The sequence below is a fragment of the Plecotus auritus genome (assembly GCF_963455305.1).
Source record: "Plecotus auritus genome assembly, chromosome: 1".
NCBI classification, from domain to species: domain Eukaryota; kingdom Metazoa; phylum Chordata; class Mammalia; order Chiroptera; family Vespertilionidae; genus Plecotus; species Plecotus auritus.
The window spans coordinates 111,759,354-112,042,844 of NC_137770.1; the positions used below are offsets into that span (position 1 = coordinate 111,759,354).

At 40.2% G+C, this 283,491-nt stretch overlaps 1 protein-coding gene and 2 pseudogenes across 5 annotated transcripts; 2 read left to right on the forward strand and 1 right to left on the reverse strand.

Annotated features, from left to right (window-relative positions):
* Window positions 1–49,249: 49,249 nt before the first annotated feature.
* Window positions 49,250–205,677, reverse strand: CUL2 (cullin 2). 3 transcript variants are annotated; one of them, XM_080643535.1, is made up of 21 exons: window positions 205,516–205,677; window positions 171,555–171,695; window positions 163,307–163,409; window positions 160,826–160,920; window positions 152,891–152,996; window positions 149,124–149,206; window positions 125,002–125,098; window positions 124,794–124,904; window positions 121,054–121,216; window positions 118,069–118,193; window positions 115,782–115,889; window positions 114,392–114,451; window positions 113,327–113,455; window positions 113,133–113,219; window positions 111,052–111,204; window positions 110,680–110,757; window positions 82,160–82,226; window positions 58,119–58,321; window positions 55,732–55,833; window positions 54,152–54,268; window positions 49,250–52,799 (listed from the first exon to the last, which is right to left on the reverse strand). In XM_080643535.1, the coding sequence occupies exons 2-21, from the start codon at window positions 171,671–171,673 to the stop codon at window positions 52,668–52,670; spliced, it is 2,238 nt and encodes a 745-aa protein (XP_080499661.1). In that variant the 5' UTR covers window positions 171,674–171,695; window positions 205,516–205,677; the 3' UTR covers window positions 49,250–52,667. The 3 variants fall into 3 exon arrangements, with proteins under 3 accessions (XP_080499661.1, XP_080499660.1, XP_080499662.1); XM_080643534.1 differs by lacking the exon at window positions 205,516–205,677 and adding an exon at window positions 205,272–205,461; XM_080643536.1 differs by lacking the exon at window positions 205,516–205,677 and adding an exon at window positions 204,992–205,449.
* On the forward strand, window positions 92,332–92,902 carry LOC308251142 (SKA complex subunit 2-like; annotated as a pseudogene). The gene has a single exon. The product of its transcript is annotated as an SKA complex subunit 2-like (transcript).
* A 32,585-nt stretch (window positions 205,678–238,262) lies between the features above and the next one.
* LOC308240786 (COMM domain-containing protein 10-like) lies at window positions 238,263–238,930 on the forward strand (annotated as a pseudogene). The gene has a single exon. The product of its transcript is annotated as a COMM domain-containing protein 10-like (transcript).
* The last annotated feature ends 44,561 nt before the right edge of the window (window positions 238,931–283,491 follow it).

Here is a 283,491-nt window from a genome sequence, read left to right on the forward strand (position 1 = left end):
AGAAGAAGAAATAAAAGGCATCTAAATTGGAAAAGAAGAAGTAAAGCTGTCCTTATTTGCAGATGGCATGAAATTGTTCATAAAAAACACTAAAGACTCCATCAAAAAACTAATAGACTTAATAAATGAATTCGGCAATGTAGCAGGATACAAAATTAACACCCAGAAATCTATGGCATTTCTATACACCAATAGTGAACTTACAGAAAGAGAGACTAAAAAAGCAATCCAATTTACCATCACACCAAAAAAATTAAGATACCTAGGAACAAACTTAACTAAGGAGGTAAAAGACCTATATGCGAAAAACTACAGGACACTGAAAAAAGAGATAGAGGAAGATGTAAACAGATGGAAGAACATACCATGTTCATGGATTGGTAGAATCAACATCATTAAAATGTCCATACTACTCAAAGCAATCTATAGATTCAATGCACTCCCCATTAAAATACCAACGGCATATTTCACAGACCTAGAAAGAACTCTCCAAAACTTCATCTGGAATAAAAAAAGACTCCTAATAGGCACAGCAATCCTGAGAAAGAAGAACAAAGTAGGTGGAATCTCAATACCAGATTTCAAGCTGTCTTACAAAGCCACTGTTCTCAAAACTGCCTGGTACTGGCACAAGAACAGACATATAGACCAATGGAATAGAATAGAGAACCCAGATATTGACCCAAACCACTATGCTCAATTAATATTTGACAAAGTAGACATGAACATACAATGGAGTCAAGACAGTCTCTTCAATAAATAGTGTTAGGAAAATTGGACAGATAAATGCAAAAAAATGAAACTAGAGCACCAACTTACACCATACACAAAAATAAACTCAAAATGGATAAAGGACTTAAACATAAGACAAGAAACCATAAAAATACTAGAGGAATCCACAGGCAGAAAAATCTCTGACATATGCTGAAGCAATTTCTTCACTGATACCGCTCCTAGGGCAATGGAAACTAAAGAGAAAATGAACAAATGGGACTATATCAAAATAAAAAGCTTTTTCACAGCAAAAGAAACCATCAACAAAACCACAAGAAAGCCCATTGTATGAAAGAACATATTTGCAAATGTTATCACTGATAAAGGTTTAATCTCCAACATTTACAGGGAACTGATACAACTTAATAATAGGAAGATAAATGATCCAATAAAAAAAAATGGGCAACAGACCTAAATAGAAACTTTTCGAAAGAAGACAGAAGGAAGGCCAAGAGACATATGAAAACATGCTCAAAGTCACTAGTTATCAGAGAGATGCAAATCAAAATGACAATGCAATACCATCTCACACCTGTCAGAATGGCTATCATCAACAAATCAACAAACGACAAGGGCTGGTGAGGATGCGGAGAAAAAGGAACCCTCCTGCACTGCTGGTAGAATTGCAGACTGGTGCAGCCACTGTGGAGAACAGTATGGAGTTTCCTCAAAAAACTAAAAATGGAACTCTTATTTGACCCAGTGATCCCACTTCTAGGAATATATCCCCAGAAACTAGAAACACCAATCAGAAAGGATATATGCACCCCTATGTTCATAGCAGCACAATTCACCATAGCTAAGATTTGGAAACAGCCTAAATGCCCATCAGCAGATGAGTGGATTAGAAAACTATGGTACATCTACAAAATGGAATACTACGCTGCTCTAAAAAAGAAGGAATTCTTACCATTTGCAACAACATGGATGGAACTAGAGATCATTATGCTAAGTGAAATAAGCCAGTCAATGAAAGAAAAATACCACAGGATGGTAATGCATTTTTAAGAGAAAAGGAAGAAAGTGAGTTATTCTTGAACGATGTGTATGGTCTTTATATGTATGGCCTTTAGGTAACAGGTGTTCATCTGTGTATTATGTGTGGTGCATTTTCTGCCTCCAGATGGCATTACTAGGATGTAATCTTTTATTGGACTAAAAAGATTAAATACTGCAAAAAGTAAGAAGACGGCTGCTGACGGGACTACAGGCTACTAGATAGTGTAAGAGTGAGAGAACGAAAGGAGAGTGTGTGGACGTGTGGGGAGTGTCAGTATTTGTGAGTGAGGGACAGCTATACTCCAAGGGACTGTTGGGGACTGGCGGACCAGCCACCCTGACCGGGCAGCCTCTACTGCAGCTGAAATCTCTCCTGGAGTGGCCGGCTCTGCCGTAGAGGCCACGCCATCTTCAAGGGGAGACAGCTGTGATCTGAGACTGACTGTGATCAGAACCCCAGACTTACCTTCAACCGGGGAGATCTGGGATGCCTCCCAGGACCTTACAACCACAACACCCAGGGACCAGTTACCTCAGCTGCAAATCCACGAACTCCAACCTCCCCAACTACGGGTGCCAGGGAGGTATGCTCAGGGGGAGAAAAACAGCATGAATTCGCGGACAGGCCCTGCACCTTCTCACAGAGCAGAAGGAACAGCTGAATCAAAGAGCACCCACCCGGAACTGGAAAATTAAACACAGCTAACATTACCTAAAGAAAGGTGCGATTTGGGATCCAGGCTGGAGGGAGAAACACGTGCAGAGGGAACTAGAGCCTCAGAGAAAGACTGCCCTCCAAAAATTCACGGCCATTGGGATCAGTGTAGCCCTCAAATGTGAAAGGGGGTCCACAGGGCTGCTGGCAGAAGGGGATTCTAGATATTAACCCACAGCTAGACTGGACCAGAAAGGCAGCCTGAAGTACTGTACCAGCTGCGCAGAGTCACGCAAAAAGTTGCAAGCAGAGTTGTGCAAAGGGTCACGCACAGAGTTGTGCACAGAATTGCGCACAGAGCCAGAGTAGAGAGGCCTTTTAGCCCAGGATATTTTATTTTGGGATTAGTGTTATACATTCTATTTTGATTTTCCACTTAGCATTATTTACTGTATCTCAATATTTCCTTTATGCCAACACTCTCTTCATCACTTTTCCCCCTTTTAGTCCTGTTTTCTTACCCTGTTCCTGCTTTAGTTTTTCTCTACCATTTCTTTTTACTCCCTGTTAAAAAAAGATCTTACTCATATATCTAATTTCCTTTCCCCTGCACCAAACCCAGACACATTTCTCTCTTCTCTTTCTTCACTATCTAAATGCTTTTTCTTTTTTTCTTTTTTTTTGCCTCTTTCTTTCTTTCTGTCCTGTTGTTGTTTGTTTGATTATTGGTTAGTTTCTTTGTTTGTTTGTGTTTTTGTTTTTGTTTTTTTGCTTCTTTTTTACTCTCCTCACTTGTTCTCTTTTTCTAATAATAGCTTAACTAATTCCCATCACCAACTCATGCCTATCTACTCTCTATTCTCCTTTTCCATATAAAATATTTTAATTCCATATAAAATATTATATATATAAAATATTTTTTTTCTTTTTTGTATTTAGTTTTTACTTTTCTTCTTATACACCCATTCTCTTTCTACCTCCTCTATACTGAATTGTGGCTATTTCCCCATTCATTCAATTCCATGACCTTACCTCCTGGAAATAAACTCTGCCTACTCAGATTCATCTGGGTGTTTGTTGTTTGGAGGTTTGTTGTTTGCATTTTTTGGATTAGTTGTTCTTTTATATTGCATTCATCTCTGGGTGTTTGTTGTTTGCATTTTTTGGATTAGTTGTTGTTTTATTGGAGTTTTCTCCCCTTATACATTTTTCCCCTTCTTTTTTTCTTCTCTTTCTTTTCTCTCTTACATTCTTTCCTTTTCTCAATATCGTTTTTGCACTCTTCTCTATTGCCTAATTCTCTTTCCTCTAGTGGTCACCTTTATTTAGGGGTATTAGTATTGTGAATACATTTGTGTTTGGTGCCCTGTGCATTGTGTCTTGTTGTGTTGTATTTTGTGCCTTTAAGTCAATGCAGGAGAGAGAAACCCTGAGAGGAGCAATCACGGGGAGACAAAAAAAGAGCCTGCATACGACAGAAAAGGAGGAATCACCAGAAAAGGAAGTAAATGAAATGGAGGAAAGCAATATGACAGAGAAAGAATTCCAAGCAATGGACATAAGGTCGCTGAAAAAGAAAGAAGACAAATTCAACAATATGTGTAAGAACCAAGAGGAAATGAAGAACCAAGAAAAAATGAAAAATGACATCGCTGCAATAAAGAACTCAATAGAAGGCATCAACAGTAGATTAGAAGAAGAAGAGGACCACATCAGTGAGCTAGAAGACCAGGTAGGAAAGACTACACAAGCAGAGCAGCATCTAAAAAAAAAAAAACCTTAAAAAACAGTAGGAGAGCCTAAGGGAACTTTGGGACAACATGAAATGACACAACATCTGCCTAATAGGGGTAGCAGAAGGAGAGGAAACTGAGCAAAGATTAGAAAACCCATTTGAAGAAATAATGACAAAAAACTTCCCTGATAGCGGGGAAAAAAAACTGACAAAATACAAGAAGCTCACAGAGTCCCAAACAAAATGAATCCCCAAAGATCAACACCAAGACACATTATAATTAAATTGGCAAACACAAATGACAAATTAAGAATCTTAAAGGCTGCCAGAGATAGAAAGTTACATACAAAGTATCTCCCATCAGAATATCAACTGATTTCTCAACAGAAATACATCAGGCCAGTAGGGAATGGAATGAAATATACAAAGTCATGCAGAGGAAGGGTCTGAATCCAAGAATACTGTACCCAGCAAAGCTATCAATCAAAATTGAGGGTGAAATCAGGAGCTTCACAGACAAAAAAGGACTAAGGGAGTTTATCACCACCAACCAGCAATGCAAGAAATGCTAAAGGGTCTGCTATAAAAAGAATAAATAGGAAGGGAAGAAGGAACACAGGCATAAAGAATAAAAATGGCAACAAACAAGTACCTATCAATAATAACTTTAAATGTAAATGGATTAAATGCCCCAAACAAAAGACATAGGGTAGATGAGTAGATAAGAAAACATGACCGATATATCTGTTGTCTACAAGAAACCTACCTTAGAATAAAGGACTCACACAGACTGAGGGTGAATGGATGGAAAAAGGGTTTTCAGGCGAATGGAAATGAAAAAAAAAAAGGCTGGGGTAGCAATACTTATATCTGACAAATTAGTCCTCAAAGTGAAGGCCATAACAAGAGATAAGGAAGGCCACTTTATAACACTAAAGGGAGCAATTCAACAAGAAGATATAACTCTGGTAAACACATATGCTCCCAATTCAGGAGCACCCAAATACATAAAAAAACTTGTGGAGGATATCAAGGGAGAGATTGACAGCAATACAGTCAGAGTAGGGGACTTTAATTCCCACTAATACCACTGGACAAATCCTCTAAACAAAAAAATCAGCAAAGAAACATCAATTCTAAATGACTTACTAGATCAGATGGAATTAATTGACATCTTCAGAACATTCCACCCCAAAGCCACAGAATATACATTCTTCTCAAGGGCACATGGGTCATTTTCAAAGATAGACCACATATTGGGACACAGGCAAAGTCTCTTCAATTTCAAGAAGATAGAAATCATATCAAGCACCTTCTCAGATCACAATGGCATAAAACTAGAAATCAACTACAATAAAAAAATCAAACACCTAGAGGCTAAATAGCTTTTAAACAATGATTGGGTTACCAAAGAGATCAAAGAAGAAATAAAAAGCATCATGGCAACAAATGACAATGAAAACACAACAATCCAAAATCTATGGGACACAGCGAAATCAGTCTTGAGAGGGAAGTTCATAGCTCTGCAGGCCTATCTCAAAAAAAACAAGAAAACATGGTAATAAATTATCTAACCCTAAAACTCAAAGAGTTACAAGGAGAGCAACACGAAAAGCCCAGCATAAGCATAAGGAAGGAAATAATAAAGATCAGAGCGGAGATAAATGACATAGAGACCAAACCAAAAAAAAAAAAAAGATCAACAAAACCACCCTGACTGGTTTGGCTCAGTGGATAGAGCGTCAGCCTGCGGACTGAAAGGTCCCAGGTTCAATTCCGGTCAAGGGCATGTACCTTGGTTGCGGGCACATCCCAGTGGGAGGTGTGCAGGAGGCAGCTGATCGATGTTTCTCTCTCATCGATGTTTCTAACTCTCTATCCCTTTCCCTTCCTCTCTGTAAAAAATCAATAAAATATATTTTAAAAAATTTAAAAAAGATCAACAAAACCAAGAGATGGTTCTTTGAAAGGATAAACAAGATTGATGAACCTCTAGCTAGGCTCACCAAGAAGCAAAGAGAGAGGACCCAAATAAACAAAATCAGAAATGAAAGAGGCAAAGTAACAACTGATCCCACAGAAATACAAACAATTATGAAAAAATACTATGAACAATACTATTCCAATAAAATGGACAACCTAGATAAAATGGACTCATTCTTAGAAAAACACAAGCTCCCAAAACTCAATCAAGAAGAATAAAAAAACCTGAATAAACCAATAATTACCAATGAAATTGAAGCAGTGACCAAAAAATCTTCCAGAAAACAAAAGCCCTGGTCCAGTCTGCTTTACAGGGGAGTTCAACCAAGCATTCAAAGAAAAACTAAAACCTATCCTCCTCAGACTATTCCAAAAAATTCAAGAGAAAGGCACACTTCCAAGCTCTTTCTATGAAGCCAGCATTACCCTAATCCCAAAAACAGATAAACACACCACAAAAAAAGAGAACTACAGGCCAATATCCTTGATGAAATAGATGCTAAAGTCCTCAACAAAATGCTAGCAAATCGAATTCAGCAATACATTAGAAAGATCATACCCATGACCAAGTGGGATTTATTCCAAGGATGCAAGGATGGTACAATATCCGCAAATCAATAAATGTGATACATAACATAAACAAACTGAGAGACAAAAATCACATAATCATATCAATCGATGCAGAAAAAGCATTTGACAAAATCCAACATCCTTTCTTGATAAAAAAAAAAAAAAAAAAAAAAAAACTCTCCACAAAGTGGGAATAGAGGGATCATACCTCAACATAATAAAAGCCTTTTACAACAAACCTACAGCCAGCATCATACTCAATGGCCAAAAACTAAACTCATTTCCCCTAAGAAGGATAACAAGACAGGGATGACCACTTTCACCACTCCTGTTCAATATAGTACTGGAAGTGCTAGCCATAGCGATGAGACAAGAAGAAGAAATAAAAGGCATCCAAATTGGAAAAGAAGAAGTAAAACTGTCCTTATTCACAGATGACATGATACTATACATAGAAAAACTACTGGACCGAATAAGTGAATTTGACAAAGTAGCAGGATACAAAATTAACACCCAGAAATCTATGAGCTTTTTTTACACAAACAATGAACTCACAGAAAGAGAAGTGAAAAAAAACAATCCCATTTACCATTGCACCAAAAAAATTAAGATACCTAGGAATAAACTTAACTAAGGACATAAAAGACCTGCACTCGGAAAACTACAAGACATTGAAAAAAGAAATAGAGGAAGACATGAACAAATGGAAGAACATACCATGTTCATGGATTGGGAGAATCAACATCATTAAAATGTCCATACTACCCAAAGCAATCTATAAATTCAATGCAATCCCCATTAAAATACCAAAGGCATATTTCAAAGCCCTAGAACAAATTCTCCAAAAATTCATCTGTAATAAAAAAAAAAAAAAAAAAGACCCCGAATAGCTGCAGCAATCTTGAGAAAGAAGAACAATGTAGGAAGGATCACAATACCGGATATCAAGCTAGACTAAAAGCCACTGTTCTCCAAGCTGCCTGGTACTGGCACCAGAACAGACATATAGACCAGTGGAACAGAACAGAGAACCCAGAAATCAACACAAGCCATTATGCTCAATTAATATTTGACAAAGGAGGCAAGAGTATACAATGGAGACAAGACAGTCTCTTCAATAAATGGTGTTGGGAAAACTGGACAGATACTTGCAAAATAATGAAACTAGGCCACCAACTTACACCATACACAAAAATAAACTCAAAATGGATAAAGGACTTAAATGTAAGATGGGAAACCATAAAAATACTAGAAGAAGCCATAGGCAGCAAAATACCAGACATTTGTCATAACAATATCTTTATCGATACAACTCCTAGGGCAATGGGAACTAAAGAGAAAATAATCAAATGAACCTACATCAAAACAAAAAGCTTCTGCACAGCAAGAGAAACCATCAACAAAACAACAAGAAAGCCCACTGCATGGGAGAACATATTTGCCAATGTCATTTCCGATAAGGGTTTAATCTCTAACATTTACAGGGAACTCATACAATTTCACAAAAGTAAGATAAACAATCCAATCAAAAAATGGGCAAAGAACCTAAATAGACACTTTTCGAAAGATGACATACAGAAGGCCAAGAGACATATGAAAACATGCTCAAAGTCACTAGTTATCAGAGAGATGCAAATCAAAACAAGAATGAGGTACCATCTCACACCTGTCAGGATCAACAAATGACAAGTGCTGGAGGGGATGCAGAGAAAAAGGAACCCTCCTGCACTGCTGGAGGGAATGCAGACTGGTGCAGCCACTGTGGAAGACAGTATGGCATTTCTTCAAAAAATTAAAAATGGAACTGCCATTTGACCCAGTAATAACACTTCTAGGAATATATCCCAAGAAACTAGAAACACCAATCAGAAAGGATATATGCACCCCTATGTTCCGAGCAGCACAATTTACAATAGCTAAGATTTGGAAACAGCCTAAATGCCCATCAGCAGATGAATGGATTAGAAAACTGTGGTACACCTACACAAGGGAATACTAGGCTGCTCTAAAAAAGAAGGAATTCTTACCATTTGCAACAACATGGATGGAACTAGAGATCATTATGCTAAGTGAAATAAGCCAGTCAATGAAAGAAAAATACCACAGGATCTCACTCATTTATGGGTAATAAAGAACATTATAAACTGATGAACAAAAATAGATATAGAGACAGAGCAGCATCAAACAGGCTATCAAACTACAATAGGAAGGCTGAGAATGATATGGGGGGAGGTAAGAGATCAACTGAAGGACTTGTATGCATGCATATAAGCATAACTAATGGATGCAAGATACTGGGGGTAGGGGAGGCTGGGGGAAAGTCAATGGGGAACAAAAGGAGACATATTTACTACCCTTTGTAATACTTTAAGCAATAAAATAAATTTTTTTTAAAAAAGAGATCAACCAAAGGGCTTGTATGCATGCATATGAGCATAATCAATGGACACTGACAGTAGTGGGGTGAGGACATGTGCTGGTGGGTGGAAGTAGTCAGGGAGAGGTCAATGGGGGAAAAAGGAAACTCATGTAATAATTTAAACAATAAAGAATTTAGGAGGAAACCAAGATGGCGGCATACGTAAACACCTGAACTTGCTGCCTCGCACAACCACTTCAAAACTACAACTAAAAGACAAAATGGACATTATCCAGAACCACAGGAAGGCTGGCTGAGTGGAAATTCTACAACTAGAAGGAAAGAGAAAAGCACACTGAGACTCAGAGGAGGTATGGAAGCAAAGTGCGGAGGTACGGAGGCACATGCACAGAAAGGTACACTGTTGTCTTTTTCAATCGGGAGGGAAACACAAGCTCGCGATTGCTCTGAACTCCAGTTCCGGGCGAGACTCTGAGGGCCCAGACTCATATGGTGAGAAACTGGGCTGTCTGGCATCAGGCCAGAACACGAGGGCGGCTTTCTCTCAGAGGTGCTTGCAGTGATTAACACGGGACACTGAGACCTGGGGGGCCTCTTAGGGCAGGGCTGACGGGAAGCTATGGTTGTTTGTTCCACCCTGTTGATTCCCTGAGATCCCACCCCACCAAATTTACAAACCCACCCAAGCTTTTGCAGAGGCTTTTGCATATGAATGGCCTGTCCTTTGAAATCCAAAATTACTTAACCAACTGCAGCTGAGTCAGAGAGCCCCAGAACTTCCAAAAGAAGGCCCAAGGTTCCACAGCAGCTTGCATTGCTTCACAGCTGGGCCTCATCTGGGCACCTCCAAACCCCAAACAAAGAAGAGAAATCTGCAGATCTTTCCATAGTTCCTGCTAGGTGGCTTTAGGCAGAGGCTAAATTAGCACCTCCTTGGAGATCCAAGAGCCAGTGTACCCAGTGGTCAGAGTGGGACCATCCAGATTACAACTCTTCAGATCCATAAGGGACACACTCAGGGGCAGACTCAGTGAGCACCAAAGCCCCACTGAAGCAAGTCTTGCCCCATAAGGGTGTCTCCAACACAGAAGCTCTCCCATCGTACACACAAATGTTCCTCAAAGCCAATTGGCCTGGAAGTCAATTCGTCCCAGCGATACCAACAACAATCAAGGCTTAACTACAACAAGACTGTGCACACAGCCCACAAAGGGGTGCACCAAGAGTGTCAACCTCAGGTAATTGGGGAGGCTGAGCCCCTGGGCCCTATAGGACACCTAGCACACAAAGCCACTCTATCAACACAGGGAAGCAGCCAAAATGCAGAGACAAAGAAACAGGTTACAAATGACAGAAATGGAGGAGAGCAAACTACTGGATATAGAGTTCAAAACCACAGTTATAAGGTTATTCAAGAATCTTCTAGAAACCTCCGAGAAATTTAGTGAGACCCTCAAGGATATGAAAAAAGACCAACTAGAAATTAAGCATACACTGAATGAAATAAAGAATAATATACAGAGATCCAACAGCAGACTTGAGGATCACAAGAACCAAGTCAAAGATTTGAAATATGAAGAAGCAAAAAACACCCAACCAGAAAAGAAAAAAGAAAAAAGAATCCAAAAATATGAAGATAGTGTAAGGAGCCTCTGGGACAACTTCAAGCGTACCAACATCAGAATTATGGGGGTGCCAGAAGAAGAGAGAGAGCAAGATATTGAAGACATCGTTGAAAAAATAATGATAGAAAACATCCCCTACCTGCTGAAAGAAATAGACTTACAAGTCCAGGAAGTGCAGAGAACCCCAAACAAAAGGAATCCAAAGAGGACCACACCAAGACACATCATAATTAAAATGCCAAGAGCAAAAGACAAAGAGAGAATCTTAAAAGCAGCAAGAGAAAAACAGTTAGTTACCTACAAGGGAGTACCCATACAATTGTCACCTGATTTCTCAACAGAAACTATGCAGGCCAGATGGGAGTGGCAAGAAATATTCAAAGTGATGAATAGCAAAAACCTACAACCAAGATTATGCTACCCAGCAAAACTATCATTTAGAATTGAAGGTCAGATAAAGAGCTTCACAGATAAGAACAAGCTTAAGGAGTTCATCACCTCCAAACTAGTATTATATGAAATGCTGAAAGGTATTCTTTAAGAAGAGGAAGAAGAAGAAAAAGGTAAAGATAAAAATTATGAACAACAAATACATATCTATCAACAAATGAATCTAAAAATCAAGTGAATAAAAAAATCTGATGAACAGAATAAACTGGTGAATATAATAGAATCAGGGGCATAGAAAGGGAGTGTACTGACAATTCTCGGGGGGAAGGGGGTGTGGGGGGGTGCAGGAAGAGACTGGACAAAAATCGTACACCCATGGATGAGGACAGTTTTGGGGGGCGGGGTAAGGGCAGAGGGTGGGGTGGGAAATGGGTGAAGTGGAGCTATGCGGGGGGTGGGGGGGAAGAGGAACAACTGTAATAATCTGAACAATAAAGATTTATTTAAAAAAATAATAAAGAATTTAAATTTTTAAAAAAGATTAAATTCTTATATACATTAAGCAGAATCCTATGGTCTGGACAAAATAATATTAAATCTATTTTAAGTTTGATTCATGTCTTTTAAAATTATTACCATAAAAATGCATTTATTTTATCTGGTTTTTCAGAATTTATCTCAACAACCTTTCCAAAATTTAAATTTTAAGAGACTTTTTAACCGAGAAATGACTATGGATTATTCCAATGGGCCCTGGAATACCTCAAGGATTTATTCTTTCTCCTTATAAAAGTATTTAAAGTAATTGGGGCTATTTAATATGATTTAAATTACATGGGAAACTTTGCCAAAGAAAAATAATAATAAAAACTATATACTATTTGTATACATATATTTTTATTAAAATGAATGTTCTAAACAATTCAACATGCCCTAGGGAGGAACTTGTGAAAATTCAAAGCCAAGTTCAAACAGGGAGCTCCCAGGGATAGCAGGTGTTCTGTCAGTGACATCAGGCAAGCCAAGACTGACAGTTCCCTGTGGGGGCATCTGGCAGTAGTACTCCAGGTGTCTGTGCTCCATACATCAGGAGTTTATAAATTGTTTCTAATGTTCAATGCACACTTCTGATAAGCCATGTGCAATGTTTTAAAATCTTGCATATTATTTATTTTGTATATATTGAAATTGTGTATTTAATCTAATATATGTATGTGTGATGGTATGTATAGATATACTTTATATACTTTATGTCATTTTACAGTAATTTTATTTACGAAGAAATTATTGTCTTGGAATGTTATATCTTATAGCAAAGCAGAGTTTTTATCAATTGCATTATAATCAATCTATAATCATGCCATTTTAAGTTTTTTCATTTATAGACATTGTATTACTCTAATACATTTGCAAATGTGTTACATCTTTAGAAAGATCCATGAAAAGGATGCTGACTTATTCTAAATTACAGGTTTCTAAACAAGTCATATTTTGTAACTAGATGAAGATTTATAGAACTCTAACGTGGTAGGCAGTTAGACAGACATGAGCAGAGCAAGGACAATGGACCAGGTACAGAAGGTCACGAGGATGGAAAGCCCCAGCTGCCTAGCAATGGACAATCAATTGTAGGATGGGACCTCGCCCCCAGAGTGACTTTTTCTCCCCTAGCATATCACTGGTCATGAGGTTTGGACCCCCTGACCTTTCCTCCCAGCTCCAGACCCCAAAAAGCAGGAAACCAGCCTCAGGACCAGCTGCATTGAATTATGGCCCCCTGCCCTGGTGATGGCCAATCAGTGGAGACCACAACCCTGAATGGACACACCTGGAAAGTCACAGAATATTCCCCTGAGCCCTCCCCTAAAATCTCCACCCTTAAAACCCTTATGATGAAGGACCCAGTGTGCTCTCCCTCTTGGGAGCAAGTGCATGACTTTCCCTTCCCCCTCTCCCTCCCTGCCCCTGGCAGTTACCACTAGCTTCCTCACACCCAAGCTCTAAGGGCCCTTCCTTTACCTCTATAACTTGCTCCCTAAGCTTATTTCTTCCAGGGATTACTTCTTCTACCTCTGTGTTTACCAAATAAATGTTCTCTTACAGTTTGGGTCTGAATTCTTCTGACCCCACTGGTCAGACACAGTGTTTGCTGTTCCTGCTGCCTACAACACTAAGAAATAACTGAATTCATGAAAATACTGGCAAATAGCCCTGGTCAGTGTGGCTTAGTTGGTTGGGTGTCGTCCTGTGTACCAAAAAGTTACAAATTCCCAATCAGGGCACATGCCCATGTTTCGGGCTTAATCCCAAGTGTAAATCGTGCAGGAGCGAACTGATTGATTTTTATCTCCCACATTAATGTTTCAATCTCTCTCCCTTTCCCTTCCTCTCTTTCTAAACATCAATTTAAAAAAAATTTTTTTAAAGAAAAGAAAATACTGGCAAATAATAAGGATAAACAAAGAATTGTTTATGGGACTGTAAGCACACATTCCAAATGGGAAATCCACTCAGATTTTATCCCTTACGCATGCCTTCTTGCCCTCACTCTTGATTGGTCAGAGCTTAGGTTCACATTCTTGCACAATTGGCTAATTTAAAGGACTTGTGGAGGGGTTGACATTTACAATTTCAAAATGGCAGATGCTTAAAACTCCCTTCTTTGACAGAAAAGATTACTTATTTATTCTCACAATATCTCCCTTTTCTTATTTAACTGATTTCACTCTTTTCTTCAAACTTGGTCAGCATTAGCTAACTTTCATGCTCTGCAGTATCTAGGAGAAGATTATTTTGCTGTTTGGTCAATGTGGATTCAATTAACCTTTGGTTAAGACCTCTCATACATGGGATGATATAACATCCCATCACTGTAACTCCTAACACAATTATCAAAGAGGTGAATATGGATACCATCACCTCCTTCCATTTTCTGAACCATTGCTCTAGTGAATCAGAGAAAGGATCCTCAATTCCAGAATTATCAGCTAACTCATTAGCTAAAGTTGTTCATCCCTGTGGGGCCTTAGTAATGGTTCCATCTGGAGCTGTGTTGTCTGGGTTGAATGTACAACATTGGCCCCCCAACATTACACAAACTCCTCCTTTTTCTGCCAGAATCTTTCCAAGGCCAACCTATTCTCCCACATCATCCTGCTGGTGGCATCTAGTTGTTTAGCTATACCTTTAACTGCACATCGAGTATAGTTAACAAAACTTTGTTAGTTATAGGAAATATAATTAATCCAATCCACATTCTTATTTACAGTGGACCACCAGAACAGGACAGATTCAAATCCAGCAGCAATCTAATTTTTTAGTCTTAAACTCATTTGGCAGCCCTCTTGGAACACTAATGGAATCTATGTAAATATGGGGATCAGAGGAGCCCCCTGGACTCTGTCGGTTTGTTGAAAAAGGTTTATGATATGCCAAAGTGAAAGGGATAACCAATTTTATCAGAGCACAAGTTCCACTCCAAGTGCTGGGCAAGGCCACAAATAATGGTCCCCTGCAATACCACTAGACATCAGCATGGGGTATCAGTAGTGCAGAATGATTGGCTTCTGAGGATACTTGGCCATTTATGCATCAGATAAGTTTTCCATAAACTCTGACCCTGCTGTCCTCAGCTGCAAAACAAGCCCTCTGCAGTCGCAGGACTAGGTGATCACTGCCTGGGAGAGGGGTGGGTGCCTGGGTTTTCTCCAGGCCCACTCTCTCCAGACACTGAGTTCTAGCCATAACCCTATTGCTTGTCCTACTCCCATTCTGCCCCCAAACCAGGGGTCTGGGTAGAAAACAAAGGATACTTGGGAGCCAGACTGTAAATATCTTTTTTTTAAATAAATCTTTATTGTTCAGATTATTACAGTTGTTCCTCTTTTTTCCCCCCATAGCTCCCCTCCACCTGGTTCCCACCCCCCCCCATACCCTTACCCCCCCCACTGTCCTCATCCATAAGTGTATGATTTTTGTCCAGTCTCTTCCCACACCCCCCACACCCCTTTCCCCCCGAGGATTGTCAATCCACTCATTTTCTATGCCCCTGATTCTATTATATTCACCAGTTTACTCTGATCATCAGATTTTTATTCACTTGATTTTTAGATTCACTTGTTGATAGGTATGTATTTGTTGTTCATAATTTTTATCTTTACCTTTTTCTTCTTCTTCCTCTTCTTAAAGAATACCTTTCAGCATTTCATATAATACTAATTTGGAGGTGATGAAATCCTTAAGCTTGTTCTTATCTGTGAAGCTCTTTATCTGACCTTCAATTCTAAATGATAGCTTTGCTGGATAAAGTAATCTTGGTTGTAGGTTCTTGCTATTTATCACTTTGAATATTTCTTGCTACTCCTGTCTGGCCTGCATAGTTTCTGTTGAAAAATCAGCTGACAATCGTATGGGTACTCCCTTGTAGGTAACTAACTGTTTTTCTCTTGCTGCTTTTAAGATTCTCTCTTTGTCTTTTGCTCTTGGCATTTTAATTATGATGTGTCTTGGTGTGGTCCTCTTTGGATTCCTTTTGTTTGGGGTTCTCTGTGCTTCCTGGACTTATAAGTCTATTTCTTTCACCAGGTAGGGGAAGTTTTCTGTCATTACTTCTTCAATGATGTTTTCAATATCTTGCTCCTTCTCTTCTTCTGGCTCCCCCATAATTCAAATGTTGGTATGCTTGAAGTTGTCCCAGAGGCTTCTTACACTATCTTCACATTTTTGGATTCTTTTTTCTTTTTGCTATTCAGGTTGGGTGTTTTTTTGCTTCTTTGTATTTTAAATCTTTGTCTTGATTTTTGCGATCCTCAAGTCTGCTGTTGGATCTCTGTATATTATTCTTTATTTCAGTCAGTGTATGCTTAATTTCTAGTTGGTCCTTTTTCATATCCTTGAGGGTTTCACTAAATTTATTGGCGGTTTCTAGAAAATTCTTGAAAAACCTTATAACCATGATTTTGAACTCTATATCCAGTAGTTTGCTCTCCTCCATTTCTGTCATTTGTGACATGTTTTTTTGTCTTTGCATTTTGGCTGCTTCCCTGTGTTGATAGAGTGGCTTCCTATAGGGCCCAGTGGCTCGGCCTCCCCAGTTACATGAGGTGGACACTCTTGGTGCACCACTTTGTGGGCTGTGTGCACAGTCTTGTTGTAGTTAAGCCTTGATTGTTGTTGGTATCACTGGGAGGAACTGACCTCCAGGCCAATTGGCTGTGAGGATCAGCTGTGTCTACGATGGGAGAACTTCTGTGCTGGAGACACCCTTATGGGGCAAGACTTGCTTCAGTGGGGCTTTGGTGCTCACTGAGTCTGCCCCTGAGTGTGTCCCTTATGGATCTGAAGAGTTGTAATCTGGATGGTCCCACTCTGACCACTGGGTACACTGGCTCTTGGATCTCCAAGGAGGTGCAAATTTAGCCTCTGCCTGAGGCCACCCAGCAGGAGCTATGGAGAGATCTGCAGATTTCTCTTCTTTGTTTGGGGTTTGGAGGTGCCCAGATGAGGCCCAGCTGTGAAGCAATGCAGGCTGCTGCGGGGCCTTGGGCCTTCTTTTGGATGTTCTGGGTCTCTCTGACTCAGCTACAGTTAGTTAGGTAATTTTAGATTTCAAAGGACCAGGCCATTGATATGCAAAAGCCTCTGCGCACAGCTTGGGTGGGGCGGGGTCTCAGGGTGGAGCAAACAGCAATGGCTTCCCGTCAGCCCTGTCCTAAGAGGTCCCTGGGTCTCAGTGTCCCTCGGTAATCACTGCAAGCACCTCTGAGAGAAAACTGCCCTCGAGTTCCACCTGCTGCCAGACAGTCCAGTTTCTCCCCGTAGGAGTCTGGGTCCTCAGAGTCTCGCCGGAACTGTAGTTCAGAGCAGTCGGGAGCATGTGTCTCCCTCAGATTGAAAAAGCCACGTACTCAGTTGCCAGCCTTTTCCGCGTGTGCGCACCTCCGTACCTCTGTACTTTACTTCCGCAGCTCCTCTGAATCTCAGTGTGCTTTTCTCTTCCCTTCTAGTTGTAGAATTTCCACTCAGCCAGCTTTCCTGTGGTTCTGCATGATGTTCGTTTTGTCTTTTAGTTGTAGTTTTGAGGTGGTTGTGTGAGGCAGCAATTTCAGGTGTTTACATATGCCACCATCTTGGTTTTCCCAGACTGTAAATATCTTTACTTCTGCAAAAGGATGCACACTAACACAGGGTCTGGCAGGATGCACAATATCCCTCACTCTAGATTGGTTAGAGTTTAGGCTCACATTCTTGCACAATTGGCTAATTTATAGGAAAAAGGGAGAAGTTGACCTTTGCAGTTGCCAAGTCACACAAGCCAAAATGGTGGTTGTCTATACACCCTTCTTTGACAGAAAAGATTACTTATTTATTCTCACAGGGACCATGGTCCTGAGTTTTTCATCCTGGGCATGGCAGGAGGCCTCCCCCTTCACCTGCCTGCTGGCCTCAGCTTCTGCTACATTAGGAAAAGAAGTTGGTAGTTGAAAAGGGGTTAGTAAGGAAATTGTGCTACCATTGAATTGGTGTAATCTAGTATAAGCAACCATGACAATTTCCATGAAAGGACTTATTCTTTGTCTGCAGAGAGAAGAGAGAGATATTTATATTTATTACTAGAGGCCCAGTGCATGAAATTTGTGCACGGGGGGGGGGGGGTGCCCTCAGCCCAGCCTGCACCCTCTCCAATCCAGGATCCCACGGGTGATGTTTGGTGCATGTGGGGGGGGGCGGGCAGGGAGCAGGGCGACAGCCCAGCCTGCACCCTCTCACAATCCTGGACCGCTGGCTCCTAATCGCCCACCTGTTTGCCTGCCTGATCGCCCCTCACTGCCTCTGCATGCAGGCCTGATTGCCCCCAACTGTCCCCCCCATCAGCCTAGCCACCCCTCACTGCACACCCTGCCAGCCTAATCACCCCAAACTGCCCCCCCCCTGCTGGCCTGGTTGTCCCCATCTGCACCACCACCCCCCCGCCAGCCTGTTTGCTCCCAACTGCCCCCCCCCCAGCCTGATCGCCTCTGACTGCCCCCCCCTGCTGGCCTGGTCACCCCAACTGCCCCCTCTGCCAGCCTGGTCGCTCCTCACGGCCCCCCGCCAGCATGGTCGCCCCACACAGCCTGCTTATTCAGTCGTTTGATCGTCACTCACTAACCCCCCTGCCAGCCTGGTCGACCCACGCAGCCTGCTTGTTCAGTCCTTTGGTCATCCCTCAGGCTGGCTCTGGGTGGCTGGGCAGCCGACATCCAAGGCTTGCCTGCACCTCAGGCTGGCCCTGGGTGGCTGGGGGGCTGAGGGGACTGGGGGACTCTGGAGGCAGGCCCATGGAGTGGCTGGACCCACCTGGGGGCGGGCCCGGCCGTGCCATGTGCCTGCTGCCCCGGCGGGGCTGAGAGGACTGGGTGTTGCCATCTTCTGGCTGTTGGGCGCTGCCATATTTGAGGGTGTGGCAATCAATTAGCATATTCCCTCCTTATTGTCTGTGGGTGCCACCATCTTTGTGAGGGCGTGATAGTCAATTAGCACATTCCCTTTTTATTAGATAGGATTGGTACCTGTGGATCCTGAATCTATAGGCAGGCAAATATTATTTATCAAACACTTAAAATGCTAGGTTCTTCAGATAAATTATCTCCTTTAATCCTCACAACAATGCTATGGTTATTGTTCATTGAAAAATACTAAGGAGCCTACTCAGGGTTACTGCAGGCAGCTATTACAGAGACTAGAATTATTCAACATCTGCTGAGTGTCTATAGTTCACCATGGGGCCAGGGACAGAAACACAGCCTTTCTGACAAACTATATTCCACATTTTTAGTTCCTGCAGCCTGCAGGTACATCATGCACTTGCACAGGTACACATACCAGTTGTTATGACAAAAAGGTGCCACCCTAGTTGGGGAGACAAAACTTCATGCTCTAGCCAAAACCGGTTTGGCTCAATGGATAGAGCGTCAGCCTGCGGACTGAAAGGTCCCAGGTTCGATTCCGGTCAAGGGCACATAACTTGGTTGCGGGCACATCCCCAGTAGGGGGTGTGCAAGAGGCAGCTGATCGATGTTTCTCTCTCATCGATGTTTCTAACTCTCTGTCCCTCTTCCTTCCTCTCTGTAGAAAATCAATAAAATATATTTAAAAAAAAAAACAAAAAAAAAACTTCATGCTCTAAAAGAGAATAAAACTCACCCCAACATTTGAATGTGTTAAGTTACAAAGAATTGCCTGTATTTGCCAAAACTCACACCACCAGAGGGAGACAAAGAGCTCTAGCTGTGAACAGTGGGAAATGTTTATTTTCCAAATTTGGGCTTCCTCTCAGTGTCTCTGCCTTTTCCACATCTCTGTGGGCTGATCCTCCCACTTCCAGAGCCCTTCAGATTGTCTCCTTCCAACCAAAGCTCAAGATTTGTGACCTGAATCCTTCAGGTGAACAGAAAGTTGGCTTGCTGGTTTGTCTGATGAAAAAGCAAAAGTATTCCAAAATGTGTGAGCATTCTCAGAAAATCAGTTTGCACAACTAAATCCAAAGGAATCTTGAATAGGTAAATTTTAGACACTGATCAGGGTAATATTTGGAAGTTGCTTTTGGTCTGAGATTTTTCCAGACCCTTTGAATGACAGTGGCATAGAAGCCTGCAATCCTGCTTCCATTCTGGAGAACACATTTTTTGTTTCCCAAGCAATTTTATCCTAGTGTCAGGGAAGAAGATGCTTTCAGTCCTCTTTCTTATAAAAAATAGGTAAAGCATTTGTTGCATCTCATATATCCTGTTCCTCTAGAGATCCTTTCACTTGGCTCTCAAAGGGAACACCTAGAAGTTTATACTCTAACTAGAGGCCCGGTGCACGAAATTCGTGCATGGGGTGGAGGGGTGTCCCTCAGCCCAGCCTGTACCCTCTCAAATCTGGGACCCCTCTCACAATCCAGGACTGTTGGCTCCCAACTGCTCACCTGCCTGCCTGTCTGCCTGATTGCCCCTAACCACTTCTGCCTGCCAGCCTGATCACCCACTAACCACTGCCCTGCCAGCCTGATTGATGCCTAACTGCTCACCTGCTGGCCCAATTGCCCATAACTGCCCTCCCCTGCCAGCCTGGTCACCCCTAACTGCCCTCCCCTGCAGGCCTGGTCACCCCTAACTGCCCTCCTCTGCCGGCCCGGTCACCCCTAACTGCCCTCTCCTGTAAGCCTGATTGCCCATAACTGCCCTCCTTTGCAGGCCTGGTCCCTCCCAACTGCCCTTGCCTGCTGGCCTGATTACCCACAACTGCCCTCCCCTGCCGGCCATCTTGTGTCCACATGGGGGTGGCCATCTTTGACCACATGGGGGCAGCCATCTTATGTGTTGAAGTGATGGTCAATTTGCATATTACCTCTTTATTATATAGGATTTGGAGAACTGAGGTGTCTCCTTGGGTATTTCTGCTGCACATGAAAGAAAAAGCTATTTCACTTAAGCCAACAACATAACTAGGGACTGTATTTAAAAGGAAACTTTTTTAACAGAGAAAAATGTTACTTAATAACAATATATAGGGTACTTATTTTTTAATTAAGATATAATTAACATATAACATTATGTATGTTTAAGGTGTACAATGTATTGATTTGATAAATTTATATACTGCAATATGATTACTACCATGGCGTTAGCTAACAGCTCCACTCCCTCACACAATTATAATTTCTTCATTCTGATGAAAACATTTGAAATGTAGTCTTTTAGCAACTTCCAAGTACATGATCCATTTGACCCTTGAACCACATGGATTTGAATTGTGTGGGTTCACTTATGCATGGATTTTTTTTCAATACTATAAATGTATTTTCTCTTCCTTAGGATTTTCTTAATATTTTTCTACCTTACTCTATTATAAAAATACAGTATATAACACAGTTTATATACAAAATATGTGTTAGTTGATTATTTATGTTATTGGCAAGGCTTCTGGTCAACAGTAGGCTAGTAGTAGTTAAGTTTTGAGAGAGTCAGAATATATGTGGACTTTCAACTGCTTGGCGGGTCAGTGCCCCAAGCCTTGCATTATTCAAAAGTCAACTGTACAATAATTTTATATAATAAAAAGGTAATATGCAAATTGACCATCACTCCAACACACAAGATGGCCACCCCCATGTGGTCAAAGAAGGCCGCCCCAGGTGGACACAAGATGGCCACCACAATATGGCTGGCAGGGGAGGGCAGTTGGGAGCGACCAGGCCTGCAGGGGAGGGCAGTTGGGGGCGACCAAGCCAGCAGGGAAGAGCAGTTAGGAGTGACCAGGGCAGCAGGGGAAAGCACTTAGGGGTGACCAGGCCTGTAGGGGAGGGCAGTTGGGAGAGACCTGGCCTGCAGTGGAGGGCAGTTGGGGGGGACCAGGCCTGCATGGGGAGGGCAATTGGGAGGGACAAGGCCTGCAGGGGAGGGCAGTTGGGGGACCAGGGCTTCAGGGGAGGACAGTTAGGGGCAACCAGGCCAGCAGGGGAGGGCAGTTAGGGGCAATCGGGCCAGCAGGGGAGCAGTTAGGCATTGATCAGGCTGTCAGGGGAGGACAGTTAGGGGTGACAAGGCCAGCAGGGGAGGGCAGTTAGGGGTGACCGGGCTGGCAGGGGAGGACAGTTTGGGGCAATCGGGCTGGCAGGGGAGCAGTTAGGCATCGATCAGGCTGGCAGAGGAGTGGTTAGGGGATGATCAGATGAAGTGGTTAGGCACAAACAGGCAGGCAGGTGAGCGGTTGGGAGCCAGCAGTCCTGGATTGTTAGGGGGATGTCCCAGATTGGAGAGGGTGCAGGCTGGGCTGAGGGACATGCCCCACTTGCACAAATTTCGTGCACCATGTCTCTAGTGTTAACTATAATCACTGTTAGGATTTGGCCAGTGACTGGGCTGTGAAAGAACTCACAACTAAAAGAAGAAATGCAGAGAGGAAGTTTATTTTATTTACCAAAGGAGGAAAGGGTTGGTGTATTGCTAGTCAATATATGGCAGGGAAGAAAGAGTGGCTTCTGCTTTTAAAGAGTAAGCAATTGCAGTTGCTAAGGAAGGGAGGGGTTGTGTTGAAAATGAGCAGATACCAGGGGGTTGTCTTAAAAAGTTACAGTTTGTTTGCTTTCCAGGAGACAGTCCTGCAGATGTCCTAAGGAGGTGTCTTACAAGTATTTTCCCAAGTCTGTAAAATATGCTTAGAGCAAAAGTTACAGAGTTCAAAAGAGGCTTGTTTGAAAGGGAGAGGACAGGGAATTTTCTATTAACTAGAGACTCCTTGGTGTGAATTATCCCTGAGGTATAAAAACACCAGGGAGGAGGAGATGCAAGAATGCAACCTTGAGAGTAGTTTATCTTGTCCTTCAGTTTGAACAGAGGAGCCAACAATCTCAGGGTTTATTTACCAGGTGCTTCTCATAAATTGTGAAAGAAAAAGAGAGGCCTTTTATGTCCATACAATTACCATGCTGTCCATTAAATACTCAGAACTTATTTATCTTCTAACTGCAGGTTTGTACCCTTTGACCAACATCTTTGCAATTTATCCACCTGCCCGGGTACATATATTTTGGTAAGCCATTTCCTTTGCCCAAAAAATTATTATCAAGACTCAATTTACAATTTAGTGTAGTTATTACTATTATTTTGTGACCTGTTATACCCGTAATAGATGTGAACAAGGCTGACCAACAGTAGTTAAGCCCTGCAAGCCCATGGTGAACATGTTACTAAATCTATTTTCTTCCTTTCTTTCCTTTCCGCTCTCTGTACAGGATCAGTAAATCTCTGGATTTCTAATGAGCTCCTCTCCATAGGATATATTACTGACTCCAAACCACTTCCTAGATCCTTTGTGACCTTTGGTTAACTCACTTGATCCCTGCTCATTGGCTGAAGCCTGGGAAGGAAAGAAAAATTATGAACAGGTAATAACAGCAAAGAGTGAAAACATGGGTTCTGGCCACTTTTTTTCATCCCATTGATCTTTCCTCAATAGCAACATTATGTTGAACTGACCCGATGGTCCATTATCATTCCTCCTCTAATAAAAATAATTTCCTCAATTTTTATTCTAGACCACTTCTGACTCTTTTCTCTAGTCTTCCCTTAATCACTGAGCACAAAAGGTACAAAAGGCTCAAGAACAAGCTTTCCTATATTCAAAGTCATTTTCTTAGAGTTGGCATTAGTGTTAACTCTTTTTAAAAATCATTTTTAATCTTTCAATTACAGTTGACATACAATACATATTAGTTTCAGGTGTACACCCCAGTGATTAGACATTATAAAAAATATTAAGTGATCATCCCAAAAAATCTCATACCCATCTAACACCATACATAGTTATTAAAATATTATTTCCTATATTCCCTATGCTGTATGTTACAACACTGTGACTATACTATAACTACTAATTTGTACTTCTAAATCCCTTCACCTTTTTCACCCATACCTCCAAACCCCCTCCCATCTGGCAACCATCAAAATGCTCTCTGTATCTATGAGTCTGTTTCTGTTCTGCTTATTCATCTATTTTGACTTTTAAATTTTTGATAGATATGTATTTATTGCCATTTTATTGTTCACATTTTTATCTTTTTTTCCCTTCTTCTTAAAGAAGACCCTTTAACATTTCATATACCGTGCTTCCCCGAAAATAAGACAGTGTCTTATATTAATTTTTGCCCCCAAAGACACGCTAGGTCTTATTTTCAGGGGATGTCTTATTTTTCCATGAAGAAGAATACGGTACACATTTATTGTTAAATGAAAATAAAGGAAATTTATTACCTGTATACGGTACGGTAGTTGTCAACACAAACCAGACAAACTGTGAATCCTACAGTATCAAGAATTTACTCATTTATTCAATGACAATCATGTCATCATCTTCTGGAACATCATCATAACAATCCAATTCCTGAATTTCCTGGTGAATTTCTTGTGACTCCATTTCTTTCAGAATCAGTGGACCAAATCTCTCATGTTTAGCAATAGCACTGTCTTTAAATGAGTACTTCTTGTCAAGGTAGCCTGCTCGCAGTGCATTTGCAATGCAACTGTCAGTGATTTTCTCCCATGAATTCTTCACCCAAGTCACAACTTCTTGCAGTTTAGGTTTCACAAAGTTTCCACGCTGATTTCTCTCCATTCTATTTTCAATGTAGTCATTAATTTCCATGCGCAAATTGTCTTTGAATGGCTTGTTTATTGCAATATCAAGAGTCTGGAGATAGGCCGTCATTCCTGCGGGAATCATTATCTGATCTATTTTTCTTTCGTGAAGAAATGTCTTCATGTCTTTAGCGCGGTGAGTGCTGGCTGCATCCCAGACTAGCAGACCTCTTTGGCTCCCTCACATAACAAGCGGCAGCATTAAATCGACCCACTTCCTTATAACTGCTTGTGTGGCCCAGGCTTTTTCAGTTTCAAGAATAAAAACGCCCAAAACACGTTCAATCTTTTCCTTCTTGCCCTTAGAAATGATTAAAGGTGGGATTTTAGTGCCATCCAGACGAATTGCCAAAATACAGGAAACACATGCACTTTCGTAAGCAGTGGAGCGAATGTACGCCAAGGAGGCACCCCGCTGTTCAATTGTTGTTTGAGATGATTGGCCCATAAACACTGCAGTTTCATCCATAGCAATCATGTTGACAAGATTGTATTTAGAGAAGTCAGCATCATCAATAAAGGACTTGAATGCAAGTGCTCGCTTAATAACTTGAGTATCTTCCAACCTAAACAATGTTGTAGATCTTCTTAAAGACAGTTCACTTCGCTGAAGGAAATTATCCAGCCAGTGTTGTGATGCTTTGAAGTCTTCGGGGGCTATGTCAAACTGTGGTGCCATTGCAAGGGCAAATTCTTGAATCTGAGCCCTATTCACAACCAAAGCCTTTGCTCTCCTGTCAACAACCCATTCACAGATCAGGTCTTCCAGCTCAGAAAATAATGGTTGCCGACCTGATCCACACTTGTGCTTTTTAGCATTTCCCTTGTCCACTTGTTCAATGAGGTTACCATACTCTGCTCGCCATTTTCGGACCAATCGGATACTCAACATCTTCTCTTTGCAGAAAGCAGTAAGATTTTGGCCCCAAGAGTCTTCCACGATTCCTTTCTTGTACTCCACGGAGTAGCTTTTTCTTTTTGTGCTCATTTCTAGGGGTAAAAAAAAGGAATTGGGGTATCAAGGTGGGGGGAGGGGGATCACTCAAAATGACACAGGTGGGATCAGAGGGGGGAATCAAAATGGCACAGGAGAATCAGAGGGGGGATTACCATTTTAGTAACCCCTTTTGATCCTCCTGTGTCATTTTGATTGCCCCCTCTGATCCTCCTGTGTCATTTTAAGTGATCCCCCTCCCCCCACCCCTGTGCCACTGAACATCTTCACCAGACATCCCCCCTACCCCTTTATCAGACATTTACCCCCTGGGGCCTGCCTGGGGACTGTCACTGGGCTTGCTGGGGCCTGGATCTGGGCCGGAGCAGGGTCTGCCACTGACTGAGAACCTTCAGTCATCATGAAGGCGGCCGTGAGCATCAGGTAGTGTCACCAGAGACAGACCAGCACTCACCACCTTCGCCACGTCCCGTCCGCTCTAATCCTCCTGTTCTTCTACACGCATCTGCGAAAGTCTCCTCCTCTCTCCCGCCCCACGCTCACCGCTCACTCCGACCTCTGCTCCGCCTCCACACAGCAGTAACATCAGGACTCCGCGTAATGTCACTGGTTGCTAGACGCCAGTCGGGGCGGCCCTAGCGACCAGTTTACGGTAAATTAATTTTCATTCTGAGACAGAGCCTTGGGGCCTTATTTTTGGGGGATGCCTTATATTTCACGCAGAAGGAAACCTGTAAGTAGGTCTTATTTTCGGAGGATGTTTTATTTTCGGGGAAACACGGTAATAGTGGTTTGGTGGTGATGAACTCCTTTAGCTTTTTCTGGCCTGGGAAGCTCTTTTTCTGACCTTCAATTCTAAATGATAGGTTTGCTGGGTAATCTTGCTTGTAGGTCCTTGCTTTTAATCACTTTGAATATTTCCTGCCAATCTCTTCTGGCCTGCAAGGTTTCTGTTAAGAAATCAGGTGACAGTACTACCATTGTAGGTAACTAATTGTTTTTCTATTGCTGCTTTTAAGATTCTCTCTTTGTCTTTAATCTTTGGCATTTTAATTATGCTTTGTCTTGGTGTGGGCCTCTTTGGGTTCCTCCTGTTTGGGACTCTATGCATTCTGGGCTTGTATACTTATTTCTTCCACCAGGAAAAGGAAATTTTCTGTCATTATTTCTTCAAATAGGTTTTCAATATCCTGCTCCCTCTCTTCTCCTTCTGGCACCCCCATGATGCGAATATTGGTATGCTTGAAGTTGTCCCAGAGGCTCCTTATACTATCTTCATATTTTTTTATTCTTTTTTTCTTTTTGCTATTCTGATTGGGTGTTTTTTTGGTTCCTTATATTCCAAATTCTTGATTTGATTCTCAGCATCCTCTACTGTTTATTCCCTGTGCACTATTCTTTATTTCAGTTAGTGTATCTTTCATTTATGACTGGTCCTTTTTAATGTTGTTAATGTTCTAAGTTCCTTGAAGTTCTCAGTAACTTCCTTGAGCATCCTTATAACCATTGTTTTAAACTCTGTATCTAGTAGTTGTTTTTTTTTTTTTCATTTAATTCTTTTTCTGGAGATTTCTCCTGTTCTTTCATTTGTGACATGTCTCTTTGTCTCCACATTTTGGCTGTTTCTATGTATTAGGTAGATTTGCTATGTCTCCCAGACTTGGTAGGGTGGCCTTGTGTAGTAGGTGCCCTATAGGTTCACTGGCTCAGTCTTCCCAGTCACCTGAGTTGGGCACTCCAGGTGCACCCTTATATGAGTAGTGTGCACTGTCCTACTACTGTTGAGCCTTGATTGATGTTGGTGTCACTGGGAGGGATTGACCCCCCACATCAAAGGTTTCAGGGATCGGCTGTGACTACATTGAAAGAACTGCTATGGAGAAGCCAACCCTATGGAGCAGGACTTGCTTCAGTGGGGCTTTGGTGCTCACTGAGTTTTCCCCTTGAGTGTGTCACTTGTGGAGGGTAGAGGGTTGTAATTCGATGTGGTTGAAGCTGACCACCAGGTGCACTGACTCTGGGGCCTCCTGGGAGGTGCAACAATAGTCACTGTCTGTGCCCTACCCGAAGCCACCCAGCATGAGCTACAAAGCAATCTGAAGATGGCTGCTACTTGTCTTGGGCTTGGAGGTGCCCAGGAGAGGCCAAACTGTGAACCAAGGTGGACTGCTGCTATTGTCAGGCCTAGCTAGGCCCACTTATTGAGAGATATGGGAAATGTTGAGGCCAACTGCTGCTTGTTTGAGAGATTTTAGGAAGCATGAGGCAAGAGAGGCAAGTTATATGGAAAAGCCACTAGAAATGGCTTGGGTGAACCTGCAAGTTGGGAGGGGCAGGGTCTCAGGGAATCACCTGGGCAGAGGGAAAAGTATGAGCCAGGTCATTGGAGACTCAGATATAGCTCCTGCCTGCTGATCTATGGTGGGGAAGACTCAGCAATAATGGCCTCTGCCAGCATTTCTGTCTGGGAGAAAGCCATTCCTCCAACTTTCACCCTGATACAGATAAGTTAATTCCTCCCCAAATGTACCTGGTTCCTTTCAAGCTACTGCCCCAATACTGGAGCTCAGAGGGAATGAGTCTGAGTAAGTTCATGTGTGGGCCATTTAAGAAGAACTGCCTGGAGCTTCAGCAGCCTCCACGTTACTCAGCTACAATCCCCATTGGTTTCTACAGCCCGAAGTTATGGGGACTTCTCTTCCTGGCACTGGAACACTGGGCTGGGGAGCCTGGTGTGGGACTGGGACCCCTCACTCCTCAAGGAAACTTCCATAGCCAAGATATACCTCCTCGTTTTAAACTGCCACACATGGGTGTATGACCAGACAGTTACACAATTCTGCACAGCGTCTCCTCTCCTCCTACCAGTCTCAATGGCTTCTTCTTTAATTCCCTAATTGTAGGACTTCTGCTCAGCTAGATTTCAGGTGGTTCTGAATGATGGTTGTTCTGTAGTGTAGTTGTAATTTTGATGTAGTTTTGAAAGGGGGCTAGTACCGCCAGAAACTTTTCTCTTTAAAAAAAACACACACACCAAAAACTTCCCCTTTGCTCCTGACCGGGTGGCTCAGTTGATTGGAGCACCATCCTATACACCAAAAGGTTGTAAGTTTGATCCCATTGCAGGTTCATTCCCCGGTTGGGGCAAAGACAGGAGCCAACCAATCAATGTTTCTATCTCGCATTGATGTTTTCCCCACCCCCTTTCTTTCTCTGTCACATCAATATGTATATGCTCAGGAGAAGATAAAAACAAAACAAAACAAAACCCAACTCCTCCTTTGCCCATAGTCATTCAAGGCAAGTCATGAGCCTCTTCAGCAGTGAACACTTGAACAGTTGAGATAACAAACACTTCCCGGTTAGAGAGCGAAAGAGTGTGCACTGTTATAGAAAATGGTTTGGAAACCATATTAAATTAAGAATGCTTAGTTTGCAGGAAATAAGTTGTGAAAAATTACCATGCAGCAGGAGATTGCATGTATTTTCTGCTGCTCCAGAGAACCAACCTGGAACCAATAGGTTGCCTTGGGCATGAGGCATATGGGAAACTAGGCAGGGAACACATCTGTGGAGAAGTTGTGGAACCAAGGAATGGAAAAAATCACATAGCTAGAGTCTTACTCCTGCAAGAACTTCATGCTATCTCAAAACCTAGTGTCAGATAATGTGATAAATTCAGCACCAGGTGGGCAGTCACTGAAACCAGGTGCTCCAATGCAGTAGGTTGAACAACAGCTAGGAATTCTAGGCAACAGTTCCTAGGTCCTTCCTCAAAGGACCATAACACTAATGGCAGGGCGTGTGGGGGCAAGAGACAACAGGACAAAGTCCCTCATAATCACCTGTGTCCTGAAAAAGCTGTCTTTGGATGAAGCTGGGTAACTGCACAGAAATTAAGGGAAGAGACCCATGGTTTAAAGCAGCCGTGGGAAAACTACGGCCTGCGGGCCGGATCCGGCCCGTTCGGCTGTTCTATCTGGCCCGCGGAGCCGAAAGAGCGGAGGGTTCTCTTGCTCTCCCCTCCGCTCCTTTACTTTGAATTTATATTAGTTCACACAAACACTCCATCCATGCTTTTGTTCCGGCCTTCCGGTCCAGTTTAAGAACCCATTGTGGCCCTCGAGTCAAAAAGTTTGCCCACCCCTGGTTTAAAGCCAACCCAATGCACTTGGCCACTGGAATGAGAGGAGGGGTTAGGTAAGAAAGAGCACAAGGAGCACTATAGTTTAAGGTTACTTCATGGAGCTCAGGATGCACAGGACCATGGTGTGCTGGAAGTGCATGTGGGCCTGGGGAATTAAATGCCATGTGTGGCATTAGGGAAGATTAGGGAAGCTGGGGTAGAGACAGCAAAGCAGGGCCTACTGGGAGCCATTTCAGTAGGCTTATGATGACTTAAATATCATAAAAGCTTATTCAGAGACCAGTCTGTCAGGCTCTGAGAAGGGGATCTTTCAGTGTGAGAGTTTTAAGTATTTGCTCTTTAAGGTCCATCCAACTTGAATGCATTGATCCTGCAGGGTCTGATAAAACACAAGGCCTGGGAACTACATCTCAGGTCCTTACTATCTATACAAATAAAAGCCTAGGTCATCACAAGATGGCCACCACAAGATGGCCACCACAAGATGGCTGGCAGGGGAGGGTAGCTGTGGGCAATTGGGCTGGCAAGGGAGGGCAGTTGGAGGCAATTGGGCCAGCAGGGGAGGGCAGTTGGGGGCAATTGGGCTGGCAGAGGAGGGCAGTTGGGGGCGATCAGGCCGGCAGGGGAGCAGTTAGGCATCAATCAGGCTGGTAGGGGAGCGGTTAGGGGGTGATCAGGCTGGGAGGCAGAAGCGGTTAGGGGCAATCAGGCAGGCAGGCAGGTGAGCAATTAGGAGCCAGCAGTCCCAGATTGTGAGAGGGATGTCTGACTGCCAGTTTAGGCCTGTGGGATCAGGCCTAAACCGGCAGTTGGACATCCCCCAAGGGGTCCCAGATTGGAGAGGGTGCAGGCCAGGCTGAGGGACACCCTCCTACCCTGTGCATGAATTTTGTGCACCAGGCCTCTAATATATGCATAACTGTTTGCCATTCTTCTTGTTTGGAAATGGAGTATTTCAGAAACAAGTTTCCTTGGTAAACCTGTTAGTATGTTGTCAGGCCAGTGTGACTTCCAACCCAGTATCTTGCATATTTCCAACCCCCCTTGTAGGTGTAGCCCCATTTTGCCCTCTAGACCCAATCTGTGCAATAGAAGACATTTTGCCCTCTAGACCCAATCTGTGCAATAGAAGAGGTTTATAGTCTAGCACTGCTGACTCAGGCTTGTCTGGTGTCCATATTCTGATTGGTGAATGTCTTCCTATTTCTGAGATGCTCAAGGCTCCACTGGGGTTAACTGGGGATTTGTCTTGCTTCTCATACTTGGATCTCTGTTCCCTAAGCCTTGGGCCTTTGCTTGCACATTCCATATCCTGACATCTGCTGACTCCTTCCCTGATGGCAGCTCCTGTTTGTCCATACTGTTGAGTGCCCCTTGCCTCAGGGAATCCTTGCCAGGGGCCATAAAAGAAGAATTTGGTCTTACTTCCTGGTCAGCCCTACTTCCTGATTGAGCAAGGACAAAGTAAGGACAAAGAAAGCCCGAGCGCCCAAGGGCCAGAAGAACCCCCCATATCAGAATAACTGATCAGCTAGGACAGATACCCAGTCCCCAACCAATCATCCCATGGCAACTCCTTATCCTACCCCTCCCCTCCTGAGTGCTTATATACCGCAACACTCGAATAAAAAAACGAGGCTTGATCAGGAACCTTGTCTTGCCTCCGTTCTTCGCGTTCCTTGTTTGTTTCATTCTCTTAGGTGGTTCCTGCGTGCCCTCGTTGCTGCCCCGCGGGCCGGGGCATCTGGCGCCCAACGTGGGGCACCCTGGGGACCCCCGACAAGAACGTCTACCGGAGAAGCCCTGGCCAGGCACCCCCCAGAGTCGCAGCGAGGACCCGCGAGTGAAGACTCAGCATTAGATCGCCATGGTCCCACCCGCCGTGAGACAGATCGGAGGAAGGTAGGTAGATGATTTTTCAAACAAGATTTCAGAACATTTCACCCCTTTTTGCTCGACTGCTATTATTGGCTCTCTTGGTCGATTCTTTCCTGCCCACTAATAAGCACTCACTTGCCGATTTGGGGAAGAATGAAAGGTACCCATCTCTGGCTGTGAGAACTCTGATTCACTTGAATTAGTATCGTCGCCCGGCTTTCTTGTCGCGAATTCTCTCCAATTAGATCTACTCTTAAAACCTTGAGCTTGCTTTGAACAAAAGGTCGTTCACCTCACAGACTCAACAAAGGGAATTCCTACTCCCTGAAAAGGGCAAAAGGGGTCTTCCCGTCTGTGTGGATCCGTGTAGGCGGATTATACCTACCGACTGTTTCACGCAAGCAAGGGAGTAAAGGGTAGAGTCGAAAAGAGAGTAATTCCACCTGAATCCCTGGGTTGACGGGAAAATTCTGGCTGACCTGGAACGGGGGTTATACGTCCCAGAGGCTTACGTGGGGGAAGGAGTCACTCGGAGAGCCATCCAGTCGACCAATAATGGGGAATTCTTTGAGTGCCCATAAAATGTTCCTTGACGGTGTCAAGATATCCCTCAGAGCGCGAGGAATAAGGGTTAAAAGAAAAGACCTTAGGCAGTTCTTTGAGTTTGTTCATGATACCTGCCCTTGGTTCCCCCTAGAAGGAACTATTAATCAAAAACGCTGGGAACGGGTAGGAGATGCCCTACAGGATTTTTATCGGGCCCTTGGCCCTGAGAAGATTCCCGTTACTGCCTTTTCTTATTGGAACTTAATTCATGACATTCTAAAAATCCATTCTCAAGACCCTGATGTTAAAGAGGTCATCAAAACAGGAGAGGAGATTCTTAAGGAAAACTCCCGTCCCCCCTCAACATGCCCTTCAGTCGTTATAGATCTCCCAGGAGAACCCCCAGAGACCCCTAAAGACCAAAAACCTTTAAATATTAAAAAAGAACCAGAAAAACCACAAGAAAAAATCCCCAATATCTACCCCTCGCTACCTTTAAAAGAGATCATTCAGATCACCTAACCCCCGAAGAACAAGAAACCTTAGATGAGGAGGCGGCTCGCTATCATGATGACCCTTGGTGCCTAACTGCCCCGGCGCTTCATAGACCACCCCCCATAATCCCAATTCCCTAGTTTATCCTTCTCCTCTTCCAGATTTTAACTCCCGTCCATCTGACCCCATCAGACAAGCTAAAATAACCCTTGCTCGAGAAGTTTCTTCTTTAAAGGAAATTTTACAGCAGAAACGAGAGCATGCCCAACTTATTAAAGAAATTCAAGCCCTCGAGGCTGAGCTTTCCACCCTACAGAATACTCCTCCCTCAACAAAATCACCCCCCAACAGACGAAAAACTCGGCCGAAACCGGTTTGGCTCAGTGGATAGAGCGTCGGCCTGCAGACTGAAAGGTCCCAGGTTCGATTCCGGTCAAGGGCATGTACCTTGGTTGCGGGCACATCTCCAGTGGGAGGCGTGCAGGAGGCAGCTGATCGATGTTCTCTCTCATCGATGTTTCTAGCTCTCTATCCCTCTCCCTTCCTCTCTGTGAAATATCAATAAAATATATTTAAAAAAATAAATAAATAAAAAAAATAAAACTAAAGCCCCGCCCCAGGCCCTATCGGCTAAAATACAATGCTAATGAACCTTGTTAAAAATTAACTTTTAAGGCCTTCAAGAAAATAAGTAAATTTGTCTCTGTTATAGAATTTATCCAAAGTGAATGCTTGAAAATAATTATAATTGACTCTAGAATCTCAAAGAAATTATTGAAATATAGATAAATAATGTATTAATTATAAAGAGCTAAGTAGCCCAGGTAACTGGCTACGCCCTTTGTTAATGGAGGAAGGGGTAGACGCCCTTCCCCCAGAAGACAGGTAATCTAGTTTCCTGCCAGGAACCATCTTTGAAAAATGTAATTTACATTAGAATAAACCAAACCGAGTTTTACAGAGCTACTGGCAAATAAAAAGTAAAGTTTAAATTTGCCTCATAAAAAACCTAGAGGACAGAATTGAATCTATTAATTGATTATGTCTTGTATTTTTCTTAAAAATGTAAAAGTATTATTGATTTGAGAAATGCTAAGTATTTAATTTGCTACCTAAAATTTGAAGCTCTGAAAGTTTAAGGTCTCTTTTCTCACCATGAAAAGGTTTTAAAGCTAACGCCCTTTGTTAATGGAGGAAGGGGTAGACGCCCTTCCCCCAGAAAAACAGGTAGGCCAGTTCCCGCCAGCAGCCATCTTTAAAGAATGATAATTTGCATTTAAATGGCTACAGGTTTGCTAGCCGCCCTTCCCTGAAAAGGTCAAGCGGCTAGGCCAAAAAACCTGTTTTGGTAGCCTAAAAGTTTTTCCTTTAGTGGCAAACTCTTAAATAAAAAGTGGCTCCTTTGAAATCAGCTTTCCGCCAGTAGCCATTCTTTAAAGGCCATTTTACATTTGAATACCTACAAGTTTGCTTCCCAATTGCCCCGGGCAGAAAAAACATGGTCCATTTAAAGTTAATTATTGGATTTTGAAATATATTCTTAAAAGTATAAAGGGTTATTAATAAAGACCTACTAAATATTTGACTTGCCAGCTCTAAAATTTCAAGGTTCAAATTAAATTGGGAGAAATTATATAAATGTGGTAATTAAATGCCTAAAATATAAAAACGTGTTTTTGAGAAAATAAAATACTGTTTTCTCTGATAATTAGGAATTCAAAAAATATTACTTATTGATCTGATTTTAAAAAGAGGATTAATTCTGTGATTCAGTATAGATTTAATTGATATTCTTTAAGATAATTTAAGTATATAATCTTTAAAACATATATATAAATATATATATATTTGATCTTTCCAAGTATATTTCAAGGTTTTGAGAATAACTTTTGGACATTTCATGGGCCCTGAAATGTTTTTCAAAAGTCTGTTCTCTCTTAAAAGAAATATTTTTAAATTTAACCGATCTAATATACTTGAAATCGCATGGAAAGCTTTATCAAATAAAAATTAAGTAATATATTTTACACACATATATATATATATATTAAGTGTTATGAAGGTTTTCGCCTCTGAGAAGGGCAAAATCAATATATTTCTTAAATATAACCAAAAATTTCAACAGCAGTAGAATTTCAAGAAAGACAAAAGTTACAAGCAGCCTGCATTTTGAATGGGCTGGGGTAGAACAGTGTTTATGCTTTTGGATCAGACCAATAAGTATCAGACTTATAATTTTTACTGAATAAGTTTCTTTGCTTTTTAATTAAAGATACCTACTTAAGTTAACTTATAAATTAGCTCTTATATTATAATCAAGGTCTCATATAAATTAAGTTACATAAGAAGCCAATGTTTTTATAAGTAATTGAATCCAAGTAAAATTTAAGAACAGATTAGAAGCCACCATTTACTGCCTGACTGGTAGCCACCTGCATTCTTAATTAAGCTAGAGGCGGGGCAACATTTGCGGCTTGTGAATCAGAGGTAAATTTGCTTTATTTTTAAATGAAGATACCTACTTTAATTACTTAAATAAATTAGCTTTTTAAATTATAATCAAGGTTTTCAGCTAAATAAAAAGCCAATATTTTTATAAACAATTCTAATAAAGACCAGAAACAGCTAGTGAGAATTTTGTTTGTCTGCAATATAAATTTGACTGTCTTTTAAAGAAACGGATTAGACAGCCACCATGATGGCCACATGTCTTGCCGCTCCCCCTGGGGCCGCCATCTTGGAAGCCATAGGGGCCAACCCTTTCCTTTGGAATAAGCCAATGTCTTTGTAAGCAATTTGATTAAGTATTCTAAGAAAGTTACTGAAGGCTTCCCATGATCCCTCTGTATATGCAAATTAGCTAATTGGGATACTCTTAAAAAATAAAATTCCAGCTTAATAGAAAGGGAGAAATTTGAAAATTTTGAAATCTCTTTAACTGGTATTTACAGGATAAACTGAGGATTGTTATTAAAATATTAAATCTAATCTGTACTAGTGGTCACCATAACCTTAAGAGAAATTGTTTCATGTGACAAAGATTTTTAAATGAAACTCTCTGTAGCCTGAAAATTATTTTGGAAGGAAATAAAGAGGTTTCCTTCAAATATCATATGGATTGTAATTGATAACCAATGCATTAGACCTCAGAAGGTGGAGATGAGAAAAGATTGTCTTAAAACTTTAAATGACTTTCAGACATTATTAGGGGACATTAACTGGTTAAGACCTTATCTGAAGATCTCTACAGGAGAAATGACAAACTTATTTAATTTACTTAGAGGTGATGCTAATCTTTCCTCTCCCAGAACATTAACAGATGAAGCTAGGAATGAGTTGCTAATAATTGAGCAGGCAATTTCCTCAGCCCAAGTAGCACGGGTACGGCCCGAATTACCTTTATTGGGACAAATTAACCCTACTGCAAATAGTCCCACTGGAGTCATCTTTCAAAATAAAAATTCTCCTGCCATTATTGAATGGGTCCACCTAGGGCATCAATCCTCTAAAACTATGGTTACTTATGTAGAACTATTGGCCCAATTAATATTTCAAATTAGAAAATGTTGTAAACAGCTTAGAGGGGAAGAGCCCCAGTGTATCTATCTCCCCCTCACTGGGAAGCAATTAGAAATGTTATTTCAGACTGATATAAATTGACAAATTGGGTTAAGTGGATATTCAGGGGAACTTAGCTGTCATCTATTAAAAGATAAATTACTACAATTTTTATATAATACCTCCATCATTATACCAAAAAATACTAGGCAGGAACCTATTCCTGGAGCTTTAACTGTCTTTACTGATGGATCATATAATGGGAAAGCTGCCTATCATACAATGAATTCAGACCGAGTCATACTGACCAGTCATACTTATGTACAAAGAATTGAATTAGAAGCCATTAAGGCTGCATTGCAGGATTTCCAAGAACCTCTTAATATTGTCTCTGATTCCTTTTATGCTGCAAATTTAGTGAATAGAATTGAAACTGCCTGGTTGAAATGGCTCAGTAACCAGTTTATTTTTACTGTTTAAACAAGTTCAGCAGATAGTACAACAGAGACAATATCCTTTTTATATCACTCACATCAGGGCTCATAGTGTCTTACCTGGTCATTAACAAACGGAAATGCACAGGCTGATAAACTGGTTGCTTTATTAAAAGAAGCCTTAGAATCTCATCAGCTTTTACATCAGCCTGCCAAAATGTTGTCTAAACAATTCTCAATCACTGGACAACATGCAAAACAGATTATTAAGGAATGTCCAACTTGCATGTTACATCTACCTCAAGGGCCTAACACAGGAGTCAACCCTAGAGGTTTGCTAAGAGACCATATCTGGCAAATGGATGTAACGCATTATAATTCCTTTGGACGCCTTGGGGCATTACATGTCTCTGTAGATACCTTTTCAAAAGTCCTATGGGCTACTGCATCTACAGGAGAAACAGCAAAACAGGTTATTAATCATTGCCTAGCTGCTTTTGCTGTCATGGGAATTCCAAAAATTATTAAAACTGATAATGGGCCTGCTTACACGAGCTGTCAATTCCAGGAATTTTGTAAAAGGTGGAAAATTCAGCATATTACAGGAATACCATATAATTCCCAAGGACAGGCCATTATTGAACGACAGCATCAGCGGCTAAAATCCCAACTTGAAAAACAAAAAGGTGGGATGATGGAGAAATCACCTGCAGGTAGATTGCACCAAGCCTTAATTACTTTAAATTTTTTCACTTGTGATGATGAAGGAAGGACGCCTATGGAAATACATTGGTGTGAGAACAAAACAAAAGAAAATGGTCTAGTTAAATGGAAAGATCCCGAATCTGGTTTATGGAAGGGGCCTGATCCATTATTAACCTTTGGCAGAGGGTATGCTTGTATATTCCCAGAGAATTTTTCCAAGGCCGTGTGGATTCCTGCTAGAAATATTAAACTGCAACAGGGATCCAAGAGAGAAATTAGCCAGACAAATGAAAACCTTGCGCCTAGAGCCACACCATGCAGCTGCAGACAATCAACTACCTCAGCCACAGAGAGCAGCGACTCCAAGCAATCCACTGAAGATGAGGAGCAGGAGGAGGACAAGCCGGACAACAAACAGCCCGGAGACTACTTGGCATGGTAAAGAAGATGGTACAGACTCCTGAGAACGTCTTTCTTGCCATGCTAGCAGTAATCAGCTGTACGGTAATATTACCTGGGGCAAAATGGGGAAGTATTTTTTGACTTATGTTCCTGACCCTTCATGGGTAAGAACCCTTATGTGGGCTGATCCCTGCCTAATGTAGTCAACAATAATACCAAACACCTTGGTTCACCCAGGAGGAACATGGGTGGGGCAAGGAAGTATAATTACACAGGTGTCGCCACCCAGCTTCCCTTTTTGTATGACACAAAATCAAACCACTGCTCCTTTGTGTGTAAAATTAAAGAGAGGCCTCTGGCTTGCATGGACACCAAAGGAGGGGAGCAAAAGCAAAAACACGTCTACTATCATTACTTGCTCCTGGGAGAGGTGCAGAAAATGTAACTAGACCTTGTCTATACAAAAAAAATTGACAGCCAGTTTGAAATTGAATTGTCATGGCTTAGAGCAAAGAATATCCTTACATGATATTATTCTACAATGTCATTATAATTTTTGATATTTTACAAACAGCATATTGTACAATTAATCCAAACAAACTTAAAAATCTAAAATTTTTTTTTTAATGATTGGCAGCAATTCAAAAGGGACATGAAAGGATTCAATTCCTTCCACTGTGTGAAAGGCCCCTTGGGAAGGTACTTGAGCATTCTATATTGGCCCTTTTTGTCAAAAGGAACCCTCTTCTCACAATTCAATTGCCCACAGCTGTTGCTTGAGTTTTCAGTTCATTCTGAGGTTGAAACCTCATGTTGGATGGTACCATAGATCTGTCTCTCGCACAATGGCGTGAGCTGGGCCTTCCCTGGAGAAAGAAACCTGGGTTCCTCAAGATATATGATCAATGCCGGGGCCCCCCACCAGTGGGGGGATCCCAAGGCAGGTGCTGGGAATGGAGGCCATAGGGGCATAGGCTACCAAGGAGACAGAACTGAACCTCACATCACCCTGCTTGGCCCCGGAGGATGGCTGGTTAGTCAATGACGGGTAAGACTCCTCAAGGGAGGGGCAACCTAAGACAGGCACAGTCGCAGGGGGCCATCAGGAGAGAATTTGGGGGTCAACAGAGGTGTGGCACAGATCCTCACCCCCGCAACATTACAGGGGCTTGAACACTCGCCCCTTCTGAGGGAGGTCTCCTGCCCCATGGCTGCTTCGTGCTTCCCATGCCCAGCTAAGACTGAGACCCAGTTACAAACAAGAGACTTGGCCCAGCTAAGACTGAGACCCAGGCAACAGAGAAGTGGTTGATGGCAGCTGCCCTATACCTAAATCTAGCCTAAATCCAGGAGTGCTCAGGGCTTTCTCAAGGATGCATATAATCCTTTCCATTAACTAAAATAGTTGTTAAAGTATTAAATTTGACAGTAAAATGGTCAAGTTTTCAGATTAATTTAAATTGGCTAAATGAAATAAGGGAATATTCAAGAAAATCTAATTGTACAAAAGGCTGTTCCTAAAGTATTAACCAAAATTTCTATTTGTAGTTCATTTCATGGTAAAATTGCTTAACATGCAATGAACCTAAAGCAGTCATATTTTTATGCAAAAAATTAAAATTTAAAGTTATCAAGACTGCATTATATATTTTCCAAAAGCCTCCTATTAATTAAATCAAAAAAGGAGGGATAGTGGAGTAATATTATGTAAAGAAAAATACCTTGTAAGTAAATTACATCTAGAAAAATTTTTACTTTGAAAATTAATTTTCATTTGTTATGCTAACAGCAAGACACCCATGAAAAACACACATGGTGTCAAAATAAGTCAAAGGAAAATTATTTGGGCAAAAATAAAAAGGATCCCAAGTCAAATTTATAGAAAAGACACCTTTATTAACTTTTGGTCGAGAATATGTTTGTATATTTTCAGAAAAAAACTCCAGGACCATGTGGATTCCTGCAACAGAGAGGAATTAGCAGGAAATAATTCAGCCATGAAGACAAGAGGAGACAGTCATTACCTGTGGGCTTGGGAAACCCACGGGAGGAGCCGTGTCACTACTCCCTCGCTCGGTTAAAGCCCACTCCCGCTTAAAAACAGAAAGGGAGGAGATGCCGGGGGCCATAAAAGAAGAATTTGGTCTTACTTCCTGGTCAGCCCTACTTCCTGATTGAGCAAGGACAAAGTAAGGACAAAGAAAGCCCGAGCGCCCAAGGGCCAGAAGAACCCCCCATATCAGAATAACCTATCAGCTAGGACAGATACCCAGTCCCCAACCAATCATCCCATGGCAACTCCTTATCCTACCCCTCCCCTCCTGAGTGCTTATATACCGCAACACTCGAATAAAAAAACGAGGCTTGATCAGGAACCTTGTCTTGCCTCCGTTCTTCGAGTTCCTTGTTTGTTTCATTCTCTTAGGTGGTTCCTGCATGCCCTCGTTGCTGCCCCGCGGGCTGGGGCAAATCCTGGTATGCTTATCTACAGTCTATGCCTTGATACATATCTGCTATGCTGCTGGACTACTGTCACTGTCTCTGGGGCGACCCATTTGCCAGATCTGAATATGTTCTGAAAGCAGAGCTATGAGATGTGAAAGAAAGAGATGAGAATGAAAAAAAAAAAAATCCAAGGCTTTTGGCCTGTGAAACTAGAAGGAAGAAATTGCCATCAACTGCAATGGGCAAGATTGTAAGAGGAACACATATAGGCTTGGGGAACGATTAGGAGTTCAGTTTTGGATATGCTAAGCCAGAGATGGCCATTAACCATCTAAGTATGGAGACTGATTGTTATTGGACACTTCTGGAATGTGGAAGAGAGGTGTGGACTGGATGTTATTTTGGATGTTGTTGGGACACAGACAGTAGTAAAGCCATTACATTAGATGAAGTCACCAAAGGGTTGATGAAAAGAGAAAAAAGAAAAAGTTCAAGGACTGAACCAAGAGACTCCTACATTGAAATCTGAAACAAGAGGAAGAACCAGCAGAGATGACTGCTTAGTGGAAAACTGTTTGCTTTCTTCAGCAAATAATTAGCAGCCATTATCACAGCCACGTGCTAGGATCTAAGCGGAGTTTTTCCCTCATTGAGTTTCTTTAGTGTGTGCCTTGCTGTATATGCAAAGAGGATACTACATACTCACTATTAGCAATTACTTTTTTGAAGTTTTTACTGCAGGCTTGGGTTTGCTTTAAATCTCCCTCATTTTCTCCTAGTAGGAGTGGGCTTTGTGTACATTTGCAGAGGCAGAGCAGACTGAATGCGCTACTGTAGGTAGCTGGTTATTAATAAGGAAAAGAGCCTGGCTGGTATGGCTCAGTGGTTGAGCAGCGACCCCCAATAGGGGTCATGCAGGAGGCAGCTGATCGATGATTCTCTCATCATTGATATTTCTATCTCTCTCTCCCTCTCTTCCTCTCTGAAATCAATAAAATATGTATATTTTTAAAAAAGAAAAGAGAGCAAAAGGAAATCAGACATTGTTGAGCATATTCATCTGGGAAGCAGAGGCCTGTTTGCTTCACCGGGAAGCTATAGCTTCATACTACCCTCAGAAAACCACCAGTCCGTTCTCCCATTAAGGTCACTGGGGGAAGGGATAGAACAAAGGGGAGGTAAGCACATGTGTAATCAAGTCAAAATGGCATAGGGGAGGTGCTGGACTATAGAGACCTGTCAGTCAAATCTGGGAAAAAGAAAATTGGCTAGGGGGGGTGGAGTCAATGGAAGCCCAGGAAAGCTAAATGGTTATTTCCAAAAACTTTCTGGTTCCTCCCAAGCCTCAGAATACATAATTTCATAATTCCAGGTGAACAAAGAATCTCTCAATCTCTCTCTGACCTGCACTCAACTTGTTTGTTTACGTTCTCTCCCACTGGGGAGCACATGACAGGCCTAGTGGCTGTGTCAGACTGCACGGGCTTCCAAGGACTCTGAAGCAGAAACTCTGGGCACTGGCCTTTGCCTTGGCCTTGTTGAAAACACAGTTGTATTTTTCTATGGTAAGACAGACAGAAATGAGACATTGGAAATCAGGAAGTGAACTCTTTTGATATTACATCACAAATAAACCATGCCACCATACCACAATCTCCCATGTGTAGTTCCCTGGAATTCTTTCCTCAGGTTCCTGTGGAAGAGTCTGTTTTCCAACCTCAGCAAATGCAAAGTTGGAGAAAAATCTTCTCTCTCCAAATACACTAACCAATCATACCTGTGGGTGGGAGTTTGGCTTTTTATTCATATACTAGAGGCCCAGTGCACAAAATTCATGCATGGGGAGGTGGTGGTGCCTCAGCCCAGCCTGCAACACCAGTGTCCCGTGCCCCAGCCTCTGGCCAGAAGTCCCTCCCTCCATCCATGTGGCTGGGGCGCAGGACGCTGGGCTAACATCACTGGGGCGACGCTGCCAGCATCCTGCCCCGGCTGCTTGGGCACGACCATCTTTGTGACAGAGTGATGGTTAATTTGCGTATCAGCCTTTTGTTAGATAGGAGATATATAAATAAATATATATATATATATAAAAACACTAATGGCCCGGTGCATGAAATTCGTGCACCGGGTTGGGGGGTCCCTCAGCCCGGCCTGCACCCTCTCCAATCTGGGACCCCTCGGGGGATGTCCGACTGCCGGTTTAGGCCCGATCCCACAGGCAGTCAGACATCTCTCTTGCAATCCAGGCCTGCTGGTTCCTAACCCCTCACCTGCCTGCCAGCCTGATTGCCCCTAAGCACTCTGCCTGCTGGCCTGCTTGCCCCCACTTGCCCCCCCGCCTGCCTGCTCACCAACTGCCCTCCCCCCCCCGCCAGTCTGCTCTCCCCCAACTGCCCCCACCACCAGCCTGCTCGCCTCCAACTGCCCCCCTGCTGGCCTGATCACCCCCAACTGGCCCCCCCTGCCGCCCTGATCACCCCTAACTGCCCTCCCCTCCTGGCCTGATCACCCCTAACCACCTCTGCCTCGGCCCCTCCACCATGGCTTTGTCAGGGAGGACGTCTGGAAGGTCTCCTGGTCTAATTAGCATATTACCCTTTTATTAGTATAGATTATTAGCATATATATATATATATATATATATATATATATATATAATGTATATTCATTCATTCTTCATCTGGTAAGTGGTGATTCTTTGGGAATTATTTTCTCTATGTTTTGTTAAGGAAAAACCAGAAGATTTTGTTTAGCTGGCTTTTATACTAAAGTGTAATCTCCTAAATAAAATATAAAATATTTAAAATATAAAAGCCCACAAAAATTTTAAGCAATCTCATTTAAAGCCTTTATTAAAGGAAATGTATTAGTTTTCTAGGACTGTCTTTACAAAGTACAATCAACTTGGTGGCTTAAAACAACACAATTTATTCCCTCACAGAGCTGCAGGCTAGAAGTTGAAAACCAAGGTGTTGGTAGGGCTGTACTCTCCTGAGAGCTCTAGAGGAGAATCCTTTCTCTCAGTTCCTAGAGGTGCTCGGAAAGCCCTGGCGTTCCTTGGCTTGTTGCTGTATCACTCCAATCTCTGCCTCTGTCTTCACATGGTCTTCTCTCCTGTGTGTCTGTGACCAAATTTTCCTTTTCTTGTAAGAACATGATTGTATTAGGGTCCACCCTAATCCACTATGACCTTGATTGTATTTGCAAAAACCCTATTTACACATAAGGTCACACTTCCAGGTTCTCAGTGGACATGATTGGGGTGGGGGAGGGGTGGGTGGGGAGGAGGCATTATCCAACCCAATGCAATAACTAACTTCTTTGCTTTATGGAGCAGTGAATAGGGTAGCCCCAACCAGGGTACAATCAATATGTAACTAAATACAAGGTATTAGATGATTCCCATAAAAATGAACATACCCACCAACTGTAAAACAAAGAAGTTAAGAAACACTTTAAGGCAGAAAAGGACTTACCCTAATTGAGTTCACATCACATTTCACTGTACTGGTTTATTTTCAGAAACAACAGCACTCTAACAGTGTTCCACTGTGACAGTGAGAGTTTTCAGTTTGCCACATATTTGCTCTTTTATCAGTCATCTCTGGTGGGTTTGATGGTGTAGTAGGGACCAAAATGAATTAGCTAGTTGTCTGATCCTTCTCTTCCTTTATCTACATCCCAGAGAATTCCAGATTGCTTGCTTCAAGGACTTTAAATTGGTCTCAGAGCTTTCTGATCTAATTAGATTGGACTGAGGTTTGGCAGTTAGCCTGACTGACTTTTCTAGAACAAAGGTCATTACCAGAGCAAACTGGGTTCAATTACTCAGTAGTTGCCAGCCAAATGACAACTCCGAGATTTCATGAGAAGGAATATACATTATTGTCAGCTGTCAGGCAAGGAAATGGGAGTAAGGGGCGGGGGTGGGGGGGGGGGGTGTGGTGTGGTGAGAAGGCTACTTCCCAAAGCATGTGTCTCTGAACAAAGGATTGGATTTATCTTTATTTAGGGAAATCATGCATAAACAACAAGGTGAGCTTTGTCATTGAATGCATAGGTGCCTTCAGTTAGAAAAGATGGTTCACATGTTCAAAAATGGTGGAAAATCTCTGCCCCTGGGAGAATTTTGTATTAAAATGAAGTTACAGTGAGAAAAGTTCACGAAGGTCAGTAGAGGGTTCTCCAAGCCACTTTGGTCAGCCTCCGGCGGTTTGAGCCAGATCAGCCCCTGGTCTTGTAAATCATCCTGGGCTTGTCCTTGAAAAGACAGTCTGGACGTTGTCAATGTCAGGGATGGTGTAGATATAAAAGGTTTAACCAATTAAGTCTCAGCCCTCTGTTAAACCCAGCAAATTATAGGTTGTGGTTACACAAACATAATATCTAGGGTGATCTAAGTGTGTTTTCAGGTTAAGCTAAGCAAAGTTACGAATTCTAAATAAAAGTCTCTGCTAGGCTACCTGCTAAGGTGTATATTTGGTAGGTTACACAGTTGACCTCCTAAACATGCAGCCCCCTAAGGAACGCAAACTGGCCAACGCTTGTGGGAAGAGAGCAGCAAAGTGGACACCTCATCCTTACTCTGAGTGCCTCTCTTCCTTGCATTATGGAGCAGTGGAGAGGCTGGCCCCAACCAGGATCAAGCACATAGGTGACAATTAGAGAAAGCAGGCAGCTTCTGGATTTCTTATACCTTGTAGGTCCATTCCGTATTCCACTTACCAAGTGGCTGGAGGTCCTCATCCTTCTTGGCTGTCAACGTTTAGAGATGGTTATTTTAAAATGTATCATCTAAACAAGGAATCTCAGATATTTACTTCAAAGCACAGCATTGATTTGAATTTAGTCACTTCAGCTATATATGAGCTAAAATGATAAAACAGCTTTTTTGTTCTTTTCTAGTCAGCATTCAACTTTTCCTTTAATGTCAGAGTACTTCTGTTGTATCACTGACCTCCTTGGAGCAGATGTTATGCTAAACAACTTATGCTAAACCAGTTTATTTCGGCAAAAAGTAGATCTTTGCTTATCATGTTTGTCCTTTCTTACCTAGAAAACAGGTAAAACCACCCACTTTAAGGAGTTGAGGCTCTCAGCATAGGATTGCTTGCTATGCTAGGAGTAGTCCCATTAGCTAGCTGATACCTAAACAAAGCTGGTTATAAAAGTCACAGAAAATTTACATCTTTTTCTGCAACACCAAAGCTCTGTCAAGGGAAATACCTATCTGGCAATACAGGAATTAGCAATCCACTAACTTTAACCCTTCCCCAGCAGTGCTAACTTCAACACTGACTGAAATTCTCAATTACTGCAACTATAAATAGTAAGCTACTAACAACAGGGGAAAAGGAGACAATAAACAAAATCTTAAAAACCGTTCCTTTCTTACTGAAGTTCTTTTCCATAAATTGATTCCCAAAGTTTCCCTCCTTTTGCTGAAAAATTGTATTGTTAAACTTGTCAGGAAAATGCAAAACACTGACTTATTTCTACCTCAAGGGCATTGTTTAACCAGTAGTTGACAAAGATTTGTGAATATAAGAGATAATAATTGTAAATCTATGCCAAGTGATTATAGCCCATTGATTCATAGGAATAAAACGATTTATATCTTTAAAAAAAGAGATAATCAGATGACAGATTTCCTTTTGGTTCAATTACACAACTTCTATAAATGTTTCCTTGCCTCAAGGTGAGGTGCCAAAGACACCCACTCAAGTCCTAGGAAGGCATATCCTAGAACTTTTATAAACAACTAAACACTCAACCCTTTCATTCTTGTGTTTATGATTTAAAAATGTATATAATATATTCATGTGGTAAATGTTAGTTACTCTCTAGTCACATTTAACCTAGATATTAATCCATGGGCTTCACATCAGAGAAGCGAGATGGATTAAAATATCTCTATGGATTGGTTTCTAAGATCAGGATCAGAACTTCCATGCAGTGGAGATCAGATGGGCCTGCTCCACTCACTTATCTCAAAAGCACATCAAATGCAAGGTGTCTACAACCAAGACCATATATGCCTTCTACATCTTCGTCCTATCCAAGGTTCCTCACTCACTGAATGGCATTAGTTGTGAAAGCCAAAAATCTAGGTGTCTTCTTTGATTCATCCTTTTCTTCACTCACCCAACCCATTCCAACCCATCATTAAACTGTGTCAATTTTATCTACTTTATTCCTCTAGAGATAGTCACTGCCATTCACGTAAACTGCTTATCTTCTACCAAGGTCTAACCCCATTATTAGCCTCTAGAGTTCATTCTTCACCCTAATCCAGATTATCCATTTCCCACTAAACTCTGCAAATATTATGAAATAGCTCACAAACACCAAATAAAAATATGTAAATATGTACACTATAAAGCATAATAAAATGAATACTCATTCACCCATCACCCAAGTTAAGAAAACATATTTTTTCATGCAAATATAACTCCCCTGCTTAAAATCCACATAATTCAGTCAGACAGGTTTTTTGATTCTTGGGTTCTGGCTGCTGCTTCTTACCTCAGGTTCTTAGCTGTCTCTCCTGTTAGAATATGCTCTCCTGCCTTCATTGCCCCTTTAACTTCTCCAATGCAACTCTCCTCAGAGTACCCAGGATTTCCCTTCACAAGTATTGACATTTGGAATGACATATTTATGACTAGGACATGTCTGAAAGTTCCATATGGGCACAAACATTACCTTTTTGGCTAATCATTGCAGCAACTGTATCCACTATACCCTGGCACTAGTAAAGGTTTGCTAGATGATGAAAGGAAGGTGACTTCCTGAGTTATAGATGGAGAGCTGGGGAAGGAAAATACCTTAGAATTCCCTATGAAGTGTAGTCACTGCATATGAAAATAATCCTACCTTTAATTAATTCTAGCCTAGAAGTTGTTTCATATAAGGACTGCCTAATTTAATTGCTTCGGCCTTAGAAATGCTTCATAAACATATCAAACTCCAACCAGTGGGCCTATCCATATTAATTGCCATTCACTTAGCTAAGGCCCATGTATAGCTGCCCTTAGGATTAGAATTTTAAAAGTTCACAACTTTACTTTGACCTTGCTCAACCAAGAATTTTTCCTAGGAACCTAAAATGAAGAGCTCAATAAATTACCCATTTTAACTGAAAACAGGTTTGCATTAAGTAAATACACCTGAAATAAATGTTCTATAGTTGTACATGTGAATGTAAAATATTATATTCACAAGTACCCTTTGCCATGATTCGGCTGTGAGCCAAGTCACTTAACCATTATATTCACATCTTAAATAAGTATTTAAGAACCAAAATAAGTGTTTAGTATCACAAATTATTTAACTAGAAAAAAATTTTTCTTTAAAAGTCAGGAAAAACTATTTTTTTTTAAAAATATATATATTTTATTGATTTTTTTTTACAGAGGAAGGGAGAGGGATAGAGAGTTAGAAACATCGATGAGAAACATCGATCAGCTGCCTCCTGCACATCCCCCACTGGGGATATGCCCACAACGAAGGTACATGCCCTTGACCGGAATCGAACCTGGGACCCTTTAGTCTACAGGCCGACGCTCTATCCACTGAGCCAAACCGGTTAGGGCAGGAAAAACTATTCTTAATGTATAATATAAAGCTATTTCTATCTATAGGCTGTGCTACATTTATTAGGATCACAGCTTTGAATGGGATTAAATTCAGGTTCTGCAGTTTCTGGCAATGACTCCTGAAAAACTCTATTAGTTTTCTCAATTATGAAGGTACAGGAGAAAACCTATGTAATGACCTAAACATTTGCTAAACTTGGTCATTGCTTGATTAGTAACAAAAGCTTGCCTTCAGGGCTAGAAGGTAAAGATAAGAAAACCACTCCAGACCAGAGGACTCTTTGATAGCATGAACTTTTCTAATTATACCCTCATTATAATACTAAAATCTCTGCCCAATGTGGAACTTACACACCATCTTCTACACAGGCAATATATGTATAGTCATGTCCACTTCTGCTCATGTTCACCCAAAACATACCTTAAAATGTGAAGATGTAAGCAACTATCCCTGTAATACCACATCGTCTTTTGTTCTGGGGAGGTTCTGCTCAGGGAATAATCCCCAGTGCACTCCTTGCTCGCTGGCGTGCAATAAAGTTCCTACTAACACAATCAACTTGGAGTGTTCTTTTGGTTGACACCTACCAAGTGGCCTGACCTGTTTCAGCAACAAGAGGAACATTGCCTCATCAACAAGGTTATCTAAAGATCAAAAAAAAAGAACATATGTGGAGGCACCTGTCCTAGTCTGCACTTAATAAAAGTTAAAAAAAAATTTACAGTACTGCAGGATTTACAGGTTACAAAATACTATAGATATACTACATAAAGTAAAACACAAATCTCAGACTGCCTAGTCTTTTGTTTGTATTAAATCAAACTATCATAAAATATTTAAATCTTAGAATGAATCTGTATCTACTGTAGCAATGTATAAAATGTATAACCATTTTAGGTTTCAAAGGGTAAGGATGGATTGTTGCCAAGAACTGCACTAGCTGTTAAATGTATCAGACTCATGCATGTTAACTACCTCAGTATTAATATACTTTTTTTTAAAGCCTCTGAAGCTTTAATCACATTATTTTTGGTTTCTGAAATAAAGCACAGAGAACCCATCCTCTCTCCTTCCTCTTCTTTCCTTTTTTAAGCTCTAACCCTTTCTGCCCACAAGCAGGAAGCATACAACCTCCTCTGGGCTGTGTGCTCAGATCTCCTGCAGTAAGGATTTCAGGAGACTGTAACCCTTCCCTCATTCCCCTGAGGGGAAGATAAGGCCTAAAATTCATTCTAAACACTGTTTCCTTTGGAGCTGATGGCTTGGTTAAATGTATCTGGCCTTTCTTACTCATGAATAAGCATAACTTCAATATATTTCCTTTCAGATAAGATGGAAAAAAGATGCGAAGAAAACTCTTGCCAGTCATTTCTGTAGACTTCAGTACAATTATTTTGCCCCTTTTCCAATATAATACACAGGTTGAGCAAAAGTAGTTTATAGTTATGACTACACAAAACACAGAATTTATTTTTGTATCATTAATGAATTATTCTATTATTTTCCATACGAGAACTGTAAACTTACTTTTGCCCCACCCTGTATTTTCTTGACAGATAATGGAATAAGACTTGATTTAAGATTTATAAGTATTTAAGTAAAAAGGAATCAATTTGGAAAACTTTATCAAAAAGTTATTAGAACAAAGATTTGTTTTTTGACAATGAAATGTATATTATATGGTTGCCATTATTTTCTCTCTAGGAAGAAAGGTAAAATGAGATATACAGTACATAAGTTATTATAAGCTCATGAGAATTTTTTTAAACACTTAAGAGACATGAGTTAGAAAAAGTACAATCAAACCAACTGTAAAAGTCAATTGTTTTTATTTTTTATAAAAGGCCTTATCTGTTAGAATATACGTACACTAAAGTATTGTAAGTGAAATGGTTTGTGTGGAAGATGCTTTAAAAGATTCTACCTTAAAATAGTTGTGTGTATGTGTGGGTTGTATTGGTGAGGGAAATAGAGTAAATAGATAATAAATATGATTAACAGACCACAGTATTCTAATACTGGCTGTTGATATATATAAGAAACAAAATAATGGAATTTCATGTCTCTATATAAGTGGCACCTGGTGTAATACAATATAGATTTTTTTTTTTTTTTTGCAAGGAAAATATCTTTACTTCTGCAGAAGGGTATGTACCAACAGAGTCTGGCAGCACGTACACTGAGCAGGCAGTCTGCTCAGGGTTTTATGCCTGATGAACATTATCTGTCCCTCACTCTTGATTGGTTAGAGCTAGGCTCACATTCTTGCACTACTGGCTAATTTAAAGGAAAAAGGGAGGAGTTGACCTTTGCTGTTTCAAAATGGCAGCCCCCAGGGGAGCTGCCAAACTCCCTTCTTTGACAAAAAAAGATTACTTGTTTATTCTCACAATTCCCCCCTTTTCTTATTTAACTCTTTTCTTCAAACTCGGCTAACATTCACTGACTTTCATGCTTTGCAGTGTGTAGGAGAAGGAGATTGTTTGATCAATGTGGTTTCAGTTAACCTTTGGATAAGACCTCTCATGCATGGAATGATATAACATCCCATTACTGTGACTTCTAACCCGATTATCAAAGATGTGAATATGGATACCATCATTCCCTTCCACTTTCTGAACCATTGCTCTAGGTAAATCGGAGAAAGGATCCTCAATTCCAGAATTCTCAGCTAATTTATTCGCTAAAGTTGTTCAAGCCTGTAGGGCCTTAGTAATGGTTCTGTCTGGAGCTGTGTTGTCAGAGATTAATGTACAACAGTGGCCCCCAACATTAGACAAACTCCCTTTTCTGCCAGAATCATATCCAAGGTCATCCTGCTGGTAACTGTGTCTCGAGTATAGTTAACAATCTTTTGCTGGTTATAGTAAATGTAATTAATCCAATCCACATTCTTGTTTACAGTGGACCACCAGAACAGGACTGATTCAAACCCTGCAGCAATATGATTTCTAGCCTTAAATTCATTTGGCACCCCTCTTGGAACCCTAATGGAATCTATGTAAATATGGGGATCAAAGGAGCCCCCTGGACTCTCCCTCTACTTTCTAGTCTGTCCATTGAAAAAGGTTTACAATATGCCAAAGTGAAAGGGATAGCCAATTGTATTAAGAGTGTAAGTTCCACTCCAAGTGCTGAGCAAGGTCACAAATAATGGTCCCCCACAATACCACCAGGTATCAGCATAGGGTATCAACAGTGCAGAATGATTGGCTTCTGAGGATACTTGGCCATTTACACATCCGGATAAATTTCCCATAAACTCCAAGTACTGTTCTTCCACCTTGAGAGGCAGGAGGTATAGTTTACGGTGGAGGACAGAGGCTGGATCGTTTTGGGGGGGTCCTAGCTCTTTACCTCCGTTGGATGGGAACAGGGAGAAAGTCTTACAGGAATTGTTTCCCCAGGCGATTTTCTCCTGATACAGGGCAAGTACATATTCTATCCCGTTACTGTCTGAGGTCCATCCAAATGGAAATGGGACCACTTGGGCCTCTAGCATTCCTGCTGCACAAGCTTAACAGTCACTTTTATTTAATCCATTCCAACCAGGCATTCGTTCCCTTATATCCTACTTCTATTTGCATGGTGGTGGCATTGGCCTAGGGCAGTGGTCGGCAAACTCATTAGTCAACAGAGCGGCAAACCGCGGCTCGTGAGCCGCATGTGGCTTGCAAGCAGCAGTTTGCCGACCACTGGCCTAGGGGATCTTGTCCTGTGACATCTACTCCTAAATCTAGTCCTAGCGAACCTTTTGGCCTAAAGGCTGAAATATCCAAGTCATTCAAGTTATCTATAATCAATAACTTAACTGGGTAAGCATGATCCGGATTGTACACATTTCCCCAGCCCACATTTTAAGCCCCTGTAATTTGCCAGATCCCTAAAGCAAATAGACAGCTTACAGTTTCTTTAGCGTTAATTTCAAGGGGCTATGTCCTGGTACGGCCGTCCAAGTTGAGGTGTTTCCACCTGGAGAAGCTGGTGGTCCGCCTTTAACCCATGTGTGATGGGTCCAACTTTATTCTGCAGTTCGAACAGCAGTCTCAGTGGTAAGCAAGATGAGGTAGGGTCCTTCCCAGGATGGTTCCAACTTTTTTCCCTTCCAAGTCTTGATTAGAATGAACGTAGTCTCTTGGTTGATGACGACGAGCTGGTAACTCAAGAGGAGGGCCTTGGGCCAGGAGGCCTTCTTAACCAACAGAGTCTGGCAACACGTACTAATATACAGATTTTTAAAAAAGTGTTTAGGCTATGCATTGCTAAGCATAGCTGTGACTTATGAATCTAGCATGGAAATGTTAGAGGGGTATAAGCATCTTTTGGTATGATAGGATCTCTTGCAACTCAGAGAAAGGTAGAGAGGGGAAGGCGATAGAGTGGTAGCATTATTCTATGGTAGAATTAATATATTATGAAAACAGAAGACGACTTTTGAATGAAAGACTCTTTCTATGCCAGACTTGAAGTCATCACATATTCCCCTCATACTCCATTTCTGTGGTGTGGCACATCACCAGAAACTCTTGATGGAATTAAATCCTTAATATTCAAAATACTCATATCCAATGTAGTTCCAATCCTTAAAAAGAAAATATTCTTTATGCTGAATGCATTTTTATGTACTCTAGAAAAATCGACATATTTCAGTAAGATTTAAGTAGGAGTACAAGTGAATTAAACCATTCAGATAAAAATGCAACTAAATATGCATTCGCTGCTTTGATGATTCAGGAACATTTATATATGATTTAGTGTGATACTCCATCCACATAAAAAAGGCATTCTATTTCTTTATTTTTTTATTTGACAAGCAGCAATATTATGTTTGTCATTTTAATGTAGATACAATTATTAGGTTATCTGTCATATTACGATATTTAAGTTTTTTATTTTATGTCCTTTAAGATACATTTAAAAAAAAACACACATCAACTGCAAACGTGAAAGGGAGAAAAAGCATGGTACCCAACCAAATTTCCACATTTCAGCAATACTTCACTCATTCTTTAATAAAGTTTTAAGAAATGTCATAATGACATGAGCTTGAAATATCTCTAGGCATTTTCTCTGACGCTCATGACGTGGCACTGGTGATGTTGTAAACAGCAGAAAAACAGGGGCTGCCAAATGACCAAATTATGGAGGCATAGGCCTGCTCTTTTCCCCACAGGAACACACCAAATGGTGATGGCAATGATCTTCTCACACCCACACAGGAGGAGAGCAACATCATGCTACGTAACTGTATTCATCTGCTGAAGCCTGGCTGCGTTCAATGTACTGTTTGTCTATCAGCACTTCAATACACTTCTTAATCATGCTGATACTAGGGTTAAACCTAGCTCTTGACTGGCTAATCACCTGTAAGAGAGACATGGGTGTCAAACTACTGCCAATTAATCAGTTATAAATAATTACTTTTAACCAATCAGCTATAAAATTTTCTCAATTTTATTGAGGTTCCATCAAGGATATCTAAGCCATATAGAAAAATATACTTAAAATAATTATGAAATTATATTAAACAGAATAAAATCATATTAAGTGGATACACGTGATATATCAAGTAAGAGAGTGCCATAACAATATTAAAAATTTTAAACTCAGCAGTGCATAAGGAGAGAGGGAGAATTAGATCAATTTTGACATAATGACCAAAAGTAATAATTTGTGCAAAGTAAGGAAAAAGCCTAATGTTTATGTTGTGAAGGAATTAAAATGTAAAACATATATATAGCAAAATATAATATTCATACATAAATTAAACTAGGAACTAATTAACCTATCTAAATACCCACACCCTCAAGCTTCCCGTACTCAACTTTTAGCTCTTAGCTGAAGTAACACTTTTTCAAGAAAGCTTTCCCCAATATCCCTAAGTCAAGATTTTTATGTACATTCTCACAGTATTGTATAACTTTTTTCAGTGCATGTTACTGTAATTTTATAGTGCATACTAGAGACCCAGTGCATGGGTTTGTGCACCAGTGGGGTCCCTCGGCCTGGCCTGTGCCTTCTCATAATTCAGGACCCCTCAGGGGATGTTGGACTGCCAGTTTTGGCCTGATACCCTCAGGCCAGGCCGAGGGACCCCACCAGTGCACAAATCCAGGCACCGGGTCTCTAGTATGCATATAAGATCTTTGGTTAATCTCTTCCCACCCTCCCCTCTTCCCCCTTCCCTCTGAGATTCATGAGTCTGTTCCATGTTTCCATGACTGTGCACTGAGCATCTGCCCCTGGTGGTCAGTGCACGTCATAGCTACCGGATGAATGGTCAGATGGTCGCTTAGGCTTTTATATATAGAGATTATTTCAATAATGTATTTCTTCCCTATTAGAGTCTGAATTACGAAAAGGCAGGAACCACATTTTGCTTTGCTCTGCATTAAACCCACAACAGCAAGCACAGTGTATCGCATCACAGACACTCAATATTATTTATGGAATGAGTCTTTGATGTGGTCAACTTCCTCTAATAACTGGAGAAAAGACTCAATAAACTGGTGAAGTTCTGAACTCAAGCCAAAGCAAATCTGAACTTAATTCTGAAATTATAAGTGGGTACTGTTCCCATTATGTAATGAAGCATATCTTTATGCTATTTGCAAATCAATGGATTTCAATATCATCTTTACAAAGAAACATTACTCATCTGTACATTGGTAATACTCTCTACCCCAAGAAGTTTTGAAGACTTTTCCCTCTTTTACCTCTTGAATAAGGGCATTATGCCGAAGTACTTTTCGTGCTTTCATGATACGAACTATAGCAGCTTGGAGATACATTTTCCGGTCCTCATCTACAGCACTTCTAGTTTGTTCCATTTCCTGTTTTACAGGTGGGAAAAAGCAAATGAGGCATTAAATCATAATAGTTCTGAATTCATTTTATCAGTGAGCATTTATACTGAGCACTGGGTAGAGGAGGGTATAGGAGAATAAATAATGATGGACAGAGACTTGACTTGGGGTGGTGAACATACAATACAGTGAACAGATGATGTGTTGTAGAACTGTGCACCTGAAACCTGTATAATTTTATTAACCAGTGTCACCCCAATAAATTCAATAAAAAGGCAAAAAAAAAAATACCGAGCATCAAATTATACAGTTATTATGAGCCCAAAATCACATAATCTTTACCAAAAAATATGTACAATGAGTTATACACAATTTGTTGGGTTTAAGTTGGAAGGTTATTTAAAAAAATTAACACTATTGCAGACTGTATTTAATGTAAACAGGCAATAAAGAACTTAAATGACACAGAACAGTAATTTTCAAGACTGCTGTCCTATTAGTGAGTACAGACACTATACCACAATGCTTTTAGATGCTTCAGTAATTGGCTCCAAGTGCATACTGGACTAGGCTTCCAGGGGAAGAACTGTGGAGGGTTCTACTTGGCTCAAGCAGAGAAGCCAGAAAGGATGGGCCAAAAAGGGCATAAATCATACAGCTCAAGGTAACAGTAGAAGCAAGGCACAGAAGTAGGCAATACTACATTAATAGGGATCTCATAACAGCTTTTAACAGATAAAAATATAACCCATATCTTACAAATTATTATTCATTAGTCTGAAGGAAATAGAATATTGAACATTTTAGGATTCAAATTTTAATAGCAATTCATTAACATTTGTTTCCCCATGGGGAAGTTCCTGAAGAGTGCCTGACATCATATATACCTTCACATCCTGCCCCAAGCCCAAGGACATAGGTAGCAATAAGGAAGCGTAAGTGATGTGAACAGGCCATCCCAGAAATAAGCAATAATCACTGCTGAGTTAAAGAATCAACAGCACACGTGCAAACTGGCTTATCTGGTAGTCTGGACTCCACTCCACACCTCATAGATCACAATTTGAGTTCTGACAAGATTCCCAGGTGGTTCATTTACACATGAAAGTTTGAGAAGCATTTTTAACAATTTTCCTTTGAAAGAAATTAGTTGTAAAACTTTCCTTTATTTTACAAATGAAAAATGTAAGAGATTATATTACTATTCAAGATAGGAATTTTATAAAGATACAAAGCAGGGCAATACATTTATTTTAAGAGCAATGCAGCACCCTTTTCCTTAGGTACCCATTATACTACTGTTTTTAAAATCTAAACTACTGGCAGAGATTTTGTTTGTAAGGTTAGTAAATGCAAAGAATATGCCAGAAAAGATATAGTGTATTATTAATTTTGATGTGCAGAGTTTTGCATCATCTCTCAATGTTTCTCTACTTACAAAGTACAATGCTTAAATATTTCCAAAAGAAATGACATAGAAAAGCACTTACCTGTGGTGTGTCTTTCTGCATTGATGTAGTAATTTTAAATTTTGTTCTTTTACTGCTGAAGTTCATATTTAATGAAAATGAAGATTCTGCATCAATATCTTCCTACAATTACAAATAATTCACATTTTTATAAAACATAAAACGATTACATAAGAGTTGCTGCAAACAATATGCTAAACATCCTAAATTCTCATAATCTTTTACATTATAAAAATTATGAGAGAAAATAATTGTCTTCTGTCAAACAAAGAAGTAAAAAACAATTCTTTTCATTTTACACTTGATAGAATTTTAATCAATTTAGATTAAATAAATAAGCAAATTTCTGGCCTATTACATTATTACCTTTGGATAAGACAAAAGAGTCAAGTTCATTGGCTTAAACAGAATTTGACATTTTAATTTTCATGAAATGTCGACTCATAATTTCCCCATCACCCCATTTTGAAAAACTGAACCAAATGTTTTTTTAAGTGCTGCAATAACAATACCAATTATAAGTTACCTGACTATAAAAGCAAGCTGTTTCCAGTGGCACACAAGTATCATTTCTCCATGACCCTGGTGTGATTCTGCCAAGAGTCTGCTCTTCAATTCATGTTTTATTCACTCTGCCAGAAGCAAGTGGCCTTTTCTCAAGTGAAAGTTTTTAAGGCAACTTTTAGAATCACAACTTCTCTATCAGGCTTAAGAAAGCCACTCATATTATATACTGAAATTTCTCTACCAGCAGGATCAAGAAGCACTAAAGTAAGCCCTGGCCGGTGTGTGTCAGTGGTTAGAGCTTTGACCCTCACACCAAAGGGTGGAGGGTTTGATTCCTGTCAAAGGCATGTGCCTGGGTTACAGGTTCTATCCCTGGTCGGGGCACATGCGGAGGCAACCAAGCAATGTTGATGTCTCTTTCTTTCTCCCCTCCTGCCTTCCCTCCCTTCCACTTTCTCTGAAAATCAATGAAGAAGATATTACTTGGATGTGGATTAACAACAACAAAAAAAGAAGCACGTGGTATGGTAGATAGACTCAGTTTCAATAATAAACTAAGAAATTCTAAGAAACCGGCAGATTCATATTTAAAATTTAATGTGCAAACAATCTATATTTATTTTTTATATTTTTGGGCAGTGAAAATAACACATTTCAAAAATACATATAACTTCTAATTCAGCAATTAAGCTTAAAAATTTTTAACTTAAATTCATTGCGCCCTAACCCGTTTGGCTCAGTGGATAGAGCGTCAGTCTGCGGACTGAAGGGTCCTGGGTTCGATTCCAGTCAAGGGCATGTACCCTGGTTTCGGGCACATCCCCAGTAAGGGGTGTGCACGAGGCAGCTGATCGATGTTTCTCTCTCATCGATGTTTCTAGCTCTCTATCCCTCTCCCTTCCTCTCTGTAAAAAATCAATAAAATATATTTAAATAAATAAATAAATAAGTAATTCATTGCTTTAAGTCATAATTAGTTTCTGTATTTAAAATCTTAACATTAAGAATTTTAACATTTAAAGATTCTGAAGTAAAAAAATTTAATCACTTCTCAAAATTAAGAAAATCCTTTAAAAGATTTGAATTTCAGAATATATGTAATTTAGAGCTGTTTAACTATAGGCTATAAAATATTATCATAATCTTAGAGATGTCAGCAAAATGAATTGATCAGAGAAATAAGTTGTAGGCTATTAACTTTACCAAAACAAAAATGAAATACCATCTACAAGAATTTTTTTCTTACAGGTACAATAATTAAAGTAGGAGATTTAACTCACATCTGTTACTTTTTAATAACTATTTAATTATCCAAGATATATTACAATAACAAAAACTTACTACTGTAAAGAAAAGTTATAAAGTAAAAGGAATATACTATTGGCTTGCTAGTCTCATGATAGATATTTTAAAAATTTGGTGGTTATTGAGTTCTGAAATTAAAGGATATGAAAGTGAGTGTGTTTGGGTTGAAGTTACATATGTTAAATATCATACAAATGACATCAATAAGCTGTCATTTCCTACTATAGAACCATGCAGTTAAACATTAACCAAATACATGGGGGAAATGTCTTGGAAAGTTTTAAGATAAGCTACAGTTTTCAACCTCAATAAAAAATTCTCAATGGCAATTTTTTCCAATTTTTCAGTACATTGTCATAGTATAGGACAAATGAAATCAAACTGTAAAAGGCACATAGGCACCAATTTACATAGCCTTCTCTGTGACTTCTCAAGTTCACAGTTGTAAGGAACCGGCAGTAATGTAGCTGATTCAAGTGCTTTCCAAAGTACCAAAGGCATTAACAATTATAACCTACTTTCAATACTGTGAACATCCCATGAAAATGCTTTAATGTTTATAACACTTAAATTCCTTGACCTTTAAATTCCCATACCTTTTCTGAATCATGGTTAATCATTTTCACATCAAGTAATGATTTGATTGTTTTTGTCAGTTCCTTTTCATTCATCTGTGTGCTGTCTTGAAGCTCTTTATAGCTGACAGTTTCACTGTTGTTGAAGGCTAGAAGAACTGCCATTTGGTATGTTGTAACCATGGCTACATATGGTTTGCCCAAATAGTTCATTTTAACTTCACCTACAATTAAAACAAAATTGTGACAATAAACTGGTCATTCAAAGAAACATTTTGAAATTACTTGAATAATAACTGTTTATTTTAGATATTATTCTCCTGAAATAGGGACTTATTAATTGTTGTAAAGCCATTCCTGCCAGCAATGTAATTATTTTGTTTGATGGATTGGGGGTAGGGCTCTTAGTTTTGAATATAAATCACGGTTAAGCTATCATAACTTTACCAGCAGGGTTTAAACAATGTCTTTAGTTAATGGAAGGCTAACTAAAACTTAGAAAAAAACAGTAAGAGGTGGTGGGGATAGGAAAAAAAAAACAACAAAGGGGAGAGAATGTTGGCTTGCTATTAGCAATGGCTTCATATGCTGTCTTCATCTGCTCTATCCCAGGGAAGGGTCAAGCCTACAGGTAGGTCTATGAGCACAAAGGAAATGCTTATCCTACAGCTATGATTAAACTATAACTTCTGCCAAAATTGTTCAAATTACATCTTTCTTCCCAGCAATTTTCTAGAGGAAAACAAGAATGGGAGGAGAGACAGACAGATCTTAATTTTATTTAAACAGTTGATAGAATAACAGTGTGCTAGACACTACCTTACCCCCCAAGAGCTATAAAATATACAGCAGGTTTAGGCATATTGCAGTTTTGCAATATTCCAGGAATAGAACACTGAAAAGCTTGCAACAAACTGTATGATCAACATGTATGCATTCTGTAAAACTCAGAAACAGTCAAAAAAAAGTTAAGTCAAAGAACTGCTTCCTACAGTTGTGGTACAGTGATTGTACTAGTATATTCTCTCTCATTCTCTCTCATTCTCTCTCTCTCTCTCTCTCTCTCTCTCTCTCACACACACACACACACACCTTGCATTATTTGACTGTCAATGGATTGTAAACTAACCCAGCATGAAAATTGGTTTCAGAACCCTACATTTTAACTCAAGGAAGCTGTATTTCACATACTATTAAACTGAACCCCAGAGGCTGCATTCCCCATATTATTAACTCTGATCAAGATTTTGTGCTTTATTCACTATTTAATTAAAGATTTTAAAGAATGTAATTTTATTCACCAATTTATTATCAGTACACACATGCCTATTTTAACTTTCACTATACCTTGACTTATTTTTTAAAAACCTGATATTCAGAAATATTCTTCAAAATTAGTTGGGAGGGAAAAAATCCCTAATATCTGAATTTTCATGAAAGAAAGTTTAATATATTAATTAGAATATTCTATTCACACACAGAGTTTAAGTAAGAAATTATCACTAGTGTGCACTATTAAGAATTAGTATAAAGAGTACATTAAGGGCTTTCATCTCAACATGTTAAGTTTGGAAAATGTGGCTAGGAGCAAAACATCACATAAACTATATTCTATCATTTGCGCGATGACTGCTTAGTCATACTAGTATACCAGAAAAATAAAACAACTAGAGGCCCGGTGCATGGTTTTGTGCATGGGTGGGGTTCAGCTGGCCCACCCCGACAGGGGCCAATTGGGCTGGGCCAGCCCTGCCCCGCCCCCTGGTCGAACTTCCAGTCGAACTCCTGGTAAAGGGGACAATTTGCATATTAGCCTTTTATTATATAGGATGTATCAAGCACCTTGATGACTAAATGAGACCATCAGAAAGCATGTCCTTGATGTAATATGCTGCCATGGGCTTGGAAACAGAAGGAGTCTTCTGTGACATAAATAGTCTTTTATTACCACTAGAATCAAAAAACATGAGGAGACAGTGCAAAGAAGGGGTCTAAGTGTCACTTACTACCAAGTACAGTCTGCAACTTATTATCAAGTATAGTCTGCAACTTAAAAAGCGTTCGACTAGTAAGCTTTGTATCACACCTTTTTCTTGCTATATTTTTTTTTCAATAAATTATCAAGATCAGGGGTACATGGACCTCTTCCCATTTTTCCAGCATCATGCTCTTACTGGTCAGCTCATGGCTGAAAAGACTGGGACCTAAATATCGCCCTTCAAATTACCTGCTAAATGAAAAGGGGAATATATCTTTACAATGGAGCTATCTGTTGGTTACCACCTTAATCAAGTGAGCAACTTTAGTGTCGCTAATAGTGGGACAATCTGATATTACATGTTTTCTGTTATAATATTAAGATCAGAGAATCCTTAGTATTCTTGCCAACAATATTTAATCTGAATATAATGAAACTTTTAGACCTAATTTCCACTTTACAGAAAATATAGGGAATCAGAAAACAAATAAAATACATCATAATTAAGTAATGTGACAAATTCAGAATGCCAGTCTTAAAAAAAAAATATGTCCAGAAGGTTAGAGTGGGATGGGGAGAAGATGATGAAGGAAGTGTTAGATAAGAAAAGGGTATCAAGGTCTGGGCAGTTCTAAATGTTATTACTAAATGTTTTTCTGGCTAAATGTTAAAATGTAAACAGGACGAGTTTGACAGGATCTCAACAGTATAAATGTAACTGAAAGGGTTAAAGAGAATAAAACAGGGCAGAGAAAAACTTATTGTGCTTAGCAGATATCTTGCAGAAAGCTTGCAGCCTTGAGCACAGCATAACTCAGATAACCAGAAGACACCTGGCATGGGAGGAACCAAGGATGGACCAGACCCTTATGTCAGCAGAGCAGCGTACAGCCAGCAAAAATGAATAAAAACCCATCTCTCCCTATTCTCTTTGCTGATGTCTTTCTCGGTCTCAGTCCACCTGCACCCAGGTGCCTGGAATAAAATCTTTTTTGATACATTATAGCCTCATGTCATAGGTGCGTGACCCTGGCCCACTCCGAACCTTTCATTTGGTGCCGAAACTCGGAAAGGTCTAGTGAGGGGTCCGGTAGGAGCCATTGCAGGATTCCAGCAACCTGTCCCTTGGCACTCAAGAGAAACCGTAATCGTCCGGCTCCTGAGCTCCCTTGTGTCTGGGGAAGCTCCCAGACACGCTCCTGCACAGCTGAACTTCTGCAGAACTCGCGACACTTACTTGGGCCCCCCTAGCCTTCCTCGGGACCGGTCTAGGTCGTGCCCGCCCGTGACTGGATAGTGAACCTCTCCTTGCCTTGTCTCCTCCTGCATCAACACCAGGTATAGATTCATAAATAAGTGGCTTTAGTCTGTTTTCCTCCGTCCGGACTGTCCTGTCATTTTGTGTTTGGAGCCAGGCTCTGGGCTGATACTGTTCAGCCGGCCCAATGGAAATCCAGTGCTGGTCGAGACAAGTCCTCTGGGGGAACTAGGTTCCCTTGCCCACTCTCCTGATGGGGACGCCTGTCACGGAGGGAGGGCTCCGTCCGTTTCTTGTGAACGTTAGCAGGAGACGGGGACGCCTTTCTCGGCCTTAATTTCATGGAAAGCAGACCTTAACACGTTAAGCGTCCAGTCAGTCACCAGTGACTGACATTATACTTTCCGTCCTGGAGACAAAAAAGGCCCGGTGCTTAATGTGTTAAGCCACTGCCAGTCACCATGGGGAATTCGCAGTCGACCATTCCCCGCACGACACTCCTGGGCTGTCTACTTAAAAGCCTTCAGATCCTAGAATTCATGCAGGACGTCTGGCCTCAGTAAAATGGCACTTTTCAATCTCCAAATCCTAACTGATCTTGACAATTACTGCCGCAGGCAGGGCAAGTGGTCTGAGATCCTATATATCCAGGCTTTTTTTTTTTCACATTCAAGGACACATTCTTCTCTCTGTAACAGATGCTCTCCCTCCCTCACCAGATTTTTCCTTCTTCACTCTAAGCCCCCAGAGAATCTCAAATCCCCCTCCTTCACCACTTTTGATCCCGCTGATCATACCCCGGTTCCCTAGTCTATGGCTCCTCTGTCTCAGCAACCTGAGAGCCCACCACCCTACCTAGCAGATCCCACCACCACCACGCTATCTCATACCCACTCCGGAGCAATTTTTGGCTCTCTTCCTTTCCCCACTCCGGCTCTAGCCTTAAAGTGCCCCCTTCGGGAGACTGCTGGCACCAAATCTGGCTTCATGCCCAGGGCCACGCAGATACCCTCTGCTGACAGGCCCCTTGCCCCCCACCTCCCCGGTCGGAGCAGATGCTGTCCCTAACAGGGACCCACAATGGAACTATCAGGAAGGGCAGACAGGTTGCAGGTCTCAAGACCACACTGTTCTCTGCCTAGAAGGACTGAGAAACGCAGCCCACAAAGCAGTTAATTATAAAAAATTAGCAAAGGTCACCCAGGAAAAACATGAAAATAGAGCAGTCTTCCTCTCTTGCCTTACACAGGCCATGAGAAAATACACTAATCTTAACCCTACAAATCCCCCAATGAGACCTTTTAAACATGACCTTTAAGGTCTTTAATAATAGAGACGAGGAGACCCAAATCAAATCAAAAAACAAAAGATGAGATCAGGCCAAGGCTGAAGCCCAGACAAAGCCTTCTAGCTCCTAGCCACCACTCTCACGAACCCCAAACCAAGTGCCAGTCCTCCAACCAAGGGTAAGTCAGGCGATAAGCCTCCTCTGGGCCCATGCTTCAAATACAACAAGAGAGGACACTGGACCAAGTCCTGCCCAAATCCGAGATCCCCGCCTGGGCCCTGCCCAAGGTGCAGAAGGGAAGGCCACTGGAAATCAGACTGTAGTCTGGCCCCTCCAGGTCGGACCTCAGCAAGGCCTCCCTCTGGATCTGGTTTGGAGCTCCCAGACCTCCTGGGACTGGCCACTGAAGTTGCCCAGGCCCCAACAAGGCCCCACAGACTTACTTCACCAGGACAGAGCTTCAGGTAATGATTGTGGTGGCAGGTAAGCTGATCTCCTTTTTAATTAACACTGGCGCCACTGCCCTCTCCGAAGTCGCTGGGACCCTTGTCCTCTCCTTAGTCTCTATTATGGGGGTTGACAAATTAGTCTGTCATTCGCCACTTCACCTCTACACTGCATCTTACTAAATAACCCCTTATCCACTTTTCTTGCCCGACCAAAACAGTACAGACATCCCCTCATAAAGCCCAGCTGTCCCAAACAACATTCACCTACTTCAGTTTCACTCTCACCCCACGAAGCCATGCCATTCCTTAGAGCAGGGGTGGGCAAACTTTTTGACTCGAAGGCCACAATGGGTTCTTAAACTGGACTGGAGGGCCGGAACAAAAGCATGGATGGAGTGTTTGTGTGAACTAATATAAATTCAAAGTAAAGGAGCGGAGGGGAGAGCAAGAGAACCGGATAGAATAGCCGGATCCGGCCGTAGTTTGCCCACGGCTGCCTTAGAGTCTAAGGCTTAGACTGTAAACGCCTTATCTCCTCCATCATTGTCCCCTCCTCTAAACAAAAAATACTCTCCTTTCTCGGGCTCGATAAATACTCCTTGCCTCTGAGTTCCCAATTTCAGTTTTCTTACAAAGCTCCCCTATAACATAACATGGCAAAGGGACTCCTCATTGAGCCTTTAGAACCCAAGGCCAGCATTATCACCACTTTAATGCTCTAAAAACTTCTCTGACCTCAGCGCCTTCTCACACCTCCCCCCACCCTCTTTCCCAAAGAACAACTTTCTTTATTGCAAAACTACAAACAGTTACTTACCAGTCTGGCTACTATGAGAAGCTGAACTCATTATCACCCAAACCTTAGCATATTATCTCTAAGGAAAAACATGACAGTTTTAAATCCAAGCAGCTAGAGGCCTGGGAACAGATTGCTAGTCCTACTCCCTCCTCCTCCACCCTTTCTCCAGCCTCATATGCCTATACATAATTTTCCAAAGTCTTTGGCAACTTAAAGATTTAAAACATTACTATATTAAATGATAAACAGCTAAATATTTCAACAAGTTTTAAGTTCACATAATTTTAGCTTTTATTACAGAAAATCTATAAAGTAAATTTAAAACTGTTACTATAATGTCTTATGCTTTGTTAAAGATATATTTCTTAAAAGTGAGACTGTTCATCAATGTCAATCTAAGAAATGCTGGCTGTTTACTTTTTAATTATCATTGGAAAATTAAGGTTTAAATATTGTATGGTTTTAATAATAAAGGACATAAGGCATGGATATGCATTTTAAAGAAAAAAGTGAATTAAAGTTGTAAAAATGTTTATGAAGGTTCATGAAAGTTATAGAAGATTTGTAGGAAGAAATGTTAAAAGGAAGTTATAGAAATAACACAGGCCAGTAAGCCAGAACAAGCAGAATAGGGAAACCGAGATAGTAAAACAGCAGTCCACAACCATGTAGTAAACCCTATCTTCCTAAACCAAGGACAAACTGAACTAAGAGAATAAACCTCATTTTGATATATTAGACTACAATCCTCCAAACTAATGTCTCTTTCCTTCCACCAGACCATTTGTCATAACTCTTATTATTCTAGCTTTTACCCCAGTAATACTAAAATGTATAAAACAGTTTATCTCCACCAGGTTACAAGCCCCACTTGTACTCAAAAAATACCACCACTAGATACCATCACAACCTCCCTTTGTGCCCAGGCCTCATCATCCCTGACCCCCAGAGCAAGGACAACAGGCCAGATACAGACGTAAAAACTCACCAGGGCAGAAAGCTCCAAATGCCTAGCAAGGGGCAAAACTGGGGGGGGGGGGGGGGGGGGAACAAAAACAAAAAAAACCTCGACTCCAGAATAACCTATCCTCCCACTAGTCTTCCTGGAAAAATAGCCCCTCTCGCATATCAGCCAAATGACTTTTGACTTTCACTTTCCCGCAGATTGTTAGTGACAGCACTCCCCCACCTGGCAGACTATCCCATCTGAACAGTGCAAGATATTTTTGAACTCATTACAGACCTCTGGCTCCGGGGCAATACACAGGATTTCTCTCCAAGATCACATCTATTTGTTTACTTTCATAGTGCCTCTAAATCTTGCAGATCTCTTATATCCCTACAATGGTCCCCCTACTCACCCTAGACAATCTTTTAGCCAAAGAGGGAAGGGTTTATTTAATTGCTAGCACCTCCTGTTGTTTTTATCTAACCTCTACAGGTCAAATAAAGAAAAAAACACAACGCATTCTACAGAATATGCAATGGCTCAAGGAGGTCAGTCAGGAGAGCATAGAACAACAGTCCATATGGTCCAGCCTACAAGAAGCTCTGCCCTAATTAACCTGGCTTTTACCTCTTTACAGGCCCTCTAACACTATTTCTCCTACTCCTCCTCTTCAGGCTCTGCATTTTCAGAATAGTTACCAAATTTATACAAACAAAATTACAAGTCCTAGTTAAGACAGTAAGACAATTTGTCCTTACCCAGGTAAAGGGACCCTACAGGCCTATATCCCAGGAAATAATCTGAATTTACTCCTTAGGCATCCATGACAGCCCCTCCCATGCATGAAGAAGACAAAGAGAAACGGCAACCCCAGCCCCCTTCTTTTCCTTAATATATACCCTTTAAGACGGGAATGAAAGCCTTAAAGAGAATAAAATGGGGCAAAGAAAAACTAACTGTGCTCAGCAGATAACTTGCAGAAAGCTTGCAGCCTTGAGCACAGCATAACTCAGATAACCAGAAGACACCTGACATGGGAGGAACCAAGGATGGACCAGACCCTTATGTCAGCAGAGCAGCGTACAGCCAGCAAAAATGAATAAAAACCTATCTCTCCCTACTCTCTTCGCAGATGTCTTTCTCAGTCTCAGCCCACCTGCACCCAGGTGCCTGGAATAAAATCTTTTTTGATACATTATGGCCTCATGTCATAGGTGTGCGACCCTGGTCCACTCCGAACCTTTTAGTAACCAACTGCAAAGAAGAAATCAGGTGTAATTGACAAAATAGTGTATATAAGCAATGCCCGAGTCTCCCTTCCAGGAGACAGAGCTTTGGATAGGAATCCCATCTACTTTATTTGCTGCAAGTAAATAAAACTACCTTGCGACAATAATATCTTCTTAAATAAATCTCCGGAAGTGGCAAACCCCTTGAGTTTGGTAACAAATTTGGTGACTCCAGATGGGACTCTCTTAAAATGTCTCTGTCTCAGTCTGGTGTGGCTACTTGGTAAAGAAGTGGGCAGTGGCAGCTCACCTGAGGCTTACTTGCCCATATCTCCAATGTATGACTCTACAGGAGACTCCCACTTACTGCTGACCACTGGTAAAGCTGCCTGTCTCGACAGCAAAGCAATCACCTAAACATGTTTTGTTCAGCACTTTGGAAGGTGGTGGAGCAAGTGTTAGATAAGAAAAGGGTATCAAGGTCTGGGTTATTACTAAATGTCAGCCCCGGTAGATGCATTAATTAGTGTTTCTATTCCCATTTTGGGTATAGGGTTGTCAGAAATGTAGTTTCAGTTCTAGTGTACACTTGGTTTCTGGTTGGTTGGACAGGAACTATCTTTGGAATGCCTGATTCAGGGCTCAACTTATGTCTAACTATGAAGGGTTGAGGAATGCCTGAGAGGCAATCCAAGACATCCTTGGTTACAATCTCTGGTCTGGTTGCCTGGCAAGCAGGAAATGGATTTTATTCTTTATGTATATATTTGCATTTGCCTTGTTTGTCTGATATGTAAACGTGCCAGTATTTTTATGGTAGTCACCCTGGAATTCTGTTACTGGCCTTCTTGGCAAGCTGGGAGTCAGTTATACTGTTATTGGTCAGTGCCATGTTGTTTGAAAGATTGGAAATACCTCTTAAGAAAAATGGGAAATATATTTAAAAGGATCCAAGGACTGGAAACTGAGCCATAAGGCAAGACATTGCCAGTTCTTGAGGGCCTCTCAGAAGACCTCTTGATTGCTTGCCCCCAGGTGTCCTCAAACTGGGGCTCTTTTAGGCTCCTTTTTGCTGTCCCTCCCTGCTATCAGCCTCCCAATTCTTTTGGTTCCCCCTAATCTGTTAGGAACGCCTGTGAAAACATTTCCAGAACAGGAAATTAATACTCCCACCCTGTATCCCTAAGTCTACTACCTGTCAAGGTACTAGTTTTCACCCAGAGGCTAAATTGTGCCCCCTCAGACAGGTTCTGGATGGGGAAGAGGGAATGAATGGTGACTGTACATGTTCTTTTCTCAACATCAGATCTGTATATTGGAAGGGAAATACTAAGAGACATCAAGCAGATCCAGAGAGGTTTATTAGCTTGATCAGTAGTATATTCATGACCTATAATTCCACTTGGGGAAATATTCAATCCTTCCTAACCATCTTCCTATTAAGGAAAAAACGACTGTACTGTTAAAAGCCAAAGAAGAGGCTGATAAACAACATACTTCTCAGTCTAATAATCAGCTCTGGCAGCCAGCAGATGAGTTCATTCCCAATACTAATCTTCAGTGGGACCCCAATGACCGAATAAATTTGGGCTCACCTACTGCTGAAGGGTATGAGGGACACAGGTTGCTGCCATGCAAATTGGGGCAAAGTTAGAAACATCCAACAAAAGCTTTATGAAAACCCTTCTTAGAAAATTTAAAAAAATGCTTAATAATACAACCCCCAGGGAATGAAGCTATCCTGAATACCTACCTCATATCTCAGAGTGCTCCGATACCTATAGAAAGTTACAGAAAATAGCGGTGGGATCTACCATTCCCACCTCCCAATTAATAGAAGCAGCCTTTAGGGTTTTCAAAAACAGGGATGTGACAGGGGGAAAAAAGGAAGAGGAAAAGATGAAAAAAAGCAAGCTGCTTTTCTGGCTGTCGCCCTCTAGGCTTTGGGTAATCAGGGGACAAAAGGCAGAAGACCACCTTGTGTGAGTAATCCCAGGCCCCAACGTGGGACCAACCAAAGCTGTCCAGCAAAGCTAGAGTCTAACCAATGTGTATATTGCAAACAAAAGGGTCACTGGAAGAAATAATGCCCTAATCGTCCCCAGAGAAGAAACGGAAGCTCCTAATTCTTTGCAGTTACCCCAGATGAAGAGTGACTCGGGGTCAGGGGGCTCCCCTTTAGGCTCCAAAGGATAACATTTCAATCTCCCATGAGGATACCTGGGTTACTTTGAATCTAGAAGGATAAAAAAAATGCATTTCTATTAGATACTGGAGCCATTTGCTCTGTTCTTACTAGCCAGGAAGGCCCCCTCTCCAAGAGGGAATGTATTATTAAAGGGGTGTTGAGAAACCCAGACACAAATTCTTTGAGTCTCTGACATGTGAAATAGGATCCCACTCTTTTCTCTATGTACGTGAGTGTCCAGTTCCCCTCTTAGGAAGGAACCTACTAAGTAAATTGGGGGCTACCATACACTTAACCAAGATAAAGCACCTGATTCCAAATGATAAAGGAATAGATTTCATGGTCCTACTCCACTGGGTCTCAACAGGCCAAAGACCTATACCCACAGAGATTCTTGACCAGGTTAATCCGGATGTTTAAGCACAAGGAGAATTCGAAGGGCAAAGAATGCCCTACCTTTTAAAGTAGTAATCAAACAGCAGACCACTGGCCCTGCATTAAATAATACCCCTTGAAACCTGAGGCAAAAATAGGAATTGCCCCTATCCTAAAAGCACTTCTAGAATAGGGATTCATTCAGCCTTGTCAGTCACCCTGTAACACCCCCATCCTTCCCCTTAAGAAATCAGACCCAGGAGAATATAGATTTGTATAAGGCTTAAGACCATGGATGAAGTATATACACCCTACCACTGTTCCTAACCCCTCTACCCTGTTGACCAATCCCCCAGGACCTAGTATTTGTATAGTATTTGTATACAGTTCTAGATTTAAAGGATGCTTTCTTTTGCATTCTCTGGACAATGACTCCCAGAAGATTTTTTGCATTTGAATGGTAAGATCCTGACATCCACTCCCAGCATTGCTGGATTGTGTTACCATAAGGTTTCAAAAACTCCCCAGCACTCTTTGGAGAGGCTCTTGTAAAAGATAAAAAATATGACTCTACGACAATATGTAGATGACATTCTAACTACCACAGCTCTGATAAAGAAACTTCAGAAAGAAACACTATTCTGATCTTAAACCATCCAGCAGAAAAGGGACACAAAGTATGCCAGAAAAAGGTCAACTGAGATGTTTTCTTGGAATGACAGGATTCTGTAGGCTCTGGATCCCTTGTTCCTCAAGGGCTACCTTGGAACATAGTAAAAGAACCTCTGGGAAGGAAGCACTATATGAACAGTTAGTTCAGGTAATAGTGATCCTGGGCATGAGAAGAATCATTAATAGGGTTATGGCTAGCTGTGTACAATGCATATATTAGACCTCTGGTACCACTTTAAGTAAGGCAGTCCAGGCCTGGGGAATGTTGCCTGGAAAATACTGGAAGGTGGACATTACAGTAATGTTCCTTGGTCCTGGAAGATTCAAATACTTATTAGTGTTAGTAAATACCTTTCATGGATGGATAGATCATTCCCATGATGAAGTGAAAGGAACAATGAAGTTGTAAATGTCTGCTTGAGAAAATAATACCTACGTTAGGACTCCCCTGGAACTTTCAGAGTGACAGTGGGCTGGCTTTTACAGTGGCTGTAGCATGGGCTCTCCAACTTAGGTGGATCTTACATTCTTCATGGAGACTAGTCTTCAGTTAAAATGGAATGCAATCAATTGCTCAAAAAAACCCTAGCCAAAATGTACCAAGAAACCCATGAGACCTGGCTTAATTACCAACTGTCCTAACCCAGACCAGAGCAGCACCTAAAGGAATACTTAAATTGACTACTTTTGAACTTGTATATGGAAGGCCTTAATGGGCTCCTCTAAAATTTTAGGTGCCCAGACCCATTTCTAAAACAGACCTTTAAACATATTAGGAAAGGTAACTTAAAACTTAAATAAATATGCTAACCTGATTTTACCCACACAAACAGATACTAAGGTACACCCATATGATACGGGGAACCAGGTATATTTAAAAACATGGAAATCAGGATCCCTGCAAGATCAACTGAACCCAATATGGACAGGTCCTCATTCTGTGTTACTAACAACTCATTCTTGCTGGATAGATCACTTTGGACTGAAGCAAGCTCTACCATCCAGTGAGAACAAGGATCCAGATGCACAGTACTCCTGTGAACCTGTCTGACCTTCAAGCTGCTCTTCAAAAGAAGTGATGATTATTATGCCCTCTTGTTCTCAGGAATCCAGAACCTAGGGGAATCCATGACTTTCATAAGTCAGGCAGCCAGAGAATTTGTCCATGTTCAGCAGGAAGCAGTTACACAAGTATGACCTTCATGCCTATTACCTTAAGAATGAGGAATGAAAAATCTCAAGGGAATTGTTAAAATAGGACAAGGGTCTCAACATCTGGGTAATTCTAAATGTTCTTACTAAATGTTATCCTTACTAAATGTTAGAATGTAGCCCAGTATTTTGTAAACCAGCTGTAAACAGAATGAACTTGAGGTGAACACAACTGGACGACAGTAGCTAACTGCAAACAAGAAATTAACATGTAATTGATCAAATAGTGTAAATAAGCAATGACTGAACCTCCCTTCCAAGCGGTAGAGATTTGGATATGAATCCCATTCTCCATTACTTGCTGCAAATAAATCAAACTACCTTGCAACAAAAACATCTCATTCTTGAATAGAGCATCCCAAGTGGCAAATACCTTGAGTTTAGTAACAAAGAGGGAAGACACAAAAACCAAATGCAATTAGTAACTTTTTATTACATGAATAACAGACATCAAAGTTTCTATGTATTGTCCAATGAAATGTTATCTCCCTTTTTTCAGCTTATCTCTCAGCAACTGACCTAGGATTCCAGCAACTTCTTGCTCTGCCACAAAAGATACTTATATCCAGTGTAACAGTTTCCAGGTCCTGTATTTGTATCCCTTCATGAAGTTGTTTGCCAGAATAATTCTATTCAAAGTCCTAGTAATAAATCCAATGGAATTTTCATCTTTCTCTCATTAAGTAACTGTCACGTCAGATATTGTAGATCAGAAATTTTCAATAGGTGTGCTGCAACAGGCACACTGCTGAGTGGCAAAAATTATTTTGTAATTAAATTTATTACGGTGACATCGGTCAAATAAACATAGATTTCAGGTGTGAGTTTCTATATTAAAAGACATGTATATTGCATCATAGGCTCACTATGCAAAGTCAAATCTTCTCCTGTCACTATATTAAGACCCCTTCTCCTTCACCCACTTCCCTCTGGCAACCACCACACTGCTGTTTGTGTTCACAAGTTTAGTGAATCCACAAATAGTGAAATCATATAGTTATTAGCTATTTCTGACTGACGTATTTCACTTGGTATAATGTGCTCAAGGTCCATACATATTATTTCAACTGGTGTTATTTCATACTTTCTTATGGCTGAATCGTATTCCACTGTGTATAAGTACCACATCTTATTTAAACAGTCCTCTATCACAAGACACTTCGGTTGTTTCCATGTCTTGGCCACCGTGAATAATTCTGCAGTGAATATATTCTGCATATATCTTTGTGAATGCATGATTTTAAGGTTTTCAGGTATATGCCCAGGAGAGGGATTGCTGGGTCATATAGTAGCTCTATTCTTAACTTTTTTAGGAATCACCAGACTGCTTTCCATAGTAGTTGTACCAGTCTACATTCCCACTAGCAGTGTATGAGGGTTCCCTTTTTTCCACAACCTCTCCAACACTTGTTATTGCTTGTATTGTTGATAATGGCCACTCTAATGAGGTGGTATCTCATTGTAGTTTGTCGAAAATTATCTGTCCATCTACATGTAGTTTTATACTTGGGCTGTCAATTCAATGTCATTGATCTGTGTGTCTGTTTCTCTACCAATACCATGCTGTTTTGATTATCATAGCTCTGTAGTATTATTTGAAGTCAGATAGCATACCTCCAGCTTCATTCTTTTTTCTCAGGATTGCCTTGGCAACACGGGTCTTTTGTGGTTCCATACAGATCTGATGATTTCTTCTTTTATATTAAAAAATGACACTGGGATTTTGATGGGGATTGCACTAAACCTGGATATTGCTTTGGGTAATACGGACATTTTAATTATGTTGATTCTTGCAATCCATGAACATGGGATATTTTTCCATTTTGTTGTGTCTTTTTAGTATCTTTTAATAATGCTTTGTAGTTTTCAGTATACAGGTCTTTCATGTTCTTTAAGTTTATCCCTACGTATTTTATTCTTTTGATTGCAACTGCAAAAGGAATTGGTTTTTTTTTTCCTCATTTCTTTTCTGAAGTTTTATTGTTAGCAGACAGGTAAGCAATGGATTTTTGCACATTGTATTTGTATCCTGCAACTTGGCTACATTTGTTTTATTGTTTCTAATAGTTTTTTGTGGATTCTTGAGGGTTTTCTATATACAAAATCATGTTATCATGATAGTTTTATTTCCTCCTTTCCCTATTTGGAGGCCTTTTATTTCCTTCTCAATGGCTCTGGCTAGGACTTTCAACACTATCTTGAATAAGAGTGGTGAGAATGGACATCCTACTCTTGTTGATCATAGAGAAAAAGCTTTCATAAATGAATGCTGTATTTTATCAAATGCTTTTTTCTGCATCTATTGATAAGATCATATGATTTTTATCCCTTCTTTTGTTGATGTGGTGTATTACATTTATTGATTTGCATATGTTGAACCAACCTTGTGCCCCTGGAATGAACCTCACTTGACCGTGATGTATTATTATTTTTTTTAATATATTTTATTGATTTTTACAGAGAGGAAGGAAGAGGGATAGAGAGTTAGAAACATCAATGAGAGAGAAACATCGATCAGCTGCCTCCTGCACACTCCCTACCGGGTATGTGCCCGCAACCAAGGTACATGCCCTTGATCGGAATCGAACCCGGGACCCTTGAGTCCGCAGGCTGACACTCTATCCACTGAGCCAAACCAGTTAGGGCTGTATTATTTTTTGAATGTACAGTTGTATTCGATTTGCTAGTATTTTGTTTAGGATTTTTGCAACTGTATTCATCAGAGATTTTGGTCTGCAGTTTTCTTTCTTGGTGTTATCTTTCCATGTTTTGGTATCAGGGTTATATTGGCCTCATAAAATGTGTTAAGAAGTATTGCCTTCAGGAGAGAACCAAGATGGCAGCAAAGGTAAACACCTGTCCTTGCTGCCTCCCACAACCACATCAAAATTACAATTAAGATACATAACAACTATCATCCAGAACCGCGAGAAAGCTGGCTGAATGAGAGAACTACAGCTAGAGAGGTAAAGAAGAAAGCGCATTCAGACTGGTAGGAGGTGTGGAGGTCTGGAATGGGCTGGCACCCGGGTGCGCTGCTTTTTTAATCAGGAGGGAGATACAAGCTCCCGCTTGCTCTGAGCTCCAGTGCCAGGCGAGACTCTGGGGGACCCAGACACTTATGGGGAGAAACTGGACTGCCTGGTATTGGGACAGGAACGCAGGGGTCGTTTCCTTCCAGATGGAGGTGCTCACAATGGTCATTGTTCCTGTGCTGGGACTTCCCCGGTGCAGGGCTGACTGGCAGCCATTGCTGTTTGCTCCGCCCTAGAGATTCCCTGAGACCCCGCCCTACCCAATTTACAACCCCACCCAAGCTGTGCACAGTGGCTTTTGCATATGAATGGACTGTCCTTTCTCAGGCTAAAAACCTGTCAGACAAGCTGCAGCTGGGTCAGGGAGCCCCAAACCTATCAATAAAAGGCCCAAGGCCCGGCACCAGCACCAGCCTGCCTTGCTCCACAGCTGGGCCTCATCTGGGCACTTCCAAACCTGATACAAAGAGGAGGAATCAGCAGATCTCTCTGTAGCTCCTGCTGGGTGGCCCTAGGCAGTGGCTGACTTTGCACCTCCTTGGAGATCCAAGAGCCAGTGTACCCAGTGGTCAGTGAGAGACCATACCAGATTACAACTCTTCACATCCATAAGTGACACACTCAAGGGGCAGACTCAGTGAGCACCAAAGCCCCACTGAAGCAAGTCCTGCCCCATAAGGGTGTCTCCTACATAGCAGCTCTTCCACTGTAGACACAGCTGGTCCTCACAGCCAAATGGCCTGGAGGTCAATTCCTCCCAGTGATACCAACAGCAATCAAGGTTCAACTACAACAAGACTCTGCACACAGCCCACAAAGGGGTGCACCAAGAGTGTCCACATCAGGTGATTGGGGAGGCTGAGCCACTGGGCCCTATAGGACACCTACCACACAAGGCCATTCTATCAACTCAAGAAGACTTAGCAGCTACCCAATACATAGAAACAAACACAGGATAGCAGCCAAAATGCAGAGACAAAGAAACATGTCACAAATGAAAGAAATGGAAGAAAGCAAACTATTGGATATAGAGTTCAAAACCACAGTTATAAGGTTACTCAAGAATCTTCTAGAAACCTCTGAGGAACTTAATGAGTGAGACCTTCAAGGGTCTTAGTGAGAATACCAAAAAATAAAAAAGAAAAAAAAGAAAAGAAAAGAAAAGAAAAAGGACCAGTCAGAAATTAAGCATACACTGACTGAAATAAAGAATAATATACAGAGATTCTACAGTAGACCAAAGGATCCCAAGAATCAAGTCAATGATTTGAAATATAAGGAAGCAAAAAACACCCAACCGGAAAAGCAAAAAGAAAAAAGAATCCAAAAATATGAAGATAGTGTAAGTAGCCTCTGGGACAACTTCAAGTGTACCAACATCCAAATTATGGGGATGCCAGAAGAAGAGAGAGAGCAAGATACTGAAAACCTATTTGAAGAAATAATGACAGAAAATTTCCCCCACCTGGTGAAAGAAATAGACTTACAAGTCCAGGAAGTGCACAGAACCCCAAACAAAAGGAATCCAAAGAGGATCACACCAAGACACATCATAATTAAAATGCCAAGAGCAAAAGACAAAGAGAGAATATTAAAAGCAGCAAGTGAAATACAGTTAATTACCTACAAGGGAGCACCCATACGACTGTCAGCTGATTTCTCAACAGAAACTATGCAGGCCTGACGGGAGTGGCAAGAAATATTCAAAGTGATGAATAGCAAGAACCTACAACCAAGATTACTCTACCCAGCAAAGCTATCATTCAGAATTGAAGGTCAGATAAAGAGCTTCACAGATAAGAAAAAGCTGAAGGAGTTCATCACCGCCAAACCAGTATTATTTGAAATGCTGAAGGGTATTTTAAGAAGAGGAAGAAGAAAAAGGTAAAGATAAAAAATTATGAACAACAAGGTGACAACAAATACATATCTATCAACAAGTGAATCTAAAAATCAAGTGAATAAAAAATCTGATGAACAGAACTGGTCAATTTAACAGAATCAGGAGCATGGAAGTGGAGTGGACTGACAATTCTCGGGTGGTGGGGAAGGTGGTGTGGGGGGTGCGGGAAGAGATTGGACAAAGATCTTATATGCATGTATGCAGTACCTATGGACACGGACAGTGGGGGGACGGGGGAGGGCCTGGGGTGGAATGGGAACCGGGTGGAGGGGAGCTATGGGGGGAAAAAAGAGGGACATCTGTAATAATCTGAACAATAAAGATTTAAAAATAAAATAAGTATTGCCTCTTGTTCAATTTTTTTGGGAAGAATTTGTGAAGAATAGATTTTTAAATCTTTGACTGTTTGGTAGAACTCACTGGTGAAGCCATCTGGTCCTGGACTTTTATTTTGGGTAGGTTTTTGATAGTTGTTTCAATTTCCTCACATTGATCTATTTAGTTTTCCCATTCATGATTTAGTCTAGGATGGTTATATATTTCTTAGGAACTTATCCATTTATTCTAGATTATGGAATTTGGAGGCATATAGCCTTTCATAATATTCTAGTATAATCCTTTGTACTAGTATATCTATGAAGACCATGGTGACCTCTCCTCTCTCATTTCTGATTTTGTTTATATGGGACTTTTCCCTTTTTTCCTTAATAAGTCTAGTCAGAGGATTGTCAATTTTATTAATCTTTTCGAAGAACCAGCTCTTTGTTTTATTAATTTTTTTGTATAGTCTTTTTGTTCTCTATTTCTTTTAGTTCTGCTCTAATTTTTATTTCATTTCTTCTGCTGACTTTGGGTTGCTTTTGTTCTTTTTCTAGTTTTTTAAGATGTAATGTTAGGTTGTTTACTTGGGATTTCTATTATTTCTTGAGATAGGCCTGTAATGATATAAACTTCCCTCTTATTACTGCATCCCAGAAGTTTTGATATGTTGTATTGTCATTCTCATTTGCTTCTAGATATCTTCAGATCTCATGTTTTAAAAATTAAAAAAAAAAATATATATATATATATATATTATCGATTTCAGAGAGGAAGGGAGAGAAAGAAAAGAGAGGAGGAGGAAAGAAGGAGAGAGGAGGGGGGGGGAAGGGAGAATCATCGATTGGATGCCTACTGCACACCCCACACTGAGGATTGAGCCTATAACCCAGGCATGTGCCCTGACCAGGAATTGAACCGTGAGCTCCTGGTTCATAGGTTGACGCTCAACCACTGAACCACATTGGCCAGGCTTAATCTCATGTATTATTTCTATTTTGACCCAGTCATTTTTTAGTAGTATTTTGTTTACTCTCCATGTATTGTGGATTTCTCTACTTTTTTGCAGTTGGTTGCAAATTTCAAGGAATTGTGGTTGGAGAATATGCTTGGTAAAATTTCAATCCTCTTGAATTTGTTGATGCTAGTTTTGTGACCCAACATATGGTCTATCCTTGAGAATGTTCCATGAGCACCGCAGAAGAACTTATAACTTGATGTACTGGGATGAAAGGTTCTGCAAATGTCAATTATGTTCATTTGGTCTAGTGTTTCATTTAAGGCCAATATTCCTTTATTGACTTTCTGTTTGGTTGATCTGACTAGAGCTGTAAATGGAGTAAGGTCCCCAACTATGATTGTGTTTGGATCTGTTTTTCCCTTCTGTGAGTAGCAGTTTTATATATTTCGGGTGCATATATATTAAGAAGTGTTATGTTTTCTTGGTAGTGTACCCTTTATCATTATAAAGTGTCCATCTTTGTCTCTTGTTATCTTTAAATATATTTTGTCAGATAAAAGTATGGCTTCACCTACTATTCTGTTTGCTTAGAGAATTATTTTCCAACCTTTTACTTTGAATCTACTTTTGTCTTTGCAGCTTAGATGTGTCTCATGCAGGCAGCATATGGTTGTGTTTTGTTTCTTTGATCCACTCTGCTATTCAGTGCCTCTTTATTGGTGAACTCAACCATTTACATTTAGGATAATTATTGATGTATGAGCATTTCCTATAGCCATTTTGTCTTTTGTTTTCTGGTAGCTCTGGGCCTCCATTGGTTCTTTTCCTTTGTGTTTCTGTCTGTTGTTTTTGTTTGGTGGTATTCCATACTTCTTTCCTCTGTTTCCTCTTTTTTTAAGCTATGTGTCCTGGTTTGGGAATTTGTGTGTGTGGTTACCATTAGGTTTATAAAAGATAGACTTACATATATACCATAGTTATTTTTTCTTTTGAGTGCATCTGATTTTCATCCTCTTTTGCCAGCACAGACCTTTAGCCCCTCCCCTTTTATGTTTTTGTTGTCGCAAATTATCCCTGCATATGCTCTAAGTTTTTTGATGATCTTACTCATAGTGTTGTGATCTTATGTTCTTTGTTTCTGGTAGAAAAACTCCCTTGTGTATTTCCTGCAATGGAGGTTTTCTGGTGATAATCTCCCTCAGCTCCTGTATGTCTGGGAGCATTTTTATTTCTCCTTCATATTTAGTGAATAATTTTGCTGGATATAGTATTCGTGGCTGGTAATGTCTCTCTTTCAGATGTTTGAATATCTGGTTCCACTCGCTTCTGGCTTGTAGAGATTCTTCTGAGAAGTCGGATGAAATTCTGATGGGTTTCCTCTGTAGGTCACTTCCTTCTTTTTCCTGGCTGCTTTGAGAATTTTTTCTTTGTCGTTAATTTTTCACAGCTTTAATACCAAGTGCCTTGGAGAGGGCCTCTTTGGATTGAGGTAACTAAGTGTTGTGTATCATTCTTTCCATATGGTTGGGAAGTTCTCATCCACTATTTGTTCGAATAGACTCTCCATTCCATGCTCCCTCTCCTTCTCCTTCTCTTCTGCAAAGACTCTAATTCTAATATTGCTTTTTCCAATGGAGTCAGATAGTTCTTGTAGAGTTCTTTTATTTTTCTTTATACTGAGGTCTCTCTCTTCTTCCTTCTGTGTCATTTCTAGATTCCCATCTTCAATATCACCCATACTTTCCTCCATCTGGTTGTCTCTGTTTTCTATGCTCAATAGTTCACATATACATATACACACACACATACATATACACATATATATGTACATATGTATATATATGTGTGTGTATGTATATGTGTGTGTATGTATATGTGTGTGTGTGTGTGTGTGTGTAGAGAGAGAGAGAGAGAGAGAGAGGGAGAGAGAGAGAGAGAGAATCATCAATCAGCTGCCTCCTGTACCATCCACACAGAGGACAGGAGGCATGTGCCTCATCTGGGAATCTAACCGTGACCTCCTGGTTCATAGGTCAATACTCAACCACTGAAACCACAGGCCAGGCCAGTAGTTCACTCTTAATATCCTTAATTTCACATTTCATTTCTAGGATTTCTGATTTGTTCTTTTTTCAAGTTTCAATTTCTTCTGTACCCATTTGGTTCATTTTCTGAGTCCATTATATTGCCTATCTGTATTTTCTCACATATCTTTGAGTATTTTCAGAAATGTAATCTTGAAATGTCATTTATATCACATATTTCCATGTGTTCCAGCTTGCTTTCTGGTGATTTTTCATTTTCTTTCCGGTCATCCTCATTACTGTGCTTACTCATGTTAGTTGCTGTCCTCCTTTGCCTCTGTATTTATCTCTGAAGAGGTCTTTCTACTATTTTCCAGTGGATGGCACTGATTCACAATTTTTTTTTTACCTCTGTAATCTCCCTGTCTTGAACCTCCCTGGCATCCATAAGACAGTACAGTCGCGCTCCTTGGGGGTGGAGTTTGTTTTGCTCCCGCCATAATGGCAACTTTTGACCTCTGAGGGGTTCCACCCCAAGGTCCCTCCTGGGGATCAGTCAAATGGAAATAGTGGTTCTACTGCAACAGCTCTTGATTTACAGATAATATGCTCTTGAACCCACCTCCAATGACAATGGGTGGCGAGTTTTGGGAGTCCAAGCTGCCAAAGGGTTCTGTGGTTCCATTTCTTTGTCTGAAATACCACGCCAGGCCTGACAGTGGAAAGCTGCAAGGCAGAACCCGTGCTTTGTCAGGCATCTGCTGACTCAGACACTGTCTGCTCTCTCACCACTCGCCCTGCTAGACTGTCCCCCTCCCCCATCCCTAGAGCTCTCTGTTCCTCCAGGCTGAAGGAAGTGCCTGCGACCACTGGCTTTCTCCCCTCTCCCAGCTGGCCCAGTTGCCAGTTCCCAGCTGCAGAGCTGCATATGCATGCCACCTGCACTTTCCTTCTTATCCCCCCATTTATTCCTGGTTGTCTTCCTTTAGATGTTTCAATGCGTAGGTCTCTCAGGCATGCAGCTGTGTTGAGCAGGGATTTCTTTGCTGAGTTATAGTTGGTTAACTTGTTGAAATTTCAGGGGGTAGAGGATAAGGGTCTGTCTCACACTGCCATTCCTCTGATGTCACTATGCACATGTTTTTAAAACATCCAATAGCTGATTTTTTAGTCATGGGCATGAACCTCTTTTCCATTAGATTGTCAAATGAAAAAAAAAAATGACAACAGCCAACACAATAGCCATCCAGAGCGAATGAATCAAAATTATACCTATTTTTTTGTCTGACTGGCTAAAAATGTATTTTTTCGTGTACTGCAGAATTTTAAATTAGCTTCTGTGTGCCATAATATAAACAACATTGAAAATCACTGCTGCAGACTGCTTTTTAAAAAATTGTTGGTTTTGGAGAGAGAGAGAAGAAGGGAGAGAAAAAACATTTATTTATTGTTCCACCTATCTAAGCACTCACTGGTTGATTCCTGAATGTGCCCTGACCAGGGATCAAACCCGCAACCTTGGTCTATCAGAACAACGTTCCAATCAACTGAGCTACCCAGCCAGGGCAATAGATTGCTCTACCCAGTAGGTGTTTGCTACCATCATTCTGTGTGATATGTAACACCCTGGAATGTTGTTTTTCCATTACAACATTCAAAACATTGTACTATAGTTAATTACTTGATAACCATTGTCAGGCCAAATTCTAAACACAAAAAACTATGTACATGGTTTTTTCTTTCTTTCTGTATACAACAAGTTACCTAACACAAAAGTGCAGCTCTCGTTAAAATTATGTTAGGAGACAGTTTGATATTGCTAAGGTAATGAGAATAATCAAGAGTTTAAATTCCCCAAGATAGATATGAAGGAGAATTAAAAATGAATTAAATTTAAATACATTAAGATATAGTTGCTTTTTTAATTATCTAAAACACCATTTTCCCCTTAAAATCAATTATAGTTACTAAATGAGAATAGAAAATATTCACAATAGATGTAAAATTAAAGGCCAATGACTAAATTACCACTTACTAAAAAATATCAATAAACATCTCTATTTCACAAACTATTGAAAAATTAAAATGCCCTACTTGTTTAATAAAGATAACCTTGATAAATATGTATTACCATGTATTAATTAGTATAACCTACTATTACTAACATAACAAGATATCATATTCTAAATGTCAATTAGTCAAATAAATGGCACTTAAGAGAAATTACTTACATGAAATTATTCTTAGGTGAATGAACAGAAAGACTTTCCTAATAAAGGTTATGGTGACTGGTCAGATTTTCTTCTACTATTTCTAAGAGATACTTTCTTGTACAGTGTCGTCTTCTTTTTTTTCTTGTACCATTTCTAAGACATATTAACATATACACCCTTTCCTTCTTATACAAAGGAAAAGTTGATATACTGCATTTTTCAAAGCATAAGTAGAGAAAATGTCAGTGTTTGCTTAGGCTAACATCTTCAGGTAACTTAGAGCAATTTCACACAGTGTACAATCATTCAGGTATTACCCCTACTTAAAATAATAAATCATTATTATTACTGTTAATAAATAACAAAAATAAAAATTGAACAGTGACCCCCCCCCACTACCTCTGCCCCCAATGTTCCAGAAAGCAGCAAAAGAAATGATTAGATTCTGATTAAACTTTTCTAAAACTGGAAAGTAACCTGGACTGACTTTCTGGAAAAAAGCATTTACTATTGAAATTCACTAATAGTACCACAAATAAAAATCAAATGGTTGTGTCTCCTTATGATGCTATAAAGATATTTAATATAATGGTTAATATAATGTTGTGTGTTTGTGTCTGGCATATTTAGGGAGAACAGGTTTTTCTGGAGTATCTGATTCATCAAGTCTGGGTTTCTAAATAAAATACTAATGTCTATAAAAAGTGGTTCATTACAGAAATGTAGTAAACCATAAAAAAATTCAGAAATTTAAAACATAAACAGTATTAATATAAGTAACATAACTATAAAATACTATTAAAAAGTGCTGCACCAGCCCAGATGGTGTGGCTCAGTATTAAGCATTGTCCTATGAATCAGGAGGTCGAAGTTCCATTCACAGTCAGGGCACATGCCCAGGTTATGGGCTCAATCCCCAATGTGGGGTGTGCAGAAGGCAGCCTATCAATGATTCTCTTTCATCATTAATGTTTCTATCTCTCCCTCTCCCTTCCTCTCTGAAATCAATTAAAAAAAAAATGCTGCACTTGAATTTCATTATTAGTTGCTTTAATGGTAACCAGAAAGGAAGGTAGAGAAAAGGTTAAAAACCATCAGTAGGAGGAAAAATAGCAATCTATAATTAAGCTACAGAAAATCTCTTTCTAAATTATTACCATAATCAGAGCAGATAAATTTCATTAAATTGGATATAATTAAGTTTGTTTTACCTGTGCAGAGGTAATGTAACCATGTAAGTTTCCTTCCACTGAAATGCTGGCTGTAAAATAATTCAAACTGTAAAAAATTAAAAAAGTCAAATTATTTTCTGCTACTGTAACAACTTACTTGGCTATTACTACACTAAAAAAAGTTTTTAAAAAGTTCGTGTTATAAAAAGACATTATACCCCATCAGATATATCTACTTGTTTTACACAAGAGAAAACACATCTGTGAAAGTCTCTAAACAACATATGAAAATTACTCCAGCTCTTTTCACTTACAACCTTGTCCAGGATACTTTCTACTAAAACACAGCCCTGCAAATTTGACTTTTTAAAAATAAAATCGGAAATAACATAGTGATTCAATATCATTTTTTAAAGTTATCAATTCAGACTTTATAAATATTAATTACAAACCAAACACACTATCATAAATTTCAATATGAAAATACAAGTCATACTTTTATTTCTAATCTATTTACCAATGTATATATACCTTTGCTGAAGGAGAGGTTAATATATCAGTGGTTACCTATAAAGCGACATCCAATATTTAACTTTCACATCCAGTCGATCACTAATACAAGCAAAGCTTCAGAGTACTTGTCTTTGTATCTTCTCTTGTTGATATTATTACAAAAAATTAAACATTCTATTATTGTAACTTTTAAAAATATTCATTTGTTGGACTGAATGTGCAATTGTAGGACACCAGTCCAAAAAACACAGTTCATATCTTTTATTTATTTATTTATTTATTTATTTATTTATTTATTTATTTATTATTTTATATTCTTTAGAGAGGAAGGGAGGGAATGAGGGAGAGAGAGAGAAAGAGAGAGAAAAACATCAATTTGTTGTTCCACTTATTTATGCATTCATTGATTGATTCTTATACGTGCTCTGACCAGGGATTGAATCTGCAATCTTGGCATATCAGGTCAACACTGTAACCAACTGAGCAACCCAGCCAGGACACAATTATTATCTTTTAATGAGCTACTACATAAATATAGTGAGAAAATAAAACTGGTACATTAAAAAGATAAAAAATCAACTTTATGGAAATGTCACAATTCCGAGTTGTGATTGTAGACAGACTTTTATTAAGATTTTTTATTGATTTTAACAGAGAGAGGGAGAGGGAGAGGGAAAGAAAGAAACATCAATTGGCTGCCTCTTGCACACCCCCTGCTGGGGATCAAGCCCACAACTCAGGCATGTGCCCTGACCAAGAATCAAATCAGTAACCTTTAAGTACTCTGGACAACACCCAACAAACTGAGCCACAATGGCCAGAATGTGGACAGACATTTTAGAATGATGTGTCATTGTGTCATATGTAATATATCTAAAGATTTTATTTGAATATCAAACTTTACCATTTGTACTTTCAAAAAGAAGTTTAAATAAAGCAATTAGTAACTTGTGACCTATCAGCTGCACTATGCCCACTCCTTACAACAAAATTGATCACTCTCAGCCAAGGAAAATAATAAATTCTTTCAGCGGTTTATTCCAACTTTGCTTACTCCTAGGAAACTAAAACTTGTTAAGCATATTTTCCCTTCAAGAGTGCATCGTTCTCCTCTATGAGCAAATCCATCAAACACTTTGCATGATGAATAGGAAATAACTGGCACCTGAAATACTTAAGATTTTTTTCCTGGTTCAAATGTAGATAAAGAGAACATAAAAATATGTCACAAAAGGATCCCAGAAGTATGCTTTGACCAATTAATAATCTCCAAGGGTGTTCATAAAATTAAATTACTGTTATACAGCTTATAATTAACTAGAGGCATGGTGCACAAAATTCATGCACGGGTAGGATGCCTAGACCTGGCTGGCGATCAGGGACAATCTGCGGGACGACCCACAGGGGGACCCCCACTGGCACCTGCCTTGGCTGGCCTGGCGCCGCCCACATGCTGGCCCCGCTCCCCGCTGCCACTGCTGGGCGGGGCCTGCAACCTAACAGAGGCTCCTGTGTTGAGCGTCTGCCCCCTGGTGGTCAGTGTGCAACATAGCGACCAGTTGTTCTGCCACTCGGTAGATTTGCATATTAGGGATATATTGTACAGGATTATTAAACATTTATAATGAATTAGTGGACAAAAGCAAATGAAAACATTTCTGAAACTGAGAAAAGTTTACCAGGTGTACCGGTTAATAACGCGGATTTTGTAATTAAAAAAACACACAATAATTTCAAGAGAAACATCAAAAGTACTTTATTCAAAGTAATGTCCATCACCTAGCTACACATTTACTCCATTTTTCAGGTAATTTGTGGATACCGTCCCAATAGAACTTTTCTTGTTTTGAGGCAAACCATTCAGAGACACAATTTTCCACTTCTTCATATGTTTTGAAGTTCTGCTAAGAAAGTGTGTGTGCCATTGATCGGAACAAGTGGTAATCTGAAGGAGCAAGGTCTGGTGAATACAGCGGGTGGGTTAATACTTCCCAGGCAAGATCTTTAAACGTGTCTTGAACTGGTTTTGAAGTGTGTGATGGTGTATTATCATGAAGCAAAATGACTTTGCCATGTCTTCTGGTACATTCTGGTCATTTCACAATCAAAGCATGGTTCAAATTGATTATTTGTTGTCGGTACTGATCAGTATTAACCGGTTCACCTGGTTTTGGAAGCTCATAATACACCACACCTTCCTGATCCCACCAAACACAAAGCATTGTCTTCTTTCCAAAGTGATTTGGCCTTGCAGTCGATGTTGATGGTTGACCTGGATCAACCCATGTTTTGTGCATTTGGGATTCTCAAAATAAATCCACTTTTCATTGCCAGTCACAATTCGATGCAAAAAAGACTTTCTTTCGTGCCGTTGAAGCAACATTTTACTGATGACTTTTTGGTTTTTACTTTGTCTTTCGTTCAGTTGATGTGGCACCCATTTTCCTTCCTTTAAAATCTTTCCCATTGCCCTAGCTGGTTTAGCTCAATGGATAGAGCGTCGGCCTGCGGACTGAAGGGTCCCAGGTTCGATTCCGGTCAAGGGCATGTACCTTGGTTGTGGGCACATCCCCAATAGGGGGGTGTGCAGGAGGCAGCTGATCGATGTTTCTAACTCTCTATCCCTCTCCCTTCCTCTCTGTAAAATCAATAAAATATATTTTTAAAAAATTTTTAAAAAGCTGAAGTTATAAAAAAAAATGAAAAAATAAAATAAAATCTTTCCCATTGCTTGTAAACGATTGGAAATTGTTTGCTGAGCAATGTTTAATCTTTCTGCAAGTTGTTTTTGAGTTTGACATGCATCTTCATCCAATAATGCTTGTAACTGTTGGTCTTCAAACTTTTTTGGTTGACCTGACTATTCGTTGTCTTTCACATCAAAATCATCATTTTTAAAGCATTTAAACCAGCTTTCACAAGTATCTTGAGATGGAGCATGTTCACCATAAGCTTCCCGAAGTATACGATAAATTTCAGCAGCACTTTTCTTCAAATAATGAATTAAAACTTCCTGCAAATGTTCTTTTTTAGCATGAAATTCGACATTTTTAAGTGTAAAAATACCTATAATGTTAACACCTTCAGCAAATTTGACATATGGAAGAAACCAAGATGGCGGCATAGGTAAGCACCTAAACTGCTGCCTCGCACAACAATTTCAGAACTACAACTAAAAGACAGAACGGACACCATCCAGAACCACAGGAAAGCTGGCTCATTGGAAATTCTACAACTAGAAGGAAAGAGAAAAGTTCACAGAGAATTGGAGGTACGGCAAAGGGGCTTTGTGCATGCAGAGAGTTAAGGCGGCTGAGAGCCTGGCTGACTTTCTCTGGCGGGAGGGGGAAGGAAGCCCCTGACTGCACTGAACCCTAGTTCCGGGCGAAACCCCGTGGACCCAGGCTCATACAGGGGGAATTTGGACTGTCAGGTAGAGAGAAAGGCACCCGGAGACTCGGAGACCCGGGGGAGACCCGGGGGAGCCCGGGCGAGCAGGAGTCTATAGGCGCGCGCGCCAGTGTGCACAAAGATTGTGGAGGTTGCCACAGGCTTTCCCTAGCAGAAGGGAGTCGGAAGCTCCTGACTGCACTGAGCCCCAGTTCTGACTGCACTGAACCCCAGTTCCAGGCAAGCCCCTGGGGACCCACGCTCTTGCGGGGGGAATCTGGACTCTCGGGCAGAGACTCAGGAGCCGGGGAAGGCAGAGGTCTGGAGGCGTGCGCACGCAAAGGCAAGGCTGACGGGAAGCCAAGACTGTCTGCTCCGCCCTGAGACTCCACCCCATCCAAGCTGAGCACAAAGGCTTTTGCAATTTGGCAAGTCTAATCCTATAAGGCTGTCTCCAGCACCGAACTTCTCCCAGCATAGACACAGCTGATCCTCACAGCCAACTGGCCTGGAGGTCAATTCCTCCCAGTGATACCAACAACAATCAAGACTTAACTACAACAAGGCTGTACACACAGTCCACAAAGGGGTGCACCAAGAGTGTCCACCTCAGGTTAACTGGGGAGGCTGACCCACTGGGCCAAATAGGAAACCTAGCACACAAATCTACCCTACCAACTCAGGGAAGCAGTGAAAATGCGGCGTCAAAGAAACAGATCACAAACGAAAGAAATGGAGGAAAACAAACGACTGGATATAGAATTCAAAACCACAGTTATAAGGCTTTTCAAGAATATCCTAGAAAAGGCCGATAAATATAACGAGACCCTCGAAGATATGAAAAAGGACCTACTAGAAATTAAACATACACTGACTGAAATAAAAAATATTATACAGAGACCCAACAACAGACTAGAGCAGGGGTGGGCAAACTTTTTGACTCAAGGGCCACAATGGGTTCTTAAACTGGACCGGAGGGCCGGAACAAAAGCATGGATGGAGTGTTTGTGTGAACTAATATAAATTCAAAGTAAAGTAGCGGAGGGGAGAGCAAGAGAACCGGATAGAACAGCCGGATCCGGCCCGCGGGCCGTAGTTCGCCCAAGGCTGGACTAGAGGAACAAAAGAATCAAGTCAAAGAATTGAAATACAAAGAAGCAAAAAACACTCAACCAAAAAAAGCAAAAAGAAAAATAAATCCAAAAAGTTGAAGATAGTGTAAGAAGCCTCTGGGACAACTTCAAGTGTACCAACATCAGAATTATGGGGGTGCCAGAAGAAGAGAGAGAGCAAGATACTGAAAACATATTTGAAGAAATAATGACAGAAAACTTCCCCCACCTGGTGAAAGAAATAGACTTACAAGTCCAGGAAGCACAGAGAACCCCAAATAAAAGGAATCCAAAGAGGACCACACCAAGACACATCATAATTAAAATGCCAAGAGCAAAAGACAAAGAGAGAATATTAAAAGCAGCAAGAGAAAAACAGTTAATTACCTACAAGGGAACACCCATACGATTGTCAGCTGATTTCTCAACAGAAACTATGCAGGCCTGATGGGAGTGGCAAGAAATTTTCAATGTGATGAATAGCAAGAACCTACAACCAAGATTACTCTACCCAGCAAAGCTATCATTCAGAATTGAAGGTCAGATAAAGAGCTTCACAGATAAGAAAAAGCTAAAGGAGTTCATCACCACCAAACCAGTATTATATGAAATGCTGAAAGGTATTCTTAAATAAGAGGAAGAAGAAAAAAGTAAAGATAAAAATTATGAATAACAAATACAAATCTATCAACAAGTGAACCTAAAAATCAAGTGAATTAAAAACCCGAGGAACAGAATAATCTGGTGACTATAATAGAATCAGGGGCATAGAAAGGGAGTGGACTGATAATTCTCAGGGGGAAAGGGGTATGGGGGGTTCATGAAGAGACTGGACAAAAATCATACACCTATGGAAGAGGACAGTGGGGGGGAGGTAAGGGCAGAAGGTGGGGTGGGAACCAGGTGGAGGGGAGCTATGGGGGGAAAAAGGAGAAACAATTGTAATAATCTGAATAAAGATTTATTTTTTAAAAAATTTGACATATGAAGTTTTGAAGCTTACTGTCAATATAACAAAATAGCATGCATATCAAATCACATATATATTAACATATGTGTAACTCAATCTATTGAAAAAAATCCGCATTATTAACCGGTACAACTGATAAAATGCCCTTTACAAATTACTTAACTGCAAAAGTATCTTTATATATTCAAAGGGTATATATTCAAAGTTAGAAAGCATATGTTTTTCCTCTTTTTACTTCTATCAACTGGTACTATAAGTAAAGTTTTATTGATGATATCGATATGCCAAAAAAAAACAAACACCCATTACTTTATACTTAAATTAAATATCTGAATAGCTAATCATAACAAAAATATTGAGTTCTAAATGAGGATATTATAAATTTATTTGGTATTAAAAGACAGAAGCTGAGATCCAAGATGGTGGCCGATGGGATGGTAGTCTGCAAGATAGTGTGTGAGAGAGCAAAAGGAGAGTGCATGGATGTGCAGGGAGTGTCTGTGTTTGTGAGTGAGGGACAGCTATATTCCGCAGGACTGTTGGGGACTAGCAGACCAGGCTCCCCTAGCCGGGCAGCATCTACTACTACTGAAATCACTCCCAGAGCAGCCTGCTCTGCTGCAGAGACTGCACCATCTTGAAGTGAGAGCAGCTATGTTCAGAAGCCCAGCCTTACCTTCAACCAGGGAGACCTCAGATACCTCCTAAGACCTACAGCCACAAGGCCCCGGGACCAGGTGAGAACTGATGAACACCAAGACTCCAGCCTCCCCAGCCACGGGCCCCTAAAAAGTTTGTCCAAGGTAGACAAGGTGGTGGCCGAATATGTGGTTGGGTCCTGCGCCTTCTCATAGAGCAGATAGAAGGAACAGCTAAATCAAATAACACCCACCCAGAATTAGCAATTTAAACACAGCTGGTGAGGCAATCCATGGATGGAAAGGTCAGAGATTGCCTGGAGGGAGGTGAGATCTGGGATCCAGGTTGGATGGAGAAATACGGATGGAGAAATACACACAGCGGGGACTAGAGTATCAGAGGGAGATTGCGCCCCACCAAATCCGCAGCCCTTGGGGTCAGTGCAGCCCTCGAATGTGGAAGGGGGTCCACAGGACTGCTGGCAGAGGGGAACTCTAGATGCCATGGGAGACTATGCCCAGAAAGGCAGCCTGAAGTTCTATACTGACCGTGCAGTGCCAGAGGGAAAAAGACACGAGGCGGTGCAGTTGCTTTTTCTTTTGGACTTCTTGCTTTTGCTTGTTAGCCCAGTACATAGGATCTTCCAATTAAAAACACTCATCGAGATTGCAGGGGAAAGTTTTTGTGGAAACTGGGTATCAGAATAAGGAGAGACAAGCAGGAAACCAGCTCTGGGTCAGTCCATCCCTCTAAGCCAGTATTAAGTGTGGCAGGGAAAGAAGAGTCTAAACCAGCCTTGGGCAAACTACGGACCGCGGGCCGGATCCGGCTGTTCTATCCGGTTCTCTTGCTCTCCCCTCCGCTCCTTTACTTTGAATTTATATTACTTCACACAAACACTCCATCCATGCTTTTGTTCCGGCACTCCGGTCCAGTTTAAGAACCCATTGTGGCCCTTGAGTCAAAAAGTTTGCCCACCCCTGGTCTAAACACTGAGTCAAGGGGCCATTTGGTCCCAGAAACTAATCCAGAAACACCGCCACCCAGGAGGTGTGTCAGAAATTGACTCTTGTGTAAATAAAACTGAAGGCAGGCAGAGAAACAAAGTGAGCAGAGAGATCCCACCTTCTTAAAAACAAGGTTGTGGCTTATGACACAGGAGCAGTGGACTGCAGGGAACTTCAACGCTGTGCTGACTACCTGACAGGAAACAGACGTGCGAGGCAGAACAGTAGAGAGGGGTCTTAAAAGAGCCCCCATGGGTCACTGAAGCCCCGCTGAAGTGAATGAACTTCATTACTTCACTTTTTAATTTTTTATCTTTTACTTAAGAAACTAAATTTTTTCTATCTTTTCTCACTTTATTTACTGTTAATTTTTATTATTACTATTATTTTTCCTTTTTTAAAAGTTTTATTTTATTACTTTATTTTATTTTTGGATCAGTGTTCTACATTCTTTTTATTTTTCTTTTAGCATTATTTTACTCTATCTCAATTTTTCTTTTATGCCAACACTCTCTTCCTCACTTTCCCCTGTTTCTCTTACCCTGTCCCTGCTTTAGTTTTTCTCTATCCTTTCTTTTCACTAACTGTTAAAAATTGATCTTACTCATATATATTATTTTCTCTCCCCTGCCACAAGTCCATGCACACTTCTCTCTTCTCTTTCTTCACTAGCCAAATTTTTTTCTTTCTTTTTTCTCCCCTTTTTCTTCTTTCTGTCTTCTTGTTGTTGTTAGTTTTTTTTTTCTTTTTCTTTTTTTGATTCTGTTTTTTCTCTCCTCGCTTGTTCACTTCTTCTATTAATAGCTTAATTAGTTTCAATCACCAACCCAGGCCTATCTACTCTCTATTCTCCTTTTACAAAAATAGATGACTACATAGAATAAAGGGGAAAGAATTTTTTAATATATATATATTTTATATACATACTAGAGGCCTGGTGCACAAATTTGTGCATGGGTGGGGTCTGGTCGGCTTGTCCCAACAGAGGCTGATCGGCCCCGGGTCAGTGGTGGAGGAGGGGATGTGGGAGGTTGGCCGGCTGGCCCCGCACCCTGGTCAAACTCCCAGTAGAGGGGACAATTTGCATATTAGCCTCTTATTATATAGGATTTTTTAATATATATATTTTAATATATACATTTTTCTTTCTTTTTTAAATATTTTATTACTTTTCTTCTTATACACTCATTCTCTATCTCCCTCCTCTATACTGAATCGTGGCCATTTCCCCATTCATTCAATTCCTTGACCTTACCTTCTAGAAATAAGCTCTGCCTCTTGGGAATCATCTGGGTATTTATTGTTTGGGTGTTTGTTGTTTGCATTTTTTTAGATTAGTTGTTGTTTGTTGTTTGCATTCTTCTCTGAGTGTTTGCTGTTTCCATTTTTTGGATTAGTTGTTGTTTTGTTGGAACTTTCTCCCCATATATATATTTTCCCTGCTTCTTTTTTCTTCTTTTTCTATTCTCTCTTACATTTTTTCCTTTTCTCATTATGATTTTTGCACTCTTTTCTCTCCCCTAATTCTCATTTCTCTGGTGGTCACCTTTATTTGGGGTTATTGGTATCATGAATACATTTGTGCTTGGTGCCCTGTGTGTTGTGTTTTGCTGTTGCAGTCTTGAGAGGGAAGTTCATAGCTCTACAGGCCTACCTCAAAAAACAAGAAACAATGGTAATTAATTAACTAACCCTACACTCAAAGAGTTAGAAAGAGAGCAACAGGAAAAGCCCAGCATAAGCAGAAGAAAGGAAATAATAAAGATCAGAGTGAAAATAAATGACATAGAGGCCAAATATATATATATATACACAAAATATCAACAAAACCAAGAGCTGGTTCTTTGAAAAGATAAACAAGATTGATGAACCTCTAGCCAGGCTCACCAAGAAGCAAAGAGAGAGGACCCAAATAAACAAAATCAGAAATGAAAGAGGCAAAGTAACAACCAATCCCACAGAAATACAAACGATTATGAAAAAATACTATAAACAACTCTATTCCAACAAAAAGGGCAACCTTGACAAAGTAGACATATTTTTAGAAAAATACAAGCTCCCAAAACTCAAATCAGGAAAAACCTGAATATGCCAGTAACCACTAAAGAAATTGAAGGAGTGATCAAAAATCATTCAGCAAACAAAAGCCCTGGTCCAGACGGCTATACATGGGAGTTCCACCAAGCATTCAAATAAGAACTAAAACCTATCCTCCTCAGACCATTCCAAAAAATTCAAGAAGGCACACTTCCAAGCTCTTTCTATGAAGCCAGCATTACCCTAATCCTAAAACCAGATAAAGACACCACAAAAAAAGAGAACTACAGGCTAGTATCCTTGATGAACATACAATCCTCAACAAAATTCTAGCAAATCGAATTCAGCATTACATTAGAAATATCACAATGTAAAAATATAAGTATACAGCAACCAACCCTCCGGCAGCATTTTGTGTCTTTGCCCAACTGGAAAAGGTGTTTCATGAGGAGAGGCGTTGCCTAATCGCCAATGGGCGGGCGCCGGTGAAGCGGAGGAGCCAATGAGTGCAAGATGTTGAGTGACAGCTGTCCAATAGGGACCCTCAGTGCTAGTATGGTTTGCGCCTGAAGCGCCGCTGGGGCCTGAGGAATGTCAACTATTCAACATGGAGGAGGAGGTCGATAAGCTGGAATTGATGTTCCAGAAAGCTGACTCTGATCTGGATTACATTCAGTACAGGCTGGAATATGAAATCAAGACTAATCATCCTGATTCAGCAGGCGAGAAAAATCCAGTTACACTCTTACAGGAATTGTCAGCAATAAAGTCTCGATATCAAACTTTGCATGCACGCTTTAAGCCAATTGCTGACAAGCAGAAAGAGACTAAGAGCCGCATTTGTGCTACTTTCAATAAGACAATGACCATGATACAAGAACTACAAAAGCAAACAAAACCTGGAGCTGTCACCACTGACCGAAGAAGAGAAAACTGCGGTACACCAATTAAAATCTCACATGTCAGATTTATGAAGAAATGGACTTGCAAAAGGGAACTCTGGTGGAGAAGAGATCAATTCCAGAGAGATTTAGGAAAATGTCTTGTTAGCATATGGTAATTGAGGTGGGGTATGGTGAAAGAGAAGATTTGGCCTGGGTGACTGGATAGTGATGCCTTTCACAAGAGGGAAATATAAGGACAGATATGAATAAATTTCAGTCAAAAGGATGAAAAGGGAAAAGGATTTAAATATATGCACATTTAGTTTTGCAATTTCAGGCAAGAAAGTCTTAACACTATTTTGTATCTGTTTTTGTATAATCAGGATAACAAAGATGTCCTATCAAAAAGAATGTTTATGTACTACCAGTCAAATGTGAATGAACGTGCATTGGAAATTAAAGATGGAAAAAATATTTGTATTATATTATACATTATATATATGTATAGAATTTTCTAAAACCTAATCTTTGTAATAAGCTGGTTTTCCTGTGACAGCCTCTTTTATTTTTGTCCTATTCCTTCTGCTTGGTAATGTTGAGCAACATGAGTTCTGCTTTCAAATGCTGTTTTAGGTTGTCTTTATTGAATTTCTTTTAAAAAAACATTTAAAATCAAAAAAAAAAAAAAAAAAGAAATATCATACACCATGACCAAGTGGGATTTATTCCAGGGATGCAAGGATGGTACAATATCCGCAAATCAATTAATATGATACATCACATAAACAAACTGTGAGATAAAAATCCCATAATCATATCAATTGATGCAGAAAAAGCATTTGACAAAATTCAACACCCTTTCTTGATAAAAACTCTCAGCAAAGTGGGAATAGAAGGATCATACCTCAACATAATAAAAGCCTAATATGACAAACCTACAGCCAACATCATACTCAATGAGCAAAAACTAAACTCATTTCCCCTAAGAAGGATAACAAGACAGGGATGCCCACTTTCACAACTCCTGTTCAATATAGTACTGGAAGTGCTAGCCATAGCGATCAGACAAGAAGAAGAAATAAAAGGCATCCAAATTGGAAAAGAAGTAAAACTGTCCTTATTTGTAGGCAGTATGATACTGTACATAGAAAACCCCAAAGACTCCATCAAAAAACTACTAGAACTAATAAATGAATTCGGCAATGTAGCAGGATACACAATTAACACCGAGAAATCTATGGCCTTTTTAGACACCAATAATGAACTCAAAGAAAGAGAAACTAAACAAACAATCCCATTAACCACTGCACCAAAAAAATTAAGATACCAAGGAATAAATTTAACTAAGGAGGTAAAAGATCTGTACTCAGAAAACTACAGGACATTGAAAAAAGAGACAGAGGAAGACATAAACAAATGGAAGAAGGTTAATAGATTGGAAGAATCAACATCATTAAAATGTCCATACTACCCAAAGCAATCTATAGATTCAATGCACTCCCCATTAAAATACCAATGGCATATTTCAAAGATCTAGAACAAATTCTCTAAAAATTCATCTGGAATAAAAACAGACCTCGAATAGCCACAGCAATCCTAAGAAAGAACAAAGTTGGAGGGATCACAATACTAGATATCAAGCTATATTACAAAGCCACAGTTCTCAAAACTGCCTGGTACTGGCACAAGAACAAACATATAGACCAATGGAACAGAACAGAGAGCCCAGAAATAGACCCAAGCCTTTATGCTCAATTAATATTTGACAAAGAGTCAAGAGCATACAATGGAGTCAAGACAGTCTCTTCAGTAAATGGTGCTGGGAAATTTGGTGAGCTACATGCAAAAAAATGAAACGAGATCACTAACTTACACCATACACATAAACTCCAAATGGCTAAAAGACTTAAATATAAGATGGGAAACCATACAAATCCTACAAGACTCCACAGGCAGCAAAATATCAGACATATGTCATAGCAATATCTTTACCCGACACACCTCCTAGGGCAATGCAGAATAAGAAGAAAATAAACAAATGGGACTCCATCAAAATAAAAAGCTTCGGCACAGCAAAATAAACCATCAACAAAACAACAAGAAACCTCACTGCATGGGAGAACATATTTGCCAATGCTATTTCAGATAAGGGTTTAATCTCCAAAATTTATAGAGAACTCATACAACTTAACAAAAGGAAGATAAACAATCCAATCAAAAAATGGGCAACAGATCTAAATAGATTCTTTTCGAAAGACGACATACAGAAGGCCAAGAGATATATGCTCAAAGTCACTAATCTTCAGAGAGATGCAAATCAAAACGACAATGAGGTACCGTCTCACACTTGTCAGAATGGCTATCATCAACAAATCAACCAACGACAAATGCTGACAAGGATGTGGAGAAAAAGGAACCCTAGTGCACTGCTGGTGGGAATGCAGACTGGTGCAGCCACTGTGCAAGACAGTATGGAGTTTCCTCAAAATGTTAAAATGGAACTCCCATTTGACCCAGTAATCCCACTTCCAGAACTATATCCCAAGAAAGCAGAAACACCAATCAGAAAAGATATATGCACCCCTATGTTGATAGCAGCACAATTTACAATAGCTAAGATATGGAAACAACCTAAGTGCCTATGAGCAGATGAGTCGATTAAAACCCTGTGGTACATCTACACAATGGAATACTACGCTTCTATAAAAAAGAAGGAATTCTTACCATTTGCAACAGCATGGATGAACCTGGAGAGCATTACACTAAGCAAAATAAGCCAGTCAAAGATAAGTATCACATGATCTCACTCATATGTGGGATATAATGATCAACATAATTTGATGAACAAGAAGAGATCCAGAGATAAATGGCAGTGAAGGAGGTAGAGAGGTTAGAGAGCAACCAAAGGACTTGTTTGCATGCATATTAGCGTAACCAATGGACACAGACACTAGGGCAGTGGGGGCTTGCGGGGGGTGGGCGGGAATGGTTGGGGAAGTGGGGGGGTTCAATTCGGGAAAAAGAAGACATATGTAAAACTTAAGACAATTAAAAAAAAAAAAAAAGACAAAAGCTGTTTCCTGGCTGGTGGTGCTCAATTGGTAGCAGGTTCGATTCTCGGTCAGGGCACATGCCTGTGTTATGGGTACGATCCTTGGTCATAATATATATAGGAGGCAGCAATCAATGTTTCTTTCTTATATAGATTTATTTCTCTCTCTCTCTCAATCTCTCTCCCTATCTTTATCTAAAAATCAATTTAAAAAGCACATCCTCATGTGAGGAAAAAGCAAAAAAGACAAAAGTTGTAAGACCTTGCTTACCTATATCATTAAATAATCATTATCAGCCCTAGTTGGTTTGGTTCAGTAGACAGAGTGTCGGGAGGGGCTAAAGGTCTGCGCTGGCAAAAGAGGATGAAGATCAGATGCATTCAAAAGAAAAAAAACTGTGATATATATGCAAGTCTATCTTTTATAAACCTAATGGTAACCACACACACAAATTCCCAAACCAGGACACATAGCTTAAAAAAAAGAGGAAACAGAGGAAAGAAGTATGGAATACCACCAAACAAAAACAACAGACAGAAACACAAAGGAAAAGAACTAATGGAGGCCCAGAGCTACCAGAAAACAAAAGATAAAATGGCTATAGGAAATGCTCATACATCAATAATTATCCTAAATGTAAATGGTCGAGTTCACCAATAAAGAGGCACTGAATAGCAGGGTAGATCAAAGAAACAAAACCCAACCATATGCTGCCTACATGAGACACAACTAAGATGCAAAGACAAAGGTAGATTCAGAGTAAAAAGTGGAAAATGATTCTCCAAAGCAAATAACATCCACAGAAAAGCAGGTGTAGGCATACTTTTATCTCACTTTATAATGATAAATGGAACACTACATCAAGAAAATATAACACTTCTTAATATATATGCACAAAATCAGGGAGTAATGAAATACTAGTATATAAAACTACTCACAGAATTAAAGGGAAAAACAGATCCAAACACAATCATAGTTGGGGACCTTAATACTCCACTGACAGCTTTAGACAGATGAACCAAACAGAAAATCAATAAAGAAATATCAGCCTTAAATGAAAAACTAGACCAAATGGACATAATTGACATTTGCAGAACCTTTCATCCCCCAATATCAGATTACACATTCTTTTCCAGTGCACATGGAACATTCTCAAGAATAGACCATATGTTGGGTCAGCAAACTAACATTAACAAATTCAAAAAGACTGAAATTATACCAAGCATATTCTCCAACCACGATGACTTGAAATTAGAAATCAATTGCAAAAAGGTAGAAAGGAAATTCACAAATACTTGGAGATCAAACAACATACTACTAAAAAATCTCTGTGTCAGAGAAGAAATAAAAGATGAGATCAAAAGCTATATAGAGATAAATGAGAATGATAATACAATATATCAAAACTTCTGGGATGCAGCAGAAGCAGTAATACGAGGGAAGTTTATATTATTATAGGCCTATCTCAAGAAATAAGAGAAATCACAAGTAAACAACCTAACATCACATCTTAAAGAACTAGAAAGAAAAGAACAAAAGCAACCCAGTAAGCAGAAGAAAGACAATAATAAAAATTAGAGCAGAATTGAATGAAATAGAGAAAAAAAAAGACTATACAAAAATTTGATGAAACAAACACCTGGTTCTTTGAAAAGAATGAAAACCACTGGCCTTACTCACTAAGGAAAAAAAAGGAAAAGACCCATATAAACAAAATCAGGAATGAGAGAGGAGAAATTACCAGACATTATAGATAGACAAAGGATCATACTAGTATATTATGAAACACTATATGCCTCCAAATTCAATAACCTAGAAGAAATGTATAAATTCCTAGAAATATGTAACCATTATGGACTAAATCATGAAGAACTGAAAAAACTAAATGGACTGATCAGTATTGAGGAAATTGAAATAACCATCAAAAACCTCCCCAAAAATAAAAGTCAAGGACCAGATGGCTTTACCAGTGAATTCTACCAAATGTTCAAAGAACATTTAAAACCTCTCCTTCTTGAACTCTTCTAAAAATTGATCAAGAGGCAATATTTCCTAACACATTCTTATGAAGGCAATATAATCCTGATACCAAAACCTAGCAAAAATAACACATTAAAGAAAACTACAGTCCAATATCTCTGGTAAACACAGATGCAAAAATCCTAAACAAAATACTAGCAAATCAAATATAATAGTACATAAAAAATAATACATCACAACCAAGTGGGGCTCATTCCAAGGGCACAGAATGGTTCAACACAGGCAAATCAATCAATGCAATACACCACATTAACAAAAGAAAGGATAAAAACCATATGATCTTATCAACTGATGCAGAAAAAGCATTTGATAAAATACAACATCCATTTATGATTAAAACACGCAATAAAAAAGGAATACATTGAATGTACCTCAACAGAGTAAAGGTCATGTCTGATAAACCCTCAGCTAATATAATAGTCACTGGTGAAAAACTGAAAGCTTTGCTTCTTAAGATCAGGAACAAGAAGACAAGGATTTCCACTCTCGCCACTATTATTCAATACTGTGCTGGAAGTCCTAGTCAGACCATTAAGACAAGAAAAAGAAAAAATGGCATCCAAGCAGGGAAGAAAGATGTGAAAATATCACTTTTTGCAGATGACATGATTCAGTATATAGAAAATGCTAAAGATTCCACCAAGAAACTATTAGAAACAATAAACAAATACAGTCAAGTTCAAGGATACAAATTCAATATGCAAAAATCCATCGTCTTCCTGTATACTAACAACAAAACTTCAGAAAAAAGTGGGGGGAAAACACACACACAAAATAATTACTTTTGCAATTGGAACCAAAAGAATAAAATACCTAAGAATAAACTTAACAAAGAATGTGAAAGACCTATATACTGAAGATTACAAAGCATTATTAAAAGAAATTGACAATCTGGGAGAAACCAAGATGGCGGCATAGGTAAACACCTAAACTGCTGCCTCACACAACAATTTCAAAACTACAACTAAAAGACGAAATGAACATCATCCAAAACCAAAGGAAGGCTAGCTGAGTGGAAATTCTACAACTAGAAGGAAAGAGAAAAGCACACTGAGACTCAGAGGAATTGTGGAAGGCAGAGGTACCGAGGAGCATGCCTGCGCACGGAGAGGGCGGGCAACTGAATGCGCGGCTGGCTTTCTCAAGCGGGAGGGAGACAAAAGCTCCCGACTGCACTGAACTCCAGTTCCAGGCAAGACTCTGGGGACCCAAACTCATTCGGGAGAAACTGGACTGTCTGGAAGTGGGCGGAACTCGAGGGCGGCTTTCTCTCAGAAGTGCTTGCAGCAATTACCACGGGACACTGAGACACAGGGGCCTATTAGGGCAGGGCTGACAGGAAACTAATGCTATCTGCTCTGCCCTGAGACTCCGCCCCATCCAAGCTGAGCAAAGAGGCTCTTGCAAGTCTTGTCTCATAAGGGTGTCTCCAGCACAGAAGTTATCCCAGCATAGACACAGCTGATCCTCACAGCCAATTGGCCTGAAGGTCAATTCGTCCCAGCGATACCAACAACAATCAAGGCTTAACTGCAACAAGACTGTGCACACAGCCCACAAAGGGGTGCACCAAGAGTGTCTACCTCAGGTAATTGGGGAGGCTGAGCCACTGGGCCCTATAGGACACCTAGCACACAAAGCCACTCTATCAACACAGGGAAGCAGCCAAAATGCGGAGAAAAAGAAAGAGATCACAAACGAAAGAAATGGAGGAAAGCAAACGAATGGATAAAGAGTTCAAAACCACGGTTATAAAGTTTTTCAAGAATTTTCTAGAAAAGGCCGATAAATTTAGTGAGACCCTCAAGGATATGAAAAAGGACCAACCAGAAATTAAGCGTACACTGACTGAAATAAAAAATATTATACAGAGATCTAATAGCAGACTAGAGGATCGCAAGAATCAAGTCAAAGATTTGAAATACAAAGAAGCAAAAAACACTCAACCAAAAAAGCAAAAAGAAAAAAGAATCCAAAAATATGAAGACAGTGTAAGGAGCCTCTGGGACAACTTCAAGTGTACCAACATCAGAATTATGGGGGTGCCAGAACAAGAGAGAGAGCAAGATACTGAAAACCTATTTGAAGAAATAATAACAGAAAACTTCCCCCACCTGGTGAAAGAAACAGACTTACAAGTCCAGGAAGTGCACAGAACCCCAAACAAAAGGAATCCAAAGAGGACCACTCCAAGACACATCATAATTAAAATGCCAAGAGCAAAAAACAAAGAAAGAATATTAAAAGCATCAAGAGAAAAACAGTTAGTTATCTACAAGGGAACACCCATACGATTGTCAGCTGATTTCTCAACAGAAACTATGCAGGCCAGATGGGAGTGGCAAGAAATATTCAAAGTGATGAATAGCAAGAACCTACCCAGCAAAGCTATCATTCAGAATTGAAGGTCAGATAAAGAACTTCACAAAGAAGAAAAAGCTAATGAAGTTCATCACCGCCAAACTAGTATTATATGAAATGCTGAAAGCTATTCTTTAAGAGAAGGAAGAATATAATAGAATCAGGGGCATAGAAAGGGAGTGGACTGACAATTCTTGGGGGGAAAGAGGTGTGGGGGGTGCAGGAAGAGACTGGACTAAAATCGTACACCTATGGATGAGGACAGTGGGGGGGGCGGTAAGGGCAGAGGGTGGGGTGGGAACTGGGTGGAGGGGAGCTATGGGGGGAAAAAGGAACAATTATAATAATCAGAACAATAAAGATTTATTAAATTTAAAAAATAAAAATAAAAAATAAAAAAAATAAAAATTGTGGCAATTCCGCCCCCCCCCTCCAAAAAAAAGAGAGATTGGGAAAGGCACAATAAAATGAAAAAATATCCCATATTCATGGAGTGGAAGAATCAACATAGTTAAAATGGCCATATTACCCAAAGAAATATACAGATTTAATGCAATCCCCTTCAAGATCCCCAATGTCATTTTTCAAAGAAATAGAACGAGAAATCAAATCCGTACAGAACCACAAAAGACCCTGAATAGCCAAAGCAATCCTGAGAAAAAAGAACGAAACTGGAGGTATCATGCTACCCGACTTCAAATTATACTACAGAGCTACAATAAGCAAAACAGCACGGTATTGGCAGAGAAACAGACACACAGATTAATGGAACAGAGTAGAGAGCCCAGCTAATTTGACAAAAGAGCCAGAAACACACAATGGAGTAAAGACAGTCTCTTCAATAAATGGTGTTGGAAAAACTGAAAAGCCACATGCAAATGAATGAAGCTGGATTACAGTTTGTCCCCTTATACAAAAATTAATTCAAAATGTATCAAAGACCTAAATATAAGACCCAAAACAATAACTTACATAAAAGAAAATATAGGTAACAAACCCTGTTCATAGAGAATATTTTATGAACCTGACTCCAAAGGCAAGGGAAGTAAAGGCAAAAATAAATGAAAGGGACTATATGAAACTAAAAAGCTTCTTTACAGCAAAAGAAACTGACAACAAAACAAAGAGGCAGCCAAGCAGATGGGAGATAATATTTGCAAACAGTAGCCCCAAGAAAGGTTTAATTCCCAAAATTTATAAAGAACTCATAAAACTAAACACCAAACAAACAAACCAATCAAAAAGTGGGCAGAGGACCTGAAAATACATCTCTCCCAAGAAGACACAGGAAGAGCCAATAGATATATGAAAAGATGTTCAACCTCACTGGCAACTAGGAAAATGAAAATCAAAACTACAAGACAGATAACACCTCACACCTGTTAGAGTTGCCATCATCAACAACACAAGCAATAACAAATGTTGGAGAGAAAAAAGGAAACCCTCATCCACTGCTGGTGGGAATGTAGACTGCTACAACTATTATGGAAACAGTCTGGCGATGCCTCAAAAAATTAAGAGTAGAGCTACCATATGACACTGCAATCCTTCTCCTGGGGTATATACCTGAAAACCTCAAAATCATGTGTTCGCAAAGATATATGTACCCCTTTACTCATTGCAGCATTATTCATGGTGGCACAAGACATGGAAACTACCACAGTGACCTGTGAAAGAGGACTGAATAAATAAGATGTAGTACATATACTAGGTGTACCAGTTAATAATGCGGATTTCTTTCAATAGGTGGAGTTACACGTATGTTGATATATATGCGATTTTATATGTATGCTACTTTGTTGTATTGACAGCACACTTCAAAACTTCATATGTCAAATTTGCTGAAGGTATTAACATCATAGATATTTTTATCTTAAAAATGTCAAATTTCATGCCAAAAAAAGAGCATTTGTAGGAAATTGGTTTTTTTTTAATTTTATTGTTTAAAGTATTAAATAGAGTAGTACATATATCTCCTTTTTCTTCACCATTGACCTTCCCCCAGCCTCCCTTACCACCTGTCGCATGCCCTCATCCCCCCCCCCCCGCCCCCCCCCCCGTGTTTTGTGTCCATTGGTTGTGCGTGTTTTGTGTCCATTGGTTGTGCTTATATGCATGCATACAAGTCCTTTGGTTGATCTCTTTACCCCTCTCCCCAACACTCCCCAGCCTCTGTATCTTTCTTTTTGTTCATCAGGTTATAATGTTCTTTATTTTCCATAAATGAGTGAGATCATGTGGTATTTTTCTTTGATAGCCTGGCTAATTTCACTTAGCATAATGCTCTCCAGGTCCATTCATGCTGCTGCAAATGGTAGAATTCCTTCTTTTTCATAGCAGCGTAGTATTCCATTTTGTAGATGTACCATAGTTTTCTAACGCACTCATCTGCTGATGGGCATTTAGGCTGTTTCCAAATCTTAGCTATGGTGAATTGTGCTGCTATGAACATAGGGGTGCATATATTTTTTCTAATTGGTGTTTCTAGTTTCTATTCCTAGAAGTAGGATTATTGGGTTAAAGGGGAGTTCCACTTTTAGTTTTTTGAGGAAACTCCATACTGTTCTCCACAGTAGTTGCAACAGTCTAAATTCCCACCAGCAGTGCAGGAGGGTTCCTTTTTCTCGGCATCCTGGCCAGCACTTGTCGTTTGTTGATGATAACCATTGACAGGTGTGAGAGGGTACCTCATTGTCATTTTGATTTGCATCTCTATTGTAACTAGTGACTTTGAGCATGTTTTCATATGTCTCTTGGCCTTCCTTCTGTTTTCTTTCGAAAAGTTTCTATTTAGGTCTGTTGACCATTTTTTTTATTGGATCATTTATCTTCCTTTTATTAAGTTGTATGAGTTCCCTGTAAATGTTGGAGATTAAACCTTTATCAGTGATAACATTTGCAAATATGTTCTCCCATACAGTGGGCTTTCTTATGATTTTGTTTATGTTTTCTTTTGCTGTGCAAAAGCTTTTTATTTTGATTTAGTCCCATTTGTTTATTTTCTCTTTAGTTTCCATTGCCCTAGGAGCGGTATCGGTGAAGAAATTGCTTCGGCCTATGTATGAGATTTCTCTGCCTGTAGATTCCTCTAGTATTTTATGGTTTCCCATGTTATGCTTAAGTCCTTTATCCATTTTGAGTTTATTTTTGTGTATGGTGTAAGTTGGTGGTCTACTTTCATTTTTTTTCATGTATCTGTCCAATTTTCCCAACACCATTTATTGAAGAGAGTGTCTTGGCTCCATTGTATGTTCATACCTCCTTTGTCAAATATTAATAGTGGTTTGGGTCGATATCTGGGTTCTCTATTCTATTCCATTGGTCTATATGGCTGTTCTTGTGCCAGTATCAGGCTCTTTTGAGAACAGTGGCTTTGTAATACAGCTTGAAATCTGGTACTGAAATCCCAACTACTTTGCTCTTTTTTTCTCAGGATTGCTGTGGCTATTCGGGGTCTTTTTTTATTCCAGATAAATTTTTGGAGAGTTCTTTCTAGGTCTGTGAAATATGCCATTGGTATTTTAATGGGGAGTGCATTGAATCTATAGACTGCTTTGGGTAGTATGGACATTTTAATGATGTTGATTCTCCCAATCCATGAACATGGTATGTTCTTCCATCTGTTTATGTCTTCCTCTCTCTCTTTTTTCAGTGTCCTGTAGTTTTCCACGTATAGGTCTTTTACCTCCTTAGTTAAGTTTGTTCCGAGGTATCTTAATTTTTTTGGTGCAATGGTAAATGGGATTGCTTTTTTAGTCTCTTTTTCTGTAAGTTCACTATTGGTGTATAGAAATGCCATAGATATCTTGGTGTTAATTTTGTATCCTGCAACATTGCTGAATTCATTTATTAAGTCTAATAGCTTTTTGATGGAGTCTTTAGGGTTTTATATGTACAATTTCATGTCATCTGCAAATAAGGACAGTTTTACGTCTTCTTTTCCAATTTAGATGCCTTTTATTTCTTCTTCTTGTCTGATCGCAATGGCTAATACTTCCAGTACTATATTGAACAGGAGTAGTGAGAGTGGGCATCCCTGTCTTGTACCTGTTCTTAGGGGAAATGCTTTTAGTTTTTGCCCATTGAGTATGATATTGGCTGTGGGTTTGTCATATATGGCTTTTATTATGTTGAGGTATGATACTTCTATTCCCACCTTGCTAAGAGTTTTTATCAAAAATGGGTGTTGGATTTTGTCAAATGCTTTTCTGCATCAATTGATATGACTACGTGATTTTTCTCTCTCAGTTTGTTTATGTGATGTATCACATTTATTGATTTGCGGATATTGTACCATCCTTGCATTCCTGGGATAAACCCTACTTGGTCATGGTGTATGATCTTTCTGATGTAGTGCTGGATCCAATTTGCTAGAATTTTGTTGAGGATTTTGGCATCTATGTTCATGAGGGATATTAGCCTCTAATTCTCTTTCATTGTGTTGTCTTTATCTGATTTTGGTATTAGGGTAATGCTGGTTTCATAGAATGAGCTTGGAAGTATTCCTTCCTCTTGAATTTTTTGCAATAGTCTAAGGAGGATAGGTTTAAGTTCTTCCTTGAATGTTTGGTGAAACTCCCCTGTGCAGCCGTCTGGCCCCCGGGCTTTTGTTTGCTGGAAGCTTTTTGATGACTGCTTCAATTTCTTCCATAGTTATTGGCCTATTGAGATGTTTAGATTCTTCCTGATTGAGTTTTGGAAGGTTTTATTTTTCTAGGAATATGTCCATTTCCTCCAGGTTGTCAGGTTTGTTGGAATAGAGTTGTTCCTAGTATTTTTTAACAATCCTTTGTATTTCGGTGGGGTCTGTTGTTATTTCACCTCTTTCATTTCTGATTTTATTTATTTGCGTCCTCTCTCTTGGTTTTGTTGATTTTTGGACTGTGTTTTTGGTCTCAATGTCATTTATCTCCACTCTGATCTTTATTATTTCCTTCCTTCTGCTTACACTAGGCGTTACTTGTTGCTCTCTTTCTAACTCTTTTGAGTTGTAGGGTTAGGTAATTTATTACCATTGTTTCTTGTTTTTTTGCAATAGGCTTGTAGAGCTATGAACTTCCCTCTCAAGACTGCTTTCGCTGTGTCCCATAGATTTTGGATTGTTGTGTTTTCATTGTCATTTGTTGCCATGTTGTTTTTTTATTTCTTCCTTGATCTCTCTGGTAACCCAGTCATTGTTTAATAGCATGCTGTTTAGTCTCGATGTGTTTGATTTTTTTGGATTGTTTTTATTGTAGTTGATTTCCAGTTTTATGCCATTGTGATCTGAGAAGATGCTTGATATGACTTCTTTCTTCTTGAATTTGAAGAGACTTTGCCTGTGACCCAATATATGGTCTATCTTTGAAAATGACCCATGTGCACTTGAGAAGAATGTATATTCTGTGACTATGGGGTGAAATGTTCTGAAGATATCAATTCCATCAGGTCTAGTGAGTCATTTAGGATTGATGTTTCTTCGCTGATTTTTTGTTTAGAGGATTTGTCCAATGGTGATAGTGGGGTATTAAAGTCCCCTACTATGATTGTATTGCTGTCAATCTCTCCCTTGATATCCTCTAGGAGTATTTTTATGTATTTGGGTGCTCCTGTATTGGGTGCACATGTTTACCAGAGTTATTTCTTCTTGTTGGATTGCTCCCTTTAGTATTATGAAATGGCCTTCCTTATCTCTTGTTATGTCCTTCACTTTGAGATCTAACTTGTCAGATATAAGTATTGCTAACACAGCTTTTTTTTTCATTTCCATTCAAGTGAAAAACCTTTTTCCACCCCTTCACTCTCAGTCTGTGTGCGTCTTTTTTTCTGAGGTGGGTTTCTTGTAGACAGCAGATATATGAGTCATGTTTTCTTATCCAATCTGTTACTTTATGTCTTTTGATTGGGGAATTTAATTCATTTACATTTAAAGTTATTATTGAGTCGAAACCGGTTTGGCTCAGTGGATAGAGCGTCGGCCTGCAGACTGGAGGGCCTGGGTTCGATTCCGGTCGGGGGCATGTACCTTGGTTGAGGGCACATCTCCAGTGGGAGGTGTGCAGGAGGCAGCTGATCGATGTTTCTCTCTCATCGATGTTTCTAGCTCTCCCTTCCTCTCTGTAAAAAATCAATAAAATATATTTTAAAAAATAAAAAAATAAAGTTATTATTGATAGGTACTTGTTTGTCGCCATTTTGATTCTTTATGCCTATGTTCCTTCTTTGCTTCCTATTTCTTTCTTTCTTTTTTTTTTTTTTTTTTTTACAGCAGACCCTTTAGCATTTCTTGCATTGGTGGTTTGGTGGTAATAAACTCCCTTAGTCCTTTTTTGTCTGTGAAGCTCCTGATTCCACCTTCAATTTTGAATGACAGCCTTGATGCTTTTAGTATTCTTGGATTCAGTCCCTTGCTTTGCCTCACTTTGTATATTTCATTCCATTCACTTCTGGCCTGGTGTGTTTCTGTTGAGAAAACAGTTGATATTCTAATAGGAGATCCCTTGTAGGTAACTTTCTGTCTCTCTGGCAGCTTTTAAGATCCTTACTTTGTCGTCGGTGTTCGCCAATTTAATTATGATGTGTCTTGGTGTCGGTCTTTTGGGGTTCAACTTGTTTGGGACTCTATGGACTTCTTGGACTTGCATAGTTTTTTTCTTGCCAATATCAGGGAAGTTTTATGTCATTATTTCTTCAAACAGATTTTCTATTTCTTGCTTCTCTTCCTCTCCTTCTGGTACCCCTATTATGCGAATGTTGTTTCGTTTTGTGTTGTCCCAAAGCTCCCTTAGGCTCTCCTCTTGCTTTTTAAGTCTTCTTTCCAGTTGCTGCTGTGTTTGTGTTTTCTTTCCTACCTTGTCTTCTAATTCGCTGATGTGGTCCTCAGCCTCTTCTAGGCTACTGTTTAAGCCTTCCATTGTGTTCTTTATTGCAGCTATGTCATTCTTCATCTCCTCTTTGTTCCTTTTCAAGTTTGTGACATTCTCATTCAGCTCCTTATAGTTCTCACTGAGTTGTGTGTATTTGTCATCCAGCCATTTAAACATCCTTATAACCATTACTCTGAATTCTTTCTCTGATATGATGCTAGCCTCAATTTCATTTAACTCCCTTTCTGGTGATGCCTCTTTTTCTTTCCTTTGGGAATTGCTTTTGTGTCTTCCCACGTTTTGCTGTAATGTTTTAATTGTAGGTCCGATTGGTTTGATACTCAGGTTCTTTTGGGGATGGTGCTACTGGTGTGATCTCTCAGGTCTCCTGGGCTTGGTAATCTAGTGTAGCTCCCTACTTGAGCTATTTGGGTTTTCTTGATGTAGGCCTGTGAGCTGGAAAGGTACAACTGCAGCCATGGAGGGGGGTGTCCCAATTTTTGTTGTCTTGTGCCCTTGATTGAAATTGTGTGGGAACTCACAGTGGCACCCAGGAACCGTCTGTTGGGGTGATGGGGCTCAGGGGGCCTGCTCTCTGGAAAGGCGTGACTGTGGTGTCCAGAGTTCTGTAGTTGTAGGGTGGGCAGACTCAGCTTTTGCTGCTGCACCTGTGGTGGATATGCGCACGCTCCCGGTGGAGGCTCACAGGGGTACCTGTGGTGCGTTTGCCAGCAAGAGGCGCTGAAGCACTCTGAAGGGCCCTGGCACTGAAGCCGCGTAATTGAGGCGTCTGTGTACAGGTATCCAGGAAGAGGGGATTCAGAATTTCTACTGCCCGGGGCAGTGCGTCCGTTTGTCCAAGATCACCCCCAAGCAAGGACTCAAAGCAGCTCCCACAAGCGCCCTGTGGATAGATGGGCTCAGGGTGCCTGTCCGTTGGAAATGCGCGCGCGGGCTGGCGGTATATTTGGCGCAGAGCTCTGACGCACTTTGAGGGGCCCTGGCGCTGAAGGTAAGCAGCTGGGGTGTATGTGGGCAGTTATTCAGGAGAAGGGAGTTCAGAATTTCTACTGCGGGGCAGCACGTCCTTGTCTGTACAGAATCACACCCAGCAGGGGCTCAAAGCAGCTCCCCAGAGGACCCTGTGGATATATGGGCTCAGGGTGCCTGCCCTTTGGAAATGTGCACATCTGTGGCAGTGAGTTTGCCGGCACAGAGTTCTGACGCACTTTGAGGGGCCCTGGCGCTGAAGTTACATAGCTGGGGTGTCTGCGGGCAGTTATTCAGGCAGAGGAAATTCAGAATTTCTACTGCAGGGCAGTGTGCCCTTGTCTGTACTGAATCACACTCAGCAAGGACTCCCCATGGCTCCCAGGCGCTGCCTGCAGAGTGGTATGCCCTGGATGCCTGCGTGGCTGGAAACATACGAAAGCAGTGTCCGGAGTTCTGCCGCTGGGGAGGGGGAAGATGCACTTAATGCTGCAGGAACAGTGCACCTTTGGAGGTAGAGGTCCCAGGGTCCATGGGTCTGCAGCTGGGATAGTAGTATTTTGGCTTGAGTGGCTGCTGGGTCGCGGGCAGTGTCAAAGTCCTGTCTGGGTGGTGGTGCTGATGAGTTCCTTGAAAAGGCCACTGTCCCCTTCAAGATGGCGTGGGCTCCATGCCCGAGTCCTGCAGTCCTGGGAGTGCCCGCAGCGGTGGTAGTCTCTCCCTGTCCAAGAGAGCCTGGTCTGCCAGCCCTTGCTGCTTCTGCAAGATTTAACTGTCCCTTACTCACTCATACACATACCACACACATCCACACTCTCCTTTCATACCCTCACTCACTCACTTCCTCTCCCTCACCTCTGTCCTGCCAGCTGCCATCTTTTTAGGGCCCATTTGCAGGAATTTTAATTCATTATTTTGAAGAAAAGCGCTGCTGAATACTTTGGAAAGCTTATGGTGAACATACTCCATCTCAAGATACTTGTGAACGCTGATTTAAATGCTTTAAAAATGATTTCAATGTGAAAGACAAAGAACGTCCAGGTCAACCGAAAAAGTTTGAAAAACCAACAATTACAAGCATTATTGGATGAAGATGCGTGTAAAACTCAAAAACAACTTGCAGAAAGATTAAACATTGCTCAGCAAACAATTTCTGATCGTGTACAAGCAATGGGAAAGATTTTAAAGGAAGGAAAATGGGTGCCACATCAACTGAACGAAAGAAATGAAAAACCGAAAAGTCATCAGTAAAATGTTGCTTCAATGGCACAAAAAAGAAAGTCTTTTTTGCATCGAATTGTGACTGGTGATGAAAAGTGGATTTATTTTGAGAATCCCAAATGCACAAAATCATGGGTTGATCCAGGTCAACCATCAACATCGACTGCAAGGCCAAATCACTTTGGAAAGAAGACAATGCTCTGTGTTTGGTGGAATCAGGAAGGTGTGGTGTATTATGAACTTCTAAAACCAAGTGAAACGGTTAATACTGATCGCTACCGACAACAAATAATCAATTTGAACCACGCTTTGATTGTGAAACGACCAGAATGTGCCAGAAGACATGGCAAAGTCATTTTGCTTCATGATGATGCACCATCATACACTTCAAAACCAGTTCAAGACAAGTTAAAAGATCTTGCCTAGGAAGTATTAACCCACCCGCTGTATTCACCAGACCTTGCTCCTTCAGATTACCAATTGTTCCAATCGATGGCACACGCACTTTCTTATCAGCACTTTAAAATGTACAAAGAAGTGGAAAATTGTGTCTCTGAATGGTTTGCCTCAAAACAAGAAAAGTTCTATTGGGATGGTATCCACAAATTACCTGAAAGATGGGGAAAATGTGTAGCTAGCGATGTACATTACTTTGAATAAAGCACTTTTGATGTTTCTCTTGAAATTATTGTGCTTTCTTTGAATACAAAAATCCGCATTATTAAGCGATATACCTAGCATACAATGGAATTCTATTAAGCCATAAGAAAGGATGAAATAGCGCCATTTGCAATAATGTGCATGGACCTTGAGAACATTATGCTAAGTGAAATAAGTCAGTCATAAAAGGCTACGAACCATATGATTTCATTCATATGTAGGATAGAAAACTGAAACTCATGAAGACAAACAGCAGTGTGGTGGTTGCCAGAGGGAAGGGATTGTGGGTAGAAAAGCGTCCTAATATATGGTGACCGAAGATCTGACCATGGATGCGGGGCACCTGGTGCAATATACAGATCTTGTAACATATAAACTCACACCTGAAACCTATATGTTCATGTTGACCAATGTCACCCCAATAAATTTAGTTAAAAAAAATTTGCCCAGAAATAAAAATAACTACAAGGGATAAATGAAGTATAAAAATGGCTCTAAGTTCAAATGTAAAATTAGAAAGTGATTTAAGTATTAAGTTCTAAACTTTTTTCTAATATCAGAAGTTTTTGTAATTTAAATCTGCTTAAGAGCTGATAATAGGTTTAACTATTAGTAAGAGTCATGTTTTGACAAAGAACTCTATGACAACCTTTGCTTATGAGTTTTAGTATTAGTAACTAATAATTTACATTCTTCCTACAAAGTACATAACTATTATTTCTGAATATATTTTTATATCACAAGCAATTAAGACTTTGGAAAATATTTAAAGTGATATAACATGGAGACAATTATTAAAATTCCTTAGGTCTTCTAATATATATCCTGCAAACTTACCATCTGTACACTTTTTTCCAATTCCTGGGGAATTGCAAATGTAGATGAAGGAGCCTGAGTAAGAGGCCATGCGCCAGCCTAGAAGAAAATAAGTAAAATAAAGAAGTTAAATAGACAAGCATCTAACTTGATAATAAATATTTATAAAGTGATTTAAACTAAAGAATCTCTTTTTTCTTTTCTCAAAATGTTGATAAAACCCATTAGCATTACTACCTTGGCACATTTCATTCCAAATCAATATAACATATAACATTAGAAGCTACAATCCATTGATTAAAGAAAATGCAATGAGGCCTCTATTTATTAATTGTTTGGATCAGACTATTTGAAATGAGTAGTAAATGCCTACAATAAAACATATATTCATACCTGTAGAACATATATTTGAAAACTAATTCCCAAATCTATTACTGTGTCTTGATTTTTGATAAAATTATTGAACTTATTGTTGAGATCAGCACTGACACTCATATCTGTATACATCCGATGCAGCTTGCTGGTAAACTCATAACCACATGCTTGCTGTAAAAACAGTTTAAAACAAACACATTATTTAAAAAGAATAATAAGCCATATTAATTAATGAGAACATGTTACTATTGCTAGTTCTATGGTCAAGGGTATGCATATTATATTCAAGTCTACTCTTCAGAAAAATTATCAACTACTGAATATTTCAGCATAAATATGTCTCAGCTACTACTTATTTCACCAATGTGTAAGCTAAAATGAAGCAAAAATAAACTAAAATTCAACGGCACTACAAAACTTGTACTTAAAGGAATATTCCAGGTACATTCATTTATTAATGATACAAATCTTTTGTTAATACTGTTTATCTTGTGGATAAGTCTATATCAATATACAGAATGTCCCAAAAAATGCATACAATCTTTTAATAGCTGATAGCTGTTAAATGAAAATAAAATATATTTTAATAAACACTGCCTTTATAATTACTAGGTGTACAGGTTAATAATAATCAAAGAAAACACGATAATTTCAAGAGAAACATCAAAAGTGCTTTATTCAAAGTAATGTCCATCGCTAGCTACACATTTCCCCATCATTCAGGTAATTTGTGGATATCGTCCCAATAGAACTTTTCTTGTTTTGAGGCAAACCATTCAGAGACACAATTTTCCACTTCTTTGTACATTTTGAAGTGCTGGTAAGAAAGTGCGTGTGCCATCAATTGGAACAATTGGTAATCTGAAGGAGCAAGGTCTGGTGAATACAGCGGGTGGGTTAATACTTCCCAAGCAAGATCTTTAAACGTGTCTTGAACTGGTTTTGAAGTGTGTGATGGTGTATTATCATGAAGCAAAATGACTTTGCCATGTCTTCTGGTACATTCTGGTCATTTCACAATCAAAGCATGGTTCAAATTGATTATTTGTTGTCGGTAGCAATCAGTATTAACCGGTTCACCTGGTTTTGGAAGCTCATAATACACCACACCTTCCTGATTCCACCAAACACAGAGCATTGTCTTCTTTCCAAAGTGATTTGGCCTTGCAGTCGATGTTGATGGTTGACCTGGATCAACCCATGATTTTGTGCATTTGGGATTCTCAAAATAAATCCACTTTTCATCACCAGTCACAATTCGATGCAAAAAAGACTTTCTTTTGTGCCGTTGAAGCAACATTTTACTGATGACTTTTCGGTTTTTCATTTCTTTCGTTCAGTTGATGTGGCACCCATTTTCCTTCCTTTAAAATCTTTCCCATTGCTTGTACACGATCAGAAATTGTTTGCTGAGCAATGTTTAATCTTTCTGCAAGTTGTTTGAGTTTGTCACACATCTTCATCCAATAATGTTTGTAATTGTTGGTCTTCAAACTTTTTCAGTTGACCTGGACAATCTTTGTCTTTTACATCGAAATCATCACTTTTAAAGCGTTTAAACCAGAGTTCACAAGTATCTTGAGATGGAGCATGTTCACATAAGCTTCCTGAAGTATACGATAACTTTCAGCAGCACTTTTCTTCAAAATAAAGTAATGAATTACAACTTCCCGTAAATGCTCTTTTTTTGGCATGAAATTTGACATTTTTTAAGCATAAAAATATCTATGATGTTAACACCTTCAGAAAATTTGAGATATGAAGTTTTGAAGCTTGCTGTCAATACAACAAAATAGCATACATATCAAACCGCATATATATCAACATATGTGTAGCTCCACCTATTGAAAAAAATCCACATTATTAACTGGTACACCTAGTATATTCAAAGTGTGTATACATTTTCGGGGACACCTTGTATATAGAGAGAGCTTTCTTTAATACAGTATTTGCATATCCCATCATATAGATCTACCATTATACATTTAACCAGTCACCTGCTGATTATTTCCTGTTGTTATATCTAATGCTACAATGAACATCTTTTTGTGTTAGCAGAATAATTTCTAGGACATAATCAGATCAAAGGCTCACATTACCTTTAATTTATTGATCATGGCTTCTTCAGAATCCATAGACATAGATAACCCATGAATTAAACGTTTCGCCAGCATTCTTGCGTAGAACTATATTAAAAGATATTTCTAAAGATTACTTCCTTTCTGATGACTTATATTTCAAAAATAAATAAAATCTGACTAAACCAAATAAAACTTATCTATTCACAACTTACCTTTTGAAAAACATCCTTATCATCGATATATTTGAAAACAGTAATGAAGCTGGTGAGTTTGTCTTCCACTTCATTCTCAGTCATCCCCTTTGCTGATTTCTTCAGTAAGTTGTCACAGTACTTAGCAAGCTCAAATAGAAATTGACAGTGTATCTTATAAAGGGCCCTTCTATACATATGCCTCAATAGAGGCAAAGGACAATAGTACAAAATATCAATGGATAAAGTCTCTGCCATCCTAAAGCTTATGTTTTTAAAATTATGAATATGCACTAAAGCAGTGGTCAGCAAACTGCGGCTCGCGAGCAACATGCAGCTCGCAAGCCGTGGTTTGCCGCTCTGTTGACTAATGAGTTTGCCAACCACTGCACTGAAGAATTCAAAATATGTCATAAGGCAAATTTTTAAGAAAACTATAAACAAGTCAAAAATCTAATCAACATTTAGTGAACAATAAAACACTAACATAAACAACAGAAGTTTCAAAAGAACACCTAGATGCGTTTTGAGTAGCTCTATAATTTTCGACATTAAACAATTATTTTTTTATTCTTATCACAACTTTATAATTAAGTTTTCTTTAATTATCATCAAATTTCCTTCCAATTTCATATAAAATAAAATCTCTATGAGAAGTAATGCAAATTATTTCAAAGAAGACATACTTTAAAACCCAAACTGTACTGCTTGGATTTTAGAAGCCTTACAAAAATTGGAACAACAGAGAAAATTAGCATGGCCTCTGCATAAAGATGCACACACATTAGTGAAGCGTTTCATATTAAAAAAAAAACAAAAAAAAAACACACACCAAACTTTATTAAATAAAGTATATTTTTCCTTCAGTTATTTCTCAAGAAAAGGTTATAGTACATAGGTCCAACTGTATTCCTTAAATAAGTGCCAAATTATATATGATGTAGATAATTTTTACTTTTAATAACTTAGTTTTATGGATTTTTTCTGAAAAATGTTACAAATACAAATTAATTTAACATTCTCCTCAGTTTTCATTTTCTAATATTGATGTCCATAAGATTATTTTTAAGCAATCATCAAACTTACCAATTCAGGAGCTTTGCAAACAGACTTGGGTTCTCTGTAATTTACAACTGATGTAAGAGCCTAAATAGAAAACAAGCCAGTAATTAACTAGTAATAGGGTATAATCTGCACATCCATAAATTATTAACCCACACAAAACACAACATTTTGGTCGTAGTTTGTTAATTTTGTTTTCATTCTGAACACAGGGTAATTTCCTCTAACCGTATGCCTCATGATAGTTATAGACCAATTATATATCCCATTCCTACTGAAAGTTATTCTTTATAACTCATTACTGATATCTGAACACAGATAAAATAAGACTAAATTTTAAAAAAATCTTAAAATAACCATATCAGCAAATTTCCTTTAAAGTATACCAAAATTCAAAAATTTGTAACATATACGTATTTCTTTGAAATATTACTTATATAGCCTACAGATTATATTGAAATTAAAAATCAGCATTAAAATTATACATGTTTTTCCAGAACATGTTTGACTGTTTACTAACAATTCCCCTTAGAATCATTGTTCTCATAATCATGAGAAATTCAATCTCCATATAATTCATTCAATTTAACCATTTGTTATTAATTTGAAAGTTATGTTATTATTATTTTGATTTTCACATTTAAATTATGTAATCTCCATGTCAAGATTAGAAAACTCGTAATTAGAAGCCTCAATCCTGAAATCACCCTAAAGAATGAATAAAGAAATAGAATTTTAATTAACCTGTTTTTAAACAACACAGGTTCACTTACACCCAGATTTTTGATACAAATACTGTAAATGTATTTTCTCTTCCTTAAGATTTTCTTAATAACATTTTTTATTCTCTAACTTACTTTATTGTGATAATATAGTTATACTAAATATATAAAATATGCACTTATTGACTGTTTATGCTATCAGGAAGGCTTCTGGTAATATCAGTAGGCCATTAGTAGTGAAGTTTTGGGGAAGTCAAAAGTTATATGTGGATTTTTAACTAAAGGGGAGGGGTATCAGGGCCCCTATCCTCTGAAATGTTCCAGGGTCAACTGTATTCATACAGACATTCCCTGACTTAAGATGATTTTTACGATTTTTTTTTTACTTTAATATGTGAGAAAGCGGTATGTATTCAATAAACTGTACTTTGAATTTTGATCTTTTCCACAGCAAGGATAAATAATGATACTCTCCCATGTATTTAATGTGTTAGATGACTTTGCCCAACTATAACTAATGAGAGTGTCCTGAGAACGTTTAAGGTAGGTTCAGCTAAGGTAAGATGTTCAGTAGGTTAGGTGCATTAAATGAATTTTTATTTAAAATATTTCTAACTTTTGATGGGTTTACCAGGACATAACCCCGTCATAAGCTGAGAAGCATTTGTAGATATAGATATTATTAAAGTTACCTTATCCAATGCACTCATAAAGTGCTGATCACCATTCAAAACAGTGTTGATAAGTTGAACAAATTTACCATGTACTTCCAAAACTGACTCCACAAATAGTGTTGGCATCTACAGATATAAAATACAAAATACATTTTAAGTTCAAAGATATAATTAGGGTTATCAAAAATTGTCGTTTAATTAAGAGTAAATTTTTTCCAAGCAAATTAATGTTATGCAAGTACACACTTTCTCAAAAAATATTTTTAGTTAAAACTGTCTTGCCTGGCCGGTGTGGTTCAGTATCAACCTATGAACTAGAAGGTCACGGTTCCATTCCTGGTCATGACACATGCCTGGGCTGCAGGCTCAATCTCCAGTGTGGGGAGTGTAGTAGGCAGCTGATGATTCTCTGTCATCATTAATGTTTCTCTCTCCCTCCCTCTCACTTCCTCTTTGAAATCAATTAAAATATATATATATTTTAGAAACTGTCTTAAAAATCTAAAACTTTAATGTTGAAATTAGCTGTCATTCAACACCAGCAATGCAGAGCTATAATTCCTCTGCCAGAAGAACTCACTGAAAACACACTTCTCTCCGATGTTGGAATACTGTTTCTTAAGGGTAACATGATACAGTCTCTGAACCACCAAGCCTATCACTTTCAAAAAGGATTATATAAATAAAAACTGCCTTCAAAGCCGGTGAAGGCTGAAAGAGAGAGCAGAGCTCAAAAGCAAGTATCTGTGAAAATTGAGACCCCTGGAGTTGGACAATCCCCTACATCTCAGAGTGAGGAAATACTTAGCTTTCACTCCTTTTTTTTTTTCTTTCTTTCTTTTGTTAATCCTTACCCGAGGATATTTTTCCATTGATTTTTAGAGAGTGGAAGGGAAAGCTAGAGACACAGAGAGAGAAACATCGATGTGAGAGAGACACATTGATTGGTTGCCTCCTGCACGTGCCCTGCCTGGGGTCGGTAATTGAGCCTGCAACCAGGGTACATGCCCTTGACTAGAATCGAACCCACAACCCTTCAGTCCCCGAGCCAATGCTCTAACCACTAAGCAACCAGTTAGAGTGTGAGTTTTCACTCTTAATGGGGATAATTATATAGTACTTAAGAGTTAACTAAGTCAGCTAAAATTATGTGAATCTATTACAAATTCATTCTTTTATTTCTATCTCCCAGTCCTTGAAGCAAACTCTATGCCTCTATGCCGAATATTATTTAACACCCTGAATCTGTAAAACTAATAAAATTAATAAACCCAATAAATAATACAGATTAATAAACATAAAAATATATCAACTAATAGTTTATTTTTATTTTTTTAAATATATTTTTATTGATTTCAGAGAGGAAGGGAGAGGGAGAGAGAGATAGAAACATCAATGATGAGAGAGAATCACTGACTGGCTGCCTCCTGCATGCCCCCTACTGGGAATCGAGCCCGCAACCTGGGCATGTGTCCTTGACCGGAATTGAACCTGGGACCCCTCAGTCCACAAACCGATGCTCTCTCTATCCACTGAGCCAAACCAAATAGGGCAACTAATAGTTTGTATTACTGTGGTAGGACATAAAATCTAAGATTTGCCAAAAACAAATAAATCTACAAATAAAGTGATAAGCATCTGAATAATGTTGTCTATTATAGATTACTGCATTATAGATGACAAGTAAATAGCTCTACTTAGGAAAAAGAACATTTCATGTCATATCTATTTATTCATCAAACATCACTGGTAAAAACAAGATGGTCCAACAAGATTGATGATAGGAATACAGTGATAGGAAAGATGCCTTTTTTGTAAATAGTCATTTGATTGTCAGAGAACTCTTAAAGAAAAGTGGGTATTAGGGACATGATGGTCAACGTTGGGTAGTAAGCATATATTTAGGGAAGATCATTTTAATCTAAATTTGCTTCCTGGGCTATCAAACTCAGAGTATATATAAAGAAAGCAAACTGTGAGTTCTCCATATTACTATTGATTAATTCCATTACCACTACAACTATTAGTGCCAGTTATATAGAAATACAATTATTTAAAATTGCTAAGTGAACACATCAATATAACTAAGAAAAAGCTTATCTCATTCAATGATTTTCTAATAATCTGATTACTCCAAAATGTGTCCAACAAACTTTAGGCTTGAAACATTTTAATAAAGATGTTTAATGTATTGGCATGGTAAGACTTTTCTTTCATTGTTTAAGACAGTAAAGTGATAACAAAAAACCTAAATGCATGATAATCTGATTAAGAGAAAAATTCCCCAATTCCTTATATAACTCACATTTTCCTGAGTAAGATTACTGGTCGCTCTAAGGCCCTCATCATGGACATGATTTTGCAGCTCCTGTATCATATGAGGTAAACCAGTGGACACAGCACGGAGTAAGACATACATATTTGCCATGTCTGAGGGGGGAAAAATTTGTATTAGATTTCCAAATATTTTAAAAATATTAGGTAATATATGGCTCAAAATGCAGAATTATAAAGAGTATGCAGAGAAAGTCCCCCACTCCTGTCTCCCAACCACCCAGTCCTCCTTCCCATGGGAAAGCAATATTGTGTTCTTTCAAAGCTCTTTCATGCACACTCAGGCAAATACATATATTCTTCCCTCTGCCCCTTTTTATAAGAGTATAGTGTATTTTGTGTATTATTTGCAACTGCAGAATACATTTTCACTCAGAGATTTTTTTTTATCAGTACACTGAGCATTTCTTCATATTTTACAACTGTACAGCACTCCATTATATATAAAATTACTTAACAATTGATGGAAATTTGGTTGTTTCCAATCTCTTGATACTACAATGTTACAATTAATAGTCCTGTATATGGACATTAACATCTATGGTATAAATCCCTAGAAGTGGTATTGCTGTGTCAAAGCTTAATATTCTAGAAGGATCCTTCTAAACAGAGCTCCCAACAGCAGGAAGTTCCCTTATCAATCATTTTGATCTTTGCCAATGAGAGGTGAAAAATGTCTCAGTGTAAAGGCTTCATTTTAAACTTTTTTATTAAAGTATATAATATACATATAGAAAAGTGTATAAACCAAAAGTGTGTATCTCAATAAATTATCACAAGTGAACACAAACACACCCCTTGATGTAATCACTACCCAGGGTAAAAAACAGACATTACCTACACCTAGAAGTCCCCTTCACACCTCTTCCCAATCATTACTCCTCTTGCTCTTCTGCAAAGGTAATCACTGTCATAAGTACTAAACCAAAGATTACTTTTGCCTGTTTTGAACTATCTATAAAAATGGAATCAATACAATTCTTTTATGTTTACCTTCTTTCGTTCAACATGTTTATATATGTTGTTGTATGTAAATGTAATTTGTTCGTTTTCACTCTTCTGTTATATGCCATTGTATGAATATACTGTACTTCTTCATCCATTCTATTGTTACTGGACATTTGAGTTGTTCCATTTGGCTATTACAAAAAATGCTGCTATGAACATTTTTGTATTATGTGCATACTCTTTTACCAGGGAATTATATGTATAGGAAAGGGATAGCTTTCATATATTCAACTTTAGCAGTTAATGCCAGTTTTTCAAAGTGGTTGCATCAATTTATATTCTCAGCCCAGTGTATAACAAGTTCCCACTATTCCACATGCTTCCCAACACTTATTATTATTTTAGATTTTTATAATTGATTTTTAGAAAGAGAGGGAGAGGGAAAGAGAGAAACATCGATGTGAGAGTGAATACCGACTGCCTGCTCCTGCACAGCCCCTACTGGGGATCAAGCCCGAAATCCCTGCAAGTGCCCTGACTGGGAATCTAACTGACAACCTTTCAGTGCATGGGATGATGCCCAAAAAACTGAGCCACATCGACCAGGGTCCAAAACTTATTATTTTTAATTTTTAAATTTTCTATCAGAATTTAAGTATTGATAGCTTAGTGTGGTTTTAATTTGCATTCCCCTGTTTTAATGAGATTAAGTGCCTTTTTTATGTTTATTGGCCATTTGGACATCCTCTACTCTCCTGTGCCTGTTCAAATTTCTTGGCCATTTTATATCTGAACATAAACCTTTTTTGTAGTCATTGCAAATATATATTTACCCTATAACTATCTTTTGATGATCCAGAATTCTTAATTTTAAAGCAGTCCACTTGATCAATCTTTCCTTGTGGTTGGTGCTTTTTGTGTCTTACTTAAAATATCTTTCCCTATTTCAAGGTCATGAAGTTATTCTCCTATATTATCTTCTAGAATTATTATTGTTTTACATTTAGATCAAAAGCCTACAATGACCCTGGCCAGCGTGGATCACTGGTTAGAGTGTCGGCCTGCACACCGGAATTTCAAGGGTTCCATTCCTGGTTAAGAGCATATACCTGGGTCCCAGGTTTGATTCCTGACCCGTGTGGGAGGCAACCAATCAATGTGTCTCTCTTACATATTGATGTTTCTCTCTCTCTTTCTCCACCTCCCTCCTTCCTTCTACCCTTTCTAGTTATCAGTGGAAAAAATATCCTCACTCCTTGGGTGAGGATTAAAAATAGCCTACAATAACTTGATTTTGTATATGGTGTCTAGGGTAGAGATCAAATTTCACATTTCTCTAAATGAATATCCAGTTGACTCAGCATTATGGGTTGAAAAGACTATCATCTTTCACCCAATACTCTGCAGCAGTGCCCCTTTTGTCTTAAATCAAGTATTTTCATTTTTAATTATTTATTTAATAGAAACCATAAGAGAAAGTTAGAGAGTTAGAAGAAGTGAGCTGTAGAAGAAATGGGCTTAAAGAACAAGTTACAGAAGCAAAAAAGGCTCTTGGAGCTTAGGAGAAAGAGAGAGGCCAGGAAAACGCACCTGGGAAAAAGGTGCAGGCATGCTCCATAGAGAGAGCTGCTGTTATTTTTATTTTGTCTACCACCTATTTTGAGTGAGATTGTGCATCTCTCTATATTTAAAATTCATTTATAATTTCCCTGTTATATTCTTTGCCTTTTTCCTACTGCTATTAAAATTCTTAATGTATTAAGGTAATTAGCCCTTATAATACATAAAAATGTGCAAACCTATTTTCTCAGGTTTTTCTTTTAGTTTAGAATGCCCTTTGTGAATATACTTGGTTCCAAAATAGTCGTTTAAAATAAATTATGAATAAGGCATATCAAATATTTTAGAGATTATGACTAAAATATACTTGAAATTTAAGTTAATTTGACTATGTAAAAAGTGGTTTATAATTCTATTTTAATTTACATTTATATTTCGTGTCACTTACCATTTTTTTTCTCTTGTCGAATGATATTATGACATTCTGCATGTAAGAACTGTAAGTGGTCTGCTACCATTCGTTGCTGACATTCATGAATCACTTTAGTATATGAACTTGGGTGCAAGTATTTTCGACATCGAATTTCTTCATCTTTTAATCTACCTAGAACCTTTAGAAATATATTGTTATAGCATAAACTATCAGGAGAAAAAAACTGTAATATTAGTAAGTAGCTTAGGTAGCCTAATTTAATGGGTCAGTTAAACATGGCCAAGTAATGAATAACGATTACACAACCAATTTAAACCCACATTCCATAAATGAATTCAAATTTTATTTAAGCTACTAGCTGTCACCTATATTTCACCACAGTCTTATGAAAAAGAACTAAAGTTATGTAGTCTACATTTTGTCTTCATTTACTGATCCTGATCATCCTATTATATAGACAACCTAACATGCAACAGGAAAATCGAGTAAAGATTATTAAAAACCAAAACAGGTGGTCACTTTATAAATATCTAATTATTAATCTAAAAATAAGTCACATTAACTGGATCAAGTAGATTAATCTGATTATTTTATGTTGGTGCCTCGTAAATGGTATATCATAGTTAATTACCACAGTAAAGATTTCATTAAAATTTTTGGAAATCAAAATATATTTAGGCTTAGTTAAATGTCAATCAAGACTTTTATTAAAATTTTTCCTATATAAAAAGCACTGAGCTACAAACAATACACTGGTTAACATTAACAAGAACTAATAAAGATAACAGCCAGAGAACTGGGCTAATGTCTACCTCAAAACAAAACGAATTTGCAATGAAAATCATGCCAGCACAGCACATGCATACGCAAATGTTTAGATCTGAAAATATTCTGGCCCTGACTGACATTGTTCAGTGGTTAGAGCGTCAGCCCATGCACTGAAGGATCTTGGGTTTGATTCTCAGTCAAGGGCACATTACCTGGAATGCAGGTTCCATCCCTGTGTGGGAGGCAACCAACTGATGTGTCTTTCTCACATTGATGCTTCCCTCTCTCTCCATCCCTCCCTCTCCTATACTTTCTCTAAAAATCAATGAAAAATATATCTTCAGGTAAGAATTAACAAAACAGAAAAAAGGAAAGTATTCTGTAATGTAAAACTATGGAACTAGAGTTTCTGAACTGGTCCCAGGAACTATATGCATTTAAGCCTTTGGGAAGTACTGCTTATGTCTGCCTGGGCATAAGGTGATGCTGAGAGAAAAAATGATGTTGAGAGGGGAAATAACACATTCCTGGAAACCTCTCAGATATCTTTCGATGAAAGTGAGGCTCAAGACTGAGAGACACAGTCCTATCTTTCCTATTGTGCTACCATGTTGTGTGGAGCCAGGAGTTCAGGGCAAAGTCGTAGAAACCAACAGTGGGGTCTAGAGTATTTCATCAACTAAGAAAGTCATTTTGGTCATCGTGTTTTTCTTTTAAAATAAAAATGGTCCTGCCCGACCGGCGTGGCTCAGTGGCTGAGCATCAACCTATGATTTCCAGTCAGGGTACATGCCCAGGTTGCCAGCTTGATCCCCTGTGTGGGGTATGCAAGAGGCAACTGATCAATGATTCTCTCTCATCGTTGATGTTTCTATCTCTCTCTCCTTCTCCCTTCCTCTCTGAAATTAATAAAAGTATATTTTTAAAAATTAAAAAATAAGTTCTTATACAGAGGGAAGATGGCCATGTGAAGATAGGCAAACACCCCAATAAGTTCAATTAAAAATTAATTAAAATAAAAATGTACTAAAAGTAGTATGTCTAGTAGTTATTTATACCATACTCTAAGTGACTTTAATATGTTTATGGATTAACTAAATGCAACAGTAATTAGAGTGTGGGTCTGAGGGAGGTGAGAGAGGAGGAGAAAAAGAAAAACAATGATAACTGGGTGGGGCTGGGGCTGAGGTGTATATCAAGAGAAAACAGACAAGGTTGGAGTGTCTGGATTCAGGGCTTCAATAGCTATAAAACCACTATAGCTGGGGGGAAAGGCCAAAATTAAGAGGAAAGATACAGAAAGGGAAGTAGGAAGGCTATATTATTTAGTTTGTTAAGTGAATTACTCTTATAAATGCTATTTTCCCAAAAGAGCTTCCATTGCCTTCCTTTTAACAGTTTGAGATAAAATTTACATATCATGATTCACCCATGCAAGGGTGAATTCAAGTTTTCTGTATATTACATTATTAGTGTTTTTAAAATTGTGATAAAATGTATATAACATAAAATTTGCCATTTTAACCATTTTTAAATATATAATTCAGTGGCATTAATTATATTCACAATATACAACAATTTCCAAAACTCTTTCATCACACCAAACTCTGTAAACATTAAGCAATAACTCCCTATCCACACCTTCTAAAAACTTCTAATCTACTTTCTGTCTCTAAGAATTTACCTATTCTAGATATTTCATCTAAGTGGAACCATACAATATTTTTGCCAATGGCCTCTTTTTTGAGAGCCAGATATAATGAGGAGTATGCATCACTTAATTTTGTGAGCACTTTTCAAGATTGGATCTAGATCCTTTAACAAGAGTCTCAGATGCAAAAAAGGCTAAGAGCTGAGGACCACTGTGTAACCTGCATGTAATAGATGGAGGAAAATGCCCCAGATGACTTACTCAAGGTCCCAGAGCTAATGAGTGACAAAAACAGGAAGAGACTAAACAAACAGCTCAGACTTCTAGGCCTGGGCTTTGTGAAATACATAACAGCTTATCAGTAAGTAATGATATTTCTTGACCTATGTTCTATATACTATGACCTATGTACATACTATAGCTATTCTACTTATATTTATCTTTCTTGCTTAAATTAGAAAAATCATCCTATAATGAAATGCTTGAAATCCAATGCTGCAGATGAAAAAAAAAAAAAACCTCATTAAAATTTCTTATATATCTTGTGTGATGACTGAATTTATACTATGACTAATTCTTTTACTGAGAAAATACACATAAATTTTAAATATGGTCATCAGTATGTGTTGGTTTAATGATTAAAATTTCTTGTGGAGAGCCCAGTTGTGGCTCAGTGGTTGAGTGTCGACCTATGAACCAAGAGGTTATGGTTCGATTCCCGGTTAGGGCACATACCAGGGTTGCGGGCTCAATCCCCAGTGCGGGACATGCAGGAGGCAGCTGATCATGATTCTCCCTCATCAATGATGTTTCTGTTTCTCTCTCCCTCTCCCTTCCTTTCTAAAATCAATTTAAAAAATGAAATTTTCTTGTGGAGAAATTAAATTTTTTTCATTAAAAACTTAACAGACCAGAAGAGTGATCTATCCAAGTATCGACAGAATTATTATATTTTTCCTTCCATTTTAAAGGAAAAAGATAAAAACCTAAACACCTAGCATCTATACTATTCCCTAAACATATCCACTAAGCATAAAATATAGATTTTGCCGAGAATGTAAATACATGTTAATTTTAAAGACAAGCAAATCAAGCAATCAGGATTTATCAAAAAGTATCAGTCATGATAAAAATCAGAATAGCACTTTCCTCATGGAATATACTACAGCAAGAAAAATGTTTTATCAATAGGTATTGTACATTAACTATAACTCGAAGTAAAGACCAAACAGAAGCTTCTTCACCAAAAATATATATTAACAAGAAAACTGTTACATAAAACCATGCCTGAATATAAGAAATGATGTATTTAACATAACATACGTTTCTTTCTTACCTTTTCCATATATTGTGAGCAGTTTGATTCTTGTAATAAATTTGAAGCTTCTTGTTTGTAATATTCTCCTGTTTCAGTCAGAAAGGGGGACTCAAAGATTTCCTGATAAAACTAAATAAATCAATTAAAATCATATTGAAAAAATGAAAACAAGCAATTTAAGAAATTAAAGGTCTGATTACTCAAGTTTTTAAAGGAGACATTTTACCTTTAAGGGGAATTTTTTCTTATACTGTTCAACATGAACAAAGGAGTTAATAACCCCATGGATTACTTTCTGGTTTGGGTCTTCTCCACCACGATCACTAAAAGAAGGTATAACACAAAATATTCTTGAGAACACAAATTATCTATGGAAATACCAAAGTATGTATGACAAAACATGACTGTTTATTCTATTAGTTGAATCAAATTGTAAAGCATTTTAATGGTCAATGTATCATAATGCTTAATATTTTAATTTTTTCACTTAACAGCTGAATTAATATTTGATATTTAGTGAACACATTAGAAAAAGCCTTGATTGTAAAATTAAGCATATTCTGTTGATACTAAAATTATACTCTAATTTTAGAGTAGATATGAGCCCATCAATTCAAGACTTTAATATTGGTGGTCAAGAATATTTGAACTTCACTCGCCATAAACACTATCATAAGATTTGGTCTGAGAAATTCAATCTTTGAACCATCAAGTATGCCTGTAGTAATTTGATGATGCGCATCCCTCAGAGGTACACTCTATAGAACATATCACTCACTGAAATGGCTAATAACTTATTTTCTCTCTAAGAGATCTGCAAGAGTTGCTGAGTTGCTTCCCATTCAAGCACAAATGAATTTATCTATTTAGAAGTTCAGTGAGATATTTAGTATAAGTTGCCTCCCTATATTCTTTTACATTTGCAAAGAGATCTAAAATCATCTCAATTATTCATTTGACATTTGATGGGTTCCTACTTAGTCAAGGCACTATTGCGAGGCAGTTTTAATCATGATTTTTAAAATGTAGGTGAATATTAGCCTTTCTAATACTGAAATAGGGAAATGAAATAGGAAAAAATGTTTGCCTAAAGCCACAGTAAAATAGTCTGGCCCTAAGTTAGGAGTTTCTAACTCTAGTACTAATGCTCAGTTTAAGCCATTATACAGTCAAAGGTTTACCTTTCTCCTGGCAATCTTTTACCGTGCTTCAAAAAGTTTTTTTTTAATTAATAATTATTTTACAAAGAGAGCTGTAGAAAATATATTACTATAATTCCCTAGTAAACGCTTTTTGTTCTTTGTAGTAGGATATAAAGATATTACCTTTATATATTAGTGTCCCTCCCTGCCTCTGCATCCCTCTAATCCTCTATTCACCCTTCCCTTAATTACAGTAGGTCCTCAGGTTATGTCAGAGATCCGTTCCTACGGCACAACGTAACGCGATTTTTGCCATAACTCAGAACCCACCTACATAAGCACCTACGTCACTCACATGGAGCACATACACAACAGTAATGAAGTGAAACAGTAAAAAAAAAAATTATAAGAAAGATAACAATTCCTGACCTTTACTTGTGGTAAATAAATAATAAAAAAACATAAAGCACATATGTACATACGTCGAAATGACGGAACTTTTTTTTTTTTAATAAATAAATGGGAGATGGCGACGTAACCACGAAACGACGTACGTCGAGTCCAACGTAACCCGAGGACTACCTGTATCTGGATATTCTGGGGAAAGTTTTGTACATGAATTAATGGCTACAGTAATTCTGTCAGTCATAGAATCTTAGATACAAAGTCTACATTTTTATATTACTAATAAGAACAATAAGATGACACAATGAGCTCATTTCCTCTGCTTACCTTCGTTAGTTCCTTCTTAAGGCCAAATGAAAAATCTGGTGAAATATGATCTAACCTATCTTATCTATTTGGAACACATCACTTTTATTTTCCTTTTAATTTTGCCAAGGACCTAAATGAAAATCAGCCAAGAATGAGAAATATCTGAATATTTGGAAAATCAGGTTACCTAAAATTCTTTTCATGACCAAATCCTATTGTCCCTGTTCAGCACCAGGAAAACTTCCACTCCTGCTACATTCTCAGCACTCTTGACATTTGATTCTGATCCCAAAAGGCCCAGATAAGCTGGATTCAAATAAGGTAACGCCTAGAAAAAACATTGATATTCCTAGTGCTTAATAACTAAGTTGCCTCCCTATAAGAATAATATCTGAACTCAATCATTATAAATAGGGTATACTTCATTTCTATTAGGCTGACAGATCATGAAAACAGTGAAATCATGCTGACTAAATTGGTCATCTGAATAAAATCTGGTATCATCTAAGAACAGTGGTCCCAAGAGATCAGCCTTGAGAAAAGAATATAAAGAATTTTTATCCCTGGCTAGATAGCTCAGTTAGTTAGAGCATCATCCGGATACACCAAGGTTGTGGGTTCAATCCCCAGTCAGGAGACATATAAGAATCAACCAACGAATGCAAAGATAAGTGAATAACAAATTGCTGTTTCTCTCTCTGAAATAAATTTAAAAAAAAAAAGAATTTTTAGAAATAAAACATATTATTTGATCTTAATAGGACTATGTGGAAAATGCCCACAATAATCATAATGAAATTCCCAAGAGAATAAAACAAACTGGGATAATGGGGACTAGTAGGAAAGTTTAGCCCTTAAGATCAGGATTTTGGAGTCAGACTTCCTGGGTTTGAGTTCTGGCTGTGATAATGTATACACTTTGGGCAGATACTCAAACTCTTAGTATTCAAGATTTCCTGTTCTATAAAGTGTGCATAATATAATTTCTTACTTCATGAGGATGTGGTAAAGATTAAGTATAAGTCAAGAAAGCACATAGCAAAGTACCTGGTACATGAGTAAACAATCAATAAACATTAGTGAGTGCTGTAAATACTGATAGCAAAATAAAAGCATTTTCAACATATTAGAGAAGATAATACAGCTAAGAGTTCAATAAAGTACTGATTGTGATTTTTTAAATGTTTTTATTGATTTTAGAAAGAGAGGGGAAGGAAGAGGTAAGAAGAGGAAGAGAGAGAAACATCGGCTGTCTCCTGCACGCCCCCTACTGGGGAATCGAGCCCACAACCTGGGCATGTGCCATGATCAGGAATCAAACTGGTGGCCTCTCAGAGCATGGAATGACACCTAACCAACTGAGCCACACTGGCCAGGGATGTTTGTGACTTTTAAATCGTTTTTCTTTCTTTCTTTATTCTTTTTTTCTAAATCAAGGCTTTTAAAATCAACTAATTGAGCATTTAACTCAAGATAGCTGGCCAGATTTGTGAGTGCCATTAAAAAAACTGGAATTCTCAAAAGTACCAATATCAATATGTGACAAGGGGCAAATTAATCTCTTAGTAAAACCTTCATTTACCCCATGTTTAAAATGAGAATAGAGTTTCAGCAAACTAAATGCAGTCTCCTGCTCGCACCTATATCAGAGAAATGACAGGAGGGGCACTTTTAAATATTCCATTGCTGGCCAGTAGTCCTTGGACCTGTAGAAAGTGAAAAAAGATAGAAAGAAGACTGGATAGCATAGAAAAATAAAACTACAGAACCAAATGCAAAAGACAAAGAATTTCTGTAAGGAGAAAGAAAGTGAAGGAAGACAGGGGAAAAAATGGCATATACTGAATGCTGGTTGGGGCACAGAGGTGGGCAAAACCAACAAGGTCATCGGGAGAACAAACCAGTCTCTAGAGCCAGGCAACAAGAGCAACTCTGTGTTTGTCCCGCTGGAGCAGTAAATGTCCTGCCGGAGGAGGTGAGCAAGAGAAACCTCTGTGCCCAGATGAGTGCTGCAGCACTCACCTGAGAGCACCACCTAGATTCCCCCCATTGCCACTTCAAAAAGGCACTGGAAAATCAAGGACACATCTTACCCTCAGATTAACAATATTTAAAAATATCAAGCATTGGTGAGTGGTAGAGAAACAGATCTTCTCAGACTCTACTTGTGGGAAATCAGGTACTTTACAGGGCAAACTGGGAAAAGTCTAAATGCACAAAATCTATGACTTTAGACAAAGAGCTGCATACTTATATGTGCACAATAGAAGCAATAGTTGTATTAGTGAAAAAACGAGAAACAACCTAATATGTATAACTAAGAGAAGCAATTAACAAATGAGGTAGAACCATACCGAATAGCATAGAGTAGTTTAAAAATAATTATGTACAATAGACACGCTCCCAGGACCAAACTGGATTTACAACTAAAATACAAAAAAGCCATCCTGAATAATCAACTGAAGACTACCTAGAGATAACCCTGATAACTAAGGATGGAAAGTGGAGACTGCATAGAGACTGGTTGGAAGGGCAGAGGTGCAAAAGGGCTGGCCGAGCTCCCACAGACAGCAGCTGAAGTTCCAGAGAGATATCTCAGCTGTGGGGGATTACCACTAAGAACTCTGGGTTCTAAACCCCAAGTTGGGCCCCCCAGCAGAGAGTATCAGAAGTGAGAAAGGTGTCCACATAACATGTGGCTGTGAAAAGCAGCAGGATTGCTATCTGCCAGGGAAAGATGGCTGAAAATGAATGTGCCCTCATAAAGGACCAATACACAATATTTCATGTGCAGCCACTCGCCTTGTGAGAAAGGCCAGAGTGGACTGTAGCTGTGTAAGCAGAAGCCAAGGGTAGGGGCTCTGGGGTTAGTCCTTGTAGGGCTGTCACAACGGTTTCCATTGCTTAGTCATTCCCTCATACCGCAAAAGACATCTTTCTAAGGCAGATCTTTGCTATTCAGGTGGTATTTGCCTGGAAGGGGGGGAGTGGGAGGGGCAATTGACCCAGACTATTGGAAAACCCCTGGCCTATCACAAGGGGTTTCTCATTAAGAGACTGAGAATAACAATTAGCTTCCAGGCAGAAGCAATTGCCCCATTCAGTTGGAAAATCACTCCCCCCAGCTGTGGACAATTGCCTGCAACTACTCAAGACTGAATCCAATCAAGCTACAGGCAGAGGTAAGTCTCTGGAGGCTTTGTATCTTTGTCTAATCTAATTAGTCAGAAACAACATTTGACATTGTCCTGCACTAGAGACTGGGAGACATAGCAGATCTACCTAACACTTAGACACAAACCCAAAAAGGTAGCCAAAATGGGGAGAGGAAAAAAAAAAAAAAAAAAAAAAAATCCCCCAACAAAAGAACAAGAGAATTTTCCAGAAAAAGAGATAAGTGAAATGGAGATAAGAAATTTATCAGACACAGAGTTCAGAAAAAGAATGGCAAAGAGACTCAACAACATGGGAAAAGATATCATAACTATGAAGAATGACATAGCACTAATAAAGAACACATTGGAAGGAATACAAAGCTGATGTGGGAAAGACAAGGACTGGATCAGTGAATTAGAAGATAGTGTAGAAAAAAATCACTCACAAAGAAAAAGAAAAAACAGGACAGAGTAAGGGAGCTGTGGGACATCATGAAACATAACAATATTCGAGTAGGTGTGCCAGAAGGAGAAGAACATGAGCAAAGGATAGAAAATGTTTTTAAAAAAAATAATGGTAGAGAGGAGAAACCAAGATGGCGGCATAGGTAAACACCTGAACTTGCGCCTCGCACAACAACTTTAAAACTACAACTAAAAAACAAAACGCACATCAGCCGAAACCGGTTTGGCTCAGTGGATAGAGCGTCGGCCTGCGGACTGAAGGGTCCCAGGTTCGATTCCGGTCAAGGGCATGTACCTGGGTTGCGGGCACATCCCCAGTGGGGGGTGTGCAGGAGGCAGCTGATCAATGTTTGTCTCTCATCAATGTTTCTAACTCTCTATCCCTCTCCCTTCCTCTCTGTAAAATATCAATAAAATATATTTAAAAAAAAACAAAAAAAAAAAAAAACGCACATCATCCAGAACCACAGAAAGGCTGGCTAAGTGGAAATTCTACAACTAGAAGGGAAGAGAAAAGCACACTGACACTCAGAGGAGCTGCGGAAGTAAAGAGCAGAGGTATAGAGGCGCGCACACGTGGAAAGGGCTGGCAACTGAGTATGTGGCTGGCTTTTTCAATCTGCAGGGAGACACAAGCTCCCAACTGCTATGAACTCCAGTTCTGGGCGAGACTCTGGGGACCCAGACTCATACAGGGAGAAACTGGACTATCTGGCATCAGGCAGAACTCAAGGGCAGCTTTCTCTCAGAGGTGCTTGCAGCAATTACTGAGGGACACTGAGACCCGGGGGCCTCTTAGAGCAGGGCTGACGGGAAGCCATTGCTGTTTGCTCCACTCTGAGACTCTGCCCCATTCAAGCTGTGCGCAGAGGCTTTTGCATATGAATGGCCTGGTCCTTTGAAATCTAAAATTACCTAACAAACTGCAGCTGAGTCAGAGAGACCCAGAACATCCAAAAGAAAGCCCAAGGCTCCACAGCAGCTTGCATTGCTTCACAGCTGGGCCCCATCTGGGCACCTCCAAAACCCAAACAAAGAAGAGGAATCTGCAGATCTCTCCGTAGCTCCTGCTGGGTGGCCTCAGGCAGAGGCTAAATTAGCACCTCCCTGGAGATCCAAGAGCCAGTGTACCCAGTGGTCAGAGTGGGACCATCCAGATTACAACTCCTCATATCCATAAGGGACACACTCAGGGGGCAGACTCAGTGAGCACCAAAGCCCCACTGAAGCAAGTCTTGCCCCATAAGGGGGTCTCCAGCACAGAAGTTCTCCCATCGTAGACACAGCTGATCCTCACAGATCAATTGGCTTGGAGGTCAATTCGTCCCAGTGATACCAACAACAATCAAGGCTTAACTACAACAAGACTGTGCACACAGCCCACAAAGGGGTGCACCAAGAGTGTCCACTTCAGGTAACTGGGGAGGCTGAGCCACTGGGCCCTATAGGACACCTAGCACACAAAGTCACTCTGTCAACTCAGGGAAGCAGCCAAAATGTGGAGACAAAGAAACAGGTCACAAATGAAAGAAATGGAGGAAAGCAAACGACTGGACATAGAGTTCAAAACCACGGTTACAAGATTTTTCAAGAATTTTCTAGAAACCGCCAATAAATTTAGCGAGACCCTCGAGAATATGAAAAAGGACCAACCAGAAATTAAGCATACAATGACTGAAATAAAAAATAATATACAGAGATCCAACAGCAGACTAAAGGATCGCAAGAATGAAGTTAAAGATTTGAAATACAAAGAAGCAAAAAACACCCAACCGGAAGAGCTAAGAGAAAAAAGAATCCAAAAATTTGAAGATAGTGTAAGGAGCCTCTGGGACAACCTCAAGCATACCAACATCCGAATTATGGGGGGGTGCCAGAAGAAGAGAGAGAGCAAGATATTGAAAACCTATTTGAAGAAATAATGACAGAAAACTTCCCCCACCTGGTGAAAGAAATAGATTTACAAGTCCAGGAAGTGCAGAGAACCCCAAACAAAGGGAATCCAAAGAGGACCACACCAAGACACATCATAATTAAAATGCCAAGAGCAAAAGACAAAGAGAGAATGTTAAAAGCAGCAAGAGAAAAAGTTAGTTACCTACAAGGGAGTACCCATATGACTGTCAGCTGATTTCTCAGCAGAAACTATGCAGGCCAGAAGGGAGTGACAAGAAATATTCAAAGTGATGAATAGCAAGAACCAACAACCAAGATTACTCTACCCAGCAAAGCTATCATTCAGAATTGAGAGTCAGATAAAGAGCTTCACAGACAAGAAAAAGCTAAAGGAGTTCATCACCACCAAAACAGTGTTATATGAAATGCTGAAAGGTATTCTTTAAGAAGAGGAGGAGGAAGAAGAAAAAGGTAAAGATAAAAATTATGAACAACAAATACATATCTATTAACAAGTGAATCTAAAAATCAAGTGAATAAGAAATCTGATGAACAGAATTAATTGGTAAATATAATAGAATCAGGGGCATAGAAAGGGAATGGACTGAAAACGGGGGGAAAGGGGTGTGGGGGGTGCGGGAAGAGACTGGACAAAAATCATACACCTATGGATGAGGACGTTGGGGGCGGGGGGGGGGTAAGGGTATGGGGTGGGGTTGGAACCGGGTGGAGGGGAGCTATGGGGGAAAATAGAGGAACAATTGTAATAATCTGAACAATAAAGCTTTATTTTAAAAAATAATAATAAAAAAGAAAAAGTATCCCAATAAATGAGAATAGTTTAAGGGACTTCTGGGACAACATCTAGCATAAGAACATCCACATCATAGGGGTACTAGAAGGTGAAGAAGCAAGGGACTGAAAAATATTTGAGCCCTGGCTGGTGTGGCTCAGTTGTTAAAGTGTCAGTTCATACACCAAAGAGTCATGGGTTTGATTCCCAGTCAAGGGCATGTACCTAGGTTTCAGGTTCCATCCCTGGAGGCAACCAATTGATGTGTCTCTCTCACATCAATGTTTCTGTTTCTCTCTCTCCCTCTCTTTCTCTGTCTCTCCCCCATCCCCCCCCGCCTCACTCCCTCCCTGCCTCCTATCTACTCTTTCAAAAAATAAATTTGAGGGCAGGGGTCAAGGAGAAAAATCTACACTAATAAAAGATAAAGATGCAAATTGACCATACCTACACAACACTCACCAGCCAATCAGGAGTGAGTATGCAAATTAACCCAACAAAGATGGGGGGTTAATTGGCATATGCAGGTGCTGAGTGGCTGGGGGTGGGGTGGGACGCTTGTGTCGTCACCATGGCAACGATGCAGGCGTTCCACACCGCCCCAGCAGCTCCGGGCCTCTGGGCAGCATGGGAAGACAGAAAGGCGACTCTGGGTTGGAGCAAAGGCAGAAAGGCGACTCCAGGCCGGAGCGAAGGCGGTGCCGGCAGCCAGGGGAAGGAAGGCCCATTCTTGCACCAATCTTCGTGCAGCAGGCCTCTGGTATTTAAATAAATAATGACCAAAAACTTTCCTAACCTGATGAAGGAAATAGACATGCAAGTCCAGAAAGCACAGACATTCCCAAACAAGCTGAACCCAAAGAGACCCACACCAAGACACATCACAATTAAAATGCCAAATCTTAAAGACAGAGAGAGAATTTTCAAAGCAGCAAGAGAAAAGCAGTTAGTTGTCTACAAGGGAGCTACGATAAGACTGTAAGTAGATTTCTAAACAGAAACTTTTCAGGCCAGAAGGAACTGGCAGTAAATTCAAAGTAATGAAAGGAAAGGACCTCCAACCAAAACTATTCTACCCAGCAAGGCTATAATCCTATCTAATAAAAAGGGAATATGCTAATTGACCATCACTCCATCACAAAGATGGCTGCACCCACAGCTGAGGCCAAGTTCCCTTAAGGAGCCTTAACAAGCAATCAGAAGGGACCTGAGGCCACACCCTCCCCTGCCTGCATGGGGCTTGACAGGGGACCTCAGGCTGCGCCCCCTACCCGGTGGGGTTTGACAGGAGACCTCAGGCTGTGCCACCGACCTGGCAGGGCTTGACAGGGGACCTCAGGCCGAGCCTCCTGCCTTGGCACCAGGGTAGGGGACCTCAGGCCACGCCCCCCACCCAGCAGGGGACCTCAGGCCTCGCCCCCTGCCCCAGTGCCAGGCCAGGGACCTCAGGCCACAACCCCCGCCCCAGAGCCAGGCCATAGGACCTGAGGCCAAACCCCCTGCCTGGCGGGGCTTGACGGGGGACCTCAAGGTGCGCTCCCCGTCCTGGTGCTGGGCTAGGGGACCTCAGGCTGGGCCCCCCACCAGGTGGGGCTTGACAGGGGACTTCAGGCCGTGCCCCCACTCAGGCACCAGGCCAGGGGACCTCAGGCCGCACCCCCTGCCCCAGCACTGGGCCAGGGGACCTGCGGCTGCGCCCCCCCTGCCTGGCGGCGCTTGACAGGGACCTCAGGCCATGCTCCCCACCCAGTGGGGCTTGAGGGGGGACCTCAAGGTCCACCCCCAGCGCTAGATTGGGGGAATTCAGACCGCGCCCCCCCACCCAGTGGGGCTTGACAGGGAACTTGAGGCTGCGCCACCCTCCCAGTGCCAGGCCGGGGGACCTGAGGCTGCGCCCCCCTGCCTGGCAGGGCTTGACAGGGGACCTCAGGCCATCCCCCACCTGGCAGGGCTTGACGGGGAACTTCAAGGCACGCCCCTCACCCCATCTGGGGGACCTCAGGCCTCGCCCCCGTCCTGGCTCCGAGCCAGGGGACCCGAGGCTATGCCCCCTGCCTGGCGGGGCTTGACAAGGGTGGGACTGGCCGGGTCTGGATCTAGCCCAATGCGGGGGGCGGCTGGGTCTGGGTCTCACGCGATTTTGAGACACATGTGGGTGCGCAGGGACTTGACTCTGGGTCCCATGGTGTGCCCCAGACTCTGACAGGAGGAAGGTTTTCATATACATTTTACTAATTTTCTTTCATCTCTGACACTTCTAGTATAGAGAAAGGGCAAATAGGAATATTCAATTATTTCCTCTAATTAATCCCCTTTTAATGTGCACAAATTTGGGGGAAAAAAAGCTAAAGATGTATATCACCACCAACCAGTATTATAAGAAATGTTAGCGAAGTCTTTTAAGAAGTGGGGGGCGGTATGGGGGGAATAAAGACATAAATATCAATAAAATGGCAATAACTATGTACCTCCAACCAAAGACATAAGTGCCTGAATGGGTAAGAAAACAAGATGCTTACATATGTTGTCTGTAAGAGATTCAACTTCAGATCTAAAGACATACACAGACAAAGTAAATGGATGGAAAAAGGTATTTCATGCAAATGGAAGCAAAAAGGATGGGGTAGCAATACTTATATCAGACAAAATAGACTTTAAAACAATGGCTATAACAAGAGTTAAAAAAGGACAGTTCATAATGGATACACCCCTTATAAAAATTTATGTATCCAACAGAGGAGCATCTAAATATATGAAGCAAATATTGAAGTACATAAAGGGAGAGACTGACAGTACTACAGTCATAATAGGGGACTTTAACACCCTATTGTCATTACTAGAAAGAATTTCCAAACATAAAATCAACAATGAAAAAGTGCCTTTAAATGACACATTAGACAAGATTGATTCAATTGATATTTTTAAAGTACTTCACCCCCAAAGTAGCAGAAGATATAGCCATTGTTTTAAAGTCTATTTTAAAATTTTTTTCTTGTTATAGCCTTTTAAAGTCTATTTAAAATTTTTTTAATTGTATTTATTGATTTTTAGAGAGAGAGAGAGAAACAGTGATTTGTTATTCCACTTATTTATGCATTCATTGGTTGATTCTTTTAAGTGCCCTGACGGGGATCAAACCTGGAACCTTGGTATATCGAGACAATGCTCTAACCAACTAAGCTACCCGGCCAGGGTAGAATATACATTCTTTTCAAGTACACATGGAACCAGATTATTTACAATAGCCGAGATATGGAAGCAACCTAAGTGCCCATCAATGGATGACTGAATAAGAAGTTGTGGTAGGAGCCCTAACTGGTTTGGATCAGTGGATAGAGCGTCGGCCTGCAAAATGAAGGGTTCCAGGTTCGATTCTGGTCAAGGGCGTGTACCTTGGTTGCAGGGACATCCCCAGTGGGGGGTGTGCAGAAGGCAGCTGATCAATGTTTCTCTCTCATCAATGTTTCTAACTATCCCTCTCCCTTCCTCTCTCTGAAAAATCAATAAAATATGTTTCAAAAAAAAAGTTGTGGTAGGAAATATTACTTGGCCATAAAAAAGAAGGAAATCTTAAAATTTGAAACAATATGGATGGACCTAGAAAGGTATTTATGCTAAGTGAGATAACTAAGACAAAAAAAGAAAATACCATATGATTTCACATACATGTGGAATCTAAAGAACAAAATAAACTAACAAAACAGAAACAGAATCATAGACACAGAGAATAAACTGATGATTGCCAGATGGAAGGGGGTTAGGGGGCTAAGTGAAAAAGGGCAGGAATTCAGAAACTTGACTTGAAGTGGTGAACACACAATAAAATACAGTGTACAGATGGTACATGGTAGAATTGTGCACCTGAAACCTGTATAATTTTGTTAACCTGTGTTACCCCAATAAATTCAATAAAAAGGAAAAACAGGGGAGGAAGGTATTAAGTACTACAAATTGACAATTACAAAGCAATCACAGGTATCTTAAGTACAGTTAAAGGAAAACAGTCAATAACATTATAATAATTATGTATGATGCCAGGTAGGTAGCAGACTTATCAGAGGATCACTTCGTAAATCATCTACACTATTCAGAAAGATGCAAATGGACCATCACTTCACGACACCCACCAGCCAATCTGGAGTATGCAAATTAACCTGAAAAAGATGGTGGCTTAATTTGCATACGCCCACCAGCCAATCAGGAATGAGTATGCAAATTGACCCAACCAAGATGGCTGCGGCCACAGAAAGAGCAGGAGGCTTGGGTTTCCCTGGCAATTGAGGAAGCCAAGCTTTCTGCCTGCCCTGGCTTGCCTTGGCCTCCACTTAAGGCTACAAAGTTTCAATTATAGAAGATGAATAAATCCCAACAAAAATGGCTGCAGCCACGGAGTGAACAGGAGGCTTGGGTTTCCCCGGTGATGGAGGAAGCCAAGCTTTCTGCATACCCTGGCCAGCCCAGGCCTCCACTCAAGGCTACAAAGTTTCAATTATAGAAGATAAATAAATCCCAACAAAAATGGCTGCAGCCACGGAGTGAGCAGGAGGCTTGGCTCCACTCAAGGCTACAAAGTTTCAATTATAGAAGATAAATAAATCCCAGATACCAGGGCCTCCGCTTGGGCTGCCGGGGGGCGTGGCCAGCCTGCAAACCACCACAGGCCCCTCACCCAGGCTGCCCCCCGACCCAAGGGAACCCCTACCCTGATCCGGGACACCCTTCAGGGTAAACCAGCTGGCCCCACCCATGCACCAGGCCTCTATCCTATCTAATCCTCCTATCTAATAAAAGAATAATATGCAAATTGACCATCACTCCAACACACAAGATGGCTGCCCCATGTGGTCAAAGATGACTGACCCCATGTGGACACAAGATGGCTGCCACAAGGTGGCCAGCAGGGGAGGGCAGTTGTGGGCAATCAGGCCAGCAGAGGAGGGCAGTTGGGAGGGACCAGGCCTGCAAGGGAGGGCAGTTGGGGGTGACCAGGACAGCAAAGGAGGGAAGTTGGGGGCGACCGGGCCTGCAGGGAAGGCAGGTGCGGGGGACCCAGGCCTGCAGGGGAGGACATTTAGGGGTGACCAGGCCTGCAGGGGAGGGCAGTTAGGGGCAAACAGGCTGGCAGGGGAGCAGTTAGGCATCAATCAGGCTGGCAGGAGAGTGGTTAGGGGGTGATCAGGCTGGCAGGCAGAAGTGGTTAGGGGCAATCAGGAAGGCAGGCATGCAAGCAGTTGGGAGCCAGCAGTCCTGAATTGTGAGAGGGGTCCCAGATTGGAGAGGGTGCAGGCTGGGCTGAGGGACACACAACCCCCACCCACGTGCACGAATTTCGTGCACCGGGCCTCTAGTTCTTCTATAAATCTAAAGTTACTTCAAATAGAAAATGACTTTCCAACAATTTTGAAAAAATAATTCACAAGAAGAAGAAATATGAATTTAAGAAGAAATATGAATTTGCGTAGTCTTAACACTATAGAAAAACCTGCAACAGTGTTAAAGATACTATTTTTTTAATCTTCTTACAAAGAAACCGTAGATCCAGATGGTTTTGAAGAGAATTTTACTAAACATAAAAAAAATTATCAAATTTCATACAAACTCTTTTATTTAAAAGAAAAAGAGAAAATATGCCCTAATACAGCCTATAATGATAAGCCTGATACCAAAAACATTATGAGAAAGAATAACAACACCCATCCACTCATAACTAGAGATGCATAATTATAAAGAAAATATTTGCAAATCAAATTCAACAGCGGGTAAAAATTATAATAGACAAAGACCAACCAGACTCAGGAGAAGAAGCCTGATACTAAGGACAAGAAACCTGAAGCCAAGAAGGCTGATGCTGGCGGCAAGGTTAAGGCGCCTAAGAAGGGGAAGCCCCACTGCAGCTGAAACCCCGTCCTCGTCAGAGGAATTGGCAGATATTCCCGGTCGGCTATGTATTCCTAAAAGGCCATGTACAAGAGGAAGCATTCATCAGCTAAATCCAGGATTGAAAAGAAAAAGGAGAAAGTTCTTGCTACTGTCACAAAACCAGTTGGTGACGACAAGAATGGTGGTACCCACGTGGTTAAACTCTGCAAAAGACTTTATTCTCTAAGTCTGGTGGAGCTCTTTCCACAAAGAAGTTATAGGTACAATAAAAAAAAAATATATATATATATATATATATATATTTCCTTGCCCTAACCGGTGTGGCTCAATGGATAGAGCACCGGCCTGCGGACTGAAGGCTCCCAGGTTCGATTCCAGTCAAGGGCATGTACCTTGGTTGCGGGCACATCCCCAGTGGGAGGTGTGCAGGAGGCAGCTGATTGATGTTTCTAACTCTCTCTCCCTCTCCCTTCCTCTCTGTAAAAAATCAATAAAATGTATTTAAAATATATATATATATTTCCTTGTTAGAAGCAATGGCATGAGATACAACTTGAGCAAACTATTTTTAATAATATAAGTGTAAGACCACAGACCTAAGGACCAAAATTACCTAAGTCCTAGTTATTCTGCCATGTATTAGTTATGTGACATCAGTAAGTTGATCACACGCTAGGCTCATTTTCCCCATCTACACTAATAAAAGAAAAACATGCAAATTACCGTTACTCCGCTATGCTACCAGCCAATCAGAGTGGGTATGCAAATTAACCTGAAAACATGGCGGCAGCCCCACCACCCCTGCCGCTCCAGATCTGTGGGGGTTGGACAAGTTGGGCGCCAGCGCCTGAGGCTGGCTGCAGCCCGGGAGACGAAGAAACTGCCTGCCCTGTGATCCCAGGCCGCAGCCAGCAGCAGAAGCCTTACGTCCGCCTGCCCCATGTCCTGGGGGAGACAGAGAAACCAGGCCCCAGCGCCTGAGGCTGGCTGCAGCCCAGGAGACGAAGAAGACGCCTACCCCCTGATCCCAGGCTGCAGACAGCAACAGAAGCCTCACGTCCGCCTGCCCCATGTCCTGGGGGAGACGGAGAAACCGGGCCCCAGGGCCAGAGGCTGGGTGCGGCCGGTGAGACGAAGAAGCCGCCTGCCCCATGATCCCAGGCCACAGCCAGCTGGAGAAGTCGCCCACACTGCATCCCAGGGATGTGGGAGAAGCCGCCTGCCTGCGGTCCAGGCGCCAGCACCTGTGGCTGGCTATAGCCTGGTAGACGAGGAGCCGCCTACCCCGCAGTCCCGGGCACAGTACCTGCGGCTGGCTGTGGCCCGGGAGACGGAGAAGCTGCCCACCCCGCGGTCCCAGACACCAGCACTTGCGGCTGCAGCTCAGGCAAAGCCACCTGCCCACCATCCCCTGCGGCTGCAGCCGGCCTGGGCGCCTATGGCTGACCAGAGGGAGGGAAGCCCGGATGGGATCCCGGGTGTCTGTGGTCAGCTGGAGGAGGGAATCCTGGGTCATGGATGCGGGGGCGAGGCAGAGGTGGTTAGGGGCAATCAAGCCAGCAGGGGAGCAGTTAGGGACAATCAGGCTGGCAGGCATAAGAAGTTAGGGGCAATCAGGCAGGCAGGCGAGCGGTTAGTAGCCAGCAGTTCTGGATTGTGAGAGGGATGTCTGACTGCTGGTTATCCCCTGAGGGGTCCCAGATTGGAAAGGGTGCAGGCTGGGTGGAGGGACACCCTTCCCGCCCCCCGCCCTACCGCGTGCACGAATTTTGTGTACCGGGCCACTAGTTTATAAAATAAGTCTATGATAATATTTACCATCATATGTTGTTATAGGGATCAGAGAATATTACAAATGGGAAGTATCTACCAGTCATTCATCCATGTAATGCAAGTTCTGGTATCAAGCAATTTCAGCTCAAATGACAATGGATAAATAGATGTTAAACCAAATTGTAAGTTTAAAAGCATGGAGTCTCTGCCCTAGCCAGTTTGGCTCAGTGGACAGAGCATCTGCCTCCAGACTTGAAGGGTCCTGAATTCAATTCCGGTCAAGGGCACGTACCTCAGTTGCAGGCTCCTCCGGGCCTGGGCCCCACTCAGGGCTCGTGAAGGAGGCAACCAATTGATATATTTCTCTCACATCGATATTTCTGTCTTTCCCTCTCTCTTCCAATAAGGATAAGTAAATCCTTACTGTAAAAATAAATAAATAAATAATATAAATAAATAAAAGCATGGAGTCTCTTTCCTTAGCTATTTCAAATTCAATACATCATTTCTCCTTGTTGAAGTTCAATTTACTTACTTATAAATAACATTTGCCCTGCTTCCTTAAGATCAAATAAAGAATTATGTGTGAAAAGATCAGAATACTCTAGACATTGTAAAACTAAAATGCATTAAGCTAAAGAATTAGAGCTAGGAGTTGAGGAAATATTCTATGGACTAAAAAAATAGGCCTAATGGATTTAGAGTTAGAAAACCCAGATTTGAATTGTTGGAATTAAGAAGATGGGGAATACTAGTAGAGTTAAGTCAGTATTGTTTAGAGCACCACCATTCATTTATTTATTTGTAAAATAATATCAACCTCCTAGGCATGTGAGGATTATATGGGATAATGCATGTAAAGCTCTTAGAAAAATTCTTGGAACATAGTTCCCTGATGTAATTTTTATTATTATTATTAAGCCTTAAATTTCCTTAGCTGTAAAATGTGGGATAATGCCGATATACTGGACTGGACTAACAGAATGAGAAATAAATAGAATATTAGTAAAGCATGTCAAACAATACTTTAATGGAAGCTGATTATAATAACAACAAAACTAAGTCAGCTTGGTCTGACAACTCTTACCATATTATCTCTGTCTTTTCCAAAATTAATGTACTATATAGTTCTGTTATTTTTCTTATAGATGTTTTTTTAATTCAGACAGGTCAGGAGAGAGAGAAACATCAATGATAAGACAGAATTATCAACAGGCTACCTACTGCACATTCCCTACTGGGGATTGAGCCAGCAACCCAGACATGTATCCTGACCAGCAATCAACCTGCGACCTCCTGGTTAACAGGTCAATGCTCAACCACTGAGCCACACCAGCCAAGCTAGATTTTCTTTAATTTTTCATCAAATTAATTTCTCAATGAAAAAAATAGCGGTGGAATAAGTGGATGATGCAGACACACTCCCAGGAACAAACTGAAATTACTACTAAAATACTGAAAGACTTCCTGAATAATCAACAGAAGACTCGCTGGAGAGAAAACTGATACCTGAGGACCGAAAAGTGGAGACCGCATAGAGACTGGTAGGAGGGGCAGAGTCACAAAAGGGCTGGCTGGGCAACCACAGACAGCAACTGAAGTTCCAGAGATATCTTAGCTGTGGGGGTGTTGCTATTGAGAACTGTTGGATCTAATCCCCACGCTGGACCCCAGCAAAGCGCACCAGAACTGAGGTTACTCACATAAAAGCTGGCTGTGAAAAGCAGCAGGGTTGATATCTGCCAGGGAGACAGCTGGAAATTAAGGCAACCTCATAAAGGTACAAAGCACAAAATTCCTTGTGGACCCACCCACCTTGTGCTCCGGTAGAGGGAGGGCAGAGTGGACTGGAGCTATGTGAGCAGAAACAGGATTGGGGACTTAGAGGTTAGAGCTCAAAAGGCAGATACCCCCAGTTTCCTGTGCTGAGTCATTCCCTCATGCAGTCGAGGTCATCTTTCCCAGACAGACATTGGCTATACAGGAGACCTTGCCTGGAGGGAAGATAGTTGAGCCATCCTATTGGAAAACACCTTACACCATGCTGCTGAGTTCCTAAGGCCACGTAAGTAACTAAAAATACCAATTAACCTCCAGGCAGGAGCAACTGCCCCACCCTGTTGAAAAAAAACTCTTGCCACATCTGAGGACAATTCAAATTGGAATCCTATCAATCTGTAGGCAGAGACAGTCTCTGGAGGCTTTGAGTCTTTACCTAATTAGTCAGAAACAGTGTTTGACACTGTCCAGCAATAGAGATTGAGAGGCATAGAAGATTTACCTAATACATAGCCACAAACCCAGTCAGCCAAAATGAGGAGACAAAGAAACAACCCCCAAATGAAAGAACAAGAGCATTCTCCAGAAGAGATAAATGAAACAAAGATAAGAAATTTATCTGACACAGAATGTAGAGTAATGATGGTAAAGATGCTCAACAGCATGAGAAAAGATAGAGTAACTAAGAAAACAGAAATAAAGAATGACATAGCACAAATAAAGATCACATTGGAAGGAATACACAGCAGATTAGGGGAAGTTGAGGAACGAATCACTGGATTAGAAGACAGGGTTGAAAAAAATCACTCATTCAGAGAACAAAAAAAAAAAATTAAAAAACAGGACAGCTTAAGGGAGCTGTGGGACAATGTGAAACGTAACAGTATTAGAATAGCAGGAGTGCCAGTAAAGGCAGAAAGGGAGAAAAGGATAAAGAAGGTGTTTGAAGAAATAATGGCAGAAAACGTCCCTACCCTGAAAAAGAAAAAGTCACACAAGTCCAGGAGGTACGAAGAACCCTAAGCAAGAAGAACCCAACCAGGCCCACGCCCATACACATCATAATTAAAATACCAATAATTAAAGAAAAAGAGAGAATCTTAAAGGCAGCAAGAGAAAAGCAAACTGTTACCTACAAAGGAGCTCCCATAAGGCTGTAGGCTGATTTCTCATCACAAATTCTACAGGCCAGAAGGGAATGGCATGAACTACTCAATGTAATGGAAGGCAAGGATCTAAAACCAAGATTACTATATCCAGCAAGGCTATCATTCAAAACAGACGTCCAAATAAAGAGCTTCCAGGAAAAAAAAAAGGCTGAAGAAGTACATCACCACCAAGCTAGTATTACGAGAAATGCTAAAGTGATTGCTATAATGAGAAGAAGAAAAAGAGAGAGAAACCTAGGCATACAGAAGTAAAATGGCAATAGGTATCTATCAATTGTAACCATATCTGTAAATAAACACTCCAATGAAAAGGCATAGGGTAGCTGAATAAATACAAAACATGACCCAACTATGTGCTGTCTACAAGAGACCCACCTCAGAACAAGACACACACAGGATGAGAGTGAAGGGATGGGAAAAAAATTTGCCATGCAAATGGAAAAGAAAAAAAAGCTGGAGTAGCAATACTCATATCTGACAAAATAGACTTTTAAATGAAGGCCATCACAAGAGGTAACAAAGGTCACTAATAATACTAAAGGGATCAATCCAAAAAGATTATATAACCCTTGTAAATATATATGCACCCAATACAGAAGCAACTAAATATATTTTAAAAACTTCTAGAGAAATTTAATGGAGAGATCAACAACAATACAGTCATAATAGGTGACTTTAACACCCCAGTGACTTTACTGGATGGGTCCTCCAGACAAAAACTTAGTAAGGAAAGTACATCCAAAATTCTGCTTTGAGATATAGTTCCAGAGACCTTAACAAAAGAATAGTTCATTCTGTTTGTATTGTAATTCCAGTACTAAACTGAACAGTTCCGTTAAGACACACACATTTCACGAATACCTGTAGTATTCCTTACTGTCAGCAACCATATAAACGTAAATGTTGTCCACTTATCTTTTTTTTTTTTTTTTTTTTTTTTTTTTTTTAGAGAAAGGGAGGGACCCCGTTTATTAACACTAGTGGACTCCGGGAATAATTTCCAAATCAGAGTCTGCTGTCCACTTATCTTGACACCAGCTGCAAATTTTCATTTGTACCACTGACTATATGGGTGAAGTAAAATATATAAACATACAAAAAAAACCAAAAACTTAACAAGGAAACAGTGATTCTAAAGGACACACTGAATCAGATGGATTTAAATGACATTTATAGAACATTTTACCCCAAAGATGCAGTATATAAATTCTTCTCTAGTGCACATGGATCATACACAAAGATAGACCACATGTTAGGACACAAAACAAGTCTCTACAAAACAAGTCTCTACAAACTAAAAATGGAACTCAAGAAGATTGAAATCATATAAAGCATCTACTCAGATCACAGTGGAATGAAATTAGAAATCAACTACAGTGAAAACACCCAAAAACATTCAAACACATGGAGGCTAAATAGCATGTTATTAAACAACTAGAGGCCCAGAGCACGAAATTCGTGCACTGGGGGTTGGGGGCGTTTCTCAGCCCAGCCTGCCCCCTTTCACAGTCCAGGACTCCTCAGGGATGTCCTACTGACGGCTTAAGCCCGCTCCCCCCAAAACACTAGAGACTCCACCAAAACACTACCAGAGTTAATAAATGAATTTGGCAATGTAGCAGGATACAAAATGAACACACAAATACCGATGGCTTTTTTATACCAATAATGAATTCTCAGAAAGAGAAACTAAAGAAACAATCCCATTTAACATTGCAACAAAAAAATTAAGATACTTAGGGATAAACTTAACCAAGGAGGCAAAAGACGTGTACTTAGCCAAAACCGGTTTGGCTCAGTGGATAGAGCGTCAGCCTGTGGACTGAAAGGTCCCAGGTTCGATTCCGGTCAAGGGCATGTAACTTGGTTGCGGGCACATCCCCAGTGGGAGGTGTGCAAGAGGCAGCTGATCGATGTTTCTCTCTCATCGATGTTTCTGACTATCTGTTCCTCTTCCTTCCTCTCTGTAAAAAATCAATAAAATATATTTAAAAAAAAAAAAAAAAAGACGTGTACTTAGAAAACTGCAGGATGTTGAAAAAAGAGATGGAGGAAGATATAAACAAGTGGAAGAATATACCGAGTTCATGGATTGGTAGAATCAACATCAGTAAAATGTCCATACTACCCAAGGCAATCTACAGATTCAATGCAATCCCTATTACAATAACAACAGCATATTTCACAGATCTAGAACAAATATTCCAAAGTTTATATGGAATCAAAAAAAGACCCTGAATAGCTGTAGCAATATTGAGAAAGAAAAACAAAGTTGGAGGAATCATAAGACCAGATTTCAAGTTATACTACAAAACCACCGTAATCAAATCATCCTGGCACTGGCAAAAGAACAGGCATATAGATCAATGGAAAAGAACAGAGAACCCAGAAATCGACACAAGCCATTATGCTCAATAAATGGTGGTGAAAAAATTGGACAGATACATGCAAAAAAAAAAGAAATTAGACCACCAACCTACACCATACACAAAAATAAACTCAAAATGGATAAAGGATTTAAATATAAGACGGGAAACCATAAAAATCTTAAGAGGAATCCACAGGCAGCAAAATTTCAGATATATGCCGAAGCAATATCTTCACTGATACAGCTCCTAGGGCAATGGAAACTAAAGAGAAAATAAACAAATGGGACTACATCAAAATAAGAAGCTTCTGCACAGCAAAAGAAACCATCAACAAAACAACAAGAAAGCCCACTGCATGGGGGAACATATTTGCCAATGTTATCACCGATAAGGGTTTAATCTCCAACATTTACAGGGAACTGAACAAAAGGAAGATAAACAATCCAATCAAAAAATGGGCAACAGATCTAAATAGATACTTTTCGAAAGATGACATACAGAAGGCCAAGAGACATATGAAAACATGCTCAAAGTCACTAATCTTCAGAGAGATGCAAATCAAAACAACAATGCAGTACAATCTCACACCTGTCAGAATGGCTATTATCAACAAATCAACAAAGGACAAGTGCTGGCGAGGATGTGGAGAAAAAGGAACCCTCGTGCACTGCTGGTGGGAATGCAGACTGGTGCAGCCACTGTGGAGAACAGTATGGCGTTTCCTCAAAAAGCTAAAAATGGAACTCCCATTTGACCCAGTAACCCCACTTCTAGGAATATATCCCAGGAAATCAGAAACACCAATCAGAAAGGATATATGCACCCCTATGTTCATAGCAGCACAATTTACAATAGCTAAGATTTGGAAACAGCCTAAGTGTCCATCAGCAGATGAGTGGATTAAAAAACTGTGGGTCATCTACACAATGGAATACTATGCTGCTGTAAAAAAAAAAAGGGAATTCACCATTTGTAACAGCATGGATGAACCTGGAGAGCATTATGCTAAGTGAAATCAGTCAGAGAAAGATAAATATCACATGATCTCACTCATTTGTGGAATATAATGAACAACATAAACTGATGAACAAAAACAGATCCAGAGACAGAAAAGCATTGATCAGACCGTCAAACCTCAGAACCTACCTCAGAAGGAAGGTAGGGGAGGGTGGGGTGAGGGAGAGATCAACAAAAGGACTTGTTTGCATGCATATAAGCCTAACCAATGGACATAGACACCAGGGGCGGTGAGGGCATGAGCAGAGGGTTAGGGGGACACAGGGGGGTGAGGGAGGGGGTGGTAAGGACACATATGTAATGCCTTAATCAATAAAAATTTTAAAAAAAGGAAACTAAGGAGAAAATAAACAAATGCTACTATTTACTTAGTATTTGGTATTAACATTAAATTTTAAAATATTGTCTTATTCTCTATTGTGGCTTGCTTTTTATTAACCCCTTATTTCTTACTAGGAGCCCCTCACATGAAAAACTCTACATTTGGGTCCTCTTAAAGAAAGCAGATTCACTAGAAAGCAATATAAACAAAACAAACAAAATAGAAACAGACTCATAGATACAGAGAACAGACTGATGGTTGCCAGAGTGGAAGGGGTTTGGGGGATTGATGAAAAAGATGAAGGGATTAAGAAGTACAGATTGGCTGTTACAAAGTAGTCACAGGCATGTAAAGTACAGCATAGGGAATCCTATATAATAAAAGCCTAATATGCAAATCGACCAAACAGTGGAATGACTGGTCACTATAACACGCACTGACCACCAGGGGGCAAACGCTCTACACAGCTCTCCCCAGACCACAGGCCCCAGGCCAGCCAAGTGGGGGCTAACTGGCGAGCAGGTAGGGCTGGCTGGTGAGCGGGCCGGCACTGCCCAATTGCCCCACCGGTCACCTCCTGCTGAGGGAGGTGACCAGTGGCAGCGGCAGGGGGCAGGGCTGGCAAGTGGGCGGCGCCAGGCTGGCCAATGTGGGCGCCAGTGGGGGACCCTGATCGCCCTGCTGGTCACCCCACAGATCGGCCCTGATCGCCAGGCAGGCCTAGGGACCTTACCCATGCATGAATTTTGTGCATCGGGCCATTAGTATAGCCAGTAATAACTATGTATGGTGCCAGGTGGGTACTGGAAATATCGGGGGGACCTCTGTAAAAAATATATGCTTATGCATAGACCTGAAACTAATACAAAATAATAGACTATAAACTGTAATTCAATAAGAAAACAAAATTTTAAAAATTAAAAAAATAAGAAAGAAATAAAAAAGAAAGAAAATTCCGATAGAGTGGTCATTATCACACTGCAATTCACTAGTCTAAGTAATTCCTATAAACATTAGTTCCAGTAACCTGAAATTGCATAACTGACTTTTAATGCTTTTGCTTCTCCAAAGCTGATTTAGTTCTTCTGACTTCCAAAGATTAGTAAAAATATTTTAAGCCAGAGCTGACCCAAGGATATTCTATTCTGAACTCCATAGGAAAACTTGCTTTGTCTCAACCTCGATTCACATAGCAATTAGGTAAAGAGTCAATCACTCTGGGCCATGAGTAGAATGGGAAGCTATTTCCCATAAATCTGCCAGACAGTAACAGGCATATTACTGGTTTAACACTGAGGCTAAGAGATAAGGAACTAACTAGAATAATCTGCTTTCTTGAATAGGTTATCCACATCAGGCTTTAAACTGAAATAATATGTTCAAACAACTCAGCACTCCCTATAAAGTCCAAGAGGTTTCAGAACTGAAAAACAGTAAGGGACTTACTTCCCTCAGGGACTTATTTATTTACTAAGCGTGTTTAAGCTGTAAGTATAGACCAGTGGTCGGCAAAGTGAGGCTCGCGAGCCACGGTTTGACACTTGTTGACTAATGAGTTTGCCGACTACTGACCTAGACTCTAATTACAGGTTGTTGTTGTTCCTTGTGATTAAGCCCCTATCCCAGTAGTCAGCAAACTCATTCATCAACAGAGCGGCAAACCGCGGCTCACAAGCCGCAGTTTGTCGACCACTGGTATAGACCAAAGACTTGCCCCCAAAATTAACAACAATTTTTAAACATTGGCATTAAGATGGAAAATAAGGCTCATTACAATAAAATGAGACCTATGTCTGGTCGATAGCCAAGCAACTATTAAACAATATCAAACAGCAAATTAGAACTGACTCAAGAAGGTAAATGTCAGAACTCACTTTTTGATTTCTCGGAGCAGCATTCGGATGAGGATGGTCTGAAGCGGTTCAACCATTAATTTCTTCCACATATCCAATGCTAGCTGCCAGAAAAAATAAAAACCATCAAAGGCTGAATTACTTAGTATTTCTTTATAACATTTGTTTAAGACTTTTAAAAAATATCCAGCAAAAGAAGTATCTAAAACTAGTATTTCAAAATTCAAAAGAAAATTAAATAACCATAAGGAAAATTAATGTCTAATTTTAAATGACATATCAGACTTGTACAAAGAACAGAATAAACGTTTTTTAGATTAGCTGAAGTTTTACAGAAATAATTGATTTTTATAAAACCTTATTTGATTATTAAATGCTCAGTATTATGGAGGGGCTATAGATGCCAAGATTGTAAAAACCAAAGGAGTTACATTGAATAAAATAATGTAATTTGGCTATTAGCTAATTTTTTAAATTATAAAGCCTCTCATACAAACATAAAAGGATGTCAACTTAAAGGACAGTAAAATAAAATAAACCTGTATTTACCACCCAGTTTATGAAATATGACTTCACCATTATCATTGCCCCAAATGTACTCCTACTTCCCCCTCAGACGTTTTTGCTATCCTGAATCTTGTGTTAAATCATTCCCTTGCTTACAATTGGACCAAATGTGTAAGTGTCCCCATATAATATTTTTGAAGTTGACCATTTCTGACCTTGCTAATGAAATCACACTGTATACTTTTATGTATGGTTTTTAAAATTTTTAACTGTTACTGAAATCCATCTAAATTGAAAGATACAGCTATATAGTTCAATCATTGACACTGCTACATAGTATCCTATTGTATAAATACACAATGATTTATTTTTCCTTTTTACTGCTCATGACATATGTTTGTGATTCCAGTTTTGCTATTTGAGAAAAATGCTGCTATTCTTGTATATATCTTCTGGTGGACATAAGCAAAAAGTTCTCGGATATACACCTATGATTGGAGATGCTGCGCTATAGGGTTAGGGACATATACAGCTTTACTAAGTCAAGCCAAATGGTTTTCCAATATATACTCACACTAGAGGCCCAGTGCACGAAATTCGTGCAAAAGGAGGCCTTCCTTCCCCTGGCTGCCGGCACTGGCTTCCCTCCAGCACCCGGAACCCGGGCTTCCCTCCAGCAGCCGGCAGGCACCCCGGGCACCCAGGACCCGGGCTTCCCTCACAGCCCCGGCTTCATGCAGAAGGTCGTCTGGTCTAATTAGCATATTACGCTTTTATTATTATAGAAGAAGATAAGCAATGAATGACAGTTCCCATTAGTTAACATCCTTGGCAACAAGTATGACTGCCAGACTTTAAACTTTGCCAATCTGATGGATGTAAAATGGCTTCTCCTTGTAATTTTAAATGGTCTTTTCTCAAATGAAACTGGGTATCACTTTATATGTTTATGGTGCATATCAGTTTTTTTCTTGTGCAATTCACCTCTTGCCCATTATCTCATTAATGTTTGTCTCATTCTTAATGAAACCTAGGAGTTCTTTATATATTATAGAAATTAATCCCTTGACAGTTTTACCTATTATAGTTTGTCATAGTTTGTGACTTGACTTTTTAATTTCTTTAGTTTTTTAGTAAAAATATATTATAATGTACTCAAAGTTATCAATCTTTTCCTTTGTCATTTGTATTTTTTGTGTCTTTTAAGGACTCCTTCCCTACCCTAAGGTCATAAGGGTATGGTCATAGGATCATAAGGTCTTCTATATTGTCTCCCAAAAGTTTTCAAGTTTTCCCTTTCACATTTAAGCCTTTAAACTCCTATATATTTTTCCTAGTACAAATTATTCCAGAATCAAAAACTAATTGCTTCTGTTTCTAACTGAACTGCATCCACAGAGGTATAAGTCTGTTTTTTGCCTCTATATTCTGTTTCTCTGGAGTAACTCTACTCAGATCCATTGGTAATTCCATTTCAAATAAATAAAAGCATCTGTCTTCTTACAAGGAACATCCTTCAAGTTTTGCCTTTTTTTTTTAAATAGCATGAGCAAGTAAAAATAGAAGGTAATACATAAGAAAATGAGATTTTATAGCAAATGTTTCAAAGCAAACATTACACAGAGTATTTCTTTCACAATCAGCATATGCATTATACAATTCTTCACACTTAAATCTGAGCTGTGGTGGGAAGGCAAACTGGTAAAGCCTTTTGAAAGGCAAGTTGGCAGAGCAAGCTTTAACCCAGAAAATCAAGTTCCAGGTACCCACTCTATGAAAATTTCCGCTTCTATATAAAGAGATACATACATAAATATAATTCCATGAGTGTAACTTTTTTGTCTACTTTGTTCACTACTGTATTCCTAAAATATAGAACAGTGCCTGGCACACAGAGGGATTCAAAAATATTTAATAAATAAACAATGTTCACTGTACTATTGTTTGTAATAACAAAAAACTGAAAAGTAAGATAAATAATTTAATAAATTATTAATAAATTATTGTTATTTGCCTAATGTAGAATATTAACCTCTCACACAAAAATTAACTTATGTGAAAAGAACTCCTAGACATGTTAACAAAAAGGTATGAAATACAAGTTGGAGGACTTTAGTATGACACCATTGTTTAAAAAATAAAATAAAAACTATTATGCATGTATGCATGAAATTTATATGCAAATACACAGGTAAAAATTAGAAAAGATATAAATCAAATTGTATATAGTGATTTCCTCTGGGAAAAGGAGCAGGGTTGATGGTGTTAATAAGGAATAATCATTAAATAAAATACTCACTTATAAACCTACTAATTAAAGCAACCATTGTTAAGATTTTGGTATTTCTCACTGATGTGCTTCACGGTATGCTTTTTTCCCCTTCAATTTTATTCCTATTAAGTATACCATGTTACCTTTATTAAAGGTCCTATGAACAATTTTATACTACTGTTTTATTCATTTGCCTACCTTTATAACAAAATCATACTGGATATATTCTTCCACATGAGTTTTTTATTGTTGGCCATTGGAAATTTACACTGTCTATCCATTAGTTACCCTTATTAACATGACTGCAAGGAATACTTTCAAACAAATTCCCAACAAATTTCTTAAAAGGATGATTCTAATTTAAATCTCTAATAATGCTACATCTTATGTTTATTTCCTTCAATAACACTCATCATAATTTAACATTAATTTCTTTATTTCTTTGGCATCTGCTCCCCATTAGGACAGGGACCTTCTGTCTGTTCACCACTACATCTACAATGTCTGGCTACTCAACAAATACATATTACCTGGAAAAGCAAACATTATACTAGAATATTTCTTTCACAATCAGCACATGCATTATACAATTCTCCACATTTAAATTTGAGTAAACTACTTGAGCTGCATACATCACTGTTTTACTTTGAATTTAATTACATTTAAAATTTAAAATAAATTTTTATATGCATAAATTTGTATTTATTCTCCTTTAGAATCCCTTTCAGTCCACGTCCCTTGCACTTTTTAACTACAGGAGTCTCAACATTTTTGAAACACTTTTCATGAACTTTGTCACATAATGGAACTATAAACTTATCATCAGTGTGATTATTAAAATACTTATCATATCTTTTCCATTCTTCTCATCTATTTGAAGTTTCTTAGAAAATCATTACAATATTTTATTTACTTAAAATTTAGGATGTTTTGAATTTTGACCTAACCAAATGTTTTTAAATAAATAAAAACATTCTTATGCTTGACAATATTTTAAAGAATTTCCTACCTCTCCTATTTCCATAAGCGGTTCATTCATATCTACACCACCATAGCCATACTGAAGGTCAGCTTCTGTCAATTTATTTTTTTTAATAAACTGGGTGTTGAGATACCTGAAAAACAAATGTAATATCATTGAAAAGTATGTCAAATAGGTAGGAAAACAAATAACTTGCAACTTTGGAACAATAATTTTAGGGTTACAAATCAACTACAGAATAGTTGAGTAATATATCCAAAAGAAATTAAATAAAAATTTAAAATTATTACCCAACTTTCTATGTAAAGACTTAAGAGACAAAGGATAAGACCGTTAGAGCAGCAAAAACAAAACAAAAAAAAACCCTATAATCACAGATTCAATTTAAAAATTCAAGGGACCCTTGCCAGGTGGCTCAATTGGTTGGAGCATCATCCTATACACCAAAAGATTGTAGTTTCAATTTCTGGTCAGGGCCTATACCTAGTTATAGGTTTGATCCCTGATCAGGGAACATATGGGAGGCATCGATGTTTCTTCCTCTCTCACATCTCTCTAAAATCAATAAACATATACTTGGATGAGGGGAAGGAAAGAAGGAAAAGAAAGGAGGGAGGGAGGGAGGAAAGAAGAAAGAAAGGAAGGATCAAATATTTACAAAAACTCCAAAAGCCTTATAGCCTAACAGGTCTATCCAACAGACAACCCTTCAACCATCTCATTAGATCATTTCCAGATTCTTCTCGATAAGTCAAGATAAGTTTGCTTTGCATTAAAAAATTAAAAAAGAAAATGGTTAAAAAATCAAAGTCAGGTATGTTCTCTAATTTATACTTTTCCCTAGGGGGGGAAAATGGAAGGTTTCAATTTTAAACAAAGACAAAAATTACAATCAGTGAGTAAGAAAATGAAATTGATTGTTATAGAAAGTAAGAAGTATGAGTAAAGCTGACATTTTGATCACTTTGTCTACCTGAGAAAAACAGCTTTATAAAGAAAATGTTTCTAAGAGATTAAAAATAGTGGTGGAGTAAATGGATGCTATACACACAAACCCAGGAGGAAACTGGAATTGCAACTAAAATACAAAATAATCTTCCTAAATAATCAACTTAAGACTATCGATAGAGAACCCTGATAAACAAGGACGGAAAGTGGAGACCGCATAGATACTGGTAGGAAGGGCAGAGGCACAGAAGGACTGGGCAGGCCCCCACAGACAGCAGATGAAGTTCCAGAGAGATATCTCAGCTATAGGGGGTTGCCACTGAGAATTATCTAATCCCCAAGCTAGGCCCCCAGCAGAGAGAGAGCATCAGAACTGAGAAAGGTGCCCACATAACACCTGGCTGTGAAAAGCAGCAAGGTTGCTGTCTGCCAGGGAATTGCAGGCGCCCTCTTAACCACTTGTATGCCATAAGCATCTGCAGATGCAAGCATCAGACCTTTTTAATTAAATTCAAAACATCGCGGCAGTTAACTGGTTAAAGAGCCAACACACAAAATTTAGTGTGCAGCCACTCACCTTGTGCACCAACAGAGAAAGGGCAGAGTGGTCTGGAGCTGTGTGAGCAGAATCCAGGGTTGAGGGCTCTAGGGTTAGATCCTGGAGAGCAGACACCCCAGTTTCCTATAGTAAATCACTCCCTCACCATGCAGAGGTCATCTTTCTGGGGGAGACCTTTGCTATCAAGATGGGTTTTGACTGGGGGGGGGGGGGGGTAGACAGTTGACCTACCCTATTAGAAAACCCCAGGCCCCACCATGTGGAATTTCTGAGGGCCAAAAACTCTCCCGCCCACCTGTGGAGTATTACCTGAGGCAAGTCAAGACTGAATACAATCAGTCTACAGGCAGAGGTGGGTCTCTAGAGGCTTTGTATCTTCCTCTGATCTAATAAGTCAGAAACAGTGTTTGACATTGTCCTGCACTAAAGATTGGGAGGCAGGTAAGATCTACCTAATACACAGTCACAAACCCAAATAGGCAGCCAAATGAAGGAATGGGAAAAAATTTGCCATGCAAATGAAAATAAAAAAGAAGCTGGGGTAGCAATACTCATATCTGACCAAATAGATTTCAAAAAGAAGGCCATCACAAGAGACAATAAAGGTCTCCAAAAATACTAAATGCATAGATCCAACACGAGAATATAACTCTGGTAAACATATATACACCCAATATAGGAGCACCTGTATATATAAAAAGAAAATCTAGAGGACTCAAAGGGAGAGATCAACAACAATACAGTTATTGTAGGGGACTTTAACACACCGCTGACCTCACTAGATAGATCTTCCAGACAAAAATTTAATAAGAAAACAGTGAATCTAAATGATACACTGGACCAGATGGATTTAACTAACATTTATAGACTATTTCGTGCCAAGCTGCATAATATACATTCCTGTCAAGTGCACATGGTCATGCACAAAGACAGAACACATGTTAGGACACAAAACAAGTCTCTACAAGTTCAAGAAGATTGAAATCATATCAAGCGTTTTCTCAGATCACAGTGGAATGAAATTAGAATCAACTACAGTAAAAAACATTTAAACATGTGGAGGCTAAATAACATGTTATTAAACAATGAATGGGTTACCAATGAGATCAAGAAATAAAAAACTTTCTGGGAACAAATGAAAATGAACACACAACAACCCAAAATCTCTAGGACACGGTTCTTAGCACTACAGGCATACCTCAAAAAACAAGTAAAATTAATAATAAACTATATACCCTACAACTTAAGAATTAAAAAGAGAACAAGAAAAGCTCAGACTAAGTAGAAGGAAGGAATTACTAAAGATTAGAGCAGAAAAAATGACATAGAGACTAAAAAAGAAGTGAAACCAAGATCTGGTTCTTTTAAAAGATAAAAAAGATTGGTGAACCATTAGTCAGATTCATCAAGAAACAAAGAGAGAGGACCCAAGTAAATAAAATCAGAAACGAAAACAGTGAAATAACCACTGCCACAACAGAAATACAAAGGATTGAAAGAAAATACTATTAATAACTATATGCCAACAAGGTGGACAATGTAGATGAAATGGACAAATTCCTAGAAAAATATAATCTCCCAAAACTGAATCAGGAAAAATCAGAAAACCTGAATAGACCAAGAACAAAGGATCAAATTGAAGCACTAATCAAAAAACTTTCAGCAAACAAAAGCCCAGGATGGGAAGGCTTCACAGGGGAGTTTTACCAAACATTTAAAGAAGAACACCTATACTCCTCAAACTATTCCAAAACATCCAAGAAGAAGAAATACTTACAAACTTTTTTTATAAGTCCAGCATTATCCTAATTCCAAAACCAGATAAAGACACTGCAAAGGAAGAGAATTACAGGCCACTATCCCTAATAAACATAGATGCTAAAATCCTCAATAAAATATTAGCAAGTCGGATCCAACAATCCTATCCAATAAAAGAGTAATATGCAAATTGACCGTACCTCCACTACACTCACAAGCCACGCCCACCAGCCACGCCCACCAGCCAATCAAAAGCGAATATGCAAATAAACCCAACCAAGATGGCTGCAGCCACAGAGAGCAGGAGGAAGGCTTGGGTTTCCCTGGCAATGGAGGAAGCCAAGCTTTCCGCCTGCCCTTGCCGGCCCAGGCCTCCACTCAATGCTACAAAGCTTCAATTATAGAAGATAAATCCCAACAGAAATGGCGGCAGCCACGGAGCTGGAGAGAGCAGGAGGCTAGGGTTGCCCGCAGTGATGGAGGAAGCCAAGCTTCTGCAGCTCCGCTTAAGGCTACAAAGTTTCAATTATAGAAGATACATAAATCCCAATAGAAATTGCTGCCGCCACCGAGCGAGCAGAAGGCTTGGCTCTGCTCCAGGCTACAAGAATAGGTATATACACTGAGTGGCCACATTATTATGATTCTGAATGCATAATGATCTGGCCACTCAGTGTATATCCTATATAATAAAAGGCTAATATGCAAATTGTCCCCTCGACCAGGAGTTCGACCAGCAGGCAGGCCGGCCAACCACCCATGTCCCATCCCATCCCGCTGGCCAGGCTAGCTGGACCCCACCCATGCACGAATTCATGCACCGGGCCTCTAATATACTATCTCATAAAAGGATAATATGCAAATTGACCGACACTCCAACACACAAGATGGCCACCCCCATGTGATCAAAGATGGCCCTCACAAGATGGCCAGAAGGGGAGGGCAGTTGTGGGTGATCAGGCCAGCAGGGGAGGGCAGTTGTGGGTGATCAGGCTAGCAGGGGAGGGCAGTTGGGAGGGACCAGGCCTGCAGGGGAGAGCAGTTGGGAGGGACCCAGGCCTGCAGGGGAGGGCAGTTAGAAGGGACCCAGGCCTGCAGGGGAGGGCAGTTGGGACAGACCAGGCCTGCAGGGGAGGGCAGTTGTGGGCGATCAGGCCAGCAGGGGAGGGCAGTTAGGGGTGACTGGGCCGGCAGAGAAGGGCAATTGGGGGAAACCATGCCTGCAGGGGAGGGCAGTTGGGGGGGGACCAGGACTGCAGGGGAGGGCAGTTGGGGGCAACCAGGCCTTCAGGGGAGGGCAATTAGGAGCAATCTGGCCTGCAGGGGAGCAGTTAGGCATCAATCAGGCTGGCAGGGGAGTGGTTAGGGCAGCCGTGGGCAAACTACGGCCCGCAGGCCGGATCCGGCCCGTTCGGCTGTTCTATCCAGCCTGCGGAGCCAAAAGAGCGGAGGGTTCATTTGCTCTCCCCTCCGCTCCTTTACTTTGAATTTATATTAGTTCACACAAACACTCCATCCATGCTTTTGTTCCGGCCCTCCGGTCCAGTTTAAGAACCCATTGTGGCCCTCGAGTCAAAAGTTTGCCCACCCCTGGGTTAGGGGGTGATCAGACAGGCAGGCAGGCGAGCAGTTGTGAGCCAGCAGTCCTGGATTGTGAGAGGGATCCCAGATTGGAGAGGGTGCAGGCTGCGCTGAGGGACACATAGACTCCCCCCGCCCCATGCACGAATTTCATGCACCGGGCCTCTAGTATACACACACACACACACACACACACACACACACACACACACACACACACTGAGTGACCAGATTATTATGCGTTCAGAGATCATAATAATCTGGCCACTCAGTGCACATCTATGGAACACAACAGAGAAGACAGAAATCAACCCAAGCCATTACATTCAACTAATATTTAAAAAGGAGGCAAGAACATACAATGGACTCAAGACAGCCTATTAAATGGTGTTGGGAAAATTGGACAGATATGTGCAAACAAAAAAAAAAAAAACCTAGACAACCAACTTACACCATACACAAGAATAAACTCAAAATGGATAAAAGACTTAAATTCTAAGTCAGGAAACCATAAAAATCCTAGAAGAAACTATAGGCAGCAAAATCTGACATCTCTCATAGCAATATGTTTAAGGATACACCTACTAGGGCAGGGGTGGGCAAACTTTTTGACTCGAGGGCCACAATAGGTTCTTAAACTGGACCAGAGGGCCGGAACAAAAGCATGGATGGAGTGTTTATGTGAACTAATATAAATTCAAAGTAAAGGAGCGGAGGGGAGAGCAAGAGAACCGGATAGAACAGCTGGATCCGGCCCGCGGGCCATAGTTTGCCCAAGGCTGTACTAGGGCAAAGGAAACTAAAGAGAAAACAAACAAATGAGACCACATCAAACTAAAAAGCTTGTGCACAGCAAAAGAAACCATCAATAGAATGAAAAGGGAGCCCACTGTATGGGAGAACATATTTGGCTATGATACATCTGATGAAGGATTAATATCCAAAATATATAAGGAACTCATGCAACTTTTTTTTTAATATATTTTTATTTATTTCAGAGAGGAAGGTAGAGGGAGAGAGAGGTAGAAACATCAATGATGAAAGCGAACCATTGATTGGCTGCCTCCTGCACTCCCCCTACTGGGGATTGAGCTGGCCACTTGGGCATGTGCCCCTGACCAAAATCAAACCCAGGACCCCTCAGTCCACAGGCCCACACTCTACCCACTGGGCCAACCAGCTAGGGCAGGAACTCATACAACTTAACAAAAGGAAGCAGTCCAATTAAAAAACGGGCAAAGGACCTAAACAGACACTTCTCCAAAGTGGACTTACAGATGGCCAAGAGACATGAAAAAATGCTCAGTCACTGATCATCAGAGAGATGCAAATTAAAACAAGAATGGGGTATCACCTCACACCTGTCAGAATGGCTACCATCAACAAAATAACAAATGACAAATGCTAGAGAATGTGGAGAAAAGGGAACTCTATTATATTGCTGGTGGGAATGCAGACTGGTGCTGCCACTGTGGAAAACAGCATGGGGTTTCCTCAAAAAATAAAAAATGCAACTGTGTTTTGACCCAGTGATCCCACTTCTAGGAATGTATCCTAAGGATCCCGAAATACCAATTCAAAAGAATATGTTCACCACTATGTTCACAGCATTATTTACAACTTGAGGCCTGGTGCACGAAATTCATGCATGGGTAAGGGTAGGGTCCCTAGGCCTGGCCAGCGATCAGGGCTGATCAGGGCCTTCCTTCCCTTGGTTGCCGGCTGCCGGCCGGGGCCTTCCTTCATTCCGCATCACCCCCTGGTGGTCAGTGCACGTCAGAGCAAGCAGTCAAACTCCCGGTGGGTCAAACTCCCGAGGGGATTATTTGCATACTAGCCTTTTATTATATAGGATAGCCAAAATCTGGAAACAGCCCAAGTGCACATCAGTAGATGAGTATATAAAAAAGCTATGGTGCCCAGCCAGTATGGATGGGTGGTTGAGTGTCGACCTATGAACCAGGAGGTCATGGTTCAATTCTCAGTCAGGGCACATGCCTGGGTTGTGGGCTTGATCCCAGTAGCGGGCATGCAGGAGGCAGCTGGTCAATGATTCTCTCTCATCATTGATGTTTCTATCTTTCTCTCCCTCTCCCTGCCTCTCTGAAATTATTTATATATATATATATTTTTTTTTTTTTTTTTTTTTTAAAGCTGTGGTATGCCCTGGCCGATGAGGCTCAGTTGGTTAGAGCATCATCCCATACACCAAAAAGTGGCGAGTTTGATTCCTAGGCAGGGCACATACCCAGGTGGCAGGTTTGATCCTCAATCAGGGTACATATAGGTGATGTCTGATGGATATTTCTTTCTTTCTCTCGCTCTCCTTCCCTCCCTTACTCCCTCTAAGATCAATATAAATAAATACATACATACATATATACATACATACATACATAAATAAATAAATAGTTGTGGTACATTTACACAAACGAATACACCACCACCATAAAAAAAAAAAAAAAAAAAAGGAAATCTTTCTTACCTTTTGTAACAGAATGGATGGACCTGGAGAGTATTATGCTAAGTGAAATAAGCCAGTCAGAGAAAGACAAATACCATATGATCTCAATAATATGTGGAATTTAATGAACAAAGTAGAAGCAGAAACATGGATACATGGGATAGTCCAGCCGTGGGCAAACTACGGCCCGCGGGCCGGATCCGGCTGTTCTATCCGGTTCTCTTGCTCTCCCCTCCACTCCTTTACTTTGAATTTATATTAGTTCACACAAACACTCCATCCATGCTTTTGTTCGGGCCCTCCGGTCCAGTCTAAGAACCCATTGTGGCCCTCGAGTCAAAAAGTTTGCCCACCCCTGGATAGTCTGACAGCTGTCAGAAGGGATAGGGGAGGTGGGTACTGGATGAAAGAAGGTGAAGGGATTAGCCAAAAAGCTTATGTGCATAACCTATAGACACAGACAACAGTGATAAGAGTCAGAAGGAAGAGGGATGAGGATTGTGGAAGTAGGCAAAGGGAGGGAAAATGGGGTATCTATAATAGTGTCAACAATAAAAATAAAGTTAAAAAATAAAAATATCTTTAAAAACCCTTCAATTATAAATGCAAGCAATACTGTTGAAATTGTCATAGAGCTTAAAAGAATACTTACCTATACAAGCAATCCATATAGTCTGCACCCTTGCTATATTCCTCCCAATACCTATGATACATAACAAGGACTTGCTCTTCAGACTCCAGAACTCTCTAGACAAAGAAGAAATATTTTTCACTTGGAAAGCACTAATCATTTTCATATGTAAGCTATAAAATTTGTCAAAAGTTAGTATTTTAAAATAACGGACATAATTTAAGCATTATAAATTACATTTATAAATTCCATTCTAAGAAACAACTAGAAAAACATGTGAGTCTTAGATATGAAAGTGAAGCATCATACTGGAGAGTAATTGTTTCATTCTCTAAGATAAAAGGACAAGATGTAATGATTTGATATTTTCTTTGGACTAGAATATATTAAGATCAGTTCATACAGAATACAATTCTATTGTCAAGTTTCAATGTGTTTCCTCAAATCCATAACATGTGATCAACCTGCTAGTATGTAAGTAAATCAGACTGATATATCATTACTTCAAATTATTCACTTTTGTGAATAAGACTATTTATGAAAATTGACACTTTTTCCACATTCCCCAAGCAAGTTTATTTTATTTACGTAAGAGAAAATGCTATTTTTTGAAAAAATGAAAATCAAACTTAAATCTGAGGTCCAATATTTTAAAGTTATCTTTCTAATAAAAAATAGAAGTCTACACAAATCAAAAATATACATTATAGTAATTATTAAATCAAATTACATGTGTATTAGTATGTACCAAAAGAGATTTATTTTAACAAACATATATGGAAACTATTAACAATGATTAATTCTGGAGGTATGTTATGGTGATGTTTACTTTCTTCTTTATTGCTTATCTGTATATCCTAAATTATTTGTAATGGTAATGTAATACTTTAGTAATTTAAAAAGTTCCCTCCCTGAATCAAATCAAATTTTCTTCTCAGCCCTAGCTGGTTTGGCTTAGTGGATAGAGCATCAGCCTGTGGACTGAAGGGTCCCGGGTTCAATTCCCGTAAAGGGCACATGCCCGGGTTGCGGGCTCGATCCCCCTGGTGGGGGATGTGCAGGAGGCAGCCTATCAATGATTCTCTCATCACTGATGTTTCCATCTCTCTCTCCCTCCCCTTCCTCTCTGAAATCAATAAAAATGTATTAAAAAAAATTTTTTTCTTCTCAGAGGTGAAACTGATTTTGTTGGCTATATTAACAATTTACTTTATCATCTACACATTAGCCGACTTCTTTTGTCACTGGATCTGAGAACATATAGTGTATAATTAATATAACTATTATAAACTATCATAAAACTACTTCAAAATATAATTTTTAATCACACAACTATACCAATGTTAACTTCTTAGTTTTAATACCATACCACTATTATGCACGACATTATCATTAAGAAACTGGATAAAAAGTATATGAGAATAAGCTCTACTATTTTTGCAACTTTTCCATAAATCTAAATTTACTTCGCAGTTTTAAAAAAAAATCACTTACAACCTATGCTAAAATATAAAATTACAAAATTTATAACTGCCTTAAACAGTTATCAATTATGCTCACCCTAGCAGAACTTTAATTTTAAAACTAACTTAACATAGGAAATATTTTAAGACTGATTTGAAGTACTTGTGATCAACATCACTTTCATGAACTAGTAAATGTACATATTAAGAACACTGTATCTGCCATATACAAAAGAAAATAGAGCATATCCTCTGAATGTTTTAAAGGAAACTATCATATGATCAATCAACTGGACTTTACTTATGAGTTATTTACACTTTGAAAACTATCTGTTCTAAGCCTTGTGCAGGGTTAGACATTAGACTGTGTTATTTTATCTCCATTTTATAGATAAACTTAAAGTAGGTTATGTGAGTTGCCCATGGTCGCACAGCTACTAAAAGGTAAGAGTCAAGTTGCTAGCTCAGATAATAAATGACCTCACTCAGCTCCTGACAAGATCAGTAGGTAAGTCAGATACTGTAAATTCATTTTTGCACAGAACAAGTCTGTGATGTTACCCTTATATACATGATATACTAACCAAATAAATTGGTCAGAAAAAATTTCTATCATGCTTTTAAATTTACCATTTCCCTTTTTAATTTTAGGTTTTTGTAAGACTTTAAACAGGATATGAAGAGGCAGCTAACAAATTGACAGATAATAATAAAGACAGATATACCAAGAGGTGGGAAGCAACAGTAAGAGAAAATTTGATCCTATCCAGAGAACATAGGAACACATTTTAAAAGTAAATAAACCCTGCTCTTTCACTTACTACTTACATAATCTTGAGCAACTACACTAATTTCCCTTGTGGGAAAAGCACAGTTCTTGACAAATAGATCTTAAATATATATAATTAGAAAAATGCCATTTAGGAAACAAAACAAATAAACCTTAATTTGATCTTAGTTCTGCACTGCAAAACAGTGAACTAAGCAAATAACTATGCAGCTACAAACATATTTATATCATGTATGTATCATTCCTTACCTTGTGCAAATGCCGTACGTGATTTTCCAAAAAAATCTTAGTTTCTGTATAAAGTCTTTCTCCAAGGGGTTCAGGATAGGCCACACATAAAGCATAGATATCTCTAGTTAAACTGTTAAGGTTTTCACATTTATTGGAAATATTCTTTACAACAAATGAGATTTAACTCAAGCTTCACACATTTTTGTGGTTTAAGATTATATAGACATAGATATAGAATAAAAGGTAAAATATATAACCATGCTTACTTTAAAAGCATTAGAAGATATGTTCATTTACTCATTCAACAAATATTTATTGAGGATTATTTGGTAGTATTGTAAAGAAAACTATTCCTTTCAGAGAGATTAAAATTCAGAGGGGGATTCTGGGAAGTCGAGTTACCCAGACAGCTACAAAATACGGTTTATGTAAAAAAGGACATAAACATAATACCAACGAAGGGCTACAGAATATCACAAGCGGCAGATATGGACTCTAAGCAATTCTGAAAATCAAGTTACAAAAATTATTCACTTGACATATTTTCCCACACCATAGTACTCATCAGAATATTCTATAACCTATCCGCTGTCCTTTAACATTTAATCTATTAGAAGAATTATAGTATGAACAGTAATATCAATTAAGTTTTTGAACACCCACTAAGTACCTTGCTAGGTATCATAGGTGGTATGCTGTACAGAGTTCTTTATCAGGAGTCAGAGAAAATGTTATCTGCTTGAAGCATTTACTAGCCAGTGATCTTGGCCAAGTCTCTTAACCTCTCTAGGCTATTTCCTCATCTCTAAGATAAAGATAACATCATGACATCTCTATAGGATCCTTGTAAGACCCAAGTAAGCTCATCTATGTAAAAGCACCAAATGTGGAAAAACACACATGAAGACCAGCCTAATTAGAGATGCAGATAAAATCTGAAAATAAGGTTATTTGGGATGCAGTCAAGTATTTCTATTAAACATAGAATCAGAAAATATGACAAAATAAAAATGTGTACTTTAAAAATATACCAGAGATAGAATGTAGGTTCTTCCCATCTATAATCCCCATAACATCCTATATAATAAGAGGAATATGCTAATTATCCATTACGCCGCGAGGCCTAACGACCAACCGCATAACAACCAGATCACAGATCTGCGGGGGGGGGGGGGGGGGGGCAGCGAACTGCAAGGGGGCAGCGGAGAGCTACAGGAGGGGGCAGGGCAGCAATCAAGTGGGAGGCAAAGAGCTACAGGAGGGGGCAGGGCAGCAAACTATAGGGGTGGGCAGGAGGGCTACAGGAGTGCAGGGCAGTGGGCAGAGAGCTACAGGAGGGTGGAAGCAAGCTACTGGAGCACGGATTCATGCACAGGGCTACTAGTTTTATATATTCTTCTTCTATAAAACTTATTTTTATACAATAAAAATTATTTATACCTTTGTTATCCACACTAGCCTATTCTTAATCATCTCTATATCCCCAGCCCCCGGGCAGAGTTTGTGGCATGTAACAGGCACATCACTCTTGGTGATGCAAAGGAAATATGAATCAAATCACACATGCCCTGCCTCTTAACCTAGTATCATTACTCTGGAAAGAGCAAGCAGCCCTCCACACATGGAAGTCTGGTAGATATCAGTCAGACTTTCCCATGTTCCTTCTAAATCCTTTTCTTTATTTTTAATTAATATTAGTAACAAATAAACTATCTTCACGTGTATATGTATATATTTCTTCAATAATATTATTGTATTAAATAAAAATATTTTCTTTTTTAAATGTTTTATTGATTTTAGAGAGAGGGAGGGAGAGACAGACTGATTTGTTGTTCCATTTGTTTATGCATTCATTAGTTGATTCTTATATGTGCCCTGACCAGCGATCAAACCTGCAACCTTGGCATATCAGGACAATGCTCTAAGCCAGTGGTCGCCAACCTTTCAGATCCCACAGACCACCGTTTGGCGACTGCGGTTCCAAAGGTTTCCTTAAACCAGCAGTCACCAACCTTTCAGACCTCACGGACCATCAGTGGTCCACGGACCACTGGTTGGCAACCGCTGCTCTAAGCAACTGACCTACCTGGCTAGGGCTAAAATTTTCTTTATATTAAGAAAACAAACATAGTGAACCAAGAATATCCATATAGTGTAACATCACTGTGCCTGATTTTTTTGTAAAATATATATATATATTTTTTTTCATATTCACACACACACACACACACACACACACACACACACACACACACACACTCTAGAGGCCCAGTGCATGAAATGCATACACAGGAAGGGTCCCTAGTGGCTGCTGGCCACTGGCCGGGGCCTCCCTTCCCCCGACTGCCTGTCACCACCACCCCCTGGTGATCAGCGCATGTCTAACTCCCGATTGGTCTAACTCCTGCCTGTGGGGACAATTTGCCTTTTATTATATAGGATATGTACATATATGCACAAACAGGAAACTATTACAATTGTTTTAAATCAACTCAGATAAAATAATGAAAAGATTATCTAAGTAAAATACTATATAAGATCAGCAATAACATATCAAAATATTAACCTATATTACAAAGAAAGTAGAGATCTGAATATACACCACCTAAGTAAGAATTTATCTGGACACAAAGTCTATAGAAAATTAATAATGGTTTGGTGGATGGGAGACGAAACAGGAATTAATAGAGAAGGAGCTTCAAAATAAGGTATTATATGAGCTCTGGATCCTACTTGGAGTCCCTCTAGGTTTCAGCTATAAACTCCTTTTATTTAAAAAAAGTTTTAGTTCACTACATAATTTAAATCTCTGAAAGTTTTGTTGTGTTTGTTCTACCATAGAGAGTTATACTCAATCTCAATTACTCATCACTCACTACCCTAGTAAAATCAAATACAAAAGAGCTGTTTGAATTAAATGTATTAGGTGTCAGGATAGTAGTTAAGGTTAGTGACTGAGAGGGAACAAGAAGTTTTCTAGGGTGCTAAGAGTGTTCTATTTATTGCCCTGGTCTGGTCGCTCCGTTGGTTGGAACACCGTCCGGTACAACAAAAAGGCTATGGGTGTAATTCCTGGTCAGGGCACATGCCTAGGTTGTGGGTTCGACTCTGGGGGGGTATGTACAGAAGGCAACCAATCAATGTTTCCCTCTCACATCCATGTTTCTCCCTCCCCCCCCCCCTCTCTCTCTCTCTCTCTCTCTACCAAATCATATCCTCTGGTAAGGATTTTTTTTAAGTGTTCTATTTATTGAATACACAAGTATGTTCACTTTGTGAAAATTCATCTGTATTTCTCATGAGTATTTTTAAGACTAACTTCAGCCAGAATCTAGATCAATAATTCTTTCAGTAAAAATGTGATTTATTTAATTAAGTTCTAAATACCTACTTACAGAATTTTCATCCAACATATTTGCTTCACCTATTTTTTCCTTAAGCTATATACACTTATTTCTAGAATACACAACTTACTTGATACTGAAAAATTAAAATGATTCAATACCAGACCAGCCAGCGTGGCTCAGTGGTTGAGCATCAACCCATGAACCAAGAGGTCACTGGTTTGATTCCCTGTTAGGGCACATGCCCGGGCTATAGGCTCAGTCACCAGTGGGGATGTGCAGGAGGCAGGGTATTGATGTCATCGATGTTTCTAACTCTATCCCTCTCCCTTCCTCTCCCTCTTAAATCTATAAAAACCTATTAAAAAATAAAATTATTCAATACCATAAATTCAGCATATGCTAATTATGGGCTCAAATGTTTTCTCAATATATCCACTGCATGTACATGTACACAAAATTGACTGCAAGGATTCACACCACAGGGCTTACCTTTTTTTCTGCAGGGGAGGCAATTTAGGGATACTTTCCCTTTTCATTACAAATATAAGTGAGAATGTATTCATATTTTTTTTAAATATTTTTATTGATTTGAGAGAGAGGAAGGAAGAGAGGAGAGAGGGAGGGGAGGAGAGGGAAGATGGAGGAGGGGGGAGGAGCGAGAGAGAGAGATAGAGAGATGAATCGACTGCCTCCTACACTCGCCCTGACAGGGGATCAAACCCGGCACCTTCTGGTGTATGGGATGATGCTCCAATTTTTTAATGGACTCACCTTCTTAATAAATTTTTTAAATTAATATTTCACTCACCACAGTTTGGGGTCTCGGTTTACCACTTCAAAATTTTATTCAACTGCCTAAAAAATATTCCTAAATATGTTCTTTTTCTCTAACTTTTTCAAATATTCAATGGAAATGTTTAGGCCTTAGGAAAAACAACCCAAGAAGAGCATTTTTCAAGACACTTTAAAAGACAAAAAATGAGGGGGCTGTGCAGGAGGCAGCCAATCCACATTGATGTTTCTCTCTCATGGATGTTTCTATCTCCCTCTCCCTTCCTCTCTCTCTAAAAAAGAAAAAAAAATCAATAAAAGCATATTTTAAAAGACAAAAAGTGAGAAATATCTGGAGGTCAGATTTAAACATTCTCTTCCCCAAAGTCATCTTTTCCTTAAATTTCTCTTCAGGAATATAAAAATTCCTGTTTATGAACTTTTCACTTAAAAATTCTCAGTCAAAAACAAAACTGTTCCAGAGCAAAAGCTCTGAACTATTACAACCAAGATAGTGTTGGCCAGCAGCAAAATTATTTATTTTAATTCATTTTCTCCATTAAAAGGTGCTTCCTATTCTTGGACTTAATTTTGAGTTTTAACTCTATTAATTCTAATGTGTGGTACGTCACAATGAGTTTTGAAATGGCGATAAAAGTAAAAATTATCTTAACATTGAAAATAGTAAGACAACAAACAAACAAAATTTATTTATAATAAAAAAGAGATGTTTGACATTTCTAAAGAATAAAAATGCCACATGTAAAAATGAATATGTAAAAATCATTAATTAGAATCAGCATCAACATCAGATATTGGTTTGATTTAATTTAGAAGCACAGAATAAAAGTGTTGCTGGTGCACCAACCAGAGATGACTACAGAGAAAACCTTTCCTAACTTCGATTGGCAGTCAAGCTTCCTTAATGCCAACTGCAAGAGTACGGAAGACTTTGGCATTTTTACCCCAGCATTCTATCCTACAATATCAGTAAGTCATCTTATGCATTTTGGGCCACAATATTCTTAACTGCAAAATTGAACTAATAATGTATATTTTATAAGGTCATTTGTAAAAAATTAATTAAACACAAATATGTTGAAAAAATGACAAATGTATATAGTACAATTCTATTTATATGAAGTTCAAAACACAGGAAGAATTAACCAATATTGTTTAAGGTTGTGTATATAGGTAGTTATACTGTTTTTAGAAAAACAGGAAACAATAGATGCAAAAGTCAGGATACTAGTATCTCCAAGGGAAAGGAGGGGCTTGTAAACTGAGAGGGACATGTGGTGATGTGGGGTTGGTGGATGCTGGCAGTGTTCTAGTTCTTAACCAACCTGTGTGGTGATTATACAGGTGTTATAATTATTTATTGAACTCTACATGTATATCTTACAAACTTTTCCACATATGTATTATATTTCACACTCCACCAAGTACTAATACATATGGTAGGTACACAGTTTTCAAGGAGCATTTTTCATTTTCAAAATATATTAAGGTTTTATGGCATTTAAAATTCTACCTAAGATATCTGAATGTCAGAAGTCAACCATATATTCTTGGGCAAAATAACAGGGAAATGGAGGGAATTCTACTTTGGGACAATTAGTAACACAGCCCTTTATTTTCTTAATTACAAATTAAAGTGGGAGATTACACTTTTAATTTACTGTTTTTGTAGATTTTTTTTTTTATTTTAAGGGGAGGAGGAGAAAATCCATGATCAGGTCAAGAATAACTAGACCATCTTAGATGTATCAAGATACATCTTAGAAATAACAATAAACATCTTAGAAATAGTAACTGACTAAAAGAGTACTTTCCAGGTAAGTCAGCTATTTTAAAGCCATTTACAAACCAACTAATTAAACTATATATTCTGTACAATAATGAAGAACACATCTATTCTTTTCTATCTTATACTCATTTTCCCTTTTCTTGTAATCACCAATTCCTTCTCTTTTCTCTCTGCTCATTATTTTAGTTCAAAGAGCCTTAAAAGTACCCATCTTTTAGCCCCAGAAGATTGCTAGAGAGGGCAGCACAGAGTCTGAAAAAAAAACTCTGAACCTCCATACACATTCTGAATACATCTCACCTCGCTTTTTTTCGGAAAGAATCTCTGATCCTACAGTGTCCATCCAGTCTTCAAGTCCTCCTTCAGGGCCTTAGGATACTGCCAAACTATTTGGACCCAAGACCCAGGCCTCTACCCTGCCCCCCTTTTCACCCTGTGATGTGACACATGTGGTTATTTCCTGTGGTAAAAGACTGAGGTGGCTCAGGAGTCTTGACAGTATACATGTTTCAATGTACATATGTTGTCCCTATGCTTACCCCACTATGGCCCCTGGCAGACACTAGGCAGTGTTGGTAAGACTGATGTCCACAACTCTGTCCGTTACCTATAGCAAAGGATTCCCAGAGATCCCTTAACCTCCCAAATACCACGAAGCTAAAATATTTTAATATTTGAGGATTTTTCTTGGTGCCAGAGTTTATACCCAAGGTGCTAGGTTTGCAGTGTGGCTCTTATATACATGATATTATTTAAATTACATTTTATTATACAAATAAATATACTTATTATATAAGTAATCATATACTGTACACTTAATACATACATATATATATATATATATATATATATATATATATATTTTTTTTTTTTTTTTAAGATTGCCATCATGTAGAAATGCAGGACACCAGGTTTTAGACTAGGAAACCTCATATTTGTTTCTTCATATGCAACTCCTAATTCACAGATATAGACAACCCAATAAAAAAAAAACATGTTGCCCTAACCGGTTTGGATCAGTGGATAGAGCATCGGCCTGCGGACTGAGGGACCCATGATCGATTCCGGTCAAGGGCATGTACCTTGGTTGCAGGCACATCCCCAGTAGGGAGTGTGCAGGAGGCAGCTGAATCGATGTTTCTCTCTCACTGATGTTTCTAACTCTCTCTCCCTCTCCCTTCTTCTCTGTAAAAATCAATAAAATATATATTTTTTTAAAAAACATGTTTCTGTCTGTCATTGAACCTGCCATTCAGTCCCTCCCCTCAGATATTTATAGGACTTACTCCCACACTTTGTTCCAGTCTCTACTCAATTATCATCCTCCTCAAAAAGGCCTTCCTTGACATCCCTTCCAAAAGAGCCATTCACGTAGGTACTTCAACCATTCTCCACACCCCTGTTGTGTTGTTGAGTCGGCTTTGACTCCTACCACCCCATGAATGAGTGATATCCCCCACTCAGCTCCTGCAGACTCATGCCTGTGGCTTCTTTAATGGAGTCAATCCATCTCATTTTTGTCTTTCCCTTTTCCTGCTGGCTTTTACTTTTCCCAGCATTATTAGCTTTCCCAAAGAACCCTGCCTTCTCATGAAATGCCTGAAGTAGGACAGTTTCATTTTTTTCATTTTTACCTCCAGAGATGTTTCAGGCTTAATTTGCTCTTGGACCCACTCGTCTTTCTTCCAATTCAGGGTATCCATATAGCTATCCTCCAACAGCATATTTCAAGTGAATCCATTTTTTTCCTATCAGCCTTCTTCACTGCCAGCTTTTGCATCAGTACACAGTAATTGGAAACACGAGGGTGGATGATCTTAGCCTTGTCTCTAATGACACATTTTTGCTCTTGGTGATCTTTCCTAATTCTTTCATTGCTACCCTTCTGAGTCTCAGCCTTCTCTTCATTTCTTGGCTACAGTCTCCTTTGGAATTGATGGCCCTTATCCTGCTTTACTTTCTCCACAGTATTTATCACTCCCTGTTAGAAGCACTGACATTAGATTTTTTAATATCTGTTTGTTGTTTGTTTCCCTTAGTAGAGTGAACAGAAAGTAGTTTATTTTATTCACAAATGGATTCCCTAAAGTAAAACCTGACATATAAGTTGAATGAAAGGTTATCAAAGATTAATGACTGCCACATATAGGTGATGAACTTGGAAATGTATACAGTAATACAAGAACACTGGAATGTTCTTCCATTTATATGTTTCAATCTGTTCTCACTTTTGAACAAGTGCATCAATTTTAGAACATTAATCATGTTAATTGATATATTTATCAATACAATATCATTATCAATAGAAGACCATGTATCAATGCCACTGAAAGGATACGAGAAGCGATCATTCCATGTTGCTCTTTCGACGTATTCCAACATGACAACAGCTTTGATTGTCGTTAAAAGTTTGTTCCATGTTTCATCAAAATCTACTACTCTTGGTTTCAAAGACATTGTGCAAGTTTAGTGTTGAAATCTGTTAATTATAAATAATAGTAATGCTAGCATGAGGTTCTACAAGATCAGTTATTTAATTTTAAAGCACTGCGTAATTAAATAGCATGATAGATTAAAGGGGTGAGAACAGAAACTGGCACATAGTAAGAACACAATAAACATTGGCTATTACCTTCTTATGACTATCCAGACAAGGAATTCCATAGAATATTTGCATTTTTTTACAATGGAAAAGCTTTTAGTGCAAATTATTTATAATCAGGATTTAGAAGCATCATTTAATGTGTTAAGGCAAAGAAGCTGTAACCCAGTTAGCCAAAGGCCATCTGCCACCATGAGAAATATGCAAGAGACACTTAATAAAAAGGTTTTGGCTAAATCCTTAAAGCTGGAAAATGAGGTGGTATGCAGGGGGCCAGGAAAACACATAAGAAAACAGAAGGAATTATCTTCCCGGAGCATCAGTTTAGGTAAAATATTAGGAAGGAAATGAAAATGTATAGTAAAACAAACTAAGATGAATTCTAGAGTAGAATGCACAATTCACATAAACCATTAAGGTAAAGATTTCAAAGAAAGAGCAGGGCGCTAGCTGGTTTGGCTCAGTGGATAGAGCATCGGCCTGCGGACTGAAGGGTCCCGGGTTCGATTCCGGTCAAGGGCGGGCTCGATCCCCAGTGGGGGACGTGCAAGAGGCAGCCAATCAATGATTCCTTGTCATCATTGATGTTTCTATCTCTCTCTCCCTCTCCCTTCCTCTCTGAAATCAATAAAAATATATTTAAAAAAAAAAAAAAAGAAAGAAAGCAGGGTTGCTCCTCAGATTCTCAGGCTATTCCAGCCCCACTACTCTAATGAACAGCACAACTCTAGCTTGGAACCCTTGGCTCAGGTGAACTTGACCAGCCTAATAGTGAACTAAAAGACTCCTTTTGCCTAGCAGACAAGCTGTATTCTAGGAGTTAGCTGGTTTCTGAAACAAAAAAGGTCCCAAGATTATAGAAACTTGCTTCAAAAGCTAGATTCAAATCTTTCTCAATATCACAAAAAAGAACAGAATTAAAAGAGAAACCTTTTAAAGTTAAATTTAAGTGCACAAGAGAATAATTTCTGGTACTACGAAAAACATATTTAGTTTTCCCTTATTACTGGGGATTGTGAAACACCAAGCTAGTCTGTAGCCAGGCCAAACAAGGAAGACACATCTGTTCTCTGGTCTCCCTCTGTGGCAAAAAGAGGCTAGGAAAATAATGGGGTTTGGGAGGGGACAGAAAGAGAAAGAGAAAAGGAGACAAGGAAGGAAAATAGATGAAGGTGGTCCTAGGCCCTTCTTGTGTTTCTGTCCTGTGAAGAAAAGAACTCAAAAGGAGTCTAAGAAATAGACTTCAAGAAAGAGAAAGAAAAGGAATCAGAGAAAAACCAAACAAAAATCCAAAAGAGGGTGTGCACAATTCATCAATGCTTTCCTCAACATACCAGAGACTTCACCTCCTGGCCTTAAATTTCCTATACTAACTAGAATAAATCAGTCATCATTTACTAGTAACTCTGTGTGTGTGTGTGTTGAGGGTTGTGGAGGGGACAGGAACCCTGGAGAGAAAACCTAAAGCTCTAGCTTTACATCAGGGAATTAACCTTAATTCCTTCTCATCCTTATTTACCACTTCCTAACCAACTGTGTTTCTGAATATTTCTTAACTCCATCCCTTACTATGTAACTCTGCATATGCTCCGGGAGCAAGCTCTTAGCAGCTCTAGTTTGTATTGTATCTTTCATTCATAAAAGAAATAATAACAGTTAATATGAGCCAAGCACTATTCTAAGTGCTTTATATAAACTCATTTTATCTGATTAGGTAGGTCCTACTGTTCTTTACATTTCCTAGATAAGAAAACTAAGTGGTTAAGAAATATGCTCAAGGTCACAGAGCTATTTAATGGTGGCATCAAGATTCAGGCCTGTGTGGGAGCCCACGCTCTCAAACTGCTTTATGCAACTATACTGCCTTACTAACATTTTTAGGGAATACTTAAATATTTGCCAGGTACTATTCTAGGCTCTGAGGATACAGTAATCAATAAACAAAGTTTTTGACCTTCAAAAAGATTAGAATATCAGATCAGGCACTCAAAGACAAAAATAACCTACCTAAACCAAAAAGTTGAGCATGTTACCCTTTTTTTAAAATAATTTCCACTATACACAGCATTCAGTTTAATGTCAACATGGCACACCGAACTTCCATGATTTGACCCTACTTATACTAAAGCACCTCTCCAGCTTCTTCTTATGGGACACTCCTCAACAACATAATCAAGTAACTTGTGCTTAGAGATCAGTGAACTGATTCACACACCCTGCCTTTACCTTTGTTTTCTACACCTAAAATTCTTCTCTTTCCTACCTCCACCTTGCACCCATTCAACTAACTCTTACTGTCATTAAAGCCTTGGTCCAGTGTATCTGTTTTTAAACCTAAACTGAGTCCACTTAAGCTAGGTAAGGTATTTTACGTATTACATGAGAACTCTATGCTTACCTCTACTGTAATTATCTAAATGTTTCTTAAGGGTAGGGACTATTTTATAACTGTATACCAGAAAGTTGGCAATGTCCCCTTCACATTACTTTTCTCCCCTTATAAAAATGGGATATTATACACACTGCTTAAAATTATTTTAATGGTTGCAGAGATTGTCTTTTAGCCTTATCAAGTTTTGACAGAATCACTATCACAGACTTCTCTGCAGAGACCAGCAGATTTATGATAGAATGGATACAAGTGTAGTGATAATCCATTCTTAGATGAATGAAATATATGGAAGCCAAGATGAGAGAAGCACAAGCCCAGTGAAACACATTAAAAGCTAACAAACCACCCTAGCCGGTTTGGCTCAGTGAATAGAGCGTCGGCCTACAGATTGAAGGGTCCTGGTTCGATTCCAGTCAAGGGCACATGCCCGGTTGCAGGCTCGATCCCCAGTAGGGGGCATGCAGGAGGCAGCTGATCAGTGATTCTCTCTAATCATTAATGTTTTTATCTCTCTCTTCCTTCCATTCTGAAATCAATAAAATTATATTTTAAAAAGCTAATAAACCAATAACAGAAAGTATGCTAAAATTGTCTGCTTGCCCAATAAAAAAAGTACATAAAATGAAAAAATGTAAGTTCTTTCATTTTATTTAAATTGTTTAAGTGATAATTTATTCATGGAGAATTTATGTAAGGATGTGAAAGAGAAAGGCTAAAGAAAGGACCATGACCACTGCACTATTCTTCTCTGCCTCTCAAGCTGTCAGACAACTCATAAAAATATGAGTCTTATTCATTCCTATACCTAACTAGGGACATCATGGTCCTATTCCTGATGTCTTGCCAGGACCACTTCCATCCACTTTCAGTTAAATTATGTCCCATTGAGTATCTGGCAAAGTTCAAATCTCGAATTACCACAATCTCCTCTAGCTTTCTTCTGAGTCTTCCACTAGTGCAATGTTGGTATTTTTAACTCTTTGGCACATAGGTACTGTGCCTAGGGCCCATGAATGTTATGGGTCCTAAAAATAAATCACAGGCTCTAAATATTTTTAAAAGGCAAAGTAAAAATTCATGTTTAATTATGTTTTCAGATAACATGCCAATATTAACTATAATATTTTAAACTTTTTCCTTTATTTGAAAACAATTTGTAGATTAGATTTTCTCACTAGAGCTCCATTTCTAAACTATCAATAGTAGTAAATTAAATAATTACAAAAGTGATTTATATACACAGTTACCATATGACCCAGCAATTCAACTCCTAAGTATATATACTCAAGAGAAAACATGTCCACACAAAAACTTATACACAAATGTTCAAAGCAGCATTACAGGCAGTCCTCAGGTTACGTCGGACTGGACGTACGTCGTTACGTGGTTACGTTGCCATCTCCCATTCATTTATAAAAAAAAAAGTTCCAATGGACACAGACAACAGGGGGGTGAGGGCATGAGTGGGGTGGATGGGAGGGTAATGGGGGGATAAGGACACATATGTAATACCTTAATCAATAAAGAAATTTAAAAAATAAAGAAAAAAAAGTTCCATCATTTCGATGTATGTACATATGTGCTTTATGTTTTTTATTATTTATTTACCACAAGTAAAGGTCAGGAATTGTTATCTTTCTTTTAAATTTTTTTTACTGTGTCACTTCATTACTGCTGTGTATGTGTTCCACATGAGTGACGTAGGTGCTTATGTAGGTGGGTTCCGACTTATGGCAAAAATCGCACCATAGGCGCGGATCTCTGTAACCGAGTGAGAAGGCTAACCCCTATATTGTAAAACTACTGTTTGGAATTCTCTGCTATTTTTTTAGACGGCCTCTTATTCTAAAAAATAATAATAATAACTTTGCTTTCCAGCCTGCTTGAATAATGAGGACGATAAACTTAGCTGTCTGACCTTGTAGGTCAGAGACTAAATATGCCCATACTCTCAATGCCATGCCAGGTGCATTTTTTAATTGGATAGAACTGTGCTGTTTTCAAGGCCACCAGCGAGATAACCACTAAGCACACATAGGGCTGGCTCTTTAATAAAAAGGGAAGTTCTGCTTGTAGCTCTGCTTTGAATTTGAATTCATTTTCTCTGAGCCCACCGGTGAATAAAGTGTGACTCCAAACTCTCCGAGCATTGCTTGATTTATTCCGGTTGTCTGTAACACGAGGACCTACTATACTCATAAAGGCCAGAAAGTAGAAATAACTCCAATGTCTATAAATTGATAAATGGATAAATAAAAATGTAGTATACCCATACAAATGATTGCTATTCCACAATACAAGGTAATGAAGCACTAACAGATGCTACGACATGGATGAACCTCAAAAACATTATACTTGGAGAATGAAGTTGGTTCATATACTGTTTGATTTCATTTACATGAAATATGCAGAATAGATCAATCTGTAGAGACAGAAAGGGTTTTAGTGGTTGCCAGGAGCTAAGGGACTTGGAGAGATATGGAAAGTAACTGCTAAATTAGGTGATAAAAATGTTCTAAAATTGATTGTCATGATGGTTGCACAATTCTGTAAATGTACTAAAAACTACTGAATTGTACACTTCAAATGGGTACACTTGATCGTATGTGAAGTACATCTCAATAAAGATGTTATACATTTAAAAAGTGAAATCAAAATTCTATCAAAAACTTTAGTGCAATTTAATGAAGGAGGGAAGAATAGGTATATTTACATGATTGCAAAATCTGAAATTTCAGTGTCCCTTTCACTCCTATGCTCTAGTCACCAGCTCCCCCCAGAGGCAATATATATGTCTGGGTATAATTTACACATATAGGATTTGTAATTCTGCCCCTTTATACAAATCACATATACATATTTTGTATCTGTTTTACTCAATAGTATATTCAGTTAACAGTACCCTGGGAAAGTATTCCATAGTAATACATAGGATTTCCTTAATCTTAGTACTATTTCATTTGCCTGTATCTGGATCCATTCTACTATGTTTGGCATGACAAACAATGACTTCCCCACAATCAAAATGCCTTGTTTAATATCAATAATTTTGAGGGAAGTGGTTTTTAAAACTGGATTAGTAAGCTCTCTTTACAAAGTTTTCTTATAACAATTTTGACAATTAAAGTTACAGTTGCTATACATATTTACTGATGAGAGGAAAATGCATTATTGTTAACTACCATTTATTAAATGCCTTCTGTATACTTTTCATTACATATATATGTACATATACACATCATATGTCCATATGTGTATATATATATATCATATATACAAGCATTACTAATGTTCAACCTGCAAGACGGCAAAATCCAGTCTGTAGGTAACTCCTGGAATATCAAATTCCTTCAATAAACTATGCACACACATAAGAGACAGAGAGGAGAAAAGTAGAGAGAGACATATGAACGGGGAACTGTCCTAAAACAGACTAAAAGGGACATTAATGAATCACACTGTGATTAACCTTATTTGGATCTAGATTTAACACTTTTATTTTTTTTTAATATATTTTTATTGATTTCAGAGAGGAAGAGAGAGATAGAAACACCAATGATGAGAGACAAGCATCGATCGGCTGCCTCCTATACCAGTGGTCGGCAAACTCATTAGTCAACAGAGCGGCAAACCACGGCTCGCGAGCCGCATGTGGCTCGCGAACCGCAGTTTGCCAACCACTATCCTATACAACCCCACCTGGGATAGAGCCCGCAACCCAGGTATGTGCCCTGATTGGGAGTTGAACTATGTGTGACCTTCTGGTTCACAGACCGATGCTCAACCACTGAGCCATGCTGGCTGGGCAGATTTAACACTTTTAAAATGCTGGTGGGATTAAAAAATATATACTGGTGGGATATTTGACTTTAAAGAATTCATTTGTATAATAATAATAATTCTAAAATGAGGCCCTTTTATTATTGTTAATTTTAGAGAGCGAGATGAAGGGAGAGAGAGAAAAATCAACTTGTTGTTCCACTTATTTATGCATTCATTGGTTGATTCTTCTACCAGGTGTGCCAGTTAATAATGCGGATTTTTTCCAGTAGATGGAGTTACACATATGTTGATATATATGCGATTTGATATGTACGCTATTTTGTTGTATTGACAGCAAGCTTCAAAAGTTCATAAGTCAAATCTTCTGAAGGTGTTAACATCATAGATATTTTTACACTTAAGAATGTCTAATTTCGTGCCAAAAAAAAGAGCATTTGTGGGAAGTTATAATTCATCACTTTGTTTTGAAGGAAAGTGCTGCTGAAAGTTATCGTATACTTCAGGAAGCTTATGGTGAACATACTCCATCTCAAAATACTTGTGAACGCTTTAAAAGTGATGCTTTCAAAAAAAAAAGTGATCTTTCTTGACTTTTCTCAAAAGTTAAGTATAACTTTAAATAAAACTATAATAATGCCTTATGCTGTATATTATAAATTGTATTCAATTATATGATAGACATATTTTTATGAAAATAAATCATATTTTAAAAATTAAAAAAAAAAAGTGATGCTTTCAATGTGAAAGACAAAGAATGTCCAGGTCAACTGAATATGTTTGAAAACCAACAATTACAAGCATTATTGGATGAAGATGCATGTCAAACTGAAAAACAACTTGCAGAAGGATTAAACATTGCTCAGCAAACGATTTCCAATCGTTTACAAGCAATGGGAAAGATTTTAAAGGAAGGAAAACGGGTGCCACATCAACTGAACGAAAGACAAATGAAAAACCAAAAAGTCATCAGTAAAATGTTGCTTCAACGGCACAAAAGAAAGTCTTTTTTGCATCGAATTATGACTGGCAATGAAAAGTGGATTTATTTTGAGAATCCCAAATGCACAAAATCATGGGTTGATCCAGATCAACCATCAACATCGACTGCAAGGCCAAATCACTTCGGAAAGAAGACAATGCTCTGCGTTTGGTACAATCAGGAAGGTGTGGTGTATTATGAGCTTCTAAAACCAGGTGAACCGGTTAATACTGATCACTACCGACAACAAATAATCAATTTGAACCACGCTCTGATCGCGAAACTACCAGAATGTGCCAGAAGACACGGCAAAGTAATTTTGCTTCATGATAACGCACCATCACACACTTCAAAACCAGTTGAAGACACGTTTAAAGATCTTGCCTGGGAAGTATTAACCCACGCACCGTATTCTCCAGACCTTGCTCCTTCAGATTACCACTTGTTCCAATCGATGGCACATGCACTTTCTGAGCAGCATTTCAAAATGTACAAAGAAGTGGAAACTTGGGTCTCTGAATGGTTTGCCTCAAAACAAGAAAAGTTCTACTGGGGCAGTATCCACAAATTACCTGGAAGATGGGGGAAATGTGTAGCTAGCAATGGACATTACTTTGAATAAAGCACTTTTGATGTTTCTCTTGAAATTACCGTGTTTTCTTTGATTACAAAATCCTCATTATTAACCGGTACACCTGGTATGTGCCCTACAGGGAATTGAACCCAAAATCTTGGTGTATCGGGATTACACTCTAACCAACTGAGCTACCCGATCAAGGCACAATGAGTCTTTTTTTAAATGACAGTCCTGCCCAGCCCAGTGTGGCTCAATGGATGAGTGTTAACACATGAACAAGGGGGTCACTGGCTCAATTCCTGGCTGGGGCACATGCCTAGGATGCAGGCTCGGACCCCAGTGGGGGCACGCAGCGGGCAGCCAATCAGTGATTCTCTCTCATTGATGTTTCTGTCTCTCTATCCTTCTCCCTTCCTCTCTAAAAATCAATAAAAACATATTTTTAAAAAATGAAATGCTATCTGAGATTTGCTTTAAAATTAAATAGTTTGCTTATGAATAGATAATTATTGAGGATAAGTGACAAGTACATAAGAGTTTATTATGCTACTCATTCTTTGCATATGTTTGCAATTTTCTAAAGTAAAAAGGTAAAAAAAATCATCAAGTTTCATAAATATGGAGGGAACTACATGAAAGAAATTAAGAAAACTAAAAAGTCAGTATTAATCTAAGAGGTCTAAGATCCAAACAGTATGCATTTTAAAAAATTAGAGACAATATTATTAAATATATATATTATACACACACACACACACACACACACACGCACACACACGCACACACGCACTTCCAGGCCTATAGAGAATTTCTATAGAAATTTATTTGAGTCAAACAGAGGATATGCCTGGAAGCAAGACCTCAACAGACTGAAAAAAATGCTTCAGAGAATAACATTTTGCAGTTCCTTTTATGCATTTAAGATTAAGGAGGGAACATAACCAAGATTACAGGAAGGTGGGAGAAAGCAAGGCAGGTATCAGTTTACACTTTAAGATTGCATGTTCTTTAAGATGTACAAAGTGCCAAGTATAAAAAGTCATGGAAATGTAAAGTATAGCATAGGGAATATAGTCAATACTGTAATCAAAATAATAATCTATATATATAAAAGCCTAATTGCAACGTGTCCCCTTGAGAGTTCAACCAACCAGGAGTTCGATCGATCTCTATGACGTGTGCTGACCACCAGGAGGTGGTGCGGAATGAAGGCAGGCCCCGGCTGGCAGCCGGCAGCCACTAGGGACCCTACCTGTGCACAAATTTCGTGCACTGGACCTCTAGTATTATAATAACTATGTATTGTGTCAGATGGGTGCTAGATTTATTGGGGTGATTGCACATAGTTGTATAAATGTCTAATCAAAATGTGGTAAGGGGTAAGGAACCTTTTTTCTACCAAGGGCCATTTGGATATTTATATCATTCAAAGGCCATACAAAATTATCAACTTAAAAACTAGCCTGCTATATTTGGTCAAGCATTTAATTAACTCACCCTAATGCCTTGGCAGGGACAGACCAAATTATTTTGATGACCTTACACTGCCCACTGGCCAATGTTCCCTACCCTTCACCCCTGCCTGCATTATAAGAAAGGGTCTGAAAAAAGGTATTTTAAACATGCATAAATCTAAATGCACAGAAACAATGGTTAGGGCTTGCTTAAGGTAAAGATAAGCTTTTTACTAAAGAAATAATATGCCTGGGGCATGACTACCCATCATGACCTCCAGTTAGGAATTTGTGATCAGATTACCCTGTGAGATTACTTTCCATAGAACTCCTTTTTCGTCCACATATCCCAGAACTGAAGAACTTGACTTTACCAATTAAAAAGGGCCTACTCAGCCCTGGCTAGTGTGCCTCAGTTGGTTGAGCGTCTCCTGTACACCAGAAGGTCACTGGTTCGATTCTGAATCAGGCTCCGCTTGCAGCTCGATCCCTAGTAGGGGGCATGCAGGAGGTAGTCAACTGATGTTTCTCTCCCTCTCCCTTGCTGTCTAAAAAAAAAAAAATCATTAAAAACCTATTTTTTTAAAAGGCCTAATTGAGGGGGGAGAGAAAATGGCAGCTGAATAGGCAGGCCTTTCTTGCACCTCCTCCCAGGGCCAGACTGGAAATAAAACTAAATTGGGGAACATTCACCTGAAATTACCTACTGAGGTCCAGTTGAGGAGATTTATATCAAGGAAGGACAGAGAACACCTGGAGACTGGTAGGAAGGGAGAGGTCATGAGAGCTTTCACAGGGCAGCAAGTCGAGAGTGAGGAGGGATTGCTTGGCTATGAGAGGATTATTTCTGAGAAGATGGAGGCCCAGAAACCAGGCTGGGCTTAGTAGACCAGAGCTCTTTTGAGAGAAAGCCTCCGTTTTTTGTTTTTGTTTTCTTAAACCCAGAGCACAGCAGGAGTTTCATTAACAGCTACTCATCCTAGCCTTTGCTTGAGGGATAGTGGTGCTGGGGTGGGAAGCATTGGGGGGAGATGTGGAAAAGAGGCAGCTGGGAGCCCTGTATTCAGTCACACACACCCAAAACCAAATAGGCCCTTCCAGAAGTCACAGCTCAGGAGAAAAAAAATCCACCCTAGGTGATACAGCCCACCACAACCTCCGGAGCCCTGACTGCCACACCCTGCCATCGCCACTTTTGCAGAGGAGATGGCATCAGAGGCCAAGTCTACAGGTTTGAACAGTCTCAGGAAGCATCAGTAACTGGATTGGGGGTGGGACCTTATTGGTGCTTCCCCCTCATGAGAGAACTGATAGGAACTCCAGTTTTCCAGCCGATTCCACTGGACTGCTTACAGGGATCTCCACTAGCCAAGGGCAGAGTAATAATACTCTGGGACACCGTGAAAGGAGTAGCTCTAGGACAGGGAAATACACACACCACTTTTTCCCTGAAATCTGAATAGCCCCTCCCTCACACAGGAGACCCAGAAGTCTATACATACTCCTAATTCCCCCTAAAGCCCTTTCAGAAACAGACTTGTGAGTGATTAATATTGACAGCTAGCTAGCAGACAAAAGCAAGAGGAGGCGGAGCCTGGAGAACCTAGGGAAGTTTGCTGACCCAGTCCTGTGCCCCATGCTGCTAACAAACCTGCTTTAAGGGCAGCTTGGCCCCTCCTGTGTGCATTCAAGTAGTGGACACAGACAAAAACTGTGGAATGCTTGGAGCTTTAAAAAGGTTGCTGAAAGCCAAAGGAAGACAGTTTCTGACAGTGGTTAGAACCTAAGTACCTCCCAGGAAGCCCAGAATTGGTGAACAGAACAGTCACTCAGTCATCAGCAGAAGAGTAGACACTAAACTCTACTGAGACAAATGCCACTTCACTTTTTTTCTTCTCCTTTTTTTTTTCATCTTTTTATTTATCTTCTGCATCTAATTATTGATTTATTATTTTAGTCTCTATTGTTTCTTTCATATATCTAATTTTTCTCTTCCCTTTTCCTACTCAATTTTTTTACTTTTCCTCCTGCTTTCTCATCTTTTTTTCATTTTCTTATTTTGTGTCGATCCGATTTCTCCTCTATCTTCCTTTTCAAAATTTTTTCTTCCTTCTTTCTTTTATACAGTCTTCCTTCCTCTATTCTGTTGTCTTATTTACTTTATTATACCTCCACCCTTTCATAATCCTTTTTCTTCTGTTTTTTTCTCATTTTTTCCATTTTTTTCTATCATTCTTGCTCTCTCTTCTCTTTCCTAATTCTCTCTTATTTTGTGGTTGCTTTTGATGTTGTTGTAGGGGTTTTGTGAACATTTCTATTTTGTTTCATGTTTTATTTTGTTGTATTTAGTTTTGTTCTGCCAGCATCTCCATAAGAGCTTGCACTATGTGGTAAGAGGTGAGCCTCAATCAGCCATACTGAGAACAGATTCCATCAAAAAATGGGACAACAACATTCATGACCCAATTACAACCTGAGAACCCAAATAACTCAAACAAGGGTCATTCCTAGAGCACCAAGCCCATTAGATCTAAGAGACTGCACCACTGGGTACAAAAGAACACCTATGACATAAGACCACTGCACAAACACTGGGGGGTATAACAGTTTGATCTAATACACAGAAACAAATACAAAGGGACAGCGTAAATGGGGAGACAAAGAAACAACCCCCAAATGAAAGAAAAGGAGAAATCACCAGAAAAGGAAATAAATGAAATGGAAGCAAGCATTCTGTCAGATAAAGAATTCAAAGTAATGGTTAAAAGGGTACTCAAACAACTTAATGAAAAATAGAAGCAATTTAATGAGATTAGGCAACTTAATGAGAATTATACTAGCATTAAAAAAAGGGGGGGTAGCCCTAACCGGTTTGGCTCAATGGGTAGAGCATCGGCCTGCGGACTGAAGGGTCCCAGGTTCGATTCCGGTCAAGGGCATGTACCTTGGTTGCGGGCACATCCCCAGTGGGGGGTGTGCAGGAGGCAGCTGATCGGTATTTCTCTCTCATCGATGTTTCTAACTCTCTATCCCTCTCCCTTCCTCTCTGTAAAAAAGCAATAAAATATATTTTTAAAAAAATAAAAATAAAAATAAAAAAGGGGGGGGTAGAAAACATGAATAAGAATCAAGCAGAAATGAAGAATGACATATAAAATAAAAATACCCTGGAAGGAATCAATAGTAGGCTAGAAGAAGCAGAAGACCGAATCAGCAAATAGAACATGGGTAGAAAAATAAACCCATTCAGAGCAGCAATTGGAAAAACAATTAAAAAGCAGGAGGGGAGTTTAAGAGATCTTTGAGAAACCATGAAAGGTAACACCATCTGAATAAGAGGAGTTCCAGAAGAAGAAGAATCTAAGCAAGGAATAGAGAACCTGTTTGAAGAAATAATGACAGAAAAATTCCCTAACCATGTGAAGGAAAAAGTCACTCAAATTCAGGAAACACAGAGCGTCCCAATCAAAATGAATTAAAAAAGACCCACACCAAGACACATTATAATTTAAATGGTAAACATTAGAGACAAAGAAAGAATCTTAAAAGCTGCAAGAGAGACAGAAACTTACCTACAAGGGAGCTCCCATTCGACTGTTAGCTTATTTATCAATAGAAACACTTCAGGCCAGAAAGGACTGACATGAAGTATACAAAGTAATAAAAACGAAGGGATTGAATCCAAGACCACTCTATCTAGCAGTGAAACAAGCAGCTATGGAGACAAAAAAAAAAAAAAAAAAGGCTAAAAGAGATTATCACCACCAAACCAGCACTGCAAGAAATGTTAAAGGGACTGTTGTAAGAAGAAGAAATGGACAGAGAAAGAGGGGAACACAGGCATAAAGAATAAAAATGGCAACATATAAGTATCTATTAAAAACTAGAGGCCTGGTGCACTGATTCATGAACATTAAAAGGAAATTAATTACAAGGTAGCCAGTGGGGCGGGGCTGGGCGAGATGGGCCAGACATGCCCTGGAGCCAACCTCCAGTGGTCCCTCCCTGACCGGCCGCACCTGGAGGCAGCACCAGGGCTCAAAGGGCATCTGCAGAGTGAGCAGGTTCCCTCCAGCAGGTGGGGTCCCTCAGCCTGGCCTGCAGGGATCAGGCCGAAATTGGCAGTCCAACATCCCCCAAGGGGTCCCAGAGTGCAAGAGGCAATCTGCAAAGTTGCCCAGTAGGGGGTGTGCAGGAGGTGGCCGATCGGTGATTCTCTCTCATCATTGGTGTTTCTATCTCTCTATCCCTCTCCCTTCCTCTCTGAAATCAATAAAAATATTTTTTAAAAAGACATGTTATTTAGAACAGCAGTCACCAACCTTTCAGACCTCCCGGACCACCAGCTGGCGACCGCTGATTTAGAATAGGTAAGATCTGGAAACAGCCCAAGTGCCCATCAGTAGATGAATGGATTAAAAAACTATAGTACACTTACATATGGAATACTTAAGCAACTGTGAAAAAGAAGGAACACCCAGCCAGTGTTGCTCAGTGGTTGGTTGAGCATTAACTCTTTACCAGGAGGTCATGGTTTGATTCCGGGTCAGGGCACACTCCCTACAGGTACGCAATAGATCAATGATTCTTTCTCATCATTGATGTTTCTATTTTCTAGCTCTCTCTCCCTCTCCCTTCCTCTCTGAAATCAATAAAAACATATTTTTTCTTAAAAAAAAAAGAAGGATCTCTTACCATTTGATACAACATGGAGGGACCTGGAGAGTATTATGCCGAGTGAAATAAGCCACTCAGAGAAAGACTAGTATCACATGATCTCACTTATATGTGGAATCTAATGAACAAAATAAACTGATAAAAAAAAAATTATCCAGAGACATTAAAGCATGCAACAGACTGACATATTTCAGAGGGAAGGCAGGGAGGCAGGAAGAGATTAACCAATTAACTTACACGCATATATGCATAGCCCATGGACAGACAGTAGTGCAGGGAAGGCCTGGGGAGGGGATGGGCACAGGGTGAAGGGGGTCTCACCCGAGGATATTTTTCCATTGGTTTTTAGGGAGAGTGGAAGAGAGGGAAAGACAGAGAGAAACATCAATGTGAGAGAAGCACATCGATTGGTTGCCTCCTGCACGAGCCCCGACCAGAGCCCAGGCTGGGGAGGATCTTGCAACCAAAGTACGTGCCCTTAACTGGAATCGAACCCAGGACCCTTTGGTCCGCAGTCTGATGCTCTATCCACTGAAACAAACTGGCTAGGGCTATGTAATACTTTTAATAATAAAGATAAACTTTTTTTAAATGGGGGGGGGGGGGAAGAGCCTATTCAATAGGCAGAAGTTATTATTTTAAAAATAAATAACAAGGCACTTCTTTTTGACATATTAAAACATTTGGGATAAAAATTTCCAAAAGTTTCCAGAAAAGAAAAACAGACTAGGAATTAAAAGTATTTTGATTTCGCAATAGCAACACTGGAAGCTGGAAGGTAATGTAAAGCAATTCCTTTAAAATTCTCAAGGAAAACTAATCACCTAGAATTCTCTACGAAGAGTGATAGCAAATAATTTTCCAATGCAGCCTTTTTTTTTCTCCAGAAAATATCATGAGGGAATGGAACAAACCAAGAAAGATTTGGAACCCCAGAAACAGAGAAAGGCATAGGAATTTTTCCAGAACAGCAGCTATGCAGATTTTTAAAATAACCTGTCCAGATAAACACAGAACAAAGGACTCACAGGAGGGTTATCTCCAAGAAAAGGAAAGGGGATAAGGGAACTAATAGACTGTTTCAAAGATCAAAAAACTTTTCCTATAAATTTAATAAGTTCTTTATAAAAAATATTTTTATTGATTTCAGAGAGAAAGGGAGAGGAAGAGTGAGATAGAAACATCAATGAGAGAGAATCATTGATCACCTCCCTCCTCCATGCCCCCTATTGGGGATCGAGCCTGCAACCTGGGCATGTGCCCTGACAGGGAATCGAACTATGACTTCCTGGTTCAAGGCTCAACCCCTGAACCACGCCAATTTTAATTGAATTTATTGGGGGAGAGGGGGGCATTGGTTAACAGAATTATATAGGTTTCCGGTGCACTATTCTATAATATTGTACATCATCTGTATATTGTATTGTGTGTTCACCACCCCAAGTCAAGTCTCCTTCTATCACCATTTATCCCCCCATATCCTCTCCTACTTCCCCCTAGGAAGTATATATATATATATATATATTTTAAATATATTTTATTGATATGTTACAGAGAGGAAGGGAGAGGGATAGAGAGCTAGAAACATCGATGAGAGAGAAACATCGATAAGCTGCCTCCTGCACACCTCCCACTGGGGATGTGCCCGCAACCAAGGTACATGCCCTTGACCGGAATCGAACCCGGGACCCTTGAGTCCGCAGGCCGACGCTCTATCCACTGAGCCAAACCGGTTTCGGCAGGAAGTATATATTTTAAGCTTTGAAAGACATTCATTCTCTGTTATAACTACTCAATTCTGCCACTGTAGCACAAAAGCAACCAAAGACAACAAGCATGGTTGTATTCCAATGAAACTTTATTTACAAAAAGGATTTGGCCCCATGGGCCATAATTTGTCTGGACTCTTCGCACCTCACCCTGCCACTACTTGGTATATTTGGCCAATGAAAGGAGTTATTAGCTCTGGTGAAAAATTTGGGGATAATTTAGGTAGATTACATTACAGTCTAACCAGGGGTCCTCCAACTTTTTAAACAGGGGGCCAGTTCAGTGTCCCTCAGACCGTTGGAGGGCCGGACTATAGTTTAAAAAAAAAAAAACTATGAACCAATTCCTATGCACACTGCGGGCCCGGGACGAGTCGGCTGCTAAGCAGGACAGGCAGCGGCACCCGGCGGGCCGGATAAATGTCCTCGGTGGGCCGCATGTGGCCCGCGGGCCGTAGTTTGAGGACCCCTGGAAGAACTAAGCAAAGATTTTCTAGCTAAAGCATAAAAAGCCTAACCCATAAAATAAAATGGTAAAAAAAAAATTGGACTTCATCAACATTAAAAACTCTGATCTTGGAATAATACTAAGAAGAAATAATAAATATATAGTAAAAGTACTGGGTTATTACTTATAAAGCTAGTATGAAGATTAAAAGGCAAAAGTAAAAATATAACTATAATAATTTGTTAAAAGATACACAAAATAAAAAATGTAAAATGTGACATCAAAAGCATAAAACATAGGGAAAGAAGGTTAAAATGTAGAGCATTAGAATGCATTCAGTCTTAAATTGTTATCAACTTAAAACAGACTGTTACAAATACAAATTGTTATATGTTAAGGCTCAAAGTAACCACAAAGCAAAAACATGCGATACACAAAAGATGAAGTACTCTAAGGATACCACTAAAGAAAATCATCAAACCACAAAGGAAGAGAATAAGGGAAGAAGAAACAAACAAGAACTATAAAACAGCCAGAAAACAATAAACAAAATTGCAGTAAGTACATACCTATCAATAATTATTTCAATGTAAATGAACTAAATTCTCCAATCAAAAGATATAGCGTGGACCCGGCTGATGTGGCTGAACGGTTGAGCATCAACCCATGAACCTAGAGGTCCCGGGTTCAATCCCAGTCAGGGCACATCCCTGGTGGGGGTCGTGCAGGAGGCAGCCAATCGATATTTCTCTCTCACTGGTGTTTCTATCTCTCTCCCTTTCTCTCTCTAAAATCAATAAAAACATATTTTTAAAAAGATATAGAATGTCTGAATGGATTAAAAAAAAACAACAAGACTCATCTATACACTGCCTACAAGAGACTCAGTTCAGATCTAAAGACACACAGAGACTGAAAGTGAAGGGAAGAAAAAGATATTCCATGCAAATAGAAACCAAAAGAAAGCTGTGGCAGCTATACCTGTACCAGAAAATAAGTAGACTTAAAACAAAGACTGTAATAAGAGACAAAGAAGGGAACTTGATGATAAAGGGGTCAATTTAAGAAGAGAATATCATATTTACAATTATTTATTCATCCAACATAGGAATGTCTAAATATATAAAACAAATTAACAGACCTAAAGGAAGAAATAAACAGCAATACAATAACAGGAGGGGACTTTAATCCCCCTATGCATCAATGGATAGATCATCCAGACAGAAAATCATAAGGAAGCATCAGCCTTAAACAACACATTAGATAAACTTAACAGATACACATGGAACATTCCACCCAAAAGCAACAAAATACATATTCTTCTCAAATGCACACAGAGCATTCTCCAGGATAGATTATGTATTAGGCCACAAAACAAGTCTTAATAAAACTTGAGAAAATTGAAATAATATCAAGCATCTTCTCTAACCATAATGGTATAAACGAGAAATGAATTACAAGAAGACAACTCAGTCACAAATACAGGGCTGGCAAAAGTAGGTTTACAGTTTTGAGCATGCGAAACCAAGTTTATTCTTTTGAGTTAATAAAGCTATTGTAGTCCTGGCCGATGTGGTTCAGTGGTTGAGCATCAACCCATGAACCAAGAGGTGACTGGTTCGATTCCAGGTCAGGGCACATGCCTGAGTTGCAGGCTCAATCCCCAGTTGGGGGTGTGCAGGAGGCAGCTGATCAATGTTTCTATCTCTCTCTCCTTCTCCCTTCCTCTAAAATCAATAAAAGCATATTTTAAAAATAAAATAAAGCTATTATAATAATCATAACCTGCATATCTTTTTCTATAGGAATAACTGTAAGCCTACTTTTGACCACCCATGTATGTGGAGGTTAAACAGTATGCTACTAAGCGACCAATGGGTTAAAGAAGAAATAAAAAAATTTTTAAACTACCTTGTGACAAATGAAAATGGAAATCCAACACACCAAAATTTATGGACTACAGCAAGACCAGTGCTAAGAGGGAAGAAATGTCCACATCAAGAAACAAAAAATTTCAAATAAACAACCTAACTTCAAACCTCAAAAAACTATATAAAGTCCAAAGTTAATACAAAAAAATGAAATAACAAAGACCAGAGTAGAAATAAATGAAATAGACTTAAAAGGTAATAGAAAAGATCAATGAAACTAAGAGCTGGCTTTTTGAAGAAAAATAAACAAAATTGACAGAACTTTTGCTAGACTTACCATGAACAAAAAAGCAAGAACTCAAACAATAAAATCAGAAATGAAGGAGACATTATAAGTGATAGCACAGAAATACAAAGGATCATAGAAGACTACCATGAATAATTATATACAACAATTTCAACAACCTAGAAAAAATGGATAAATTCTTAGAAACATACAACCAACCAAGACTGATTCATGAAAGAAACAGAAAATATGAACAGCTGATTACTAAAGAGATTGCATCAAAAACCTCCCAACAGCCGAAACCGGTTTGGCTTAGTGGATAGAGCGTCGGCCTGCGGACTGAAGGGTCCCGGGTTCGATTCCGGTCAAGGGCACGTACCTTGGTTGCGGGCACATCCCCGGTGGGAGGTGTGCAGGAGGCAGCTGATCGATGTTTCTCTCTCATCGATGTTTCTGACTCTCTATTCCTCTCTGTAAAAAATCAATAAAATATATTTAAAAAAAAAAAAAAAAAAAAAAAAACCTCCCAACAGCCGAAACCGGTTTGGCTCAGTGGATAGAGCGTCGGCCTGCGGACTGAAGGGTCCCGGGTTCGATTCCAGTCAAGGGCATGTACCTTGGTTGTGGCCACATCCCCAGTGGGAGGTGTGCAGGAGGCAGCTGATCGATGTTTCTCTCTCATCGATGTTTCTAGCTCTCTATCCCTCTCCCTTCCTCTCTGTAAAATATCAATAAAATATATTTAAAAAAATAATAATTAAAAAAAAAAAAAACTCCCAACAAATAAAAGTTCAGGACCAGATGGCTTCACTAGTGAATTCTGCCAACCATTCAAATAAGAATTAATACCAATCCTCATCAAACTCATCCAGAAAAACAGAAGAGGAAGGAATACTTCCATACTCCTTTTATAAACCAGCACTACCCTGATGCCAAAACCATACAAGCATGCCACAAGAAGACAGGCCAATATCCCCAATGAATAAACCCAAAAATCCTCAACAAAATATTAGCAAACCAGATTCAACAATACATTAAAAGGATCATAAACCATGATCAAGTGGGATTTATTCCAGGGGTATGATGGTTCAACATGCACAAATCAATCAATGTAATATACCATTAACGAAAGGAAGGATAAAAATCAAATGATCATCTCAATAGATGCAGAACAAGCATGACAAATTCAATTTTCTTTTACTGTAAAAATGCTGAAAAAAGTGGACATAGAGGGAACATACTGAACATAATAAGGCCATATGTGACAAACCACATTAATATCCTATACTCTTGTCACTATTATTCAACATAATATTGGAAATCCTAGCCAGAGCAATTAGACAAGAAAAATAAAGAAATAAAAGGCATCAAAATCAGAAGAGAGAAAAGTAAAATTGTCATTGTAGATGGCATATTACATACAAAAAAACTCTAAAAACTTTTAGAATCAAAGTGAAGTTGAATAATACAAAATCAATATGCATAAAATAGCCATGTTTTTATACATTAACTAGAGGCCCGGTGCACAAAATTAGGGATTGGGCCTAAACCAGCAGTCAGACATCCCTCTTGCAATCTGGGACCGCTGGCTCCTAACTGTTCACCTGCCTGACTGCCTGATCGCCCCTAACCCCTCTGCCTGCCTGCCTGATCGCCCGTAACCGCCTCTGCCTGCCTGCCTGATCGCCACTAACCACTCTCCCCTGCAGGCCTAATTGCCCCTAACTGCTCTCCCCTCCCAGCCTGATCGCCCCTAACTGCTCTCCCCTGCTGGCCTGATCACACCTAACCGCTCTCCCCAGACGTCCGCTCTATCCGGTCTAATTAGCATATTACCCTTTTATTAGTATAGATAATGAACTATCAAAAAGAGAAATTAAGAAAACAATCCCATTTACAATTGCATCAAAAAAAAAAATTAGAAACTTAGGAATAGCCCTAGCTGGTTTTGCTCAATGGATAGAGCATCAGCCTGTGGACTGAAAGGTCCCAGGTTCGATTCAGGCCAAGGGCACATGCCTGGGTTGCGGGCTCGATCCACAGTAGGAGGCGTGCAGGAGGCAGCCGATCAATGATTCTCTCTCATTGATGTTTCTATTTCTCGCTCCTTCTCCCTTCCTCTCTGAAATCAATAAAGAAATATCCTTTTAAAAATAAAAATAATAAAAATAAAATAAAAGTTGCAGGTTCTGCCGAAACCGGTTTGGCTCAGTGGATAGAGCGTCGGCCTGCAGACTGAAAGGTCCCAGGTTCGATTCCGGTCAAGGGCATGTACCTTGGTTGCGGGCACATCCCCAGTGGGGGGTGTGCAGGAGGCAGCTGATCGATGTTTCTCTCTCATCGATGTTTCTAGCTCTCTATCCCTCTCCCTTCCTCTCTGTGAAATATCAATAAAATATATTAAAAAAAAAAAAAAAGTTGCAGGTTCAATCCCAGTCTGGGCGCATAAAGGGGCAACCAATAGATGTTTCTTTCTCACATCAATGTTTCTTTCTCAATCTTTCTCTCCCTTCCTCTTTCTCTAAAATCAATTTTTAAAAAACATATCCTCGGTTGAAGATTTCTTTTAAATTTTCTCCAAAACTCAAAGAAATGTATCTTTTTTAGGGTGAATTTTACTCTATGAAAGTAATACCTCAACAAACGTAACCCCTCAAAATGCAACATGTCCATCCTTTTCCAGTATGCCACATATCAGTAATGACATTGTCATCCACCTCACTCAAGCCAGAAATTTAATTTTATAATTATTCTGGATTTCCTATTCTCCTCTACAAATTAATCCAATCCATCAATTTCTGCCAACTCTATGTTCAAACCATTTCTTCTTTTTTTAACCTCGCCTAAGGATATGTTTATAGATTTTTAGAGAGAGGAAAGGAGAGAGACACATTGACATGAGAAACATTAATTGGTTGGCTCTCATAGGCACCCCAACCAGGGACCAAATCCACAACCTAGGTATATGCCCTGACTGGGAATCCAACCTATGACCTTTCAGTGTATGGGACAATGCTCCAACCAACCAAAATACATGGGCCAGGGCCTAACCATTTCTTGAACACATTTCTTCCCATTTCCACTAACATCACCCTAATCTAAACCACCACCTCTAACCCAACTACCACCCAATAACCTCCTAAATGATCTGCCTGTATCCTTTTTTGCCCCCTTGGTACATCCACATCCCAAGGCCAATGGAAGCTTTCCAAATACAAATCTAGTTATATCATGCACTATGCTTAAAATTTTTCAAACACTTTAACTTACAATCTAATATGTATCGAATATTTTGTTTAATAAAAAAAATAAAACTTGCCCATCCAGTGTGGCTGTGTGGTTGAGCATCAAAGCATGAACCAGGAGGTCAATGTTCAATTGCTTATCGGGGCACATGCCGCGTTTGTGAGCTCGATCATCAGGCAGCGGCATGCAGAAAGCAGCCAATTGATGATTCTCTCTCATCACTGATGTTTCTATTTCTATCTCTCTCTCCCTCTCCCTTACTCTCTGAAATCAATAAAAACATATTTTAAAATAAAAATAAAACTTGCCCTGGCTGGTATGACTCAGTGGTTAGAGGGTTAACCTGCACACTGAAGGGTCTCGGGTTCGATTCCCAGTCAAGGGCACGTACCTGGGTTGCAGATTCGATCCCCAGCCCCACTCGAGGTGCATGTGGAGGCAACTAATCGATGTTTGCCTCTCATATTAATGTTCCTCTTCTCTCTCTTCCCCTCCCTCCCACTCTCTCTAAAAACAATGGAAAAAATATCCATGGGTGAAGATTAACAAAATAATAGTAATAATAACAGCCCAGCCAGCATGGCTCAGTGATTGAGTATCGTCCTATGAACCAGGAGCCATGGCTCAATTTCCCAGTCTGGGCACATGCTCAGATTTCAGGCTTGATCCCCAATAGGGGGTGTGCAGGAAGCAGCCAATCAATGATTCTCTCTCATCATTGATGTTAATATATCTCTCTTCCTCTTTGAAATCAATGAAAATATAAAAATAATAATAATAAAACCATGCTTTCCTTATCATGCCCATAAAAATCAGTAAATACTAATAATTTGACATCAACAGTTTTAAAATCAGTTACCAGTTCTAAGAGAACAGCTAGGTAACCTAATGTAAAGATGAGAATAAAGAAGCAATTAAGAAAATCAAGGCAGCCGATTGATGATTCTCTCTCATCACTAATGTTTCTATCTCTCTCTCCCTCTCCCTTTCTCTCTGAAATCAATAAAAACATATTTAAATATATATGTGGCCATTCAAAAAATTACCCATAAAATATAATACCGGAGCCTAAATTTCAGGTAAGATAATATACTATAATTAGTTTTTTAAATGAACAGGTTTAGAAAAAGTTATATTCTAAGTACGTAAAATACTTAAGACCCTTGGAGGAATGATCGATTCCAAGGTTGCAGCAGAGAAAATGCAGAAGTTTTGAGAACAAGATATCTGCACAGTTTCAAAGCATCTCCCCAAGATAATATTTATAAAGAGAAAGATAGTAACTTTACAAGTAGAGAAATTTAACAGACATAACCTTAACCAAATGAGAGCTAACATCATCTCTAAATCGGTTTAGTGACATCTTGTATCCTGTGATAATGATGCACTGAGTAGGATACAACATCACTTTTGTAGTATTTCCCAAAAATGTATAACCTCAACCTAATAATGAGAAAATATCAGACAAACTCAAATTTAGAGATATTCTGAAAAAACCAATTACACTCATTACAAGTGTGAAGGTCATGAATGGTAAGAAAAGAGCGTCACTATCAGAAGAGACTAGGGAGACACAACTAAATGCCATGTCTGATCTCAGATGGAATCCTGAAACAGAAAAAGGACATTAGTGGAAAAACTGATGAGATTCAAATAAGGTCTATAATTTAGTTAATAGTATTGTAACAATGTTAATTTCCTGGATTTGATCACTGTGTTCTGGTTATATAAGTTAACATTAGGGAAAGCTGGGTGAAGGTATAACTGAGCTCTCTGTACCATTTTTTGCAACTTCTCTGTAAGTCTAAAATTATTTCAAAAAAAAAAATGTATTAATGTTTTTAAGTATCCAGTACTTTTTCTCCTTCAACTGAATTAAAACAAAGTTGAGAAATCCAAGAAATATTTATACAGGGTAAACCCAACATTTTATTATTTGAAAAGCAACCTACATTAAAACAAGACTTAAGTCACTGAGTTAATAGATACTTATTTCCTATATTCCAGACCTCTAAAATGATAAAACTCAACTTGATTGATGAAAAATTCTGACGCACACAGAGACTATAATCTAATGATTAAATAGCAACAATAACTAAATCTTCAAATAGGACATTAATCCTATACATTTACAGAGTTTAAGCTTAACAAACCCCTCACATATTTCACACAGTGGTCTTACCAGTATATGTAATAATTAATGTCTAACACTTCAGAAAGTACTAGTAAGTCTTTCCTATCAAAGATTATATTTCTGCAATGTAGAAACTTGCTGCTTATTTTAATCTCAGGCAAAAAAAGAATTAAAGAGAGGTAACAATAAAAATAACAACAAAAATCAAACTAAACAGTTCTTAAACCAAGAACAATCTCAGAAAATAAATAGGTATATCGCTGCTTCCTACTTCCCATCCAGCGAACCTGATATGGGAAAAGTAGGATATCATTGAGCTGAATGATAACAAGAAATGGCCATTTTCCCCATCCGAGGAGCAGCAGCTGTGTGAGCAGCCGGCCCCCATACGAGGAACAGCAGCACTGCGAGCAGCCTGCCCCAATTCAAGGAGCAGCAGCCACCCAAGCAGCCTGCCCCATTCCGAGGAGCAGCAGCCACACGAGCAGACCGCCCACATCTGAGGAGCAGCAGCCCTGCACAGTCCACACTGGTCCGAGGAGCAGAAGCCACATGCAGCTTGCACCTGTCCAATGAGCAGCAGCTGGGTGAGCGGCGCACCCCTGTCCGAGGAGCAGCAGCTGCAACGTGCAGCTCACTCCCGCCCGAGGAGCATCAGCCGCGCAAGCAGCCTGTCCCCCATCTGAAGAGCAGCAGCCGCGCGAGCAGACCGCCCCCGTACAAGGAGCAGCAGCCACACGTGCAGCTCACTCCCACCTGAGGAGCAGCAGCCACCCGAACAGCCAGCCCCAGTCCGAGGAGCAGCAGCCACACGAGCAGACCACCCACATCTGAGGAGAGGCAGCCCTGCGCAGCCGATACTGGTCCGAAGAGCAACAGCCACATGCAGCCTCCACCTGTCCGACAAGCCGCAGCTGGGTGAGCGGCCCACCCACCCCCACCCCGAGGAGCAGCAGCCACACAAGCAGCCCATACCCCGTCCGAGGAGCAGCAACTGCGCAAGCAACCTGCACCTGTACGAGCAGCAGCAGCCCTGCAAGCAACCTGCCCCTGCCCAAGAAGTGGCAAACTCACGAGCAGCCCGCCTCACCTGAGGAGCAGCAGCAGTGTGCAGTCAGCCCCAATCCAAGGAGCAGCAGCCACGTGAGCAGTCCGCCCCCGTCCGAGGAGCAGCAGCCTCATGATCAGCTCACCCCCATCCAAAGAACAGCAGCTATGCGAGCAGCTTCCCCCACCAGCCAGAGGGGACACCACTGCTGTGAACAGCACACACCAGAGGAGCCAATGCCAACTGAGGAGCAACTGCTTCTGCGACTGCCCGAGGAGCAACCGCAGCCTGAGAAGCCACTGCCACCCAAGGAGCAGCCCCTGCACGACTCGACATCTAGATCAGAATTGGTAGAGAGAAACCCCCAAAGGAAAGAAAAGCAACAGAGTGAAAGAGAGGCATGCAATATGTCAGAAAAAGAACTAGTTCATAAACTGGATGGAGGAAAAAATCAACAACTTATGTAAGAATCAAGAAGAAATGGATGAAAAAATCAATAAGTTATATAGTAAGAATCAAAAAGAAATGAAGAGTGATATAGCTGCAATAAAAAATACCATGGAAAGTTTCAACAGTACACAAGGAGAAGCGGAGGACCAAATTAGCGAATTAAAAGACAGGGAAGCAAAACACACCCAAACTGAACTGCAATTGGAGAAAAATTAAAAGACAGGAGGAGAGCCTAAGGGAGCTATGGGACAACATGAAACAAAGCAACATATGAATAATAGGGGTGCCAGAACAACAGGAAGAGGAAGAAGGGTTAGAAACCCTATTTGAAGAAATAATGTTAGAAAACTTCCCTGAGGTGGGGAAGGAAAAAGTCACACAAGCACAGGGAGTCCCAAACAAGATGAACCTGAAAAGACACACACCAAAATGCATCATAATTATGATGGCAAATGTTCAAGACAAAGAGAGAATCTTAAAGGCTGCAAGAGAGAGACAGAAGTTACATTTAAGGGATCTCCCATTAGATTATCAAATGATTTCTCAACAGAAACACATTAGGCCAGAAAAGAATGGAAGGAAATTTACAAAGTGATGCAAACCAAGGGACTGAATCCAAAAATACTCTATCCAGCAAGGCTATCATTCAAAATTGAAGGGGAAATAAGGAGCTTCACAGACAAAAAAAGGCTAAGGGAGTTTATCACCACCAGCAGCAATGCAAGAAATGCTACAGGGACTGGTATAAAAAGAAGAAATAAAAAGGTAAGAAAGAACACAGGCACAAAACATAAAAATGGCTACAAACAAGTACCTTTCAATAATAACTTTAAACGTAAACCGACTAAATGCTCCAATCAAAAGACATCGAGTGGCTGAATGGATAAAAAAACATGACCCATATATATGCTGTCTACAACAGACCCACCTCAGAACAAGGGACCCACACAGACTGAAAGTGAAGGGATGGAAAAATATCTTTCAGGTAAATGGAAATAAAAAAAAGCTGGGGTAGCAATACTTATATCTGACAAAATAGACCTCAAAGTGAAGGCCTTAACAGGAGATAAGGAAGACCACTTCATAATACTAAAGGGATCAATACAACAAGAGGATATAACCCTGATAAACATATATGCACCCAATGCAGGAGCACCCAAATACATAAAAAAAAAAAAAAATTCTGGAAGATATCAAGGGAGAGATCGACAACAATACAATCACAGCAGGGGACTTTAATACACCACTGACATCACGGGATAAATCCTCTAGACAAAACATCAGCAAAGAAACAGCAATTCTAAATGACTCACTAGGTCAGATGGACTTAATTGACATCTTCAGAACATTTCACCCCAAAGCCACTGAATATATGTTCTTCTCAAGTGCACATGGGACATTTCCAAAAATAGACCACATATTGGGTCACAAGCACAGTCTCCCCTAATTCAAGAAGACTGAAATCATACCAAGCATTTTCTCAGACAACAATGGAATAATATTATAAATAAACTACAATAAAAACAATCCAAAAAATTCAAACACTTGGAAGCTGAATAGCATGCTATTAAACAATGACTGGGTTACCAAAGAGATCAAAGAAGAAATTAAAAACATCCTGGAAACAAATGACAATAAAAATACAACAATCCAAAATCTACGGGACACAATGAAAGCAGTCCTGAGAGGGAAGTTTATAGCTCTAAAGGCGTACCTCAAAAAAAACAAGAAAAAAACAGTAATAAATCATCTAACTCTACAACTCAAAGAATTAGAAAGAGAGCAACAAGAAAAGCCCAGAGTGAGCAGAAGGAAGGAGATAATAAAGATCAGAGCATAAATGAATGACATACAGACCAAAAAAAAATACAAAAGATCAATGAAACCAAGAGCTGGTTCTTTGAAAGGATAAACAAGATTGATGAACCTCTAGCCAGACTCACCAAGAAGCAAAAATAGAGGACCCAAATAAATAAAATCAGAAATGAAAGAGGAGAAATAACAACAGACCCCACAGAAATACAAAGGATTGTTAAAAAAAAAAAAACACACACACACACACACACAATAAACAACTCTGTTCCGACAAACTGGAGGAAATGTACATATTCCTAGAAAAATACAACCTTCCAAAACTCAATCAGGAAGATTCTAAAAATCTCAATAGGCCGATAACTATGGAAAAAATTGAAGCAGCCATCAAAAAGCTTCCAGCAAACAAAAGCCACCGGGCCAGACGGCTTCACAGGAGAGTTTTACCAAACATTCAAGGAAGAACTAAAACCTATCCTCCTCAGACTATTCCAAACAATTTAAGAGAAAGGAACACTTCCAAACTCCTTCTAAGAAGCCAGCATCATCCTAATAACCAAAACCAGATAAAAACAACAAAATGAAAGAGAATTACAGGCCAATATTCCTCATGAACGTAGATGCCAAAATCCTCAACAAAATTCTAGCAAATCAGATCCAGCACTACATCAGAAAGATCATACACCATGACCAAGTAGGATTTACCCCGGGGATGCAAGGATGGTACAATATCTGCAAATCAATAAACGTGATATATCACATAAACAAATTGAGAGATAAAAATCACATAGTCATATCAATTGACGCAGAAAAAGCATTTGACAAAATCCAACACCCTTTCTTGATAAAAACTCTCAGCAAGGTGGGAATAGAAGGATCATACCTCAACATAATAAAAGCCATATATGACAAACCCATAGCCAACATCATACTCAATGGGCAAAAACTAAAAGCATTTCCCCTAAGAACAGGTACAAGACAGGGATGCCCACTCTCACCACTCCTGTTAGACACAGTATTGGAAGCACTAGCCATTGCGATCAGACAAGAAGAAGAAATAAAAGGCATCCAAATTGGAAAAGAAGTAATAAAAATGTCCTTATTCGCAGATGACATGCTACTGTACATAGAAAACCCTAAAGACGGCATCAAAAAATTATTAGATTTAATAAATGAATTCGACAATGTTGCAGGATATAAAATTAACGCCAAGAAATCTATGGCATTTCTATACACGAATAATGAACTTACAGAAAGAGAGACTAAAAAGGCAATCCCATTTACCATCACACCAAAAAAATTAAGATACCTCGGAATAAACTTAACTAAGGAGGTAATAGACCTATACGTGGAAAACTACAGGACACTGAAAAAAGAGATAGAGGAAGACATAAACAGATGGAAGAACATACCGTGTTCATGGATTGGTAGAATCACCATCATCAAAATGTGCATACTACCCAAAGCAATCTATAGATTCAATGCACTCCCCATTAAAATACCAATGGCATATTTCACAGACCTAGAACGAACTTTCTAAAAATTCATCTGGAATAAAAAAAAAGACCCCGAATAACTGCAGCAATCCTGAGAAAGAAGAACAAAGTAAGTGGGATCTCAATACCAGATATCAAGCTGTATTAGAAAGCCACTGTTCTCAAAACAGCCTGGTACTGGCACAAGAACAGACATATAGATCAATGGAATAGAATAGAGAACCCAAAAATCGCCCCAAACCACTATGCTCAATTAATATTTGACAAAGGAGCATGAACATACAATGGAGCCAAGACACTCTCTTCAATAAATGGTGTTGGGAAAATTGGAGAGATACATGCAAAAAAAATGAAACTAGACCACCAACTTACACCATACACAAAAATAAATTCAAAATGGATAAAGAACTTAAACATAAGATGGGAAACCATAAAAATACTAGAGGAATCCACAGGCAGAAAAATCTCTGACATATGCCGAAGCAATTTCTTCACTGATACTGCTCCTAGGGCAATGGATCCTAAAGAGAAAATAAACAAATGGGACTACATCAAAATAAAAAGCTTTTGCACAGCAAAAGAAACCATCAACAAAACAACAAGAAAGCCCACTGCATGGGAGAACATATTAGCCAATGTCATCACCGATAAGGGTTTAATCTCCAACTTTTACAGGGAACTCATGCAGCATAACAAAAAGAAGATAAACAACCCAATCAAAAAATGGGCAACTGATCTAAATAGACACTTTTCGAAAGAAGACAGAAGGAAGGCCAAGAGACATATGAAAACATGCTCAAAGTCACTAATCATCAGAGAGATGCAAATCAAAACAACAATGCAGTACCATCTCACACCTGTCAGAATGGCTATTATCAACAAATGAACAAAGGACAAGTGCCAGCGAGGATGCAGAGAAAAAGAAACCCTCGTGCACTGCTGGTGGGAATGCAGACTGGTGCAGCCACTGTGGAGAACAGTATGGAGTTTCCTCAAAAAACTAAAAATGGAACTCCCATTTGACCCAGTGATCCCACTTCTAGGAATATATCCCAAGAAACTAGAAACACGAATCAGAAAGGATATATGCACCCCTATGTTCACAGCAGTACCATTTACAATAGCTAAGATTTGGAAACAGCCTAACTGCCCACCAACAGATGAGTGGATTAAAAAACTGTGGTACATCTACACAATGGAATACTACGCTGCGGTAAAAAAGAAGGAATTCTTACCATTTGCAACAGCATGGATGGAACTGGAGAGCATTATGCTAAGTGAAATAAGCCAGTCAGAGAAAGATAAATATCACATGATCTCACTCATTTATGGAATATAATGAACAACATAAACTGATGAACAAAAACAGATCCAGAGACAGAAACATCCATCAGACCGTCAAACCTCAGAGGGAAGGTAGGGGAGGGTGGGGGTAAGGGGGCAAGATCAACCGAAGGACTTGTATGCATGCGTATAAGCCTAACCAATGGACACAGACTACAGAGGGGTGAGGACATGAGTGAGGGGGATGGGAGGGGGTAATGGGGGGGGATAAGGAAAAAATATACATAAAAAATAAGTACATTTTTGAAAAATAAAATAAAATAAATAGTTATATCAATTTATATAGAAAGCATCTGGCTAAATACAGCTAACTGAAAATCAAAATGTCATCCAATATAGAAAGCATTATAAATTCAGTAGAAAACCCAATATGAGTCCAGATTTTTAATTCTTCGAAGTAATAATGCTTAAAGCAACTTACAGAAAATATTCCATCTCCCTTCCTCCAGGTGACTCAATTAACAGGGTTCAACTGCACCCCAAATGTTGTTGCAGATGCTAACAACATGATCTTAACACTATGCATTTCAAAACTTTTAAGAATCAAAAATAAAATATTTGTTGAGTATGTAGGCTTCTCATTTTGCTGTTACCCAGATTGGTATTTAAGGATATGGATTAAAAAGTTAGTCTGTACTTCAAAAAAAAAACTTTTAAGAACCAAAAGAACTGCATGGGTCCAGTATCTCCAATAGGCCTTTACAAATCAAAGTAGTAACATAGGATGAATCTATATATTGAAGACAGTAACAAAAGGATTATGCTAACTTCTGCAATGTAGTAATAAAACCATGACTGTTACAATTCAAACCTAGGCAAGGAGCCAGATCACTCTGAACAGATACTGTGATTAACTGATTACTGAGGGATAATTCAGTCATATATCTCAAAGATCAATAACTTATTATAAATGGTAACATTCCAAATTTCTGCTTTTTCCAAGATTTAACATTAGCCAGTAAAAAGTCTTCAACATATTAAGATTCAAGGCCTGATCCTATCATCAATTTACTTTAATTTGACAATACATACATGAAAACAGTGCTTTCAATAATAATAAAATATTTTTCCAGCATATAAGAAGGACAGGCTGCCCTGTGGTATGGCTCAGTGGTTGAGCGTCAACCCATAATCCAGGAGGCCATGGTTTGATTTCCCTTCAGGGCAGAACTGGGTTGTGGGCTCCATCCCCAGTAGGGGGTGTGCTGAAGGCAGCAGATCAATGATTCTCTCTCATCATTGATGTTTCTAGTTTTCTCTCCCTCCCCCTTCTTCTCTCTGAAATCAATTTTTTTTAATTTTTTAAAGAAAACAGGCAGATAAGAAAGGGGCACAAAAGAAACAATGCAAACTTTTATAAAACAAAAAGCTCTTTAAACAACTCCACATCTGTAGGTCCAAAATTCAGAGGGCAAAGACCATCTTAGAAAATGTTGCCCATGCCCCATGACTTTCTCCTCTGCTTTCTACGTGTTTCCTTAGGTGGGCCCTTCATGTTTCATAACTTTTAAATACTATTTAATACTCTAAAAAAATGCAAGGTGTCAAAGCAGGTAAAGTATGCTACCAATTTTGCAAAGTAGGGAGAATATGTACATATTTGCTTATATGTGCATAAAATACATCTTTGGAAGCACATGTAAGAAAACATTTATATTGTTTGGCTCCAAGCAAAACTGTTAATGGAAGACAAAAAATATAGATTTTCATTCTATACTCCACTAAACATTTTTTTCTCTTAAACATTTTAAATTTTGACTCACGTGAATGTAGTTTTTATTCAAAACATAAATAAACCGAGATAAATGCTGATGACTCCCCATCTCTTTCTCTCCTCATCAAAAGTTAAGTCCCATGAAGACAGAGATTTTTATCTATTTTCTCACTACTATATCCCCACTGCCTGGTCCATAGCTGGTGCTTGGAAAATATTTGTTGAATAAACAACTCCTTAACCTCTCCACTAAATTCCAGATTTGCATATCCAAACACCTACTTCTAATCTCCACTTGAATATCTAATAGTATCTATTTAGCATGTCCAATCCTACCTTATCCCCATATAACCTGCTTCCCTCAATTCTTCCCCATCTCTATACATGGCATTGCCATCCTCCAGTCAAAGCCCAAAACCCAGAAAGCACCAGTCCCAACGAAATGCACTTCCATCCAAACCACAAATTCAATACCTTTAACTCCAAAATGTACCTCAAAACCTTTTTTTTCACTTGTCCCTAACACTTGTCCCTACTCAGCCTGCCACAGTCTTTACCGTTTTCCTGCTTCCTTTTTCCTCTCATCGCATCTCCTCCACAGTCAGATTGTAAATCAGGCCCTATCACTCCCAGCTTTCCAAAAATTCCAATAGTTTTTCAGTGTACTTTAAAAATAAAAGCCAACGGCCTTTGGGCAATAAGACCCCACACAATCTAGCCCCAGGCTGTGACCTTACTTCTTATCTTTCACAAGAGCCTTACCTGAGCTTCTTTCAGTTCGCTAAACCCAAACTTGATACTACCTCTGGGCATTTCCATTTGTTGTTCCCTCGGACAGGAACACTTCAGTCAGATTTCCAAAGGCTAAATCCCTCTCACTTTTCTGATATCAAGCCAAATGTCATCTCAGATAGGGCTTTCCTGACCACAGCATCGGAAGTAGTCTCCCAGTCACTACCACAACTCCCTATTTTATTTCCTTTATAACACATGATTTTCTGAAATTATTCCTATGTCTCATTCATTGGTTCTCTCTCCCACCCCACCACCAAAACTGAAACTCCAGGAGAACTGAAATTTCAGTGTCCTATGCTTGGCATAAGAACCAGATGCTTAATAAATATTTAACTGATAGATAAGGCAAAAATGACTTTATAGAAGATCCACAACATTTAATTTAGTGACAGGCTGGTGATCATAAAAGACATGGGTAAACTAACTTCACACTTATAAAACATGGAAAATCACAGGGTAGAGGATAGAGTCTACAGATGTTAACAGTTTATATCTTATTATTTTCAAATTTTAAACTTCCAAAGTAAGGTCCTTCAATGGTAATAGTAATCCGTGGGGGAAAGGAGAAGATTTAACAATAATCAGTGTGCAGTTCCCAGGTGTTTTATTTACATGCACGTATTTGTGGGGTGGTAGGGAATGGTCCAGACTTTCTAGTGTGTAAGTGCTCTGAAGAGAGCCTAAGGATCTTATTTCACCAGACCCTAATTGTTAAGACAGGCTAGCATGTACATAGGCTACTCCTCCCCATAGCTATCAATCTTCGTTGTCTGCGGAAACAAAAGTGAAAATACTCGTGGTAAGGATGCCAGAGATTGACGCCGCCCCCTACCCCCAAACACAGAGTTGTGTATCCCTGTGAGCATGTAAATAAGCACATGAGTACACGCACTCTCACCTTCCTTCCTTCCGAGGAAAATGGGGCCAAGGGAGGGGCGGCCAAGGCCAGGTTGTAGAGGCCAGGGACCCAGTCCAGGGGGTGACTGGACTTAGGAGACAGCGCTCTGGGAAGCCGGGAACACTTACAGGACACCATCTTCCCAGTCCACCCGCTTCCCTCTCCCTCCCCCCCTCTTTGCCCCCAACTCCTTTCCTCCGCCCCATCCCCGCCACCCATCAGCCGGGAAGGGAAGTTTCCCGGCGTCTGCAGCCGGCTCCCGGACCCTCCGAGGGGTTACCTTCTGCAGAAGCGGGACAGGGACAGGGGTAAGGGGAGGGGAGGCAGCTCGAAGGAATGAAGGACGAAGCCCAGGCGAGGAGAGTGGGCGGCGGCGGCGGTGGCGGCGGCTGTCACTCGCGTTCCCCAGCTCACAGCGCTGCCATTACTGTACCGAGGCCGCCTCCCGGCCGGCCGCCGCCACCCGCCCCGGAGACTTAGGGGGTGCGCTGCGAAACCTGGGAGCCCGCGCGCCCCACGCTCACCTGCCACCGCGCGGAGACACAGAGAAGCCCGGGCCGGACAGGGGCAGAGGGGAGGGGTGAAGGGGAGAAGGAAGGGCTGGTTAGGGATCCGTGAAACGACTGTCCTCCTGAGGGCCCGGCTTCCCAACACACACCCTGGGCTCGCCTTCTTCCGCTGTCTCCAAATCCCCCCCTCGGAGCGCAATGGTAGAGTCCGCGTTACGGCAAGCGCAGAGAGCCCGCTTTAGTGCAATCGCGAAAGGCCTGGCAGTCTAGTCTGAAGGGACCCTGCCACGTTCCATTCACTGAGCTCAAGAGACTCAGAACCCACCGAGTTTGGATCTGACATACTAATAATATGTTGGAAAGGTGTTTTCAACACAAGTATTTTCCTTTGAGTTGTTTCAGACATGTGTGAATATTCTCGGGTACCCCCATTTCCTTGCCACACGCTTCCACGGGCTTTTCACTTGATTTCAGCCAAAAGGCTGAGAAGTGCTCCCATGGGCTCTTCAAATAATCAGGAATACATTAGCAAAACTACTTTTCTCTCTGACATACTCCTTTTCTAGTGGATTTTCATCTACAGACAAATTCTGAGTCTTGACCTCCCCATCATTACCATCCTATCAGTGTAAAGAACTTCCCTCCCTCACAATTTTTTTTAATTCATTGATTTTAGAGGCAGAGGAAGGGAGGGAAGGAGAGAGAAACATAGACTTGTTGTTCCACCCATTCATGCATTCGTTAGTTAGGCAATTCTTGTATGTGCCCTGATGCAGGGTCAAACCACAACCTTGGTGTATTGGGAAGAGGCTATAACCAACTGAGCTACCTGGCCAGGGCCTCCCTCACAATTTTATTTTATTTTAATATATTTTTATTGATTTCAGAGAGGAAGGGAGAGGGAGAGAGAGATAGAAACATCAATGATGAGAGAGAATCATTGATCGGTTGCCTCCTGCATGCCCCACACCAGGGATGGAGCCTGCAACCTGGGGAATTGAACTATGACCTCCTGGTTCATAGGGTAAGGTTCGAGGCACAGGAAACGGCAGTCGGAGACCAAGGCATGTTAAAGAGGAAGTTTATTCCGCACTAATGAGCGAGATTCATTACGGAGAAGGGTAGAAAAAACAGGATTGGAGGAGAGGGAGGAGGAGAAGGAGGACCCAGCTGGACTGCCTCGCAGACTGGGGAGACAGCAACACGTGCAGCAGTGAACACCCTTTTGAGGGGAGGAACAGGAAGGGGTGGGGCCCAGGGCAGAATGGGAAGGGGTGGGGCCCAGGGCACTCAGCACACACTGATTGGTGGTTGAATGTCTCAGGGATGTCCCGTCGGCAGACTCCAGTTACGTCATACTCTGCCCACCAGTTGGGGGAAGGGGCGATCTATCACATAGATCAACACTCAACCACTCAACCACCAACAGGGCTCCCTCACAATGTTAAAGGTAATACTGACAACATAGATTTACTAATCACCTCCTATATATGGGACCACAATGGAACAAAAGCCTGGTGTTATTCTTTATTTGCCTTTCATGTCCACAAGATCTCAGTGGTCAGTCTTGTCAGAGCCTTGGTTAGTTCTTCCTTTGCATGTTTTGAGCAAGCCTTTGCCTTCCAACCCTTTCTTCAGACAATTTGTACCAATCCTTCAAGGCCCATTTAAAATCCTGTCTCCTGACCTTATAAACCCCACTGGTCTTTCTCCTAATCCGCTTCTCCTGGCACTTGAAGTCTGTATCCTTTGTTTTAATAAAATTATTATATACTAAAGTCAATTCAACTGTTTGTTTCTGCTATAGACTGCTGGACAGCACTGGGTGTTAGAACCATGGGATCAGACTGGATCTGGGTTCAGCAACCTTGGTAACCTTGGCTAAGGAAGAATTCAGAGCCAAGACTCCAATTGTAAAAGAACATCCATATATATAAAAGCCTAATATGCTAAGTGTCCGACCGATTGGTCAACCAGTTGCTATGACGCGCACTGACCACGAGGGGGCAGACGCTCCAACTGGTAGGTTAGCTTGCTGCTGGGATCTGACTGATCGGGACTGGGTGGGATGGGCTGGACACGCCCTGGAGCCCTCCCGCGGTCCCTCCCTGGCCTCTAAAATATTTCTTCTAATTAATTTTCTTTCAATGTGGACAAATTCATGCACCGGGCCTCTAGTTTACTTATAAAAGCACAGAGGTGGAAAAGGTAATTCGTAGAAGAGATGGGCTGAGAAAACAAGTTTTAGAGGCAAAGGAAGGGCTCTTGAAGCTTGGGACTAATAACCCTGGAGGAAGGTGGGGGAGGGAAAGGCAGAGGCATGCCTCTGAGAGGGAAAGCTGACTGGGTCCTCCACCCTAAGTGTTTTAAGGAGGGAGATTTTAGGGGAGGGCTCAGGGGAAGATCTTAATAGAATATTCAGTAGCTTTCCAGGTGTATCCTTCCAGGGTTCAGGTCTCCACTGATTCATTGGTGAGCTCCAAGGCAGGGAGTCATTATTGAATGCAATTGGTCCTAAGGTCAGCCATGGGGTCACTGGTCTCGTTTTGCTGCTTTTCTGGATCTAAAGCTGAAATACAACTGAGGCCTAGATGTTATCTTGAGGGAGGAAAGGTCAAGGAGTCCAAACAGCATGACCATGGATATGCTAGGGGAAGAAAGTTCACCCTGGGGGTGAGGTCCCAACCTATAATTGTCCGTTGCTAGGCACCTGGGGCTTTCTATCCTGGTGACCTTCTGTACCTGGCCCATCGTCCTGCTCTGTTCATCTGTCTAACTGCCTACCACATTTCCATTATATGACCTTTTTCTCACATGTTCTCCCTCTATTAATTCTGCAATTAAAGGGTGGTTCCCGGGCCTCTGGAAATCTGCAAGCCTTTTGGGGTCCAGAGGTTAAAAACAATCTTCATAATAATACATGCTTTTTGTCTTTTTTGGGGGGTGGGGGTCACATTTGTACTGATGATGTACAAAACAATAGTAATATTGCTGACATTGCATTATCAGGAATCCAGAGGGTGACACAAAACTGCCCTACTGGTCATTGTGATAACCTGATTATTACTTAACAGGAAAGGAGGAAAGAGAAAACTAGATATAGGCATGTCATTTATACAACTTTGCCAAAAACAGTTTAAAAAATGAACTTCAGGATATCCTTGATGAGGTAGTAAAAAGTATTAATTTTATAAGTGTCAGCGCTGTGTACATATCTTTCTAACAGTCTGTGAGAAGTAATGGGAAATACACATGCTAAAATGACTGGAAGAAAGACACCTGTGTGACTGTGTTGTAAGCTAAACTATCTGCTCTTTTCATGGGACATCATTTTTCCTTGAAAGAACAATTGACAAACTAATGTTACTTTGACTTAGGAATTAAGCAATATTTCTCCAAAATAAGCCTAACACTTCAAGCAGAACACTTGACAGTATTTGTTACCAGTGATATAATTTAGAGTTCAAGTGAAATTTGAAAATTTGCAAAAGTTGTGCTCACCACCATGAATTTGACAGCTTACAGACTTTCCTAAGAAAACTGCAGTGTGATTAATGAATATGATATTTTGATATTTTATGAGGTATGTCAACATATGGGTCATCTACATGACACAATGAACCAACATTTTCCAAATGACCAATGCAGTACATTACAAAATCCTGTATGGATAAAAGATTCACCCAGCTTGCAAGATAGACCAATGGATATATAGCTATGTGTGCACATACGTGTGTATGTGTGTGCACACATTGTTAGAGATGAGCAGAGCAAGGACAATGGGCCAGGTAAAGACACTCACCAAGGCAGAAAGCTCCGGATGCATAGCTGGCAAATCTGGGAAAACAAGAACCTCACTCCCAGGGTAACCTATCCTCCCCTAGCATATCACTGGTCATGCGGTTTGGATCCTGGATCTTTCAAATCACTGGTCAGGCAGTTTTAACCCACTGATCTTTTCCTCTCTAAAGATCTAGGCCTCAGTTTATTTCAGCTCCAGGCCCAGAAAAGCAGCAAAACCACACAAGAGATTTAGTGGCTGCCTCAGGAGCAGCTACATTGACTAATAAGCCCTTGCTCTGACACCGACCAATCAGTAGAGACCACAACCCTGAAAGAGCACACCTGGAAAGCTGATGAGTATTCTATTGAGCCACTCTTCTGAGACCTTCCCTAAGATTTCCACCTGCAAGAGAGAGATAAATATGCTCAGGACAAAGGACCCAGTGCCACTCTCCTCCAAGGAGCACGCCCCTGACATTTTCTTTCCTCTTTATTTCCCCCACAGGCATTTCCTATAACCTCTAAGGGACTCTATGAGACTTGCAATGGGCAATAGCAGCTCGTCCATGGCTAACGCCCTGAACACAGCTGTCTCCAAGGCCCCCTTTTCTCGGTGTAGCCCTTCCCTTTGGATATCCCAGACCCTGTCCCCTTTTCCTTAAATAAATTCAATTTTTTAAAAATCACTGACTGAGATGGCTATTCAGCCTGCCAGTGTAGCACCACCAACTTTTATTTTTTATTTTAATTTTATTTCTTTATTGATTTCAGAGAGGAAGGGGGTAGGAGAGAGAGATAGAAACATCAACGATAAGAGAGAATCATGATCGGCTGCCTCCTGCACACCCCCTACTGTGGATCGAGCCCACAACCCAGGCATGTGCCCTTGGCTGGAATCGAACCTGGGACCCCTCAGTCTGCAGGCTGACGCTCTATCCACTGAGCCAAACCGGCTAGGGCAGCACCACCAACTTTAATCTTTCACACATAAAAAGCAGAATACAAAGGTTCTTTGATGTGGTTTTAGAATCCTCATTACAATTAACCTGTAAGAAACTACCACTTGTCAAGTTGTCTGTAGTGTCAGAAGGAACATCCACATTTATCCAAAAAGACTATTAAATTATCTTCCTAAGGCCTCCTATTTTCATATATTTCAACTGTAGAGAACCTAGCTATCTTCTGTTAAGCCAGCTATGAAAGAGATTGAGATATGCAAAATGGAAAACAATGTCATTCTTCTCACTAAAATTTTTATTTTGGAAAATACAGTTACTTTTCATAGAAACATTTAATTTATGTTAACATGTGCTTAAGTTTATTGTTTTTAAATAAATAATTTTAAAAATATCTTTTTAATTCTAAATTGGTAACTATTGATAGATATAACCCACATAAACACAAGCACTTTGAGTACCTTAATACTTTTCAAGAGTATAAAATGTTCCAGAGAACAAAAAGTCTGAGAACCATTGCTGTGACTCATAAACTGCCTCTGCTCCTACCACTTCCTTTTAAACTCTAGCTAGAGACCTGGTCGGGTAGCTCAATTGGTTAGAGAATTCTCCAATACATCAAGGTTGCCGGTTCCATCCCGTCAGGGTACATACAAGAAGCAACCCATAATAAGCCCATGGATGGGTGAAACAACACGTCAATGTTTCTCTCTCTCTCTCTCTCTCTCTCTCTCTCTCTCTCAAATCAATAAATACAATTTAAAAAATAAATAAACTTTATCAAGAGATATGAACTAGCATAAAGAGTGTGAAACATGAATCACTACAACATCCCTCTATTTCTAAGTTTCAGAGATCTCTCTCATCCTCTCATAGCTTATTCAACCAAGACAATAAGAAAATTACATTTCAAAAAAAGTTACAGCATCCAAGCCCTTAATATTAAATTGGGTTTAATTTTTTCCTTCTGGGGAAATAAAAAAGGTACCCTTTAGCCAACCTTTCAAACCACCACTTCAAACAATGGATGGTCTTCACCTCCAAACTAAACCTCAAATCCTAGTTCATCTATAAATTCTTCCCTTATTTTACTTTTTAACAAAGACTAGATATGTTTAGGCTTTTTATTTTTGTGTGTGTGCATGTTATATTCTTTTTTATTTTAATATATTTTTATTGGCTTCAGAGAGGAAGAGAGAGGGAGAGAGAGATAGAAACATCAATGATGAGAGAGAATCATTGATCAGCTGCCTCCTGCATTCCCCCTACTGGGGATCGAGCTCACAACCTGGGCATGTGCCCTTGACCAGAATCAAACCCGGACTCTTCAGTCCACAGGCTGATGCTCTATCCACTGAGCCAAACCAGCTAGGACGTGCTTGAGCTTTGTATAATGTTTATTGAATTCCTTTGTTGTTGTTGTTAATCATCACCTGAGGATATTTTTTCCATTGATATTTTAAATGTATTTTTATTGATTTCAGAGAAGGGAGAGGGAGAGAGAGATAGAAACAACAATGATGAGAGAGAATCATTGATCCGCTGCCTCTTGCACGCCCCCCACTGGGATTAAGCCTGTAACCCGGGCATGTGCCCCAACCAGGAATCGAACCCATGACCTCTGGTTCATAGGTCTCCACTCAACCACTGAGCCATTAGGGCCAGGTCCTTCCATTGATTGTTTTTTTAAAATAATTCTTTACTGTTGAAAGTATTACTATGTCCCCTTTATTCCCCCCCATTAGCCCCGTTTAGTACTCCTTCTCCCCCGCAAGCCTTCAGTACCCTATTGTCTGTGTCCACCATCCATTGATTTTTAGACAGAGTAGAAGGGAGAGGGAGACAGACAGACAGAAATATTGATGTGAGAGAAACACATGGATTGGTTGCCTCCAACAGGCACCTGGACCAGGGTGGGGGATCGAGCCTGCAAAGGAGGTACAAGGTATGTGCCCTTGACTGGAATTGAACCTGGGACCCTTCAGTCCATGGACCAAAGCTCCAACCACTGAGCAAACTGGCTAGGGCAAACTCCTTTATTTTTTTTAATTTCAAAAGTAATAAATGCTTTTTTGTAAAACAAAACAAAACAAAAAAAAAACCTGCTAATATTACAGAAATAAGCAGCCATGTTAAGGTTGATAAATATTCCTTAAGATATCCTATATAATAAAAGGCTAATAAGCAAATAGACTGAACAACTGGTCGCTATGATGTGCAGTAACTACCAGGGGGCGTGTGCGGAACATAGCAGGCATCAGCAGCAGGAGGCAGAGTGCGGAGCATGGTGGGCGTCAGCCTCAGCGGGATGGTGGAGCAGGTGAGCAGGGGCACCACCCAAGGTGGGGCGCCAGTCACTGTTATCAGGATGAGCCTCTGGTGGTTACTGAAAGTTCTTTGCTCCTGTGCACTGCAGTCCCGCCCACCACTGGCACCCACTGCTGGCACCTGCTACACTCACACCCACAGCTGGTGCTGGAGCCACTGCTCGCACCCACTGCCAGCACCCAGCGCCAATCCTGATTGCTCAGAACTGTCAGCTGGTGCGAGTGGGGCTGGTGCCATCAGCAAGTGGGAGCTGCTACAGTGGCGGGAGCGGGGCTTCCAGCAGACAGGGGACCAGAGGCCATGGGGGGAGGGGCTGGATGGGGGCGCAGAGGATAGGCCGAGACCCGCCCATGTGCCCACCGCAGCCTCACGGCCCACAGTTCCTTTCAAGGTGCACAAATTCATGCACTGGGCCCCTAGTTTACTGTGAATATGATTAAATATACAAGTTAGATCCTATTGTAGATATGTTATTTTTAAAATAGATATGCTATTTTTTAGCCAGTTCTTGATCTCTATCAGCACAATTAAATAATTCTTAGGCAAATAATTTATAAATTAATGTTTAAGAAGGAAAATTAATGAAAAATATTTTAAGTAGAATATTTCTTTATAGACATGAAACCCAAAGAGCCCTACTTTTTCTGGGACACATGATTTTAAATAATTTATAACATTTTTATATTCTATACAGTAAATCAGAATAATCATTTCTTAAATATTTACTGGGACTTTGCATTTCCTGGTTATACCATTTATTAAACATTGTTCCACCTTTTGTTCCTAGTGAACTAAAAAAGAGAGAGAGATTGAAGAACAGTTTTCATTTTGGGGGTGGCAGTTTTATACTTACAAAAGTGAAAGGCTCCTCTTTGGAAAAATATCTGACTGTAGGACTGCAGCAGGTATACACATAATGAGCCTGGAACATGTTGCAATGTAAGAAAGTAAGGAAATGTTCAAAAATAAAAACATCTACATTGATAGGAGTTCTATCAAAGGGCACAGGAATCAACTGAAAGAGCTCCCAATGGCCAATGTTAGAAAACTTGAGCAAGAAAATAATGTAGTTGAGGATTATAACCCAAAAAATAAAATAAATATTTATGGACACACACTAATATAAATAAATGATTGAATAAATTAATAAATGGGGGAGAGCAGTCATATGCAGGAGAATTCCAAATAAATTAAGTAGATACTTCACCCCAAAGGAGGAGGGTGGCATAACTCTTCACCAAAGTGCAGACCAGGAAGAGTGACTTCCTTCCAAAGAATATAATATGAAGAGGGAATTTTTTAAAAATAGTTTGTTGATTTTTAGAAAGAGAGCAAGGGAGAGCGGGGAGAGGGAGAGAGAGACATCAATGTGGCAGTATAACATTGATTGGCTGCCTCCTGCATGTCCCACACCAAGGATTGAGCCTGCAACCCTGGCATGGGACGTGACCTGGCAACCTTTTGGTGCATGGAATGATGCCCAACCAACTGAGCCACACCAGCCAGGAGGGGAATTTTGTTTTATTGATTTGGGAGAAGGGAAAGAAGAGGAGAGAGAGGGAGAGAGAGAGAGAGAGAAACATCGATTTGCTGTTCCACTTATTTTGCAATCATTGGTTGCTTCTTGTAGGTGCCCTAATGCAAGGTCAAACCCAAAACCTGGGCATATTGGGACGATGCTCTAACAAACTGAGCTACCTGGCCAGGGCAAAAGGGAATTTTAAAAGGGTAACTTTACAATATCTCAACATAATAAAGGCCATATATGACAAACCCACAATGAATGTCATACATACCCGCAAACACTAAAACTACCCTAGGAACAGGAACAAGACAGGGATGTCCACTTTCACCACTCTTATTCAACATAGTAATGGAAGTCCTAGCCACAGCGATCAGACAAGAAGAAGAAATAAAGGCATCCAAATTGGAAAGGAGAAAGTAAAACTCTCATTTTTCACAGACGACATGATATGGTACATATAAAATCCTAAAGACCACACAAAAACTACTAGATTTAATAAATTGAAAAGGCTAAAAAGGGCTAATTCCAGTGTAACCCTGATATTTGGGGGCTAGTGATCTGAATCCATGCCAGCAAGCTCAGTGTACATTCTTGATAACCTATAATTAAGTCCCTGTCTCCTTCCCAGATACTGGTCTTGCAGAACCTGTTACTGTGAACAGTGCACTGCCCCAGAGGGAGGGTTGTTAACACTGGCGCCAGGCCAGACCATCAGATATGGCCTGGAGGCCCCCAACACCTGGGGGCCTTCTTGCAAGGCCCACAAAATTACCGGAAACATAATCCATATTTGCAGGACAAAGACCACAGGGAGATATAAAAAGAAGCCCCATGCATGTTTCGGCACTCAGATTTGGAAAGCTATTCCCTGAGTCTGCCGGTGTATTAAACAGTGTCCCTCCTCTTCTTTAAGATGTCGCTTGGTTTTTCTTTGGTCTTCTGCAACAAAATGAATTTGGCATTGTAGCAGGATACAAAATCAACACCCAAAAATCAGTGACTTTTTTATAATCAATAATGAATTCTCAGAAAGAGAAACCAAAAAATCCCATTTACCATTGCAACAACAAATTTAAGATACTTAGGAATAAACTTAACCAAGAAGGCAAAAGACCAGTATTTGGAAAACTACAGGACGTTGAAAAAAGATATAAACAAGTGGAAGAATATACCATGTTCATGGATTGGTAGAATCAAAAGCATTAAAATGTCCATACTACCCAAGGCAATCTACAGATTCAATGCAATTCCTATTAAAATACCAACAGCATATTCCACAGATCTAGAACAAATACACCAAAATTTATATGAACTCAAGGAAGACCTCCAAATAGCTTCAGCAATCTTGAAAAAAGAAAAACAAAGTTGGAGGAATCAGAGTAGCAGATTTCAAGTTATACTACAAAGCCACTGTAATCAAAACAGCCTAGTACTAGCACAGGAACAGGCATACAGATCAAAGGAACAGAAAGAATAGAGACCCCAGAAATTGACCCAAGTCATTACACTCAATTAATATTTGACAATGGAGTCAAGACAGTCTCTTCAATAAATGGTGTTGGGAAAATTGGACAGATACATGCAAAAAAATGAAACTAGACCACCAACTTACACCATACACAAGAATAAACTAAAAAATGGATAAAAGACTTAAATGTAAGTCTTGAAACCATAAAAATCCTAGAAGAAACCATAGGCAGCAAAATCTCAGACATCTCTTGTAGCAATATGTTTATGGATACATCTCCTAGGGCAGTGGTCGGCAAACTCAGTCAACAGAGCCAAATATCAACAGTACAAAGATTGAAATTTATTTTGAGAGCCAAATTTTTTAAACTTAAACTTCTTCTAACGCCATTTCTTCAAAATAGACTCGCCCAGACCATGGTATTTTGTGGAAGAGCCACACTCAAGGAGCCAAAGAGCCGCATGTGGCTCATGAGCTGCACTTTGCCGACCACTGTCCTAGGGAAAAGGAAACTACGGAGAAAATAAACAAATGGGGCTACAGCAAAACAAAATGCTTCTGCACACCAAAAGAAACCATCAACAAAACAAAAAGGGAACCCAATGTTTAGGAGAACATATTTGGCAATAATATATCTGATGAAGGGTTAATATCTAAAATATATAAGGAACTCATACAATTTAACAAAAGGAAGACAAACAATCCAATTAACAAATGGGCAAAGGATGTAAATAGACACTTCTCCAAAGAGGACATACAGATGGCCAAGAGATATAAGAAAAAATGCTCAGTCACTGATCTTCAGAGAGATGCAAATTAAAATGACAATGAGGTATCACCTCACACCTGTCAGAATGGCTACCATCAACAAATCAACACATGACAAGTGCTGGAGAGGATGTGGAATAAAGGGAAGCCTAATACACTGCTGATGGCAAGGCAGACTGTGCAGCCATTATGGAAAACAGTATGGAGTTTCCTCAAAAAATTAAATATGGAACTTCCATTTGACCCACTGATCCCACTTCTAGGAATATATCCTAAGAAAACCAAAACACCAATCAGAAAGAATGAATGCACCTCTATGTTGTTAGCAGCAAAATTTACAATAGTAAGGTCTGGAAACAGCCCAAGAGCCCATCAGTAGATGAGTGGATAAAAAAGCTGCAGTACCTTTATACCATGGAATACTATACAGCAGTAAAAAAAGAAGGAACTCTTATCCTTTGAAATAGCATGGAGGGACCTGTAGAGTATCATGCTAAGTGAAAGAAGTCAGACAGAGAAAGACAAGTATCACATGATCTCACTCATATGTGGAATCTAATTAACAAAATAAACTGATGAATGGAGTGGCTCCAGAGACATGGAAGCATGGAACAGAGTGTGGAATTTCGGAGAGAAGATGGGGGAGGATGGGTGGGTAGAAAGTAATCAACCAAGAATCTTGCATGCATATATGCATGGCCCACAGACAATGGGGTGATGAGGGCCTGGGGCAGGGAACAGGGGCGAACTGGAGGGGGTCAATGGGGGTAAAAAGGAGACATGTAATACTTTCAACAATAAAGAATTATTAAAAAATTAATAATAAATAAATAAAAATAAAAGGGTAACTTTACAGTGCCAAACCCTGACAAATACCACCTCAGCTAAATGATTATGGTCAGCATTAACAATGATAACTCATTGTTGATAATCAAAGTTCCCTTGATGTGATGTGGTGAGAATGGCACTTTACCTCTGTGATCTTCCTACTTCAAACCCATATATTCCAATCTAATCATGAGAAAAACATCATACAAATTCCAATAGAGGGGCATTCTACAAAATACATGACCAGTATTCTTCAAACTATCAAGGTTATCAAAAACATGTCTGAGACATAGTCACAAGAGGAGACATGAGTACTGAATGTATTGTGATATACTGGATAGGATCCTAGAACAGAAAAAGGACATTAGGTAAAACAAAACAAAACACAAGGAAATCTGAACCTTTAGATTTTAATTAACAATATCAAAATAGATTCATTAATTGTAACAAATTTCCATATTAATGTAAGATGCTAATATGGAAAACGGGGGTGCAGTGAAAGAAGGTATATGGGAACTCCTTATTAACTGTTCAATTTCTGTGTAAATTCTAAAGCTATTCTAAAAAATAGTCATTAATTTTTTTTAAATCACCCAACTGTACACTTAAAAGAAAAACGGAAGTACATTTTCTGTATGGGAAGGTGGAACCAAATGAACAGGTTGTGTCTTTTACTCTCCTAGAAAATTCTGGTTCAAAGCTATTTAAAAAGAAAAGAAAACGGCCTTCCTTCCCTTCCAGACCTCTGCTCCTTCCTCCCTTTCCCCATCCCCTCTTTCCCTCTCCTCTTCCGCATTTCTTTGCCCTTCCCCTTCCTCTCCCTCCTCTTCCACTTTTCCCCTCCCTCCCACACCCCTTTTCTGCCCTGGGCTGCACCCTCGGTTCCTTCCCAGGTCCAGATCATCCTCCCTTTCCTTCCTGCTTTTCCTGCCTTGCTCTTGCCTCTCTCTGGGGACTGAGTTGGGACACCTAGTCCTCAGAGCTCGACTGTGACGCTGCTCTCGAAAGCGCCCACCAAGATCAGCGCTCACTTATTCAAATCCCACGCGTCCAGGGACATCCAGATCACCAGTCTGGATGGGACGCCCACTCTTGAGGAGCTCCGTGGGGAAGTGAGATGTGCAGCTTCCATCAGGGTCAGCCGCTCACAGTGGTGGACAGTGAAGGTGACCCCCTGCACTGTGCCCACGCAGATGGAACTAGGAGGCCTCTGTCCTGTCAGCGCAGGGACGATGAGCTCGTCATTCATGTTTTCCCGAGCATCCGAGCATCCTGGCAAGCCTTGACCAGGAGAAGACAAGCCGTCAAGACGCCAGATTACCATGGAAACGGCTGGTTAAAATTCCTAGCACCGTACTAATTATAGAGTTTCAGCCAAGCGAACAGCTGCTTTTGAGGGCCATGGAGCAAAGACTGAGAGGAAGCCAGTGCCAAGACAGCTGGCGCAGCCAGCAGGCCTCTCCACCACCGCTGTCTGTCCGCCCCACGGAGAGCACCGCCAGCCCGCGAGGCCACGCAGTGTGCTCCAGGGGACAGTGGGCACACGCTTAGAACAGCTCCACTCTGCCCTAGCAGGTTTGGCTCAATGTATAGAGCGTGGTCCTGCGGACTCAAGGGTCCCAGGTTCGATTCCGGTCAAGGGCATGTACCTTCCTTGCGGGCACATCTCCAGCAGGGGGTGTGCAGGAGGCAGCTGATCGATGTTTCTCTCTCATCGATGTTTCTCTCTATCCCTCTCCCTTCCTTCTCTGTAAAAAAACTCAATAAAATATATTTTTAAAAAAAGAACAGCTCCACTCCGGAGTGACACTTGGGGCCAAGGTGGACCCAGCAGTACATATGTGCAGGGCTGGCCGGAGCCACACCCTCCCCCCCCCTCCCCGTCCTCCCTCCCCTCTCCCTCCCCGTCCTCCCTCCCCTGACATTCCCTATCCTGGGAAAGCCTTTCCCACTCACATGCTTGACTGTGGCCTGTTTCCCACAGCATTTGCACCACAGAGGTCAGCCTAGTGAGAAGGTGCGCACCCCGGGCATGCAGCTACGCAGGTGCCGGCTCCTCGAAGCGCTCCACGTAGGTGTTCTCTCAGGACACTGTCCTTTTCTTTTTTCACTGTGTCTGTCACTTCAGGTCAGGAATAGAACTGTGACTTTCTGAGCAGAAACCCAGATGCTGAAAATGTGACTTGTTGAGCCCAGAGCCCAGGAGGCTGATGGCGCTGGACTGTGAGGGTATAGAGGCAGTAACCAGGGTGTCCTGAGAGAAACAGCAGGCAATCTCAGAGAGAGATTTTCTGAACAGGCCTTGCCGCATCCTGAAAACCGCGGAAAACCGGGGAGGTCATCAAAGCCAGGGTCCTCTGAGAAACTGTCATAGCCCAGAGGAGCCTGAGCAGACCTGAGGAATAAACAATGTGGAATCCTGGGTGGCAAATGGGTCAGGAAGATAACATCAGAGAAAAGCTAAGGAAATGGGAATGAAGTGTGGACTTAGGCAATCCTATCTAATAAAGAGGGAATATGCTAATTGACCATCACTCCTCACAAAGATGGCTGCACCCACAGCTGAGGCCAAGTTCCCATAAGGAGCCTTAACGAGCAATCAGCAGGGACCTGAGGCTATGCCCTCCCCCGCCCCTGTGGGACTTGACAAGGGACCTCAAGGTGCACCCCCAGTGCTGGATCAGGGGAACTCAGGCCGTGCCCCCTCCCAGCAGGGCTTGACGGGATCTCAGGCTGTGACCCCACCTGGCGGGGCTTTATGGAGAACCTCAAGGCACGCCCCTCGCCCCAGTCTGGGCTGGGGGACCTCAGGCCACGCCCCCCATCCTGGCGCTGGGCCAGGGGACCTGAGGCTAGCCTTCTGCTGGGCAGGGCTTGACAAGGGTGGGACTGGCCAGGTCTTGATCTAGCCCAGTGTGTGTGTGTGTGGGGGGGGGCAGCTGGGTCTGGGTCTCACGTGATTTTGAGGTGCATGTGGGTGGACGGGGACTTGACTCTGGGTCCCGTGAATGTGCCCCAGACTCTGACAGGAGGAAGGTTTTCATATACATTTTACTAATTTTCTTTTATCTCTGACACTTCTATTATAGAGAAAGGGCAAATAGAAATATTAAATTATTTCCTCTAATTAATCCCCTTTTAATGTGCACAAATTTCGTGCACCAGGTCACTAGTAAAAAATAAAAGAAAATGTATTCTTTTTTACATAAAAAGATATTATCTATGAATCCTTTACGTTTCTTTGCAGTCACATTCAGACAGGTAATTTAACAAGATTAAGGCTGTGTTGAGAGCTGATTTTAAAGAAATACCAATATTTACATCATTTGAGAGTTCATTTAGAAGGTGATTTCTCAGAACTGGGACTAGAGAGTGAATCTGAGTAAAGGAATGCAATGAATAATATGTGACAAGTGAAAGAAAGAGAGAAGGTATTTTTCTTAACTGCTACATCATATTTAAAGTATGTGTGTCACTGGGGTTAGAACATGAATCATGATCCACCCAGATAAATGTGATGATAGAAGAAAGAGACAAAGAAAGCAGAGCAAATCAAATGTAACAAGTCTGGAAGGAAGCTAATTTAGAACAAGGATACTAGTAAATGGGCTAAAAAACATAGTCTCTGGGCAAAGGAAGGTAGTTGATAAAAAGTGCCAAATGGGTTTTAAGTGCTTAAGTATGCAAAACATCAATGTTGGAAATAGGAATATACAAGATTATGCAAATACATTTCTAAAATAGCATATTTACACAATGCAAGGTTAAGAAATTTAGTTGGGTATCAATGCCTTATGGTTTACTTAGTGGGAGAGCAAATAAGACTAATAATATAGTAAGAATTGTACAATGATTTAATATTTAATAAAATAAATATTCATGTTTCACACCAAACTGAAAAAATTGTTATCAACCTCTTGCTTCCAAAAAGGTGTCTTTTGCTAGTGTGTGTGTGTGTGTGTGTGTGTGTGTGTGTGTGTCGGGGCGGGGGGCAGGTGGTTGTGGGGGGAATACAAAAGAAAAAGCAAAGTGAAGCATTCACAATATATAGTCTTAGAAATCAGCACAGGTGTGAATTGGGTGGGTCTTTACCCTACTCTATTTGTAACAAGTTACTCACTCACAGATCCTTATCACTTTCCCATATAACTGTTGTGGAAGATAGAAAAAACTGGAGGCATGAGCCCATACACTGGTTTGCACTTTGTATCCTGCATTTACTTTTATTTTAAATGACCATACAATAAAATTTATTGGGAGAGAGGTGTACAGTTCTATCAATTTTAACACATATATAGATCTGTGTAGCCACCATGATTAGGATTAAGAAGAGTTCCAGCACCCAACAGTCTCTCCTGTTGTTCATATCACTTTGTTTTCTTTCCATGTCATCATGGGCTCTCATCCATGTTCATTCTCATTTAAGTTTTTCACACTTTTTCCTGGCCATTTCTAACCAATCAACCCTACTAAAGAATGGGAGAAAGAGAAATGCCTATATCTGTGAGTGGGTACCTGGTAGTAAGAAGGAGGAAGAAAAAACAGAAGAGTGCTCCAGGGCAGTGGGAAAGCAGGAGACATATTCATAACACAGGGTTTACAATCTTTCATCTGTACAAATTTCATAACCTTCAAGGAAGTCTCAGATCCCTCTATGAAAGTAAGGATTTAGAGAACTTAAACTCAGGTAAGAGACATAGTGCCTGGAAATTGAGACATTTCTAAAGGAATACTATAAAATGATTATTTCTATACTTTTAACAGTTAATAACTAATTTAATTCTAATTCAGATGCTATCTCATGTAGATTCTCATTTGAAAAATATAAGACAAAAATTATGCAAAAATTTTAAGGATGCAAAATTGAAATATTATGTCTACTAGCCTAATGGTTTTTATTAATTAAGACAACAATTTTCACCTTTAGTGGTAGAACAATTACATCCAGCTTGCAGAAGAATACTAGTCTAGAAGAATCTTACGTTTATTTCCAGATTCCACATTTGCAATTCTATTTATAGGCTTTACCTATCTGTGCTGGTAAAGGATATATAAAATAAAAAGGTGAAAACTGATTATTTAAAAGAAAAACAACTTAAGCTACAGCACTTGATCTTAGAAAAGGTATTTTTCAAATATTTTTAAATATATTAGAAGTATGTATACATGATGAACAATAACTTATATGTATTAAGAAGAGGTATACAGCCCTGGCCGGGTAGCTCAATTAGTTAGAGCATTGTCCTGATATTCTAAGGTTGTGGGTTCAGTCCCCAGTCAGGCACATACAAGAATCAATTAATGAATGCATAAATAAGTGAAACAACAAATCAATGTCTCTCTCAAATCAATAAAATAAAAATTTAAAAAAGACATACAAACAAAAATCTATTATTTTGTGATCCCAAAATCCATTAACTTCTTTAGTACGCTTTACAGGGTTTTAAAAAAGTAAACATATATATTTAAACAATTTCCTTTGTTAAAAAACTAGAGGCCCTGTGCACGAATCCATGCACCAGTGGGGTCCCTCTGCCTGGCCTGCGGGATTGGGCCGAAACTGGCTCTCTGACATCCCCCAAGGGATCCCAAATTGCAAGAGGGCACAGGCCAGGCTGAGGGACCCCACCAATGTACGATCGGGGCCACGGAGGAATGCAGGAGGTTTGCCAGCCGGGGAGGGACCGCAGGAGGGCTTCAGGGTGTGTCTGGCCCGTCTCGCTCAGTCCTGATTGGCCGGACCCCAGCAGCAAGCTAACCTACTGATCAGAGCATCTGCCCCCTGCTGGTCAGTGCACGTCATAGCGAGTGGTTGAGCCACCTTAGCATATCATTAGCATATTACCTTTTGATTGGTTGAATGGCTGACCTGATGACAAGACACTTAGCATATTATTATTTTATTATATAGAATAATAACACTACTTGAATTTGAAATTTGTCCAGAATAGTCAAGTTTGCTCAAAGACACGTTTACTTCGGAGAGAATTAATTTGTTTGAAAATAAGGTCAGAAAACTGCAATTTACAGCTATATTTTAGTTTTGAACATACCCTCCTTTAATGGGCTAATACTTTCCAATATTATCTTCAGTACTCACAAAATCATTCTTTTACACCAAGCTTTATACTGTCTCTAGACAAATCAGGTCCCTTAATAACTCTTTGCCTTCATGTACACTGTTCCTTTATCAGGAATATCTTTACAGTAGGTCCTCGGGTTACGTCGGAGATCCATTCCTATGGTGCTACGTAATGCGATTTTCACCGTAAGTCGGAACCCACCTACATAAGCACCTACGTCACTCACATGGAGCATATACACAGCAGTAATGAAATGAAACAGTAAAAAAATTTTAAAAGTGCCAAAACCGGTTTGGCTCAGTGGATAGAGCGTCAGCCTGTGGACCGAGGGGTCCCGGGTTCAATTCCGGTCAAGGGCACGTAACTTGGTTGCGGGCACATCCCCAGTAGGAGGTGTGCAGGAGGCAGCTGATCGATGTTTCTCTCTCATCGATGTTTCTAACTCTCTATCCCTCTTCCTTCCTCTCTGTAAAAAATCAATAAAATAAAATAAAAATTTTAAAAGAAAGATAATAATTTCTGACCTTTACTTGTGGTAAATAAATAATAAAAAAACATAAAGCACATATGTACATACGTTGAAATGACGGAACTTTTTTTTTATATAAATAAATGGGAGATGGCAACATAACCACGAAACAACATACTGGAGTCCGATGTAACCTGAGGACTGCCTGTACTCTTCTCTATGAGTAAAAGTCCTACTCATCCTACAGACTCTATTCTCCCAATCACTACCACCAAGGTGAACTAGTACTGATACTCATACTTCTGTATGAGCAACTTTCTTTTCATACTGTAACTTACCTATTGAGCTGTAACTTATCTTAATAGCTGTGAAGGGTCTGAGAATTGACACTACTTGCAAGCAGACAAGTTGCCACACTTTCATAAATGCTGGTAGAAAACATGAAACTTCCAGGTTAGAGACAAAAGACTTTGCACAGCAGGAAGCACCAGCTTTGTGCTCACACTGGTTTCCCTTGCCACAGCCCCCAAGTGTCACTGGGGTGAAATGGAACAGCCAAGGTGATTGTTGAGCATGCTGTGGGTTTGTGCTGCAGCTGAGGAACCCTGAGTTCAGGAACCTCAACTCTAATAATCAGCTGCCTTCCAATTAGTTGTTTGTTATATAAGACTAGAGGCCCAGTGCCATGAAAATTGTGCACGGGGGCGGGGGGTCCCTCAGCCCAGCCTGCACCCTCTCCAATCTGGGACATCCCTCTCGCAATCTGGAACCGCTGGCTCCTAACCGCTCGCCTCCTGCCTGCCTGCCTGATTGCCCCTAACCACTCTACCTGCCTGCCTGATCGCCCCTAACTGCCTCTGCTTGCCAGCCTGGTCGCCCCCTAACTGGTCCCCTGCCGGCCTGGTCATCCCCTAACTGCCCCCCTGCTGACCTGGTCACCCCCTAACTGCCCCCCCTGCCAGCCTGGTTGCCCCCTAACTGCTCCCCTGCTGGCCTGCCTGATGGCCCCTAACCACCTCTACCTGCCTGCCCAATCGCTCCTAACTGCCTCTACCTGCCTGCCCGATCGCCTGTAACTGCCTCTGCTTGCTGGTCTGATCGCCCCCTAACTGGTCCCCTGCCAGACTGGCTGCCCCCTAACTGCCCCCCTGCCAGCCTGATCTCCCCTAACCACCTCTGCCTTGGCCCCTGCCACCGTGGCTTTGTCCAGAAGGAAGTCGGACATCCAGAAGATGTCCAGTCGACCTGGTCTAATTAGCATATTACACTTTTATTAGTATATATTCTTGAAAAAATACTCTGGAACAAAAGTAATCAGTGCCTGTCTGCAAAATGTGCAGAAATGTGAGAGACCCATAGGGAATTATTTGCTGACACTAAAATTGAAAAGCTATTGAGCAACTACTGTGTACAAAACACTAGAGAATATAAGAAGGCTGAAATATTTCTAATTGGACATTCAATGAATATTAATTGCATGAGTCAATGATCTGATTAGATAGGAAATTACTGGGCCACGTGGGTTTGTGTATTTCTATGGTAGACATGTTTGTCTCTCTAGTTTCATTTTCTTACTGAGCAGCTAATGCTCATAATGTTGGACGTAAACTTTGGAATCAATTAAACTGATTTTCTGATTGGAAATGGTTTTCATTTGAATCTGACCAGTTTTTCCTCAGGACTTTCTAATCCCTAGATAGTAGTTGTAAAGAGACTCTGAGCTCTGCCCCTGCCTAATTTTCCAGCCTTGACCTCCCTCACTCTCTTGCATGTACTCTATGCACCAGCCATATTGGTCCTCTTGTACTTCCTCAAATGCCCAAACTCCTTCATAACACAGAGCTTTTCTACAAGCTGTCCTTTGCCCAGGACAATTTTATACTGCCTCTCCTCAGAACTAACTCCTATCTATCCTCCAAGATTCTGCTCAAAAGCTTCCTGTTCAGGGAAACCAACCTGCCCTGTAGACTTTCTTGGGTTCTTATTTTATGTCCCTGTAACTTTTTGTATTTTTCCTTCAAATCCTTATCACAGTGTCATCAAGTAGATATATACTTTTTAATATTTTTACTGATTTTTAGGGAGAGAGAAAGGGGAAGTGATAGAGAGAAACATTGATGTAAGAGCAGAACATGGATTGGCTGCCTCCTGCCTTCCCCCTACCAGGGGTCAAGCCCACAACCCTGGCATGTGCCCTGACCAGGAATCAAACTGGCAGCTTTTTTATACACAGGATGACACCCAACCAACTGAATCACATTGGCAAGGGCTCAAGTAGATATTTGTATATTTAATGTTTAAGTAATGTCTGTCTCTCCCAATTGACAATAAATTCTGTCTGAGTGGACCATGTGTATCTTATACCACTTTATTCTTGTACCTATTAAAATGCTTGAGACATAGTAAATCTTAATAAATAATTATTGAATCAGTGAGTGAGAAGCAATATTGAAGCTGACCTGACCGTCACCACCACCCCTAACTATACTATAATATGTGATTCTGCCTCTGAGATAAGAGGGTGGCATCAATGTCACCATATGCACATAGCTTGTGACTATCAGTCAATAATAAGTATATTCTTTCTTATTGAGCCCTTATGCTAATCTAGAATCTTCTCAACACAATGAGAGTAGCCAGGGAACTACTAACAATTGCCCAGGGTTAGCATAAGAATTGAAATCCATTTGCTGTTTTTAATGTTTTTGTGTGTGTGTGTGATCCATGCATGTGAATAGATGATTGATTCCATTATAACTTAAATTCAACAAAATTATATGAATCCTTATAGAGAATAAAGCACCTAATAATACATGGTTACTGCGTGGATCATCAGGACTCTTATAACTACAAATGGCAGAAACAAGTTTAGGCACAAAAGAAATGTACTGGCTCATGTAAATGGGAAGTCCAAAGGGTGAGCTGGCATAACTTGACCCCATTAAGCAGTACTTTTTGAATTTAATGTTCAAACAAATCACCTAGAGATCTTGTTAAAATTTAGATTCTGATTCATAGATCTGGGAAGGACCTGATATTCTTTGTTTCTAATAAGTTCCTCAGTAATGTTGAAGCTGCTAGTCTAAGACCACACTTTCAGCAGCAAATTCATTAAAGAAAATGTGCTGGGCAACCTCATATATGCAATATATTGCTTTCAAGGAGTTTGTAATCTAGTCACTTTTATAAATGTATATTGGCAGCTTACAAGTTAGAAAAAAATAATAGGCAGAATGAACTCTTTGCATTTTTATATCCACTGATACATTTCAAACATTCACTGATTATAGTATTCAAGATATTCTAGTTGGCCTCCTCATTTACAGAGTGCTATGGGGTACATAAAAGGGGCATCTAAACCAGTCTTTTTTTAAAAAGCATAGTTTTTATTGTTGACTAGAGGTCCAGAGCACGAAATCATGCACCGGTAGGGGCCTAGGGACCATCTTCCGCAAGAAGTCGGCCGTCTGCCCACTCACCAGTCCCTAGTCCCACCCCGCCACCAACACCCACCCCAGTTCCCTGTGGTTCCCCATTCGCCATCTGGTGAACGGATCCTGTGGGCTGGGGGGAGGGACCAAGAGGTGGTCAATGCACCTCATAGCGACTGGTCGATTGGTTGTTCTGGTCGTTACACCGTAATGGTCGATGGCATTTTATTATATAGGATAGTATTGCAGATATTTCCCACTCCTCCCCATTACCCCCATCCTCCCAACCCCTACCTCCCATCCCATGTCTTCACTACCCTATTGCCAGTGTCCATGGGCTATGCATATCCTATATAATAAAGAGGTAATATGCAAATTGACCCTCATGCCCTCGTGTCACAAGATGGCTACCCCCATGTTGTCACAAGATGGCTGCCCCACGTTGTCACAGGATGGCCGCCACAATTTGGCCACTCCCATGTCATCACAAGATGGCCACCCCCACATTGTCAAAAGACGGCCGGCAGGGAGGGCAGTTGGGGGTGACCAGGTCTGCAGGGAAGGGCAGTTGCGGGGGGACCAGGCCTGCAGGGGAGGGTTTTTATCTTTCAATTTATTTATGTGATGTATCACATTTATTGATTTGCAAATATTGTACCAGTCTTGCATCCCCAGAATAAATCCCATTTGACCATGGTGTATGATCTTTTATATATATTGCTGGATCAGATTTGCTAATATTTTGTTGAGGATTTTCACATCTGTGTTCATCAAGGATATTGGCCTGTATATTTCTTTCTCTGTAGTGTCTTTATCTGGTTTTGGAATTAGGATAATGCTGGCTTTGTAAAAAGAACATAGAAGTGTTCCTAACTCTTGGATATTTTGGAATAGTTTGAGGAGGATAGGTGTTAGTTCTTCTTTGAATGTTTGGTAAAATTCACCTATAAATCCATCCAGTCCAGGACTTTTGTTTGCTGGAAGTTTATTCATTACTGCTTCAATTTCATCAGTTGTTATTGGCCTACTCAGATTTTCTGATTCTACCTGATTGAGTTTTGGAAGATAGTGTATCTAAGAATTTGTCCATTTCACCCAGGTTGTCCTCTTTGTTGGCATAAAGTTGTATTTGCTTACAATCCTTTGTATTTCTGTGGTGTCAGTTATATCGCCTCTTTCATTTTTTATTTTATTTATTTGAGTCCTCTCTTTTTTGTTTCTTGATAAGTCTGGCTAGGGTTTCATCAATCTGGTTGATCTTTTCAAAGAACCAGCTCTTGGATTTATTGATCTTTCGTGCTATTCTTTTTAGGCTCTATGTCATTTATTTCCATTCTGATCTTTATTATTTCCTTCCTTCTACTTCCTCTGGGCTTTTATTGCTATTCTATCTAATTCATTTAGTTGTAGGGTTAGATAGTTTATTAGTGCTTTTTATTGTTTCTTGGGATAGGCCTGTAGTGCTATGAATGTCCCTTTCAGGACTGCTTTTGTCATGCCCCATAGGTTTGGGGTGTTTGAGTGTTCATTTTCATTTGTTTCCAGGGAGTTTTTAATTTCTTGCTTGATCTCTTTGGTAACCCGTTCATTATTTAATAACATATTCTTTAAATTCCATATATTTGAGTGTTTTGAGTTTTTTTTATTGTAGTTGACTTCTAACTTTATGCCATTGTAATCTGGGAAGGTGCTTGGTATTATATCAATCTTCTTAAGTTTGTATAGACTTGTTTTGTGCCCTAACATGTGGTCTATATTTGAGAATGTTCCATGTGTACTTGAAAAGAATGTATATTCTGGCCGAAACCGGTTTGGCTCAGTGGATAGAGCGTCGGCCTGCGGACTCAAGGGTCCCAGGTTCGATTCCGGTCAAGGGCATGTACCTTGGTTGCGGGCACATCCCCAGTGGGAGGTGTGCAGGAGGCAGCTGATCGATGTTTCTCTCTCATCGATGTTTCTAGCTCTCTATCCCTTTCCCTTCTTCTCTGTAAAATATCAATAAAATATATATTTTAAAAAAAAAGAAAAGAATGTATATTCTGTTGCTTTGGAGTTAAATATTCTGTAAATATCAGTTAGATCTTTCTGATCTAGTGTGTCATTTAAGGCTTCTGTTTCCTTGTTCATTTTCTGTCTGGAAGATCTAACCAGTGATGTCAGTGAGGTGTTAAAGTCCCCTACTATGACTGTATTGCTGTAAATCTCTCCCTTAAAACCCATCAAGAATTTTTTTATGTACTTGGGTGCTCCTATATTGGATGCATATATGTTTACAAGGGTTATATTTTCTTATTGAATAATTCCCATTAGTATTATGAAGTGGCCTTCTTTGTCTCTGGTGATGACCTTTGTTTTGAAGTCTATTTTGTCAGATATGAGTATTGCTACTCCAGCTTTTTTTCCTTTCCATTTACATGAAATATATTTTTCCATAGCTTCATTCTTACCCTGTGTGAGTCTCATTCTGAGATGGGTCTCTTATAGACAGCATACATATATGGGTCATGTTTTCTTATCCATTATGTCACCCTGGAACATTTAATTCATTTATATTTAAGGTTATTATTGATAGGCATTTATTTATTGTTGTTTTATTTTCTTAGTGCTTGTGATCCCCTCTCTCTCCTTTTCTTCTTCTTAAAGTAGTCCTTTTAAACATTTCTTGCATTGCTGGTTTGGTGGTAATGTGTGCCTTTAACTTTTTTTTTCATCTGGTAAGCTTTCTATTTCTCTTTCAATTTTAAATGATAGCCTCACTGGATACAGTAGTCTTGGATTTAGGCCCTGGCTTTTCATTACTTTGAGTACTTCATGCCATTCCTGTCCAGCCTGAAGTGTTTCTATTGAGACGTTAGCTGACATTCTAAGGGGAACTCCTTTGTAGGTAATTTTCTGTCTCTCTCTTGCTGCCTTTAAGATTCTTCTTTTGTCTTTAACATTTGCCATTTTAATTATGATGTATCTAGGTGTGGGTCTCTTTGGGTTCATCTTGTTTTGGACTCTCTGTGCCTCCTGAACTTGTGTGACATGTTCTTTCAACAAGTTAGGGAAGGTTTCTGTTATTATTTCTTTAAACAGGTTTTCTGTTCCTTGCTCTCTCTCTTTCCTTTCTGATATTCCTATAATACGCATATTACTACATTTCATGTTGTCCCAGAGCTTCCTTAAACTATCTTCCTGCTTTTCAATTCTTTTTTCTATTTGCTGCTCTAATTGGGTATTTATATCTACCTTGTCTTCCAAATTAGTGGTTTGAACCTCTGCTTCATTCAATCTATTTTTAATACCTTCCAGTGTGTTCTTGATGTCAGATATACCTTTCTTCATGTTTGTCTGGTTCTTTTTTTTTTAATTTATTAAATCTTTATTGTTCAGATTATTACAATTGTTCCTCTTTTTTCCCCTTATAGCTCCCCTCCACCCGGTTCCCACCCCAACCTCTGCCCTTACCTCCCCCACACTGTCCTCATCCATAGGTGTACGATTTTTGTCCAGTCTCTTCCCGCACCCCCCTTACTTCTTTCCCCCTGAGAATTGTCAGTCCACTCCCTTTCTATGCCCCTGATTCTATTATATTCACCAGTTTATTCTGTTCATCAGATTTTTTATTCACTTGATTTTTAGATTCACTTGTTAATAGATATGTATTTGTTGTTCATAATTTTTAACTTTACCTTTTTCTTCTTCTTCCTCTTCTTAAAGAATACCTTTCAGCATTTCATACAATACTGGCTTGGTGTTGAACTCCTTTAGCTTTTTCTTATTTGTGAAGCTCTTTATCTGACCTTCAATTCTGAATGATAGCTTTGCTGGGTAGAGTAATCTTGGTTGTAGGTTCTTGCTATTCATCACTTTGAATATTTCTTGCCACTCCCGTCTGGCCTGCATAGTTTCTGTTGAGAAATCAGCTGACAATCATATGGGTGCTCCCTTGTAGGTAATTAACTGTTTTTCTCTTGCTGCTTTCAATATTCTCTCTTTGTCTTTTGCTCTTGGCATTTTAATTATGATGTGTCTTGGTGTGGTCCTCTTTGGATTCCTTTTGTTTGGGGTTCTGTGTGCTTCCTGGACTTGTAAGTCTATTTCTTTCACCAGGTGGGGGAAGTTTTCAGTCATTATTTCTTCAAATAGGTTTTCAGTAACTTGCTCCCTCTCTTCTTCTGGCACCCCCATAATTCGAACGTTGGTATGCTTGAGGTTGTCCCAGGGGCTCCTTACACTATCTTTAAATTTTTGGATTCTTTTTTCTTTTTGCTTTTCCGGTTGAGTGTTTTTTGCTTCTTCATATTTCAAATCTTTGACTTGATTCTTGTGGTCTTCTAGTCTGCTGTTAGGTCTCTGTATAATATTTTTTATTTCAGTCAGTGTATGTTTAATTTCTAGTTGGTCCTTTTTCATATCCTCAAGGGTCTCACTAAATTTATCAGCCTTTTCTAGGAAATTCTTGAAAAACCTTATAACCATGGTTTTGAACTCTATATCCAGTCATTTGCTTTCCTCCATTTCTTTCATTTGTGATCTGTTTCTTTGTCTCCGCATTTTGGCTGCTTCCCTGAGTTGGTAGAGTAGCTTTGTGTGCTAGGTGTCCTATAGGGCCCAGTGGCTCAGCTTCCCCAGTTACCTGAGGTGGACACTCTTGGTGCACCCCTTTGTGGACTGTGTGCACAGCCTTGTTGTAGTTAAGTCTTGATTGTTGTTGGTATCACTGGGAGGAATTAACCTCCAGGCCAATTGGCTGTGAGGATCAGCTGTGACTACACTGGGAGAACTTCTGTGCTGGAGACACCCTTATGAGACAAGACTTGCAAAATTGCAAAAGCCTCTGTGCTCAGCTTGGATGGGGCAGTGTCTCATGGAGGAGCAGACAGCATTGGCTTCCCGGCAGCCCTGCCCTATGAGGCCCCTGGGTCTCAGTGTCCCTCGGTAATCACTTTGAGCACCTCTGAGAGAAGCCGCCCAAGAGTTTTGCCCACTGCCAGACAGTCCAGTTTCTCCCTGAATGAGTCTGGGTTCCCAGAGTCTTGCCTGGAACTGGAGTTCAGCACAGTCAGGAGCTTCCATCTCCCTCCCTCTTGAGAAAGCCAGCTTTGCACTCAGCCGCCAGTCCTCTCCGCGCACACGCGTGTCCATACCTCAGCCTTTTGCAGCTCCTCTGAGTCTCAATGTGCTTTTCTCTTTCCTTCTAGTTGTAGAATTTTCACTCAGCCAGCCTTCCTGTGGTCCTGGATGATGTCCGTTTTGTCTTTTAGTTGTAGTTTTGAAATTGTTGTGCGAGGCAGCAGTTTAGGTGTTTACCTATGCTGCCATCTTGGTTTCTCCTGTCTGGTTCTTCTTCATGGCCTCTAGTTCCCTTTTCATGCTGTTGTAATTTGCACTACATTTATTAAGCATCTTTATAACCATTGATTTGAACTCTATGTCTAATAGGTTACTTGCCTCCATTTCATTTACTTCTTTTTCTGGAGATTTCTCCTTTTTTCTCATTTTGGGGTTGCTTCTTTGTCTCCCCATTTTAGCAATCTCTTTGTATTTGCTTCTATGTATTATATAGAGCTGTTATCCCTCGGAGTCTTTGTGGGATGGCCTAATATAGAAAGTGTCTTGAGGGATCCAGTGGTGCAGTCTCTTTGTTCACCTGAGCTGGATGCTCTAGTGTGGGAACCACTCTAGAGACAGTCAGGGCCAATTAAAGTATAGAGGCCTTGTCAATACATAGACTGTCTAAGGCCACTGTGTGCCTAGGCTAAGATACCATAAGCAGGTGCAAGGACACAAGAATAATTACATGGTATACTGCACATGAGTACCTTCTGTAGCCACAATATGATTGATGTAACTATTGGCATGAAGCCTTCTTTGTCTCTGGAATAATATACAAGTTACAGATCAACTAGTCTGCTGGAATGTGCTACATGGAGATATAAGGCTACAGAGACCAGCCAGCGTGCCGGGCAGGGGAGACAGGAGAAGCTCCTGAGCCTGAGAGCTCAGATACTGCTATGGTATAGGGAGTGAGTTTAGAGGCAGCATGCAGCTGCTCAGAAGCTGGTGTAGGCACAGAGGCTATTAAGAGTGCTACTGCTGATGTGTGGGAAAGATATATTTACCAGCTGGTGTTTGATTGCCTATATGGGATTGCTGTGAAGGACTGTCTTTTCTGATGGCTATGTGGCCACTGGCTTTGCAATAAGGACTGATTCATACACACCCACAGCCTCTCATGGCTTCTCCATCTAAGACCCAGCATCCTAGGAGGTCCCACCATAGGCAGAGAGGCTTGGACTCAACACCTGTACCTAGTGAGCAGAGGATAAAAGAAGAACTTGGACTAAGTTCCCAACAGTTAGTACAGTGATCAGGGTTTGAGAAGGAACCTGCCCTGGCATAGTCGGGAAGAATTTAGAAGAATATATGGACTCAGAACAACTCAGAGCAGCAGTGCTCGTGCAGAGCTCTTGCTGTCTCTGACATCTAGGAATACGCCTTGTGCGCATTGTTGGGTGTAGGGAGCGGTTATAGGGTTTAGCCTCGGACTGACCTGCTGGCAAAGCCACAAACAAGTCCCAGCCTAGAGGGCACAGCCCTCTTAGCATAATTAAGCTTGACCTTATGACGTTCCCTAGATCCTTCCTGGGTAGCTAATGGGCTGTGGGAGGTGCAGCAAGTGCTGCCAAAACAAGTGAAACTCACAAGAACATTGTAACTATGGTGACCACTACCTTGTTTCCCTCTGACTATAAAATAAAGCATCAGCTTGCAGTCTGGATCTGTTCTGTGGCCTCAGCCAGGCACAGAAGATCCACCTAGACCAGCCGTGGGCAAACTTCGGCCCGTCCGGCCCGTTCGGCTGTTCTATCCGGCCTGCGGAGCCAAAAGAGCGAGGGTTCTCTTGCTCTCCCCTCTGCTCCTTCACCAGCAGCAGTGTTAACATGGCAACGTCGGGAAACACGGCCGCAGCTCCTTCTTCTGAGTGGGCGGATTTATATCCTCCCATTCAGTAGAAGGAACAACCTCTCAATCTTCCAGAGGCTCCTTGAAATGCCTGCGGACGTGTCTCCCGACATCACCCTGGGAATGCATAGAAACGTTATCGTGGTGATGTAGGGAGACACGCCCCTGGAGAGCACAGTATCAGAGCCTTTCTGAGGTAAGATTAAGAGCTCTACTCAAACACAATTTTTTCCTGTTCCCACATTCTGTACATCACAATGACTTGTTAATAAAACAACAAAGACTTTCAGCTTTTAGGGCTTGTATCCACTGCAGTTTTTTTTTCCCACTGCGGACGCGCACAGCAGGGAAAAAGACACACAGAGGACATGTCACACTAGCCATGCTGCGGCTGCATTTTTTTGCTGATACGGATGCAGTATCAGTAATGCTACCGTGGCCACTAACCACATGTGTTAGCGGCAAAACAAATGCATTTTGCGCTGCGTTTGCTTCTCCCCCTTGCGCCTGTAAAAATGCGTGCTACAGGGCATTTGTGTTAACATGCACCACTGCACATTAGCATCAATGCAAACATGATGGAAACCTGTGTACCCTGCATTAACCCTAGCTGCGCTGCATTGCAGTACTGCACCACACTGCAACGGCAGCATGGCTAGTGTGAACGAACCCTAATTCAGTGGGTTGAACAAAAAGGTTGTATAGAAATGTGATAAACTAAAGATTTTATTACAAAATCGCTTAATTTCAAGGTTTCAGAAGTAATTGGACAAATGAAAAACTGAAAATCAAATGTTCATATCTATTACTTGGATGAAACCCTTTCCTGGTAATGACAGCCTGAAGTCTTGTACTTATGGACATCACCAGATGCTGGGTTTTCTCCTTTGTAATGCTCTGCCAGGCTGTCACAGTAGGGGTATATATATAAATATCCTGCCATTTCCAGCTTTTAATAAGAAAAACTGTTGCAATGGGCACTTAAAAGTGGCACTTGGTTGTTTTTATAGAGTCCAGTGGATGCAATCTGACATTGATAATGGGCTCTTTCACACTATGTGCACTGTGGCTGTTTTTTGCCAGTAACAGAAGTGCTAGTGGTAACTACTGGTTACCCATGTTTTGCACTGCCCTAGCACCTCCCATACAAGTGTGTCTGGAAGACACAGCAATGTGCAGCTATGTGTGTTACCATAAACAAAGGGCCTGTGTGAAAGATACACAGGTTTCCTATGGAGGAAAGGGGTTGTTCTCTATGGTCAGGGTGTGTCTCTGTCCCATGTCTGAACTTTTTCAGATGATTTTGTTATATATATATTTTTTAGAAGACCAAAAATGTTATAGTAGAGCAAATTTAATCACTTGTTTTTATACTTTACTGTCTTATTTTAGTAAAGAATTTAATAAGAGAACGATACTGTTGGTTTTAGCCCAATATTAAACATGAGTGGACCAAAGATAAGAAAAGTGGACAGTGAATGCCGAGTGTTTAAGAGGGAGTGGACAACAAAATATTTTTTCACCGAAGTCCGATCAATACCGGTATGTCTGATATACCAGGAAACACTTGCAGTCTTCAAAGAGTACAATCTCAGCCGTCACTTTGCCACAAAGCATGGCAACTATGCTAGCAAGCAGTCACCTCAAGAACGGGAGGCTACTGCACAGAGGTTGATGGCTAAATTACAAGCTCAGCAAAATGTCTTTCACAGACAAACTGCAATTCAAGAGACAACTACCAAAGCAAGTTTTATGCTATCATTCAAATTAGCAAAAGCTAGCAAACCTCTCTCTGAAGGCGAGTTTTTGAAAGAATGTATGATAGAGACAGCAGGTCTCTTGTGTCCAGAGAGCAAAGGCAAGTTTGAAAAACTCAGCTTATCGCGCAGGACAGTGACTCGTCGAGTGGAACTGATTGATGAAGACTTGGCCAGCAAGTTAAATAGTAAGGCAGAGTTCTTTAAGTTTTATTCACTAGCATTGGATGAAAGTAATGACATAAAGGACACTGCTCAGCTCTTAATTTCTATCCAAGGGATTAGTGACAATGTTGAAATTACGGAGGAGTTTTTAGCCATGGAGCCACTGAAAGGAAAAACACGGGGAGAGAACTTGTATGACCGGGTGTCTACTGTCATCGAGAAAATGAAGCTACCATGGAGTAAACTTGCTAATGTCACGACAGATGGATCTCTAAATTTAACTGGAAAAAATGTTGGACTGCTAAAAAGAATTCAGGATAAAGTGAAAGAGGAGAACCCTAACCAAGATGTTATTTTTCTTCACTGTATTATTCACCAGGAATCATTGTGCAAGTCTATATTACAACTTAATCATGTTGTTAATCCAGTCGTAAAGCTTGTTAATTTCATTCGAGCAAAGGGACTTCAGCACCATCAATTTATTAAGTTTCTGGAGGAAACTGATGCGGATCACCACGACTTACTTTACCACTCTCGTGTCCACTGGTTGAGTTTGGGCAAGTTTTCCAACGAGTGTGGGAGCTCAAAGAAGAGATTGGTGCATTTTTGAAATTAAAGGGGAAGTCTGACGAATTTACTGAGCTGAGTGACAAGAATTGGCTGTGTGACTTTGCATTTGCTGTAGATATATTTTCACATTTGAATGAGCTAAATGTGAAGCTACAGGGAAAAGATCAGTATGTACATGACATGTACACTAATGTGAAAGCCTTTAAATCGAAGCTGATTTTCTTTTCCAGACAAATTTCAGACAAACTATTCACTCATTTTGCCACACTAGCCACACAGAAGGAGACCATCCAAAACGTGAAGAAATACAGCAAATCACTGGATGACCTGCGTGCAGAATTCTGTCGTCAGTTTTCTGATGTTGAAAAATTGACCAGTCACTTCAACTGGTGGCCTGTCCTTTGTCACAAAACCCTGAAACAGCACCAGAAGAGGTGCAACTGGAACTCATCGATCTTCAGTCTGACTTTGTCCTAAAGGAGAAATTCAGCTCTCTTGAACTAAGAGACTTTTATGCTTCACTTAATGAAGCCACTTTTCCAAACATCCGGAGGATGGCACAGAAGATACTGGTGCTGTTTGGGTCAACCTATGTTTGTGAGCAGACATTTAGCATCATGAACATCAACAAAGCCCCTCACAGATCCAGCTTAACTGACGAACACCTCAGATCTATCCTGAGAATAGCCACAACAAAACTAACTCCAGACTTTGATGCATTAGCTAAAAAAGGAGACCAACAACACTGTTCCCACTGAAGTTGATGTTTTAAAGACCAAAAACCTTTCAACCCAGTCTACATTGCCATCTACATCTACGTCCTGGGCATAATTTGGAAGTTGCACTAAAGAAAATGTTTAATTTACTGTTTACACATTTTGTTCTTTTCTATTTGCTTTAGTTTTAAATTATTTTATTATATTTAAGTTTAATTTGAAAGGCTTTTGTACCTTTCCTTGGTTAGGCAATTTTATTTTGCCTTTGCCATCTTCAGTATAAGGTATGTTATTGTGCTATGATTCCTCCATTTTTTGAAGTTTCAAATTATAATAATTAGTGTTTACATTCTTCTTGTTAAAATGTTTGAAATGAATAAAACTATTGAAATAAAAAAAAAAAGACCGTACTCTTTATGTAATGATGTTTACTTTGAATATATATTAGTTCACACAAACACTCCATCCATGCTTTTGTTCCGGCCCTCCGGTCCAGTTTAAGAACCCATTGTGGCCCTCGAGTCCAAAAGTTTGCCCACCCCTGACCTAGACCCAGATTATTCTCTTTGTCTGTCTTTTCTTCATTCTTTGCCGGCCCTCCCTCAGGCTCGCCGAACCCTTGGCTGGGCTGGCACGGCACAATTGGGCTCTCCTATTGTAATTGGGACTTGATTGTTAATGTCCCATACGTGGGAAGGACCTCCCCTCTGACTTGCTGCCAGTGAGGTTCAACCCCAATTTTGTCGTGCCAGCTGTTATACAGGTGCTGACAGAATGGAATAAGATAAAACAGGGCCAAACCAGAAACACCACGAAAATCAAACTACTCAATGCAGCAACGACAGGAAAGACTACGAAGGAAAAAGAAGATAAAGCAAAGCAAAGGGAAAAAAAAAAAAAAGCATACTGAGAGACACGTGACCAAAGACTTGGAGTATAAAGAAAAAGGGAGAGAGCTTCAAGGATGGCATCGTCCTCTACCCAGATCCTGTGGGAGAGCCCCAGCATGAAAACAGCAGTGTCACTGATAAATGCAATAAATAAAGGAAGATTTCTATGATGGCTCACGTGAATTCTTCGAAAACTTCACCTCAACGCTGAGAACAGTTTCCGTGAAGAAGAGGAAGAAAAACTGCAAGCTGTATTTTCTCTTGAGAAACAAGATCTTCACTTAGTTCTTGAAACAATATCATTCATTTTAGAACAGGCAGTATATCACAATGTAAAGCCTGCAGGTTTGCAGCAGCAGTTAAAGAAGATTCATCTTACACAAGACAAAGCAGAAGGATTTATCAATACTTGGTCTTCCATGGGTCAAGAAACAGTTGGAAAATTCAGACAGAGGATTCTCACTCCCCACAAGCTAGAGATGGTTAGATGGCAGTTTAACCTTCAAATGGCTTACTCAGATCAAGCAAAACTAAAATCTCCTCAAGCTGAGTTACAGAAGATTCAAAGAGTCTGGAGAAAGTTTTTGTGGAATTCGTTCACAAGGAGTTGTTTGATTTTTATAACCAAAGAAACATAGCTGGATTCTCTTGCCTGATGTTCTTGAAGACTGGTTTCTCCATCACACTCTTGCCACCTCATCATTTTGCTTGGCAGACAGACTGCCAGGTTGTGTTTTTCTGAAGGATTCGGTAGTTTTTTTTTTTCTTGTAAATTATATGGTTTATCACTTCTTAGACAAATAGTAGCTAAGGGAAATAAATCATTTTCTGAGGACTGAGATTCTAATATTCATTCTCTAGTTCCATGAGCCAACAGCAAGCAATTGTTAAGAACACTTTTGCTTTCAAAAAAAACCAAAAAAACAAAAAACAGAAGTGAACACCATATTGTTTTTACTGTCTTATTATTGCTTTATTGCCTAGTAAGTTTATTTTTTACATACTTGATGACACCTGTAGGTATCAAGTAGGGTGCATGGATACAAGGTATATTGTGTATCACAGAATACAGAATTTCAGCAATTACATTTATAAAAGTAAAAAAGCAGCCCCATGCCATCAAACACATCACAGTATTTTTCCTTGAATATAATTAGTATATTTTGCTTTGGAAATAATATAGGAAAGAAATTAAAAATATAGCTGGTAGTAGTTATCCAGTGATTCCAGTGTGAGCTTCTTTGCGCAGTTTTACTTTTTCTCTGAGTTTAATGATTTAATAACAGTCTAGGTTTTTGTATGCTTTTCTTTGTACTGCAGATTAATAATGATTCACTTCATAATGTAGGAGACAGATTCACATCATGAATAAAAAGAATTGTAATGAGAAAAAAAAAGAAAAAGGGAGAAAGAAGAAAAAATGGCTATATGGAAGCAAAGAGGAAACTAAAAGAACTAGCATAGGGCCCTAACTGGTTTGGCTCAATGGATAGAGTGTCAAGGGTCCCAGGTTCAATTCCGGTCAAGGGCATGTACCTTGGTTGCGGGCACATCCTCAGTAGGGGGTATGCAGCAGGCAGCTGATTGATGTTTCTCTCTCATCGATGTTTCTAACTTTCTCTCCCTCTCCCTTCCTCTCCGTAAAAAAAATCAATAAAATATATATTTTTAAAAAGAACAAGCAAGAAAAAAGAAGGGGAAACAGAAAATAAATGAAATAATAATAATGAAATTAAAACGTAGTGATAATGGGTATATTAAGATACAGATAGGAAAAAGTAAATGGAAAACAAATGAGGAAAAGGAGAAAAAACGAAATAAGAAAAATTAACAATAAGAATAGGCTAAAGTGTTAAAATGTTAAAAACAATAAGAATAGGTTAAAGAATAGCGTTAAAGTAAAAACATTCAAACCTGTAAAGAATTTTTGTGAGATTATTTGAGCCACATTGTTAACAATTGCCAGCAAGCAGAATCTCAATGGACTGGGATAATGCTCCAGAGAATGGCAGTTTTTCATCTATTTTTATACATTGAATCAAAGGATGAGAAGTAGGTGGGTTACATGAAATTCATTAATGATAGATTAGAGAGGCGGGAGAAAGAAAAGTGGGGAAACCTCTGGGATTGGATAAAGAGTAAAATAATAGACACATACTTCTTTTACTTAGGTGGGTAACAGGATACAATAGTTAATAGTCAACAATTAACATGGTAACAATAACAATGAAAGAATTTGTGGTATCTGTTCTGGTGCCCAGGGCATTTGGTTGTGCACTGAGGGGTCCAGAAAAAAGGGCAGTTACAAGTTGCTCTGAAATTTCAATGATATGTTATGTAGATTCAAAAAGACAATAAAATCAGTGAATATAAAGATTGACCTTGTTAGGGAAGATACCGGCCTAGGAGGTGACTACCCACCATAACTGCTTTAATTACAGTTTAATTTTAGACCATCCTTTGTGGTTATTTTAGGTCAGTAGTCGGCAAACTCATTAGTGAACAGAGCGGCAAGCCGCATGTGGCACTTGAGCCGCAGTTTGCCGACCACTGCTTTAGGTCTTTGAATTTGAAACACTGCCATGCAAGCCTTCCCTGAGCTTGTCAGGTTAGCATGTGGCCCCTTTCATCCACAAGAGAATAAAAGGAAAGACAGAAATTAGAGATATGCAAGAAAAAAGAAGAAAGAAAGAAAAAAGTAGGGGGGGGGGACCAACAAAAAACAAAAGATGCACTCACACACAAACACACCAAAAACAAAACAAAACAAACTCACACACTCAAAGACCTTTGGGTCTATTTGTGGGGCTCACTGGATTTTGCTCTGATGTTGTTGAATCTACCCTGAGCCTCCTGGGAGCTGCTCTAGTGCAAGTGAATGTGAGTCACTGTCCCTTTCTGGCCCTGGGCAATCTGATTGAGGTCTGAGAGGTTGAAGCCCCTAGTAGTCCAGTGGTTGGGGTTTCTTTAGCCCAAAGGTGGGGTCTGGTTGAATCTCAGGCCTTGCTTGTCCATGTTCTGAGCTGTACTCCCCTCCCCACAGAGCTGGTCCCCAAGGTGTCAGTTGCAAGTCCTTGGCGTCCTGCTGGCTTTTGCCTTACACTGCTGTCTGGGACCGTGTCTGTGACAGGGGCTCGCATGAGGTCCTGCTGGCATTCCACTTGCTGGCAATCCCAGGAGGTGTCCAAGGCTAGTCTGGGTGGTGGTGAGGCTATGATCCTAGCCACTGACACTCCACCCCTTCAAGATGATGTGGTTTCTGAGCCAGAGCTGCACCTGCCTTGGGGGAGTGCCTGTGGCAGTAGCAGGGGTTTTTGGTCTAACCCAGTCTTAAGAGATCAGAGACATTGGTTCATTCAGCACCAAACTGTTAGAAATAAGGGGAGCCCCCCAAGTCAGGGGTCCTGGCAGAACACAAAACATACTTGGGAGCCAGGCAGCAAGGCAAAAATCTTTACTTCTACGCAGAAGGGTGCGCACACACATGGTCTGGAAGCCCGCACACCAAGCAGGTGGTCTGCTCGGGATTTATAATCGCTGACGCACGTGACCTGTCCCTTGCTCTTGATTAGAGCTCAGGTGCACAATCTTTCACAATTGGCTAATTCAAAGGGAGAGGTTGGCCTTTGCTGTTTCAAGATGGCGGTCCCCAGGGCAGCTGCAAGCTGTGCAGCTAACATGGTGGCTGCCAAGTCACACAGTCCAAAATGGCGGCTCTCTAAACTTTTCTTTGACAGAAAAGATGACTTGCTTATTCTCAAGATTCCAACTCTCTTCTCCTTTGCATTCCTCAATAGAGCAAATACTTCCCTGCAGTTATAGGTGGCCATGTGACACATTTCTGACCAATTAGGAGGGAGACATTCTGAGTAAAAATGACAAAGTCTCACCAGAAGGCTTTTGTTCTTTGCTCTTTGTTCCTGGTCTTCTTTTTATATGCATGAATTTTGGTACAATGCCTTTATATGCATTAATCGTCTAGTGACCAGAAGGACAAAAGTCACACTCTAAGGATAATATAGCAGAAAGAGAAAAGAATTCTGGGTTCATGTAAATATATTTAAGTTACTATATACATCATGACATTTGTTATTTTGTGAGACGAATAAACCCACTACATGATTAAGCCAATGTTGATTTTATTTTACTCCCAGCCAAATGCATTTATACCCAATACAGAAGCCTTCCTTATGGAAAAGTATGTAACTTGAAACCCAAAAGCATTTAGATATTAACACGGGGTGGACAAAAAGGGCTACATGCTAACCTGACAAGCTTAGGGAAGGCCTGCATGGTGGTCTTGCAAACGAAGAGACCTAAAGTAACCACAAAGGATGGTCTGAAATTAAACAGATGAGGAAAACAGTTATGGTGGGTAGTTACATTCTAGGCCAGTATCCTCACTAACAAGGTCAACCTTTACCTTACCTGAGCCTATCTGTCTTTTTGCATCTATGATAAAATACCCTTGAAATGTCTGGGTAACTTGTAACTTCCCTTTTTCTGGACCCCTTGGGGCACAACCTAATGTGCCTGGATGCCAGGACAGATCCCACAAATTCCTTCATTATCATGTTAATTGTTCCTGCACCCACCTAAGTATGTGTCCTTCATTTTGCTTTTTATCCAATCCCAGGGGTTTCCCTGCTTTGCTTTCTCCCGCTTCTCTATCTATCGCCAATGGATTTCATATAACCCACCTATGTCCCTTCCTTTGATTGCAATGTATAAATACAGATGTAACCCGCCATTCTCCAAAATATTATCTCAATTCATTGAGGTTCTGCTTCTTGGCCTATGTTGACAGTTTGGCTCAAATAAACTCACAAAAGTTCTTTACAGGTTTGAATGTTTTTTACATTAACGAAGGCAAAAAGAGAAGAATATATTAACTGTATTTGAATTCATATTCAATTTATTAAACTTAAAAGCCAAATTTATCACAAGCCTTTAAACTCAGCTTACAAATATTAGTTTGTTTATTCAACTATACTTTATATTAAAATATTAAAAACACCTGCCTTCACTTCTTCTTGCTATTAGTGCTCAGTTTATAATATTGAAAGATTAAATTTCTCTAAATCTTTCCCAACCGTATAGAAGCTTTATTAAGTAATTTCTTTAACTTTTTAAAACCACAATCACAAAGTCAATATATCAAAATTTTTCAAGCATTGAACACTCTAAACAAAGCAAAGCAATAAAAACAAATCTTTAGGATATAAACACTGTTATAAATCAATGTTTAAACATACCAGTTTACAATTCTCTCCCTTCTAGTAGCACATCCATGCTTTTCCCTTCCCTCATTTCTTCCTAAACTCTAAGGGATCCCACCAGTCTTGCGATCAGGGAGCAATGGGCAGTGACAGCTCATCCTGGGCTAATCCTGATCCTATCTTCAAGGCTCCCTTTTCTCTGACTTCCTAGTGTGCCAAAGCAGCACTTCCTTATTTAGCTGTACCCAGCTTTAATAAACATCCTCTGAAAATCACCTGGATTCCTTGTAGTAAAATCTTTCCTGCACTAAGTCAAGAAAAAAAAAATTAAAAATAAGCATACCACTTTACTAAATCAGACCCTTTTATTTTTTTTAATTTATCTTTATTGTTGAAAGTATTAAGATGTCCCTGTTTTTTCCCCCATTGACTCCTTCCACCCTGCTCCTGTCCCCTCCACAGCTCTTTATTACACTCTTGTCCTGTGTGCATGGGTTATGCATATATGCATATAAGTTCCACGGTGAATCACTTCCTACCCCGGTGCCTCCACACCTTCCCTCTGAAATACATCAGTGTGTTGCTTGCTTCAAAGTCTCTGGGACTATTTTATTCATCAGTTTATTTTGTTCATTAGATTCCACATATAAGTGAGATCATGTGATATTTGCCTTTCTCTGACTGGCTGATTTCACTCAGCATAATACTCTCTAGGCCTTCCATGCTGTCTTAAAGGGTAAGGAGATCCTTCTTTTTTACAGCTGCATAGTATTCCATTGTGTAAGTGTACTACAGTTTTTATAAATTTATCTACTGATGGGCAGTTGGGCTATTTTCAGATCTTAGTTATTGTAAACTAGAGGCCCAGTGCATGAAATTTGTGCACGGGGGGAGGTCCCCTTGGCCCAACCTGCACCCTCTCCAATCTGGGACCCCTCGGGGATGTACAACTGCTGGTTTAGGCCCGATCCTAGGGATCAGGCCAAAACCTCCAGTTGGACATCCCTCTCACAATACGGGACCACTGGCTCCTAACTGCTCACCTGCCTGCTTGCCTGACTGACCCTAACTGCCCCTCCTGCAAGCCTGGTCACCCCTAACTGCCCTCCCACCAGCCTGGTCACCCCCAACTGCCCCCCCCTCCCGCAGGCCTGGTTGCCCCATGCAGCCTGGTGTTCGGTCGTTTGGTCACCCCTCACTAACCCCCCTGCCAGCCTGGTCGCTCCACACAGCCTGTTCGGTCGTCCGTTCGGTTGCAATGGTCGCTTAGGCTTTTATATATATAGATAACACTGCTATGAACATAGGGGTGCACATATTCTTTCTGATTGCTGATTCAGGCTTCTTAGGATATATTCCTAGAAATGGGATCACTGGGTCAAATGATCCCACTTCTAGGAATATATCCTAAGAATTTTAATTCCATTTTTAATTTTTTGAGGAAACTCCACACTGTTTTCCATAGTGGTTGTACCAATTTGCATTCCCACCAACAGTGTACAAGGGTTCCTTTTGCTCCAGCCCATTTTATTAATTGGATTGTCTTCTTTTTGTTGAATTGTATGAGTACTTTATATATTTTGAAAATTAACCCCTTCTCATTGGCAAATATGTTATGCCATAGAATGTGTTCCCTTTTCATTTTGATGCTGGTTTCCTTTGCTGAAGCCTTTTAGTTCGATGTAGTCATATTTGTTTGTTTTTTCATTTGTTTCTCTTGCTCAAGGCGATGTACCTGTAAAAATTCTGCTATGTGAGATGTCTGATATTTTTGCTGCCTACTTTTTCTTCTCAGATTCTATGGTATCACAAAGTACATTTTAAGTCTTATCCATTTTGAGTTTATTCTTGTGTATGGTATAAGATGGTTGTCTAGTTTCATTTTTTTCACAAGTACCTGTCCAATTTTCCCAACACCATTTATTGAAAAGACTGTGTTTCTCCATTGTATACTCTTCTCTCTAATGTCAAATATTAATTGAGAATAATGCTTTGTGTTGATTTCTGGAATCTCTGTTCTGTTTCATTGATCTATATGCCTATTCTTAGGAGAGTACCAGACTGTTTCAATTACAGTGGCTTGGTAGTATAACTTGGTGTCTGGTATGGTGATTCCTCCAACTTTGTTATTCTTTCTCAAGATTGCTGCAGCTATTTAGGGTCTTTTTTTGGTTCAGTATGAATTTGCGGAGTATTTGTTCTAGATCTGTGAAATAAACTGTTGGTATTTTAATAGGGCTTGCAATGAATCTATAGATTACTTTGAGTAGTACGGCCATTTTAATAATGGTAATTCTACCAATCCATGTACACGATGTATTCTTCCATTTGTTTATATCTTTCTCTACTAGCGTCTCTTTTTTCAACATGCTGTAGTTTTCCGAGTAAAAGTCTTTTACCTCCTTGGTTAACTTTATTCCTAAGCATCTTAATTTTTTTTTTTGTAATGGTAAATGGGATTGTTTAGTTTCTCTTTCTGAAAATTCATTATTGATGTATAAAAAAGCCATCAATTTTAGGGTGTTGATTTTGTATCCTGCTACATTGCTGATTTCATTTATTAAGTCTAATATTTTTTTGGAGGCATCTTTAGGGTTTTCTATGTACAATATCATGTCCTCTGAGAATAATGAGAGTTTTACTTCCTCCTTTCCAATTTGGATGTCTTTTATTTCTTCTTCTTGTCTGATCGCTGTGTCTAAGACTTCCAGCACTATGTTGAATAAGAGTGGTGAAAGCGGTGTCTTGCTCCTGTTCTTAGGAGAAATGGTGGGTGAAGGTGGTGTCTTGCTCCTGTTCTTAGGAGAAATGGTTTTAGTTTTTGCCCATTGAGGATGATGTTCACTGTAGGTTTGTCATATATGGTCTTTATCATGTTGAGATATGCTCCCCCTATTCCCACTTTGCTGAGAGATTTATCAAAAAAAAGGTGTTGGCTTTGGTTGAATTCTTTTTCTGTATCTATTGATATGATCATGTTATTTTTGTCTTTCAATTTGTGTATGTGAGATATCACATTTATTGATTTACGGATATTGTACCAGCCTTGCATCCCTGGAATAAATCCCACTTGGTCATGGTGTATGATCTTTTTAATATATTGCTGCATCCAATTTGCTAATATTTTGTTGAGAATTTTAGCATCTATGTTCATCAGGGATACTGGCCTGTAATTCTTTTTCTTCGTAGTGTCTTTATCTGTTTTTTGTTTTTTTTTTTTAATTAAAATAATGCTGGCCTCATAAAAAGTGCTTGGAACTATTCCTTTCTCTTGGATTTTTTGGAATAGTTTGAGGAGTATAGGTGTTCTTTGAATATTTAGTAAAATTCCCCTGTGGAGTGATCTGGACCTGGACTTTTGTTTGCTGGGAGTTTTTTTTTTTTATTACTGCTTCTATTTCATCAGTTGTTATTGGTCTATTCAAATTTTCTGATTCTTCCTGATTCAGTTTTAGGAGAGTGTATTTTTCTAGGAATTTGTCCATTTCATCCACATTGTCCAGCATTTTGGCATATAGTTGTTCATAGTATTTCCTTACAATCCTTTGTATTTCTGTGGTGTCAGTGTTTAATTCTCTGCTTTCATATCTCATTTTATTTATTTGGGTCCTCTCTCTTTGTGTCTTGATGAGTCTGGCTAACGGCTCATCATTCCTGTTTATCCTTTTTAAAGAATCAGCTCTTGGTTTCATTGATTTTTTGTATCATTTTTTTTGTTAGTCTCTGTGTCATTTATTTCTGCTCTAATCTTTATTATTTACTTCTTTCTAATTATTCTGGGCTTTTCTTTTTGTTCTCTTTTTAATTCTTTAAGTTGTAGAGTTAAATAGCTTATTATTAATTTTTCTTCTTTTTAGAGGTATGCCTATAAGTGCTATGAACTTCCCTCTCAGGACTGCTTTTGCTGTATTCCAGAGATTTGGGTTGTTTTGTGTTAATTTTCATTTGTTTCCAGAAAGTTTTTTATTTATTTTTTTCATCTTATTGGTAACCCATTCATTTTTTAATAACATGCTATTTAGCCTTCACGTGTTTCAATGTTTTTACTGTAGTTTATTTCTAATTTCATTCCACTGTGATCCGAGAAAATGCTTAATATGATTTCAGTCTTCTTGAACTTGTAGAGACTTGTTTTGTGTCCTAGCATGTGGTCTATCTTTGTGAATGATTCATGTGCACTTGAGAAGACGGTATATTCTGGAGTTTGGAGGTAAAATGTCCTATAAATGTGAGTTAAATCCATCTGATCCAGTGTGTCTTTTAGTCACTGTTTCCTTGTTAATTTTTTGACTGCAAGATCTATCCAGTGAAGACAGCGAGGTGTTAAAGTCCCCTACTATGACTGTATTGTTGTTGATCTCTCTGTTAAAATCCTCTAGAAATTTTTTTTATATATTTAGGTGCTCCTATATTGGGTGCATATATGTTTACCAGGGTTATATTCTCTTGTTGGATGGATCTCTTTAGTATTATGTAATAACCTTTGTTGTCTCTTGTGATGGCCTTTGTTTTAAAGTCTATTTCGTCAGATATGAATATTGCTACCCCAGCTTTTTTTTCTTTTCCTTTTGCATGGAAAAAGTTTTTTTCCATCCTTTCATTCTCAATCTCTGTGAGTCTTTTGTTCTGATGTGGGTCTCTTGTATATAGCATATGTCATGTTTTTGTATCCATTCAGCTACCCTATGTCTTTTGATTGGAGCATTTAATCCATTCACATTTAAGATTATTAGTAATAGGTACTTACTTATTGCCATTTTAATTCTGTATGCCTAGGTTTCTCTCTCTATTTCTTCTTCTCATTACAGCAGTCCCTTTAGCATTTCTTGTAATGCTGGCTCAGTGAAGATTAACTCCTTTAACTTTTTTTATTTTTAATTTGGGAAGCTCTTTATTTGACCATCTATTTTGAATGATAGCCTTGTTGGATAGAGTGACCATGTTTCAGATCCTTTCCATTACCTTGAGTACTTCATGCCATTCCCTTCTAGCCTGTAGAGGTTCTGATGAGAAATCAGGTGTCAGCCTTATGGGAGCTCCTTTGCAGGTAACAAATTGCTTTTCTCTTGCTGCCTTTAAGATTTTCTCTGTCTTTAATTTTTGGAATTTTAATTATGATATTTCTGGGTGTGGGCCTGTTTGGGTTCTTCTTGCTTGGGACTCTCTGTGCCTCCTGAATTGTGTGACTTTTTCCTTCACCAGGTTAGGGAAGTTTTCTGCCATTATTTCTTCAAACACGTTCTCTATCCCTTTCTCTCTTTCTGTCTCTTCTGGCACACCTACTCGGCAAATATTTTTATATTTGATGTCCCAGAGCTCCCTTATGCTTTCATGTCCCAGAGCTCCCTTATGCTTTCCTCCTGTTTTTTGTCCGTCTGTTTGTTTGGATTTTTACAGAGCGTGGACACAGTCCGCCACTACCACAAATTATGCAGTTGAGTTTTCCACATTTGGGGAAATCTCAGGGATCAGCATATCCAGAGTTCACTGGATAAGCTTTGCCCTGGGGGGTGGAAAAATGGCAGCGGAATAGACAGACGTGTCCCAAGCCTTGTCCTGGAGCAGATAGAAAGAACAGCTGAGGGTCGCACGGGGAGTGTCTGTTGGAGAGTTAAGGGTCAGCTATACTCCAGGAGAAGATGGGGGACTCCTGGACAGGGGTCCCCTGACTGGGCAGCCCTCACTGCTGCTGGGTTACCTCCCGGAGCCACCGGCTCGGACGCGGAGACTGCACCATCTTGAAGGGGAAAGTGGATGTTATCTAAAGCCTGAAAATCTACCGTGTTTCCCCGAAAATAAGACATCCTCTGAAAATAAGACCTACTTGCAGGTTTCCTTCTGAGTGAAATATAAGGCATCCCCCGAAAATAAGGCCCCCAGGCTCTGTCTCAGAATGAAAATTAATTTACCGTAAACTGGTCACTAGGGCTGCCCCGACTGGCGTCTAGCAACCAGTGACGTTATGCAGAGTCCTGACGTCACTGCTGTGTGGAGGCAGAGCGGAGGTCGGAGTGAGTGGTGAGCACGGGGCGGGAGAGAGGAGGAGACTTTCGCAGATGTGTGTAGAAGAACAGGAGGATTAGAGCGGACGGGATGCGGCGAAGGTGGTGAGTGCTGGTCTGTCTCTGGTGACACTACCTGATGCTCGCGGCCGCCTTCATGATGACTGAAGGTTCTCAGTCAGTGGCAGACCCTGCTCCAGCCCAGATCCAGGCCCCAGCAAGCCCAGTGACAGTCCCCAGGGGGTAAATGTCTGATAAAGGGGTAGGGGGGATGTCTGGTGAAGGTGTTCATTGGCACAGGGGTGGGGGGAGGGGGATCACTTAAAATGACACAGGAGGATCAGAGGGGGCAATCAAAATGACACAGGAGGATCAGAGGGGGCAATCAAAATGACACAGGAGGATCAGAGGGGACAATCAAAATGACACAGGAGGATCAAAAGGGGTTACTAAAATGGTAATCCCCCCTCTGATTCTACTGTGCCATTTTGATTCCCCCCTCTGTTCCCCCCTGTGTCATTTTGAGTGATCCCTCTCCCCCCACCTTGATACCCCAATTCCTTTTTTTTAACCCCTAGAAATGAGCACAAAAAGAAAAAGCTACTCCATGGAGTACAAGAAAGGAATCGTGGAAGACTCTTAGGGCCAAAATCTTAATGCTTTCTGCAAAGAGAAGATGTTGAGTATCCGATTGGTCTGAAAATGGCAAGCAGAGTATGGTAACCTCATTGAACAAGTGGACAAGGGAAATGCTAAAAAGCGCAAGTGTGGATCAGGTCGGCAACCATTATTTTCCGAGCTGGAAGACCTGATCTGTGAATGGGTTGTTGACAGGAGAGCAAAGGCTTTGGTTGTGAATAGGGCTCAGATTCAAGAATTTGCCCTTGCAATGGCACCACAGTTTGACATAGCCCCCAAAGACTTCAAAGCATCACAACACTGCCTGGATAATTTCCTTCAGTGAAGTGAACTGTCTTTAAGAAGATCTACAACATTGTTTAAATTGGAAGATACTCAAGTTATTAAGTGAGCACTTGCATTCAAGTCCTTTATTGATGATGCTGACTTCTCTAAATACAATCTTTCCAACATGATTGCTATGGATGAAACTGCAGTGTTTATGGGCCAATCATCTCAAAAAACAATTGAACAGTGGGTGCCTCCTTAGCGTACATTCCCTCCACTGCTTACGAAAGTGCACGTGTTTCCTGTATTTTGGCAATTTGTCTGGATGACACTAAAATCCCACCTTTAATCATTTCTAAGGGCAAGAAGAAAAAGATTGAACGTGTTTTGGGTGTTTTTATTCCTGAAACTGAAAAAGCCTGGGCCACACAAGCAGTTATAAGGAAGTGGGTCGATTTAATGCTGCCGCTTGTTATGCGAGGGAGCCAAAGAGGTCTGCTAGTCTGGGATGCAGCCAGCACTCACCGCGCTAAAGACATGAAGACATTTCTTCACGAAAGAAAAATAGATCAGATAATGATTCCCGCAGGAATGACGGCCTATCTCCAGACTCTTGATATTGCAATAAACAAGCCATTCAAAGACAATTTGCGCATGGAAATTAATGACTACATTGAAAATAGAATGGAGAGAAATCAGCGTGGAAACTTTGTGAAACCTAAACTGCAAGAAGTTGTGACTTGGGTGAAGAATTCATGGGAGAAAATCACTGGCAGTTGCATTGCAAATGCACTGCGAGCAGGCTACCTTGACAAGAAGTACTCATTTAAAGACAGTGCTATTGCTAAACATGAGAGATTTGGTCCACTGATTCTGAAAGAAATGGAGTCACAAGAAATTCACCAGGAAATTCAGGAATTGGATTGTTATGATGATGTTCCAGAAGATGATGACATGATTGTCATTAAATAAATGAATAAATTCTTGATACTGTAGGATTCACAGTTTGTCTAGTTTGTGTTGACAACTACCGTACTACCGTACCTTATACAGGTAATAAATTTCCTTTATTTTCATTTAACAATAAATGTGTACCATATTCTTCTTCATGGAAAAATAAGACATCCCCTGAAAATAAGACCTAGCGTGTCTTTGGGGGCAAAAATTAATATAAGACACTGTCTTATTTTTGGGGAAATACGGTACAACTGCGGCACCCACCGAACAGCTGTGAACCCCAGAGCACCAGTCTCCAATTGGAGCAAACACGCGGATTCAGAGGAGCTCTACACTCCACCACGGAAAGGTCAGATTTCGCCTAGGATAAGGTGAGGTCTCTGGTCATGGCAGGACAGAGAAACGTGCGCACTGCGGGAGCTGGAGGACCGGGGGAAGTCTGAACCTAGAAAGATCTGTGGCTGTTGGGGCTGGCGTGATCCATGAATGTGGAATGGTGTCCTCAGAGTTGCTAAGAGAGGGAATCTCTAAAAAGCAACCCATTTTGATCTGATGCAGAAGGACAGCCTAAAAATTTTGGGAGTGTGCTGGCTGATTGGACACAAGGGGGAAAAGGGAATTGTGCAGGCTTGCGCGCAGACACGGAAATTGCACACTTGCACTTTCTCATCTTTGAATCCTTGCTTCTGATTACTGAGCCCAATACATAGGATCACCCAGTTGGGGACACCCTAGGAGACTGCAGGGGAAAGTTGTTTTTCTGGAACCTGGGGATCAGAGCGGGGAGTGACCATCAGAGAACCAGCTCTGGGGCAGCCCACTCCCACAAACTGGTATTGAGTGCCACAGGGAAAGCAGGATCTAAGCACAGGCTAGAGAGGACTTATAGACCCAGAGGTCAACCCAGAAACACTGCCACCCAGGGGCTGAATCACAAATTGACTCATGTGTAATCACAAATAAAGGAATACAAGAAAGTAAGACACACTGCCTGCTTAAAAATCAGGGCTGGCTTATAACACTGAGGAGCAGTGGAATGCAGGGAACAGCAATACTGTCCTGACTGTGAAACAGGCATGCCAAACAGAACAATAGAGGAAGTGAATGACCTTCACTACTTCACATTTTATTTTTATTTATTTTTTATTTATTTATTTATTATTTTTCATCTTTTACTTAAGAAACTAATTTTTTTCTTTTTTCCTCACTTGATTTTACCTTTTTAATTATTACATTTTTATTCTCAATCAGTATTATTACTACTACTATTTTACATTTTTTTTAAAAAAGTGTCATTTTATTTTCTCTTTATTTGACTTTGAGATTAGTGTTCTACATTCTATTTTCATCTTTCCTTTAGCATCATTCTGCTCTATCTCAACTCTACCTTTATGCCATCACTCTCTTCCTAACTTTTGACCTTTTGCTGTCCTGTTTCTCTTACCCTTTTCCTGCTTTAGATTTTCCCTATTCTCTCTTTTTACCCCCTGTTAAAATTTCACCCTACTTATATATCTAATTTCCAATTCCCTGCTCTGAGTTCATACACACATCTCTCTTCTCTGCCTTCACAATCCAAAAAATTATGTTTCACTTTGTCCTTTTGTTGTTCTGTGATTAAATGTTGATTATGTCAATTTTTTATGCTTGTTTGTGAGATTGTTTTGCTTATTCTTTTTTTGTTTTGTTTTTGTTTGCTTTGTTTTTGTTTGTTTCTTTGCATCTGTTTTTCCTCGCCTCGCTTGATAGTAATTGTTGTTTGTATTTAGTATTAATCTCCAGGTACTTGTTGCTGGCATTTGCTGGGATTAGTGGATATTCTATTGGAGTTTTTCCCCATTATATAGTTTGTTCTCCTTTTCTTTCTTATTCTCTTTCTTTTCTCTCTTACTTTTTTTTCCTTTTCCCAATTTCATTTTGGCACTCCTTTCTTTTTTTTCTCTCTTCTTCTTTCTATCCTATCCCCTAATATGCCTTTCTCTGGTGAGCACCTTTATTTGGGGATATTAATATCATGAATAAATTTCTGTTCAGTGCTTTGTGTGTTGTTCCTGGTTGTGCTATATTTTGTGCCTTTAAATCAACGCAGGAGAGAGAGAACTACATAACCAGACATCCAGAGAAGAGAGACCCTGGGGAGACAAAGAAACAGCCCTCATATGAAAGTAAAGCAGGCATCATCAGAAAAAAAAGTAAACGAAATGGAGGCCAGCAACCTGCCAGAGAAAGAATTCAGAGAAATGGTCATAAGGTGGCTGAAAAGAATGGAAGACAAATTCGACAATATGTGTAAGAACCAAGAGGAAATGAAGAAGAACCAAGAAGAAATGAAAAATGACATCACTGCTGTAAAGAACTCAATAGAAAGCATCAAGAGTAGACTAGAAGAAGCAGAGGACCGCATCAGTGAGCTAGAAGACAAGGTAGGAAAAAATACCCGAGTAGAGCAGCTTCTAGAAAAAAAAAATTAAAAAGCAAGAGGAGAGCCTAAGGGAACTTTGGGACAACACGAAACAAAACAACATCTGCATAATAGGGGTTCCAGAAGGAGAGGAAACTGAGCAAGGAATAGAAACCTGTTTGAAGAAATAATGACAGAAAACTTCCCTGATATAGGGAAGAAAATATCCACACAAATCCAAGAACCTCACAGAGTCCCAAGCAAAATAAACCCCAAAAGACCGACACTAAGGCACATTATAATTAAATTGGCAAACACCAATGACAAAGTAAGAATCTTAAAAGCGGCTAGAGAGAGACAGAAAGTTACCTACAAAGGAACACCCATCAGACTAGCAACTGATTTCTCAACAGAAACTCATCAGGCCAGAAGGGAATGGAATGGAATATACAAAATCATGCAAAGGAAGGGTCTGAATCCTGTACTCAGCAAGGCTATCAATCAACATTGAAAGTAAAATCAGGAGCTTCAGAGACAAAAAAGGACTAAGGAAATTTATTACCACCAAACCAGCAATGCAAGAAATGCTAAAGGGTCTGCTGTAAAAAAAAAAAAAAAAAGAAAGAAATAGGAAGCAAAGAAGGAACACAGGGGTAAAGAATAAAAATGGTGACAAATAAGCACCTAAAAATAATAACTTTAAATGTAAATGGATTAAATGCCCCAATCAAAAGACATAGGGTAATGGATTGGATAAGAAAACACGACCCACATATCTGTTGTCTATAAGAAACCCACCACAGAAAAAGAGATGCACACAGACTGAGGGTGAAGGAATGGAAAAAGGTTTATCAGGCAAATGGAAATGAGAAAAAAGCTGGGGTAGCAATACTTATATCTGACAAATTAGATCTCAAAGTGAAGGACATAACAAGAGATAAGGAAGGCCACTTCATAATACTAAAGGGAACAATCCAACAAGAAGAAATAACTCTGGTAAACATATACGCACCCAATACAGGAGCACCCAAATACATAAAAAACACTCCTGGAGGATATCAAAGGAGAGCAATACAATCATAGTAGGAGACTTTAATACCCCACTGTCACCACTGGACAAATAATCTAAACAAAAAATCAGCAAAGAAACATCAATCCTAAATGACTCACTAGACCAGATGGAATTAATTGACATCTTCAGAACATTTCACCCCAAAGTCACAGAACATACATTCTTCTCAAGTGCACATGGGTCATTTTCAAAGATAGACCATATGTTGGGTCATAGGCAAAGTCTCTTCAAATTCAAGAAGATAGAAAACATATCAAGCATCTTCTCAGATCACAGTGGCATAAAACTGGAAATCAACTACAAAAAAAACAATCCAAAAAAATCAATCATATGGAGACTAAACAGCATGCTATTAAACAATGACTGGGTTACTGGAGAGATCAAGAAAGAAATAAAAAACATCATGGCAACAAATGACAATGAAAACACAACAATACAAAATCTATGGGACACAGCGAAAGCAGTCTTGAGAGGGAAGTTCATAGCTCTACAATCCTACTGCAAAAAACAAGAAACAATGGTAATAAATTAACTAACCCTACAACTCAAAGAGTTAGAAAGAGAGCAACAAGAAAAGCCCAGTATAAGCAGAAGGAAGGAAATAATAAAGATCAGAGTGGAGATAAATGACATTGAGACCAAATAAACAATACAAAAGATCAATAAACCAAGAGCTGGTTCTTTGAAAGGATAAACAAGATTGATGAACCTCTAGCCAGGCTCACCAAGAAGCAGAGAGAGAGGACGCAAATAAATAAAATCAGAAATGAAAGAGGTGAAATAACAACAGACCCCACAGAAATACAAAGGATTGTTAAAAAATACTATGAATAACTCTATTCCAACAAACTGGACAACCTGGAGGAAATGTACATATTCTTAGAAAAATATAACCTTCCAAAACTCAATCAGGAAGAATCTAAACATCTCAATAGGCCAATAACTACGGAAGAAATTGAAGCAGTCATCAAAAAGCTTCCAGAAAAAAGAAGAAAAAAAAAAGCTTCCAGCAAACAAAAGCCTGGGGCCAGATGGCTTCACAGGGGAGTTTTACAAAACATTCAAGGAAGAACTTAAACCTATCCTCCTTAGACTATTCCAAAAAATTCAAGAGGAAGGAACACTTCCAAGCTCCTTCTATGAAGCCAGCATCACCATAATACAAAAACCAGATAAAGACAACACAATGAAAGAGAATTACAGGCCAATATCCCTCATGAACATACATGCCAAAATCCTCAACAAAATTCTAGCAAATCGGATCTAGCACTACATCAGAAAGATCATACACCATGACCAAGTGGGATTTATCCCAGGAATGCAAGGATGGTCCAATATCCACAAATCAATAAATGTGATACATCACATAAACAAATTGAGAGATAAAAATCACATAGTCATATCAGTTGATGCACAAAAAGCATCTGACAAAATACAACACCCTTTCTTGATAAAAACTCTCAACAAGGTGGGAATAGAAGGATCATACCTCAACATAATAAAAGCTATATATGATAAACCCACAGCTAACATCCTACTCAATGGGCAAAAACTAAAACCATTTCCCCTAAGAACAGGAATAAGACAGGGATGCCCACTCTCCCCACTCCTGTTCGACATAGTAATGGAAGTATTAGCCATTGCAATTAGACAAGAAGAAGAAATAAAAGGCATCCAAATTGGAAAAGATGAAGTAAAACTGTCCTTATTTGCAGATGACATGATATTGTACATGAAAAACCCAAAAGAATCCATCAAAAAACTAACAGACTTAATAAATGAATTCGGCAATGTAGCAGGATACAAAATTAACGCCAAGAAATCTATGGCATTTCTATACACCAATAGAGAACTTACAGAAAGAGAGACTAAAAAATAATCCCATTTACCATCGCACCAAAAAAATTAAGATACCTAAGAATAAACTTAACTAATGAGGTAAAAGATCTATATGCGGAAAACTACAAGACACTGAAAAAAGAGATGGAGCAAGACGTAAACAGATGGAAGAACATACCATGTTCATGGATTGGGAGAATCAACATCATTAAAATGCCCATGCTACCCAAAGCAATCTATAGATTCAATGCACTCCCCATTAAAATACCAACGACATATTTCACAGACCTAGAACGAACTCTCCAAAAATTCATCTGGAATAAAAAAAGAACCCGGATAGCTACAGCAATCCTGAGAAAGAAGAACAAAGTAGGTGGGATCTCAATACCAGATTTCAAGCTGTATCACAAAGCCACTGTTCTCAAAAGAGCCTGGTACTGGCACAAGAACAGACATATAGACCAATGGAATAGAATAGCGAACCCAGATATCGACCCAAATCACTACGCTCAATTAATATTTGACAAAGGAGGCATAAACATACAATGGAGTCAAGACAGTCTCTTCAATAAATGGTATTGGGAAAATTGGACAGATACATGCAAAAAAATGAAACTAGACCACCAAGTTACACCATACACAAAAATAAACTCAAAATGGATCAAGGACTTAAACATACGATGAGAAACCATAAAAATACTAGAGGAATCCACAGGCAGAAAAATCTCTGACATATGCCGAAGCAATTTCTTCACTGATACTGCTCCTAGGGCAATGGATCCTAAAGAGAAAATAAACAAATGGGACTACATCAAAATAAAAAGCTTTTGCACAGCAAAAGAAACCATCAACAAAACAACAAGAAAGCCCACTGCATGGGAGAACATATTTGCAAATGTTATCACCGATAAGGGTTTAATCTCCAACATTTACAGGGAACTCATACAACTTAACAAAAAGAAGATAAACAACCCAATCAAAAAATGGGCAACTGATCTAAATAGACACTTTTCGAAAGAAGACAGAAGGAAGGCCAAGAGACATATGAAAACATGCTCAAAGTCACTAATCATCAGAGAGATGCAAATCAAAACAACAACACGGTACCATCTCACACCTATCAGAATGGCTATTATCAACAAATGAACAAATGACAAGTGCTGGCGAGGATGTAGAAAAAAAGGAACCCTCGTGCACTGCTGGTGGGAATGCAGACTGGTGCAGCCACTGTGGAGAACAGTATGGAGTTTCCTCAAAAAACTAAAAATGGAACTCCCATTTGACCCAGTGATCCCACTTCTAGGAATATATCCCAAGAAACTAGAAACACGAATCAGAAAGGATATATGCACCCCTATGTTCATAGCAGCACAATTCACCATAGCTAAGATTTGGAAACAGCCTAAGTGCCCATCAACAGATGAGTGGATTAAAAAACTGTTGTACATCTACACAATGGAATACTACGCTGCGGTAAAAAAGGAGATCTTACCATTTGCAACAACATGGGTAGCGATGGAGAGCATTATGCTAAGTGATATAAGCCAGGCAGAGAAAGATAAATATCACATGCTCTCACTCATTTGTGGAATATAATGAACAACATAAACTGATGAACAAAAATAGATCCAGAGACAGAGAAACATCAATCAGAATGTCAAACCTCAGGGAGGGTAGGGGAGGGTGAGGGTAAGGCGGAGAGATCAACCAAAGGACTTATATGCATGCATGTAAGCCTAATCAATGGACACAGACAACAGGAGTGTGGGGGTATGAATGGGAGGTGGGAGGTAATGGGGGAATAAGGACACATATATAATAACTTAATCAATAAAGAAATTTAAAAATAAATAAATAGCCCTAACTGGTTTGGCTCAGTGGATAGAGTGTCGGCCTGCGGACTGAAGGGTCCCAGGTTTGATTCCGGTCAGGGGCATGTATCTTGGTTGTGGACACATCCCCAGTAGTGGGTATGCAGGAGGCAGCTGATCGATGTCTCTCTCTCATCGATGTTTCTAACTCTCTATCCCTCTCCCTTCCTCTCTGTAAAAAATCTATAAAATATATTAAAAATAAATAAATAAATAGATAGATAGATAGATAGATAGATAAATAAATAAATAAATAAATAAAGCCTCGCCCTGGGGAAACCACCTTCCTGATCATTGTATCTCCCCTGCCAGGTAAGTATCCTCCTGTTTTTTAATGTTTTTTTTTTTCTTTTTTGTTCTCTGCTTGAGTGATTTTTTTTGTACCCTATCTTCTAATTTACTGATCCAGTCCTCAACTTCTCCTAATCTGCTGTGTATTCCTTCTAATGTGTTCTTTATTTATGCTATGTCATTCTTTATTCCCTACTGTTCATTTTTCATAGTTACTATCTTTTCCCTTGCTGTTGAGCACCTTTGCTATCATTATTCTGAACTCTATATTTGATAAAGTTCTTATCTCCATTCCATTTATCTCTTCTTCTGGAGAATTCTCTTGTTCCTTCATTTGGGCATTGTTTCTTTGTCTCCTCATTTTGGCTGACTGTTTTGGTTTGTGTCTATGTTAGGTAGATCTGCTATGCCTCTCAATCTCTAGTGCAGGACTGTGTCAAACACTGTTTCTGAATAATTATACCAGGCAGTCACTCAAAGCCTCCAGAAACCTTCCTCTGCTCGCAAACTGATTGGATTCAGTCTTATGTAGCCTTCAGACAATTGTCCACAGGTTTGGTTAGAATTTTTCAAACAGGGTGGGGCAATTTCTTCTTCCTGGAGGTTAATTATTATTCTTAGGCTCTTAATGTGCCTCAGAAACTCCATACCATGGAGCAAGGTGTTTTTCAATAGGGTAGGTCAACTGTCTTCCCTCCCACCCACCCCCAAACCCAGGCAAACCTGCCTGGATAGTAAATGTCTGCATGAGAAAGATGATCTCCTCAGCATGAGGGAATGACTCAGCACAGGAGACTGGGGTGTCTGCATTCTAAGCTCTAACCCCAGAGCCCCAGTCCTGGCTTCTATTCACACAGTTCCAGTCTACTCTGTCCTTCTCTGCCGGAGTACAAGATGAGTAGCTGCACAAGAAATGTTTTTAAAATTTATTTTTATTGATTTTAGAGAGGAAGGGAGAGGGAGATAGAAACATCAATGATGAAAGAGAATCATTGATTGGATTCCTCCTGCAAGTCCCCCACTGGGGATTGAGCCCACCACCCAGGCATGTGCCCTTGACTGGAATCAAACCCAGGACTCTTCAGTCCACAGGCTGACACTTTATCCACTGAGCCAAACCAGCCAGGGCTGCACACAGAATTTTGTGCATTGGTCCTTTAAGAGGGTGCCTGCATTTACAGCCATCTTTCCCTGGCAGACAGCATCCCTGCTGCTTTTCACAGCCAAATGTTATGTGGGCACCTTTCTCAGTTCTGGTGCTCTCTGCTTGGGGGCCCAGCTTGGGGATTAGACCCCAGTGTTCTCAGTGGCATTCCCCCACAGCTGAGATATATCTCTGGAACTTCAGCTGCTGTCTGTGGGAGCCCAGCCAGCACTTTTGTGCCTCTGCTCTTCCTACCAGTATCTATGCAGTTTCTACTTTTCTTCCTTTGATATCAGGGTTATCCCCAGCTAGTGTTCAGTTGATTATTCCAGGTATTTTTTGTATTTTAGTTGTAATTTCACTTTGGTCCTGGCAGTGTATCTGTGTGTCATCCACTTACTCTGCCACCATTTTTAATCCATCTATAGCCTTGGTTTTAAAGTCTTTTTTTTTTTTCATTTTCATTCACATTAATTATTTTTTTCCATCCTGTTTTAATCTGTTTGTATCTTTTGTTCAGAGGTGGATCTCATGTTGACCCATTTATATGGTTCTTTCTTTCTTATCCATTCAGCTAATCTATCTGTTTTTATTGGAGCACTTAAGGCATTTGCATTTAAGGTGATGATTGATACATGCATATTTATTGCCATTTTATTCTTAAAGTCATTTAGCTTTTTCTTGTGTGGAAAGACCTTCATTTCTCATCCAATTTTTAAATAATAGCCTTGCGGTATAAAGTAGTCTTGGTTATAGGTCTTTACTTTTCGTCGTTTTGAATATTTCTCGCCCATCCCTTCCGACCTGCAAAATTTCTGTGGACAGTATTATGGGAGCTCCCTTGTAGATAACTGCCACGACCTGCATGGTGAGGTTGAGGATCTAAAGGAAGGGCTGATGCACAAATGAAAATGCTGTACAGGAAATATGAATTTTAGAAAAGAGATACCAGGAGAAACCAAGATGGCAGCACAGGTAAATACGTGAAATTGCTGCCTCACACAACCACTTCAAAACTACAACTAAAAGACAAAACAGACATCATCCAGAACCATAGGAAGGCTGGCTGAGTGGAAATTCTACAACTAGAAGGAAAGAGAAAAGCACACTGAGACTCAGAGGAGGTGCAGAAGTAAAGTGCAGAGGTACGCAGGCGCGTGTGGAAAGGGCTGGCTACTGAGTATGCGGTTGTCTTTTTCAGTCGGGAGGGAGACCCAAGCTCCTGACTGCTCTGAACTCCAGTTCCGGGAGAGATTCTGGGGACCTAGATTCATACAGGGAGAAACTGGACTCTCTGGCATCAGGCTGAACTCGAGGGCGGCTTTCTCTCAGAGATGCTTGCAGCAATTACCAAGGGACACTGAGACCCAGGGACCTCTTAAGGCAGGGCTGAGGATCAGCCATAGCAGTTTGCTCCACCCTGTTGACTCCCTGAGACCCCGCCCCACCCAAGCTGTGCGCAGAGGCTTTTGCATATGAATGTCCTGGCCCTTCGCAATCTAAAATTACCTAACAAACTGCAGCTGAGTCAGGGAGACCCACAACATCCAAAAGAAGGTCCAAGGCCTCACAGTAGCTTGCATTGCTTCACAGCTGGGTCTCATCTGAGCACCTCCAAACCTCAAACAAAGAAGAAGAATCTGCAGATCTCTCTGTTGCTCCCGCTGGGTGGCCTCAGGCAGAGGCTAAATTAGCACCTCCTTAGAGATCCAAGAGCCAGTGTACCCAGAGATCAGAGTGGGACCATCCAGATTACAACTCCTCAGATCCATAAGGGACACATTCAGGGGGCAGACTCAGTGAGCACCAAGGCCCCACTGAAGCAAGTCTTGCCCCATAGAGTTTCTCCAGCATAGAAGTTCTCCCATCTTAGACATAGCTGATTCTCACAGCCAATTGGCCTGGAGGTCAATTCCTCCCAGCAATACCAACAACAATCAAGGCTTAACTGCAACAAGGCTGTGCACACAGCCCACAAAGGGGTGCACCAAAAGTGTCCACCTCAGGTAACTGGGGAGGCTGAGCCACTGGGCCCTATAGGACACCTTAGCACACAAAGCCACTCTATTAACACAGGGAAGCAGCCAAAATGTGGAGACAAAGAAACAGGTCACAAATGAAAGAAATGGAGGAAAGCAAACTACTGGATATAGAGTTCAAAACCACGGTTATAAGGTTTTTCAAGAATTTTCTAGAAAAGGCTGATAAATTTAGTGAGACCCTTGAGGATATGAAAAAGGACCAACTAGAAATTAAGCATACACTGACTAAAATAAAGAATAATATACAGAGATCCAACAGCAGACTAGAGGATAGCAAGAATCAAGTCAAAGATTTGAAATATGAAGAAGCAAAAAACACCCAACCAGAAAAGGAAAAAGAAAAAAGAATCCAAAAATTTGAAGGTAGTGTAAGGAGCCTCTGGGACAACTTCAAGCATACCAACGTTCAAATTATGGGGGTGCCAGAAGAAGAGAGAGAGCAAGATACTGAAAACGTATTTGAAGAAATAATGACAGAAAACTTCCCCCACCTGGTGAAAGAATTAGATTTACAAGTCCAGGAAGTGCAGAGAACCCCAAACAAAAGGAATCCAAAGAGGACCACACCAAGACACATCATAATTAAAATGCCAAGAGCAAAAGACAAAGAGAGAATCTTAAAAGCAGCAAGAGAAAAACAGTTAGTTACCTACAAGGGAGTATACATATGATTGTCAGGTGATTTCTCAACAGAAACTATGCAGGCCAGACGGGAGTGGCAAGAAATATCCAGAGTGATGAATAGCAAGAACCAACAACCAAGATTACTCTACCCAGCAAAGCTATCATTCAGAATTGAAGGTCAGATAAAGAGCTTCACAGATAAGAAAAAGCTAAAGGAGTTCATCACCATCAAACCAGTATTATATGAAATGCTGAAAGGTATTCTTTAAGAGGAAGAAGAAGAAAAAGATAAAGTTAAAAATTATGAACAACAAATACATAACTAACAACAAGTGAATCTAAAAACCAAGTGAATAAAAAATCTGATGAACAGAATAAACTGGTGAATATAATAGAAACAGGGGCATAGAAAGGGAGTGGACTGACAATTCTCAGGGGGAAAGGGGTTCAAGAAGAGTCTGGACAAAAATCGTACACCCATGGATGAGGACAGTGGGGGGGCGGTTAAGGGCAGAGGTTGGGGTGGGAACTGGGTAGAGGGGAGCTATGGGGGAGGGAAAAAGAACAACTGTAATAATCTGAACAATAAAGATTTATTATTAAAAAAAAGAAATATGAATTTTGGAAGTCATGGGGGACCAGGTGGAAATCTCTTTCATAAAGAGGCACACTCCACACCGGTCCCATCAGCTTTTTATTCACTTTGAATACACATTTTCCCTTTATCAATGCATACAGGCAGATCAAAGGTAAAGTTTGGTATATAATGTAAAGATTATCAGGTTAGTAAATCGCCTCGAGCCATTGCAATCACAGCAGGGCAGTCGTGCTTTTATTCAGCTGTGCTGAATATCAAAGTCCATTGGCCTTCCAATATCTCTTTTGCACTTTTATGCTAATTGCTGATTGCTTTAGCCTCTAGCATTTCCCCCTTTTTGTTTTCTTAATAAATCTGGAAAAGCGTATGCTGTCTGTAGGGCTTGAGTTTTTCTTCTTCTTCTTCTTCTTCTTCTTCTTCTTCTTCTTCTTCTTCTTCTTCTTCTTCTTCTTCTTCTTAAGACTTTTATTGCTAGTCTGCAGACTAGGAATAAACATATAAGACCAAGAATGAGAGACAATAGTTATGCTAAGAGGCAAATGTAGGGAGATCCAATGAAAAAGATTGAATTCTTTCATGTCCTTTTTATTTTTTTCTTTATTGATTAAGGTATTACATGTGTGTCCTTATCCCCCGTTGCCCCCCCCCACTCATGCCTCACCCCCTTGTTGTACGTGTCTGTTGGTTAGGCTTATATGCATGCCATACAAGTCCTTTGGTTGATCTCTTGCCCTTACCCGCACCGTCCCCACCTTCCCTCTGAGGTTTGATGGTCTGATCGATGCTTCCCTGTCTTTCATGTCCTTTTTAAATTGCTGCCAGGCATTTAAGGAATTAGTCTGTAAGTTTGCATGGGACTTCTGCTATTTGGGGCTGGAGCAGCCACAGATGCAGGTTAAGGCTCCAGGTGCAAGGTCCTCATTAGTTTGGTCAGTTTCTTCCACGGCTCTATGTTGGAGTTTGATGTTCCTTGCAGGAATCCACATGGGCTTGGAGGAGTTTTCTGGAAATATACAAGCATATTTTCTACCAAAGGTTAATAAAGGGTTGGCAACCTTCCATAAACCAGACTCAGGATTCTTCCATCTGACCAAGTCTTTTTCCTTTGGCTCATTATGACAGCAGTGTAGCTCTATTGGTGTCTTGCCATCAGCGTTACAAGTGGAAAAAATTAAGGTAATTAAGGCTTGGTGTAATCTACTTACAGAAGATTTCTCCAGCATCACTATTTCCCCTTTGCGTTGTTCAAGTTGGGATTTTAGCCACTGATGTTGGCGTTCTATAATTGCCTGTCCTTGGGAATTGTATGGTATTCCTATAATCTGCTGAATTTTCCATTTTTTACAGAGTTGTTGGAAATCACAGCTTATGTATGCAGGTCCATTATCAGTTTTATTAATTTTCGGAATTCCCATGATGGGAATGATTAATTACCTGTTTCACAATTTCTCCTGTAGATGCAGTGGCCCATAGGACCTTTGAAAAGGTATCTACAGAGACATGCAATGCCCCAAGGCATCCAAAAGGAGTATAATTCCTGTATTAGGCCCTTGAGGCAGATGTAAAATACAAGTGGAATATTCCTTGATAATCTCTTTTGCCTGCTGTTGAGTGATTGTGAATTGTTTAGACAACATTTTGGCAGGCTGATGTAAAACCTGATGAGATTCTGTGGCCTGTTGTAATAAAGCAACTAACTGATCGGCATAAGCATTTCCTTTTGTTAAAGGACCAGGCAGGGTAGTATGAGCCCTGATATGAGTAATATAAAAGGGATATTGTCTATGATGTACAATTTGTTGTACCTGTTTAAATGGTATAAATAGAATTTGGTCACTGAGCCATTTTAATCGAGCAGTCTCAATTCTGTTTACCAGGCCAGCAGCATAGGCAGAATCAGAAATAACATTGAGAGGCTCCTGGAAATCCTGAAATGCAGACTTGATAGCTTTTAATTCAATCCTTTGTACAGAAGTGTGAATAGTCTGGAAGACTTGGTCTGAATTTACTGTATGATAAGCAGCTTTGCCATTACAGGAGCCATTAGTAAAAACAGTTAATGCTCTAGGAATAGGTTTCTGCCTAGTATTTTTTGGTATAATAATTGGAGTGTAATATAAAAACTGTAATAATTTGTTTTTTAGTAGGTGACAACTAAGTTTCTCCAAATATTCTTTTATTTTAACTTGCTGATTCAAATCAGTCTGAAATAAGGTTTATTTTCTAACTTCGTTTGCCCTTGGATGTGGACAGCAAATGACACTAATTGGATTTCTGCTATCAGTTTTTCTGAGTACATTGACATAGGCTATATTTACCCTCTGTTTAGTGGGGCAAAATGCAAATTATTTACTCTTAAGTATTCTTGGTTTAGGGGAGATAGGATTTACTATGTGACCCCAAACTGCTTGGCATCTATATTTTCTAGATAGTTGCAAACTGCTGTTTCATGTTGTATTTGCCATCTCACTTCTCGAATGAGGCAAGCCACGGAATCAGAAAATTATTCCGAAGGTCCTTGCATACACTTAATAAAAGTTCCCTCAGGATTACCTAAGTATATTGAATAAATTTATTATTTCTCTCATAGAGATTTTTAGATAAGGTTTTAACCAATTAATGTCCCCTAATAATTTCTAAAAGTTATTTAAGGTTTCAATGCAATCCTTTCATATTTCTGCCTTTTGAGGCCTAATACATTGTTTTTCAATTATGGTTCCTAGGTATTTGAAAAACGTTTCTCTCTGTACCTTTTCCAGAGCAATTTTAAGTCCCATTTATGGAGTTCCTTTTCTAATTGGGTAAACATTGCTAAAGTCTGCTTTTCCTGTGGGCTTGCCATAAATTATTACATTAAAAACTTTTACTTCTAAACAGAGCAACCAACTTGGTTGCCTTCTCAAAAAGCAGGTAGGTGAGAGATATGCTTGCCAATATTTTAATGCAAACATCTTAAGTAAAAGTAACTTTCTTTTTACTTATGGTGTCTCATTAATGGTGAGATTTAATGCTTGAATAATAACTTTTAGTTCATTTTGTAAATAGTAGTGGAAGAGATTTTTAAATTTATCCTTTTTTAAGCTTAAATTTAATTCTAAACAGCATTCTTTTTGGCTAGTGCTTATTTGCATATATATGCAAATTTTATTTTGGACTTTACTAGAACTAGTCACTCAGAAAATATTGGCTTTTCATATAAATGAGTTTATAAGAGATCTTGATTATATTGTGAAAAACTAACTTATTAAGTAAAGTATGTATCTTTATTGAAAAAGCAAAGTAAGCAAACTTATATATTTGACCCATGAAGTACAGATGCTACCCCCCTCCCTGAGTGAATCTGAAGCAGATTGGGTGGGGGTCTGAGGCATTATGTATGCTCCTGTCTTAAAATTCAGTTGCTGAATATTCTGGTTTCCTGCCAAGCTTAGAGGCTGAAACCTCTATAACATTTAAAATACATGTATATAAATAGAACACAATTATTAATTTTTACTTGACAAAGCTTCCCACATGATTTGAAGTATATTAGATTGGCCTAATTTAGCTCAAAAATTATATATATATATATATATATATATATATATATATATATATATATATATATATATATATATATATATATATAATTTTTTTAAGAAGAGAGAAGAAACCCTTGAATCATTCCAAGGCCCTTGAAATGTCACAAAGCTATCTCTCGGTTAAAGTCTTGAAATTTGACTTGGAAAGACTAACAAATATACATAACCCAAAGACTATATTACATAATTTTTGTAATTATTCTAAAAGACATTAATTAAATTTAAACCAGTTTTGATATTAAAAGTTTGGTCCGGACCATAGAATTAATCCTCTTTTTTAATCAGGCCAATAAAATATTATATCCTAGGTTGAAATTTTACCACATGTAGTACACAGACACACATACACATAAAGACTATAATATATTTTGAACTATTAATTTTTTAGAGAAAACACAAGAATTATTTTTCTCAAAAATGAATTTTCATACTTCATGCATTCTGTTATAATAACCATATAATTTTTCCTTAATTTGAACTTTCAATTCTTAGAAACCTCAAATTTTAGGTGGCCAGTTAAATACTTAGCATTTTTCAGATTAGTAATATATTCACATTTTAAGAGATATCCTAATATATAAAAACCCTGGGTCGTAATGACTGGTAATGACTGAGGCTCCACCAACCAGAAGTCAGTCCTGTAGTCAGTGCTGGGTTGCCATGGCAACCCAGAGTTGACTGCTTCTGCTGCAGGCATGGTGCTCCAGCACTGATTGCTAAGGGGGCTGCGAATTAGGGCCAGATAGAGGCCTGAAGAGAAACGCAGGGACTGATCTGTTGCCTCTGATCAGCACTTGCCTCTCTCTTTCTCTCCCAATCTTGCCAGCAGCTGGCCTCCATTTCTCTCCAGGCCTCCACCGGGGCTGCTGATCAGCCCCACCTTTCTGATCAGGCCCTGTTGATAGGCCCAGAGATGCTGACTGGCATAGAAACTGACCAATCAGAACCAAATCTGGGTGAAGTGTGAGGAGCCAATGGCTGCATAGGAGGCAGGGCTTTTGACGCTGACTGGCCTAGAAACTGACCAAATCTGGGTCAACTGTGAGGAGCCAATGGTTGCCTAGGAGGCGGGGATTTTGGCGCTGAATGGCATAGAAACTGGCCAATCAGCACCAAATCTGGGTCAACTGTAAGGAGCCAATGGCTGCCTAGGAGGCGGAGCTTTTGACGCTGACTGGCATAGAAACTGACCAATCAGAACCAAATTGGCCAGCAGAGGAGGGCAGTTGGGGGCAAGACCAGGCCAGCAGGGGAGGGCAGTTGGGGGCGAGATCAGGCTGACAGGGGAGGGCAGTTGGGGGCAACCAGGCCATCAGGGGAGGGCAGCTGGGGTCAAGATCAGGCTGGCAGGGGAGGGAAGTTGGTGGCGAGATCAGGTCGGCATGGGAGAGCATTTAGGGGCGAGAACAGGCCGGCAGGGGAGGGCAGTTAGGGGCGATCAGGCAGGCAGGCAGATGAGCAGTTAGGAGCCAGCAGTCCCAGATTGAGAGAGGGATGTCTAACTACCAGTTTAGGCCCTTTGGGGGCAGTCAGACATCCCCCAAGGGCTCCCCAATTAGAGAGGGTGCAGGCTGGGCTGAGGGTATCCCCCGAGCATGAATTTCGTGCACCGGGCCATTAGTTTTTAAATAAAATATAAAACATATTCAATTAATAAATTCAAATCTATCCTCTAGATTTTTTATACGAGGCAAACTCAGATTAATTAATGTTTTAGTATTTTATCATTTCAAAATACCTAGATATTTAATAATTTTTATTAGTTAATTTAGCAAACTCCAAAATTTTAAGTTACCAAAGACTTTGGAAAACTATGTTTAGGCATATATAATTACCACTGAAATAGATTTATCATATACCCTTTATTTTAGTTTTATATATTTTGCCTTAACAACTTTGAGATCTTAAAGCCAATTATTATTACCCAAGGCATTTTCCTTGGCAAATTCTGTAACAGAGACAACTCACTGGCTTTCAGTGGATTTAATGTTAACTTTTTATTTTATTAAAACAAAAACATGGGGGGCAATGGTAAGATATGTACACATATAATACCTTAATAAAAATATATTAAAAAACAAAAACAAAAACAGGAGTGACCCTGGAACCTGGGAGTCAACCTTGGAATGTGGTACATTATTATTCAAGAACTGCCAATTATCATGGAAACATTAACCTTGTTGCCCAAACCCAACCTGTGTATTTTTCTTGTGTCATTTTTGCCATCTTCCAAAAAAAAAAAAAAAAACACAATCTTAGGACTGTTCTATAGCATCCGTGAAGAGATGGGGCTTAGGCCAAGAGGCCACCCAAAATTGGGTGGGGTGCACCTTTTCTTAAACTAGCCTTTTTCTCTTCATGGGTTTAGAAGTCCCAGACGCTTCCCCAAATTGTGAGAAATGGCTTATCTATTTAAATTTCAAATGATAGACTTGGAAACAAAAGCATGGAGAAAAATGAGACTTTTAATAACACTCCCAAGAGTGGGTGTCCATTTTGCAGGATTACAATAAATGGACTGGGGCCTTTTTTAATTACCTCCCTTTGTCTATGGGAATTTTTCTAGGACCTGTGTTATCAGCCACATGTACTGTTCATATTCTCTCTTTCCCCACCTCCACATCCTGTTTGCTCTGGGGAAATTCAGTAATGGCTTGGCCACCTGCTGTTTCTTTTCTATGAAGATAAATCAAAGGCATGCTTAATAGACTAACAATAAAAGACAGATAAAACAACAATCAACAGACTAGCATGCATAACACATAGACAAGACTTCATTCAGATGTTTTAAAGTGCCTGGAACTTACAGCCAGAGCACAGCCCAGAGCACTCTCATGTGGGGTCCCAGTGAACACCCACAAACAGCCTGTTCTTCACAGATTCTATCATATTCTGCTCTCCATAGCATTGACTGGCATCTAAAATTGTTTTATCTAAAATCTGCTGGAGGCTAAGTCTAGCAGGTCATAATAAATTCGAGAAGTCCTCAAAAGGTTGAATGGACTCTTTCAGCAGGGCTGAAAATCTGCATGTTATTACCTGCTGCTGGAACAGCTGAAGGCAATTTCCCCAACCTGATGGTCCTTTACTGTTTACCAAACCTTACCTTTGATATTTATATCTGCTTTGCTAGAGGGCAAAATGTGTGAATAAAAAGTCTTGGGTCCGGAGATTTGGGAACTGAGTCACTAGAACTAAGTTTCCGTCTGGCATCCCAAAATGCTTTCCAAATTCATATTTTTTCTCTAGTCTTTTTATTCATTTATGCACAGCCCCTTCTCCAGATTCCTGAACCCTTGTAGATGTGGAAAAGACCCCGGCAAAAATCTACCAGTCCCAAGGCATCACATGGTAATTTTCAGACAAAGCATTAAGGAGCCCTTTTGTAAAAGGACTGTTAGCCCCTTTTTCTCTAGTTGATGAGCCTTCCCACACCAGAGGCAGAGGATTGGGGGCCTTAGGTATTACAGGCTTTACAGGCTCTACTTTAGGAGGAGGAGGAGGGGGCAGTGGCAAATCCTCCTGGCATTCTGTAGGCTTTTGATCCTCAATATGAAGTGGGCAATATACAGCTCAACCACATAGTTAAAGATGACAAGGGCACTCATTTTTCTTGAGCCTGATTTCTCCTTAAATTCCTACCTACTTGTTTCCAGAGATCAAGGTCTAATGTTCTAGCATCAGGGAACTAAGTATTATACTTCATGATAATATGCAAAAACTGTAAGAGAATACATTCTGACACTTTAATTCCTTTATTCTTGAGCATGCAAGCTAAAAGTCTACAATAATGTTTTTTGCCTTTTTGAATTTTTCCCCATTATAACCTGGCTGATTTCAGAAACATCCCCTTCTACTTACGGTCATGACTCTGAAGCTGGCATGGGCTTTGTGTGCTGATGCGTTTCCACTTTTCCCTTTTCACTTTGTTTTTCACTCAGGCGAACCTTCTCCTCAGGTCCCTGTTCCAGACGCCAATTGCCGTGATCTGTACAGTGAGGTTCAGGATCTGAAGCAGGGGCTGACACACAAATGAAAATGCTATACAAGAAATAGGAATTTTGAAAGGCATAGGGCGGGGGGGGGGGGGGCAGGTGGACACCTCTTTCCTAAAGAGGCACACCAAGATGGGGTCCTGTCTGCTTTTTATTCACTGTCAAAAGCAAGTAATGCAAGGTCTCATATGTTTATAGCATATGTAAAAGTGAAATGTATGACAATAACAGCACAATGAATGGAAGAGAAGAATTGGGAACTGTTACAAGGTCCTTAACACTACATGTGAGGTTGTATATTACTGGAGGCTCCTATTATTATGTGGACCATTCCATGAAACAAGTATGTGTGGAAGAAAAACAAGTTTTACAGAAATATGTAACCTTGAATTGCACAACTTCATGTATTTTATGTATTCTGGGATTTCTGGGAAATTCTCAGTAATAATTCCTTCACCTCTTATTACTTTCTCTTTTTTAAAAAATTCTGGAATCTCCATTAGAAAAATATTTACAGTTTTACCTTCCTTATTTCTTAACTTTCCATTTTACAAATCCTTCCTTGAATTGATCTTTCAGCATATGAATTAACTCTCCAGCTATATTGTTCTGATTTCAACTGATCCATTTGAGGTATCTCATTAATACTGGTCATACTCAATATCCAACTGACAAATACTTGTTAGTGCTGGGTTTCCAACATTCTTCCTTCTTTCCCAGAAGTTCTTTATTAAGTACATCCACTAGTTTGATAGTAGTTCTATGATGCTGTACTTTAATAGTTATCTTGCTCCTCAGATAAGTTTTCCCTTTGTACACTTATTTGTTCCTTAGGATTATCAGCTGCCTTGGCTAATAATGTCTACCTGAATGAAAGGGAAAAAAGCCTAGCTGCTGGTTTGTGCTGCTCCAGAGGAGATTAGGATTTTGGAAAAGGTATATTTCATGTTGAAATGCTTCTAGGGTAGTGATCTGACTCAAACATTCACTGTTCTCTCCATTTTGGGCATCATCTACTTTCCAGGGCATCTCACAATCCCTCCATTCAAGTCACTGCAACAGGTGGAAGAACAGAAAGGAGCTCAGGTGCATGTCAGCTGACCCATATACATTGTGATCTGCTCCCATCTCACAGACTACACTTCCAAATGTCTTTGCTAGTTCCTTTTTCCTACCCACCCTAAAAAGTTGACAGCTGCCAAGGCTCTAAGGGACAAAAGCTCTTACACTTGGGACCCTTCCAGACTTATATATCTCTTCATCTGTATCCTTTATAATAAATTAATAAACATAAGTAAAACAAAACAAAACAATATCCTGATCATTGCATAAGTGAATGGTTCCAAATTTTGCATGTTAACAATTCAGATTCAGAAGTCTCCAAGTGAAGCTATACACAGCCAGTCTTAGAAACCAATACTAAATTAGAAGTTGTCATGCCTGACTATGGAATGGTTGGGTTTCTCAATCATAATTTTCTAGTCTCTATTACAAAAATGTTACATTTTATTTTAGGAAAAGAGTATCCATATGATGGCATTATAACCTATAAAAAAAGAGGTGATAAATTTATGAAGATTGTGGAAGGAGGAGGAGGCCACATGCTAACCTAATTAGTTCAGGGAAGGCGTGCATGGCAGTTTTGCAAACTCAAAGACCTAAAGTAACCACAAAGAATGGTCTAAAATTAAAACTTTAACTAAAAGCAGTTTATAGTGGGTAGTCATGTCCTAGGCCAGTATCTTCCCAGATAAAGATCAATCTTTACCCTTTGTCTGAGCCTATTGTCTTTTTACAGCTAAGATAACATCCTTGTGAAATGTCACAGTAATTAGTAACTTCCCTTTTTTCTGGACTCCTCCAGACACAACCAAATGCGCCTGGGCACCAGGACTTCCTTCATTGTTATTGTTATCATGTTAATTGTTGACTGTTAACTATCCTGCACCCACCTAAGTAAAAGAAGTGTGTGTCTATCATTTTACTTTTTATCCAATCCCAGAGGTCCCCCCACCCACCACCGCTTTGCTTTCTCCCACCTCTCTAATCTATCACAAATGAATTTCATGTAACCCACTTACATCGCCTTCTTTGATTGTAATGTATAAAAATAGGTGAAAAACCACCATCCTCTGGAGCATTATCCCAATCCATTGAGATTCTGCTTCCCGGCAATTGTTGACAGTTTGGCTCAAATAAACTCACAAAAACTCTTTACAGGTTTGAATGTTTTTACGTTAACATTACTTGGTGTAGTCGGCATGATTCCAAAGAAGCTCACTCAGGACCAACCTGCAGACCCAGACTTGGTGCTAGGATCCAGCAAGGAGCCCATTGAGCCTGCCGGTACCCTGCCTATTGGGTGAACTTGGGTGAATTGTCTTTTGGATCCAGATTCTTCCCTGCTTTTGGTAGAAGGTCTGACTTTATTTAAGCTGTATTTTAAAATCCTCAAGGTGGGACTAAAGTTAAGGGTTGACAAAACCCAGGCTATAAGGTGAGACTGGAGAAAAAAAATGGATGGCTGGTCTTGATTTTGCTTTTCAATTGGAATTGCTTTCTGAGAGTCTGAGCAAAAAACCTTCATAGTATAAATGAGAGCTGAACTCATTCAACTCCGAAGATAAAGGGGCACAACATCCAGCCCAATTCTTGGATGTTCTTAGGTGACTAAGAATCTTTATGGAGGTGTCAGAGATCATTCCTCACAACTGCAGGAGGCCCATAGAGAAATTCCAACTCAACTGTAATTAATGGACTGGCTCATCTGGAAGAGTGCCCATTGAAAGGGCGGGGAGAGACCGACTCCATGTTCCCTTTGTTCCATATCTTCCACCTCGTGGAGTCAGGTTCCCGCCCTAGAACCTCTCCAAGAGCCCAACCCACACTTTTGAATTAGCCAATAGAAATGCAAGGGGAAGGTAAGCCGCACCCTGCCCCCATGTGCAACCTGATCCCGACCAATCAGCGGAGGCCACACTACCTCACCCCTCCTACCTCTCCCAGGCCCCCTATAAATCAGCGCGTTTGGGGGCTGACTCTCTCTCTCTCTCTCTCTCTCTCTCTCTCTCTCTCTCTCTCTCTCTCCCCCTCTCCCCCTCTTCCTCCCTCTCCCTCCCTCTCTCCCCCCCCTCTCTCCCTCTCTCCCTCTCTCCCTCTCTCCCTCTCTCCCTCTCTCCCTCTCTCCCTCTCTCCCTCTCTCCCTCTCTCCCTCTCCAACTCGCCACCTCGCCACCTCGCCGCTGCGCCGGTGGGTGTGTGTGTGTGGGACTGAGCTCGAGCTAGCTTGATTAAAAGGCTCTTTGCTTTTGCATCGGACTCGGCTCCCTCGTGGTCTTTGGGAATCACGAAATCTGGGCATAACATTTGGGGGCTCGCCCGGGATCCCCAAGAACCTCAAGGGACCCCCGATCCGGAGAGTCTGACTGGCCACGGTAGGTGTCTGTCTGTTCCTTGTCTCTTTTGTGTGAGCTCATTTCTGGATCTCTGGCAGTGCCCGAAGCGGTCTAGGTGGACGCACCGGAGGACCACGGGCGGGAGGAATCGGGAGATGTCCCGATCCTCCTTCAGGAGGGACGAGTATTCCCCTGAAACCTCTGGGACGAGGTGGGTCGCTCCCACCGATCGGCGTGAGGCCGTCGTCCGCACTTTCTGTTTTGTCAGTTTTGTTCCAACGGACTCGCGTTGGAAAGCTTGTCTCAAGGGCCCTTTGTTTGTCTGTGTCTGTGTTTTTCTGTTTTGTTTTGTGGACTCTGTTGACGGACATCATGGGACAGACTCAAACCACTCCTTTAAGCATTATGGTTGACCATTTTAAAGAGGTTAAGGGAAGAACTAGCAACCTCAGTGTAGAGGTCCAGTAGGGCCGGTGGTAAACTTTTTGTTCTAGGGAGTGGCCGACTTTTAGTGTCGGGTGGCCGCGGAGGGGACCTTCGACCTCCCCACCATCCACCGGGTGAGGGACATCGTCTTTCAGCCCAAGAAGAGACATCCTGATCAACTCCCTTACATTATTACTTGGCAGGACCTCATGGAAGATCCACCCTCCTGGCTTAAGCCCTTTCTGTCCCTGCACCCCCTGGAGCTGAAACCCATACTTGCTTTGCAGGAAACGGAGAAGGTGAAGAAGAAGAAGGATCTCACCCCGCCATCAGCTCCCCTCTACCCTGTCTTTCAGGGGGGAACTGAAGAGGAACTAATCTTTCCTCCCTCATATCAGGCCCCTAGGAGTCCACAGGGGGGTGATCCTCCCACGCGAGGGGAAGCGGACGCCACGGGGAGCGGAGTTCCGGAAGCGTCTGGGAGCGGAGTTCCGGGAGCAGCTGCGGTTCCAGTGGGAAGCCCGCCTCTTACTAGACAAAGGGCTCAGAGGGAACTGTGTGTCACAGCCCCTGACTCCACTATTAAAGCCCTACCTTTACGAGCCGCGGGGCCCCCAGATGCGGATGGCAATCAACTCCATCACTATTGGCCTTTTGCCACTAGTGACCTTTACAACTGGAAGGCTCAGAATCCTAAGTTCTCTGAGAAGCCAGCAGGGCTTATTGCTCTGTTAGATTCTGTCCTTTTCACCCACCAGCCCACGTGGGACAACTGCCAACAGCTTTTACAGGTCCTGTTCACAACTGAGGAGAGGGAAAGAATCCTCAATGAGGACCGCAAAGTGGTTCCAGGCGTGGACGGGAACCCAACCACCAACCCGGTCCAGATAGATGTCTCTTTTCCCTTAACTAGGCCTGAATGGGATTTCAACACGGCAGAAGGTAAGGACAGGCTCCGGGTCTACCGCCAGACTCTAATGGGCGGTCTCCGAATGGCTGCTAGAAAGCCAACTAATTTGGCCAAGGTAGGGAATGTTCAGCAGGAAAGGGATGAGTCTCCAGCTGTCTTTTTAGAACGGATCATGGAGGCATACCGCACCTACACCCCCATGAATCCAGAAGCTCCTGAAAACAAGGCAGCTGTGATCATAAGCTTTGTAAACCAATCGGCTGTGGATATTAAAAAGAAACTTCAAAAAGTAGATAGGCTGGGGGAGAAGAGTTTAAAGGACCTACTGGAGGTAGCCGAGAAGGTGTATAATAACAGGAAGCCCCCGGAAGAAAGGCAGGCTCATGCTGAGGCGGCTGCGAGCAGCAAACAAACCCGAGACCTAGCTAAGATCCTGCTCGCCACCACCACGGACTCTTCAGAGGAATGGAACAGCCGTCTCCGCCGACTCGCCGGCAACCAGGAGGATGGTAAGGGGACCGCCCGGGGCGGGAGGCGGAAGCTGCAGAAAGATCAGTGTGCTTACTGTAGGGAGATAGGGCACTGGAAACAAGAGTGCCCGAGAAGGGCCAGCAAAAAGGGAGGTGAAGCGGATCGAGTGAAGGTCCTGGAGCTAGATGAACTGAGTGACTAGGGGAGTCGGGGTTCGGATCCCCTCCCCGAGCCCAGGGTAACTCTTAGAGTGGAGGGGACCCCCATTGACTTCCTTGTTGACACCGGAGCGCAACACTCGGTCCTCTGTATGCCTCAAGGAAAATTAACAAATAAGAAGTCTTGGGTACAAGGGGCAACTGGTATGAGCCAGTATTCATGGACTACCCGAAGAACGGTGGATTTAGGGACGGGCTGGGTATCCCACTCTTTTATGGTAATTCCAGAATGCCCCTACCCACTGTTAGGACAAGACTTGCTCACTAAGATTGGAGCTCAGATAACTTTCAGACAAGGGGGGCCTCAGGTTACTGAAGGCAAGGGCCACCCCATCCAGGTCCTGACCATAAGGCTGGAGGATGAGTACCGGCTTCACCAAAAAGCCTCTCCAATAGAGGGCAGCACAGACGAATGGCTGCAGGAGTTCCCCACGGCTTGGGTGGAGACAGGGGGAGTGGGGCTCGCCGCCCACAGGGCCCCAATCCTGGTAGAGTTAAAACCAGGGGAAGGCCCTGTGAGAATCAAACAGTACCCCATGCCTCAGGAAGCCCGGAAGGGAATTCAGCCACACATTCGGAGACTGAGGGGCCTAGGGGTGCTGGTCCCCTGCCAGTCTGCCTGGAACACCCCCCTCCTGCCAGTCAAGAAGCCCCACACGAATGACTACCGGCCGGTACAGGACCTCCGAGAAGTAAATAAAAGAGTTATGGACATACATCCAACGGTCCCCAACCCATACACTCTCTTAAGCTCTCTGGCACCCTCCCGTGTCTGGTATACTGTGTTAGATTTGAAGGATGCCTTTTTCAGTTTGCCGCTTACACCCCGCAGTAAACCCGTTCGCCTTTGAGTGGCATGACCCGGAAGAGGGCTACAGCGGACAACTGACGTGGACTTGGTTACCTCGGGTTCAAGAACTCACCCACCATCTTCAATGAGGCCCTGCACGAGGACCTGGGAATCCTAGAGCAAGTGCATGGGCTCCGGAAGGACCTGACCGACCAGCCCCTTCCAGATGCAGACGTCACCTGGTTCACGGATGGAAGCAGCTTCGTACGGGACAGGAGCAGGTATGCGGGTGCGGCTGTAGTCACTGAAACGGACACTGTATGGGCAGAGGTTCTACCCTCCGGGACATCAGCCCAGAGAGCAGAGCTTGTGGCCCTCACCAAGGCCCTGACACTGGGAGCTGGAAAGCAGCTCAACATCTACACAGACAGCCGGTATGCGTTCGCCACCGCTCATGTTCATGGGGCAATCTACCAAGAGAGAGGGCTACTAACAGCAGAGGGGCGGACTATAAAGAATAAACAAGAGATACTCGACTTACTCTCAGCCTTATGGCTCCCTGCCAAATTGGCCATCATACACTGCCAAGGACATCAGAAGGCTGACAACCCAGTGGCAAGAGGAAACCGCAGGGCTGACCAGGCGGCCAAGGCAGTAGCCCTTTCTCCGATCCTCACCATGGCCCTACAGCTCCCAGACCCAGGAGACCCAGTTCTGCCATTTCAGCCAGGATATTCCCTGGAGGAGTTACAGCACATTAGGAAACTTCCCCAAGCAAAGGAGGAGACGGGGTGATGGTATATGCTGAAAGACATCTTGCCCAGGTACGGTTTTCCTGCTGAGATAGGGTCAGACAATGGACCAGCTTTTGTCTCGCAGGTAACGCAGGCAGTGGCCAAGGCCATTGGGGCAAATTGGAAATTGCATTGCGCTTATAGGCCCCAAAGCTCAGGGCAAGTAGAAAGGATGAATAGAACTCTAAAAGAGACCCTTACCAAATTGACCATGGAGACTGGCGGGGACTGGGTGGCTCTCCTTTACCGGGTTAGGAACTCCCCCTACACCCTGGGTTTTACTCCTTATGAGATCATGTTTGTCCGGCCATCCCCTATTATCCCTAACCTTAAAGCCGAATTTCTTACAGAATTTGAAAGTCAAGAACTGTTTCTTTCCTTGAGAGGGCTCCAGAGGGCACACGAGGACATTTGGCCGCACCTCCGCGCTATCTACAAGACCGGCCCAGCCCCGACTCCTCATCAGCATAAGCCCGGGGACTGGGTCTACGACAAGAGACACCGCTGGGAGACCCTTGAGCCACGTTGGAAGGGTCCCTACGTTGTGGTGCTGACGACCCCCACCGCTCTCAAGGTAGATGGCGTCACGACCTGGGTCCATCACACTCACATCCGGTCAGCGGACCCATCTGTGATCCGGGAAGACTTCGTCACCAAATGGAGCATTGATCGAGATCAACGCAACCTGCTCAAGCTCAAGCTATGGCGTGCTCGACCTGCCTGATGCTGGAGGGGGAAGGAAGGCTACCGGATGGGACACCGGGAAGACTTGGGGACTCCGATTTTATCAGTACAGGGAATTTGGGATGGTGTACCCTCGTGACCCAGGAATGTTGTCCAGTAGAAATACAAACCGACCCATGATTGGGCCTGTAAGTTTCAAGACAAGGGGGGAATGAAAGGGCGGGGAGAGACCGACTCCATGTTCCCTTTGTTCCATATCTTCCACCTCGTGGAGTCAGGTTCCTGCCCTAGAACCTCTCCAAGAGCCCAACCCACACTTTTGAATTAGCCAATAGAAATGCAAGGGGAAGGTAAGCCGCGCCCTGCCCCCATGTGCAACCTGATCCCGACCAATCAGCGGAGGCCACACTACCTCACCCCTCCTACCTCTCCCAGGCCCCCTATAAATCAGCACGTTTGGGGGCTGACTCTCTCTCTCTCTCTCTCTCTCTCTCTCTCTCTCTCTCTCTCTCTCTCCACCTCGCCGCTGCGCCGGTGTGTGTGTGTGTGGGACTGAGCTCGAGCTAGCTTGATTAAAAGGCTCTTTGCTTTTGCATCGGACTCGGCTCCCTCGTGGTCTTTGGGAATCACGAAATCTGGGCATAACACCCATAAAGCCTGGTAAGCCAGTGCCCAAAGTCCTTCTGGTTGTTTTAGACAGCCATGAGAGAAAAGAGGCACGTAATAGGATTGAATTGTGACTCAAGGGGTGAGAGCCTGTTGGAGCTTAATCCATAAGCAGCATACTTGATCCACTATATAACATCCCTAGAAAATTTGCTCAGACTACAGATATCCAAAAATACATTTAAAAATTAACACGGGAAACTGTGCCTCTAAGGCCATAAACTCCCAAACCGCAGCCCTCATTTAATACTCCTGATAGGAAGCCTTTACTTGCAAGTGCTTTACAGAAATGGGAAGATTTAATTAGAAAATATCAACTTAAGAATGGCCAAAATGCAGTTACTTAAACTAATATTTTGGGTACCTAGGTTAATATTTTGCATGCAAAAATTAGAAAATGCCAGCTCAAAAATTAAACTGAATGACTATATTAGAAATGTGAGAATAAACAAGTCATCTTTTCTGTCAAAGAGCAGTTTAGACAGCCACCATTTTGGACTGCATGGCTTGGCAGCCACCATTTTGGCCACATGGCTTGCAGCTCCCTTGGGGGCCACCATCTTGAAACAGCAAAGGCCAACCCCTCCCTTTGAATTAGCCAATCACGAAAGACTGTGCACCTGAGCTCTAATCAAGAGCAAGGGACAGGTCACATTCGTCAGGCGTTATAAATCCTGAGCAGACCACCTGCTCGGCGTGCACTTCCAGACCATGTGTGCACACCCTTCTGTGTAGATGTAAAAATGTTTGCCTTGCTGCCTGGCTCCCGAGTATGTTTTGTGTTGTACCAGGACCCCTGACTTGGGGGGCTGTCCTTATTTCTAACAATTTGGGTTGGGGGTGTGTCAGGGATACTGTCTGTCACCACAGGGAAAATGGACGGCTCTCCTGAGGAGGTGCACCCCGCTGCCAAGTTGCAGCGGCCTCGGTGAGGAGGGACAGCCATTACCCCTGGGCCGACTACGAGCTCGGGATCCAAGCAAGACCTGTAGCAATCAGGTAACCTCATGCATGATCCAAGATGGGAAATGGACTGAGTACTACTTTGGTGATTAGGTATCCTCAGAGGTTGGGCGTATGTGACCGGGATGTGTCTTGGACATAAAGCGAGTGCGCAGTTCTGATCTGTGGTTCTGTTCTCCTGTGAGGAAAGCGGCCAGAGAGGGACAAAGCAGATCTCGGGCAGTACAAGAAACCTCCAACATGGGGGGGGGTGGGGGTGGGGGTGGTTTGAGTACATGGTCACAAGGGACCTGCCAAGGATGGGAAACAAATTCTAGGCCTAGGAAATACATTCCCCCAAAATAGTCCATTGGGAGAATGCTGAGGTTCTGGGGAGGCAAGTTCCCAAACCAGGGACAGAGACATTGCTCTTGGTGTAAACTTTTAGTGTTGTACGCACCTGTCTGAGAGTGTGTGTTGATGTTTTATGTCTGTTTTTTTGTTTAATTTGTTTACTTAGCTAGTGAAATTTCTGTCTCTATGTCTGTGATGCAATTTTGGCTAAATTTTAGGGACTTTAATTTGCTCTTCCCTGATTTATGATTTTGCTGTGCTGGGTTAAAATTTTAAGATTCTAAGATTAATTTAAAAGTGTAAAATTTGTAAAGGTTGCAATCCAGGGGAGTTTAAAAGAAAGGCCACCCAGTTCCAAGACTACTTGTGGTTAACAAACCATTATCATCACCTGAGGCAAAGCGGGAGGGGAAAAAATGGAGAGCATTATGCTAAGTGAAATAAGCCAGGCAGAGAAAGATAAATATCACATGATCTCACACATTTGTGGAATATAATGAACAACATAAACTGATGAACAAAAATAGATCCAGAGACAGAGAAACATCAGTCAGAACATCAAACCTCAGGTAAGGTAGGGGACAGTGGGGGTAAGAGGGAGAGATCAACCAAAGGACTTATATGCATGCATATAAGCCTAATCAATGGACACAGACAACAGGGGGGTGGGGGCATGAATGGGAGGTGGGGGGTAATGGGGAAATAAGGACACATATGTAATACCTTAATCAATAAAGAAATTTTAAAAAAAATAAAGACACTAATTACAAAAAAGAAAAGAAAAGAAAAGAAAAAGCCCGAGGTTTCCATGTGGCAGAATGGGAGGCGGTACTTGGGTACTTGCGGAACTCCGCATGGTGGAGAAATTTGCAAAACCCTGCCCAGCATCATGTCCATTAAATATCCAATTGTCAGTGTTGGTATTAACTGGGAATGGACTGCAACTGGAAGTGGGTGGCCTGTGCCTGCTTGGGATGTCATAAGTGCAGGCCAGCCGAGGCGGAACTAAGGCTGACCTTGGGGGTATGCAGCAGGAGAATGGGCGGTTCTTGAATGAGGATGGACTGCATTCCAATGGTGGTCCTGGAGGCATAGGACTCCCAGCCAGATTAGTGTGTCCTTTCTTTGAACAGAAAGGGCAATCATAGTTAATAGCATAATTCAAATCCCTGTTACAAAATTAGTCAAGACAATGCTTTAGGTAATAATTGGCTTTCAAAATCTCAAAGTTGTTAATATTTAAAGCTTTTCAGTAAAAATCTAAAAGAGAACAAGGGCATACAGGAATGAGACCCTTTTCCTGCCTTCCCCTCCCTACGTGACCCAGGGACGATCTGAGGGAACAGCCAAGATGGCGATTTACAATCCCAGTGTCCCTCTCTGGAGAAGAGCTATCTTGATAAGGCTCCAACTGCCATGAGGTCACTGTGCCATCAGAAACCAGCTTTTCTAGTATGCTAAAGGAGTTGGAGCAGTAAAAAAAGAGTTAAAAACTCTTCTGGAAGACCCAGGTGGCTTAACTGACTAGCTAGACTAAAAGAAGGGGGAGTGATTTGAAAGTCTGCTGTGGCGATCTGGGAAAGGGAGCACCTGGCTGGCCCTGGTGTGCTTCCAGCTGATAAAAGATTTCCAAACCCAGGATCCCCAGTAGGACCTTAACAACAAGGCCCATAAGGAATACATGAGAGATCTCTCAGGGAACTAATAATTAAAGGGATTAGGGGAGCAGTTTCCCGGTCTCAGAATCTAAATAAGGCCTTCAATATTCAGCAGGGCGAAGAAGGGCCTTCCAAATTTTACCAAGACTAAAAGATCAAATGAGTAAGTACTCTGGGCCAGACCCTGAGGACCTGTTGGGCCAAGAAATATTATAAATTACATTTTTTCACCACTAGTTGGCCTGATATTTCAAGAAAACTGCAAAGGTAGAGAACTGGAAGGATAGAAGTGCAGAAAAGCTGTTAAAAAAGACTCAGAAGATCTATGTACATAAGAATAAGAAAGGAAAAAAACAGAAAACTAACAGGATGTTCACAATTGTAGAATAACCCAGAAACAAAAGCCACAGCAGTAGCCTTAGATGTTATCTCTAAGGAAGAATGTAGTAGTTAAATCTAAGCCTGCTCCTATAATAATTTTCTTAATTAACTTAAAGGCTTTGGAGCATTGCCGGGTTAAATGGTAAACATCTAAATGTTTTTTAAAAAAACTGAAACATTGCCCTGACCAGTTTGGCTCAGTGGATAGAGCGTCGGCCTGCAGACTGAGGGTCCCAGGTTGGATTCCAATCAAGGGCATGTACCTTGGTTGTGGGCACATCCCCAGTAGGGGGTGTGCAGGAGGCAGCTGATCGAAGTTCCTCTCCCATCAATGTTTCTAACTCTCTATCCCGCTCCCTTCCTCTCTGTTAAAAATCAATAAAATATATTTTTAAAATATAATAATAATAAAACTGAAACATTAACTGCTAGACAAGTTTTAATTTGCCTGCTCTTAGTTTTTATTACAGAAGGCCTCTTGTACTTTGTTGAAGGTATATTTTCTTGATAGTAAAAGTGCATTTAAAGTGTGTTCATAAATGTCAATCTAAGAAATGCTGGATGTTTACTTTTTGATTATCATTGAAAAATTAAGGTTTACAAGTTGCTGATGGTATGACAGAAAGAAAGAATATTAGAGTAGAAATACTTAATGAAAGGACTGAGGCATGGTTATGCATTTTGAAGGAAAAAGAAGGTGGTTTCTAAAGGTGGTTATTTCTGGAAATTGTAAAAATGTTTTTGAAAATTGTAAAAATGTCTGTGAAGTTTATAAAAGAGAAATGTTAAAAGGAAATTGAATGATACAGGCAAGTAAGCCAGGACAAGCAGAATAGGGAAGTTGAAATATTAAAACAGCAGTCTGCAACCATCTAGAAAACTCTGTCTTCCCTAAACCAAGGACACTTCAAAGTCAATAATTTGTATTTTGCCTCCCTAAACAGAGGGTAAATAGCTTATGCCAAAGTTCTCAGGAAGACTGATGGGAGAAATCCTAGTGTCATTTGCTGTCTACATCCAAGGACAAATGAAGTTAGAAAATAAGCCTTATTTTGGTCAGTTCTTTTCTAGT

Bases quoted from the DNA above. Each gene is read 5' to 3' on its own strand.
- CUL2 (XM_080643535.1), bottom strand. From the start codon at position 171,673: ATGTCTTTGAAACCAAGAGTAGTAGATTTTGATGAAACATGGAACAAA. The intron at 149,207-152,890 runs GTAGGAAATTCT...TTTTTCTGGCAG, and splicing joins CGCTTATGGAAATAGGAGAG to CTAGCATTGGATATGTGGAA. The intron at 113,220-113,326 runs GTAAGTTGTGAA...CTTTTAATATAG, and splicing joins ATAAGGATGTTTTTCAAAAG to TTCTACGCAAGAATGCTGGC.